General features: G+C 38.7%; 2 protein-coding genes across 6 annotated transcripts; both read right to left on the reverse strand.

The window, feature by feature from the left end:
• Window positions 1–79,332: 79,332 nt before the first annotated feature.
• ZC3H13 (zinc finger CCCH-type containing 13) lies at window positions 79,333–162,711 on the reverse strand. 5 transcript variants are annotated; one of them, XM_054701847.1, is made up of 20 exons: window positions 162,370–162,711; window positions 155,826–155,951; window positions 155,411–155,520; window positions 152,749–152,860; window positions 139,812–139,920; window positions 130,141–130,280; window positions 129,440–129,597; window positions 123,840–124,037; window positions 107,541–107,851; window positions 104,517–104,981; window positions 101,529–101,720; window positions 97,646–97,699; window positions 96,713–97,262; window positions 93,256–93,359; window positions 91,732–92,916; window positions 90,542–91,054; window positions 88,278–88,427; window positions 86,964–87,164; window positions 84,257–84,420; window positions 79,333–80,318 (listed from the first exon to the last, which is right to left on the reverse strand). In XM_054701847.1, exons 2-20 carry the CDS (start codon window positions 155,940–155,942, stop codon window positions 80,148–80,150), a joined length of 5,004 nt encoding a protein of 1,667 aa, XP_054557822.1. In that variant the 5' UTR covers window positions 155,943–155,951; window positions 162,370–162,711; the 3' UTR covers window positions 79,333–80,147. The 5 variants fall into 5 exon arrangements, with proteins under 5 accessions (XP_054557822.1, XP_054557821.1, XP_054557820.1 ...); XM_054701846.1 differs by having other exon boundaries at window positions 88,278–88,424; window positions 97,616–97,699; XM_054701845.1 differs by having other exon boundaries at window positions 97,616–97,699.
• A 584-nt stretch (window positions 162,712–163,295) lies between these two features.
• CPB2 (carboxypeptidase B2) lies at window positions 163,296–214,841 on the reverse strand. Its single transcript, XM_037526805.2, has 11 exons — window positions 214,768–214,841; window positions 194,220–194,295; window positions 193,062–193,186; window positions 191,377–191,485; window positions 187,458–187,559; window positions 185,601–185,705; window positions 178,912–179,022; window positions 175,530–175,623; window positions 170,836–171,038; window positions 166,472–166,559; window positions 163,296–163,695 (listed from the first exon to the last, which is right to left on the reverse strand). The coding sequence occupies exons 1-11, from the start codon at window positions 214,839–214,841 to the stop codon at window positions 163,511–163,513; spliced, it is 1,272 nt and encodes a 423-aa protein (XP_037382702.1). The 3' UTR covers window positions 163,296–163,510.
• Window positions 214,842–216,464: the final 1,623 nt, after the last annotated feature.

A 216,464-nucleotide genomic window follows, 5' to 3' on the forward strand; every position in this document is an offset into this window, starting at 1 on the left:
TTCAATCTTGCGCTCTGATTTTTCTCTTTCGGCAATTTGGATTTCAGCCCCTTGATAAATCTTACTCTCCCCTCTTCATCAAAAGAAAAGTATTCCAGAGAAATAAAATGCGTTTGGAATTGAGAGCAAAAATATATATCCAGACTACTGTAATTACTGATGCTTGAAAATATTAAAGCATAAAATGCGCAGAGTATGCTTCTAAAAATAATGAAATCCTTGATGCATGAATGCACACACAGAAAAACCTACAAAGAGAGGAAAGTGGCTTGTAAATCAGCAAAATAATTACAGATGCTGAGGGCCTTTGCTTGTCACTCATTTGCATATCGGTGGGCAGCAAATTGCTAATTAACCACTAAATTGTTGGAGACGATAAAATAGAGATTAAGAGCACCCATACCACACCATTTGCTTGTCTCTGTGATTGCCAGAAGCACATTTGTGTGCTGGAGCAGGCAGAGGGCATTTCAGTCCTCAGACTGCACTCCCCCTGTCTCCAGAATGGGACTGGGGTTCCTCTAAGCCCACCCACTGGTTAGGAAGAAAGGCTCCTGAGCTGTGTTTGGAAAGTCTTGGGAGGAGCTCTGATGACTGAGCCTTCTGACTATAACAGCAAAAGTGAATGAGTCTCTCCTCTTCTTTGTTTGTTTTAATTTTTTGTTTTTTAAATTGAGACCTCTGTCCAGGTCCAGTGTGCCTGGGGAAGGTGCCTCCGTGTCAGTTGCACCCAGTGTCAGCCCATTGCTCCTTCCTGAATGGCTCTTGCCCTGCTCTGCCTACAGGGCTTCCATTGTAATGTATGCTGGCATAATCACTGCTGGGACGCTTATGTCTGTGACCTGATCAGGCAAATAAACCAACAGATTTAAATATAGAGGGAGGGGAAAAAGTACATGGATTTTTTGAACTCAGAACGCAGTTTAACTTGAATTTAAAATCAAACCAGTGTTTTAAGAGACAAATAAGCCAAGCAGCAAATTAATGAAAATTTTGTATTTTCTAAAATCATTGCACTGGCACAAAACTAGAAAGTAACAATATTGAAACTGATTAGAACCTTATCAATGGAATACTTTTATAGGAGATGAGTCCCTGGACCCAATCATTATATGGTTCATAAATAAGGGTTGTTGGCTCACGACACCAGAATTCGCTTTCTAAAGTTTTCATATTCCAGAACAAACTTTCAGCAGTTCAACAGGAAACTATTTGGTGTTTTTTTATTGCCTTACATTAAAAAAAAAAAAAAAGTGAGCGTATACCCCCTCTACTCCCTCAGGTTCCTTAACAACACAATTCATAATTCAGAAAAGTCCACATTTCCCCTTTTCTTCATCCTTTGGAGCTGTCGTGTTGTTTCTTTCTCCCTTTGTGTAGCCTCAAATAGGTTTTCTAACCTCACTTAGGCACACTTGTCATAATGAGAGCACAGAAATTTATTTCTCTCAGGGAATTTGTGAAAACTAACATGTTGTATCTGGAGATATAGCCCAGTGCCTGTCTCAGCACAGCCTCCCACTGCTGAGTCCACTGAGTATCTTGGGCAGAGGATGATTTGGCAACATGTTTTGACCTTCCTGCTCCATAAAGCATTTTACCCTCCCTGATATTCACTCTACCATCGAGGGCGATGCAGCAGAGGGTGTAATACAAGTGAACTTGGCTCCTGCTTTATTCTTAAGGGTCCATGCTCCTGGTGTTGTTACCTAGAGACAGGGCCTGGGAGTGTGGGCTGAAGGCTCAGGAGTGCTGGTGAGCATTAGTGGTGAGAGCGGCGCCAGGCGGTCTATTAGGGTTGCTTTTCCTTGGCCCCAGACCTGACCCCTTGCTTTTTTCACTACTTCAGGGCTGGTTTATATCTTCTTTAGAATATTAAGAACACCCATTTGTTCTCAGAGTCAGTCTTCAAAATAATCATTCACTGGGCAATATTTGGAGCAGAACCTAATAACAAATGTTCCTGTTTAACGTTAAAGGGAAAATAGGATGGAGCAAACCAGCCTGCAGGTAGAGATTTACAGCTGTGTCCACCTCTTATCACTAAAGTGGTCATGCAATAGCCACACGAATCCCCCCCGTGTTATAACATGATGCCTAGGTCTTCACTCACTTCCACAGCAACCAAATTTATATTTATCTGGACTGGAAAGTTTCTGGTTTTGCTAATCAGACAAATTTGGATCAAACCTGACCTTGCTATGTACTGTTTCTTTGGGCAAATTACTTAATCACGCTGATAATTAGTTTTCTCGTTTGTAAAAGGACGCTAGTAACTCCCTTGGAGGGTATTTACAAGTTTAAATGAGATTATATAATATAGGTAAAATTACCAGCCCAATGTCTGGTTTTCATAGTAACTTTAGCAGGAAGATTTCTTCTTCCTCTTCTTCCTTTTCTTCTTCTTCATCTCCTTCTGCTTCTTTCTCTTTTCTCCTTCCTTAATTTTCTTTCTTCTTATCATCAAAAATATTTTTGTTTAAGTCAACATGAAATGCTGATGAGGACATGGAACAAGCAAAACTCTCATACACAGCTGGAAGCTATGTTGAAAACATGTGTAGGAGCATCTGGTAAAGCTAAACATGAAGTCACTTTGACTGTTCCATGTGCCCAGTGGAAATATGAGTATATGTTCATCAAAAACTTGTGCTGGGATTTTCATAGTAGTGTATTCACAGTAGTTACAAACTGGAAACAATCTAAGTATCAACAGTAAAGTTATTTTTCCTCCTTTTGTTAAAAGTACATAGAAATGAGAAGAATAAGCTACGCTAAATGCAACAGTGCAGTAATGTGGATGGATCTCACAGGTAGAATTTTTAGGCAGAGAAACCAGACATTGAAGGATCCATGTTGTGCATTCAGGGACAGGGAAAATGTCATCTATGGTGCGGGAAATCACAAGAAAGAATGGTAACCTTGTCAAGGGGTGAAGATGAAGGGGAAGGGAGATAGGTTTTTAGAAAGGTAGATATTTTTTTTTTTCTTGATCTGTGTTGTAGTTTCATGAGTGTTGTGGGTTGAATTGCTTTCTCCCAAACAGATATGCTGAAGTCCTAACCATTAGTACCTCAGAATTTGACCTTATTTGGAAATTGGGTTAGCTCAGTAGTGATCAAGCTAAAATGTGGTCATTAGTGTGAGCTCTGGTGTTCTTATAAAAAGGGGGAATGCAGATAGAGAGTCATGCACATGTGAATGTTACATGAACATGAAGGCAGAACTTGGGACAACACATTAACAGAAACACCAAAGATGGCCAGCACACCAGCAGCTAGGGGAATGACATGGAGCAAACTCTCCCCCATAGTCTTCAGAAGGAACCAACCTTCAGATATTGATCTAAGACTTCTTGAAGCCTCCAGAACTGTGAGACAAGATTGCTGTTGTTTAAACCACCCAGTTGTGGTGTTCTGTTATGGCAGTCCTGGTAAAGGAATACAATAAAAATAACCATTTTGTGGAAATTCATCAGATTGTAAACTTATGATCAGCATATTTTTCTGTATTAAGATATAGGTCCCAAATAATACTAGCATAGTATTAACAAGCACAGAGTTGCATTTTGAAACTTTTTTTTGAATTTTTATTTTATATTAAAGATTTATTTATTTACACAATAGCTGGGGTACAGGCCAGAGGTGCAGGAGGGCGAGAGGATTCACCAGCGACAGAGTGGGGAGCAGTACAGGCAGACTGACTGAAATACACTGCTGAGGGGAGCAGCGGGTTAGACAGGAGAGGTCTGCCGTGCCATGTGGGTATCTCCCTGGCCGGCCAGGAATTGAACCCGCCCTGCAGAGGCTGCGGACAGCTTCACAGCGCTGCGCTCAACCTGCTGCGCCACCTGGAAGGCCTTTTGAAACTTCTGAAAAGTGAATCACTTCATTAGATTTCAAAAGTATATTGAAATAATCAGAAAGGGAAATACCTGATTTCATAAAATATTAAGCTTGCATGTTAATATAATGTGTAATGAGTGAAACTGACAAAAAGCCAAAATATTGGGGATATGTTTGCAGCAATAATGACAACAAAAGATTTGTATTCCTAATAAAGAACTCTTGTATATGTGTTTTAAATAACTAAAATTATATATAAAAATAGACATAGTATATAAACAGAGTACATAGAAAAAGAAAAAATAATTTTCAGAACTAGAAATCAAAGAAATGAAAATTAAAACAACATAGCACCTTTTGCTTGTCAAACGAACACTTTTTATTTTTAAACAATAATATCCTGTGATGCTGACTATACTATGAAACTGACATCCACATTTGTTGGTGATATGAACAGTGATAACAAACATTTTAATGTTTGGTTATGTCATGCACTATATTAAATATTGGCCAGTGTACTCAATATGTACTTGAGCACAAGTCAAATATCTAATTTTTCTCTTCACAATAACCCCATAAGTATTATTCTCCCCATTTCTAGAGGAGAAAGCCGTGGTTCAGGAAAATTTACTGGTGTATTCATTCAAATAGCAAATGGGAAATATAGAACTTGAACCCAGATCTCACCAGTGCCAAACATTGAGACTTACTGCCTCTGGTAGTGTAAACTTGTTGTATCCTTCCCTTGAAAATAGTCTGATAATTTGTATCCACAGCCTATAAAGGTTCTTAAACTTTGACCTATTAACTATATTTGTAGGATTCTGTTCTGACTTTTAACTAGAGTTGTGTTCAGAGATTTAAGTACACGGACGTTCATTGTTGTATCGTTTGTACTACTGGAAAAAATAGGAAAATCCTATGTGTCCACAATAGAAATAGATTTCAATGATTTAAGTTACATCTGTCCTTATATGGACAAAAATTATAGCTAGAAAAATGTGTTTCTGGAAAAGAATTAGAAAGACATATGCATAAGGCTATTCATTGCAGCACTATCAGTAATAGTAAAAGACGAAACCTCCACATTATCCATTCACAAGGAACTGATGGGATAAAATCTATACATCTATGTAATGGTGTGAAGTAGCCATAAAAAGAATTAACAATTCTCTTCAAATACTGCCTTGGAATGAATTTCAAGCTATATTGGTATATAAAAATGATATGTGAAGAAAAGTATACTTAACATGCAAATATTTATCTTAGAATGAAAGATATGTATATATTTTCTATTTATGTTTAAAAAATGAAAGAATAAATAAAAAACTGAAAACAAAGTTACTTATAGGGGGTAGATGGGAAGAGGGTGAGAGGGGACAGAAATGAAGCTAGCCTTCCCCAAACATATCTTGTTCCATAGTTTGATTTTGAAACCTTGAAAGTATTTCATGAATAGATAAAACAAAGCAAAAAGAAATCTCCCAAAGTCAAAATTAAAATTTAGGGCCTCCTGGTGGCGCAGGCAGTTGAGCGCAGTTGTGTGAAGCTGTCCATAGCCTCTGCAGCATGGGTTCGATTCCCGGCTGGCCAGGGAGAAACCCACATGGCGCAGCAGACCTCTCCTGTCTCGCCTGCTGCTCCCCTCAGCAGTGTATTTCAGTCTGTCTGCCTGTTCTGCTCCCTGCTCTGTCTCTGGTGAATCCTCTTACCCTCCTGTGTCTCGGGTCTATACCCCAGTTCTTGTACAAAAATAAATAAATCTTTAAAAAAATAAAATTTAACAAATCAACGGTTTTGCAAGTTGGTTGCATATATACACAGAAAGGATGATTTCAAGTGACATTGGGACATTGTAATTTGACTATAAATCTTCATTTAGTGAGATATACTCTAAAGCAAAAAGAAGTTAAAAAAATAACTATTTGTAGTAGTTATTTTGTTGGTGGTAGTGTTTGTGGAAGTTTGAAAATATTTTACCACCTTCAAGAAAAAGGATCCTAATCCTCTTTCCCTTGAATGTGAGCCAGGCTTAGTGACTTGCTTCCAGTGAAAAATGCAGAAATGATGGTGTATGTTTAAAGTCAGATTTTCAAAAGAATTGCAGTTTCCCTATTGTTCTGTTGGCCCACCTATTCTGGGGCCAGCCTTCATGCCATGAGGACATTCCATCAACCCTCCTAAAGGCCCATGGAGGGAACAGAACTAATGTCTCCTGCCCACAGCCAACACCGACTTACCATTCAGATAAATGGACACCTTGGAAGCAGATCTTTCAGCCTTGATCAAGCCTTCGGATGAAACTGCAGCCCCAGCCAAAGTCCTTAGTGAGAAACTACCCAACTTCATGAGAAACTACCCAACTGAACTGCTCTCAAATTCCTAATCGATAAAAACTATAACAGAATAAATGTCTAGTGTTGCTTTTGCGACTAATTTTTAGGGTGATATTTCATGTAACAATAGATAACTAATACAGAATTTGTACTGGGAGTAGGGCACTGCTGTAACAACCCCTATAATTTAGAAGTGGCTTTGGAATTGGCAATGGTCAGAGGTTGAAGGCCTTTGAAAAGACTGTTAGTAGAAGCCAAAGGTCAAGGTCTTGTTTTGGCAGCTCTCCTGCCTGACTCTGACTATGCAGGTGTTTCTTTTCAGAAACATTTCCCCTTTGCAAAACAGCAGCAGCAGCAGCAGCAGGTCTTTCTGCCCATTTGTGTCTATGCTAACATCATCTTTCCTTTTCCTAATAAACCTGTCCTTTTAAAATGTAAAAAAAAAAGTCTATTTTAGAAGAGTTTGTGGGTGTGTTTTTGTGAGTGGATTATGACTAGAATCATAAGAGATCCATGAAGATTTTAAGAGAAGTAAATCAGCAAAAAATAACATAAGCTTAGCTTGAAAGGTGCAGAATCAGTATAAAATAAGAGGCCTTTGGACTATGAAGCTTGTATAGGCAGGAAGCAAGCTGAGAAAATTATTCATCAGAATACATGGACTACCTCTCATGAAAAAGAAAGGATGACCTAGAGGGTGGAAGCTCAAGAACTACAGAGCTATAGAGACTCATTTTCAGACCTTGAGTTCTAATTAAGAAACTTCCAACATTGGCCCAGACAGATACTTCAAAATTGCACTGAGTCAGAGACTCCGGTGAGTTTCCTATTTTCCCCAGCTTTGAATGGGGGTAGGAGTTGTGCCTGTCCCACAATTATGATTTGTGTGTGTTTTTTTTTGTGTGTGTGTGTGTGTGTGTGTGTGTAGATGGCAAATAACTTTTAACTTTTCAGATCACATGTCTTCAAATTGTGAGGAGCTGTTCTTAAGGGGTTGCACTCAAGGAAAGCTAAGGAGTCTCCTCCACACCCTAACCTGATTTAGGGAACAAGATCCTGGACTTCAAGCTGATATAAAAGAATGAGAAATTGGGGAAGTCTTTTGGAAGGTGTGAATGTGTTTTACATTTACAATATAAATAAGTTGCTTCCAGGAAGAAATGTGCCTGAAAATTCTTTGACATTCCCCTTTAATGAGTGGAGACTTACTCTCTTATTTTTGATTATGAGCCAGACAAACTGATTCACTTATAACAATAGAATATGATAGATATGACAATGTGTGATTTTTGAGGCTAGATCATCAAAGGCATTGCCGTTTACACCTTGCTGTCTTGAATAACTCACTTTCAAGGAAGCCAGAAATCATGTGGTGAGGACCCTCCAGTAGTCCTCGGGAGAGGCTCATAAAAAGATCAACTGGAAGTCCTCAGTCAACACCCAGCATCCATCCAGCTTCAGCTCCTAGCCATAGTGTAGGGACCCTGGACAGTAGATCTTCCAGCCCCAGTCAAGTCTTCAGATTACTGCAGCTCATGCTAACATTTGGTCTGCAGTCTTGTGAGGGACCAACCCTGAACTGTGCAGCAAAACTGCATCTAATTTGCTGGTCTGTAGAAATTGTGATATCACTAGTGTTTGTGTTTACTTTGAAGCATTGTGTTCTGCGATAATCAGGTGTATGTGTACCATGAAGCAAATGATTCATTAGATTGGTGTCATTGGCATGAGAGAATGGAGCCACTGGTGTAAGATTGATGAGATTAAAGGAAAATAATGCAGTCTTGAAATTGAATGGCAGTTATTGCAATAGTATATCATATGTTAGGAAGCAGATGAGCAGAACAAGGAGGAATGCACTGCAAAGTTTCTGAGTTCTGACCACAGAAAAGACCTTGGAAAATGAGTACCTTAAGACCCCAATTGTGGTTTCTTCCAATTATAAAAATTCTTCCAATTATAAATAAACAACCAGATCTCTTGGAAGAAATAGCTAGTTCTAGAAAATGTATGAAATGACATGTGTGAAATGACCCTGGAGTATCTCATCACACCATAAATTGAGGAGGTAATTAAAAAAAAAAAAAACTAGAAAAAAATGATGAAGTTTCTGTCAGGACCCAGAAAGCAATGTAGACACCCAATGGCTGAATTTGGGACAGTTGGAACACAATTAAGAAGAATAACTCAATGGATTAAAAAACATCAAATATGCTTACATTCATGCATTCAAAATGATACTGAAAAAACTAATTAGTGCCCTTTGGATCATGCTTGGCACTTAATACATTATCTTGATAACTGGCAAATAAAGGGAATACATTAAGGCATCCATCCTGCCTTTCTTTTATGAACTATCTCAGTAATTAAGTAGTCAATGAGAAGAAGTCTCACTTTGTAGAAGTACTTCAGTTAAACAGTGAAGAAATAATGGTAACATAAGTATATCACCTTTCTGAAATTCCAAATCAACTAATGATCTGGGCAGGGGTCATTGGTGGCATTGACCTCATAGAAGGACAACCAGGTGTTGTGCGTGTCTCCTGAAACATCTATACATGGCTCACAAAATGTTCTTGGAAAGTCTGCCTTGTCACTCAACAAAACATTCTTGCCAAAGTAACAAAGATGACTCAGGTCAAATGTGTAGATTCAGATACCAACTTTTAGGAAATTGAGGGGATAGGAGAACATAAATAACAACATGGGCATTCAACTAACAGAATCAGATTATAAGAAACTCCATAGGAAAAATGTGGGTTTTTAAAAAAATTTATACTACAAAGATACAGGGAGCTTGCATAGCCAGAGGGGACAGGAGGAAGAGAGAAATCATGTTTCAAATAATTTTTATAACATGTAAAAATGTCCAGTGTTTATTTAATTAGGAAAAACAAGATATAACATTGTTTTTATAAAACAAATCCATCTTCTTTCTGAAAGAAACATTAAGTACACAGAAGAAAATATAAAAAAAAATGTAACAATGTCTTTGGGTAGCAGGATTCTGAGTAATTTTTAAATATTGTTTTGTGTTTTCCAAATCTCTTTTTAAGATGTGCAAATATTATTTTCAGACTCACGTTATTATATCCCTTTTGGAATAAGGGCAAATAGGTAAGTTAGTAAAAAGTCTACCTCTAGTTAGAAAAAGAAAAAGCATATTTAAAAATGCTATTTTCTATACAAATGGTGACCCTGTTGAGATTCTGTTTTCTATAAGAAAACTGACTAATCCCATTGGATTGTAATGAATGGGCGAGTCCTGTCTCCCTAGTAACACACATATATTTTACAAAGGTCCTTAAGGAAGAGACTGGAATCCTAGAATGAATCGGAGCTGGCCTTCTAACTTTGAAATGGGTGTGAAAAGTTCTGCTAGCCTCAAATAACTATTCAGGAAGGTCAGCATCTGAGTTATGAAACGTCAGTTTTGTAGACGTCCAACAGGAAAAGGAAACAAACAACTGCTACATAGCCCAGGTTGGGTACAGATGGTCCAAAAGCAACAAGTTTATTCTGTAATGTTGCCAAGGCAACTGCAGCTGCTTCTGGCATGATGGAGAGTGAGGGGAGGGAAAACAGTAGGAATAAAGAGGCTGAATGATTCTGTAAATCTTTCCTTAGGGAATAGGAGAGAATATGTAAAATATTGAATATTTTTCTGGGTGAACATACTTCCAGAGTACTTGATGTGTCATCAATGAAAGGCAAATGGTGTTTTTCATATTTTAATCTGCCTAAAACCAAATAGGAGCCCAGTGCCTCTTGTCATATTGTCATTTTCCCTTCCATGGCTCCAAACATCGGCGGACAGGCCTTTCTTACAGCTTTTTCTCCTTAGTGGTAAAACACATTGATGTCTTCTTATGACAGTTACTGCAGCATCTATTCACATAGTTGAAAGATGCTTATTATGTTTTTACTGTATCTGGGCTTGAGAGGGAAGAAGAGAGGAAAGTAATAGCATGGGCTCCCCTCCCCTCTTCCCCTTGGCTCCTGCCCCCAGATCTTTTTATCTGCAAAAGAAGAGAATGAAAGAAGTAGAATATGGTGGCAAAAAGGGACTGAGACAGCCAGTTTGAGGAGAATGCTATAGATATTTCACCCCAGGGGCAAAGCAACCATCAGGCTATCTGGAAGGTAGCCCCAACAGGGATGAGCGGAACCCTGGAAGAGCTGAGTCAGGGCCTAGCTAGGTGAGCAGGGCTGGAGCCCAGCTCTGTATATATAGGGCCTAGAGAGGAACCGAGTTAGAGATAAAGTCAGAAATACAGAAACAAGCAGCAGGAGACATTGAGCATCCAGATCATTCTCAAACTGGAGAAACAGCTCTGACACACTGGCTCTCTTCCCCACTCAAGCTCACTCCAGGTGTTCGGAACCTGAAACTGGTGGGTGGTTTTCACCTGCTTAGTAGTGAAGAGAATTTAAAGTCCTTTTCATGCCCAGTTGAATGAAGGTCTTTTCTTCTTCTTTTTTTTTTTTTTAATATTTTTTATTTATTTATACAAGAACTGGGGCACAGGTCAGAAGTGCAGGAGGGTGAGAGGATTCACAGAGACAGAGCGGGGAGCAGAACAGGAAGACACTGCTGAGGGGAGCAGCAGGTGAGACAGGAGAGGTCTGCCGTGCCATGTGGGTTTCTCCCTGGCTGGCCCGGAATCGAACCCGCACTTGCGGACAGCTTCACACAGCTGTGCTCAACCCTCAGCGCCACAGGGGAGGCCCTGGATGAAGGTCTTTTCAAATGCAAAACTACTTTTACAACAAGGTGAGATGACACTGAGGTCAAAGGCCTGAATTTGGGGGTTAGGCAAGTCAGGGGAGTCTTTATCTGAACCCCTAGCCTGCCACTTAGAGCTGCTCATCCTGTGTAGTGAGAGTCACGTTTACAAAGCTAGAGGCTGCTGGTGCTAGAGGCTAGGAGCACCCCGTCCCCCCACCACCCACCAGCCTTAGCTGCTGCTTCTCTCAATGGGGTTCCCCAGGCCAACCTTCTAGCGCTGGGTTGTGAATATGACAGTCCCTGGAGCACTGTTTTTACCATTCTCATTTAAACATGTCTCTGAGAGGTGGGAAGGATTGGAATTCACCTAAGCTTGCTTCTTGAATTTGAAAGTGACCTTTGATAAAGTAGAAACTCCCAGAAGCTCTGTCACATGTTGGCTATGGGCTATAGTAGCCATGGTTCTGTAACAGAATATAGGTTGTGTCTGTCTGGAATATAGGTTGTGTCTGTCTGGAGAACCCTGACTAATATACATTTGCTCTTACATATACATGTACATTATGTGTACACATATATAATGAGAGATGACAGATATATAATGTGTATGACAGAATGAGAGAGATTGATTTATTCACTTCAAGATATTAGAGGCTAGCAATTGTAGACACTGGTAAGTTCTAAATGTCCCAGCATGAAGGCCTGGGAAGAGGGATGCTGCAGTTCCAGTCCATGGGCAGTCTGGAGGCAGAATTTCCTTTTCTTCAAGAGCAACCAGTCTTTTTCTTTTATGGCCTCCAAAGGATTGGATGAGGCCTGCCCATATTATGAAGGATTACTTGCTTTACCCAAAGTCAGTTGACTTAAATGTTAACATCATCGAAAAAAACATGTTCACAAAAATATTTAGAATAATGTTTGACTGGTCCTTCCCTGGTGGTGCTGCGATTAAGCGCTGGGCTGCGAAAGCTGCCCGTAGCCTCTGCAGCGCCAATTCGATCCCCGGCTGCCGGCAAGGGTCCCACATGGCGCCCCAGACCTCTTCTGCCGTGCCCGCTGCTCCCCTCAGCAGTGTATTTCGACAGTCTGCCTGCTCTGCTCCCCACTCTGGCTCTGGTGAATTCTCTCACCCTCCCGCGCTTCTGATTATACCCAGTGCTTGCATAAATAAATAAACAAATTTTTAAAAAATGTTGTTTAAAAAAAGAAAAAGAATAATGTTTGACCAAAAATATGAGTACCATGGCCTGAAGAAGTTGACAGATAAAATAAACTGTCACAGGGCTCTTTGGAACACTGTCCAACATGGGTACCCCCTCACAAGTCAGTAACCATGTCCCCAAAGTGTCACTCACACAATGCATCGGGTTCCATTAATGCAGTTAATGGCATGGCATCCAGGGAGTAGCTGAGACTGAGCTTCAGTGTTGCTATGTTTTATTTAGGAGAAAATCAAACAAAGAACAACAAAAGTTGATACCAGGAATTATGTCAAAAAGGCAATTTCTGCTACAGATCCAGGCATTAATATGTATTTATTCCAATCTTTTAAATATTAAGGGAGAGGAAAATATTCAAGCAAGCACTAGCCTGGGGACCAGAGGTTCAACACTCTGTCATTTAGACAAGTGTCCTAATCCATAGTAAAGCAGATAAACATACCTGCGTGGCCTAAGGTATTAAGGAGGATTTGTTACGATAATCTATGTAAAAGCACACAGGTATCAATTATACTTAAATCTGGAAAAGGGTTGAAAGTTAAAACCCTGCTGGGGTAATCAAAGTTTTTCACAAGAGTGATGCTGTGTAAACAGAAGGCATTACTGTTTTAAAAACAGAAAGGAAGGGAAAACAGAACCAAGCCGCTTATCTCTGAGGCTGACATCTTGCTCTTTTCTTTCTCTTGAGCAAAATTTTACCATGTGCTGACAGCCCAGCTCAGTTATTCCTCCAGTTTATGGCTGTCTGCCCGTCTTTCTTTGTTTGGTGCACACGAGAAGTACAGAGCTTGTTCTGTAACTTACTGTCAGGAGTGGAGTGTGTCCTGGTTGGAAATCCAAGAGCAAAGATGATATGGGCAATTTATTTATTTATTTTTAAGATTTTATTTTATTTGTACAAGAGCCGGGGGGCAATCCAGATGTGCGGGAGGGTGAGAGGATTCACCAGAGACAGAGTGGGGAATAGAACAGGCAGAGTGACAAAATACACTGCTGAGGGGAGCAGCGGGCGAGGCAGGAGAGGTCTGCTAGCCATGTGGGTTGCTCCGCAGTTGGCGGGGATCGAACCGGCACTGCAGAGGCTGGGGACAGCTTCACAGCCCTGCACTCAACAGCCTGCACCACCAGGGAGGCCCGATATGGGCAATTTAAAAAGGTGTCTCTCATGGGTTTAGGGACAGAGGCTCTCTTACGCACTGTTGCCAAAAGTGTAACTTTGTACAATATCCTGGAGTACAGTTTGGAAATATCTAGCACATGCCTCAAAAATGTGCATGTACCTAACAATTCCACTCTAAGTTATCCTAAGAAAATAGCAGACAAGTGTGATAAGTGTCAGTTATAACAGCACTCATCTGTGTAGATTTTTAATAGTAAATGCTACAGTCAACCTAAATGTTCAAAGACTGAAAAGATTGAATGAATGAATTGTAATCTTGAGAATAGAGTATTATTTAACCATTAAAAATAATAAAGTGATTACAAATATGTGTTTATAAAAAGGTAGAGATAACCTTGATATATTCAGGGGAAAAGCAGGCCACAAAATATTAGATACATCATTAATTTGATTAAAAAATGAGCACACACAAACACATGAAAAAGTTTTAATGGAGGACCTCCCTGGTGGTGCAGCTGGTTGAATGCAGCTCTGTGAAGCTGTCTGTAGCCTCTGCAGTGCCAGTTCGATCTCAGCCGGCCAGCGAGGATCCCACATGGTGCTGCAGACCTCTCCTGCCTCGCCCGCTGCTCCCCTCAGCAGTGTTTTCGGTCTGTCTGCCTGTTCTGTTCCCTGCTCTGTCTCTGGTGAATCCTCTCACCCCCCACACCTTTGGCCTGTACCCCAGTTATTGTATAAATAAACAATAAATCTTTAAAAAAAAAGGTTTTAATGGAGGTTGTTTGGGCTGCTATAGTAGACTACCAAAACAAGGGAGCTTAGAAACAACAGAAATTAATTTCTCATAGTTCTGAGTCTGGGAAGTCTCAGATCAAGGCCCTGGCACATTCAAAGTCTGTGAGGATCCAGGTCTGATTCACCGTGGGCAGCCTTTGCTGGGTCTCCACATACAGGGAGCAAAGGATGGTCCTCTTTTGGGGCTTCTTTTAAAAGGACACTAGTCCCATTCATGAGGACTCGGCCCTCATGACTGTACCATCTCTCAAGACCCCATTACCGAATACTATGACATTGGAGGTTAGGATTTCAACACACAAATGTTGGGGGGAGGATAGAAACATTCGGTCTATATCAGTGAATATAAACCAAAGCATTTACAGTAATTTTCTCTGCATCGTAGAATTTGGGTTGGTGGATTTACCTTTTCACTCATCTATATTTTCTATTTCTCTATGTTGCTAATACGTTTGCTTATAAATTTTAAAAAATAAGGGGGAAAGTGCCTTTCCTTGATATTATTTACTACCCTATGATCTGTCCAGCTTGATTAGCAGGGTGAGTGCTGTGTATTCGTGAGGCCAGGAAGACATCTGGAGAGGCAAACTGTTCTTAGCATTATCTGTTATTTTTCATCGTTCACTGGCATTTTAACATCATTGTTGATGGTAACCTCTTGGATTGATTTTCTCTCTTCTGTAGAAAAGAAAATCCTAGCAGACACCAAACTGGATAGCTCTTTCTAAAGAGTCTAGAGCATGAACTAAGGAAAACAGCCATTTAAATTCCATAAAACAGAAAACAGCCATTTAATTCTGTAGCGGGTAAAGCAGTCCTTTATTCCATTAGAGGCCTCTATTATCTGGCATCCCTATTATCATAAAGACTATTTTTTTGAGATTTGTTAACCTGAATTCATCAAGAAGGTTTTGGGGTTAAGAGCAAAAACCAGAAGTCAGGTGTACGAACAAAGGTAACTCTGAGAAACCTTGACAGGTTGTGAGTATGAGGGCTGATATTTTTCTCCCTCTTGGCAGACCATGAGATCTGATATTTTTAGTGTATGTAATGGTAGGACTTGAAATGATGCTATTTCCTGATAACACTAGGACATTTCACCCTGAGTGTTCATAGTGCAGATAACCCAGAAAACAGCCAGCCCTTTTCAGATTGGAAACTGCGGAAATGTCAGCAGGGAATCACGTTACCCTGTGCGTTCTCAGACTGTTGACCTGTAATCAGAGATTTAGTCTCCTGACCGCACAGATGTTAAGACCACTCCAAGTCATCTCAGACTTCCAGATTTTGAAACACAAAGCAGAAGGGCAAACGTCACTCTGACTCTTACAGAGGTAGCAAATAGTCAAGAAGGGGGAAGGGAGTGTCAGGTAGGAAGGCCCACATGTAGCCCATACATCTGCCATGTCGGGGTGGGGGGGACCTCAGGATGTAGGTGAATAGGGTTCTGATGCACCCCTCTCTCTCCCCATTCTCCTGCACTGGGGATGCTAGATTTTGCTCTTGCGGCATCTCTGCCACCTCAGAGCAGCTGTTGCCTTCATGTGCGGTGCTCACAGGACCTTAAGCTGCCTTGTGCTGTAGTAACATACAAATACTTAGACTCTTCCTGGATTGTAAGCTCCCTAAGATCCTAAACTTGACATTGACAATGTACAGTACTTAGCAGAACTTCAGTTAGAAAAAAAAAAATCTTTGAATAAAGGAACAGTAAGTACCCAAAATTTGCTCACTTCCACTGTCAGAACAAGAAATTGGAATGCTTAAAAAAAAAGCCACAAAAGCTAATTTTTCAAGCTTCTAATGGCTCAACAGACGTGTGATTCTTCCCTCTCAGGAAAGGAGTTGGTGCTGATGTGCCTGACGTCATTGCTACGAAGCTTCCTTGCTCTTCCCCTCACGACAGGAAAGGTGGGCTTAGCTCATTACTAAGGACCTGTTCACCATGTGGGATTCGGTTTAGTCAGCTTCTCCTTTCGTTCTGCTATTAACAAGGCATCTGATGGCGGAACGGGTTTAGTCTTGCCGCTTACTGTCTATTAAGTGGATTTGTAAAATCAATCTGTGTGCATTTATTACTTAACCATTAATGTGCACCACACGGAGAGGTAAAATAGTCATATTTGTAGAGTTTTTGGACTGAACTGTAAAGGGTCTTCGTAGATTACAAGGAACAGTACAGATTGTTTAATCTATCCTCTTACAGAGAAGATTGCATTAAACTATTACAAGGCAGCAGCATCTCCCCCTGCTGCTTCTCTTCCTCTTTTCTCTCCTTTCTAGTCATCAGTCACCACCTTCACCAAAGGCCCAATGCAGAGTACTGAGCTAAGTGTGGAAAACGAATACAGAGCAATGTTAGATCAATATATATGTATCCACAGAAGCATTTTTCATGGTTTGGTTTTACATTGTGAACTGAAATAGAGACTGTATCTTCCACCTCTAATGATACCCTGTGCGGAGTCACTCCTTGTTAATTACATTAATGGAAGTCACAACGATCATTGGCCCTCTCCGAGGGTCCAGAGGAGTCCAGCAAGAGGCCTGATCCTGGTGATCATGGCTCCCCTGGTGGAAGCCCCCTGGCTGGGCAGTGCTCCCTTTCCTGAGCTCCCCCCAAAGTGTGTACATCTCATCACAAGCAGCAGCCATTCCTTCCCTACTCACAGATCACCCACAGACCCTTTTTTTTTTTTTAAAGATTTATTTATTTATACAAGCACTGGGTATAGTCAGAAGCGCCAGAGGGTGAGAGAATTCACCAGAGCCAGAGTGGGGAGCAGAGCAAGCAGACTGATGAAGTACACTGCTGAGGGGAGCAGCGGGCGGCAGGGGAGGTCTGCGCGCCATGAAGGACCCTCCTCTGGTGGCCGGGGAGCAGCCGGGGATCGAACCGGTGCTGCTGAGGCTGCGGGCAGCTTTGCAATCCAGCGCTCAACCGCTGCGCCACCGGGGAGGCCCCCACCCACAGACCTTTCTTCAAGGAAGTTTCCACTCTCCTTTACCTCGTTTTTAAACAGGGCCTCAAACATGTCCCTCAGTCGCTAGGCCAGATCCATCAGAAATCATTAAAAAAAAGTGTTTCCAGAAGTGGGTTATATATGGCAGTGAATCCGTACACTCTGTAGCTTCTCATTTCCTTCCATTATGTTAATTCTTCCAACTCAATAACCTAATTCTATCCCCCTCCCCCGACATTTTCCCCCGGGTGAAAAAGCTGATTGATGCTGAAGTCAGAATCCATCCAATTTTGTGATGGACCAAGTTCTCAGGCGATCTCCCTGCAGCTGCCAGGGACTGTCTTAAATCTGCGCTGAAACAGCTGCATTCCAGCAGGTTCAGTTAGAGCTGCAAGGAGGTCCATGGTGTGCGCTAGGTGTGCAGTGAGGACTTTGTTTTTTTCAGACACTTGCCCTGGACAGATGCCAAGGTCATTATCTATAGAAGGTTGTCCTAATGTTTTCTCTTTGATCTGTCTTAAGCTGCCTGTGTGTGGCTCAGGGAGCTGCTGCTCCAGCTTATTGGCACCGCTCCCTCACACAGTCTGTCCTGACTCTGCTTATTTATTATTCAATTATTAGAGTTATTGGATGTGCTCATGGCTTATTACCCTTTGGGCGCATTTACAAGTAGGAGAGAAAAAATCCACAGCAGCTTCATTTCAGTTATTATTAAGAAGCATGTACTTATTGTGAAACATTGTCTTGATTTCCTAAAGCTTTTATGGCAGCTTTATCTTCTCCAACCTGATTTTCTTTTAGGGGCTACCTAAAACGCATATATGAGTCCTCTATATAAAGGCAGTTAGGAGCTGGCATTACTGATCAAGAGACTGGGTTAATGGCCAAGAGCCTTTTTTCTGGGGATGGGGTCCCCTGAGCAAAAACCTGCTCCCCTGTAAGGGGTTCCACGGCTCCTGAGCATGTCAATGTTTACTTAACAGACCATGTTTCCATTACTTTCTGGTCTCAGAAGCTTGTTCTCTCTCCTCAATTTGTGGACAAAAACATGTCTGCACATGTGCGTGCGTATACACACATGCACACACACACACAAGCAGCTGCAATATTGCCTCCTATTCACCACACATGGAAGCCGTCACGGGTTTCTGGGGGTAAAGACCCCTGGGATCTTTTGTGTCCTCTTGGCGGATCCTCCTTCATGGGCTTTCTGAGAAGTCAGAAGTTTCCTAATTGTCCTCATACACAGACAATTCCACCTGGTGATGGCTTTCTTCTCTGCACATGGGGTTGCAGCATGGTAAAGGGGTTGCAGAATGCCAGTGCAATCACAAAACATTTCTTTATTAGAAAGAGGAGTGTGGAATGAAAGGGACCTGGGAACCTACGTTTTATTAGTTTGGCTATAAATTTTCAGTTAATAAAAAAATAGAGGAACATAAGAACTGTATCATTTCTCCCTTCCCTTTCTCCCTCACTCTTGCCCTTGTCTTGCAGCGACCCACCCTGTGCCGGGACTTCGACTGCCCTGGCATCGCTGCAGAGACCATCTGGAGTCCAGATGATTCCCTTGCCTCCTGGCAGCTCCGACCTAAGGTTCTGATCTCATCTACCAGGCAGGTACTTATCAGACTCTCGCTCTACCTTCTTGTCGCTCGGCACATTTAACTGACCTCTCCTGGCTGTAACATCTGGATGTTCCATCCAGTCATCAAGGCGTGAACAGACTGTGTCCCCAAGTACTTACAAGCAGCCAGAGCCTGTCCGCCTCTTGTCACTCTGGAGAAGGAGCTGGGGCCAGCCCAAGACAAAGGGCAACTGAAATGTTTCAGAGGGGGTTGAGGCTCCTGGAGACAGTATCACCTAGGTGCCCACTCTGGCCTCTCCTGGGTCAGGAGCCAGTGAGGGAGTCATCATGTGCAGGAAAGCCAGAGGGTGACAGAGCTGTCAATCAGGGCTCCTGAAAGGTGTGAGGCCATCCATGCAGGGGCCTGGTATCCTTAGAGCAGACGGGTGACTTGCCTGGGGTCTGAGTCACGGGAGCTAGCTGGCTGGTTCTTCCCAAGTTCACGATCAGCCCTAATATTCCTGAATGCTGAAGCCCTGGAGAGGAACATTCTGAGTAATTTAGACACTAAAGAGTGTTCACTGGTTGTCTATTGATTGTTCCTACTGCTGCTCAGTTACCTAGCGAGCAAGAAGCTCTTTCATCTACTAGTTGCTCCTACCACATCATTTGCCAACCTCAACAGGCTGGCACCCGAGCACAATGTTCTTCCGTGGCTGCTCCATTTCCATCTTAGCCTTCCTGCTCCTTCAGATGAGCCTGCTGCCGTTCTCACTCCCTGCTGCATCTGTTAGTAGTTTCTACTCCTTCTTTTCTGATGATTCACTTTGGTTCCTCTCTTGGAGACACTGCTATTTCACTCTAAAAACACAGCCCCCAAACTGTTGCATCTGGTAGTCTTTTTGTGAGCCGTTTGAATCAGTTGGCGAGGGTGTCTGATGCTACAGTACAAAAACCAGCAATCACTTACTGGACAGCCTTCCCAGAGGAGAAGCTCTGCTGTTGAAATGCAAATACCTGATCAAAAGAGGTAAATCTCTTCTGAGAACAAGGGCTGTGCTGGCCTCATTGAGCTTTGCCAGGTATTTCAAACAGCCTTCCTGGTCAGGCAAGGTGGCGTATTGGTATTTATCATTAGTCTAAAGCAGTGAGGAAGGGGCCATCAGCAAGCCAACGAGGGAGGTCTCCAGAGAAACCAACCCTCCTGGCACCTTGATCTTGGACTTCTAGCCTCCAGAATTGTGAGAATAAATTGTTTATGAAATCACCCAAGCTGCAGTATTTTGTTACAGCACCCCATGAGGACTCATGCAGAGGCCACCCAAATTTCCAAGGGTGATCTTCCTTTATTTAAAATCAGTTGATTGCAGGAGTTAATTGTACCTTAAAAATGTCTTCACTGCAACTTCTAGACTAGTGTTTGCTCAGACAACTAGGCATGTAGCCTAGTGGCATCACCCCTCCCCCACATCATTGAAAACACAACCATTCAGCAGCATTAAGTGTATCTTATACTAAGATAAAGTCTCTCATTAGCATGCTTGACTTCAAGTCAGGTTTTGTGACCAAAGGAGCATTTGGATCTTGTTGGTAGAGATGGAAGGAGACCTAAGATTAGTTTCATTTTTTCACACTTTTGATTTTCATCAGACCTGCTTGCCAAGGTGTATGGAAGAGCAACACTTCTACACAATCCTAATGGTGATAATAATGGCTGTCATTTATAGACATCTAATACTGTGCAAGGTGTTAAATAACTTTCTTCTGTGTCTTCCATAATAACTGTGTAGTGTGTGCTAATATGCCCATTTTATAGAAAAGGAAACTAAGTTCAGAGTGGGAAAGCAGTTTGCCCCAAATCACACAGCTACAAAGAAACAGCGCTTGGTAGAATGTGTCATCAAGTCAATATGCTGCCTTCTTCTAGGAAAGTATGTGTACAGAAAACAGAGAAAGTCCGAACGCTGTCTCCTACATCACTACCAAGCCACCGATGCTCTCCTGAAGTCCTTCCATGTGAGTCTTCCCCCAGATCACAGCTGGAGAAAATTCCCTAGAGTTCTGGCACTAGCAGGCTCCTCCTCACAAATCCTCAGTGGTGCCCTAGTACTTACTCAACACAGGCAGTAAGCCTTATTCTAGCCCTCAAAGTTTCCCAGGACGTGGCCTACGTTGGGTTTTTGCTGGTTTTCTTAGCAGCACTGCATTTCACCACAATAGGGGACTTTTTTGTCCCCTATTGTTCCACCCAAATTGGAAAACTTGTCTTACCCTGCTGCTGTGATCCCTCTTCCAGTGGAGCTTGTGGGAGTCCAATGACTCATTTTACCATCTGGGTTAACTTCTGTGAGTTGTTTGCTTGCTCTGAGTCATTTTGCACAGGTATGAGCTGGGCAGAGTTGTATCTACCGCCAGGGTTGGTGTGAGGACTCAGAAAATTAAGGTGCATGAAGCACTGATCATATATAAATGTATAAGTCCCTTAGAAGCCCCATATCCTTCCCCTGCAAGGAAGCCAGTGAGTCAGGGACAGAAAGAGACTCATCTTTGCCCCGCAGGGTCAGTGTTTAGCGTCCTTCTCTGCACAGATGAGTGAACTCATACCTCTGGCCTCATTCAATCCAGAGTTCTATGATTAACAGGCTTTTTCCTGGTCATTGAGCTGGGAATAAAACTCCACAGGCTTGAAAAACATCGAGCCAAGTCCCATGAAAATTCTTTTATTTCTCCTTCATTTTTCATATGAAGAAAACACAAGCCCAAACCCTATAGTGAAAGATTCTTTAAATCATGTACCGCCTTTACCATTTACCCTGTAAGGGGTAATTTAATACAACCATCCTTTGAGCTACCTTCACAACAGAAATGTTCCTAGTGCCCTTCTAGACCCCATCCCATGGGGGAGGAGCAGCTTTGGGGGAGCCTGCGTTCCCTGGAATGGGTGCCCGGGTAGTATAAGAAGCTAGAGCCCTTAAAGATTTTCCAGCCCTAACAAAACCCAACTAAATCAGAGACATGGTTGGTTAATGGTTGTGCAACTCCATGCATACTAATTTACTTTCAGAGATATAATATGGAGGCATTTAGAGAGAAAACCAAATGCCAAGCTATAAAGGTAACTTATCTAAAGACTTTGCTGTGTTGTCCACCTAAAATCTTGGTTCAAATCCCATTGGGATTTAACAGCTCTTGATGCTTTCACTGGCTTTTCAAAATTTACAGTACCCTTTTCTTTGCAGAGGTCACCCATGTTGAGGATGCCACTGTTGTTATTAATGAAAAACTGAAATGAATTTATTCCTCAGCTTAATACGTCAATTGCATTATTTTTTTTCCTCTGAAATAAAATCCTAAGGAAATCACTGTTGACACTTTTAAAATGTGGCAAAATACACATAATATGAAATCTAACATCTTAACCATTTTTAGGTAGATAGATAAGTGGGATTAGATGAGTGGTATTATATGCTGTTGGTGATACTTTTGCACAATTGTCTTCCCCTGGCCCCCAGCAGTCTGGACACACTAAAGGTGGGCATAGTGAGATTACTTGACTGATTGATACTTGTGCTTGAACAGTAACTACCATCAAATTCTTTTACGTTAGCCAAACACCCATGGAACCAGAGGGCTGACATTTCTCTTTAATTTATAGTCACTCTTTTTTACACAAAGACTACAAAGGAAAAGAAAAAGTTATGAGGGGAAGGAGCCAACATTTATTGGATAGCTCTGTGCTTCTGTGCTAAGACATTTACAGAGGTCTTCCAGAGACAGCTGAGGTGAATGAAACTGTAAGCTGATAGGATAAGAGCTACTTAAGGTCTTTTTTCAACAGCTGGACAAAATCTTGAACTGGTGGGTCCACTTAGCATCTTGTTCAAGCATCTTGGCTCGCCAGGCTGACCAAAGGCAGGCTACTTAGACAAAAGGTGCTACATCCTGACTAGTGATTCACAATTTCTGAAGGGGGGAAGTTCCCGTATGCACAGTTAGTAAAACTCCTGACAGAGAGGGACTGGTTTCTCATCAAGATGCTAGCAGGCACACCCCTGGATGGAGACTGTAGATAGATGCTAACAAGACATGACGTGTGAAGCACGGAGCTCTTCTGAGCATGCCCCCATATGGCCCAGTCCAAAACATGCCATGACATGACTCCCCTCTGCCCTGCTCTGGTAGAGTAATCCCTTCAAAGCCTTTACAGAGCTCCCCTCAGAGAGCCAGGCTGAAAAGTCCCCTTCCTGTGCTGGCTCCCTTGTATGCAAGCCTTTAATAAACCTTGTCTGGTTACTTGATACTCTCTGGTCAATTCTTTCTCCCAGATGGTCTCTGAACCCATCCTTTGGGGTTGGGGTATGTAAGAATCCCATATGCCATTTTCAGGTATCTTCCATCAAGGGGATGCTATCTCCATTTAACAGATGGACAGGTGAGATTCTTGTCCCAGAATGAAGGGACCTGATGGAAGCAAAATATAAGGGTTTATTTGCTGTATTATTAGGACTGCAGTCCAGGAGATAGGATTCAAGAAAACCTCTGAATTGTGTTCCAAGTTGCCTGGATGGGGTGGAGGCACCTAGAAAAGACAGGATCATTCTCATTCTAAGCAGCTGTGCAGATCAGGGTTAGAAGCCCATTGAGTCTGATGCAAATTAAGCTGGAACTAGTTGAGTCATCAGATAAGGTATCTCCAGTGGTCTGCAGGAGGTGGTGCTTGTTTCCATTCCTTCCGGGGACATGGATGTGTCTGAGCATTCCTGGATGTGTCTGTTTTTGCCTCAGGCAGACCCTCAACAGCCTCCTAACTCTAATTTAGAGTTAGTCAAATGCCTCCAAAATGTTTGATCTTGACAAAATCACATCGCTGAGACTAAACTCTGTGTTCAAATGAACCCAAAATCCAATACGGTAAATCCCCTAACAAAAAAAGATCCTGGATAGACAAGAAGCTTCTAGGCAAGAAATGGGGAGGGTGAGTAAGTAAGAGAATCCAAGGGAGTGCATGCAGGCCTCTCCTTCCAGGAGGAATCAAAACTCTCTGAGGTCTGCTCTTTACAGCACGTGCAGGGTCTTTAGCTAGCTGAAGAGACCTCCTGAAAAGGACTCCCAGGCCTGTTCTTCTCCCGCTGGAGTCTGATTACAGACTTTATAGATTACTTTGATCACTTGCATTCTGCTGCTCAAAGGGGCATCGTGAGCTGCAGGCAGAGTTTCTGACTCAGCTTCAAATTAAAATGCTAACTATTTGTCAAGATAGATTTTTTTTTTGTAACCAACTATCTCTTGTATTGGAGCTGCTCTGTCTGGTTGAAATGCCCCTCCAGAGTTACCATGGCAACCATTGTCTGTATCAAGGCAGGATCGAATCCTTAAAAGAGACTTCCAAATTGGTGTGGCCACTTTCAGCCACAGGCCCAAACTGGGTTTTGCTTTCGGTTCCTATCTGATGACTCTGACCAGGGGATGAAAGCCCAGAAGGAAAACTCAAAGGCTCTGCAACATATGAAGCGCCTCCCCAGCCTCAGGAGCGGGTTAGCTGTGTCTTTATCAGGCTGTGCTGGTGTGTTTCTCTCCTTCCTCTATCTTCCCTGCTCAAGGTCAAACACTTAAGAGCAGATTTATTTCTTATAGAAAAGGTCTGCCATGCAAGTTAGGGGAGAGTTAGCTGGCTCAATAAAGGTGGATAAAAGAAGATGGAAATATCTGAAGATTTGAAAACTGGAATTGGGTTTTGATAAAGGATTAAGATAATTTTCAAGAGAGTTCCACAATTGCGTGTATTCTCTCTCTCTCCTTTTTTTTTTTTTTTAAAGAATGGAATGGAAATAGAATGGAATAGAAATGGAAATAGCCAAAAGATTTGGAATGCATAATTTGACATAAGTGAGCTTTTAAGTGATAAAACTCCAGTGCCAATATTTAATTAGTGCCACGATTCATCCAAAGACGGCCAGCATCATACTTTAGCATTTAAAAGATGTGCAAGTTCAGGTACTTGTGAGTATAAGGTTTTATGGACGTGCCCAGAAAAGATCTGTAAATGTTACAGAAGACAACCCTTTCTGTGTGTTGTAAAATCTGGTCACACGATATTTTTATTGACTGTAACCCCCCCACCCCCAGATGTTGCAGCAGGAAATAGCTACATGTAGGAACAGCAGCAACAGGACAGGCTGCTGGGTACAAGGTGGTCTGCCAACATTATCTGCTCTAGCGTCAGATAATGGATTGAGGTCTAGGATAGGAATTTTTAGTATAGGATAGGAATTCTTATTATAAATCACCTCAATTCTCTTTTGAACATTGCCAGGTAACCACTGTGTAATAATTTACAACCAAAAAACAAATTACAACCAAAAATAAGTTACAGTCACTGTAAAGTCACTTTCTTTAAATATTGCCTAATTATAGACCATCTCATCCCAAGTATTTTAAAATTGATAATTGCATTATGTGAGCTTAAAAAAACCTTTCCTCCTTGGGGAATATAAAAATAAAATTTATTATTAAAAAAAAAAACAAAAACAAAAAACCTTTCCTCTAGTCCATATCTTTCCATCGTCTAAGTTTGATTTGCAGTCCTAGGCCTCCCTCCCCCAGACCCCCAGCCTGTACCCTGCCTGGTAAATTCCTATTTGATCTTTAAGAGCCAGTTGCATCTCCCCATTGTCTGTGAGCTCCTCTCAGTCATCCTGTCCTAGTATTTGCTGAGTGAATGAATGTTAGTCATTGGTTATTTCCAGCTCTCCACACCCTACCACGGGAGAGTGGCACTCTAACAACTAAGCTGCAATTCATTATACTTCAAAATGTGTCATATATGGGGACATACTTCATTGTCACACAAACACCTTGAGAATAGTTACTGACAATTTGTTCAGGTGTCACTGAAAAGGCCAACACAAGACTGATTTTTCTTCCCAACATGATTGTTCTTTGATAGGCGACCATATCACTCTTTCCCAGCGCCTGTCACCATTCTGTTCACAGCTTCTTCTGTGACTCCAGCTCAGCTTGCTGCCTTCCCTCAAAGGGCCAGTCTGATGTCCATCGTCTGCTGCAGGCCTGTCTCTGTAATGCTGGTGCCCCAGCATACGACTGCTCTGATCTCTGGGCAGTAGCGCCACTGTTCCTTGGTGCAGGCCTGGGGCAAATGCTGAGTTCTCTTCCAATCTTAGACCTCTTCTTTTCTTTTTCTGCACTTCTGTAGGAGCTGAAAGACATCTAAAATACAGTCCTTACAGTATTCAATCTTGCCATCATAAATTCATCTAAGATTCCATGAAACCCAGTGATAACCCAGAACCATTTCTAGAATGAACATCATTATCAGCGCCTTCTTCATTATTAGTACTTTTATTGTCATCACTGTGAGCCCCATCCTATGTGTCAAGCTCTAAACACCGTGAGCTATTTCTTTGGAGTTGGAGGTGAGGTCACAAGACTCTTTAATCTAACATATGAAAAATATTCCATTACATTTTTTTTCATAAGCCTTTTTTTAACATCCACTTAACTATTTAGTAAATATTTATTATAGAGCTACTGCAAGGAGAATGCAATGGTTAATAAAAAGACACAGTTCCTAAGAAATGTTCGTAGTAGCATTATTCATCATAGCCAAAAGTTGGAAAGAACCCAGATGTCTTTTTTTTTTTTTTAATATTTTTTTTTAATCTTTTTTTTTTTAAAGATTTATTTATTTATTTTTTAAGATTTATTTATTTATTTATACAAGCACTGGGTACAGTCAGAAGCGCGGGAGGGTGAGAGAATTCTCCAGAGCCCGAGCAGGGAGCAGAGCAGGCAGAAGGACCGAAGTACACTGCTGAGGGGAGCAGCGGGCGGCAGGAGAGGTCTGCGCGCCATGTGGGACCCTCCTCCGGTGGCCGGGGAGCAGCCCGGGATCGAACCGGCGCTGCAGAGGCTGCGGGCAGCTTCGCAAACCAGCGCTCAACCGCTGTGCCACCGGGGAGGCCCAAGAACCCAGATGTCTTTCAACAGATGAATGGAGAAACAAAATGATGTATATGCAATAGAATATTACTAAGCTGTGAAAAGGAATGAAGTGTAGATACATACTACAACATGGTGACCTTGAAAACATTATATTAAACAGAAAAATACAGACACAAAAGACAACATATTATACCATTAAATTTATATAAAATATCCAGAATAGATAAATACAGACAGAACAGATTAGTGGCTGCCAGGACTGGGGAGAAGTCGTACAGAGTGACTGCTTAATGGGTACAGGATTTTTCTCTTGGATGATGAAAATATTTTGAAACTAAATACAGGTGGTGCTTACACAACAATGTGAATGTGCAAAATCCACTCCCTCCCCTAGATCTCGTACCTATTCCTCACAACCCATAATTTCCAAAGTTCCATGTTTGAAGTTGTACAGGCACCCAAAGAATCTATAATCTAATGGGAGAGACAGATAGCCATTTAGAGCGAAGACACTAGTTGATATCACTGAGAGCTTTAAAGTGGGAAAGGACAGGAAAACTACCAGCAGACCAAAGCTAGCGTGCCATCAGGGAGAATCTGAGCACTGTGCTCTTCATGTTTCCTGTCCAGTCCTTCATTAGCAAGTGCCTTTGTTTTTAGCCCTACTTAGCAGCCACGGGCAAGTTGATGGAGAAGAAGGGAGACACAAGATGAATGAGGCAAGACTCTGCCCACCCCACCTGCCTCCGGCTTACAGTCTACTGAGGAATGAGATCTGTCCACACGCAGCTGAGAAATGAAGTAGAAGAATAAATGCCAGGGAAAGTCTCATCTATTTGTCTCCTTCAAGGGAGAGAAAGGGAAATAATATCCCTTCTCCATCCAAGAGGAGTCACTTTGTACTTTCACAGAGTGTGGTGGCATGTGCTTAGGGGGACTCTATGTCCTGAACTTGGTCCCACGAGCTTATTTGATCCTCCAGCAGAGGAGGCCTGATTGGTAAGGGGCACATTTTTCCCAGTTAGATCAGCAACCTGCTGAGAATTAAGGCTGTGCCTCAAATGCTGGCTGATCTAGGCCTTCTTAATTTTCTCTCCCTAAGAGTTTCCTCCCTGGTTTTCCACATCATCCAGGGTAAGATGCTGGGAGCAGGAGGTAAGGGAGCCGTAGAGCTGTAGTTTCACTATCAGGGATGGTGCTCGCTGCTTTACCTGCAGTAGCTCTTGAAGTCGTCCTTTGAAATAGGGCTTATGACAATCCTTCTTTTGCAGATAAGGGCCAGAAAGGCTAAGTGTCTTGCCCAAATCACACGACAGCCAAAAAGCGATGGGCCCAAGATCTAAGTGCTGGCACAGACTCTGTGTGCTGAGAGCCAGTGCTCTAGAACATAAGCCCTAATTAGAACAAGACTCTGAAGGAAACATTAAAGGAAAAATTAGGGTAAAACTAAAAAATGTTAAGAACTTATAATTTCAAATATCATGCACAGCACAGACAGTGGCTTCTCAGGGAGTCCAAAGCTGGCTTCCTGGGGACCTAGCTCTCCTCTGACCAGAGGGCCCAAAGCACTGAAACCCTATGTGAGGGCAACACTGTGGTAAATCAGAAGCTAACTGGTGGGAGGCGGCAGGAGGAGAGCAAATTCAGCCCACAGGCGAGTCATGTTCGGCCTTCAGAACATTTTATTTTTTTAAATTTTTAAATTTGTGCTGATATTTAAAACACAGGAGATTTCACATAAAATTCATACTTATGCCTTCTCTTCACAAGCCGCACTGGCTGTATTCCTGAACATTCCTTGAAGTTGGGCAGCTATTCTTTGATGGGGCAGCCCCAACGCCCACAGAATCTCCCTCGGTGTCCTGGGCACCTGTGGCCCTGACCACTGCCCAGAGGCATGTCCTCAGCACAGATAGAGCCTGCAACGGTTGCTGATGAAGGAGCAAAGTGTGCAGAGACCTGAGTTACTCTCTGTCATGATGAAAAGACCAGAACTGGCATTTTAAAAATTCATCGTCTTCTAATAATAAAACTCCATATTTGCAGAGAGCCTAGCTTTAGAGAGCATCAGGCTTGTGCAAACATCGCCTCTGGAATGCTTTCAGAAGAGGCTTGGGGAGTGAGAAGATGACTCAGTGTGAGGTGTCCAGGGTTTAAAGAAGCAGATGTCATGGAAAAGTGGCCTGCCTCCGGCGGGGGCGCCAGTGCAGGGGTGTTTGATGTGAATTCAATGGGCAAATACTTGCTGAGCGCCCATGTGTGTCAGGCACTGAAGCAGACACACAAACAGGAGAGTCTTTGCCCTGTGGAGCTGCCACAGCGTCTTGGGCTCCAGTCCTGTTCCTTGACTGCCAAGGAGATGGAGGTAGAGATCCTGGTCCTCCGAGAGCCAGAGGACAGTATCACTCGGTCACTTCCTGTCTTATGCTCAGTGTCTGTGTCAGGCTGAGCCGTGACACATCCTGTTCCTATTGCAGCTTGTCCAGCAGCAAGAGCCCTGCTCACCCTCTGACCGTAGCCCAGAGACCACCTGCTCTGTAAAGCCATCACGGTATCCTTTTGTATTGCTGTGCCTGCTGGGCTGTCCATGCCATGGGAGGAGAGAGTGTGTGAGTTCCCTGGCACCTTGCTTCCATGTGGAGAGGCTTCAGTTCAGGCAGAGCAACATCCTGGCCCCTCCTAACCTATCCTCCGCCCCCCAACCCCCCACTTCCCCAGTTCATTCTTTCCTTGCAGAGAAATAGAGAAATAACCGGCATGAGGAACTGGTGAGCTTGGAGAGGAGCCTGGCACCCTGAGCTCTGCCCTTCCTTTCTCTCCCAGGTCTGGCCCCCGATGGGGGAGACACAGATGTAGTCCCTGGGCTCACACTCCCTCGGGGGGTCCAGCTCTGCAGTAATGGGTTGGGCAGTGTGGAAAGTAATAAGTTAGGTTTCCTTTTTTTAAATTTTATTTTTATATTCCCCATACAATTGCACCCCCTTTATTTTGACCCCAATGCCTCCTTTCCCCACGCCCCCCCCCATAGTGTGTCTCTGGTTCATAGTTGTTTGTTGATTTTGGTTTTTTCTTTCTTATAGTTATTCTTTTTCCTGGTCCCTTATTTAGGTTTTCTAGATTCCTGCTATGGGTGAGACCATCCGGGATTTTTCTTTTTCTTTCTGGCTTATTTCGCTGAGCATGATCCCTTCCAGCGCCATCCATGTGTTTATCTTTTTTGATTGCTGAGTAATATTCCGCTGTATATATGTACCACTTCTTCTTGATCCAGTCGTCTATTTTGGGGCATTTGGGTTGTTTCCAATAGGTTAGGTTTCTAAGCCACATTCTCCAATCCAGTTTTGACCAACAGTATAGCTGATGTCTTAATCTCTTTTTTAAATGCACCTCCCCTTTAGGACTGAACTCAGAGGATGGAAACATGAGTGTGGTTTCTTTCTTTCCTGGTCAACCTCAGTTGAATAATGCATTTATCTAAGACCCTGGGATGGGAGGCTTTTTCCTCCCTCACTAGAGGAAAAGTGCAAAATACACCCATTGGCGTGCACCACTAGTAATCCCAGTAATCCCTGCTTTCCAGGCAGGAGTAGGGCGTGGCAGGGACAGGTGAAGCCCCTAAATTTTGATCCTCTGACCTTCGAGATTATGTTTAAAGTTGAATTTGCCTCAACTTGAAGTGCCCGGGGCAAAAGTTCTCTTTTTATTGGAAGAATAAGAGCAGTATGAATTTGATAAAGCTCAATTCTTTTTCAAGGCTGGAAATAACTGTTCGTGCTTTTGTTTAAAAAGCTCTCAGCTGTCTAACTAAAAGGCTTGCACACTGAACTCATGCAGCCAAGTTGCTGCTCTGCTGTGACCAGACTTCAGAAATTCAGGGCCCCCACTTTTGTCTTCCTTCACCAGTGGAGCCTGGGAAAGAATGGCTGAGAAGGCCCCGGCAGCCCTGGCTGCAAGGAGACGAGAAAGCCCACGGCAAATGTCAGGTGAGGGCTGTTGCTCAGAACGCAGGTATAAATTTTAATGCTACTGTGCTGATTATGGAGGCTGTGGTCCTTAATATCAGCCCCAGGGAAGGACAGAGTATGAAACTTTTTATTTTTAAGATAAGACTGAAAACGGTAAGAGCCTTGCAAGCCTGCAGCTGGCAAGAAGGAGGGCTGGGAGACTGGGGAGGCAACCAAGCCTCCCAGTGCATCTTCACTTTTTCTCTGGACTCTCTCTGATGTTCTCTCGTGGTCTTGCCTTTTTTGAGCTGTCATGCATCTCTGAATTTTATATCCCTGGCCTCTAAGCTCAGGTGTGCACACTTGCACATGCGCACACACCCATACTCCAGGTGTCCACAATCAGGCCCTGCACCCATGCCCCCAAGCACCTTCTGCATCAACATGCTCAAGGCCACAGGTGATAGCCCCAGAGGCTAGTGGCAGGTGTAAAAAGCCTGATTAATTCATTTGCCCTACAGAGGCACACGAGAGGTCTCAGGCATCTGCTATGAGGTGGAGGAAGAGAACGTAGAATTTCCCTCAAGAAAGTAAATTTAAAGTTTAAAAAAAACTGAAATGAAAAATCAATTGATGAAATAAATACCCCCATCATCATCACACATTCTTTTGTTTTGGTGCTAAAACAAGTTTCATTCTTAAATCTAAATCTTCCAGGCCACACAAAGGATAGTTTTCTCTCCCTTGTCATTTTTTTTTTCTGTGTGTGACAGGGGGTGATGATGCAGGGGAAGAAGCAGAGCCCAGAGATACAGGGGAGACTCGGGGCCTCGTGGGCTGCCTGCACCCTGGTTGCAGGTGTACTGGATTCAGGGGCTGGAGAAAGAAGCAAAAACACAGAGGCACGTTGATTACCTGCAGTTCCCACTAGGAACAGAGCCTCTTGCTCTTTGTGGTGTAGCTCAGTGTGTTGAAAGGTGCCCCAACAGGATGCTGGCACTTCCATTTACCCAGTCTTGATGTTGGACACGTTGATTAGTCTGGCAGTGCCTAAGGTACCCCATTTGGGAAGTGAGGATAAAAAGCATGCTATCTCAGAAGTTGTACACATTAAATAAACTAGGTAATAAATAATGTGTCACAATCTAAGAACATTCTCTCTCCTTGTAGTTCTAGAAGTTCTGTTCTTAGAAAGCTTCCCTCTTGGGTCTCTCTTTGGAAATCAACTGTTTCGATTTCTCCCTGGCACTATAGACAGCTGTAGAGGGAAGTTTCTCCTGGCATGGGCACTGCCATCTGAGGTGGAGGTGGTCACATGCTAGAAATACTGATAACTGCTCCATGAATTGAGCTGTTCTGTTCTAGGTGTGTGCAAATCCTCCCAGCAAACTTAGGAGGTATGTTCTGTTCTTCATTTATGCATGAGGAAACTGAGGCACAGAAAGGCTAAGTGACTTAATCCAAGGGACAAATTTAGTAAATTTTGTCAAGTTCTGCCCTGCCAGGCATGTGTCCTGCCTTTATCTCTCTGAGCACTCCTTGTGCCTCACCCCCACCTAATTAGCAGTCCTGATTGAGAGGAGAACATAGGTGCTGAGGGGCTCCTGGAGGGATGGAGGGACTCTGGAAACTGTTGTGCCTGGATCATGTCCTCCTACCAGGGCGGTGACCTTTAATGACTGACTTAACTGCTCTCTGCTTCAGAAACTGCCTCTGAAAATAGAAAAGACTCTGTAAATTAGAGGTAGTGAGGGTGCCCACCCCATAGTGTTGTCACGAGGATTCAATGAGGCAATTATGGAACGTGCCTGCAAGGATGTCTGGTATATATTAAAGGATTCAATAGATGTTGGTTCTTATGATCATTATTGTATTCACCCCCTCAGCTAGAGCATTCCTGAAGGGAGAAAGCGAAAGAAGCGCCGGGAGGAGGGAGGGAAAGGGCGAGAGGCCAACCGTGATCATTAGCTCCCCGTAATCAGATCTTTGCAGACTCTTCTCACAGATACATGACAGCAATTGCTTGAATCTGCTAAAAGAAATAACTAGAGCTTGTGGTCACCAGATTGAACAGCTCATCATGGCTCTCCATCTGTGATTATGAAGTTGTGAGAGATGTGAGAGCTCATTAGGTAGGAATTGATGGAGCATTCGGCCACTTCTAGAGGCAAAACTTGCAAGAACATGAGATAGTGAAGTGTCTTAGGCATTAATCAGACAATGACTTATGAATTTTTCTTTTTAAATATTAAAAGCTAAACTTCAAATATCTTGAAAATGAGGATGCAGACTGGAATATGAACCTAAAAAATAGGACCAAATGAACTCTAGTAAGGTTAAAGTTTATTCCCCCAGTTCAGAAGATTGTCTTCAGGCTTCAACTGCTAATTAGGTGGGTTTTATTTTTTTATTTTTTAAAAAAGATTTTTATTTATACAATAGCTGGGGTACAGGCCAGAGGAGCGGGAGGCTGAGAGGATGCACCAGAAACAGAGTGGGGAGCAGAACAGGCAGACAGAAAGTATTGATCAGGGGAGCAGCGGGCGAGACAGGAGAGGTCTGCTGCACCATGTGGGAATCTCCCTGGTGGGCCGGGAATTGAACCTGCGCTGCAGAGGCTGTGGACAGCTTCACAGCGCTGCGCTCAACCCGCTGTGCCACCCGGGAGGCCCAGGTGGGTTTTAAACAATTCGTTATTTCTCCTTCTATCTCTCTTGAGTGTTTTGTATTTTTTATTTCCCAACACATCCGAAATCAGTTATTTCTTTGCTCCCCTCAACTCATTTTAGTGCAGCAGAGCCTGGGTGCTAGGATAAGTTACCTGCTGCATCTGACCACTGGGTGCCTCTTGTTGCTCTGAGGAGGAGCAGAGAACACGCCTTCTCGCCTCCTCTCCCCGCAAGGTCATGGTGGAGGGCGGGCGTTGATGTCACAGGTGTGTTGTGGCGCCTGCCTGACCAATGGCTTCCCCCACCATGCTCACACCCATGGGTGCGCTCATGTCCCCACACCCAGGCCTCTGATGAGTGGACACCAATCAAGGAACCTGACTCAAGGGCCTTACACATCAGACTTACAGACACATGTTGCACCAATCAAATTCTTTTGCTCAGAAATCAAAACTAAGAAAGCGAGAGAAAATGCATTTATCAACTGGTTGCAAAAGCTACCCAGTGAGGTTATATGGCAGGGGTGGGCGTGGGGAGACCTTGCCTAGATGGAGGGGCCCCAGCGAGTCAGCAGAAGGAACCAGATATGAGGTGTGTGGCCATGACTAGCTGAGGCACAGGGTCAGAAGGTCCCTCCTTCTAGCCTCTGGGTGCATCTGAAAGGGCTGGGCCGATGATAGCTCTCGTGGATCTTCAGGTGTGTAAGTTTTAACTGCGCTGACTGAAAAGGAGACTCTTTATTGCAGCCAGGTGAACCCAGTTGTGGTATTAAGTCCCCTCCCCATGAGGCCACCGGAGAGCAGATCTCTGATGTCAGCGCAAACCAGCCTGGCTGTGGCACGGTCTCAGGGCTGACTGACCAAGGAGCCGTGGGCCAGTTCCTGCAATTGCCACGCCTGCTCTTGGGAGATATGTGAGTAGCTGTGATTCTGGGAGCAGTTTCTGGAAGAAGACTGCTAACAGGTATGTAACAAGTGCTTTTTAATTTTGAAATTGCTTAACTGGAGTTGGCATGGACATATTGATGCAACAAGCATTTCCTGGGTTTTTCTGATGTTCAAACCATTGTATTGGGTGCTGAGCATAATTTGAAGATAAAGCATTGAGACAACTGCTGCTCTAGACATCTAGTGGAGGTGGGAGATGCATGTGCTGTAGAGCTCAAGATAAAAAGTGATAATTGTTCATAAAGAAATACAAATGCCATAGGCATTCAGAGCTGGAAATCAGCTCCTTGCTCCTGGAAAGATGATGTGATATGTTGAGACTGAGATGATTTTTTGTCTTGAATTTGACCATTGGGTAGGATATGAAGACTGGTGAGTAGGAGGCACTGGCAGGAAGTAGTTAATGTTAGTGGAGAGTGATGAGCAAGAAAGTGAAAGAACCTAAATCAAATTGTAGAGGCAGATTGAGGGCGGATCATGGATGAAAAACTTCAGTGTTCTTGTGCTTTTTTCTGAAGGCAAGGTGATGATGTTGGAGGTTTTTGAATAGAACTATGGTCCTAAGAGCTAGAAATATTACCACAGATCACAGGAGATAGGGAGGCCCTGGTGATGCCAGGGAACATTCCAAATCTAATGCAGTTGCGGGGGGTGCTCCCCACCCTGAGCCACCTTCTCTTCCCTCCACTGGGGTCTAAGCAGCCAGACCCCAGGAGATACCACCTTGTTGACAAATTCCTTTTTCTGATGGATATCCCCTCCTCCCTTCACTGTAAAACACTGCCAAATGGATTTAATTCAAATTCTATGTAATAAAAACATAAAGTAAGGCAAAATAAATGGGAATGCTTTAAGTAACATGCCCTGACATCTCATAAAAGCCTCTTATATTGATTACAGCAGAGTGTGTAGTGTAGACTCCAGGAAAAGGGTTTTATGGGAACTCTGGCAGAGGCCCAAAGTGCAGTCCTAACTCTTCTTCGTGTCACATTTTGTGCTTGAAATGCTGCGCCTTGCAGGGCGAATGTTCCTTCCTTAACTGGGCCAAACGTTTAAAAACTACACCACAGTTGTTAGAGATTCCAGTCAGGTCTGGCCAAGCTTATTGTACTGGGCGTCTTAGCTACTAAAGTCCTGAGGTCTGTGGCCCAGTGATAGCAAGGCCAGGAGTGTAAGTTAGCACAGAAGTTGGGGAAAACCTATTTTGCAGCTGTCTGGCAGTCCTGGGGGGCTGATTTTGCATGATGATTAATCCCAATCCAGGCCTGGGGGCACTGTCCCTGTGGCTGGAGAACTCCAGAGATGGAGAGATTTCCTCCCAACCCAAGGTCCTCTCTCACTGCCAGCTGCTTTCCTGCCAGATGCCATCGAGGGTAACACTGCGATGCCAGCACATGAACTAGGCTGTGGTTCCTCGGCTGAGTATCAGAAACGTGACCTGATTCTTGTGTTCTGAGAGTGGTAGAAGGACCACGGATTGCCAAAGCCTGGCCTGGAGAACAGGGACGCTTGGCGGGGCTTGGGAACGATTTGTGCTCACTAGAGGGAAAGATCTTTTTAAGCTGGATGTGACACCAACAGAGAAGTGATGTGCTGCAGGCTATGGTGGAGGCCGACCCATGTGTTTTCAATGGCTGATTCAGACTGGCACTTACAAGGTGCTTGTAGGAACTCCTGTGGTTTCTTCTGTGCCCACGTATTCACCAAATTCCGGTATGTGTTTTGCTTTTCAAAGTATATGCTTGGGAGATATATCACATCCTTACCGCCAAACAGGGAGGCTTCTTGTCATAAAACAACCTGTATTATTTGCAGTATTTCCTCCAGAGAGTAAGATTCCCCCCATAAGCCTAGAACTCCTCTGCTTCTGTCTCTGTCTCTCTGGTTTCCGTGTGTCTCTGCTTCATTCTATATTAACTGAGTCTACCACTTTGTCATGGGCAGAAGGGTCACAGATGAACAAGGCACAGTCCTGCCTGCACAGAGCTTAGTTCCATGTGAATTTTAATCAGGGATATACATCAGAATCGCCTAGAGCACAAAATTCCTAGGCCCTACCCCTGACCTACCGAGCAGCTGAATAACCGATATCATGGCTTTGTTATGCAATTAAGGAGAAGAATGCTGCCTTGGTGGAGAATGGTTGTGCTCTGTGGCAAGAGCTGGAGTAGGGATGTGCACACAGCTGGGGCAGCGAGCAGGGGCTGCTAGCTCAGTTGTTTGCAGAGGGGTGGATGTCAGGGAAATCTTCAGAGGTAAGGCTTGAACTGGGTCTGGAAGAATGCCTGGCAGCTTGCTAGGAGGCTACCGGTGCAGGTAAAAGCTGGACAGCTAGCCCCTTGAGATTGAGACACATGGAAGGGAAAATGCTCAGTGCAGAGGTTCCACGCACACCTCATGGCTGGAGCAGAGATCCAGCCATGGGACAAATGGGAAATGCTTTGAAACAGGCCAGAAGGATGTCCAGGGCCACATGGTGCCCACTTGACAGGTGTCAACTCATTTGTACATTTTCCCTGTAAGCCATAGGAAGATTTTTAGGGAGACATAAAAATCACCTTTTCTTCTGAGAAGGAGGCACTGGGGACAGTGGTGTGAGACTGAGAAGATCAGCTAGGAGTTCAGAAGACAGGCCCTGCACCTCTTAAAAGGACTAGATGACTTTGCTGGTCACACAGACCCTTTGCAGATGCGGCCTATGAAAACTCAGCTGGTGCTTTTCTGTCACCCATTTCTCCATAAACTACATATACCTGGTGTGAGAAAGGGGTTTATTAGCCTCAACCAATACACTCACTGCTTCTGACACCCGCCTCCTCCAAGGTGGCAGCGTACACGGAGGCGTAGGCCCTGAGCCAGCCTCCATTTTCCTTTTTTTTTTTTTTTTAAGATTTATTTATTTATTTATACAAGCACTGGGTACAGTCAGAAGCGCGGGAGGGTGAGAGGATTCACCAGAGCGGAGAGCAGAGCAGGCAGAAGGACCGAAGTACACTGCTGAGGGGAGCAGCGGGTGGCAGGAGGGGTCTGCGCGCCATGTGGGACCCTCCTCTGGTGGCCGGGGAGCAGCCGGGGATCGAACCGGCACTGCAGAGGCTGCAGGCAGCTTCGCAACCCAGCACTCAACCGCTGCGCCACCAGGGGAGGCCCTCCATTTTCCTTCTTGCTCAGTATTTATCAAGTATCTGCTGATCAACTCCGGCCTTCATTTCATGCAAATGATGTTTTCAAGGAAGTGCAAGCTTTCATTTCATGGTTAAATCAAAACCAGCTTGCTAAGTTTATTGTGACTACATCTGTAGGGTAAGGAAAAATGTCAGGCTTTTCTGCCCTCCTGCCATCAGGATAGATGATGGATCCTTGCGGTCCTGAATGCATGCCTGATGGCGGGCACCTGGAGTAGGGTGTGGGCAGAGGTAGATGGGATTCACTGGGTTGAGACTGGGCTTTTAAGGGCGGCATCACGGGGACACCAGCAGCAGCAGAAGCCGAAGAGAAGCCGAGAGAGAAGCAAAGAAGCAGAAGCAGCAGAAGCCGAGAGAGAGAGAAGGCCGGAGAGCCCAGACAGAGTGAAGACTTGCTGGGGGCTGGGAGGCCTGCTAGCCTCCCAGCGCCCCTGCCTGCTGTGTACCAGGTAAATCCCAATAAAAGCCTGAAAAAGCCACTAAGGACTCTGATTCCTCCTTTACCCGGTCTGCATGGGATCAGAAAACCTGCACTGTGTCCTTCTTGCCCCTATAACAGCCCCTACTTTATGTTTTATACCCAAAAGATACAGAACTCGAAAATAGAAGTAAATGAAAAAAAACCAGAATTTCCATAGAATCACATACAGTGCTCACAAGGACAGGTTTTACAGGTTTCTACCACTAACTGAAATGAGAACCTTTCTGTTTGGTCGATTTGGTAAGCTGTTTTGGGGGTCTAGGAACGCTATTACTATTAATTTATATGGGAAACTTTTTGAGCATTAACAGATTCAAAAAGTGATCTATCAAATCAGACCGAATAGGAATGTTCTACTTTCACATAGCAGGGACTCTGTAAACAGTTGAAAGATAACTTTTAAATCACATGTTTATTTGGATCCAAGAAATTTGCTTGTGTCTGCTTTAAAAATCTTTATGACCTAAAAGGTAAACAAATATAGAAAGAGCAAATTCAAAACTTCAAATGAATGAGGTAAACCAACCTCTAAGAAAAAGATGTGAAACAGAAAAGTAAATTTGAGTCAAATACTGAATAAATCACTGAACATTGGGATCGTGTGTCACAATTGTATGAGAGAGAATACAATGGTGTTTGTAATATGCACTGGGCTTACAAATGGATATCTCCATTTTTTTCAATTCAGGTTGCTTATAAAGTACCTTGGTATGGAAAGCAATTATAAGCCTCGACCTGTATACGCACTGCTTTCAACACCCCCCTCCCACCCCCACGCCTATGTTGAATATCAAAAAGCAACAAAATGGACTGGAAAAAATGCCTGGAGACTTACATTAGGCTCATGAGCCTAAATTGTGATTTTTATATGCGTAAACAATGATGAAATCACCAAGAGGTCAGAACAAACCACAAAGCCCTAGAGAAGCTATTAGCAATTTAGCATTTTCAGATCATTTGGAAATTTTGATTTCATTTACCAAAGATACATGCAGAAATGGCATTCATGATGATTAAGATCTATAACTGTAAAAATGTGAAATGTATAGCCTCATAAAATGGTTTGTATAAAATGCAAATACCCAGCTGGGTGGGTTGGTGTGGAGGTCTCAGTTGGGTTCCTGCCTGAGCTCATTACCATTCTGAGTTCAGGTTGGGCGTTGGTTTTTTTAAAAGGCAGCATGTTATCCTTAAGGAGCTTTGATTATCTTATGAACGTTGTGATGGCCTCTTCAAATGGTGAACAGCTGTGCGAAGCAAATACATAAGCAAAAAAGTATGTTAATTTGGGAGGGGTGTTAATTAGGGTATTTTCCTTTGTTCTTATGACCTATAAAAGAGTTCAAGTTTTAGTAAATTAATGCTGTATGGTATGTAGGCGGAACGAGAGCTACTAAGATCACATGTCTGTGGACATAAAAAGTTGGCGGAAGCGTACAAAACTGCAAGATGAGAGAAAGTGGAAATAGAGGAAATAAATAGATTCAAAAAGGAGAAGGAAGGAAAATGGATGACCTGTAGGTATTGATTCCAAAAGCATGCCAAGCTCCTGAGCACTGTAATTGGGGTCTCCTGAGCAAATGTAATTATAGTTGAATTCTTTCCATTGGCCCTAATCCTTCCGTCAGTCTCAGATTAATTAGTCACAGTCCTTCTCTGGGAATTATCCCTGCCCTTATCTCCCGTGGAAAGGGCAAGAGTTGGCAGCTTTGGATGTATCTTGTGATTGACCATGTTTCTGGTCTTGGCTGAGTGAACTTGGGACCAATTTAATGACTGTAGAAGGATCAATCCATTACTCTCCTGAGAATTTGAACTAAGAAACTGACACTCTGTTGGAAGTACCTGCATCTATATTACCACACAGTGGTGTTTGGAAATACATGGAGATATTTCAGGTTGTTAAAATGAGTAGGTGAGGAGATTAATTAGCATTCATTGGGCAGGGGCAGGGAATGTTAAAATATTCCAGGTTTGAACAGGACAATCAGCTCAGTAGAGAATTGTCCACCCAAGCTGCCAATGCTGTCCCCATTGGAAAAAAATTAAGAATTGGTTTGGTTGTCGGGGGCATGGGCATTGAGAGAAAGTTGATGCAGAGAAAGGAGACTGAGGTGCAGTGAGGAGGGAACCACAGGCTTCTGCTTCACACCTCTTTGCACTCAGGCCAGGCTGTCCCTCCTGCAGCTGGTTCCATGCCGTGTCCCTATAACCTTCTGCCAAGGCACTTTTTAATTTGGCCTCATTTGAATTTGATTGTTTCTTGCAACTAAATGATACCAGAATGAAACAAAAATTTATGACTTGATTCCTTTCTGATTCAGTACAGTGTAGATGAACAACATAAAATTTCACATAGAACCTTTATTCATGAAGATGGTGTGTTCTAGCTGGACAGGGGTCTTTGTATAACTGAAGGAAACATAATACAGGTATCTTTTCCACAACATTTTGTTAAATATTTATTAAAAAATCAAATGTACGCCTTTCAAAAAACAGGGTGTGTGTGTGTGTGCGTATATACACATATATACACATTTGGAACTCATGACATCAGGAAGGAACAGAAGGTTTGGGTGAGAGTTGTTTCATTTTTGCTTTGAGACAAAAGGGAAAACTGGCGTGTGCCTCCCCACACACACCTCCATACTCTTGCACTTGCTATTTCCTCTGCTTAGCATTGGGGCACAAATCCTTTTTGCACAAAAACCAATTCTGGAAAAATAAATGTTTTTGATTTTCCTCCTTTCAAATAAAAATGGCGTAATTGTATTACATAGAAACAAAAATACATTTTTGCAGTCTAGATGATCTGCTTTATTTGATAGGCATTATCAGTGAGAAAATTGCCACTATGTTGCCACAAAATATTAACATTGGAGTGTACATGAGAAGAACTAACTGGAGGCAATTTTCTAATTCACCCTCCTGGAACTGAGTTGTAGATTTTAACAGCATGGGCCCGGTAAGTAGGGTCACGGTTGCTTGAGACAGTCCCTGTGTAAACCCACTGTGCCTGTGGTCTCAAAAGCATGGATGACACAGTCGTGTTTGGATGACATGGTCGTGTTGCCTCCGAGGCATGCAGGCTCTACGTTGCTCTTCACCAATTTGGAACAGGGAGACAGGCTGGTGTCCCTTACTAGGGAAGGGCCTTTAGGCTCTGGAAGCAGCGGGCAATATCTTCACCCAATTATTAAATACTTGGTTTGCGCTCAGCCTCAGGCTGAGCCAAGGGCCAGAGGAGCATCAGAAGCTCCCTGCCCTTGAGGAGCTCAAATCCATAATGCTTGCCATGCACCAGTGAGCAAAACTAAGGTCCTCTCCTAGGGGCTTAGATTCTATACACAACAAATATGTGTGCTGTAATCAGAAGGTGATCGTGTCATGAAAACCAGAGCATCATGAGGAGATGAGGGGTAAGTTTGTGGGGGTCCAGTTCATTGTGGCCATCACCATAAGTCTTGCTTTCCACCAGTTTTGTGGAGATATAATTTTAATTTGACATGTAACATGTGTAAGTGTAAGGGTTACAACAAAATGATTTGACATTTGTAGAGGGTAGGCTTCACTGGAAAATTTATATATCATCTCATTTGATTTTCCAGTGGGGAAAACTATGATACAGTGTAGGGAAAAGGGTTTTCAGGCTTTTCTGGCCTCTGCCATTAGGATTGCCCTGACTGATGGGGCACCTGCATTTGTTACAGTGTTATAAGTTGTGTCATTTGCTCTGGCAGCAGTATAGAGATACTCACCAAGAGAAGCAGAGGCAGGAGAGAGAGAAGGGGAGAAAGAAGGCCAGAGAATCCTAGAGTGAAGACTTGCTGGAGGCTTGGAGGCTTGCTAGCCTCCTGGCCCCCCCAGCACCCCCGCCTGCCACTGTACCTGGTTGCTGCACTGTATGTAAAAGGTCAATAAAAGCCTGAGAGAGCCACCGAGGGCTCCAGGACTCTCCTTTACCCGTCTGGTCTGCTAGAATCATAGATTCCAGCTCTGTGGCCATTCCTGCCCCTACACTGCCCGTCCAACAAACTCCCAGGGACTGCTGCTGCTACTGGGTTGTGTCTTTATTAAATTAACTTTTGTTAAGTAAAGTCTTGGGTGTGGGATGATGAAGTTCAATAAAGGATCACAAGGGAAATTGAAATAGGTTCATTATTCGCTGGTCCTGGAATGCCTTGAGGCTGGCATGGAAAGTTGGGGCAAGATGCACTCAGAGGATTGCTGGGCTGATTATCTAGAAGTATGGGGTTAAATCTGGATTGCTTGATTCAAACCAAAAGACTAGGATTTTTAGTAAGCTTGTTGGAAGGTTTTATCTAAGCCAGGGGCAGGTGATAGGAAACCGGAGAATGTTCATATGGGGTCGTAGGAGAAATTACACTAGGAACTTACTGTTTCCTGGTGACTTGGGGTGCTGCGCCGGGCCTGCACCTGCATGAGGGCTGATGTCTGTTTAAAGTCACTGCAGATCACTTGGCCACACAAAATGGATGCAGAGACAGCGTTGTCATGGAGTAGTTTAGCTAAAAGTTTAGACACGCTGGTTCTCACACCACATGTGTGCAGCAAAACCATACAAAAGAGGGATCATGCCTTCCATTTCTGTCATCACTTCTCAAGCACTCAGTCCCCTCTGTTGTTTGAACAGTTGCTCCATAAATATGCGTTGAATAAATGAACAGAGAAGAGTGACGTAACGAAGATGTTGAGTGGTATTAAAGAATAGCTAGGCTGTGATGATTGACTATCTTAATGGATTCTTTTTCAGAAGCAGGGCCTCATCGCAATTATGTTCGTTTGCACTTCCCTATAATAACATTTAAACCATACAGAATTAATTTAGTTTTAAATGAGGGTGTCATTAGTGCTCCTGAAAGATTTCTTGCCCTGGAATTTTTAATGAATTCATCATGAATTTAAATTTGTTCTATCTACCGCCCCAGGGCTGGCCCTGTGCTTAGAAAATGACCCGTCTAGTATAATTTGATGGGTGTTGGAATGGGCCATCTGCTCAAAAGCACATCCTGCCCTGACTCCAGAAAATTCACCATCATAGTTTTGCTTAATAAATCAACAGATAATTTGATTGATATCCAAGTCAGTAAATATTTATCCACAACTTGCCAAGAACTGTAGGTTGTAGAAAGATGAGTAAGTTCCTGCTGTAAGGATCGCTCAGCCTGATATAAAGATCAGAAATGGGTATTTAAAGCTGCATGGATGACATAGTTATTTGTTGGAAGCTCTAAACTTCTGTGCAAAGGGATAACTTCCTACTTTGCTGAACTTGGTGATCGCTAGGGCGTTTAACTGGGGAGGGAAAGTGTGTCGTGACATAAGATTGTATCCTTGACTACAGGGACTTTGTAGACGGTGGTGGGTAACTACAAACTGACTCTCAGTAAACAGTTTCTCTCTCCAAACTGGTTTCCTCTTCTGCAAAATAGTTCTAACCTCAGCCTCCCTGGACTGATCTGCGACTTGCTGAAATGGAGTATTCAAAGCACTTAGGATACTATACTAGGGGTGATAACTAAGCAGAGCTCCAGTGTCAGCTCCTGTCCCCTGGTCATTTAGCTTCAGCAGAACAAGCTGTGTGCGCCACTCTTTTCTTAGGCAAGTCCATCATCAAACATCTACCAAGCCTCACAGAGTTCCAGATGCTAGGCTAGCTGTTGGGATAAGGTCACAACTAGCCCCACGTTCTGTCCTCCCAGCCTGCAGATGACACAGACAAGCCATCAGGCATAGTGCGGACTGCTTGGGGCCAGGGAGAGACTGTACCCAAGTGGGAGGGTCAGATCTGAGTCTGCAGGATGACTAGGGTTGCCCACAAGGAGGTCATAAGGGCATTTCCCCAGGAGGGACAGCATAGGCAAATGCTGACAATCAAGGTGGGCAAGGCCCTGTGGGAGCAGAGGGTACAGGAAATAGGCTGGGCAGAGAGACCAGCGGGCAGGTATTCTGCCGTCCCTCTGAGAGTGATAAGGACTTGAGGCCTACAGTGAAAGCGAGAATTTTCCTGAGATGGGCCCAGGAGACACCACAAGGAAGAGCTGAGCGTCTTTGTCAAAGACAGTTTAGGTTTCCAGCCCTGTGTCTGGAGATCCAGCGCCTTTAACAGAAGAGCAGCAATCTGTGAGGGGAGCTGGCGTGGAAGGGTCTATATGACCTTAGCTTTGGACTGGCTGAGCTTGCAGTGGCTCTGGGGAGGAAACACCATTTCTGTGTTCCCTCAGGGTCTCCAAGGTCATGTGCAGAGTGCAGTATGCACGCAGTCTACATACTACGTTCATGTGTTTTATTTGGTGCAAGATCCTGTGGAAGGGACAAAAGGGAGCACAGAGCTCTGGGTGCCTAGAATGTATTTTTTTTTTTTCCCTCCCTCATTGATAATTTTTTTAATTGCTTGGGGCCAGGAAGAAGCTGTACTAGCGGGAGGGTCAGAGCTGGGTATGCAACACTGTATATGATTCAGAGACATAGACTCACCCTATTCAAGTGTCTGTTACCACACCGCGCTCACCACCGGCACCCACACCGCAGTCCTCGACCATAGTCTGCTTGGTCCTTCCAGTCCTGCTCTGCCCTCTCCAACCTCAGTTCTACAGTCAGACTTCTCAGGTTTGTTACTGATATGGTTCTGTCTGCCCCTTTATTTTATTTCTCTACATATTCCATGTAAGTGGAACTATCCAGTATTTGTCTTTCTCCTTCCGGCTTCATTTGTTGAGCACACCCCCTCCAGCTCATCCATGTTGTTGCAAATGACATGAATTTATTTTTTTCTTTTTTTAATAGCTGAGTAGTACTCCTCTGTGTGCATACACCACATCTTACTCCACTCATCTGCCCTTGGGCACTTAGGTCCTTTCCATGACTTGTCTCTTGTCAATAGTGCTGCAGTGAACATAGGAGTGCAAATGTCCCTTTGAATTAAGTTTACCTCTTGCAGATACCAGTGTTATATATACATTTTAACAAGTTGTTATATTTTCATTCAGTCACAACACCCAGTGCCTACCGTGTGCGGATCTCAGTTCCAGATGCTGGGGGTATGCTGTGATGCAGACGGACAAGGCACCTGCCCTCTCGTTGATTTAGAAGAGGCAGAAAATAGACAAATTAGTAAGATATTTTAGACTGTCATGTGCAGAAAATAAGGCCAGAGAGTGACTAGGGAGAAGGGTAGCAGGGGCCTCTGAGGAAGTGCCGTTTAGGGGTGAAGAACCTGCAAAGCTGCAGAGAAGACTCACCTCTCTTGCCTCTAACCTATTCCCCCTGTAGACTGAGGGCATTGGGTGATGGGCCTTCTGAGGTTCCTACTAGTGTAGGTGTTCACAGACACAGGTCAGGCTGTGAGTTCATTACGCCTCTTCCAATAAAGAGGCAAAGGTATAAGCATGTCCCGGAGGCCTCACTCAACTCCCTTTTGCTGAATACCGGTAAGGTTTTCATGAGACCCCTGTTCCTGGTGAACTACTCTGAAGTCAAAGATTAAATTCAAAGTCTACTGTAGCAAACAGGACAGTGGCTCCTCAACACATTGAATGTAGAAGTACCGTATGTTCCAACAATCCCACTTCTAGATAGATGCCTCAAGTAATTGAAAGCAGCACCCTAGTGTTCACAGCAGCATTGTTCATAGTAGCCAAAAGGTAGGGACTGTTCGTCAACAGATGAGTGGATAAGCAAAACGTGGCCCCTACAGGCAATGGAATATTATTCAGTGTTAACAAATAATGAAGTTCTGACATTGCCGACAATATGGGTGGACATTTGCTAAGTGAAGCAATTCTGTCATAAAAAGGCTAACACTGCATGATTTTTCTTTTTTTTTTTTTTTTTTTTTATAGAGGCATGTTTTTTATTTATTTATTTATTTATTTAATTTGTTTGTTTTGTTTATACATGCACTGGGTACAGTCAGAAGCGCGGGAGGGTGAGAGAATTCACCAGAGCCAGAGTGGGGAGCAGAGCAGGCAGAAGGACTGAAGTACACTGCTGAGGGGAGCAGCGGGTGGCAGGAGAGGTCTGCGCACCATGTGGGATCCTCCTCCGGTGGCCGGGGAGCAGCCGGGGATCGAGCCGGCGCCGCAGAGGCCGCGGGCAGCTTCGCAACCCAGCGCTCAACCGCTGCGCCACCGGGGAGGCCCTGCATGATTTTTCTTATAGGCAGTGCCTAGAACAGGCAAATTATTAAAGACAGAAAAAGTAAATTAGAGGTTACCAGGGACTGGAGTGGGGTGGAATGAAGTGATGAGATACACAACTACTGCTGTTTGGGATGATGAAAAAGGTCTGGACAGAGCTAGTGGTGGTGGTCACACAACAGTGTGGATGTAATTAATGCCACTGAGTTGGACACTTTAAAATGACTGAGCAGAATGGTTGAAATCGTAAGGTTTGCTTAATGTATTGTTACCATATTGAAAAATTCTATGGGCAACAGGAAAGAGACAGATCAGGTGGTGATCTCTCAAGGGTTGATGAGGATCAACTGGGAAGGGTGTGGCTAGAGGAATCACGCCAGCTCAGGGTGCCTCTTTGTCAGCTCCTATTCCACACCTTGGGCATCACTTCTAGACGGACCTTGCAGCCTCATGGGAATAGAAAATGGCTAGAGTCCTTGACTTGGGGTTGGTGTGGGTGGCTACAGCTGGGATAGGAAGTGTGTGCTGAATCCCTTGCCCACCAGGTGTGCTCACCCTCTGCTGCCTCTGTGAGCACCTCCCACACGTCGGTGGCTGGTGTGGTTCTGGCATGTGAAAGTCCACACTGACACAGTGGTTCTCAAAGGATGGCCCTCTGGGAACCTGTTAGAAATACAAATCCTTGAGCCCTATCCCGGATCTACCGATCCAAGCATGAGAAGTGGGGACCCACCAGTGAGTATTTTAACAAGTCATCCTACTACAGGAGATTCTGATGTTGAAACTGAAGTTTGAGAACCACTTCTCTCAGCCAATGCAGAAAGAACTGGACAGAAAGCAGAAACTACCAGCTCCTCCTGAATGCAGAGCCCCAGACTGTCGAGCAGGGAGGCACATAGCACACCATCTCAGGGAGCATGATTTCATGTGCACCAGGCCCAGAGGGCCTTGGGGAGCCTGATTGTCTGTAAGCCCATCTTAGATAAGGGACTGAATCACACCCTTTCCTGGTGTGGGCTTGTCCAGTGTGGCCTGCCAGGGCCCCCGAGATGTGGGTGCTGTGGTGCTGCAATGTCAGGGTCATGATCTCAAGTCTGCCAGCCACCTATATACAGAAAGTAGCTGTGTTTTTCCTCCCCTTGCCACCCCAGCTGGACTATGTGGGTGCTCACTGTAACCCTACTGGCTACAGCACCCCTTCAAAGCATCTGAACCAGATAACCAGAACTTTCGGGCTATTTTGGATACTGAAGTACTTTCCAGTCCAGCCTTATAAGCATTTCAAAACTCATCTGCCTAAGTGCCCCGCAGAGTGCCAAGATCTGCAGCAGGCCCTGCAGTGTGGTCTACCCTTGAGATGATGCCCCATCTTTTTGCTCAGGAGTTGGGGTGAAGGGAAGATAGAGCAGGGAAGGGAGAGAGGCAGATTCTCTACACTGTGATTCCACTGTGGCTGCTTCTCATCAGGATCCAACACTACTTGCTATGGATGACCTCAGCGAGGAAGCCGCTGCACAAACTGCCCTCTCACAAGGCATGTGGAGGCTTCTAGGTTGCTGAGGAGCCTCGGCCTCCTGTGACTCAGTTTCTTTTTTTTTCTTTTATTTAAGAATGGGTTTTTTTTTTTTTTAAAGATTTATTCATTTATTTATACAAGTACTAGGTACAGTCCGAAGCGCTGGAGGGTGAGAGAATTCACCAGAGCTAGAGCGGAGAGCAGGACAGACAGAATGACGAAGCACACTGCTGAGGGGAGCAGCGGGCGAGACAGGAGAGGTTTGGGCACTATGTGGGACCCTCGCCAGCCTGCCGGGATCGAACCGGCGCTGCAGAGGCTGCGGGCAGCTTTGCAGCCCAGCGCTCAACCGCTGCACCACCGGGGAGGCCCTGTGACTCAGTTTGTCATGTGGGAGAGATTACAAAGCCCACTGTCATTCCTGTGACCCTTCGGCCTCCCTGTCAGAAGGAGGCCCCTTGCTGCCCGGGTCTCTTTGCGTGGGCCTGGATTTGTTAGACTCCCAGGGAGTCTAATTCCTCTCAGTTCTCTTTGGGCCAATTTGCTTATGCATGGGCACAATCACATAAGCCCCGTGTTGTCCTTTGTGGGCCAAGTGTGCTTTAGTCATACTTTCAGTAACGCTGAGAGCTGTGATAATAGGCATCACGCCAGGCTCAGTAGAGGGACACATCTGCTTATGGTTTCAAAGAGGAGCAAGACTCTGAACAACTGGTCACATTAATCAGCTTGACAATAATCAACATAATAATCAAAGGTGATCATTGCTGCTAAAGAGTTTGGAAGTAGGAGACTCCACGATAGGTGATTTAACCGTCTTGGATTTTTCTCCTTTTGCTTTTTTTCTCCTCATTCCACAATCCCTCCCATCTTCCCTGTGCTGTCCCCAGGCAGTTCCCACTGTTACCACCTCTATTTCAGGAACATAGAATTCTCATCCTGTCTGCAAACTCTCAGGAGGCGCAGGTATTCAGTGTGTTTCGTCCTTGAGCTGTGCTTCCAACATGAGTCTCCTGTGTCTATTTAGCATTTGAAGTATAGCTGGTTCAACTGAGGTTTGGAAGTTTTAATTTAATTTATTTTAATATGAATTTAAACACTGAAGCAATGGAAAGTATTTTTTCATTAAACACATCTTTATTGCTTCCTGAGGACCACATTTCACTTTATCCATTGAAAATTTAGCATCAGAACTGAGTTGTGCTATAGAGTGAAGACACCGAATTTCAAAGACTTACTATAAAAATGTAAAAGATCTCATTTACAGTTTTTCTATTGATTATATGTTGGTGTGATAACATTCTGAAGATATTGGGTTAAATATTTTATTTTCACCTGTTTCTGACCTTTGTATGTGGCTACTAGAAGGTGTAAAAGCACACCTGGGGCCGTGTGTGTTTCTGTTAGGCAATGCTGGCCCCCACCTGGGAGTGGGGAGGAGGTAACCAGGCTTGCACGGGGTCTTTCAGCAGCCAGGAAGCGGTAGATAGGTTCTGGATCTGGTTTTGATTTCTCACCATCCTTTGTGCTTCCTAAACATCACGCTCACAGTCCCTGGGGAGGGCAGGAAGCCCTTGCTAAGGGGAGGATTTGTAACCTGTGAAGTGCGCCCACTCTATTGCCACCTGCCTGCAAGGCCTCTCCCTGCACTGAAGAAAGCCCTCCCACCCCCACTCCTTTCCTGCAAGGGCATGTGGGACTTTGCCACACAGACTACAGCCAGGGCGCCTTGATGGCTGAGGCTGTCACGGTGCTGCATGCAGCTACTTTAGTCCCATCTCTGTGTGCAGCTAGATGGTGTCTGTGGCTATATCCTGACACATGAAGAGTCTGGTGAAGCCCTAGCCCGCGGGGTGGGGGTAACTGACGCTTCTAGGTATGGACTGTCACATGAGCTCAGTGAGAGAAAGAACAGGAGACATGTGACTGAAGGAAGACACCAGGATCTTACTGGGAACTAATATGCACACGTGTCTTGTATTTTTAAATTTTATGAAAGTATATTATCTTGTGAACACATTTATAGGATTCCTCCAGGACCGTGGGAGGAACCTGTGCAAGGGAGGGACTCATTACTTCACATATGGCAGAGAGGTCCCCAGACCTGCAGCATCTGGAACACCATTAGCAATTTTAGAAATGCTAATTCCTAGGCACCACCCCAGACCAACTAAATCAGACATTCTATGGCTCATAAATCTGTTTTTAAAGCCCTCCAGGTAATTTCAATGCCCTCTCCTGCTTGCAAACCCCTGACATTGTGGTTAAGAGCATGGGTTCTGGAGTAAAGCCACCTGAGCCTGGTTTTGCTGTTCATTATCTGGAGGATCTTGGCAAGGCACACAACCACTCTTAGGCTGGTTTCTGTAAAACAGGACAATAATAGAACAGATATCCTAGGGTTACTGGGTGGATTAAATGAGATGATGTAAGTAGTGCTAAGCACATGTGTTGAGTTTTATGTGCTTGATTGTATGTTCTATATATAATCTGTCATACATGTGGTTGTTGGAGGGTGAGGAAGAGGGGGCTGTAGAGATTACCTTTAGTAGGTTTATCAGAAAGTGGATCAGATGTGACCCTGGGCCCCTTCCTTAGGGTCTGCTGTTTGACCCTCCAGCCCTTTGCTCTTCCTGGCAGCAGTGGGGAGAGCCCCTTCCTCCCATGTCACCTGACCATCGTCTCTTTTATAGAGACTTGGGCCAAGCTTCTAAACACAGCAAGGAATTTGTCAAATTTAATGAGCCAAGGGAATACAGCAAATTTAATGAGTCTTCCCCTTTGGGGAATCATGGACCTCCTTAAAAATACAGTGGGAGTTAGGGACCTCTTGCTCGAGGCCCATGTGCATATAACCCCTGCTTTAAACTGACAGACCGTGTCATCAAGCCACTGCCTGGGATCCTCAATAAAGAATCTTGAGGCAGTGGCAGCCACTCAGTAATATTTAAGGGGGAAGGAGGGCGAGGGAGAAGGCTGTGCTAACGGTCAGCTGCTGCCTGTACAGGTGATAGAACTGACTTTGAGCAAATGCCTTCTGGACCCCATGCCATATCTCAAATAAGTGCCTTTAATTGTGGGACTGTTAGGGGGAAAGGATGTTCTAAAGCTAATTCCATACAGGCTTTGTGGACTCCACCCCCACCCCAGGCCAAAGCCAAAGACACTGGGAACTCCAGATCCCATCACCACCCAAGGGAAGGTGGCTGGGACCTGAGGGTGGGGTTCAGCAGCCAGGTTGGTATAAAGCCAGACACATGGGCTTTGGGGGACCCCCATTTTGGCTCTCCGCCAGCTCTCAGCGTCCGGCCAGCTCGGAGAGTGCCTTTGGGTTTCCAGGTCGGCGGATCAGGTAGGACGCATTAAAGACTTTATTTCCCTAGTTTCTCCCTGAGTTGTACATTTTTCTTATTTCCTTTTTCCCTTGTAAATAAACCTTTTATTAACCTTTTGTGTGTGCCTGTAGTGGAGGATTAATAAGTCCCTTGTAAGCGCGTGGGTGAGGACCCACAGCCAGGCAACCCGTTCCATATCGGGGCTGCCCTATAACAGGACTAACAGGCATTTGGCAAGGAATCTGGTTTGGGACATGGGGTGCCTTTTCGCACCTTTCAAACCATAGCACAAAGCATTCAAACTCTTGTGATACATAAAGAGAGCCCTGTGTGAAAACATTCATTCCAAAGACATTTACAATCCCAAAAGGACTGTTAGTGGCTGAAGATTATCTAGTTCTGATAAAAGCATAAATGTGGTTGAATTTTTAAAAAGTGACAAGTCAGATGTGTATGACATGTTAATTTTTCAGCTGGTATCTCTTCTCCTCGCTGAGCTCACGAGGCTGGTGACATGGCGGTGTTGTACTTAGCCGTCACCCAGAGGCAATTTACAGCCTTCCCTGGAATCACACTTTGGGTTGACTGGGCAGAGAGAGATTCACAATGACAGCCGTCGTGGCTTTGGGCATTTCAAGTTCCTCTGATGATGTTACTGGGCTTGAAATCAGATCGGAAAGAAACTGGAACAAGATAACACCACCTTTCCCCGAACAGAAAGGCCCTTCCTGAGGACACTTGGCAGGTCTTATCGCATCCCAGGATGGGAACTTTCAGCTTTCCCCCTCTAGCGGCTCCCTGAAAAGCTGGGGTAGGATACTGAGCCCGGAAGCAGAGGGGCCTGGCCTGTGTGACTTTCAGCTTACGGTGCATGGGGTTACGCTGGGGCCAGTTCATGGAGGGGACATCAAGTACAAATGTCATCTCAGGCGATGGCAAAATAGGAAGAGCGGGGACACATGGAGGTGAGAACAGAAGTCTGAGCAAAGTAGGAGGGACAAGAGGAGTCCCTCATGGGGGAGGTGGGCCTGGAGTGAGAAGGTTCTGGATCCTGGAGGAGCCTGTTGCTCCTCACTCAATCATACCCCTTCCTGAGTTGGGTTAGTTTTTCATGATCTGAAGGTGGCCAGAGGGTAGTGGGGCTCTACTCCTGCAACAGTCACCCTGGCCTCCTGATCCCACATTGACCACCACCCCTCTTCTTTCCTAAGGCCAAGTGCCAGCCCAGTGCAGCTGCTGGGGGTGTGTGAGTGTCACCCTGTCCCATGAGTGCTTTGTGAGCTGAGACCTACCACTCCAGGCCAAGCACAGGGACAAGGCCCTACCCTACACTTGTTCCCTCAGATTTTGGTGTAGGGGAATGCTGGCCTGAGAATTCCTAAAACTCTCTGGTGAGCGGGTCACCCTCAGCCATCCTGCCGGGGGCCCATTGCCAGGAAGAGCCCTTAAACATTGACCCTGAAGGAAGGGTATCTAGGTGAGGTGTTGGCCAGTTGTGCCTGGATGGAACTGTTGCTTTGGAGCCAGCAGGTGCCTTGGCTTCCTGACCTTGGATGGGAAGGTCTCTTGACCTTTGTGAGCCTCCCTTTTCCCTGTCTGATAATGCTTAACTCTCAGGGGTGTGCAGATGACTGAGTGAGACAGCAGATGTGGCAGCCTGGCAGATAACAAAGCCTGAGACCTACCACTTCCATTTTATTCCTGTCTCCTGGGAGCTGGGACGGCAGTGAGCAGGCTGAGGGGTGGCGGCCGGGGCAGCTGACAGCCTGCGATACAGAGAATAGGTCAAAGAGTCGCTGACCACCACCTGGCCTGTCTGCGCCCTCCCTCTCTAACTTGTCATCTTTTTCCCTCTTCAAATGAGGAGCAGGTAAGCCATAGCTTGCTTCCTGCATTCAATGGGTTATTAACTAATCCACATAAAAACACAGTTTTGCTATTGATAAAATAGTGCACAGAGTTTCAGTAACTTGCTCTAGGCCCCAGAGGTAGTAAGGGGCCAGAAGAAGTCTGGCTCCTAATTCTACACTATCAATTCCTAGCCGACCATCCTATGTTTCTCAAAGTGTGGTCCCTGGACCAGAAGCATGGGAACAACCTGGGAATTTATTAGAAATGCAAATTCTTTAGAGGTCCCAGTTGTAGAATTTTTGAACCACGTGTTACCAAGCTCTCCAGGGAATTCTCAGCACACAAGAGTTGCGGAACCATTACCCTGTATCTTCCAGCAAGCCCAGTGTTTAAATTCCTTAAAAATCATCATGGATTGGCTCTAGCTGATTATATCTAGTTTCTAAGGGTACTGAAGGAAACCAATGGGAAATATTGACATAGAGGTGAAGAGTGGAGCTGGCTGGGAAAACACAGGCCCATCTCCAGGTTCTGACTGAGACGAGGAACCACCGGCGCCAGGGAGAAATCTCCTGCTCCTCCCCTTTGACCTGTTCATGCAAAAAGGCTTCTTAAAACCTCTGTTGTCTCCCAGGCAAGGCCTTAGTCATTAATAATGCAGCTCAGCTCAAAAAGCTTAGAGGTGCTCATTTTATTTTTATTCTGCTTCTTTCATTCTTTCTTAGCTACAAGGTTATATATACACACACATATATGTTGGAAGCTTGACTCAATATAATATTTCTGAAACCTATTTCTGGAAGTTTTTGAGCCAAGGTGGTACTTCTCAGGGATGCCATGAATGACTACACAGGCCGTGCGCTGCATGACCCAGAAGGACTCACTGACAGGAAACCACTCTCTTGGCTTAGGCGCTGTGTGACACGGTGGTCCTGCTGCCCCTCCTACCTAGAGTTTTGACCTTGTTGACAGTTCTCCCTTCCTGGTTGGCCTCAACCTTTAGGCAGGCCTTGTCTTCCTTTTTTCCCTTTTGGAAGGAGCTTCTGCTTCAAATGTTTGCCTCAGGACTGAGGGCTGTCTCCTCCTCAAAGCTGCCTCAGTCGACCCAATGCTGGGCTTCCCTGCTCCGAGCTCCACAGACCCTTGGTTCCCAGGACTGAGGAGAGCACCCCCTGGGCGCTCCCCATACAGCCACATCCACTCCAGTCCTTTGCAGACTCCCCAGGCTGATGTGGGGAGGAGTGAGGACGTCCAAGATGAAGCCATATCTAAGCTGGTCGCTCTTAAATATCATTAGTAAATGAGAAGTTCTTATCAGAAACAAAAGGCTCCAAGTCTGTGCTCTAAACACCAGTCAATGTGTGAACAGCCTTCGAGAGAACAGCCTGCGAGAAGCAGCTCTGATTCTAGACAGTGTGGGGAAATCATGCCTGAACTCGGCTGCCTTTGGCACTCAAATCTGTGTAGGGGGGGAGGAAAGAATTACACACGAGAAAAGTCACCCCCTGGAAGGGTCCCTGGCTTCCCCCTCCACATGAACCTCTCTTTCATTCAGCTCTTGCATACCTAAATGTTGTAAGAATTTTGTTTTCTTTTTAAATTAGAAGATAAAAAGTAAATGAATATCAATACTGACTATTCCTTTTGACCAGGGTTTCAAACCCTCAGCCTCATGCCCAGGGCTGGGCTCTGCATCCATGGGCTGAGGAGTGCTCGCTGGCTGCCATGTTCTAAAGAGCAGAAACCTGCCTGTTTCCCGTTAAGACAAGGTCACTGGTCCTAAAACGCATCCTCACAGAATCACTCTCTGATGCCAGCCCTCCCATAAGTTCATATTTCTTGGATCTAAATTTTTATGTGGAAGAAAAGCTTTTGGCTTTTGGTTTGGCTCTGCCAACCAGTTCTGTGTCCTTAAGAAACCATTTAAGCTTTCAGTCTCTGGTTTCATTCAAACATTTTTTTTTCCACCTCTGTAACTTGAAAATAGTGATAGTAATTGTATTTGCCTTCTGGGCTTGGTAGAGCAGGCTGGCAAATTTTTTCAGTGAAGGACCAGAGAGTAAATAGTCTAAGTGTTGCAGACCGTGATGGTTTCTACAGCAACTTAAGGGTGCCATTTGGAGGAAAGCTGCCATATACAAAACATGAAGAATGGGCTTGGGTGTGTTCTGATAGCAAAAATAGGGAGCAGATAGGATTTGACCCACAGGAGGACAAGGACCAGTAATATCTACCTGTCCTATTTGGCTGAGTTGATGCTGATTATACTACTAGGGCAGTGTGATAAGTTGTTCTCTCTCCTTCACTGAGGATTTACAAGATTTAATAATAGGCTTATATTCCAGGGTGAACAATTCAAGACTTTTTGTTAGACCTAAAAATGAATGACTTTGGGATGAAGGAAGAATCACAAAAGGGGTATCAGTGAAGAGGTAACATTTTCTTACCTAGACATGAGACCTCTGATTAGGCCCATACAGTGGTCCCTTTAGTCAGTATTGGTTGTGTTCCACCTGAAATTCAGAGACTCCTGTTCTCAAGGAACTTACAGCTTAATGGAGACACATATATGTACAATGTGATGCTTAGTTTTATGTGTCAACTTGACTGGGCCTTGGGGTACTCAGATATTTGGTGAAACCTTCTACTGGATGTTGCTATAAGATGGTTTTGAATGAGGTTAACTTTCTCTTTTTTTGTCAACTGGTTTTTGTTATTTTTCTCAGCTTCCTCAGAAGTGCCATTTTATTGAGGTAGGGTTGGCATAAAACATCTGCACCAATTTAATGTGTATAATGTAAGTTTGGAGATAAACATCATCAATCAAACCATCACAACAATCTATACTACATATACCTATCACTTCCAAGGGGCGTTTCCTCCCATTCTTTGTTGTTATATTGTGGTTGTTGTTGTTAGATTGTGTGATAAAAACACGTAACTAAAATCTCATCCAAATTTTTGAGTGCTCAATACAGGGATGTTAACTATAGATATGTGTGCTACCCTAGATATTTAGGACTTACTCATCTCATAACTGAATAGTTGTGCCCTTTGACTAATACCTCCCTGCTTCCCTCTATCCCAACCCCTGGCAGCTGCCATCCTCTCTGCTCTTACGAATTTAAGATTCTTCATATTCAAGGTATCATGTAGTATTTGTCCTTCTGTGTCTGACTTACTTAGCATGTCCTCTAGGTTCATCCATGTTGCTGCATGGATGTTATTCCATGCAGCAAGATGTTATTTGTTTGTAAGTTTGAATAGTATTCCACTCTCCGTGTGTGCTACATTGGCTTTGTCCTTTCCCCCATACTCGGTTATCTAGGTAATTTCTGTTTCTTGGCTCTCTATTTTAGCAGTGTCCTCCCTTGGATCTGTCAGCCCTGTCTACCCAGCTGTGGCTCAACATCCCATTCACCCTTCCAGCTCTCCTTATTCACACCCCCATCTACATTAATTCATCTAATCACTAGCTATTGAGCATGTCCTCAGCCATGTGGTGGGCACAGGTATAGAGTGATCAGCCAATTTGTTCATAGCTCCTGCTCTCTTGGAGCCCACAGTCCAGGGAGGGGGGATGATAATGACAGCAAGTTACCACCCGTGAGATGGAGGGTGGGGTGAGGCAGGTACAGAGCGCAGGGAAGCACCGAGCTGATGACACCTTGGGGGTGCATCACTGCCGGGCCACTGTAGCTGCAACCTAAAGAAACAGCAGCAAACACTTCTGAGTCAAGAGAAGGCATGAATCTGTGCTAGTGATGGTGGGTAATTCTTTGAGATGCAATGTGCCTTTTTCTGGAAAAGGGGAAAAAAAAAAAAAACACCTGTCACTGAATGACAGGTTACATCCTGAGAAATGCATCTTTGGGCAGTTTTGTCATTGTGCCAGTGTGACTGAGTGTACTTACACAAACCTGGGTGTGCAGCCTGCTACCCACCCGGCTGTACAGGGCTCGCCATCGTATATGCAGTCCATCCTGCACTGAAATGTGGCTGTACAGTAGAAGACTGTATAATTTACCTAAACACATAATTTTTGAAAACTAATATATAGTCCTAATTGGAATACAGAGGAAACAGAAAGCAATTTAAAGAAAATGATATGTATTTCTCTATACAAATACTCAAGCACAACTACACTACAAATACACTACAGATGCAGTGAAGCGGGCAGAAAATTGCACCTCTCGGTGGAATTACAGTGAACGGTGATGATGATTGTGTGTTATGCTGGCAACGCAAACACTGTGAGCGGCATTGCCAACAGTGCTGTGAATTGCTAAAAGGATGGACAACATTGGGAATGGTCCAGATAAAACCAAGTACAATCTTCCTGTGATTTACATAGTAGCTGTGTCCTTGGAGGAAATTTTAGTTTGTGCAAAAAGAAAAAGCACTTCGTGTTGGTATGTAAAATGGAATTTGGGGTAGGCTTAGATCATGATAATCAATTTTTTGCCTCTCTGTGGTGTTGGGACATCCAAATGACGAGGGTCTTGGGGGAATTCTTTTGTTGTGCAAGACTGCTCTGCTGGGTATGGGACATCCTTCCTATTCCTCATACCACCTCCCTAGTCACTGACACCAGAGTCCCAAAATTTCTAGAAACTTCTCTTGGGGTGGTAATAGCCCTGCTCCAGGAAAGAACAAGCTATAGACACCCTGGAACGATGGTCTCTTGTAGAGATAAGTGAGCCACCTACGTAATTCTAAATTCTGTAGTAGCTATGTTTTAAAAAGCAAAAGGAAACAAATGAAATTAACTTGAATAATATTTCAGTTACCCCAGTATAGCTCAAATAGTATCAGTTCACCAGTGTAATCAATGTAAAAATTATTACTATTTTTTAAAACTAGGTCTTTGGAATCCAGAATGCGCTGTATTGTACATTGATAGCACATCTCATTCTAGACTGGCTGCATTTCAGATGCCCACCCACCACATAAGGCTGGTGGCTGTCACATCGGGTAGTGTAGCTCTAGAGATGACGTCCCCTTCTTTGGTACGAGGACTGCTTTTTGAATCCTCAGTTTCCCAGAACTCTTGCATTCGGACAAATACAGACCAGATCTTCCAGACGGGTGTGTGGAAACCTATACGCTGGGCCACCCTGAACTGCAGTGGACACGCACAAAGCATGAGAGTGCAGGGCCCAGTCATGCCGGCCAGTCCCGGCTCCTGGCCACAGAAATGGGCGGATTCATAATGAAGTGATAACCACACAGCTCCACGCTGCCTGCAAATTGAAGGCCCCCTTGAAAATGCTGGAAACAGATGTTCTGAAGACTCTGACCTCTCATGATTAATTTTAGAATTTAAATGCCTGTTAATTTTCCTCTTTTATTGCTGAGCTCCACACAGCCGCATGCTCAATGTCAATGGAAATATCCTTTGGAGACATTCAATATATCAAACCTGAAGGTCGCTGAATTTGGTGTTTAGAGGAGAGGGCCAGGGGGCGGCGGCTCCTTGGAGCACAGAGCAAGCCTGAGAATGGAGGTCTGAGAAGTCCTGAATGCTCATCTGTGTGCCCTTGGCCCGTTACACATACTAGTTGGGGCTCAGGGGGAACCCTATCTGGGTATTAGGAAAATAGAAAGCAGTGATTTGAAGGACCCTCCCTTACCTTGTGTCTGATGCCTGCCTTTCCCTGCTGATGACTCAGAGAGGCTGTGGGAACTAGCAACCAGCAGTGGACAGCATGTGGGTCCTAGGCTCAGGCTGACCCAGGTTCAAGTGGTTTCCTTGCTTTTTAACAAGGAGACATTGGACATTTACTAGAGTAAATAAAGGTAAGAGCCCCTGTTGCAGGTTTCTGAGAATTTCATAGTATAATAGACCAAGCACAGAGTCTGGCACATGTTAGGACTTTCAGTGCCCGTTCTGTCCACTGTTTAACTCCTGTTCTCAGAGCCTTGGTTGACAGAGCTGAGGGCACAGTGGCTGGTGATCTCTGAGAGCTTGAGTTTTAACTACCTTAGGTAATTTCCAGCACTGTCCTCTGAGAGATAGGAGATGTTTGAACCGAAAACCTCTAGAAGAAAATCTGTGATGGCTTCCTACTTGGACCAAAGGCCTTAGAAGAGTTGAGAACACGCCCCACCCCTGCAAGAACCCCAGTGATGATCTCATCCCTTCTCACCATGTAATCACTTTTCTAAGGTCTCCTGGGCTTTCTCTTCTTTAAACAGTTTGCTGAAGTGCCCTAGTTTGGGCTTGAGATTTCAGCCAATTTTTGTGAAGAAGAATGATTACACTTTGTGAGTACTTTGGAGATAATACAGTTTCTCTCACAAAAGAAACACCTCTAGGGCTTTTAACTTCCTTTTTTAAAAAAGAGGAAAAAACCCTCAGCAGCCTACAGGGTTTCAGGCAAAGCTCTAGAGAATGCCCCAACTGTCACACTGTCATTTTCACCCTTGTTTGGCACACACTCCTTGGAGGGGTATAATCCAGGAAAAGGATCCAGACACTCAATCTGAAGCCCTTTAGGCCCTGAGATTGCCTCTTACATCCAGCTTGGAAGGGAGTGGCTGCTGCATCTCCCTGGTGGCCCGAATATCCTTCAGGAGCAGGTGAGATGAGCTGACCAGGTGGGGCTTGGGTCACCTTCCCTGCTTCACCAGTGTTGACAAGGCCTTTTCCCGCTACTGAACCGGAGCCAGAGGAATAGTAATTACAGACCCTCAAAGTATGTGCTTACTTTGGTGTTTTCTCCCCCGCTTCACAGCCATCTTGGGGCCAGCCAGGGCCAGGTAGGCCACTACTCCCATGTATGTTACAATGAGCCTCACTTCTATCCCTAGGTTCCTCACACTCTCTGCTGGCCAGGAGAGCAGGGGGACAGGAGTGGGGCTCAGGCTCTGCCCTTTGTGCACCTGCACTCCCCTAGCAGAGGGCCAGGCGCTGGTGTGAGCTGCCTACACACTACCAAGGTCCTTCTTCCACCTGATCAAAGATGCGTTTCTTTACCCAGCTCCTGGGTCCTCCACACCGCGGTGCCCATCCTCATGCATAGGAGCTAAACATGTCAGAAATGTCACACGCACTCACAGTGCAGAAAATCAGCATCTAAAAACACTGGGCAGAGGTAGTGACCCCAGGAGACTTCTTGGGTGTGGTGCATTTTGAATAAGCATTATTTAGAGTAAGAGGGGATGTGACGTCAGGTAAAGGGGCAGCATGTGATAAACGCACAGAGGCCGAGTGAAGAATCTAAAGAAGGGCCAGGGGAGAGGAAAGGTGGATTTAAAAGAACATTGAGGAGGCAAGTGTTGGAACGGCGGCATCTAGGGTGTTAAGTCTAAGACTGAGCTTTCCCTGACCTATGGAGAACTGTTGCAGAGTTTTAGGCAGAAAGTGACATCAGAATTGTGTGTGAACAGAATTGTTCTGGCAGTGGGTAGGGGTTGCTAGGAGAACAAGAGACAAGGAAGCCGCTGTATCATTCTGGGTAAACGGAGGTGATAGTCTGTGGCTGAGACATAGGAAGAGTTTGTGGAAGTTCCGTCCCAATTTTCTCAATAAAATGGAAGACAGACTATATGGGCTGAATGTCAGTCACCCCACAACATTTCCATGTTGACACCAGACCCAATGTAATGATACTGGGATGTGAGGCCTCTGGGAAATGACTGGCCATCAGGGCAGAGCTCTCGTGAACAGGAGTTGAGCAAAAGATGGAGATGAGGGAAGATAGAAACTTGTCCATCGTGGCCTTTCAGGAGGTGAAGGAGCTCTGTCCCTGGGGAGGTGAGGAAGGGAGAGAGGGAAGTGTGAACCTGAGGGGGGTCATTCGCACAAGAATCATCCCATTTGCTACCAAGAGAATCTTTGCTGGAGTCACCTCATGTCAGATACACCATTTCACAGGCAAGGAAAGCACCCAGAGCAATCTCTTTAATCTTTCAGTGTGGTATAAAACACAGGCTGCCTGTTGGGAGGAGCAGTAAGCGAGTGAAGTTCCTTGGATAATTAAAGCGGACTCAAGGAATCATCCGGGCTCATCCCCCCAGATGCCGGGCTCACTATGGGCAGGCAGCTGTGAATTTATTCTCCCAGTTGACCACAGGAATAAACGTACAGAAGAGGCAACTGTCAGAGTATATATATCTGCCACCCGTGTGAAAGATCGGCTCCAATGAGAACTTTTAAGACAGTCATCTGGCAAGAGAAACAAAAATGAAGGGCGGTGGGGAGAGGCTGTCATATGGGTCTGGGATTAAGAATGTTCCTTTCCTCTATGCCAGCTTTTGACCTCAAAAAAAGACCAAAATTGCTCATCAGACTATTTTGCGCCAAAGCTTGGAAGCTAAAGCCATTGTCAATGATTCTTTCTCATGCATTGTAAACCCTGATTGCCAAAAAACACATTTTGAGATTATTCTTGTCCCGAATAATAGTAATGCATCCCTTGGGACCCCAGCAGAGTGATTTGTTAAGAAAACAAGGGAGAGAGATAGAATCTTGCAAGCAAATTTCTTGAGGCGGTTGGGCACCTCTCCAGAAAGCAGGGTATTCTCATTAGTTAATGGGTCTGTCTAAAGAACTGATAAGGCTGGCTTAGCATTGATCATTTGATCAGTAGTATTTAGGTAACTCAAGGGACTGGACTAATGGAGCTGTCTTTTCTGAATGTAGGAAAGGGCAATAGTTGAAAACAGCAATGCCCCCCCCCCAAAAAAAAAAATCCTAGGAAAAACAGTGAGATTTGTTATTTTTCTTCAGCATTCAACTAGGTGCTCTTTGAAGTTGCCTCCAGGCACAATAGCATTTTACAAAGTCACTGAAGTCTGAATCTCTATTGTTTATCATCTGTCTGTGGCTCCTAAAACTTCAGCCTCAAGTTTTTCTCTCTGCAGAGAAAAAGATACTAATAAAAATACCCAGTTATTGTAGCTAGTTCACTGGCAAGGTGGGGTCCTTTACACCATAACCTAACCATTCCTTGGAATAATCTGATGTGCCATTTTTATCCTCACTGTACAGCTGAGGCATAAAGAGGTTAAATGCCTTAGTTGTGGCCACACTGCTGTAATCCAGAGGAATGAAGATTTAAACTCAGTCTGTCAGGCTCACCAAGGCAAAGTGTTATTTTCTAAATTATATACTGACCAGAGACTAGCAATCAAGTTACTTTTTAAAGGAAAGGACATAACACTAATAGCAGGCTTTTGCACTGGCAATGTTTAATGCAGAGGGCAAGGGTTAGTAAATTTAAAACACCCAAGGAAAGAAAATGTGTGCCAGGTACTGCACATTAAGACAAACAGAACTTCATGTATAACATCCACAGCCAAACTGTTCTGAACATGCTAGAATTTAGGGGATATTATTCTCGTGAGCGCTTCCTGATGAGACTTCTTGAGGACAAACTTTATCCAATAAATATGGTTGGTGAGATGTAGCGTAAGGACTGACAGTGAGCAATACAACTCTATTACCTATACAACTAATAGAGGGGGGAGATCGGAGAGCTGGTGTAGTGAGCAATGCTTAAACACCTACGTTGTTTCCACATTCTTACTAAATTATTAGTTCTGGAGGAAACTTTAGGATATTCTACATATAATTTACTGTCATCTGCAAAGAGAGATGGTTTTACTTCTCTATATCTTTTATTTCTTCATGCCTCATTGCCCTGGGTAGACCTTTTAGTAATAATTGAATAAAAATAATGAAAGTAAGAGGAAGCAATTTTTTAATGTGAAGTATAGAAGACACTAATGTAAGATAGTAGAGATTAAGTGAAAACTTTGCATTTCTGAATTGACATGTAAGCATCAGTTGTATCAGTATGAACTTATAATGTAGTTTTCTGGCAAAGAAATATATACATTTCCTAGACCCTGTCCATTGGAAGGGCCCAGTGGTAATGTTAGGAGAAGAGGATGTCCTGAGTTAATCCCATACAGGCTTTGTGGGCTCCACCCCCACTCCAGACCAAAGCCATCAGGACATTGGGAAAGACAAATCCCATCACCACCAAGGGAGGGTGGCTGGGACCTGAGGGTGGAGTTGGGCAGCCAGGTTGGATATAAAAACCAAACACGTGGGCCTTGGGTCTCTCTGGCTCGCGATTGCTCGCCTCCTGGCTTCACCGCCCCTGGCTGGCGGCCAACTCTGAGAGCGCCATTTTGGGATTCCTGATCGGCGGATTGGGTAGGACTCATTTAAAACTTTGTCTCCCACTTTTCTCCCAGAGCTGTACATTTCCTCATTTCCCCTTCCCTTGTAAATAAACCTTTTATTAACTTTTCGCGTGTGCCTGAAGTAGAGCATTGATAAGTTCTTTTAAGTGCGCGGGTGAGGACCCACAGTCAGACACCCCGTTTTGTATCGGGGTTGCTCTACAACAGTTTGATCTTGCTCTGCACATATCATTTCCCACTAGAAGAAACAAGTGTCTTTGGAGAAATGGCTATTCCAGAGCAAAGCAATAAATGTATAAAATAATTCTGAAACATCTTGTTAAAAAGTAGAGAAACTTTAATAAAACAAACCCAACAACTCGGGTTTGTTTTATTAAGGCAAAAATGTGGGTGTCGGTTTGAAAAACTTCTCATTAACCAGAGAGCATATAACTAGGGCATCAGTAACAGGAATAACTACAGTGAATTTGAAGCAGATCAACTATGTGTTAAGTCCAAGAGCTTTTACATATATTTACCTCTGGGGGTGATTGGTATAAAGGGAAAGAGTAAGTGTTCATTTTACCTTTCCTGTATGAATTGCACTGCGTGGTTATCAAATATTAGATGAGGAAAGTTTCTCCTTATAGAAGATTTCCAGTTTACAAATAGAGAAAAATGATTGAGTCAGATTATTACCATTTGCAACATGGAATACAGTAATGGATGTAGACAGTAATAATCAATAGCCGCTCTGCCAACATCACAAAAAGAGAGTCCATGCTTTCTCTTGAAAGGACACACTACCATCCATGAAATATTTTTGTCAAATAATCTAACCTTATTGTAGTCAAGGCTTTATTTTGCAGGGAGGCACCATCTGATATAAAATGGCACCCCTGCTTTTTATCCTGTTTTAAATTTCTTCATAGTATTATATAAAAATGTACTTTATGATCAATTGATTTGTATATCGACCATTGACACTACTAGGCTGTAAGGTTGATATGCACAGGGAGTTTGTGTTCACTATTTTATTCGCAGCATCTAGAATACTGCTTCCCACTTAGTGAGCACTAATAACTGCAGGCTCAAGAAGAGGCAGTGACCAGCTTCACGACTGTGACCTTGGGCCAGTCCTTTGAAGGTCACTTTCCTCGTGCCCACAATGCCTCTGTCACTGGTCATCCTGTCCCATAAGTACATAAAAATGTGATAATGTAGGTGAAAAAGCTTGGTAAATGGTAAAGAGACTATTGCAACAAGAGAGACTATTGCAATCTGGAGATTGACCAACCTTAAGACCTGCTAGCAGAGGTCAGGCAGAGGAGGGCTTTACTTTTATAGGAAGGAGCAAATGGGATGAGAGAAGACAAGAGTGGGGATTGGGACTGAATTGGGATAAATGGGTGAGGTGATTGGATAGTTGAGCAGGGAATGTTTTTCATGCTATAGACCAATTTTGAGCAGGGTGGAGGGGAATATAAGGAGGGATTGTTCCTTATTCTTTAAGGATGGTCAAGGGTGGGTCAAAACCAGGGGTTTGTGAGAAGACAATTTTAGTCCAGATTGGTCAGTGGAGACAGAGTTTGACAAATCATTTATGAGATATAGAATGGGTTTTTGGAGAATCTGTGTCTAGCCTTGTGAGAGATAAACATGGTGGTCATCCATGACTCTTACTAAGTGGTGATTCTGTGCGGTATGTCATTTCTGGAACACAAAAGGGAGGGTTTCATGTAAAGTTCAATGTTGTCAACTGAATACCAAGAATTATGAGAAATGACTATAAAATTGGAATGTGAGAAAGAAGACCATGCTTACGTAATGACAAGAGTAGTTAACCTTTATTTCTTGATTCTATTTTAATATTTTACAATGCTAAGTTTAAGACAGGGTGCGCATCTAAGACAAACTGCGTCATGTATAGGAAAATAAAAATCTGAGTTATGAAATAACAATGAATTATATTCAGTGTTATCCAAAAAGCCCCTGGCACTTGGGATTTTCATTCAGATAAAAATATAATCTCAGCCTAATTCTGGGTAAGATTAGGTTAAATGCCTTTTGATTCGATGTAGATGTTTTTAGTCCATGATTTTCAAGGTCTAAAAACTGTTTCCACGGCCTCCCTGTTGGCGCAGGCGGTTGAGCGCAGCACTGTGAAGCTGTCTGCATGCAGCCTCTGCAGCACGGGTTCTATTCCCGGCCGGCCACGGAGAATCCCACATGGCACTGCAGACCTCCCCTGCCTCGCTTGCTGCTCTCCTCAGCAGTGTTTTTGGTCTGTCTGCCTGTTCTGCTCCCCGCTCTGTCTCTGGTGAATTTCTCTCACCCTCCCGGGCCTCAGCCTGTACCCAGTTCTTAAGGAAAAAAAAAAAACAAAAACTGTTTCCAACTGAATGAATCTTAAAAGAGCTTAAGCTCGTTTCAGCTTAAAGTGCACATGTATTTACTTGGACTTCAGGGTTCAGATTTAAACTTATATTTTATTTTTTTAATGAACTCATTGTTAAAGTTATTAAAGTCAGTTATTACTTATGCTCAGCACATTCATTTCAGTTTCCACTATTTAAGCTCTTCTCACAGTTAAAATACCAAAAAGGCTCATTCAACATTATGCACCAACAGCAGGAAAAAACATTCTCGTAATTGAAGAAGTAACTTGCAATTTAGGCACCCAAACACATCCAAGATCAAGGAAATGCCTCCTACCCATCCTGTGGATCATAAACAGAGGAATTTTCTCTTCCCACACAGAGATAAAAAAAAAAGGAGAGAAATTTCCACACAGATGGTTTTTGGAGCATGTGTGAGAAACAGGAAAATGGTCTCAATGGCCAGCAATTAGCAGTCACTCCACCAAAAGCTATCTTTGCCTTACCTATGTTTGTGATGTCTCCCTTCCTGCATACCCCCTAGCTAGAAGCAGAGTCCTTTAGTGTTTCTGTTAACTGTTTGGTCCATTTCACACTGGAAAGGAAGACAGTGTGGAAGTCCTAGGACACCCGCTAGGGCAAGTGGAGTGAGTGACAGTCAGTACCAGTTCTGAGCTATCAGGCTTGGTCCCCTTCACTCACACCTGAACCTCACATGACAGGCCAGCATGGAGCACAACCAGACTCCCAATTAAAAAAAATAAATTAAAAAAACCCAATTTATCCAACATAATCTTCCTCTGGTTTAATTATATGAAGTTTGGGATGGAATTTTTTTCAATATAATGGATTTTTGATTGAACAATGACACCACCCGCAAGTGCAATTTCCCATTCCCTCCTCAGTCTGCTTGTTAAAGATAAGTGTTACAGGTTTAATTTATGCCACATCCTGTGGCGTCTGATTGAAAATAAAAACCAGTGCCTATTTAAGAATTGTAATATGAGATTCTCTTCTAAAGGAAGGGGCACAGATCTTCAGAAGAGATGGTAATAATAGCTCAATGTAGCCACTAGAAATGTCATCAACTCACGAAATTATCTACTAGCCCTTTTAACTTCAAAATGACTAAGAGCTTCCTGGTTGGATGGCTCATTTAATAGGAAACCTGTCCACATTTGCCCTTAGGGAATTCATTCTCTATGAAAATCAAATTCCAGGATGAACCTATTTAACATCCTTATTAGCACAATACAAAGATTAATTAAGCAATAATCTAATGCTGCTCACTAGTGGTTGATAACAGGTTTGCTAGTTAACTTCTTGAAGCCAGTCCATGGTGGTGAATGTTCTAGGCAGTTGGTTAATCATAGCATCAATTTTGACAAATTTTATTACTGTCTTCAATTGTCCTTGATGATTTGGAGCAGTTGTGATGAATTCATAAATATTACACACGGGACAGCAGTACAGATGGAAAGAATTGGCACGGAGGGCCCGAGACAGAGCAAGAATGAAGATAACAATGAGACAGAATTGGTGCCACAATATGAAATTTGTTTTCATTTCAAAAGTTTTATTATTTTTAATCATTTTTTTCCATGTTCTACCATCACTACAGATGAAACTTAATTAACATAATAGAACTGAAGTCTGGGAATTAGAGAGCAAAAATGAATGAGTCTCAAGAAATATTTATGACCTATAGTTGCACTTTAATGTGAAAAAACAAAGCTACACTAGAAAGATGACAGTTTGAAGTGGACTCCACTAAAGCTGATCAATTATAATTCTTCATAAAACTCTTTTTTAAAAAATATTTATTTTGTATACAAGAACTGGGGTATAGGCCAGAGGTGTGGGGAGGGGGGTGGGTGTGAGGATTCACCAGAGACAGAGTGGGGAGCAGAACATGCAGACTGACTGAATTACACTGCTGAGGGGAGCAGCGGGCAAGACAGGATTGGTCTGCTGCGCCATGTGAACTGGCCAAGGAGTGAACTCATGCTGCAGTGGCTGCGGATAGCTTCATAGGTTGTGTCTTAACCTCTTGTGCCGCCAGGGAGGCCCCAAAACGTGTTCTATCTTTAAAGGAATAAATCCAAAGGAAAAAAAATACGCCATAAATTGTATGACAGAGTAGACAAATTTTACTTACTCTACAACTAAACTCAAACATTTGGGTGTTCACTGTTAAAAGTTAAGCTGAGGCATATTAAAAATTTTAAGATTATTTGAGCAAAAGCCAGTTTGAATGTGGTGATGCCAAACTGACGGTGGCTAGGTGCACTCCACTGACAAGAGCCAGGGACAGACTAATAAAGAAAAGCAGAGAATTGCAGAAGTATTTGGTTGTAGCCCAAGTGTTCAGGGTAAGCTAGTTGGCTGTTCTTAGGCTTCGGCTTTTTAACCCTGAGGCATTTCAGGCTTAAGTTTGACTTTATTCACATAAGCTATTGAGGCATTATAATCACCTCAGTCTAATGACCTCTTTAATTAATTTAACACTATGGTCAAGTGGAAAATCACTTGACCTCAGTGCTGGACTGAGGTGACAATGGGGGATTAAAAGTTCAGTTTAAAATTGGAATTTAAAGTGTTCATAGTTTAGAAAATAAGCTGGACATATATCCAACCAATTAGGATGAAAATACAGAGGTGACATAACAGACTATAATATGGTGTTCTGGAGACATGTGCTGTAATGGAAAAAATTACAGAAAAGACATTCAATTTGAAATGAGAAAACTTTCACAAAGGAGTGGCAGTTGAACAGTAGCTGAAGATGAATATAGATTTAATAAATCATAAAGGAGGTATTGGTGGGTGGTGAAGGATAACACCAGGCAGAAGAAGTAGTTTCCAACATTTACTAAGACTCTCCTCATATGCCAGGCACTTAGCTGTAGGGGAGGAAAACATTTTTCTCCATCCTCTTAGGATCCCTGGCTGGGTCTGAAAATTAAACTGACAAGGACAGATTCATAGGAGAAAAGCACACAAATTTCTAAATATAAATCTGCCATGACATGGGATTCTTCATAAGAAAATAGAGACCCAAAGAAACAGTTAAACTTGAGAGTTTTTTCATGCTAGGTTTGATGAAGAGTCGTGGAGAAATACGGTAGTACACAGGGGGTAGGCGCTAAAGGTAACGAATTAGGTGAAACTTTGCAAGACCTCTTTGGATCTACTTGGCATCCCTCTGTCAGAGATAAAGGAGGACACCTCTCACATGGGTCTGGCTTATTTCAGGTTAAGGTCAGAGTCCTTCCTGCTTTTTCTCAGCCTCCGTCAGCTTATTTTACTAAGCTTGGAATATTATACACCAAGGTACTATATTTTTTTATTTTTAATTTTTTTTACATCATTGTTCATTTTTAAACACTATTTGCTTCCCCCCACACCCCTTCAGGTGTAGCCCCATAGAGTTGCCTTCACCAATGCACCCGTGCACCATCACCTCAGTCCCCTGTGCTCCTCCCTCCCTCCCTCTCACCCCTCTCCCTCCTCCTCCCCTGCAGGATGGCTCTGATTTATCATTGTCTGTTTTTGCTTTGTTGTGTTTTGTTCTGTTATTATTTTTTTACACTCATGTCTTATTTGGTTCCCCTATATTCCTGCTATAAGTGAAACCAGCCCAAGATACTGTATTTTAGGGTAGCATGTTCTGAACCCCATCTGTGCCATACATCAAACACACAAAGGTGGATATGAAAGCATCCCAGAAGCTCAGCCTACAGAAAGTGAACAACCACAGAGAGCCTGGAGATGTGTTCTGTGTGAGAAGAAAGAGGAATGGCAGTGGGCAATGGGGCTTGAAGGAGGATTAGAGTAAGACTGTGAATGGCCTTCATAGACCAAGCTGTATGATTGCATTTTGTTCCATGGAAAACATGAAGTATTTAGGGTTTTGTTTTTTTTTTTTTTTTGTCTTTACCAGAGGAATAGCAGAGAAAGTCTGGAAATGTAAGTCATCTTACAACTAATTCCCTTACTTGATAGATTAAGTGATGCTGAGCTAATAACCCTGAGAGAGATGAAGTAATTTGCTTACGCTTATATAATGTGACAGAGGCAGGACTCTCGTTGGAACCAAGTCAGTCACATCTGTATTTTAGGATAATTTAGGAAGATGGTTGTAGTGGCAGTGTGGAGAATGGAGTAAAAAGATGGGGCTGCAGGATGAGGGTGTCCAAATAGCAAAGAAGGAGGCTGTTGAATGGTCCAAATCAAGAATAGATTAGATCTACGATTTAGTATTAATGGGTATTTATGGACAATTTTGATGTCCTTGTTAGCTTAATGTGCTTTAAAATCAGAATCATTCTTCTTATTCATTTTCATACAATTCTGATGCTTTTTATCATGTTGGAGATCAGAAATTGATGCAACTTCCCATTCCCTGCCTGCAAGTGCTAAGGAGGTAGCCTGTATAATTGTAGCTTATTTTGCCCTAAATTAGTGATTATGAAAGAATGAATAATTATAGACAGACTGTCATATTACACATTTAAAGATTATTAAATGCAATATTGAATATAATTCATCCCATAAGACTATAAAGAATTTTTGAGATGAAAATTATAGCTGCAGGTATGTTGTGTTTGTATAGTATTTTCCACAGCAATTTCACATGCTCATCTTACTTAATTTGACTGAGCTTTTGCTATTTGGCCTAAAGTTTTCTTGTATATAGCTGTATCTACAGAAGAATTTTGCTACCAATTAGAATTTATCTGGAATGGTTGAAGGATAAAGGTTGAAGGTTGTCCAAATTAGATTGTAGTAGTTTCAAGTCCCTAGCTATCTTTAGATTCAGCTCACTTTGAAGATAATATCAATATATAATATAAACAGACAAATACAAAAGTGTGATTTAGATGCCATTTCCTTTATATCTTTGGATAAAGGAACAAATTCAGTAAAAAAAAAAATAAAGAGAAGATTTGAAGTGTTGACTGGGGTGGAGGATCTGCTTCTAAGATGGTGTGCTCGCATTCTGTTGCCAGAAATCCTTGGTTTCTTCTCCCTTGGATTCTCTATGTGATGATTTGAAATGTTCTCTTGAGATGACATGGCAGCTGGCTTTCCTCAAGGATGTGGTCCTAGAGTACAATGAAGAAACCACAATGTCTGCTATGAACTAGGCTCAAAAGTCACTCATTTCGCCTCTACTCTTCCTGCGTACACTCTTCTCCATTCCTTGAAAGACAGTCACATTCAAGGAAAGTGCCCTTAATTATAAACTGAGAGACAGGGAACGGAGGGAGGGAGAGAGATGAGAGAAGAGGTGATGTATAGGTAGATAGGAAGGTAGATACAGTTAATTTGCAATAATTTCAGGAGAAAATCCTAAACTACAAATCACAACTTGGATTACAGTTTGTAATGCAGGAGGAACATTGTGAGTTCTCAGAAGATTTTTTTTTTTAAAAAAGAGTTATTTATTTATGCATACAAGAGCTGGGATGTAGGCCAGCGGTGTGGAAGTTGGGGGAGGTGAGAGAGGATTCACCAGAGAGAGTGGGGAGCAGAAAAGGCAGATCTACTGAAATACACTGCTGAGGGGAGCAGTGGGCAAGGCAGGAGAGGTCTGCTGTGCCATATGGGTTGCTCCTTGGCCAACCTGGGATTGAACACATGCTGCAGTGGCTGGCGATATCTTGACAGTGCTGTGTCTTTAATGCCTGCACCACCGGAGCAGCCCAGTTCTCAGAGGATATTATAGTTAAAATCTTGTCCTATTTCTCACTTTCATTGCTAAACAATGAGACCTTTTCCTAATCTATGATCAAAATGGTCCTGTCAGCCCTGGACAAGCAAACTGAGGCATCTTTGGCATGTCTCTGAGCCATGATATGTAGGTTCTCTGTCTAAATTGTATGATTTTCTACACTTGGCTTACTTGATGGATGAAAAAGCCAGGGCTTGCTCAATGTCACACTGCTATTTTGGGCAGAAGTAGGATTAGAACCCAGATCGTTGGACTAGGTTGGTATTAGTAGGCCTGAAGTATTGCCAGTGTTTATTCTTACTACAGAAATTCTGGATGACACTATTGGTTGACAGACCTAACATCTATCTCCAACCTTCATTTCTTCTGGGCATCCTAGTATGGGTCTAGAAAGGCTAAATACTCAATCTTCCAGCCTTGTTTGCTTCTAGAGGTGGCCATGTGATAACTACAACAAAGGAAATGTGAACCCAGAGAATATGGTTCCCACCTATCAGGATGACACCAAACAAATGAACTAACCTTCATTCCCTGGGTCTACAATGATATGGTAATTCATGTGTTAGGGGTGTTCTCTGAGGCAGAAAGCATCCTAATGGGACTATAGAAATGGAGTTAAAGTGACCAGATGATCAGCTTTTAGTTTCAAGAGGATGTTAGTGGGAACATGGCTACATCAATATTGATCTGTTTTTCCCTTATAAATTTTACACAAACTACGAAGAAATGTAAAAATACTCCATAAATTCTATTTCAAGTAGAATAAAGACAAATGTCATTTTAGAATGCCCAAATAGATGTAAGGGCTTCCAAAAGGCATGAGATTTAGCAGAAGTAGTGCAGGAAGAGAGTGTAAGGAGAAAGTGGAGTGAGTCAAGAGGGATCTGACAGCAGCAGATCTCAGCAAAAAAATAAATGTGTGTGTGTCTCTCTCTGTGTGTGTGTGTGTATACCTACACACATACTTTATAAATTTGGGGGGTTCCCCTCTGAAATGAAAAAATGATTTGTAAAATTTAGGCTCCAGAGAAGAATAAGATGGCTATGGAGTTCCTTCTATACCTGGTTTGGATCAAAAAAGATGTGGAAACTTTGATTATTTCAGTATCTTTTTTTGGTTTCAGAAAAAAAGTCTAACTTTAGATGTAGTCTACACTTTCTAAACTTCTTATTTGAATGCCAGTAATTTTTGTGCTATCTCCAGACTAATTTGTTTAGCCATCTTTTCTACAAAGAAATGTTATATTGCTAGGTACTAAAAAAAATCACCACCATTTACCATAAAGAGAACCGTAATGTTAATATGTTATAACCAAAAAAAGCTCATTTTTTGTACTGCTTTGGGAAACATTTCCAGAATACACTAGATTTTGTGAAGACTAAACCTGTGTAGTTCAAAATGGTAGTCACTAGTCATATCTAACTTTTAAAATTTAGCATTACCCTTTGGGTAGATCCCTAGGAGTGGAATTGCCAGGTCGTATGGTAGCTCCATTTATGGTAGACTGAGGAACCTCCAGACAGCTTTCCATATTGGTTGGACCAATTTGCACTCCCACCAGCAATGTAGAAGAGTTCCTTTTTCAGCACATCCTCGCCAACATTTGTTGTTGCTTGTTTTTTTGATATGTGCCATTCTTACTGGTGTAAGGTGGTATCTCAGTGTGGTTTTGATTTGCATTTCCCTGATGATAAGAGATGTTGAACATTTTTTCATATGCCTGTTGGCCATTTGCATTTCCTCTTTGGAGAAATGTCTTAAATTCTTCTGCCCATTTCTTGACTGGATTGTTAATTTTGTTTTTGCTGAGCCATGTGAGTTCTTTGTATATCTTTGTGATCAGTCCCTTATCAGTTGAATGGAGTGCAAAGATTTTTTTCCCAGTAAGTGGTTAATATCTCTTTTGCTATTCAGAAACTTTTCAGTTTGATGTAATCCCAGGTGTTTATTTTTTCCTTGATTATCTTTGCTTGTACGCCTATGTTTATTGTAGCATTATTTACAATAGGTAAAACCTGGAAACAACCCAAATGCCCCCAAATAGATGACTGGATCAAGATGTGGTATATATACACAATGGAATATTATTCAGCAATCAAAAAAGAAACTCATGCCTTTCGCAGCAACGTGGATGGAGCTAGAAGGAATTATGCTCAGTGAAATAATCCAGAGGAGAAAGAAAAATATCAGATGGTTTCACTTATAGCAGGAATATAAGGGAACCAAATAAGACATCGGTGTAAAAAAATAATAATACAAAATGCAACAAAGCAAAAACAGACAATTATAAATCAGAGACATCCACTGGGGAGGAGGAGGAAGAGGGATCAGAAGGAGGGAGGGAGGAGCACAGGGGACTGAGGTGATGGTGCACGGGTGCATTGGTGAAGGAAACTCCATGTAGACTACACCTGAGGGGGTGGGGAGAAGCAAATATTGTTTAAAAGTGAGCAATGATATAAAAATTTAAAAATTTAAAAAATAATATAAAATTTAGCATTACCAAAGGTTTTAAATCTCACACTAGTCACATTTCAAGTGTTTAATGGCTACATGATGCTATTGGCAATTCTACGGGGCAGTGCAGATGTGGGGCATCCCCATCACTACAAAAAACTGGGCTGAACACTATTGGACTCACTCTAGTCTCCCTCCTTCCCACCTCTCTCCACTCCTCTGAAAGCTGAGAGACACTAGTATTTCAGTTTGGGGAATGTACAAAATCTTTTTCTAGTTAGGACTTTGCATTTTGCAATCCCATGTGCCTGAAATGTTCTTCCCCACTCTACCCTGCAAGATGCTTTTCATTTTTCGGCCTCATCTTTTATATAGGACCTTCTCTGACCATCAGTCTAAAACATGTACTTCACCCCAACCGCCGCTAGTTATTTTTCGGCCCAGCTCTTTAGTTTTTCCTTCCTTTTATTAAAATTTTTGTAATTTACAATTAATTTATTCATGTGTTTACTTAACCATCTTTCCTAAGCTAATCTGTCACAACTGAAAGAGCTTTAGTTCAGAAAAGAATGTGTCTAAGTTACTCAAAATGACTAAGCTTGCAAAGATATCAAGACAGCATTATAGAAAATGTGAAAGAAGAAACAACTCAATAAAATAGGAAATTTTGTCCATAGATCCATGTAGATAATCCAAGTTCAAATTTAAATGCCATATTTAAAAAGGTGGCTAGGGCCTCCCGGTGGCGCAGCGGTTGAGCGCTGGGGAAGCTGCCCGCAGCCTCTGCAGGGCCGGTTCGATCTCTGACTGCTCCCCGGCCAAGGGTCCCACATGGCGCGCAGACCTCTCCTGCCGCCCGCTGCTCCCCTCAGCAGTGTACTTTGGTCCTTCTGCCTGCTCTGCTCCCCGCTCTGGCTCTGGTGAATTCTCTCACCCTCCGTGCTTCTGACTATACCCAGTGCTTGTATAAATAAATAAATAAATCTAAAAAAAAAAAAAAAAAAAAAAAAATTAAAAAAAAAAAAAAAAAAAGGTGGCTAAATTTACCTAGAGAAGTAAGAGAGAACATTCCTTGAAAGTGGGAAGTATCCATGTATCTTTTAAAATTTATTTTCTTGTATAAAATTTTGATACATAAATTACTGGTTTTGGTTGTGCCCCATGAATCAATATCTGTATATGTTGCAAAATGATCATCCGTTACCACATAATTTTTTCCTATGATGATTTTTAGTATATACGACTAGCAACTTACAAATACACAATTAATATTAACTATAGTCACCATGCTGTATATTACACCCCTAAGACTTGGTTTATTATAGTTGGAAGTTGGTATCTTTTGACCACATTCACCCATTTTTGTCTGCCCCATACTCCTGACAATCATGAGTCTGTTCACGGTATCTTTAAGTTGTGCTTCATTTACTTTTTGGATTCCACGTATAAGTGAGATCAGTCTCTTTCTCTGACTTATTTTACTTGCATAATGCCCACAAATTTAATCTGTTATTGCACATGGGAAGAGTTCATATTTTCCTTATGAGTGAATAATATTCTTTTGTGTGTATGTACACAATACATGCATATATAGAATATATATTCCTTATCCACCTATCAGTGGACGCTTAGACTGCCTCCCATAGTGCTCTCCATAGTGGCTGCACCAATTTACATTCCCACCAACAATGCACAAGAGTTCCCTTTTCTCTACCTACTCGCTGACACTATTTCTTAGCTTTTTGATAATAGCTATTCTGACAGGTGTGAGGGAAGTATTTTATTGTGGTCTGGTGTCCGGGCCAGCCGGGCAGATCAACGCGGTACCCTGGGGGAGGAAGCAGGGGCTTGATATGGGACAGGGGTACGCGAGGAGTGGAGACAAAGCCAGGATCATCGCCAGTCTCATTTATTCAGGAATGTGTACAATGTTATATAGGGTTCAGAGGAGGAGGTCTCTCGTTATCTCGAACAAGGAGAGACCACCAATACAAACAGGCCACAAGGAGCAAGCAGGGGGAAGGGTTCAGTCGTCACAATAGGAAACTTGAAACCTTCACTGGAGCTAACATTCAGTACCTGCTTCAGGCAAGAACCCGGATGTTCAGGTTTGGGTCCCGACAGTCTGGGTTTGCTTTTCCCTAATGATAGTAATGTTGTAATGTTGAGCAATTTTTCATGTCCCTGTTAGCCATCTTTGTCTTCTTTGGGAAAATGTCTATTCAAGTCCTCAGTCCATTTTTTTTTTTTTTATTTTTTTAAAGATTTATTTATTTATTTATTTATTTATTTATTTATTTATTTATTTATACAAGCACTGGGTACAGTCAGAAGTGCGGGAGGGTGAGAGAATTCACCAGAGCCAGAGCGGGAGCAGAGCAGGCAGAAGGACCGAAGTACACTGCTGAGGGGAGCAGCTGGCGGCAGGAGAGGTCTGCGCGCCATGTGGGACCCTCCTCAGGTGGCCGGGGAGCAGCCGGGGATTGAACCGGCGCTGCAGAGGCTGCGGGCAGCTTCGCAACCCAGCGCTCAACCACTGTGCCATCGGGGAGGCCCCTCAGTCCACTTTTAAATTGCATTATTTAGGCTTGTTTTATTTGCCATTGAACTGAATGAGTTATATATTTTGCAATATTAACTTCATCAGAAATGATTTGCAAATACCTTCTCTGATTCACTAGGTTGCCTTTTCCTTTTTGTTGATGGCTTCCTTTGTTGTGCAAGTTTTTTAGATTGATTATCGTCTCACTTATTTATTTTTAATTTTGCCGCCTTTGCTTTTGGTGTCAAGTCCAAAAAACAGTCGCTAACACTGGTATCAAGGTGCTTCCTACCATAAGGTTGTCTGCTCCCAGAGATCCCTTTTAGGATCCTAGATGATGTGCCAAATCAGAAGTCTGCCCCTTAGGTCAAAACTCCAAGACTAGCAAAGAGGCTCTTTCATAGAAATCAGTGTATATTTCAGACTGTCTGTGTACATGCCCTGGGCATGGTATCTGGACAAGAACTCTCTCCATTTGTTACAGCCCCATGGGACCCATGAACAGAAGCACCTCATGCTTCCAGAGCCAGGTGATTAAGGGGTGTCTCCTGGGGGGCAGTCATTTAAAAAAAAAAAAACAAAAAACTGCATCAGATAGATGAACATGCTCCCTTCTGCTGAGATACCATGCTCTGGCACATCACAGTGGGGAAGTCTGAAGACAGAGCTCAGCCTCTAGGTCCTTGAGAAGAGGACAGACTTGCTTGGATGTGTTTAATTAGAAGCCAGCCCCTCAGGCCTCAGATATGAAGATAAATAAGGTAATGGGCTTCTTTCACAGAAAGGATAGTAGAGGCTAAGAATTCTGTTAGTCCTGTGGGATCTGTGAGCAAAAGTCTTGCTGGTCACAAGCCAGGTGATCTACTGGTGTCCCCACAAAATCAAGGTGCCAGGAGCTTATAAGGAGATATGGCAAACTGGAGTGAGGCATAGGGAGAGCACAAAGATGGTGCCCCTTAGTCTCCATCTTGAGTGTATTTTCGTAGGCCTCTAGATGTGTGTTGAAGTAGATGCCTGCCTCTCAGGCTTTTTTTTCCCTTACATTGATGTTTACTTTTGTACAGTCGTTGACTTCGCCACTCATGTGTAGTTCCCATAAATTTCCCAGCACATCACCCGTGAACTGTCACCATAGTCCCTTGTGCTCTTTCCTCCCCTATTTTGACGCAGCTCCCTCCCCGTCCCCTGCTGTATGTCAGGTTAATGTTTTAAAAGATTCAAACAAGCCTCTCACAGAAAGCCTAAGTATTTTTCAGTCAGTAGCCTTTGTACTGACTCTGGGATGGATGGGCACCTGGCAAGCCCTTTAAGAACTATTTTTCAGTTCACACAATTCTAGATGTCTTGGGGGCTTTTAGGTGTAGGTCTTAAAACTTCAGGTGCCAAACCCTTCACCTCAGGGAGAAGCTTGATATTATGAGTTCCCACCCAATTGTGGATTGTTGTTCCCAGGGTAGTTTATAGCAAAATTGTCTCAGTCTCTTAACCTGCTTTGGTTATATTTTTTTGCTCAATGTGTAGGAATTGCTGAGCTAGTTGTTGCTTTTCTAGAGAAAATGTGTTGCTGTAGAATTTGCCATGTTCCTGCAAGGACCGAGTTTACAATACACAACCATCTTGAACTAGAATCCATCTCTTTTTTAAATAACAAATTCAGGCACTGATGGTGATCTTTTGAGGTGTAAAAGCACCACCGATAGTATAGATACTATATACCTTAATCTTTACCCAATTGGACAGTAAGAAATAATTTGGGATATTCTGGTGATGAGCCAAACTTAGATTAATAAATATAAATCATAAAATCTAATGTCATGTGGTTCAATGGGGGCGATGCTGCAGTTACTGATGAAAATGAAAATATATGACAGATTATATTTTTCAATATACTAGATTACAACTCGGGCATACTTACAAGCTTTGTGAAATTAAGTTAGCAGTTATCATAAGTTAATACAACTTTTCGCCCATTGGTAGGCACACCTGCCAAAATAAAACCTATCATTATTTGGTTTGCAGGCATACTCTTGCCTTTTCTCTTGTTAGACAACTTTCAATATAGCTGAGCCAACTGTGCTTATGGCAGATGGACAAACTTGATACAGTGATATATCAGTTATGAGATGGAACTGCACTAGCAAATAATTTATAGACTGGAAGATGTTTTAGGGAATACTTCACTGAGACTTGAATTATGGCCCAAGAGCACTTAAGGAAACTTTGGTAAAATATTTCTGTGGGTATGCAATTAACAGTACAGAGAACATTTGAATTTTTTTTGAAGTAAGGTGACTTAACAGTACCCTCCCACTGGGAACATAAAGCTCTGAATACTGTGACTAAATGAACAAACAAATAGTTCTAAAATTTTCTTTTACAGCATAGCAAAGATAGTCAAAACTAAAAGGCACAGATTTGACTTTATTGTAACTTTTAGTACATAGTTTTCCTTTATATAATTTGTGAAATATTCCTAAATCAGTGGACAAACAGGAAAACCATTATTTTGTTATCCACAATTCTAGGAACTAAGATCAGGAGTTTAGCACTTTAAATCTTTATGCGATAGATATTTATATCACCCACTATGATCACAAAGTAGCTTCCTAAAGGGTATTCATTTTCTAGGGTCATTAAGAAAATGTTCTTGTCATTTTTCTTAAACATTTTCCCAAATGGAACAAAGAACAGAACCAGGAAAATCTGATTATAATTTTTTTTGTGCCTGATTACAATTTTCTTATACATACATTCAAGTCATTTGGAAGTATTTCCTTTTCTGGGTATTTCGCTCAAATTCAACACACAATAAATGCTGCTTGAAATGCGCAGAAACTCTATCTGTTACGTTGAGAGAAGAGGCTATAAAAACTGCTGAGAGGGGTAATACTAGGTTTGTAGTTTTAAAATAAAAAGCAGTGAGAGGCAATGGTCAAATTATGTTTGATTTTCTTCATGTATTACTGTCTGCTGCAAATTCTGCAACTTGGAGTCCATTTCATGAGTTAAATATGTATATACACTGTAATTTTTACAAAGTAAATTGGTAATATTTTATAGGCAGTTTAATCAAAAGCAACACCTGAAAAAATATGTATTTTTTAAATGGCTGCAGTACTTTACTATGTGTATTTATAAAAAGTATTTTTATTTTTTACCTTCATATGTATATATATTTATATATACACATCATTGTTGATTTTCGTACAGTGTATGCTTGTATGCTTTGTCCTCTCAGGTGTATTCCCCGTGAAGTTCCCCCCACCAATTCACCTGTGAACCATCACCATTTGCTCTTCTCTCCCGTTTTGATCCCTCTTCTTCCCCCTCCCTTGCAGAATGTCTCTGATTAATAGTTATCTGCTAATTTTTTTTTTACTGTCCCCCCCCCACCCCCCGATTCCTTATTTGGTTCCCCTATATTCCTTCTTTAAGAGAAACCATCGATATTTTTCTTTCTTTCTGGCTTGTTTCGGTAGGATTTTGAAGCTCAGATTACATGGGTTTGTTAACTCTGTTCTCAAGAATTACTGAGCTATGTTTTAAGTACATCCTTGACTCTTTATTATTTACAGCTGTCAAATAAGGACTTGAACAGTAAAATATTTGAAGCACAAAACAGGTAATGTTGATGACAATGTTCTGCAGAACATCAAATAAGATAAATGAAGAACAAAGTAAATCCAGAACAAGAATAGGGAAGGTACATTTATTAAAAATAAAAATAGTAGTCTCTGAAAACAAAACCACAGACTCCAAATACATCTAATATACATTATAATAATGCACAAACAAAAAATTCCCATTAAGTAACTTTTTAGAACTTTAGAAAGGAAAAAAGTATTCCTGCTATAGATCTGCCTACAACATAGCAGGAAAGATCCTCTTTCAAGTGTTACATGCTGCAGAATAAAATCTATTTCTATGGGGATGAACCAGAACATTAAGTCAGTGGCTCCTTCATAAAAAATACTTGTAGAGCAGTGACAAACATTTTCCAAGGTCCTCTAGTTTTTAACAAAAGGTACAGAACTATTCAATCTGGATGCATTCACCTTTTTTTTTTGCATGAGTATCAAGCATGTGTAAAAATTTATGTAAAAGTTGAAGTTACCCAAAACTAGTGTCTGTCTTTAAATTTTATGTCACAGTTCTTCATTCTTAGGATGGCTGATAAATCTTTGCTGCCTTTTCCACTAACAACGTTTGTCAAAAAAAAGAATATGCATTGCCGAAGGAAGATAGTACCGCAAATGTCACTGAGGTTCATTCTAAGACACACACAGTTCCTGTTGGATACTGGACTGTGAGAGTTTGTTATCTTCAGCCTTTTCCTGTCCCGGGGCATGGCAAGTAGTCTTCCGCTTAAATAATCGAAGACTCAGTCGTAATAACTCATTATCTACCATTGGAGTATTCGTGTATGCTTGCTTTACAGTGCCCTATTTGGGGAAAACAAAAGCCACATCAGATAACAGTAGAAAAGACAGGCAGATTAACATCTAACGAAAATAACCAAACTGTTCAAGTTTTTCCTTTAGCTATGTCTTGTACATGTTGAAATAAAATGTCTCCTATGGAACTACAGGCTAATTTAATCTACTTTTACATGATAACCTTTCAATTCTCTGAAGGGTAGCAATGAACACCTCATATTCACTACTGGTCTGTAATATCCCATAATCAGGCTCGAGAACTGATCAATTCTCTAGAAGATAGCTGAACAATGAGTATACCACCTAGTTTATTTCTACTAAAATGTCCTGTTACTCAGCTACGTTAGCATTTTTGGAAGATATCTGTCATAAAATTCTGTAAAATATTCTTCCAGTATGTGCATAATAAGAACTGAATATTCCCAGAAATTTACCAATTATTCTCTCTAGGAATACTTAAAAGAACTATGGCTCTTTGATCACATATGTACTAAAAAAATTTTTTTACTATTTTTTTTGATTTATTTATACAAGAACTGGGGTACAGGCCAGAGCTACGGGAGGGTGAGAGGATCCACCAGAGATAGAGCGGGGAACAGATGAGGTCTGTCCTGCCATGTGGGTTTCTCCCTAGCCGGCCGGGAATCGAGCCCACGCAAAAGAGGCTGTGGCCAGCCTCACAGTGCGGCGCTCAATCCTCTGTGCCACTGGAAAGGCCCTGCACTAAAAAAAAATTTAAGTTGTAATATAGTAAAATAGATTTTCTATGTATACATCTGAGTTTGTATTCATGTTTTAACACTCAAAAACTCCATTTGCTAACCTCTTCCCAATTCTACTCTTGGCAAGCAATGCTAGAATCTGTAGTTATACCTTTTTTTAGAACATCATAGAGCATACAATCTTTTGAGACTAATTCTTTCATCCTATATAATTTTTTCACTCTAATGCTTCTAAGATTTATCCATGTTGACAGTATTGGTTGGTTGGTTGTTACTAGTGATCCATTGTATGTGTAATCTCACATTTTAGCTAATAACTAGCTGAAGAACACTGGGATTGTTTGCACTTTTGGGAAATTATGAACAGCTGTCAAACTTCTGGAAAGGTTTTATATGAACATAGGTTTCTATTTTTCGACTGTACTTAGTAAAGGAATTGCTGAGTCAGATAGTAAGTAAACATTTGAATTTATAAGGACTCACGTAAATGGATTCCAGAGTGGCTTTACTATTTTGTATATGCATCAGCAATATATAGAGGTTTCAATTGCTCTGAATCTTCATTCTGTTGCTTGCATCTCACAGTAGTTTTACTCTGTACTACCTAATAATGTTAAACATCTTAGTACTTAACTGTCATTCACATATCCACTTTGAAATATGCTGTCTTTTGCTCAAAATACTGGGTTGCTTGTCTTCGTACTGTTTATTTTTGAGATTTCTTTATATTCTGGACCAATATTTTTTTCCCAGTAGACATCTACAGAATGAAAGTTTTAAATTTTGACTGGTCATATTTGTGTGGGTCTATTTCTGGCTCTGTTCTACTCTACTGACTTAATGTCCATCCCCTCACTAATACCACACTATTTTAGATATGTGGTTTTATACTAAATCTTAAAATTGGGTAGTGTGAGACATCTTTTTATAAGTTATTTTGGCTATTCTAGTTACTTTGACTTTTCATGGAAATTACAGAATCATGTCTACTAAAAGCCCTGTAGGGGCTTTTTAAAAGAAATGTGATAAAGATGTAGATCAATTTGGGGACAATCAATGAGTCTTCTAATTCATGAAATAATGCCTCTCCATTTATGTAGGTCTTGATTTTTTTTGTTTTAAGCACAAAGATTTTGCACATGTTTTAGCAAAAACCATTGTAAAGTTTTTTCCCCCTCCATTTTGGTTCCCAGGTGTTTCTATTTATATTGCTAGTAAATAGAAATACTTTTTACTTGCTGAATTTATATCCTGTGGCCTTGTTAGAAGTTAAATGAGTTTAAGAATATTTTTGGTAAATTCATTGACACCTTTTATATAGGCAATCACACTGTGGGTGAATAAAAAGTTATTTCTTCCTTTCAAATCTGTATGGGTTTTGTTTCTTTTTTCTTATCCTACTGAACAGGCAAGGACTTCCAGCACAATATTGAATAGGGACAGTGAGAATAGGTATCCTTGCCTGATTCTGCAGGGGAAATCTTTCAAACTTGTACCTTAAACATGTTAGCTGTAGGATTTTTGCACATGCCCTCTACACAGACTCTAGTTCTAGTCTGTGGGGACTTATTGAAAAAGGATGCTGAATTTTGTCAAATGCCTTATTTTCATCAATTGATATAGTTTTAAAATTTAAACCTGGCTTTCATTCTGAAACTATATTTGAATTAATATTTTTGTGTTCTTGTTCATGAAAGATATTAACTGCAGTTTTCTTATCATGTATTTGGTTTCAATATCTTCATGAAATGAGTTGGGAAGTATTCCTGCCAGAAATTGTAAAGAACTGGTATTTCTTCCTTAAATGTTTGGTAGTTTATGCCAGTGAGATCATCTGGGACTAAAGATTTCTTTATAAGAAAATTTTTAACTACAAACTCCATTTTTAAAAATACAGGATATAAATTTTTGTCACTTTGTGGCTTTTAGAGGAATTGATCCATTTCTTATAAGTTATCAAATTTATGTGCACAGAGCTGTTTACAATTTTCCTATTATCTTATAATAAGTGAGACCTGCAGCATTATTCCTGCTAATTTGTTTTTCTATTATTTCTGGTATTTCCCTCCTTCTGCTTGATACATATTCTTTTAATACTGTAACACTAAACTCAAAGCAGGTAAGTGAACTGTTACTATACTTCACCTCTCTCTTCTAAATAAAAGCCAATATATGGGCTTAATGATTTTTTGCTTATATAGCCAAATATAAAGGTTTCCTTTCTTAGCATTTCTCATGAGGCTCTCTAACTGTATCTGATTTCTTTAGATAGATCATTTAAGACATTTAATGTGCCACTGTAAGTTATGGCCTTTTACCCTATATATTGATGTAAATTTTGATAAATTTGCAGGGTTTTTTTTGGTGACAATAGCAGATATGCCACAAAATACAGTCTTACTCAACTGGAGCCCCCTTACCAAACAGATAATAAGCTGAGTGATTATTTTCAATTCAACACCAAAAATGGTACTAATTAGTACTATTCCAGATACACAGGAAAGGGGATTCATTACATACATGCATAGGGCTTAAAACTAAGTACATACTGAAACAGATGTGCAAAGTAGAGAAAATGAGTGTAGTAATTCTAGATCAAGTGTTTAAAAAGCAAGGAAGACTTTGGTAGGTCTTTTATTCCTTATATCTTTTTCCTTAGGGATATTTAGGAAAATATATAAATTAAAAAAAAAAACTACTACTAGCTTGCTAACTTTTTCAGGCCCCAGTCTTTTTTTCACTTTCCCCTCCCCCTAAATAAAAAACCCTAAGACCTCACAAATTCTCACGATCACATCTATTTCAAATATAATTTTTATTTCTCATGATTGAATTTCTTTATTCACCTCTCTTCCAGCTCAGTATAACCCTAGTCCTAAAAATATCTTCACTACTCTATCTGTAAAAAATTTTACCCTTGATCTTCAATTTAAATAAATTTCTAGTCTGTCTCATTAGCTATAGAAACTTCTCCAAATGAGAAATATTCCACACAAAGCATTCTAAACTTTCAAATTGTGAATAACAATCTGTTATTCAAATGTTCACCAATACTTTTAGGGTAAAACAGGAGAAGTATTTTAGATTCTAATTCTTTTACATATGTAAACCAAACATAAAAATAGGTAAAAGACCTTAATCTCACCTTCAAGCAATCAAATAAAAATATGTCATTCACACTGTTCAACAAACACTTTGCATTTTTAAAGGAAACAATAGTACCTTCTCATTTTTAACAAGCTGCTTTCGGATTGCAGAATCCCGTCTGAAGCATAATGCTTTACAACATGGTCCAAGATTACTAAGAAGGCTTGCTCTTTCTTCTTTTCGTAGTAATGCAGCCATGTTGAGAGCCCCCAATTCATGTTCAAAAAGATTCTCAGCATCTTTGAATAGAAATAAATGGGTAAGTTCTGTTAAAATGTTAACGGCAATATATTCTCTATAAGAGTCCTTTACCATATAGTTCTGCTGTTAGCCATTTTAAGTTTATGAAATATAAGAAAAGCAGACTTAGGAGTGAGAAATTATATAATGATTACCATGACTGGAATTAGTTAAATAAAATCCAGTATACTGTTTATCATCTACTGAAGTTCAGAACTTCATTATAGTACATTCAAATGCTATAATCTATGACCTCTAAAAAAGGCAGTTAAGAACATGATTAGGTGTTAACATAATTTGTAAATTTTATCCTAGGTGGGGGCCACTATAAAAACCTGGGACAATGTATTAAGTTAAAACTAAGTTATAACATGTAAGGTAGGGAGAAAACAGTAAAAATAGGTTGGATGACAAATCAAAATGACAGAATAGTCAGTGAGAAATCCAAATAAGTAGCAGAAAGAACAGTAACTTCAAACTGAGCATATCACTAGTTGGTCAAGACTACCAAGCTATCAGATATTGCTTCTCTAATAAGATGACAAAGAGGTTATTGTTATTTACAACTTTCCTTTGTGAAAACAAGAGACAGGAAATTGCATTATGTATTTCATTTTCTGCAATGCAAAGAATAGGGAGAATAGATAATTAACAAGAAACTCGTGTAATATACCCAGTCAATTGGTATCTAACATACCAAAAGCATGAATGTAAAAACAAACCCTGTCATCTATCACAATCATCTGAAGACCTTTTTAAAATACAGTGCCAGGACTCTACCATCAGGTCTAGAGAATCTTCTCAACTGGGTGAAGATACTTGGAAAAAAGGCAGTTTCTCCGGTAATTCAAGCATACCAGTTTTGAATCAACAGCATGCACAGTTATATATGCATAATATTGGAAAAAACTCCAAAACATCACTATTCTACAAATAGGTGGAAATGGCATTAGATCCATGACCTTCCTGGAATATTGCTCATTAGAACAATTTATTATTTTTAGCTTTCACAAAAGTACAGTACAAAACAGCTAAACCTCCAACTTCTTCATGGTTTTCAATCGACCAATTGAGACATAAAAGGAACCAATATAAAAGTTTTGCTCCAAAGAACTTAATCATACTCTACTCAGAAACCATAGACAAAACAGTCTACACTGAATTTTCTATCCAACTCTTAAAATCTTTTTCTAATAACATGGAATTAAAGAATATATTTTTCCTGTATTGGAGTACTGAAATAGACCAAAGAAGATAGAAAAATATCACTTCATCACAAATATTTCTTAAATACCCATTCCCACTATTAGGTACTGTTCTATGTTTAGCTTCAGTAAGAATAAATGGTTCTTTACAAAAAGATTACCCTAGCAGTAAAAAAATGGGCAAGGACTGATTAGTAAGCAATAATCAAACTTCTCTTTATGGTGTATATTTTCATTGTTCAGATTAAGTCATTAAATCAGAGTCAACCTGTGTTTGCTAGTTATTTAGCAAAGTCACAGGAGCAAATAGCTTTGCAGGTAGATAAGACTTTATTCCCATCATTTCATGTTCAGGGGAATTATTTGCTTAAAATCACAGAACCAAACAAACACGTTAGAAGCCAAGAACTTGGTCATTTGTCAGATTAACATACATTCAAATGTTCATTGAGACATATTAAAGTCAAAACCCGTACCATTTATGCTAATAGTTAAAATGTATAAGGATTTATGAAACTCAAGTTATTTTCCAGCTTTTGAACTAAAATTTTTTACTCAAGCAATAAATTACCCAAACAAAACCAAAAAATATCCATAAAGCAGTGTTCAAGAATGAAAATTTGTTGCAATAAGGTCTAATAAATCAAAGCAATAAAATGTTTTCAAACTGAACAGTAAGTTAATCTTGACTATTACACATATGGCACTGTTCTAAATATTTCACATATTGTAACTCACCTGCTCATAATAATTACATCAAGTTGGTGGTATAATTATTCAAGCTTACAGAAGGTGACTATCACAAAAAGATTAATAACAGTAAGTGGTGTTCTTACTTTCTTAACCGCCTTGCTAAAGGCTCAAGATATGAACTATCCAGTCTGCCTTTCCAAGCTCTGCTTTGTTTAACCTTGCATAAATAATTTAAACTTAACAATTTTTCTTACTTTAAATAGCAATTTGGATCATGATAGAAGTGATGTCTCAAAAAACAAGAGTTCCTGGTGGTGCAGCGGTTGAGCGCTGGGTTGCGAAGCTGCCTGCAGACTCTGCAGCGCCGGTTTAATCCCCGGCCACCGGAGTGGGGGTCCCACATGGCAGGCAGACCTCTCCTGCCACCCGCTGCTTCCCTCAGCAGTGTGCTTCGGTCCTTCTGCCCGCTCTGGTGAATTCTCTCACCCTCCCGCGCTTCCGACTGTACCCAGTGCTTGTATAAATAAATAAATTAAAAAAAAAAAAAAAAGTCCCTGTAATTGTAAGTGCTTCATGAGAAAAGAATCTTTTTCAAAGGCACCCTAATTATAGCGACATTACATGATGAAATAAAATGGAATTACCTCTGGGTTTTTCTAAAAGTCTCTGACATGTTTCTTTGACTTTGGTAAAGAGTTCAGAACCTGCCAATTTTTTAGAAATTCCAACTCTCAGCATAATAGCTCCAGGTGTGAATTTCAAGAGCGCAGCCCCAGGCTCTCGTGGTTCTTTTGGATGCTTCGGCATAAGACCAGACCAATCTACATCTATCACATCTAATGGATCTGTAAAAAGTTAAATAATAATATTTATATACAAGAAATAGCATTTTTGTTTTCTAGAGACCTAAACTGCAAAATACCTAAAGCATTACATACAAGCATTTTAAACCAAAATGTCATTCTTAAAATGAAAGCTTTCCTAGCTTCCAAAGGCCTCCACAAATTAAAAGACCTTCCGACCAAAAGAAAACAGGCAAGTAAACAAAAACCCAAATGAATTCAGTCTGCAAATAAATAGTTTAAACTGCATGAAAGATGCCCTTACATAATATCACTAAAATTGCATCTGTTTGAAACTTGGAACCTGAATGCTTTCAAGGGTTAAATCAAGGAGTTTGTATATATAGATATACACATTTTATTTTTCAAGAACAAAAAAATTCTAGTTTAAGAACCAGACATCGCCTATTAAGAACAAATAATCCAACCATTGATAAGGAACAGCTGAGGAGATTAAAACAGAAATATTTAATAAAGATAACACTCACACATACCTTCTACATTAGCACGAAAAAACTACAAAAAGCAAATTAAATATTTTAAATAGCCAGAGCAAAGATCCATAGTATGATAATACAGACTGTTACGACTATCAAAGGCTGTTGCTTCATGGTGCGGTAATTAGAGAATAACTGCATTTAGTAGAGACCTGGGACTTTTTCCAGCAAGAAAGAGAGAAGGAAAAAGATTCACTCAGAGCTTACTCTAGTTACTGCACCAAGCACTATAAGCAAAAATAATTACTAAATTTTAAAAACTTACAGGTATATAGTATTCACATATAATTTCATATACCTACCATGCAGGAGACTGCTAGGCAATCAGTTATTTGCTTAGATTCCAATAACCAAATAAGAATCTTAAACTCCAGAAAGTAAATCTTAGAATTTTGCTGTTTTAAACAAGACCTTTTCTAACCCATAGGCAATGACTACTTGAAAATAAGCATGAGCATAGAGAACTATAGTTTTCATTTAATAAAGGTCTTTCAACCTTTATTAAAACATAAAGGGGGATTCACTGCCTTTTATCGATTCTTACTGCATGAAAGGGGAATGAAGAATACATATGACAATCAAATAATTTTTATGTCTAACAACCTCTACAAATGATTACCTGGCATTTTCTCCTCATCCTGTTGGTCCTCTCTCTTTTCAGCATCACCTGCCAGAATTTCATCTAGTTCATCGTCACTGATTGGCTCATATCCTTCTCCAGCACCAGATCCTAATGAATGTGCATCATCTAACTTGGATTCTTCATCTGCTGAATATTAAAAAATAAAGTACACACCAAAGAGTATTAAGGGGAAAGATAATAAGCTACACCAAAGAGAGACAGAAGATCTTCTATCTTGCCTCTTTTTTCATTAAATAAAACTACAATTTTTAATTATTTAAAACACTTGGTTTTCCCAACAGAAAACTTAAAAATTTAATTAGCTAAATCTACTTTTAATGGCAATGTACTTTTAATCTATCAAAACAGATTAAAATTGAAATGAGAAAAGTTACCACTACATTAATATTGTGTACTGTGTTAATTTTTTTATAATAAAACTTTAGGTAAATTCATATATACTAATTTCAAATAATTTTTTTTGCCAAAGTAAACTCATTAATTAAAAAAAAAACAACTTGCAAGCTTTTCAACATGATTTGAAACTGAAATCTTACGTAAGGTAATGGTCTTCCTGCTTCCCAATTTCAATGTTTTCCTTTAATAAAAGTCTTAAAAATATTTTTGTTAGTACCTCTAGGACACAGTCTATTCTTTATTAACTCTTCTCAGGCTAAGTTTTGCCTACTACTTAATTAGCTGCAAATTTTTTTTGAATCTACAACACTAATCTTCCCATGCCCCTAACCCATTCACTTCTAGGGCAACTAATTTTAATAGAATTTTTAGTATTCCATGATTATCCAATTCATTTTCTTACTTTAGGTGAATTTTTTCATCTCACAGCAGGCCACCTATACATCACCTATACATTTCCATACGGTAATCTGGGACCACAACCAGTCAACTATGTACTTTGAAAGGGGAACGGATTTTAACCACAAGAAAAGAATTATACTGATCAGTTCAATTATAAACCAAAATTGTACTCCCCTCCATTAGTACTATGGCTCAAGATCTAAGTGGATCTAAAAATTGAGATGAAAATGTAATGTGAAGAACAGTGAAGTAGAAATGTTTTGCCAAGCAGAAAAAAAATACACTAACAGATGGCACACTGGAATACATCTAATCTGATAACTATGAGATTTAAGGATGTTTACAGTTTTCTTAGAAGACAGTGAATTTTACTCTGGGCCAAATGCCACAATATGGCAAATAAAAAGAGTTAAGTATTACGGTATACATAGTAAGTATCCCAGAATGTCCTTGAGGGCTTGAAATGGAGAGATTATGTCAGAACAATGGTGTTAACACTTATGCCAAGAGCCAGACAATCCGATAGAGGCAAACTTTGCAGAATTCTAAGAGGAGCCAATATAATTATTAACTAGGTTATAATTCACTACAGAGTAGGATATGGGGCAATATGTATAGGCGGTATATATTTTCATTCATCACTCAATTGTGTCCTGGCTATAGTCCTGATGATAACTGAAAAATTATGGATTTTAAAGAGGATAGTACAGTGAGGAGAAAACCAAGGAAACTATTATAATACAGTATGGAGATGCTATAAAAGATGTATAAACAAGGTACTATGACAATTTGAGAGAATAACTGTATTTAGCAGAGAAGGTTTGAGAGAGAAAAATGTAGAGACTTGGGATTTTTTCCCAGCAAGAAAGAGAGAAGGAAAAAGATACAAGTCACTGGGAAGAGCCAGTGCAAAGATTAAGAAAGCAGAAACATGACTGAGTTTCTATAGTAGATGGGGATGAAGGATGGAGAGTGATGTTCCACACACTTGAAGTAGGTTCTGACTGGACACCAAGGGATTGCTGAGGACTTCTCAGCATTCTAGGAGTAGAGAGTGCCAGTACGGTTCTATAATCAACCTATCATTAAATGTAATTTCAGATAGTGTTACTGTTTTACATATTTGTTCTCAATTGTCCTAGAAAACAGAAACCACTAAAAGCTATTTCAATCCCTCTTCAAGATTTTTTATTCTTTTTAACACCTACAGAGAAGTGGTAACTTAAACATCTACAGACACTGCATCTAAGTAATCTTGTATTTCATTTAAACTTATTTAAACCAACTCTACCTTCTTGATAATACTGATGAGAAACATTTTTCAAGTATCAAGGCTTTTCCCTAAAAACCAATCAAGTCAAAATACAACTTTTCAAAATGTGTTTCCTATGAAACTGAAATGGAATGGAGTAATGTAACAGACAAAAAGGTATGACACTCACCTTCCATACTCTCTGTTCTTTCAGCTTTATTTATATCTTCAAATCCCTGCACAGATCCTAGATCTTTATCCAGTCTTTCTTTATCCAAAGTTAGAGAGTCCCTTGAGATGCCTTCTAGGTCTCTTTCATGTTCACTTTCCAGTTTGGCTTCACTGCGTTTCCCAGACTCTATTTGAGAACTCTCAAAAGTTCTGTCTCTGTCCCGGTCCCTTTCCATAGAATCAGTAATTAGTCTCTCTCTTTCCCTGTCTAAATCTCTCCTTTTATCTCGTTCTCTCTCTCGTTCCCGTAATCTATCTCGGTCCCTGTTCCTTGGCCAATCTTTATCAGTATCCCGGTCCCATTCTCTCTGCCTTGTATCTCTCCTCTCTCTCTCCCGCTCTCTATCATACTCATATCGATCTCGTTCTTGAAGCCTATCTCTGCTATCAAAAGACCCTGATCTTGAATGGACTTGTCGATCCGACTCAGGAGAACTTCTTCTTGAACTATGGCTTCTTGAATCCTGGCGATCTATAAAAAAAAACAATAACATACATATTATATACATACACACGTGTGCCGTATGTCAAGAGATAACACAATAAAATTGAAAATTCAATGCTTCATTTTAGGGTCCTTTATAGCTTACAATTTATCTTTTTCTATATGTATTCCCAATTATCCAAAGAATGAATTTTAAGGAAAAACTGACTTCTCAGTTTAAGTACTAACTGAAATGTTAAAAACATATTTCTTTCCCTTGTCTATTTCCACTATAACCACAAAATATCTTCAAAGAAATAAGTTCATGACATGGTTAAGCATGACTAGAACTGATCACTTTATTGCCTAACTCTTCCTATCCCCCTACCTTATTTTCTGTGGTCAAAAGAGAAAGTATTAGCTGCAGGAAGAAGAGCAAGAAGGTTAAAATTTTAGATAGTAAGGGACCTGAATACATAAGCCCTTCACCAAGATATACTACTAAAATTCTGACATTAAACTGAATGATATCATTAAGTGTACCTCTATGACAATGTTGGTATTGATGTGGTAACAGGTAACATTTTGGTGGGATAAACTTTCATGTTTCTTGAAATTTAAGGCAGTGTATAAAGTAATCAATTTAGCATTTATTTTAAAATTATAATTTGTACATAATATACTAACATAGGAAACATTGCTAGATTATAATTTAATTTTACTACCTGAAGAAGTACTTCGACTGGGTTCTCCACGCTTTAACTGGTCAATTCTAGATTTTCTCTCTCCTGTTATCTCCATGCTTTTTGTTTTTTCTCTATCTCTTGAGCCACTATGCAGTACTCTTTTTCGACCACTTTGGTCATCTCCACTTCGATGGGCAGAATCATTGGATGGGGAGCGTAGGCGACCAGATGTATGACTACGATTACTCCGATTGCTCCCTAGACTGCTACTCCTCTTTTGATCAACTGGCTTGCGATGTGGTGCATCTTCTATAGTAACATGAGGAGCCTCAACTTTTTCCACTCGTGTTCTATGGCATTTTCTGTGTGAGTCTTCACTGGTAAAAGCGGCATTGGCGGAGGAGGCAGAAGCAGAAATGGTGGTAGATGTGCTGAAGGTGGTGGTAGCACTGGTGGAAGAAGCAGTTGTATTAGTAGCAACAGGAGGAGGAGGAGGAGGAAGAGACGATGGAGAAGGAGTCCTTCCAGGAGTAACAGCTGTGGAAGCATGCTCTGGTTCTGTTACCTCTGCACGGTCGGGTACATCCTCATCAGACCAGTCACTGAATGCTGTATCTTCCTTTTTCTGAGAATCCTCCATAGTACCATCCTTATCATTGGAAAGCTCAACCAATTCCTCTTTGGTTGTTATAGGTGGAGTCCGTGGCCCTCTTTTCTTCTTACTCTGTTGGGCTACTTCTTCATCAGAAATATCGGAATCACCTTTGGACCTTTTACGTTTTTTCTCAACACTTTTCTTCTTTTGTCCTTTTTTTGGTGAAAATACTTGACTGTCTTCAGACATTGTCTCTGTGTTATTTCTTTCTATTCCAACATCATCCTCTTTCTTTTTCTTAATAGGTTTCTTTTGAATTTTTGCTTTTTTCTTGTTTTCATCATGAGCTCGATCAGATGTATCTCGATCTTCAGATGGGTGGTGTCCTATCATGTCTTGTTGACGAATTCTTGAGCTTTCTGTGATTTCTATCTGTTCTCTCTGCTTCTCTACAGAGGAAATTTTCTCTTTGAGCTCTTGCTCTTCATAACGTCTTGAACTCTCTTTTCTTTCTGGTTTACGATCATCTTCTTTCCATCTACCCTGCCTGTCTTCTATAAGGTGTGATGGACTGAGAGAACGAGACTCTTGAGGTCGAACAACCTGGCTCAAGAGTCTATGTTTTTCATCTATACAAAAAAGTTTAAAGTAATCACACTTACACCAGGTTAACAAACATTGCAAGTTACATACAATTAATAATAAACCATTCTCTCTTTTCATTTTAAGACCTTAAAAATGGCAATATCAGTAAATATAGGGTTCTACTACAAATAGTAGGAAATGACAGTGCCATTATGATGAAATGATTATTTCCAATATAAACTTTAGTCACATAAGATATTCAGAAGTAGCAAAGTAAGAAAATTTATATATTAATTCATCATTTCCTACTAATTTCAAAGAAAGGTCTCAAAGTTGCAAATGAGTATCAATACATACAGACACAAAAAGTAGATTCTGCTTACTTTTATCATCTCCACTGTTGTAGGTGTCACTGTCGGGAGAATGTTCTCTCCGGCGCTTAGGTGACTGACGAGGGCTAGGACTGCCCTCATTTCTATAACGTTTCCTAAAATGGACAAACAGATATAATTTATAAAATATCAGGGGCTGAAAACAAGATTTCCTCAGTATGTTTTTTACTATTCTTTCCTATAACTAGAATATATAATTGTGGGATATATATTCAGAGCGATATACAAAGGATATTCAGCATCTTTAATAACGTTTCATTTCTTAAGACTTACAATTGTGTACTTAAACTACATAGCAATAACTCTTCCTTTCTTCACTATACATGTAGAGTCACTCAAATGAAAATCACCAGATTTACATATTGCAAGATGGTAACATACAGCAGAGGAATCAACATATTAATGTACCCCTATACTAAAACTTTCATTTTTATGTATAGAAATACATTATTTTAGAAAGTCAAATGAGTAACTCTCGTACTGGCTTTGGAATAAAAAAGACAAGTGTTCAACTTATAGTCATGATACTTACGATGCAACTTTAGGTAAGTAAGTACCCTGAAGTCACTGAAACAGTTTTCTCAGTTGAAAATAGGAGGGAAAAAATGAGGCTCTATCTCATAAAATTGCAAAGAGGAACAGATTACTCATATTATAAGCCCAAGACCAGGCATACTGGGCAAAGTACCATTGTTTCTCTCTCAGAACTAAATCACTTGCTAGGTGACTAATAATGCATGGAGCTAGACAAATATCAGATGATTTTACTCAGTGGAATACAGAGAAACAAAACAAATGTCCGACGAAATCATATCAAAAACAAACTAGAAATCCGACTGTAGAGTTGAGGATACCAAAGGGGGATGGAAAGATGGGAGCAAAGTGTGGAGGGTGGCCAAATGGACTGTGGGTGCCATGGTGGCAGGTATGGTTTGGAAATATGCATCAGAAGCGGTGTGGACCTGTATTTCTGAAGTATATATGTGGTTGTATCCCCATATTACCTCAATTAAAAATAAATTACAAAGTAATTCATATGTTCATTATACTTCTGTTCATTAGTTGAATTTGAAATGAGTATTGATTTATATCTGTAGGCACTTAATTTTTCTAGTGTTTCCTGTATTTTCATTAAATTGTGACCAACTATTTGTTTTTTTTTTTACTAACATTGTATATAAAAACTATGGTCAAAAGAAACATACTGTAGCATATGTTATCTCCTTGGCTGATTATTTATATAAATGAGCAACCTCCTAAAGGAGGCTCCAGATATAGACAACTCACAGACCCAAGCTTGTACAATTCCTTATTTAAAAGTTCCTCAATCACTTAGCAGTCTATTTTCCTATCCATTGAATCTGGGCCAGGACAGTAGCTGACAAGAGAATGTGGTAAAAAAGACACTGTGAATTTGGAGAGTTAGGACTCAAGAGGTCCTAAAGCTTCTACTTTTGACCTCATGGTATGTTTCTACCATTAAATGCCAAAGAAGCATTTAAAACAACTGAAAAATGAGAAGTCATTGAGAGGACAAATGAGATGCACTAACCGAAAGTGTGCACCAACTGCCAGACATGTGAGTGAGGTCATTTTAGGTCATTAAGACCTGAATGAATAACCAGATTGACTGTAGACACATGAATGATCAAGCTCACTTGACTAGCAGAAGAATTGCTATGCTGACTCCAGCCCAAATGAACAAAAACAACAACAAAACCTTTTGGGGTGATTTGACAAATAGCAAGAGATAACTGGTATACTAGCATAAAGTGAAAATTAAAAAACAAAAAACTTTAATTTCAAGAAAATATACAGTGACAAAATAACAATAAAATGAATATTAGAGAAATTCAGCAACCCCATAATTAGATTAATCATCTGTTAGTAAAGTGCTAAATAAATTCAACTACTGAAATGACAACATAATTGATGAAAACATCTATCCATATAGAGGTGTTTGATGCCTACTTTTTTGGGGTCCCTATCGACACTTGGGGTGTTGAGCCACAAAAAATTAGAAGTAACCTTTACTATTAAAAACAGAGATCAGAAACATGGAAAAATACTAGTCAAGTTATAGGACAGGATAATATAAACAACAAGATTTCAAAATATCAATCTTAGATGAAAGAGAGCTAAAAAGGTCAGAGGAGGGAAGAAAAATAATTTATTATTGTGTGCCTAGATGTGTGAAAAGTAGTAACTGAGTTTTTTGTAAATGTAAGATACTTTTTAAATGTGGAGAGAGGGAAGCCAGAGGCTATTACAGAAAACCTTGGATACATACTGAAGGAAACCCAAGATCTAATAGAAGATGCCTCCATTTCTGTGCTTTGCTGTTTGTCCATAACCATAACCCAAAACAGCAATGATTTAAAAAAAAAAAGTTCAAAGCAGGAAGCCTGTATTCCCCATTAGGTAAATGAGGTGGAGGTAGAAGCAAAGAAACTGATACATAAATCCCACAGTTTGTTTTAGCAAATGTAATCATCCTTTGACTCCATTTTTTTTTTAAGCAGTGAATTCCAGTGTTTGCTTTTGTGACTATAAAACTGAAAACTGAGCAACCCGAGTCCAGAGTTCTCTTGGATGCAATCATTGGCTTAGCTCCCTTGCCTACTCCTCAACTAATGATTGCCCCAACACAGAGAGGGCTGCTAAGCTGAGAGGTCTAACCCTGAGCCCATCTTAGTCATGACAGTCATTATATAGGAGAAAACCCTTCTGAGACAGGGCCTATCACAGAAAAAAACAGTGGAGAAATATCATTCCTGTAGTTTCGAGAATTTGGGTACAGTTATATGACAACCAGTGAAAGTTAACCTTGGACTTACTAGATACCTGAGCAAATAAATTCTTTTTGGTTAAAAAGAGAGTGAAGAATAAGAAAATACCCTCAGATATATTATGAGATAACAAGAATACTCTTTTGGCCTCAATAGCCAACTACGTAATTCCAGTGCCTGAGAAGACACCACCGTATTTCTTATTAAGCCATGCAGAGGTAACAGGAACTCCCTCAGTTCAAAGACATTGTGACTGCGTCTCTAGCCTGGGGGTAGTACCCCAAATTTACAAGTACTCATGAAGGATTATCAAGAATAGCAAAGGCAACATCTCTTGCTGACTAGTCAGCAGTATAAACTAGTTATAAAATAGATGTGATGGAATACAAGTTCACTGTTTCTATCACTTTTACATTGGAGTCTTGTTAAAATCAGTAAACAAAAATGATTAATTATATTCCTTGATTGAAATTTTAGACCGGGAAAATTACATTTTTAAAAGACAATCCAAAAGAATTTGAACAACAAATACAAAAAGTTGAAATACAGGAAAATATACTGAGTGAAAAAGAATGAGCACTCTGAAAAGCACTCAATGGAATTTTTCAAAGTCTTCACTGAAATATAACTTTAGAAAAATCAACTGCAATCATGCTTACTTTGACTTTCTCTCCTCATGTCCATCTCTGGGATTCCTGTCCTCACGGATATCTTCTCGCTTTTCTCTGCGTTCATCCCGTCCTTTGTCTTTGTCTTCCCAATCCCTCTGACGCTCTCTTTCTTTATCCCTTTCTCTAGTTCTTTCACGTTCCCGCTCTCGTTCTCTCTCCCTCTCCCGTTCTCTCTCTCTTTCTCTCTCCCTTTCTTCTCGCTCTCGCTCCCGTTCCTTTTCTCTGTCTCTCTCCCTTTCTCTCTCCCTCTCTCTATCATGGTCACGATCTCTCTCTCTTTCACGGTCTCTCTCTTTCTCTCTTTCTCGCTCACGTTCCCTAGCCCGCTCTCTTTCTAGTTCTCTTTCTTTCTCTCTCTCCCTATCCCGCTCACGCTCCCTCTCTCGTTCTCGTTCTCGGTCTCGCTCCCGATCTCTTTCTCTGGCCCTTTCATCTCTTCTATCATCCACTCTCTCTACTCTTCGTTCCTCTCTTCTTTCATCACGCTCAAGCTCGTCATTCCTTCCCTGATGTCGAATTGGTGAGCTTGGTCTTTGATCTACAATGAAAATCAAGTTTTGTCAGTGATTAATTAGACAGACAACCAATTGGCAAGACAGTATGGCAAATCTTAGATTTTATCTGTGTATAGGGTCACACTGGCAACAAATATAAACCAGGTACTATATTTACTTTTAATTTAATCATCCAAATAATCACCCCTAGATGTTTAAAAACATTTTTTTTTCCTTTAAGATAGTTTTTATTTGCCCTCTAACTACCATTTTTCTCTGCTCCCCATCAACCCCCTCCCACCTCCCGCTGATCCACCTTTGATCTTTCTCTGCATGCTCCCTACCCTACCTCCAGCCCACTGCTCCAACCCCACTTTCTGCCATCTCTACCCTTCACCTCTGATCTTCTCTGTCCCCCCAGCAGGACCTGAGAACACTGGTGGCAAAGGATAGGGGCAGCAGGAGGTGTAGAACATAGGAGCTGAAGGAAAAAAAAAATTTCCCTCGTAAGTCACACCTCTAATTCAGGCCAAAATATATACACATCAAAGTGCAGCTATTATGTGAGGAAAATATAGTAGAATAAAACATGTCAATATTTGTTGCTGCAATATCAATTTATCATAGACTAGACTATTAAGGGTACTGTTGCTTAGCAATCTTGAAATAATCAAATGTAAAAATTGTTTTCTATTAGTGGTCTATGTATTAATAATAACTACTAAGAAACTAAGCCAATATAATTGAGTACTCAGATGAAGAGCTGTTTTCTTAAAAAGATAACTGATAACCTCATCATATTTTATTTCCCCCCATACACGGAATTATATAAACACAGAAAAAGTGAATACACCCTGCTCAGATGCTCATTTGAGCAGGAAATTACTCAGAGTTCAAAAAATGTGTAAGAAAATGGTATGAACTTATCCTCAGAGATAGCCATTTTTGAAAGTAGTTCACTGTGGTGGGATCTAGGCCGCTGTAGTGTTTATATTTTCTCACACTATTTATGTTTACCAGTTAGTCATAAAGGTGACACTGCAATATGGCCAAGGGATTTGTAAGTGGAATATCTAACACCAACTTAATAAGCAGAGTAACTTAAGGCTGTTTCTAGGGAAGGGTTCAATAAAGTAATTTGAATTCCTTTATTACAGGTGAGAAACAAAAATTATTCATATTAACAGATGAAGACACAAAAGTACACAGAATTCTAGACCTACAACAAACTAGAAGCCTTGTTTAGCCCCTTTTGCTCCTTCTTAAATACAAAGAAATTAATCCAGAAGTCGACATTCCAAAGCCACAGAGACTCATTTGAACATAAGATCAGAAGTTAGTTCTCTTAAGCCTTTCTACCTTTGCTGAAACCAACTTAAATTTAAAATGATTCCATTGCACCACACATTGGATTCCTGGAATGTATACAATCATGTCTTAAACTGTCTGAATTCCTGATTATGGGGTCATATTATGTCACAATGATTATAAAAGCAACCTGAAATAAATTCCACATTGCAACCTATAGCAATTCACACTTGAATCTTTTACCCATGTCTGATAATAGACTTTTAATTTACTAAGACCTTTTTTTTGATACATAGAAACTTAAATTTTCACAACCAAAATGACACTGTTCCTCATTTCAAAGAAAATGAAAAGGAGAAAATACCACTCTAAGATTCTAAACAATCTCCCCTCTAAATGTGCTAATCCAACATATACTTCTCTTCATGTATTTCTCTTTGAATTCCTTTCTTACTACATATGAAAAAATTTAAGGAATGATATACCCATTTCATGAAAGCTAGACATCTGAGTTGTCCAAGTCTCATATCTGAGTACCATCAGTGCACTCTCAAAATATTTTTTATTCCATTTCCTCTCCCCATCCTTGTAACTAATATTAACTCAGACTTTGATGAGCTCTTCTTAAATGTGTGTCATACAGCCTTATTGGTTGTTACCCTTGTCTCCAGTTCTTCCCAGACTCTCAAGACTTATTTTATGAAAACTCTATTTCTTCCACCCGTTTAAAGACAGCTACCTTGTAGGCAGAGAAACAGCAGTTAAACCCAAAATTATTAGCCAGACTTCTTAGGCTATTTACAATCTCATTGATAGTCTCACCAATCCTTTTTCCTAGTTTCTTCCCTTTCCTATCAATTATAGCATACCTCTATCCCAACCTCACAATTTTTTTTTAAAATATACTCCAAAGCATTTGTTTCTTTTACTGTACCCTCTCTCAGGAGTATTTCTTTCATGGCTGAGTCTTGCAAATTAATTCATCCATCAGGCCCTAATTCAGATGTCTACTCTTTAGGAATCTTTCCTGGCTCTTCCCAGAATTCTGTTTACTCTTTGTCTTCTCACATAACTTTTTATAATAGTAGCACTTCTCACACTTCAAATTTTCTATTTGTACCCTAATTAGCTTGTGAAGAACTGAAGGAAAGAGTTAAATTCCTGAGCACAGAGCAAAATGCCTGGCTACATATCTACCCTTGGCCTCTATCAATCTCCTTATTGCTCAACATACTCGAGCCACATTGGTGTTTTATCAAATTCTAGGAGAATACATATTATTTTTACTCTACATAAATACCAATTCCTCAAATTTTTCATGAACAGTATTTAAAGTAGGTCCCTCTCTTTATTTCTATCTGGGTCTTGTTTCCTTGATAGCCCTCAAATATCATCTCCCTTTGGGGTTAATGGGTAGAATTTTCCCCCTTTAAAATTCTATAAGGACAAGAACTATTTTACTTTAAGAACCTAGAAAAAAAGCACAGGTACTCATTAGATATTTGTAGAATATATCACTAACCTCAAAACTTTATTTCTATTTTTCAATCATGCAACTGGTATTTATGAAAATAATTACAGTAAAATAGAAAGAAAGAGAACAGAACTTGCAGCAGAAGACCTGAGTATGAATCTCAACTCTGAAACGCATTTCTCTGTTATACTGGGGGGAGGAGGGGTAGGGAATCACTCCTTTTTCTTAGCTCAAATCTGAACTGTGAAGCATGACTTCCCTTTCATAACTATACTCACAGGAATATTATAAGGACAATAGAATTTTAAAGGAATACACACACACACATATAGTCCAACTTAATATTATAAAGAATACTAAGTCAGAGTATTTATCAAGCAACTATGAAAGTTCTTGGTAACTCAATGTGTGTGGAGTTAAATACAAGACTGAAACCAAATGTTACTACTGAATTCAGGTATGAGATAAGAAAACACCTGAGCTAGGATATGAAACCAGAAAAAGAAAAAAAAGAGCTATTAGAAAAATGTATTACTGGACATGGCGTTAGATTAAAGGAAGAAAAGAGATAAATCAGTGTTAGGGAAGAAATAATTTCAGACATCAACACAGAACATATAAACTCCAGATCTACATATAACCAAGGAAATCCTACACATACTTAATCCAAATGATTAAGCCTTACCCTAATGAACTAAATCCAGCCAACTCTTATCTGATCTCGTGTACACTATCAAAAGTGTATGGCATCATAGACTTTGTTCTCTCATTACTACCCATATTCAAGATGATAAGGGTACCTCTTGGATTCAAACCCACAATGAAGCATCAATATTCAATTCCCTACTCCATCAAGGTTAGTATTAAATAACTCTCAGCAGTACAGCAAACCTCACTTTAGTAACAAGCCAAGGTTAACAACACCTCTGTATGATCTTAAATACTTAAAGGTCCTAATACCTACAGTCTTTTAGAAAACCTTGTTAAATAAAGGTTTACTTTTTACCCTTCTTAAATGTCATCTAGTAGAGTACCAGAAAGTATTTTGCTTAGGATATACAAGAATATAAAATTAATTAAAGTATTGCATATACTTAAAAAGAATAAGAATATTTCTCCAAACAATCCCCAGCCCTACCATCATTTTTTCTTGTTGCTGCTTCTTTCTGCACAGGTAGTGAGTGAATGACCAAGATGCTCAGATGAGAAATAATTATCTCCTGAATCTCAAATGCCTGAAACACACCCAAACATCTACATTCCCTAAATGGCATGATCTATTTGGCTAACGTGACAGACATACACCAGGGCATCTTAGTTTTTATCCTGTTTCCAAATAGGTACTGGTAACTAGCTATTTATAGACTGTCTTTCTAAGCCAAGTAAACAAAAAGATTTTATGAGTAAATATAACGTCTCTATTGTGGCATCTTAAAAAGACATTTTATATGAAAAAGTAAATTGGTTAAAATAACCAATTCTCCCAATCAATGTCGATCACTATTTAGTAGTATTCTATTCAACAAACCTCTTTCTCTGTTGTCACGACGATCTCTATCTCCATGTCTTCTCTCAAAGGAAGAATCCCTTGCTTGATCGCGGTTGTCTCTTTCAGGATATCTATCTCTTTCAGGATAGCTACTCCGAGTTTCCCAGCTGTCATGATAGTTGCTACCGCCACTGTGACTATCAATTTGAGAACCTCTTGTGCCTCGACTTCCTAAACAAAGAATATTCACACAAGCGTTTAATACATTTGTTTTATTAAACAAGTTCCATCAATCATAATCTTTTCTCCCACAAAACATATAAAGGTGCTTTATATAAATTCCAAAGTGTCATAATCATTGTTGAAAAAGTATTAAAATATTGGATCAAAAATTTACACTGTCTAATGACTGACTTGGGTACATTAAATTCCAGTTTTTCCTATCTATAAAAAGAAATTATATAATGGAATCACAAAACAAGAAGACTCAATTCAATTAACCCAAGCCCCAGACAAAAAAAGTACTGATTTCTATTTAACTCACAAAAATATCTTGAAAATAATGAAAATATTTTATTCATCTGATTACAGCTTATAGTGAAGATGTAATAATTTTCACATGGAATGTTATTCAGTCTTAAAAAAGATATCTAGCCATCTGTAATAAAGGGATGGAGTGGACAACAGTACGCTGAGATAAGTCAGACACAGAAGGACAAATATTCTACATAATACCACTTACATATGGAATCTAAAATTCAACTCATATGGGGGAGGGTAAAGTACACTGGAGATGGGCACGGTGGGTAACATACATTTTTAGAGGTGTGAATTTACACCTCTGAATTCATTACAGTGTTGGAAACCCGTATTACCTCAAAAAAAAAAAAAAAATTTAGAAACAAAGTACAATGGTGGCAGCCAGAGTCTGGGGGGAAAAGGAAAAAGGCAGATATCAGTCAGAGGGTAAAAAGTTACAGCTGTGTAAGATGAATGAATCCTGGATACATACTGTACAAAGTAGTGCCTATAACTAACAATACTATTATTGGAAACTCAAAAATCTGGAAGAGGGCAGACTTATATGAAGATCACACACATGTAAAAGTAGTAATAAATAAAGAAGGCAGGAGGGCCTCCCTGGTGGCACAGGTGGTTGAGCGCCGCACGGTGAAGCTGTCTGCAGCCTCTGCAGCGCCGGTTCGATCCTGGCCGGCCCACAAGAATCCCACATGGCATGGCAGACCTCTCCTGTCTTGCTCACTGCTCCCCTTAGCAGTGTATTTCAGTCTGCCTGTTCTGTTCCCCGCTCTGTCTGTGATGAATCCTCTCACCCTCCCACACATCTGGTCTGTACCCCAGCTCTTGTATAAATAAAATAAATCTTAAAAAAAAAAAAAAAGACAGGAGAAACTTTTACAGGAGATGGATATGTTTATGGCACAGATTACACAGATTATTGTGATGGTTTCATGGAGGTATACATATCTCCAAGCTCCTCAAGTTTGTAGACTTTTTTAATGTCAAATGTACCTTAATAAAGTGATTTAAAAATAAAAACTACATAAAGCTACACATACCCACACACCTTACATATAACAGGCTTTATGCCCTAAAGAATTATATCATAACTCTATTTAGTGTATTTTAATAACTAACATATTTGTAAAGACTACGTTATTAAGGACCAAAAAAAATTAAAAGCATTTTTTTAAAAAAAGTTAGTTAAAAAGGGCTACATATAAAATCTAGGAAGGAAGGGTTAAATGTCAAGTTATAAGTTGCTGAAAGAAAATCAGTAAAGGGCCTCTCCTGGTGGTGCAGGCGGTTGAACGCCGCACTGTGCACTGTGAAGCTGTCTGTAGCCTCTGCAGCGCCAGTTTGATTCCGGCTGGCAAGGGTCCCACACGGCGTGGCAGATCTCTCCTGTCTCGCCCGCTGCTCCCCTCAGCAGTGTTATTTCGTCAGTCTGCCTGTTCTGTTCCCTGCTCTGTCTCTGGTGAATCCTTTCACCCTCCCGCACATCTAGCTTGCACCCTGGTTCTCATATAAATAAATCTTTAAAAAAAGAAAATCAGTAAAAAAGAAAAAGCTACATGAGGATATGATCTAGAAGAGATAGAGATGAAAAATGAAAGGAAGCTAAAAAAATCAAGGAAGATACAATGAGAAGCTTCAACATATGTCTAATAACTCTAAGTTATTTAGAGTTACTTTAAAACAAAAAGATACAGAAAGATTGGTAGGATGGGAAATACATGGCGCAGCAGACCTCTCCTGTCCACCCGTTGCTCCCCTCAGCAGTGTATTTCAGTCAAGCCTTCTGTTTTGCTCTCCACTCTGTCTCTGGTGAATCCTCTCACACAGTCCCCCTCCCACCCCTACAACCTGGCCTACATCCCAGCTCTTGTATGCATAAGTAAATAAAATCTTTGAAAATTTTTTTTTAAAAAAAGTGAAAAAGCAAAGGGCCAAAAAGAGCCAAGACAACTATGCCAGAGTAGGTGAGAGACCCTCAACCTAATCTAAAGCTGTTATAACGACAAGCACTTTCCATCAGACTCATGGAAAGAATAAGTGATCAGAATTCTATAGCAATGTTTTTTGGGGAAGGGAGACAGGGCAGGAGGAAGAGAGCAATTTGGAGACAGTCAAATGCATTTACGTCAGTAGTGATTAAGTGATGATAAATGCTTTTAAAGGAAAGATGTACTCCTATTTACTAGAAATTATTTTTGACTCTCCTTTTTTGTTTGATAGCAATATGCTTAGTGAACCTGTCAATCAAGATGGTAGGCATGACTAGTTATCACTCAAGCAAGAGTACAGGTCAATCCTTTTATCTTCTATTTTAGCTAATAATTCCTATTCAGAATTTATAGAGAATATCAAAATTCAATTAACTGAAATTACTTTGACAAAATGATAAAGAATGTATGGAATATGGTTAGAAAAGAAACCTTAACAGAGCTAATTACGTTATATGAATGTACAAGACATAATTCACTGATAAATCAAAAACCTTACCCTTTTCAGGTAATTCCGGACCTCTTCCCCTACTTCTGCCCATCCGATCATTCCTAATTTCACTTCGAGACTCATTTCTGGAATCATTCCTTATTTCAGTACGAGAACTTTCTTCTCTCAAATGGTTTCTGCCATAACTTCGGGATTCTTCCTGATATGTATCCTCCTTTCGATGAACATCTCGACTTTCACGGTCCCTGTAATCATGGGCATCACGGGTAGACCGAGAATCTCTCGGATCACGGCTCTCTTTGTTATCTCTGCTGTAGTCTCTCATTTCCCTGGAGTCCCGAATGTCTCTGGAGTCTCTTAGTTCCCTTCGGTCTCTAGTATCTCTGGCATCTCTCCGATCCCGACCATCTCGAGGTTCTCTGTCATCTCTATGGTCTCTGGAAGAACTCTGATCCTGTTCATACTCTCGTTCTTCCCTTGTGTCCTTTTCTCTATCTCTTTTCCCTCTTGTCTCTGTAATGCAATTTTGGAAATCAACTATAATTTTTTTCACGAAATTTTGGGAAATCAGACAGTATAATTGTCTAAAAAATCTTTATTACATTAATTGCTCATGTCCTTTGATGAAAATATATAGGAAAAAGAAAATTAAAACCATCCTTACTTAAGTAAAATTCTAAACATTATTCTATTAACACTTGGATAAACTCTGAATGCTCTTCTCCTACCCCCATTTACCTGCACTTACAGATCTTAAACAATTAGAATAAATAAACTGATCTCATGTCACTGGTTGGTTACTTCTTAGAAACCACTTTTAGAATCAGAGATGCAGTTACTTCAATCAACTCTACCAATATTACACTAAGACTAGACTACACATGACTACTCAAATGTATTTAAGCACTTGAGAGTAGCCTACAACTGGTCAGTTGGCCAGTAAAGAGATACTGTTTTTCACCCTGTCTTTTCCTGAACTGTTTAATGGAATCACAATCCTGTCTATAAAGTTTTCTCTACTTAGAAAAGGATTTTCTAACATCTCATAGAAAAATAAAGACAAAATTTCAGTTTTTATAAAGCTAGAATAATCATCACTGATAATTTAATCCAAAATTTTCATTGTATAAATAAGATCCAGAGTTTAAACAGTCTAGTCAACCCCATATCTCATAGGGATTTGCAAAGATTGGAAACTATTGTATAAAAATGTCCACAATAAGCATAAATTGATTATCTCATACAAAGTCAAAGAATTAACATGAAAACTTCAAAGAACAAATCCTGTCCTTTTATCCTTTCAAACTTGCTGTTATTCTGGAAATGCCCCACTCTCTGAGGCTTTTTAAAGCAACTACAGCAACTTTATTCCTAGGACACTGTGTAATACTGTATATTCACTTTCTTTTCTCTTTGTCCTCAGTGACTAGTCCATAGACTTTCTCAAGCATCCAAACACCTAGTATCCACAAGATCCCCTAGATTCTCACGGCAATAACTTATTTCCACTCTCAAATACTTTGTATATATGTCTAAGCCCACAAATATCATGTAAAGACAGAAGCATTAGGTAAGAATCCACTGTGTCGCCATCCCTTTTTGTGTACATGCATCCCTTGTAGTCCACCAACAGGAACTGTGCCCAAAAATGTGTTCACTTAGTAGGTGCTTTTTTTATGATTCTCCCACCTGTCTTTATAATTACATAGTTACTATATTTTATTCTTCACTTAAATCACCATTCTTTCACTAAAATTATTCTTTTTTTGAAAATGATAACAAAGTAGAGAGGAACAAGTATTTGCCCCATTTTTTAAATGGGAGATTAAAGAAACATCTTCCTTATAAAGAACCTAACTTACATATAGTTTATTATTAAAAGGATTCTTCCTGTAACAAGCTGTTCTTACTATAAAAAGCATTCCTATAAGCTGCATATTATTTCCCCTTCATTAATCAGTTAAATTACGAAATTATGTTTTGAAATAATAGTTTTCATTCACTAAGTTATCACTAAATGTATACTGTATGTAATCCAGGTCAACTCTAGTTAAATTATCTTATTAAAATTAATAGGTATAAGAAAATTTTCCCATCTAACCAATGTTCCACAAATACTATTGTGATCATCTGCTTCCAAAATCATGTACACAAAGAAAAATTCTATAAAATAGGTGCTCTCTCCAGTCCCTATATATGTATCCATCATTTTCTTGAATAAAATAACTTGACTAATCACTGTTTACACTGTTGGTAGGAAAAAAATAACTAAGTTCAACATGTTTCATTGGAGACTGCTGTACTATACTCACAGAGAGGTTTTTCAAATGCATATTAAAGAGAAATATTGCAAGTAAGCAAGTATTGCTTAAGTATTCATTATATTTGAATGCTAACTCAGGAGAAGCAAGGTTAAAGACTTGTTAAGTTAAATTAATCAGAACAAGAAGCTTAAGCAGGAAGTATAGAAAGAGAGGAGAGCTGCATTGCCAGGTAATAATACCATCTCAGCTTGAACAGGGACTAGCAAATTCAAAGTTAACTTAAATTCTTTAAGGATCTAGAAAGGAAACTGCTTTGCTAATTAATTGACTTACACCTGGAAAATTGATCACTTGGTTTGCAATGATCTTCCAAATATTTCCCTCAGCCTTCACCTCTTTATCAGAACACTTCTGATGCTTTTAAACTCAGCTCTGTGATTTGCTGCTTTTCTTCCCTTCACTTCTCTGTTGTTTTTAAAGAACTAATTAGGCAATCAGTGATGCTCTAAAAAATCAAATGCCCAAAAATCTAGATGACTCAAGTAAAACACCTTAAGTATCAACTGAATATATATATAAATGCCCTCTTACATATATTTAATAGCTTATAGCCCGAGCTTATAGCCCCATGTCATTAAACACCTTCTATTGTTCTCAAGAACCTTTGACTATTACAAAGACTAAATAGGACACAGTTCTCTTGTAGCCCTAATTATAACAACAAATCTGTCCAATTTTAAAACAAAGAAAATACATATTTAAATAAATGAACTCTGAAAAAAAAATCAAAATAAATTATAGTGCATACCTTCCCTTCTTTCATGACGCCGGTCATGAGACTGTGAAGTTCGCTCATGATCATGCCTCCCCTTCTCTCGCATTGGAGAGCGATGTCTTGGGGGACTTTGCTTTCTTGGAGGAGAAGACAAAGAATGGGAAGGATAAGGAGAAGCAGAGCGTCGTAAAGGTGGAGTTATTGTCCTCTGATAAGATGGTGACGGAGTTCTTTTTCGACGAGGAGAAGGAGAATGTCTTTGAATAGATGATCCTGATTGTGAGGAAGATGAGTGATGTCTAGAAGATATAGGAGAATGATGCTGCCCTGCTGGGGAAGTAGACCTGTAAGAAAAAATAAAAAGCATGTTTAAGAGGTTCCATTCAGCTAAAGAAAGATCTTATTTAGAAACAAACAAGCAAAAATATAATGGCTCAAACATAATTCCAGGATAAATTTAATTCACATTGCTGTTAAATAGTAAGCTGATTTTCAAATACTTGGGAATAAATCTAACCAAAGAGGTAAAGGACCTATACAAAGAAAACTATAAAACACTGTTAAAAGAGATAGAAGACACAAAGAAATAGAAAGACATCCCCTGCTCATGGATTGGAAGAATAAACATTATTAAAATGGCCATCCTACCAAAAGCAATATACAGATTCAATGCTATTCCAATCAAAATTTCAATGTCATTCTTCAAAGAAATAGAACAATTATTGATGAAATTCATATGGAATCACCAAAAACCCCAAATAGCCAAGGATCTCCTGGAAAAAAAAAAAAAAAAAAAGGGAATGGAGGCATCACACTCCCAGACTTCAAATTATACTACAAAGCCATAATCATCAAAACTGCATGGTATTGGAACAAGAACAGACACACAGACCAATGGAATCGAATAGAAAATCCAGAAATAAACCCACAGATTTATGGTTAACTAATCTTTGACAAAGGAGCAAAGAATATGCATGGGAGCAAAGAAAGTTTGTTCAATAAATGGTGCTGGGAAAACTGGGTCGCTACATGCAAACGAATGAAGCTTGACTACTACCTCACACCATACACAAAAACCAACTCAAAATGGATTAAAGAACTAGACATAAGACCTGAAACCATAAAATACATAGAAGGAAATATAGGTGAAACACTACATGATATGCACATCAAAGACATCTTTACAGACACATCACCCAAAGCAGTGAGAGTGAAGGCAAAGATAAACAGCTGGGGGACTCCCCGGTGGTGCAGTGGTTGAGCGCTGGGTTGCGAAGCTGCCCACAGCCTCTGCAGCGCCGGTTCAATCCCCGGCTGCTCCCCGGCCACCAGAGGAGGGTCCGACATGGCGCGCAGACCTCTGCTGCCGCCCGCTGCTCCCCTCAGCAGTGTACTTCAGTCCTTCTGCCTGCTCTGCTCCCCACTCTGGTGAATTCTCTCACCCTCCCGCGCTTCTGACTGTACCCAGTGCTTGTATAAATAAATAAATAAATAAAAATAAATCTTTAAAAAAATTAAAAAAAAAAACTTTCAAAAGAAAAAAAGATAAACAGCTGGGACTACATCAAATTAAAGAGCTTCTGCACAGCAAAAGAGACAATAACAAAAACAAAGAGAAACCCCACCAACTGGGAGAACATTTTTGCACACAACACTAATGATAAAGGACTGATCACAAAAATCTACAAAGAGCTGACGAGACTCACCGAAAACAAAGAAAATAATCCGGTCAAAAAATGGGCAGAAGAGCTAAAAAGAAACTTCTCTGAAGAGGAAATGCAAAGGGCCAACAGGCATATGAAAAAATGTTCAACATCACTTGTAATCAGGGAAATGCAAATCAAAACTACCATGAGATACCATCTTACACCAGTGAGAATGGCACATATTAAAAAAACTAGCAACAACAAATGTTGGCGAGGATGTGGAGAAAAAGGAACTCTCCTGCACTGTTGGTGGGAGTGCAAACTGGTCCAACCACTATGGAGAGCTGTGTGGAGATTTCTGGACCTACTAAACATAGAGCTTCCATATGATCCAGCAATTCCACTCCTAGGTATTTACCCAAAGGACACAGAAACATCAATTCCAAAGAGTAACTTGACCCCTATGTTTACAGCAGCACTGTTTACAATTGCTAAGCTTTGGAAACAACCCAAATGCCCAAAAATAGATAACTGGATCAAGAAGATGTGGTACATATACACCATGGAATATTACTCAGCATTCAAAAAAGATAAACACATGCAATTTGCAGCAACATGGATGGAGCTTGAAGGGATCATGCTCAGCGAAATAAGCCAGAAAGAAAAAGAAAAATACTGGATGGTCTCACTCATAGCAGAAATCTAGAAAACTTAAATAAGGGACCAGGAAAAAGAATAACTAAAAGAAAGAAAATATCAAAATCAACAAACAACTATGAACCAGAGACACTCTATGGGGGGTAGGGGCAGGGAAAGGAGGGCTTGGGGTCATAATAAGGGGGTTGTAATTGTATGGGGAATATAAAGTTTAAATAAAAAAAGAAAAATAAATACATTTAGAAAAATAGTAAGCTGATTTTAAAGATCTGAGTAATTTTTAAGTCAGCCTGAGGCAACAATTCTAGATAAGTAATGCAGTGTCCTTCTTCCAAGCTTTGGATCAGAGGCATACTTTCTTTTCCAGGTCACATATTTTCTGAGCAGTTAGTCTACCCTCCCATAAACTATAGAATTCACTGTTAATTTTTTTTAAAGTGATTCTTATCTTTTTTTTTTTAGAGATTTTATTTTTATTTATTTATACAAGCACTGGGTACAGTCAGAAGCGCGGGAGGGTGAGAGAATTCACCAGAGCCAGAGCAGGGAGCAGAGCAGGCAGAAGGACCGAAGTACACTGCTGAGGGGAGCAGCAGGCGCCACAGGAGAGGTCTGCGCACCATGTGGGACTCTCCCTATGGTGGCGGGGAGCAGCCGGCGATGGAACCGGCGCTGCTGCGGGCAGCTTCGCAACCCAGCGCTCAACCACTGCGCCACCGGGGAGGTCTCTAGAATTCACTCTTACTAGAGATATTTTTTGACCCTGTGAATATATACTTGAACGGGTGACACCCAAAAGTAGCTAAATCACATCAGTAAGATCTAGATAAATAGTAGCTGTAAGACTGTCTATAATTCAAGGATACAGAAAAAGAGAAAGTTGTGACCACCTAAGTCAAACCTAAAGTCTGCACTGCCTGTGTTGACATGTAGGATGGGGAGAGGAACTATCAATAAGGAAAGGACATACTGCCTTTTTCTTAAATAATCTGGCTTCACTATTGGGCAGCACATACTGATTTAGTTCCTAAGTCTAGGGTTAACTGAAACTTCCTCTACTTCTTTTAAATCTCCCTGAAAGTCACTGCAGGCAGTGAAACAACTTATAACTTCATGAAGCACATCTGAGTCACTCCCATAATCATATCCCTCAAGGCAATCATTTCAGGAGCTAGTTGTTTCCTTCAAAAAAAATTCTGAAGTTCTAGTCTAAGTATTTCAGAATTACCTTCTGTGCCTCTGATAAATATTTTTAATAGGAACAAATGTAACAAACTCGTTATAAACCTAAACCAGGGTTTCTCAATCTTGGTACTACAGGCACTTTGCTTTCAGTAATTCTTTGTGGTGGGCGCTGTCCTATACAAGTTTAGCAGCATCCCTGGCTTCTATCTACCAGAGGCCAGTACTCATTTCTCTCCCACCCTAGTCATGCATATTCGCTATCTGTCTCTCTCTCTCTCTCTCTCTCTCTCTCACACACACACACACACACACACACACACTCTCTCTCTCTCTCTCTCTCTCTCTCTCTCCTCTAGACACTGCCAAAAGTTCCCAGAGAGGCAAAATCACCCCTGGTTGAGAACTGCTGCCCTAAACTATATTGTTTATAAATGATGCCTTAGTAAATCTTCTAAATCAATATAAGGTTTAAATCTAGAAAATGTTACTGAATCACAAAAGCCTTCCAATATATTTCAAGAATTTTTGCAGACCAAAGATTTACGCAAATAAACATAATACTTTTGGATAACAGTTAACCAAAGAAAATAAAAGTCATCTAACTACAATACCACATTCTCCTAACCATTTTAGTCATCTGTGATTCCACTGAATCTCCATGCTTCTAATAAAACCTGTTATTCCTTACATAAAAAAGCCATAACCCACTATAAATTAACTCTGAATAGAAATTTATTTACTTACAGATATAAGAATTGCTCAATGGGTTTTAACCAAAATTTCAAAAGTCTTGTATGACCAATGGCCATTCAAATGTACTCAACTGACCTGAAAAATCATTGCTACACTAAGAATAGAATGATTACTGTTTGGTGCTTTCCAATTTCAGTTTCATCAGGTTCTAGTCAACTTGGAAAAAAATCTAAATTGATAAAGAATGCTGTTCTCTAATGAACTGACATTTTTGTTAGTTTTAAGTATATTTCTGAGGTTTACATAAAATTGTTTCAAGAATGGCTGTAATACCCCTTGGGGATTATTCACAGAACTTAAAAAATAAAATAGTTCTTAACACTATCTTTAAAAACACAAATTTTAAAATCACAATTTCTATGAAAATTTGGTATCTACAGCATAGGAAAAAAGCTTCAGATTAAACCGAGGATAATCAAGCTATCATATTAAGGTGAGAGCACCAACGGTTGTCAAGTCATGGCTTCAGCATTTTAACCAATTTTTGTTCTTACCCTTACCCATCCTTCAGAGTTAAAAAAAAAAAAAAAGGAAAAAAAAAACCCAGTTGCCGATTTAAGCATCTGCTAGATACTGAATGTTTGTATCCTATACCATCCCCACCCCCCAGGTAAGCCCCATATGATGGGATTAGTGTCCTTGTAAGAAGAGAAAGAGACAACATCTCTATAACTATGAAAACTAAATTTGTATTATTTAAGCCCCCAATCTGTGGTATTTTGTTACAGTAGCACCAAGTGGCTAAGACAGTATCTTCACATTTCTCTGTTACCATTCTTTTGAAAGTATGAATACAGAATAGCGGAGAGGTCTATTCCCAAAACAATATGAGTGTCAAATTATGGAACCTAACTGGACCTGGATTTATGTTCATTTTGCATATATAAAAGGCATGACTCTAAATAATGTCTTGAAATCTGACCAAAATTATTGGTACTTTGCAGAAATATATTAAAATGTATTTCCACTTAAAGTAGAATTTCTAATTTCAGTCTTATGCTCTCAAATGAATGGTTTCTTATATGGAAAAAAGAGGTGACATTTGAAATTCAAATAAAGGAAAAAGGAAAATTTATAATACAGAGAGAAGCACTATACTTTAAACAGAAATTATATACTGTTAGTAGGATCACTATGATTTACAGTACATAGGGAAAGCTGGTCTGTAGTCTCCAGATTTCAACCTAAAGCTTCTTAGCATGGCTAAAATTAGGGCATGATGTGGAATGAGAATATTCGGGGAATGTTTCACTGGAGAAAAATACGAAATTTAAGAAATGTGAAAACAAATACTCATTCAAATACAAGTAATTTCGCCTATAAACCATTATGTTTACTCTAGTTTCATAAATTAACACCAAGTTTTCTTATAATGGTTTCTATTTTTGAAATATGAGGCTTACATAAGGTTTTAAGGTAACCAACACCCATAATTCAACCTTTAAAATGATGATGTAAAAATTATACATTTAAACAATGGAATTATGGACACTATCATAATTCTATTTTCAGTAGAAAAACATGATACATATACAGAAATACTTAGGTTTATATAAGAAATTTATTCTTATTAAAATAAATCATTTAAATTCATTAGAGAAAAATTAAGTGAGCAACTTCTATGCACCAAGCATTATTTTTAGCACTGAGGATACAGAAGTAGGGAAGACAGATAAAACCACTAACTTAATAATGATAAAATAGCAGCTAACATATATATTGCTACAATGGGCATGACCTTGTTTTAGTATTTTACATGTACTAATTCATTTCATCTTTATGATGACAATGCTATCAGTTAACTGAAACAGGACTGAAAACCAGTCTTAACTACAGACTAGTCTAGACTAGTCTAGGAATATAAGACCAGACTAACAACAAAGCAAGGCAATTTCAGCTTCTCCACTAATTAATCCAATAAAGTCTAAAAAACAGGGTAATGAAACAGAACTGTTAGTTCATGCTTTTTTTTTTTTTTTTTTTTTTTTTTTTAAATATGTCAAGGGAGTTACTGGGTAAGGAAAGTACCCTTCCTAAAACGGGATATGAGCCAAAAGTTGAACATCTGAAGGGAAGGGCTTTCTGAGCAAAGGGTTTACTAACTACAAAAAAGGCAGGAGGGATAGTGATACATAATACAAGAAAGAACTTAATGTACTTATAATTTACAAGATTGAAGACTCTTTTGAGAAAGGATCAGTGAATAGGAAAAGGCCAAATGATATGGATTCTTCTAGGTCATGATAAATGTATGGACTTTATTCTAAACAAGAAGGAAATCACTGAAGAGTTTCAGGCAAGTATCATTCAAAATCCAGCAAAATCTTACTTGTCTAAATAAATATATGAGATAGAAAAAGAAAATGCTTCTGTGTGATGATTTGTTTTAGGCCTGATTTATTTAGCTAGCTGTCCCCCCTTTGCTGTCTCCCTGGAAGAAAAATCATTTCTAAGTGAATGATCTTCAGAACCATAATGATACTTTTTGTCTGCAGGAATATCTTGAAAGATTTTTCCTCCATAAATATATAATGGTGTTGTAGAACAGATTTGATTCAAACAAACTAGTAGCTAGATAATACAAGTAAATCTAAGCTGAGTACTACTAATTTTGGTTAATTTCATTCTCACATTTACATGAAAATGAAATAATTTAAAAAACGTGAATTTAAGAATGAAGAATGTTAAGATAACCCTTAAATCAACACCTCCTTCAATTTTTTTAAATCCTGATTTACTATTTAAAGGAAAGCATTTTTCAGAATACGATTCATTCAAGTGTCCAACATAGATTTGTTCAATCATGTGAGGTGAACAAAAAAACCGTACCTAAACTATGACCAAGGGTCAGAAAAGGACAAGTAGCTGGTTCCCCTAGAACACAAATTATTTTTAAGCTCTAGGAGTAAAAGTCTATATTTCAAATTAATAAAACACAGAAACAATACATACATACTAGTATAAATACATATCAAGAAAACTGGCTTCTATCCTCAAACAATTGAAACCTGGTGAAACAATTTAAAATTATGACTTTCTGCTAGAAAGGAATGAGTAGTAAGGAGATTACAGAAATGACCAAACCATTACCAAGAAATAGCAAGTAATGCAGTCTTGGGAAAGAGGGAGGTGAAAATGGTTCTCAAGTCCCCACCTATTTCCAATACACACATGTACCCAGATCAGGCCAACCAAATTGGTGCCAAACAAGGGAGGTTACTGAAAACCCTGCTGCCATCCTGGAAGTGTTATCATTTAACTGTATGCAAAATAAATGCCACCTGATGACACAACAGTCAGATTCAGATAGATTTTAAAAGTACACCTGGGGTTATTTTATTAATTTCATTCCAAACAAGATGGCCCCACATTTTCACTGAACTGAATTTCTGGCTTCCTTTCTGACTGGATCAATTATCAGAACAGGACTAAATTTCCCAACCATTTCCTGCTACCGAAGAGCAATCTGAAACAGCTTGAGAACAACTTCCCTTGCAAGTCTTCAATTCCACCAAACACACTGAACAAGGCTAAAAGTACAATTTTTAGAGATATAAACGCCACTGTAGATTTTGGCTACAAACAGGAGCTGTTCTTCTGGGCTCTATAAATTTTTCCGATACCACACCTAGAGAAGAGTCCAAGTCTTGATCAAGTCAACTATATGGGAAAGTATATTTTTTTTCCCATTGTGATTTAATATTTATAAAACTATTTCATTTCAGCAAGCCTATTAAATTCAGTGTATTACATAATGTTCAGCTATATTATACATTTATTTAAGTGCCTTAATTTTATACCCCTAGCCTAAATTAGCATTCACATGAAAACCCTCTCTAAATATACAAACAGGGTTCAATTAAATACAGAAAAAAAAGACACTGCCTTAGATAAGTAATTTCCAAATACAAGGGGGTTCCATTTTAATACTAAAAGGTCTGTATTGGGAAATGAAAAATATATTATAAATTCATGCTTTTAAAATAAGTATTTTAAAATTACACTACTTTTTTTCTTCTAGGTACGTTACTCATATAGTGATTATATATTTTTAAATATCCTTCTCTTTTAGGGAGATATGCTAAACTATACACAGATGAAATAATAAGGTGTCTGATATTTGCTTCAAAACAATACTGGAGAGGTGAGTTGGACAGAGGTATAGATCAAAATGGATTTGACAATCATAATATTGTATGTGAAATATTGCATAATAATAATGTAATATTGCCCATGTTCTCAGCAATATTAGTACACATTTATTTATTCAAGAAACTATCAATTTCATTCTATACAAAAGCTTAGTGTACACATGGATTCTTCCCTGTCCTGTGGTTCAATCCATAAACCATGGTATTTGAACATGAATCACAGATAGTGAAAAAAATCAGAATGATTTTTATCAAAGGTCCAAAACATTCTGATTTAATTATTTTGATGAATGGGTAAAACTGCTGAAAGGAAATTATTCAGGTAATTATTATGAAGTCATTTTTTTTAAATCTAGCTATGCTCTTAATGCTATTTCTCATTTAATCACTGAATTTGGCAACCAAACATTTTGATTAATCATATCACCCATCAGCAAAGCCACCCTTAACCTGAGTCCAGCAAAGTAAGTTATATGCAACTGTTTGCTAAGTTTTCTGTTTAAGTACACACAAAGATTTGTATTTAAGCCATCTTAGTATATCATAATACATCATATATTATGTATTAGTATATCATAAACTATACAGATATATTGTTCGCTTTCCTCATTCAGCAAAGTAGCAATAGTTTTTGGCTGATAAAGAAGATATTACAGGTACACTACAACATCATTAAAAATATCTAGTTAAGATTACTTAGATGCAATTGGTTAGGAATATTGATACAAAAAATTCTTCACATGTGATTTTCTAATTTGAACTTAATTTTCCTGTGAGTGACATCTTTTCTAAAATACAGAAAAATGAGATTGAGTTCCAAGTAATCAAGATTTTACCTTGCTCTTGTACAAAGCATGTCACAAAATGTTTATTTTTAAAAAACTATGATGGGTGGCCATTGCACTTTCTAAAAGCACAGTAATAAATCCAGAAAATTTTCAAAAAGAAAACAAATTATATTCAGATTTTGATTGATGTTGCATAAACAAGTCATAGCTGAGTAAGACTTTGGATCAAAATGGAAGATTCTGACAACCGATAATGTAATCAATATGATAACTTACAAATTATTCACTTCGAAAGCAACTACATGACAGAATTTATTGCTATTTAAATCAACAAGTATTCTGGGAACAGCATATTATATTCTTAACAAAGTTGATGTGATCAATGGCAAAGACTTACAGAATAATTCTTAGTATCTTTTGGAGAGGAAACAAGAATTTTGCTGAGATATATGGACACACTCTACCAGCAACAAAACATACACTAGGAAATTTTCTCCGCAAATCAAGAAATTTTCAGACCCCTAAAATCCACGAATGTATCTCAGGTTAGACGCGCTTAACTAGGAGACTGAAAAACTGAGAAACAAGGAAAAGAACTAAAAATCGCATGATGACATGGCATTGGTGAATGTCACAGGTATGAATATTCTTTTACTCACTTAACCAATAATCATCCTTCAAGAAATGCAAGCAGTGCCCTATATATTAAAAAACAAGACAAACAAAAAAACTAGCAAAAGCTTGCTTACGTGGAAGCAAAAAAAAAAAAATCATATTGTAAAGATTTTTATTTTACACACACAGGTATGAATATTCTTTTACTCACTTAACCAATAATCATCCTTCAAGAAATGCAAGCAGTGCCCTATATATTAAAAAAACAAAACAAACAAAAAAACTAGCGAAAGCTTGCTTACGTGGAAGCAAAAAAAAAAAAATCATATTGTAAAGATTTTTATTTCACATATATGATTACTATTTCTACCCACAGTAGCAAAGCTTCGGCAACTTTTTTTCCACTGCTACATCGCCAACTTCTATAATAGTGCCTACTACACAGTAGGCATTCAATATCTGTTGGATGAATAAATCCATGAAGATAATTAAGCTCAATCTATTCTGGTATTCAAAATACTCTTAATAAGCCTGTTATATATCTAAATTGATTTTACAAGGCAACTGTCTCCAAAAGGAATTTAGAGACTAATCTTTAATTATACACTTCAATCTAAAAGCAATGACAAATATTCTTAATCCAGTGTTTGGTTTTAGAATAAATTCTTTGTTCACAATAATGGAAATAAATTTAACAGCTTTGCCTTAAAAATTCCTGAAAATTAAGTTAGTTTCTCCTAAATCAAAATGGTCCTTTGCAACCCTGTCAACATGTTCATAAAACTCCATATCAGTTCAGGTACCCAGGCAGTCCTTCAGTATTCCTTACCTGTTACTTCATTTCCTTAGACAAAAGAAAGAAACCAATTTCAGATTTTTTCTATATACTGATTAGAAGTGAGTTCAATGCATACCTTGTTTCTCTGGGTAGAGAAAGCAAAGGAAAAAATTGAAAATGAAGAATCAACCTGTGTAATACTCAATTTCTCATGATACAAAATGTGTCACCACAAATATGAAATATCCAGGGAAATATGTTAAGAATTACTTCTCAGAGATTTCTGGGTCAAAATAACAAAAAAAGAGCACCAAGAACCAGTAGAGAAGATGATTTCTTATAACATAAATAAGCAAAATCATTTAACATAATTTAGATTTGATTTACAAGTCATTTTCAAAAACATATCTACTGTTTGGCTAAAGAACAGAATATATTTTAGGAAAATATGTTAAAAAAATTGTGGATGTTCCAGATAGCCATTCTCTTTTTGTTCCACTAAGGTGCAATGTTGCTAGATCCTAGCAAGTGCTGCCAGAATTGTTATGGTCATGTCATCACAGGGCGAATGGAAAAAAAAGATTCATTTAAATAAGTTAGACAGGATGGCTGCTTATCAAGACAAAGAAAAACTAAACTTATCACCAAAATGTATTTTTTTAAAAACTGGGTTTTATTGAATTTATGGTAATAGACATATTAAATTCTTACTGGGTAGATAATTTATCCTGAATGTTATTACAAATACCACTTCGCAGGACTTCCCAGACAAAGTGCCAGATAACACTGCGTTTACTCTAATAATCCCATCTCCTAATAACATGAACAGAAATGGCATCTCGCAAGCATAATAGAGACTACAATGGCTACTCCAAAACATTCTCTCCTTGCTCTTAAATAACTCCAACTGTATTTGACCAGCTAGAGAAATAATTTCCAAGTGTCACTCATAATTAGAAGTAGCCATGTGACAACATTTGGCCCATATAAGGAGACATAATGTACGAAACTTCTACTAAGATTCAAGTCAGGTCCTTCCCTTTGTCTTTTCTGCTGCCTGGAACGTGGATGTAAAGACTGTCAGCAGTCATATTCAATCATGATATAATCCTGACAAATTAATACTATAGCAGTAAAAGTATACTATAATTATGTATATACTATATACTTTGAGTGAAAACCTACAAAGGGAAGGAATTTTTAAATACTACTAATGTAACTGATTATTAGAGGAGGACGGTAAAGAGTACATTAATGGAACATTTTTTAAGTATTACCTCATATAATTCTCACCTCAACTCTGAGACAGTATTATACATATTTTGCATTTGAAGAAATGAATATTCAAAGAATACAAATAATTTGGGGTTTCACATTAAATACCTGGCAGATCTAAGACACAAGTTCCTATTTGTGTAGCTTCTAGGCTTGTGAATTTTCCACTTCACTGAAACTCCAACAAAGACACTGAAAGTGTTCTAAAGAGTAAGACTGAGGAACTTTAATTTCACGACAAAATCTGAAAACTAATAAAAAAATCCTATTATTCTGCAACTATTTCACAAATATCATGGGCCAGAAAAATAGTACCTCCAAGTTGGTTTTTATAAAAAGGATATTCGATGTTTTTCTTAAGTGCCATTACATAATCAATGTATTACCTAAACCCTAAATCTAGAAGCAGTTATTAAAATTCAAAATGAACAGATTTTCAGAAGGGTCTCAGCTCTTTCACAGACCAGGTCTTTTTAAAATAATGCCATTTACATTAAAAAAGTTAATCTTTTTTTTTTTTTAAACAAACAGATCAATAAGGAAATAGAGGATGTGAAAAACTCTATATACATGAACTGGATCTAACAGACATATAAAGGATATTCTACCCAGCCATAATTTTTTTTATATGCACACAAGAACTGGGGTGTAGTAGGCCAGAGGTGCAGGGGGTGAGAGGATTCACCAAAAACAGAGTGGGGAGTAGAACAGGCAGATCTACTGAAATACACTGCAGAGGGGAGCAGCAGGTGAGACAGGTGAGGTCTTCTATGCCATGTGTTTTGCGGCCAAACTTTGGCCGCAGTGGCTGGCAATAGCTTGATAGCATTGAGACTTTAACACCTGTGCCACCAGAAGGTCCTAATCATAATATTGAAAATGAATTTTTCTCAAGTACACATGAAACATTCTTCAAGATAGACCAGCGAACAAAGACTGAAATCAAAATATCATTTCTGGTCACAATGGAATGGAATCAATTATCAACAGCACAATGAAACCTGAAATATCCACAAATATGTGGAAATTGAACTACTTTTTTTTTTTTTTTTTTGAAAATTGAAGAGGGACTTACTGCATTTGAGTGGTCATAAAAAATTTTATACATGCAATTGGAAACTATCCAGCTCTTTCTGGTTGAAGAGAAATTTATTCTCCTAACTGGAAACAGAAATTTTAAATTCAACCAGTGAAAAGCAAATAGCATTACCTCACCAAAAGCATTTCATTGTTCACTTTAAACAACTTTAAACACAACATACCAAAATTTATGAAAGCAGCAATCAGAAGGAAATTTACAGCTGTTAATGCATACATAAAAAGTAAGATCTCATAGCAACAACTTAACTTTATACTTCAAGAAACTACAAAAAGAACAAACTAAATCCAAAGCTAATAAAAGGAATACAAATTAGAGCAAATATGAATAAATCTGAATAGAAATAATGAACAAAGTTGGACTTTTGAAAAAAAAATTAACAAGTTGACAAATCCTTAGCGATATTAACTGAGAGAGAGAGAGAGTTGGGACACAACTAAAAATCAAGAAAGAGGAGTCACACAACTGATGCCACAGAAATAAAAAAGATAAGAGAATGCTATGAATAACTGCATGCCCATAAATTAGATAACCTAGAAGTAATGGATAAATTCCTGGAAACAAACAATCTACCTAGACTTAATCAGGAAGAAAAAGAAAATATAACCAGACCTAATGAGCAAGGATACTGAATCAGTAATTAAAAACCTCTCAATAAAGAAAAGCCTAATGCCATATGGCTTCACTGGAGAATGCTACCAAACATTTAGAGAGTTAACACTAATCCCCCAGAACTTTCAGAAAATACTGAAAAGGAAAGAACACTTCCAAGTTCATTCTATGAATCCAGTATTACGCAGATTCCAAAGTCAGACTAAAATATAAGCAAAACTACAGAACACTATTCTTGATGAATACTCATACAAAAATCTTTAACATAGTACTAGCAAGCAAAGTTCAACAATAAATTAAAGAGGGACTTATACCCCATGATCAAGTGGGATTCATTCCTAGAATACAAATGTATGACATTCAGTGATGACAGAATGATTACAGAATAATCAGTGAATACACTACACTGAATAAAGGACAAAAACACATGATCATCTCAAGACACACATTTGACAAAATACAACACTCTTTCAGGATAATAAACATCCAACAAAATAGCAACAGAAACTATCTCAACATAACGAAAGACCCACTATGAAAAAACCACAGCAAACATACACAATAGTGAAAGATTATTTACTATTTAAGATCAGAAACAAGGGTAACTGCTCTCTCATCATTTCTATTCAATGTAGTATCTGAAGTTCTAGCCAGAGCAATTAAGAAAAAGAAACACATTCAAATTAGAAAGGAGTAGAATTCTATCCAATCATCAGATGGCATGATCTTATATGTAGAAAACACTAGAGATTACAGACACACATGCACACACACATGCATGCCCCCTTTGCAGTTAGTACTAATAAAGAAATTCAACAAAATCAACACACAAAAATTTCTATACACTGATAATGAAGAACCTAAAAAGGAAATTAATAATTTTATTACATTCAATTCCATTCACATAGCATATAAAAGAATACTTGGAACTAAACCTAATCAAGGAGGTCAAACACTTTTAAAAAGAAAACAATAAAATATGGCTGAAAGAAATTAAAGACACAAATAAATGGAAAGACATTACGGGGGAGGGAGTTCATCCACTGTAAAGCAGTATCATTAAGATGTCCATTCTATCCAAGGCAGATTATCTACAGATTTGACACAATTCCCATCATAATGCCAATAGCATTTTTTTTTGCAGAAATGTAATAAAAATCATTCTAAAATAGAGATCACTAAAGGCAAAATAATTTTTAAAAGAACAAAGTTAGAGAACTCACATCATGATTTCAAAATGTATTACAAAGCTGCACTAGTCAAAACACTGTGGTGCTAGCATAAAGGCAAACTGACCAGCTGGGCAGAGTGGAGTCCAGATACAATTAGAGAGCATATATGGCCAAATGATCTTCAACAAGGGTGCCAAGACCACTCAACAGAGAAAGGGCAGACTTTTCAACAAATGGTGTTAGAAAAACTGGCTATCTACATGCCAAAAAATGAAGTTGACCCTTATCTTACATCATATACAAGAATTAACTCAAAAGGGATTACAGACCTAAACATGAGTATTAAAACTCTAAAACTCCTATAAGAAAACTAGGAAAAAAGCCTCAAGACAAGGATTTCCTATGTTTCATACAAAAACATAGGCAACAACAGACTGCATCAAACTTAAAATTTTTTATGCTTTAAAGGGCACTATCAACAGGATGAAAAGGCAATCTATGAAAAGGGAGAAAATATTTGGAAATCATATCTGATAAAGGGTTAGTATTCAGAATACATAATGGTTTCCTAATTCAACAATAATTCAATTAAAAAATAAAGAACATAGATATATGTTATTCCAAAGATGATATACAGATGGCTAACAAGCATGTTAAAAAATGTTTAACAGAATTAATCATGGGCAAAATGCAAATCAAAACCACAATCAGATTATCAACTCATACCCATTAAGAAGTTACTATCTGAAAGTCAGAAAATAACAAGTGTTAGTTAGAATGAAGAGAACCTGGGACACTCGTATACTGTTGGTGGTAAAATGGTACAACTGGTTATGGACAACAGTATGAAAGTCTCTCAAAACATTAAAAATATATCTATCATATGATGTAACAATCCCACATCTGAGTATATAGCCAAAAAAACTGACAGAAAAGTTTCAAAGATACATTTATATGAGATTTTCATGATTTCATACTGTGAAAACAATAGCCAAGAGATGGAAGCAACCTATGCTTACTGACAAATGGATAAGCAGAATGTGGTATACAGATAATGGAACATTATTCAGCTTTGAAAAGGCAATTCTCTCACATGCTACAACACGGATGAACCTTGAAGACATTATGCTAAGTGAAATAACTAGCCACAAAAACCCAAAATGATTCCATTTGTATGAGGTATCTAAAGTAGTCAAATTAATAGAAACAAAAAATACAGAATGGTGGTTACAAATGACTGGGGGAACTGGGAAGGAATAAGGAGGCGAAGGAATGCCTAATGGGTGGAATTTCAAATTTGCAGGATGAAAAAGTTCTGGGGCTAGGGATCAGTTTCATGACAAGTACATATGCTTAACATTGCTAAGTTAAACACTTAAAAAAGGTTGAAATTAGAAATTTTATGATTTTTGTCAAAATAAAATTTAGTAAGTTTTTAAAAGTTCATCTTTATTATTCATAAATCGATATGGGACTTACTAAAAACATACACAGAATTTAAAAATACTAGAAAACTCCTTTACAGTAAAGGTTTAAAGCTTCTGAAAAGTAAATATTTTAGATTCTACAAAAGTAGACTGTTAACACATAACCCTACTTACCTGGGCTTGTCTCTTTTTTCTCTTTGTCTTTCAAAATCTCGTCCTCTGTCCTTTCCATCTCTTGGTTTTTCTTCTATTCTGTCTTTTACTTTATATTTTTCTTTATATTTTTTACCCAAAGCAATATCTTCTTGTATAGGAGGAGGTGGACTAGGAGTACGAGGTCCTTTCTTTTTACTTTGGTTGCTTTTTGAATTCCTGAAGATAACAGAAAGCTATCATTAGAGAGCCAAATAATTTTGGAAAACAATTTTTTGTGTTTTGTTTTTTTAATTTTAATAATGGGGACCTCCCTGGTGGCACAAGGGGTTAAGATGCAGCACTATGAAGCTATCCACAGCCACTGCAGCACAAGTTCAATCCTCAGCCAGGGAGGTGACCTACATGGCGCAGCAGACCTCTCCTGACGCCCGCTGCTCCCCTCAGCAGTGTATTTCAGTAGATCTGCCTGTTCTGTTCCCCACGCTGTATCTAGCGAATCCTCTCACCCCCACTCCTCTGGTCCGTACCCCAGCTCTTGTATCCATAAATAAATCAATCTTTAAAAAAATTTTAATGCATTATCAAAAGAGGAGGCAGGATTTCTTTCAACAACTTGTATTTACTATTTTGTATATTAGTAATCTATATCTAGAAAAATACACAAATGAATAAAGAATTTGTCACTTATTTTAATATTGCTTAGTTTATGATTTTAAAGGATAGGTTTCTGAGAAAAGCTAAAAGTGGAGTAGGAAGACTTTTAGGAAAGGAAAGAATATCACAAAATAAAACAACTCCTTGAACTGAATGATTTTTTAGCTCATAAAGAAAAGTAAAGAAAGTAAAAATCATCTATAATTCCACTACCTATGATAATCATTGCTGACACCACGGATATATGCCACATGCCCACTTTTTTCCTGTGTCCATTTTTCCATTCACTGCCTCTCCTCCCACATGCACACACACACTCATTCCTAATATTTTATAAAATACATTTATTATAATTTAGCGTTTCATAAAATTTTTGTAAATATAGCATGACTATCTATCTATAATAAAAAGTAGACTTAGACTGTATAGGATTTCCTTTAGTAGATGTGCTCCATAACTTCTTTAAACAATTTCATATTGATCAGGTTTTTTAGGTGACTTTCATCATCATAAAGGACATACAAGTACATCATCTATAAATGAAATCCTACTAATTGTTAATAGCATTCATTTGAAATATTTGAGTCTATGAGAAACTTAGATTATAAAGATGGTTGCCCAGAGGGTTAGAATTTTTCGCCTTTCACATTTAATCTACTTAGAACTGATTATTGGATATAGATTACATTCAGTTGGCACTTGAAAGTACATTTTCTTTTTACACAGGTTACCTGATTTTTTGGTAGGATGTTTATAAAACATTATTCCTTGGAAATTAAGAAGTTCACCAAAATAAGCATTTAAGTTTTCTTTTTAAAGCTTTTTCTAGAACTCAGTGAGTCATCTCAACCAGAAATGTCAAAACTTTTAACTCAATTTTTTCTATTTTTTATTTTAGTTCTCCATTTTCACGTGTCTTCGATTTACTTAATAATCACTGTATTTCTTGAACCTCTCCTCCATGTTTTACTTTTCTGTCATTTCCACTTCACCTTTTGCTTTCCAGTAAATATACTTTCAGATTCAGTAACTCTTTTAAGTATCTCTCAGTCTACTAATTCTATATTTGGCAATCTGTATGCTATCTTCATTTTAAAAATCATATTCTTCTAAAACATCTTTGTTTACGATGAATTTAGTTCTCACTGTGTCAATACAATATACCCTCAACTAGTACTAAAATTATGAATTAATATATTAGTTTCATTTCTATTTTCTGCAACACTGAACCCTCAAGTACTGAATTTTACAGTAGTCCTTTCTTTTCATATCTTGCTAAGTATTCACTAGCTACTCATTTTACTACATATTGGTATTTATAAATGACGACATAAACCTAAACCCTAGAATTTACTTCCTGTACCCTGCGTGCTCTAATTCTAAAGTTCTTTAACTGTAAAAAGGTAATGGGTAATAACTACCTCCAATTTTCTGATAAGATTAAAAAGGTAAAATTACAAAAGCAACTGGTGGCATTCAAAAAAATTCAGTTCTTAGTCCTTAGCCCTATTTCTTATTATTAAAGATGGAGCTAACCATTTGGCAAGCTAGAAAATACTATGATATGACCAAATCTATTTTTCATCTTTGTCTTCTGCCAAGAACCCAAACCAGCAACAAATCTTACTGCATATTTGTAAGACTCAAACTTTCTGTGCGTCTAATAGTTAAGTAACAAATACCTTCATTTCAGAATGATTTTCCACTTAAAAACAAAACTAATCTAGTATCTGTATCAAAATTATCTGTAACGGTATTATCTGTATCAAAAATTATTTGAAATCATATTTTTTGACATGAGTGTAAAGTTCATGACCACAAACTATATTTTCACAATACTGCCTATGACAGACTAGTTGGGTATTTGCTGAATTTCTGTCTTGTAAAAACTGCTGAAGCATACTATTTTTTTTTTTTGAAATTAGGTATGGCCAAGTGAATAAGTTCTAACCCAAAGGATGTGAATGGAAGTAAAACACATCGTTTCTAGGCTTGATTAATTAAGAGACTCTCATTCTCAAATTATAAGCCATACAGCTAATAAATAAGTGCTATTTGAGCACAACACTCAAATTGTTTTATTTGTACATTTCATTTTGGTGTCCTCAAACACCCAGTGAAGTAGAGTGGTGGTTTAGAAGGAACCTCGGTTTAGAAGGAACCTGGGTAATTAATGTTTAGCAAAGCCATTAGAAGCTCATTTTCACTTTCGTTGAGCGGGAAATCAACTCTTAATTGCGCTAAACTCATATTTTGGGATTAAGTCATTATAACAAAAGTATTATCCCAAAATACTTAGTAAAGTACAGAATTTCTTTACATTTATTTTTAAAAATAAATGTGATTGCGGGCCTCCCCGGTGGCGCAGCGGTTGAGCGCTGGGTTGCGAAGCTGCCCGCAGCCTATGTGGCGCCGGTTCAATCCCCAGCTGCTCCCCAGCCACCGGAGGAGGAGGGTCCCGCATGGCGTGCAGACCTCTCCTGCCACCCTCTGCTCCCCTCAGCAGTGTACTTCGGTCCTTCTGCCTGCTCTGTTCCCTGCTCTGGCTCTGGTGAATTCTCTCACCCTCCTGCGCTTCTCACTGTACCCAGTGCTTGTATGCATAAACAAACAAACAAACAAATAAATAAATCTTTAAAAAAAAATAAAAATAAATGTGATTGCAAAACACAATTATGCCACAGACATAGTTTTCAAACACCTTTCAAGGACAAAGTAGTTTCTTGTATTCTGAAGTAAACAATGTATTTCAACATTTTAAAAGTCAATTATTTTTTAGTGGCACAGATCCTATTTCCTATTTAGACAGACAGCTCAGTTATGTACTTCCCTCGTTTTTATGTCTTTTCTCTATCCTCCCACCACCCTTTCTTTAGAGTTGTTTCTGACGTATTACGTCTATTTTTGTACAACAGCTATTTAAAAATTTTACTTAAAAACTAAAACATTACAGAAAGAACAGATAATATATTTACTGATTCTAAGTCACACTGTATCTCATTTATCAGCACAAAGTTTACTACTGGCTGTATCTAACAATAAATATAAAATCAAACTTAAAATAATCCAGGGAGATTAATTTTTTGCTTAATGACTTCAGTTTATAGAATGATCTAGCAATGAAACTAAAAAGTTATGATAGCTATAACAGACTCTAGTTAATATAAACTGGACTAAAGAAATGCTAAAATCAATATTTTATTTGTACCTTTAATGTACTGTTTCCCAGATCCTTCTGCTTCTATAATTAAATTAATAGTGCATCTTAAAGTCAACAACATCTTAGAATACAGTAAATATTACACATTAGTGGAATCAACATGACTAACCATTCTTGTTAAAGTCATCAAACATGAGTTATTAATAAAACTGTAAAAGAACTATATGATAAAGAACAGGGTGAAACTAACCCTTTACCCAAATAGTTATTAAAATTCTAGGCCAATATTAAATTTCAAGTATTTTAAATGATAAAAAATATATACTTAAGATATACTACTTTTGGGGGAAGGGAAACTATTGGAATTGAGGGACTGTTACATAACTAGGTAGCCAAGAGAAAAAGGAACAATTGAGGTGGATCACATCCCACTATACTTCAACTTCTTATCACCTTGCAGCATTTATTCAATTGCAGAAGCAAAGGAGACTATCAAGTCAACTCCATGGAGTGTTTTATTACAATGCAAGAACAATGAATCCAGATCCTAATCTTCAAAGATCTTAAATTTAATAGACTTTAAAACATGCTACAGAGAATTATAATGCAAACAGCAATTATTATTAAGAGGAAGGTATAAATAAAATCAGACATACTGACAAAGGGAAAAGAAACTTCAATAAAGAAAACTGGGAAAACTTAACAGAAAAGATAGTATTTGAGCTAAAAACTGAAGGTGAAAGAGGATAGGAAGACTGGTAGAAACTACGGAGATGACTAAAAAGATCTAAGTATGAATGCTATTCTAAAGAATCTGAATTACATTCAACAGAATAGAAAATCATTGAGTGCTTTCAATGGAATAATAAACTACTTAAAATTGTTCTTTGAAGATTTCTCTCACATCTATAAAATGAATGGGTTGGGGCAAGTGAATGAATGTTTATATTACAGTGAAGTGGACACTACATAAAGTGAATAAAGTTAGCAGGATGATATCCTAATCTATGCCCCCAAAAAGGACTCAAGCCTCTAGAAATTAGGAGACATAAATTTGAGTTTCATTACGGATTCAAAGAGAGAAGATATGCCCATTGGTCAAATGTTGGGAAGAAGATTTTAGTTTAGCTTTTTTCTTAAAACACATGCACTTTAGTAAAAATAAAATTTAAGTCATACAGAGTGATATTAAATGAAAAAATGTCTCTTGTTTTATTTTCAGTTTATAAAATCATCTGTTTTAATTTTTCAACTACAGTACTTCTGTATATTCATATGCTACATATATACTACCAAAAAAATCTAGTCTTATCACTTTTACCAGAAAAGTAGAGTATATATACTAAAATGAAAGAACTAAGGCTATATTAATATATATATAATTACATAGATGAATAATGTAAAAAAAGTGAAAAAAAAAAAAGTTTACAGATGGAAAGGTACATCCAGATTAAGTAGATGAAAATACAATATATTGTAAAATAATACATATCATTAAAGGAAAACAAATGCACAAGTATCATAAACGACAAACTCATGAGAACACAGGAAATGTATGTTTATGTTTTCTATTTTAAAAACTAAAAAGCTCTGAAGTATATGTAGATATGACACAGGCATTTGTTTTATGAGTCTCTATTTTTTTTGACTGAAACATTTACCCTCCCCATTTTTTTAGAAGAAAAAAGCTTCCATTAAATATGGAATGTATCAAAATACCATGTTAGAATCCACTAAGTAATTCTTTTGAATATCACTTTAGAAAAAAATACTTTTTTCTAGCACTATTTATTACCCTACTGACCTCTGCTGGTCCAACAAGGGAGAAGATACTGTAGTAGTCTTTCTGTCCTTCTTAGCTGAAGATGATGACTTAGGGCTTGATTTTCGCTTTGGAGATTTGCTAGACTTTCTTAAAGAAGGTGATGGAGATAATTTTGATCTAACAATTTCAGGTGAAACCTTTCAAAAGAATTCAGTAGGATAATTTAGAAACATTTCCAATCACTGTTATTGTAATTAGATAACAAAGCATGTTTTTCAATCATACCAAAGTTTAAATAGTAAGTACTATCACAGCACTGTGCATTGATATTAGTCTGACTCCTAAACCCATGCTTTTAACCAATAGGTTAATTAACTGTCTTAACACAACACTAATATCAATAAAGAAAAAAAAAATTTTCAAAATATCCTCAAATACTGCAAATTACAGTCAAATGAATTATCTCCCTAATCTTTACAAAAGAAACAAGTATTCTAGAGGTAGCATAGGTCTAAAATATAGACACCCACATAGTCAAATCCCATTTTACATTAGCTGATGATTATAGACAACAGAACTTCAGTTTTGTTCATTTGTTTAACAGCAAAAATATCTCCTAACTATATTTGCTAATCTTCTAATTTACTAGTAATGTGAAGATTATTGACATATATGAAGTGGTTTACACACAGTAAGTTGATCAATAAATTACTTACAGTTCAATAAATCAAATTGCATACCTCCTTTTTAATAATAATTTCTTCTCGCTTTTCCATGTTTTCTTGTTCCAATTTCATTAATTCCCTCTGTATTTTCTGACGCTTCATTTCCAGTGACAATTCATGAACATAATCATAATTAATATCTCCATTGTCAGAATCTTTAAAATAAAAATCCCATTACTGTCAGAAACTATGATTATATGAAAAATTAGAGAATTTTTTAACAAATTTAAATGGCAGATTCTTTCACTAAAATAAGATACTTTAAAAAATGAAAGACACATACACTGTTTCTATAAAAAATTAAAGTCAGTGGTTGATTTAAGGAAAGTCAAACATTCTGAAGGTTCCTGGGTTTTCTGGGAGTGATTTGAGTACTCTAGGGGTTGGGTGAGACATGATTTTTAAATGATCCAAATGTAAATTTTAAGCATTAAAGATAAAACCTTCAATATTTTATGCTGCACATTATTATCCCCCTTGATCTTTTCAAAGATTCATTAGTATTAAAGATTATTGTAACATTGCTTCCATCATCTTGTTGTTTTAATTAGTGATATAAGTGATTAAAAACGAAAACTAAAGTTAACAAATTTAAACATTAATGTGTACATAAGCTAGTTTCTGAAGGATTCAGAACATTTTCATTACAAGTGGTTTATATGAATTCCTTAGATTAAAAACTGTCCGTCTTATCAATGGATCTGATACTATGTCTATTTCCATTCATATTTTCCAATGAAAAGTAGATGAAGGTTAAGTGAAAATAAAAAAGAATGTTGTACAGAACTATTTCATTACACCTGCAGTTTTTAGTGGTTATTGGAACCGCTACCCAATCTTTCACACTCATTTGTTATAAATGCCAAGAAGTCCAGAGAAGGGAATCGCACTCATTTCAAAGCGGGGCTTGACTGCTGATAAACTCATGTGCTTCTCAAACTATACATTTAGCACTTAAAAACACATTTCTTTAATTGGGGTAAAGAAATAAAGTGAACCAAAAAGAGTAACAATGAGTAGTCCCACTGATTGTTTAAAGCACAAAAATGGACACCACTGTTAACATACATTAGAATGCCAACTATCCATTCATGCTTAGGAACTGATAAAGTAGCGGTATTTTTACTATCTGGCTCAACTTGATTACTGATATTATATTGGAGTATATTTCCCAGCAAATACATAAAATATACATTCACACTTTAGTCAAAAGGCAATTACTAAATATTTAAGCTTTTACTAGATAAAATAATTGAAGATACTGAATATAATTAAATAGTGGCTACCTCTCACTACTATTTCTGTGTTCCACTGAGATATTTGCATCAGTGAAGAATAGGGCTCAAAAATCTGGTTTGATTAGGTTCTTAAATTAGTAACAGATAAACAAAATTCCTTAACCAAATACCACAGGTAAAGAATAATTAATAGAGAAGAATGATAAACTGTTTTTGAAGGCTTGATCAATAATGCTCTGCCCACCTGAAAACTGCTATCCAGAAATATCACTAATTCAGCACACATATAAGAAATGAGTAATTGGCCTACAGTCTTTAATCCCCAACCACTCAACTCAGGGGGGATAGTTCTGGGAAGTTAAAATATATGTCAAAGTCAATATACTATAGCTAATATATTTTGTTTAGAGAAAAATCTCCCAAGTCCTTATTCAGAAACTATTCTTACTTTATGTGTATCTGCTAAGAGTCAAAATTAGATGATTTACTAGCCTAGATGGGCTGCAAATTAGGCACAATGCGATGCAACTGGATTTCCTTACCAAAAACAAACAAAATCAGGGGCCTCCCGGGTGGCGCAAGGGGTTAAGACGCAATGAAGCTGCCCCCAGCCTCTGCAGCAAGAGTTTGATTCCCGGCCAGTCAGGGAGTTGCCCATATGGCACAGCAGACCTCCCCTGACTCGCCCGCTGCTCCCCTCAGCAACGTATTTCAGTCTGCCTATTCTGTTCCCCACTCTGTCTCTGGTGAATCCTCTCACCCTTCACACCTCTGGCCTGTACCCCAGCTCTTGTATGCATAAATAAATAAATCTTTAAAAAAAATAAACAAAATCAGAAGCCACAAAATATAGGATGGAACTCAAAAATAAGTCTAAAATCATTTTATATATTTAGAAACTGTCTCATATCTTACAATTTAAAGTTATTGCCTAGTAACTAAAAACTGACTCATATAGATGATCCTGTTATCAGGAAAATATTGAAATTAGAATGGCATATTTAATAATGCAAAAATTTTTAAGTATAACAAAAATACATGACTGACATTCTTTATGAAGTCTTACTAATTAAATGAAAAACAGGCAAAAGAATCACAAAAAGAAATGCAAATGATATGTAAATATGTTTTTCATGTATAAAAGAGCTATCCTTCCCTATCCCCAATTATAATACTGGTGTTTGTAAAGGAACAACTAAAAGACATGTTTATTCTCTGGTGGTAGCAGCAGAAGCTAGTACATTTGTTCTAGGAAATAATTTGGCAATATGGATAAAGGTCTTAAGAACATTCACATCCTTCAATATAAAGATTTTACTTTTAGTAATCTATCTTATGAAAATAATCATGGTTACGTATACTTATCTACAGAAGTATACGTGTAAGAATTAAAAACTATTTGAGCACTTCCATTTATTTTTAATGTGTATATGCTCATTATTAAATTTTAGTATTAAACAATTCATATGTAAACAAAGTAAAAGATGAAAGTCCTATTATGCTCTTCCTATTTCCTAATCTTACTCCGGGAATAACACTAGTAATAATTTCCTTTTGTATGCTTAAAAACATGCATTTATGTTTTCTCCCTTAAAATAATGAGACAAAACCTGCCCACACTGCCTTATAGAAAGAGTTTGCGTGTCATATATAAATGTCAATAAACATCTTCATCTTAAACTCTGCAAAGCACTTCATCATAGAAACAAATTATAATTTCACCACTTTCTTCTGATAGACACTTAGTTGTTTAAACAAAATTTCGATGAATAAGTTGATATCTACCTTAGTTCACAAGTGCAAATTTTTTTTTAATTTTATATATATTTTACATCATTTTCCATTTTACACAATGTATAATTTTCATCTTGGTTATAGTTTCCATACAATTCCCACCCCTCCCCCCTTGTTTTGATCCTACTCTCTCCCTACCCCGCCACCCTGTAGTGTGTCTCTGGTTTATAGCTGCTTGTTGATTTTGATTTTTACTTTATTATAATTAGTCTCTTTCCTGGTCCCTTAATAGGTTTGCTAAATTCCTGCTATGAGTGGAGACCATCCAGTATTTTTCTTTTTCTTTCTGGCTTACTTTACTGAGCACGATCCCTTCCAGCTCCATTCATGTTGCTGCAAATTGCATAATTTTATCTTATTTGATTGCTGAGTAATATTCCATTGTGTATATGTACCACATCTTCTTGATCCACTCATGTATTTTTGGGCATTTGGGTTGTTTCTATAGCTTAGCTATTGTAAATAGTGCTGCTATAAACACAGCTATTGTAAATAGTGCTGCTATAAACCCTTCTGAATTAGTGTTTCTGTGTTCTTTGTGTAAATACCTGGGAGTAGAATTGCTGGATCATATGGAAACTCCATCTTTAGCAGGCTGAGGAATTACACAGCTCTCCATAGTGGTTGGACCAATTTGCACTCCTACCAGCAATGCAGGAGAGTTCCTTTTTCTCCACATCCTCACCAACATTTATTGTAGCTACTTTTTTTAAGATGTGCCATTCTCACTGGTGTTAAGATGGTATCTCATTGTAGTTTTAATTTGCATTTCCCTGATTACAAGAGATGGTGAACATTTTTTCATGTGCCTGTTGGACATTTACAAGTGCAAATATTTCTTTAGGACAGATTTCTCAAACTAAATTTACTGGATGAGTGATAAGTGTAATTTTTAATATGGTTAAACTGCATTCCAAAATAGCTTTACCAACGTAAACTCTTACTTGACAGCACTAATATTTTTCATTTCTGCCAATCTGACACCTGAAAAACTATCTCTTTTTTATTTTCTTGGTATTTCCCTATAATAAGCCCGAACATTTATTGGTCATTTCAATTTCTTCTGTGAATTACCACCTATCTCTTCTTGCTGTTTTTTCAATTAGACTATCTTTTTCTTACACATTTGTGAAAGCTCCTTTTACATGTTTGTGTATAATAGTATATGTGAATATATTATGTAAGTATATATGTATACAAACACACAGTAGTACATAAGTACACATGCATAAACTCTGTATGTTTATATGGTGTTTTTACTTTACGCTTACACATTCTACACATGTCAAATATGTCTATCAACCTATTTTTAATTTGTTTAGTTATACAGAAATTTCAAATCTTTATACAATCAAATCTTTTACAGTTTCAGGGTTTTATGCCTGATTTTAAGAGGCTGTACCCACCTCCAAGATAACGAAAATGTGTTCATACATTTTCTCTTCTACTGCAGACATGGGGAGGGGGACTAGAAATACCAGTAGCAACCACAGAATGACAACTTCTGTAGGATCAGTAAGAATTTGTACTTTATCTTGAAGGCAATGGGAAATCAGAAAATTTTACACAGAAATAAAATGAACCAACTTAACCTTTTAAAAGGTTATTCTTTAACAAAGTGGTAGAAAACAAATGATAAGTATAATAAATACATATAACAAAGATCTTATATATCCAGAATATATAAAGAAATGTCAACACCATAAAAGACTAGGCAAAAGTTTGGAATAGTTTGTACATGGGTTGTACAATGCATGGTCACCAAACATGAGTAAGTTCTCAACTTCATAGGGTATTAGGAAATGCATACTAATACCACAGTAGGATACCATTACACATCTTCAAAATATCTAAGATTTAAAAAGCATATGGGTAATGGCAACCATTTCTGATGGGAGATTATCTACCAAAGATGAATATATGCAAATTTCATGACCCAGTAATTTTACTCTCAGGCAAAAACTCAAGAGAAATGGGTACATGTTTACCAAAAGATATGACTAAGAATAGTAACAGCACCTTATTCATATTAGCCCCAAAGTAGTAATTACTCAAGTATTTATCAACAATAGAATATTGTACAGTATATAATAATTATATAGCAAAAAGAATTAATGAACTACAACTATGTGCAATAACAAATAAGAAATATAGTGAGTCATAGAAACAAAGTGTACCTGCCATAAATTCCATTTACACAGACCTCAAAACTGACAAAAACTGAAGCCTTCCTGGTGGCACCAGGGGTTAAAGACAGCACCATCAAGCTATCTCCGGCCACTGTAGCATGCCAGGCCCGCCAGGGAACAACCCACATGACACAGCAGACCCCCCCTGCCTTGACTGCTGCTACCCTCAGCAGTGTATTTCAGTCAGTCTGCTTGTTCTGTTCCCCATTCTGTCTCTGGTGAATCCTCTCACCACCACCACCCCCCCCACACCTCTGGCTTATACCCTAGTTCTTGTGTGCCTAAATTAAAAAAAAAAAAAAAAAAAAAAAAACAAAAACTGACAAAACTAATGAACGAGGCTAAAAATCAGGTCAGGAGGGCCTCCCTGGTGGCGCAGCAGTTGAGCGCTGGGTTGTGAAGCTGCCTGCAGACTATGTGGCGCCGGTTCAATCCCCGGCTGCTCCCCGGCCACCGGAGGAGGGTCCCGCATGGCGTGCAGACCTCTCCTGCCACCCGCTGCTCCCCTCAGCAGTGTACTTCGGTCCTTCTGCCTGCTCTGCTCCCCGCTCTGGCTCTGGTGAATTCTCTCACCCTCCCGGGCTTCTGACTGTACCCAGTGCTTGTATAAATAAATAAATAAATCTAAAAAATAAATAAATAAATAAATAAAGATAAAAACCATAGAAGTTTTAAAAAAAAATCAGGTTAGGAGGTCACCTTTAGGAAGTGGAGGTTGGATGACAGTGACTGGAAAGGGAACACAAGAGGGTTTACATAATAGTAATTTTCTATTTACTGAGTTGTTTGCTGGTTATATAGATCTATTTCAGTTTGTGAAAATTCTATGTCACACACATGAATTATGTTCTCTTCTGTAGTACATTATACTTTAGAGAACGTACAAAATAATATATTTAAAAAAGATTATTACAGCTTTCAAGTGGAAAATGAGGTGATAAGACTAAGCAAGGCACAAGACTAGGTGCTTTATTAATACAATGTATTTAAAAATTATAAATATATCTTAAGAACTGTAATATTAATTAGAGAAATAGATGGTTCTGAAAGCAATGTAGTAGCTAGAAATACCAAAACTCAGTAAATGTGTATGAGGAAGGAAAGAAGGGGTATCAGTGATGACTCTCCAGCTTTTAGGAATCTAGTTAGGAGAGTGGTGCTCTTCAGATACAAAACTCAGATGGAGATATGCATTGAAAATGCGTCAGTCTCGGAAGCTCAACTGAGAGCTCTGGATATCAGAATCACTGATACAGAGATATTAATGATGCCCTGTGGGTATGATTTCATCTGGTAGGACAAATCAGAAGTAGAAAGGAGACTAAGCAAAAGGAAGGGAAGCAGAAGTCTCAGAAGGCACTCCTAGAGGTAAGTGATTCTCAGAGTAGTATGAGCACTCCTGGGAGTCCCTGAAACAATTTTGGGAGCTCTAGAAGATTAAAAGTATTTCTATGTTATTTGCTTAGTTTACTCATTTGCTCATGAGTATACAATGGTGCTTTTCAGAAGTCATATAATACATATTAACAAAATGAATACAGAAGCAAATATGAAAATCTAGATGTCTGCTATTCAAGTTGGACATTAAAAAGATAAACAAAAACATGAGAAAACCCACAATATTTATTTTTGACTTGCAAAACAGTTATTTTTCATAAACACATGTTGGGCTTATTGCAATTGTTAAATGAAAAACAAATATTGAAAACAGTTCTCAATTTCTAATGTAACTATTGAAACAGATAATCCTCAAAGACAAAGGCTCTTTGGGGGGGGGGTCTTCAAAAAAGAGCAAAAAATGTTCTGAGATAAAAAGCTTGAGAAATATTAAAGAGATTATTTTTTTCTGGGCTTTAGATGGAAATTATTATCCACTTTAGATGGAAAATGTAGAAGTTATATCTAGTAAACCAGTTTAGTCTATCTTTGAATCAAAGTGAGTAATAACATGCTTCAATATTTCATCAGATACTTTTTAAGCCATAGATTTATAATGACCAAAACCTGTGAGTTGAAATCAAGGGAAAATCTAAGAAATAGCCATGTGAATTTTTTTGTATGACAAACTATTAAAAATATTTAATCACCCTTTAAAAGAATTTCTTAAAAGGCTCTTGTAATAGGATCATTTTGACAAGTTTACAGTAAAGCCTTGGGGATAAACCTATGTGGAATAGATTGAATATAAAGAGTCTTTAGAAAACTGAAGTGTTTGAACAGGAAGACAGAAAGAAAATTTGAAGAGTGACAGATGGAAGTTAAAGGAAGAATATTTCAAGATTAGGGGCTCTTGGACGTGCATGCTGCAGAAAGGTCACAGAATAGAAAGACGAGTACATTTCCATTTAATTAGCGAAGAAGAAGGTTGCTAGTGACCTTGAAGAACAGTTTTAGTAAAGACATGGGTCAGAATGTAACAGGATGGTTCCCAGGAAAAGGAGAGGTTCCAGGTTCCCTGCCCCGTCCAAATGGAGGGTGGAGCTGAGCAGGGAGAGAAGAAGCTGCAGAGGAGACTGAGGAAGGAAGGAGGATGCAGCCAGAAGGAGACCTGGAGGAGGCACATGGAGCCTAGAGACATGTGAAGAAAGTGTGCTTGCCTTTTGGTTGTGGACTGGGTGACACAGATGTGGGTGAGACCTGTGGAGAGGTGTTGTTATAGGATAGGGAGAGGGGTAGCCCAAACCCCGCAAACCTGCCTATTCTAAATGGGTTCTGCCATCCGCCGCATCAACACAAAACATATGACACTTTAATGGGAAGGAACTTTAATAAAAACTAGGAAACAATACAGGTAAGGCAAAGAGTCTATTTTCTAAATGAAGCACCCAAAGTTACCCATCCCCTCGTGGGTAAAAGTCCATCCAAATGGGATTGGCCCAGAGTAAGGCCCCAAAGCCTGCTACAAGTCTAAAGCATCTTCCAGTGGGGACCCACAGAAAAGGGTCACAAACAACCGGACAAGCCCGCAAGGAAAAGAGCAAAATCAACATCAAGATAAAAGCTGCCATTGTCACCTCCCCACAGGTCTCACCCACATCTGTGTCACCCAGTCCACGACCAAAAGACAAGCGCAGTTTCTTTACGTGTCTCTAGGCTCCATGCGCCTCCTCCTGGTCTCCTGGCTCCATCCTGCTTCCTTCCTTCCTCAGTCTCTTCTGCAGCTTCTCCTCTTCCTGCTCAGCTCCACCCTCCCTTGGGTGGGGCAGGGAACCTCCCCCTTTCCTGGGGACCACCCTGTTGCAGTGTCAACGGCAGTTTTTGGTTTTCTTTTGATTTTGCTCTTTTCCTTCCGGGCTTGTCTGGTTGTTTCTGACCCTTTTCTGTGGGTCACCACTGGAAGATGCTTTAGCCTTGTGGCAGGCTTTGGGGCCTTGCTCTGGGCCAATCCTGCTTGGATGGACTTTTACACACGAGGGGACAGGTAACTTTGGGTGCTTGATCTAGAAACTAGATTCTTTATTGTTTCCTAGTTGTATTAAAGTTTCTTCCCATTAAAGTCTCGTATGTTTTGTGTTGATGCGGCGGATGGCAGGACCCATTAAAATAGGCAGGTTTGCGGGGTCTGGGCTGCCCCTCTCCCTGCCCTGTAACAAGAAGATTAAGTATTAGCTGAAAAAGTAGAGTAATAGTAAGGTATAGAATTAAGTTGCAAAAAGGGGATAAGTAGGTTGATGGTTAAAATACGGGGAGAAGAAAAAATTTGTCAAGAATTTAAAGATTTGTCAAGAATGTTAAAGATATAAAAGAAAATGTACAGTGAATGAACAAAATTGTAAGGTGGGAGGAAATCAGATCCAGAATATAGAGGAAGATAATCTGCTCTAGCAGGAGGGAAGCTTCTTACACAGAACAAATGGGAAGTAAAATCGGTTAGGTATAAGTAAAAAGCTAATTTGAGGTATGGTGGCAGGAAGTTGAGGCAGTTCATGAATGAAGAATTTTAGCATTTCTGTGTAGTAGAAAGGAAAGAGGAGACAAGAAAGGGCTGAATATTTAAGGAGAGGATTTGAAATACCTACTATGAAAGACAAGGAGAAAACTGACTTAGACTTTTTAAAATGTAAATTTTCAGCAATTAACATGCATTATTATAAAGAGAATAAGGGATTTTTTAAAGAACCACCCAATACATTTCAGAATGTTTTTTACCCAAAAAACTGAAATAAAGATAATTCAGTCTATGTTAAGAGTTAATCCCTTAGTTTTGAAGAAAGGTTAGTGACTACCCATCCTTGAACAATCAAGATTTGTAATGTTTTATTTTTAAGAGTTGAAGCAACTTTAAACAGTTCTCTCAGTCATTGTACTGCTACTATGCCTCCTTTACCACTCAAAAAGGTGAAAACCAGTAAATATGACAATTCTTAAACAGTAAAATCATAGTTGAAAAGTGTTTTAAGTTCACATATGCCTATAAACTGAATAATCAGTAAACTGAATATAAACAAAAATCTGTATAACTCACCATCTCTATTGGTTTCCCATTCTACATTTTCTTCTTCACTTTCTGGAGTTCTCTCCTTAGTGATTTTTATGTCTTCTTTTTCCCTATGTCTCCCTCTTGAAGATTCTTTCTAAAAAGTGTATACATACATATATATATATTACCATTTATTTGAAAAAAAAAAAAAAGTACAAGGTTTTTACTGTAATAGAATACCTCTAACCTGATTAATCTCTGTTTCTTAAAAAATCAGTTTTGCAAGTTATCACTTACCACTAAAAGTAGAAGTGACAAGTTCTAGAGAAGCACCACAATGAAAAGACTAATCTATTTTACTAAAAAACTTGGTAAATGTAAAGAGTAAGACTTAAGAATACACAATGTATTCTAAACCTAATGCTTTAGTAGGCACTTGACAGTCTACATGCTAAATTTCTATGTGAAAAATCACAGAAAAATAGTTTAAAATGGATAAAATACAACAATGGGGTTTGGAAGTGACTATTAAAATGACTAATAAAGGGCTACATCTTCACAATGGTCTCAAAACTGCTTGTCTAAGATTTATCAGACATTACCATTACAGCATTTTCTTACACACCTAAAGATAATTCCAAACTCAATAATTGTATAATTGCTTAAAAGAAATTTCCCCTATTTGATGAAACCAAAATGGCGGCTGAAATAGAAAATTAGTCTTTAGATGACCACGAAAAAACAGGTTTTATATGTTATTCTAGGTGGAATAGTAGTCTACAGACAAAATGAACAATACTAATTCAGCTTATAACTTAGTCTACTACCTAAAGACTACAACCACATTTTATTAAGTGGTAAGAAAAAACCCAGTGTCATAGAGTTGGTATTTCCCCACCAGAGTATTTCACTTTTATTAACAGTCCAAATACTGACTATGAAAGATACAAATACACAAGAACATTAAATGCTGAAAATTCTTTCTGGACATTACCAGACATAAAATATGACTGCTTAAAATACAAATTAATTTAGCTTCAAAGCCTTCCTTTTTTCCCTAAAGAACTCTAGTACATATTATAATTTTCCCTAAATTTAGGTATGAATATATGTTTGAAGAATTACTTGTTAACTCACAGCACAGACTAGACTGACTTAAAGATTATTCAAGAGTAGAATGAGCCATGGGAAAATTGTGTAAGGACAAAAAAGAAAAAGAAAACAAATGAGTTCTTATTTATATATAAGACCAAAGGTAAAAAAGGAACACAGCTTATTTTTATTCTTCAAGTGAATTCTGTGTATCATTACTGAAGAACTATTTTCTATTCTCTCTCTATATATATCTATGTATAGAAATAGATATATACATAGAGAGAATGTTCTATAGATTAAACTCAGTATAAATGCACACTGGTACACACTAGACCAAAAATTTATAGAAAAATTACCTTCAAATTACCAATATATTGTATTATTTCTATATAAAGCATGATGAAGCATGCAGCTACAAACTTAGTTGAAAACAATAGTGCTAGTACTGAAAAATCAAAATTTGCAAGATAGATTATTTTTATTTATTTTTTAAATGTCTAATAGGGACATGTATTCATTTTTTAAAATATTTTCATTTATTTATTTATACAATAGCTGGGGTACAGGCCAGAGGCATGAAAGGGTGAGAGGATTCACCAGAGACAGAACAGGGAGCAGAACAGGCACACAGACTGAAAGCACTGCTGAGGGGAGCAGCGGGCACGACAGGAGAGGTCTGCCAAGCCATGTGGGACTCTCCCTGGCTGGCCAGGAACGAACCCACACTACAGTGGCTGTGGACAGCTTCACAGCACTTTGCTCAACCTGCTGTGCCACAGGGGAGGCCTGAGATAGATTATTTTTAATAGCTACAGAAGCAGAAATCTCAGTAAGTCTCATTCCTAATTTGTGTCCCTATTTCTTTACATTTATCCTATATATTAAAATTATATAAAAATAATTTGAGTTGCCTATAATTTTTCAATATGACACTATCCTTGGGAGCTTAAAAATAACTTTTATATTAAGTACTAAATAAAGAATGAACAAAGGTTTCAATATGTGGTGGAATTTCAAGTTAGATTTTTTCCTAATACTTTGTCATGATCTACTTCAAATCATAATATAGAAAATTATTTTGAAAACACTTATTGGGCATCCCTGGTGGCACAAGGGGTTAAGCACCACACTATGAAGCAATCCACAGTCTCTGCAGCATGAGTTCGATCCCCGGCCGGCCAAAGAGCAACCCACATGGCGAAGCAGATCTCTCCTGTCTCGCCCACTGCTCCCCTCAGCAACGAGTTTCAGTCAGTCTGCCTGTTTTGTTCCCCACAATATCTCTGGTGAATCCTCTCACCCCTCCCCATCTCTGGTCTGTACCCCAGCTCTTGTATGCATAAATAAATCTTAAAAACCAAAAAAAAAAGGGAGATTCAGCAGGCAGAAAATCAGTAAGAATATAGTTCCATCAAATCAATTGTATATGTCATCTGTAGACTACTTTATTCAATGACAGCAAAATATTCTTTTCACACTCACATGGAACATTCTCCAAGATAGACCACATTCAAGGTCATAACATACACTTTTAAAACTGACCACAACAGAATTAAACTAGCGATCAGCACTAACAAAGTAAACATGCAATTAAACTAACAAAAACAGCACTGAAAAATCCCAAAATATAAACAATACAGTTCTAATTAATTTATGGGTCAAAGAAGAAATCACAAGATAAAAATTTAAAATACTGCAAACTAAATGAAAACATCAAAATTTGCACAATGCAGCAAAATTAGTACTTAGTGAAACTTGAAGCATTAAATGTGTATAATGTAGGGGGGAATTAAAGATCAATTTCAAAAATCTAAGCCACTGGGTCTCCCTGGTGGCACAGGGGTTAAATCTCAGTGCTATCAAGCTATTGCCAGCCACTGCAGCAAGAGTTCAATCCCCGGCCTGGGGAGCTAACCCACTGGGCACAGCAGACCTCTCCTGACTTGCCCACTGCTCCCCTTAGCAGTGTATTTCAGTCAATCCACCTGTTCTGCTCCCCACTCTGTCTCTGGTGAATCCTCTCACCACCACCCCCATCCTCTGGCCTACACCTCAGTTCTTGTATGCATAAATAAATAAATCTTTAAAAAAAAAAAAAAATCTAGGGCCTCCCCAGTGGTGTGGCGGTTGAACACTAAGCTGCAAAGCTGCCTGCAGCCTCTGCAGCGTCAGTTCGATCCTCAGCCTCCGTAGAGGGTCCCACATGGCGTGCAGACCTCTCCTGCAGGGCAGCGCCCGCTGCTCCCCTCAGCAATGTACTTCATCAGTCTGTCTGTTCTGTTCCCTGCTCTGGCTCTGGTGAATTCTCTCACCCTCCCGTGATTCTGACTGTACCCAGTGCTTGTATAAATAAATATATAAATCTTTAAAAAAAAAAATTCAACAATGTACAAAAAGAATTATACACGACAACCAAATGGAATTTACCCCAATATGCAAGGCTGGTTCAACATTTGAAAATTAATACCATCCATGTCAACAAATAAAACTCATATGATTGTATCAACAGGCACACAGAAAAAGCATTTGACAAAATCCAACACACATTCACGATAAAATCTCTTGGTGAACTACAAACAGGTGAATTTCTTCAACTTGATAAAGATTAGCTACAGAAACCTACAGCTACCAAATACTTAATGATGAGAAACTGGAACATCAGGAACAAGGTAAAGATGTCCCTCTCACCACTGCTTTTCAACATTGTACTGGGAATCCCTGAGAATGCAATGAAAAAAAGGAAATAAAAAGTATACAGATTGAGAAGGAAGAAAGTCTATTTGCAGATGACCTGCTTACTCTTGAAAGTAATAAACAATTATATGAAGGTGGCAAGATACAAGGTTAATACACAAAGTCAACCACTTTCCTCTATAATATCAACAGGTGGAATCTGAAATTAGAAACAATACCATTTTAGCTTAGCACCCCTCAATTTAAATACATAGTGATAAGTGTAACAACATATTTATAAAATTTCACTTGGAAAATTACAAGACTCAGATATAAGAAACCAAAGTATAATTAAAGAGATTCCATGTTTATGGACAGGAAGACTCAATTTGTCATGGCATCATTTTTCCCAACTTGATCTATACATTCATTGTAATCCCAATCAAAACCCAATGAATTAAATTTTGGATATTAGCAAACTGATTCTAAAATTTCTATAAAGGGAGGCAAAAAAACCCAGAATAGCTAAGATAATATCAAACATTAAGTACAAATTTGGAGGCCTGGCACTACACAAATTCAAAATTTACTAACAAAACTACAGTAATAAATACAGTGAAAGAACTAACAGATAAATAATAAAGTACCCAAGAAAAGATCCACACAAATGGAGTCAACTAACCTTTGACAGAGGACTTTTCAACAAATGGTCCTAACATGAACGAACATCCAAATGTAAAAAAACAAACAAACCAAAAACAGAATCTAGACACAAACCTTAGACTCTTCATAAAAATCAATTCAAAACAGATCACAGGCCTAAGTATAAAATTCAAAACTAAAAAATTTGCAAGAGATTAAGATAAAATATCCAAATGACCATGGGTATAGCTTTTTAGGAAAAATATCAAAGGCACAGCCATGATAAAGCGGACTTCATTAAAATTATGAACTACTACTCTATGAATGATATTGTCCAGAGAATGAGAAGACAAGCCAAGTCTGGGGAAAAATATCTGCAAAAGACACATCTGATAAAAGACTGTTACCTAAAATACACAAAGAACTCTTAAATTCGATGATAGAAAAACCAGCAGCCTGATTATAAAATGGGCAAAATTTCTAAACAAAATCTTACCAAAGATGTACAGATGGCAAATAAGCATATGAAACATGATTAACACATTACTTTAATGCATATTAAAGTAACAATGAGATACTCCTATACACCAATTACAATAGTCAAAATCTGGAACACTAACTTCAGAAGCTGGTGAAGATTCAGAACAGGAACTCTCCTTCAATGCTGGTCAGAATGCAAAATGGTAGTTACTCTGTAGGACAGTTTCGTCTTCATACAAAAAATAAACACTCATCCCATACAATCCTACAATCACATCCCTTGATAGTTAACCAAAAGAGGTGAAAACATGTCGACACATAAAACTGCATATGGATATTTATAGCAGTTTTATGCATAACTGCCCAAACTTGGAAGCAACCTAGATGTGCTTCAACAAATAGTGGTAGATCCAGATAATGGAATATCATTAAGCATTAAAAAAAAAAATGAGCCATCGGGCCTCCCTGGTGGCGCAAAGGGTTAAGCACCATACTATGAAGTAATCCGCAGCCTCTGCAGTTGGATCCCAGGCCAGGGAGGGAGCAACCCACATGGTGCAACAGACCTTTCCTGACTCACCAGGTGCTCCCCTCAGCAGTGTACTTCAGTCAATCAGCCTGTTCTGCTCCCTACTCTATCTCTGGTGAATCCTCTCATTGCCCTCCCCCCACTCCCCCCTGCATCTCTGGCCTGTACCCCAGCTCTTATATGCATTAATAAATCTTTAAAAAAAAATGAGCTATCAGGCTGTAAACAAGCATGGCAGAATCTTAAATGCATATTACTAAGTGAAATAAGTGAACCTAAAAAGGCTACATAGTATAATTCTAACTCAATGACATTCTGGAAAAAGCAAAAGTGGCCACATTAAAAGAAGCCAGTGGTTACCAGCAAATAGGGGAAAGGAAAAGATGAATAGGTAGAAAGGATTTTTAAGGCAGTGAAATTATTCCATATAATACTATAATGGTGGACACATGTCATTGTACATTTGCCCAATTGCACAGTGTACAACACCAAGAGATGTGTCAATGTAGGTTCGCTGATTTTAAGAAAAAGTTACATTTGAATGATGCAGAGAACTAGGAACTGTCATATGTTGCCAGCAACAATGCAAATGGGATGACTCTTAAAAGATTATCATTTATCATTTAGTAGTTACACAGACATTTACCTTTGACAAAAATTACATTATACAAATTTGTTTAGCCCTAAGATACACTAAAAATTTTTTTTTAATGCACAAAGCTATTAATTGTAGTTCTATATGCAGTAATAAGATGGAAATAACCTAAATGCTTGACAAAAGACTGGCCAAATGATGTATGTACATTCATACAATGAAGTACTATGTAAATATAAGAAGGCATAAAAAATATCTCTGCATATTGTTCTTACTGGTCTTGTGGATGCAGTGTTCAGCAAAAGTGCAAAATAAAGAAAAATGTTTACAATGTGCTACCTTTTACCTAAGAAAAATACCACTACATAAATATTAATTTGTATGTATATACACACACACACAAACCACATATGTATGTGTGTATATACAATTGACTCTTGAACAACACACCTTTGAACTGCGTAGATCCACGTATATGCAGATTTTTCAACCCCTCCTCTTCCTCCTCTTTCTACTCAACGTGAAGATGATGAGGACGAAGACCTTTATAAAAATACATTTATGATTTTCATAACATTTTCTTTTCTGTTTACCTGACTGTAAGAATACAGTATATACGATTAAAAAAAAAAGTGTTTATCAACTGTTTATGGTACTGGTAAGGCGTCCAGTCAACAGCAAGAAAAAAACTGTCAGTCTGAGAAAAGTGATACAACTATGAAATAAAAAAACGTCCTGCAATTCTAAATCTGAAATATTTGAACTCATGTTTGTATGCTTTTAAAGATCAAATACAAATGAATTTCCTAAGCATGCCCAATAAAAAATCCTAAAAGCAATTGACTAATCTAGAGGTAATAAACTCCAAGTGAAGAAACTGGGGGTAGGGGAAAACGCCTGATTCCAAGTGGAGACCATCAAATACACACAATGAGCTGGGAACACTATTAATAGAAACAAAAAGACTATCAAAAACTACTGAGATTATGTCAAAGCAACACATAACATCATCAAAATTAAAATATTTTGAAAGAAACCACAATGAAAAGGGAAATCTCACACTGAGAAAATAGTATTTGCAATACATATATCTCACAAAGGACTGGTATTCAGAACACAAAAAAAATCACAAATCTGGAATAAGACAAAAAGCCCAGTTTTGTAAACATTCACAGTAAATATGTGATAAGATGTTCAACATCACTAATCATCAAGAAATGTAAATTAAAATCAGCATATATCCACTAGAATGACTAAAATGAAAAAGACTAAGAGCTAGCAAGAATGCAGAGAAACTGAAACTTACACTATAGATGGAAATGTAAAATGGAACAACCACTCTAGAAAATGGTTTAGCAGTTTCTTATAGTTAAAAGTAAACATATCACCCAGCAATTCTACTGCAAAGTACTTATCCACAAAAAGCATGTCCATGCAAAGATTTGTACACAAGTGTTCACTGCAGTGTTATTCGTAAGAGCCAAACTATAAGCAATCCTAATGTCTGTCAACTGGGGAATGGGTAAACAAATTTTTTACAGCCATATAACAAAACAGCAGTCATCAATAAAAGGAACTGACAGGAGTCACAACATGGCTGAATCCTAAAACCATTATGCTAAAAAAACTGAAACTAATACTAGTGTATATATTTTCTGATTCTGTTGCAGAGACAGATTAGAGGGTGCTAGGAGCTGGGTTTGGGTGGGGACTAACTACAAGTCCCCACAATGTATGTTCTAGGCTAATGGAAACACTGTATCTTGATGTGACAGGGACTATATAGGTTATGTGCATTTATTAAGACTCAAGTGGTACAATTAAAATGGGTCATTTAATTTTTGTAAATTATATCATAATAAAGTTAATTTTTAAGATGCTCTCAAGATCTATTCTTAAGCATTCCCAAAAGATAAGGAAGTGGCATTTGAGGGAAAAAAAAGTGGTACTGAATGAATGTTGGAAGCAACATAAGAACTCCTATTTAACTTAAATATAAGTACAAATAATTATTAGAAATATTTAAATTTATATTATATAGCAGTTAACATACATACATACATACATACATACATATATATATATATATATATATATATATATATATATATCTTTGTCCTGTCAGCAGAGAGGCCTAAAAGAAATGACACCCTAGCAAGAACACGCACATCTAACACCCTTACTGTCTTCTCTCTCTAAATTTCCCCCACCAAAAAATAAAATAAAATAAAATCAGGCTGTACGGCTGTGAGAACGAAATCCTGCACTACCCATGCATACCACTTGGGGAAGAAAACTGAGGCCTCCAGCCAATTTCCAGTATCAGTAGCCAGACATGTGAGTGAACAAATCTAATGATTCCATCTTTAAAATTTCAGTATTTCAGCTAAGGTTCCAGAAATCAAAGAAGAAATAAGTCATGCCTACTGTACCTTTTCTTTCTGAAGTCCTAACAGAATTCATGAAAAGAATATATGATTACTTTATAACAAGATTTAACAACTAGAGCAATTCCTTTCATCAAAAAATACATTTGCAGATTATACTAGGTTAAAAGCATGGTAATTTTAAAATATAAAATGAAAATTTATGTTTAAAAATCACTGCAATTATTCCTATACTATACATTCATTATCAAAGTCCTACTAGGCAATATATATTTTATCTCCATTTATAGTCTTATCCTTCTACACTTTTTCCTTTGAAATAAGCAATATTCATTTTGTTCTACAACTCTATAGAGATTTGGCTCCTAATTTTTTTATTTGGTGAGTATCTAACTGCTCTTATTTTAAATGTAAAGTCTTTAAAAAGAAATTGCACATATATTTCCTCACTTGGTTCTCACAATTTGTGATATTAGTGCATATATTTATTTTATAGTTTAAAAGCAAGGTCAAAAAACAGTAAAAGTCTTAAAGCATTCTGACTTAAAATCCTTTGCTGCACATGACCACTTTTTTGTAATAGACATAGTACTATCTCTTCTTTTAGTTTACCCTTCCCTTATTTACCCAGAAATACATAGATTTAGAAAAGGAACAAAGTAGGGGATATTTGTGGGCAGAGGGCATCTAAGAGTGACAAGAATAGACTATGAAACAAAACCAATAATTACGTTTACACCCTAGGAGATACACTTCCCAAAGACAGGAAGTTTAATAAGAAATTAGTTTTCAGTTTAACATATCGGAGAACCAAGCACTGACAACAGGAAAGACTACTGTCACGTCCAAAGTCAAATAGATGGTAGCCCAGAAGATATCTGAAATAAGATGGAAATTGGTGAGCCAACTTGTGATTCAATTATAGGCTGAGATCTGAAAAAGTAATTTAAATTGCAGTCTCTTAAATAGATTCAGAGTAGAAATTAAGGATAAATGAAAGTTTATATATAAATTTTTTGTTTGAAGTTAAGGAGGAGGGTAGGAAACAGTACAAAATAAAGAAAATGATCCTTTGGAAAAATACTGGACAATGGACTAAAAATATTTCAATGTCTCAAAAAAACCTTTGAAAATGACTTAGAGGAACCAGAAAAGGTCATTAAAATGGTAAGAAAAATGTAAAAAATTATATACGCATTAGTTGAAACATATTCCAATTGTTTTAATTGCCAATATGAGAGAGTAATGAAAAAGTCAAGACCTTTAAAAACAAAGATGATAAAAAATACTGTAGACAAGCAGTTTTAAAGTACTTAAAGTCACTGAACTGTACAACTGTGTTTAAAGTGGTTAATTTTATATTTTTTAGCCCAATTTAAAAAATGGGGGGAATCAGAACATTCAAAGACCTCCACACATTTGCTCTGATATATTTTAGATGAGCAAAGGGGTTTCTCAGTATATCACTAAATCCTAGATATCCTCCCACACTAATGAGTTATTTAATTCTTTCTTGAATGCAGCCACAAAATCGTTCCTAAGAAACAAGGACTGCCCTACCATGCATGCATGCCCCAATTATGAACAAATACTTGAATAATCCCCCTATCTGACCTTATGTATTCAGAGGTTTAATTTTGATTTCAAAGCACAGTTATCTTTATGCTCAAATCACATAAAATAACAAGCATCTGTTATAAAAGAAACAAAAAATTCTCTCAATAGGTTGAAAATTTCTAGTACTATAAAAATGTAGTATTATTTCATGAGTATTTAAAGTAGTCATTAGTGTCAGTACACGTACTGAAAACAAGGCCAAAAATTAGCTGTCCATAATGATATGAGCCTAGTATACCATAGGGGCCAAAAACCACTTCTCTCCCCTCTCCATCTTTGTTAATGGCATGGAAAGTGCACAGTTAGGTTTAACACCTCCTCCTCCATTCATTCTTTTGGTCAGCAAATTCTATTGACTCTTCTTAAAATAAGCCTCTCACTGTGTTAAATTCAGTTCCATTGTGCTAATCAGCTTGGTTGGAATCACCTAGATAGCCCTTTTAATAGAAACATGAAGCCACATACATTTTAGATGATCTGTTGACACATTAAAAAGAAAAAAAGTAAGTAAAATTAAAACTCTGCTATTTTATTTATTCCAATATATACAAAACATTATTGCTAGATATTCTCACCATATAAATATCCAGCATTCTCACTGGACAGAGCAGACCCAAGACTACCAGGGAGTCTTAAAAACAGGCTGCACATGAGATTTGCTTTTTGTTTATTGAGTAAGTGAACTTACTCTACGAATACAAGGCTCTTTACTCTCAAGCCAAACCCTGACTCAGGCACATTCTTACTTGCCATCCTGTCCTAATCTACCTCTTCATTTTATCCACCTGCTGTAATTCCTATACTTCAGGCACAAGGTTCAGTTTCTCAAACACAACTCCTTTAAAACTCCTTATTGTTATCGTGGTTCCCCCTCCCACCTCTTTCTAGACTTTTACCCCACTCCTCCTCCATCCCCTAGACTTTCATCCCTCTCCTTCTTTATCCCATTTTTTTTCAACAGTATAAAGTAATTTTGTCTCTGTGAAGTGCTCTCTGATTTGCTAGGCAGTTAATTCACTCCGTTATGCATTACACACATGTCTCTGTGACATACTATCATACTCTATAGACTTATAATCTATCCATTAGAGAACATCAGGGCTACAACCTCATAACTTACTCATAAGAGTTCAGGCAAAATGGCACAGAAGAGTTTCATCAATAACACAAAGAGACAAGCCACAGAGTGGAGAAAAATTTTTGCAAATCATATATATGATAAGGAACCTGCATCCAAATAACAGAGAATTTTTATACATCATCAACAAAAAACAGCAATCAAGAAAGTGGGCAAAGGATCGGAATAGACAGTTTTCCAAAAACATATACAAATCATCAATAAACATATGAAAAGTAGTGTGACATCATTAGTTAGCAGGGAAATGCAAGTTAACACTACAAGATTACCACTTCATACCCACTATGACTATAATCAAAAAGTTAGGTAGGGCTTCCCTGGTGGTGCAAGGTGTTAAGTGTCAGCACTATGTGGCCATCCACAGCCACTGCAGCACAAGTTTGATCCCTGGCCAGGGAGGTGCCCCACATGGCGCAGCAGACCTCTCTTGTCTCACCCGCTGCTCCCCTCAGCAGTGTATTTCAGTCAATCTGCCTGTTCTGTTCCCACTGTCTCTGATGAATCCTCTCACCTCCCCCCTACCCCCCACACCTCTGGCCTGCACCCCAGCTCTTTTATGTATAAACCAGTAAATCTTAAAAAAAAAAAAAAAGTTAGGTATTAACAAATATTGAGGGCCTCCCTGGAGGCGCAAGGGGTTAAGATGCAACCTATGAAGCTCACCGCAGCCACTGCAGCACAAGTTTGATCCCTGGCTGGCCAGGGAGCAACCCACATGGTGCAGCAGACCTCTCCTGACTCGCTCACTGCTTCCCTCAGCAGTGTATTTCAGTCAATCTGCCTTTTCTGTTCTCCACTCTGTCTCTGGTGGATCCTCTTACCACCCACACCTCTGGCCTGTACCCCAATTCTTGTATGCATAAATAAATCTTTAAAAAAAATATTGACAAAAATGTGAAGAATTTAAAACCTCACACACTGCTAGAAAGTAAAATGGCGCAGTTGTGTTGGAAAACATACTAACAGTGGCACAGAAAGGTTAAAGAAACACTATGCTAAGCAAAAGAAGCTCATAACAAAAAAACTACATTTATGAGTGGCTGAAACAGTCAAATCTGGAGTAATAGAAGGATGACTAATAAAGGGTATGGGGTTTCTTTATGGATTAATATTCTAAAATTGATTGTGGTAATGGGTATAGGACTCTGAATATTTGAAAAAAACATAGGGTACACTTTAAGTATGTCAATTTTATAGTATGTGAGTTATTTACAAATAAATCTGTTACAAACACAAGAGTATAACAAATTTTTTGGAAAAATAAATTATTTCCAGGGAAGATTTCTATTCCTGACAAACAGCTATGCTTTTTTTTAATTCAACAAACTACATCACAAATTGTGTTTATCTTTTGTCTTCATAAGTTAGGAAAATTACCACTAAATTTTGTGGTCATGTGTTTTTCTCTTTATCTGAGCTTTTAGTTCAGTTTCTGTCACCACCATGCCTTGCTTTCATTGATTTAATTTATAAATGTTCTCTACTGTAAGCTATTTCAAACTTTCTTGGAAGCAGGCATGACATCATAGCTATGTGATTTCTGAAAACTTAAGAATTCATTTAAGATACTCATAGTGCTCAAAGTACAGAAACACTATGAAATTCAGCTTAAGATCTGTCAACCAATTCCCTTCATCTTAACTACAAGAACTGAAACACTTAGAGAATTATGAGTTTTTTGAAAGATAAGTTCCATTATCCACACTGAACACTGAAATACATTATCACACACTTAACCTATATTTAACACACAAGATTTTTAAAACGGAATGTAAATAACAAATCACTACTGAAATTTAACTTTGTTTTGGGAAATTCATGCCTACCCTAACAGGTGAGGATGAGTCCTCTGTATTTCGTTTCTGGGACTCAGTGTCCACATCTTGGCGCTTGTTCTTCATTCTTTCTCTGAGATCCCCTGTAGGTCGTTCTGGTGACCTTTAACCAAAACAAAAACAAACAAACAAAAAATCTGTATTTATATAACATTTTATAGGGATACAAAGACATAAATTTATAAATCATAATATAATTTTTTAACTGTCTATGGCCCCTAAGTTCAAAGAATTAATTCGTTTCAGTTTAAATATTAATGTATAAAATATGAGCACTCAGAAGTTTTCCATCAATACCAATCAAAATATACACATCAAAATTCCATAGGCTGGCAAGTACCAGTGATATGAATATGAAATTATTGATATATGTGAGTTGAAAAAAACATATTTGGAATTAACTGCTTAATCTGTTTTCCTATTGATCAGATAAATATATTAGTTATATTTGAAATGTGAAAGCAGGAAGACAGTTTTAAACCACAATATCCCAAAATTAATCTAAAAGTAACAATGTTTTCATCTATATATATGCATGTAGTTGGATGCAACTTCAACAACTGAGAAAATGTTTTATGCTTCTGAAGAATTTCTGAAATTCCTAAAATTTTCTTAAAATTGAAATTATTTCAGAATAGAAAATAGTTCAAGGATTCTCAGCAATAGTCTGGACAGTTATTTTATATTCAGTTGTGGAATTTTTTTTTAAAGAAAACACATAATTAAATTAAATACTGCAAGGCTTCATTCATAATTTATACTAGAAATTTAAAAAATGACTATTCAATAATTTTCACACCATTACTAAATGAGTAAAAACAAAGCAGAGATGGACTACACTGTGCCTTTAAAGAATACTCTAGACCCAGGGCAATAAAAGTTCAGGAGCAGTTTATTTTTTTTTGGCCACCAAAAAAGTGCTATATATTCTCTTTAAAAGATAAAAATAAATCAGACAAATATTTAATTGTATTTCAATAGCTGAGCAACAAATCAATTCTGTCAATTTAGCAGTCATCAATACAATCCATAGTTAGTGAAGAAATAATTTCAGTTAATTCACTTTAAAGGATCTCATTAAAGTTTGTAATTTTATAGATTTATATTAAATGTTTTAACAGTCAAAGTTGGACTTGAAAATGGAACTTATTAAGAACCTGTACATTCTTTAATTTTAATTAAGTACATGTAAATCTTATGTGCCCTAGTTTCTTTTATGTAATAAAATAGTTTATGAATTTGTTTCTACTCTACCTTAACAGTACCTTGCAGCGTGCTTTATGTACAATAAATGCTCTATAAATGATTTAAAAGTCTTGTAACTAAATAAGCATTTTTGAAATACATTGTTTTTCTTTCCATCTTTGAATCACATTACAAATTATATTTTTCTCCCCTACTGATAAAAGGAAAAATATACAAATACAAAAGAAACTATCAAATGGAAAAACATACACAAAATAGCAAAATTACAGCAAACATCTTCATTCTAAGTCTAGCGATGATACTTTTTTCCAGTTTAGACAAATTTTCTGCCTACTTTCCTCAAAACTATCTCCCATATAAAATTCTTAGTCAGTTAATAATAAATTTCAGAGATCCATTAAAGCATGTATTAAAAGTAGCAATCTAAACAAAACAGTGAAATAGTTTCCCCTGAACAAATAAAGATTAATGTTCCCACATTAGCAAAAGGGACAAATGACAATCTAAATACAAACAAAAGAGTATTCAGCATCACAAGAAAATTAAAATGTACAATATTTAAATAGTCAGTTAATGTTAGCTCAAATTTTAAATTCTACTAAAATCTATATATTAAAAATCTATATATTCTATATATTATCTATATAAAATCTATATATTAAATTCTAGTAAAATCTATATATACACAAAAAAATTCAATTTAAAAAATATCTTCAAACACTAATGTTCAGTTTTTACACTGCCTTAGTCAAAGCAATCAGCACACTAAATTTTAGGACTAGGTAAATGACTTATTTATCAAACAAGTTTAAACTGTGTTAATGACAATCTTTATGTCTGTATATTTAAATACCATAACAAAAATACCATGAAGAAAAATGAAAGGTCTTTATTGGGAAAGTTTATCTTTGTCTTCATTAAAGGCAAAACATTATTCTAGACAATAGCACACTTGTCCTATATAAACACTTATTTTCATTTACATGAATACATTTTGATAAGGGATTTGGCAAATGCTTTTCACCTATACAGCATTAGATTGTTTTTTGTCATTACGATTTGAATTAACAATATCTGAAAAGAGCTGAAATTATATCCTATCTAAATCTGAATATTTTGAGAGTTGAGAATCATATTCACTAAATATAAATTCATAAAATTCTGCTGTCTCATATAGCAATTTAATACATAACTAGGAAAAAGACACATATACTACAAAAAAGACCTATTATCAGATCAAGCAAATATTGAGCAAATAAGTTAATTTTAAGGCAATTGTTTAATTAACTTTGAAATCAGTAACTGAGAAGATCTTGTTGATCTGTGACTAGTGATACTACTACCAAAATAGAAATCTGACCAAATATATGGTTATTTCACACACATATACTAAATTACAGAAGTCATCTTCTAAAAGTGTACAAACAATTCAAAGTTCTCAATTTACCTTCTATAACTGCTGCTATAACCTTTACCACGGGGTGAAGGGCCATGCACGAATCTACAAGTGTTTCCATACAGACAGTTGCCAGTCTTCAGCCAGTTACGGCACTGAGTCTAAGAGACAGATATTACTAAGTAAATTTCATATTTATTTCTGGAAAAAAGATACTAGTGGGACAAAATTTAAACAAACACTATCAAAATTCCAGCTAACCTGAAATATATTGCTACCCAAGGAATAAAAGCATCATAACAGAAAATGAAAAGCCCATAAACCCTATCACTCTTTTCATTTTAATGAAGGATTTTTTTAAAACTTACTGAACCAATACTCATCCAATACAAAACCTTTATACAAATCAGTATTTCAAGAATAGGATTGTTAGAGAGCCCCTGTGACTGTACTAATGACAACTCACCTCTGTTGTACTGCCAGTGCTGGGTCCAAGCCTTTCAAATACACTGGGTCTTCGGGATGTGCTATCAGATATGGTCTTGGTATTTTCCACTGTGACTTTCCTTCTAATTTTTGACATTTTGTACTACTTCAACCAAAAAAAAGAGAGGCAAGACTGTAAAATCCTTCAGTTTTAAATAAATAAGCCCATAACTTATGAGTCAAAACTGTAAATAACATTATAAAATTATAAAGGATTTTCCTTTACAGTGAAAAAAAAGCATAGGAGAGTTCACAGGAAAACAGAAGACGCACACTATTAGTGAATTATAACAATTCTGAAATCTGTTGGCTAGAATTTTAGTCTTCTACAAAGTGAATACGATTCTACTCAGTTTTCAGAATACATTAGACCTCAGATAACATATAATCAATGTTCAGTTTCTAAGTTCCTTATAAAATTTGTTTCAAAATTTTAGTATCTTTTTTTTATAGGAATTATTTAATTTCTAAGTTCTCTCTTTTTTTTTTCTTTTTCTTATTTCTGTGGGACCCTCGCCGGCAGCCGGGGAATGAACCGGCACTGCAGAGGCTGCGGGCCCAGCGCTCAACCTCTGCGCCACCAGGGGAGGCCCTTAGTAACTATCTTTTAAGGAAAGTTGCCCTATCACTCTCCATCAACTGGTTAACTGGAAAAGAAAGTTACATCAGGGCCTCCCCTGTGGTGCAGAGGGTTGAGGGCAGCGCTGTGAAGCTGTCCACAGCCTCAGCAGCCTGGGTTCGATTCCCGGCCAGCCAGTAAGATTCCCACATGGCGTGGCAGACCTCTCCTGTCGCACCCACTGCTCCCCTCAGCGGTGCATTTCAGTCATCTGCCTGTTCTGCTCCCCGTTCTGTCTCTGATGAATCCTCTCACCCTCCCGCACCTCTGGCCTGTACCCCAGCTCTTGTATAAAAATAAATAAATCTTAAAAAAAATAGTTATATCAAATAAAATGGGAAAATAAAATCAGATGAGATTTATATTGATAAAAATTATGTTTTATACAGTTTAAATGAAAATATTAGTTATGTTTCAAAAACTAACTCAGGAGAAAGATGAATACTATTTAAATATTTTGTCTTACAGAGGTCAAAAAAGAACAGTCCGAGAATATTTAATTTCCAACAATATAAGAAAAATCTAAAAGTTGTTAAAATGACTTTCTCTCAAAATAAAAAGAACTAGAAAAATTCAAGGTGCTTCTACAACCTATATTCAGAAGTTTCAACAATTCATTACAAAAGTAATGAACAGGTTATAAGATATTTTTACCATTAGTAACAAAAAGTTGAAATATGTATTTTACAACATTAAATTCTAGACCTAGGGTACACTACTCTAAAAAGAAAAAATAACTAAGAATATCATAATTTATCAACTTAAACATTACTTGAAATTTCACTAGTTTTCAAAAGTTCTAGAACGAACTGTGGCAGCTGAAGTAAAAGTCCAATTGGTATAGAACTGGTCTCTATAAAGCTCGTAATTGCTCTTTAATGTGTTTTCAAAGGAAAGACAAATCACTTGAAAGGAAATAAAATCATGGTAACACCAAAGCAAAACTAAAAAAAAAAAATTATAAACAATGTTTAGTTCAGTTAGATACTACTTTTCAGGTCCCATTTTTGTTTATTATTAAATTTTTTTCCCTTATATCATTGTTCCTATTTAAAAAGACCCAAGGGATAAGAATATTTGACAAACATATTGAGACAATAAAATATGGGGGAAATGTGAAAAGATACAATATGGTAGTTTTACACAACAAAACAAATCAGAGACATCCTGCAGGGGAGGAGGAGGGAGAGGGATCAGAGGGAGGGAGGGAGGGAGGAGCACAGGGGACTGTGGTGATGGTGTATGGCTGCACTGGTGAAGGAAATTCTATGGAGACTACACCTGGGGGGTGGGAAGCAAATATTGTTTAAAAATGAACAAGGATGTAAAAAATAAAAATAGTAATAATAAAACAATATGGTAGTTTTAAATTAGAAAACTGTGTATTCTTTTTTTCCACATAAAATGCAATCTCCATTTTGCCAGCAATTAAATTTTAGTGATTCCAAAAGAAGTTAGAAAATAGCTTTAAAATAGTTACAAATTTTTAAAAATCAGGGTTGAGTGTCACATTTATGAAAAAGAATTTCCTGTGATATAGAATCACTTATGTATCAACTGCTTTCCAAGCAAACAACTATACAGCCAAGTCTGTACTGAGGTTAGTATTTTAAGATAAATCTTTTATTAACTTTTCTTGGCTCAATCTCAGCCGAAATGTGAATTTACAGAGGAAAAGTTGGTAAATTTTCATAGATCCATTTGATTCACTGAGTATAAAGAAGTGAAAGCCAAGGTGAGTGGAGCTGGGTCCAAGATGATGTAGAGCTTTAACTGGTGAAGTCATTTTTTAACCATTTTTATCCAAGCAGGATCCAGTAAGATATACTGGATGTCATAAAACAGAACAAAAACAGTGTTTTTTAAAGTTTCACTCTATGTATTGAAATATTAAAGAACAGATGAACATTATAATCCTTATTCACTAATTTTTAAAGCATTTATTAAAAATCTTTAAAAAAATCAAACGTGTCCTAAAAACTCCTCATTTGTGATTATTAGTTATCCAGTAACCTGGAAATTGGTGCACAATCCCGCTATGCTTTTTCAAGATTAACCCAAAACTTACATTTTCCCCTCACTGTCAATGGAAATGGTTAGTTCTTTCCTCCCCAGGCCCCACTCCTATTCCCAACATGCCTGCTCCAACACAACCTCTTCCCAAAAAAAAAAAAAAAAAAAAAAAAAAATCAATCGTAGAGGCTTTCACATTAGCACAATACGCTATTTTGTATTATACATGAAATCCTGGTCATCTATCATCTTTTTCTTGCCTTTCTAAGGGCTTCAGGTATGTTTCTCTTCTTGTTCTATAATCTATTGCTTGGATCAGCACTCCACTCTTCAAAACTTACTTTTGGAAAGCACGGCCTCACAGTTTCTCTCCAATCCTAGATTCCTAAGCTTTGAAGATTTCAAAGGGTTTGGATTGTTAAATCAAAGACAATCTAGTGAGGCCTAATGCTTCAATCTTACATCCCTCTTTCCATTCTAGCACTAAAAGTTCCTTCCCATAGAAACAAGGCTGCTTTTACATGTGACATCAAGAAGTACACTCAGAGTTCAAGTATAAAATGATTATCCTGGGAAGTTTGTTTCTAGCTACTGCTGACTCATCCAACTCAGGGAAAAACAGCAATGAAGTAAAGATGTATTTTCCTCTTTCCTCAGAGTTCAACACTGCCATACCTTGTCCTAAAATGTACTGAATTTGAATGTCAGGTATAGGTGACACTGATAAAATTAAAATACAATGAAGCAAAAAAACAGAAAAACAATAATTGGTGTTTTATAACTGAAAGCAAGAGGAATTGTGGTCATCCATCTAGGAACTTCTATCAGTACTCAATAACAAGTTGGGCCTCCCTGGTGGCACAGGTGGTTGAGCACCCCACTGTGAAGCTGTCCGAAGCCTCTGCAGTGCAGGTTTGATCCAGCCAGCAGGGGAGAAACCCATACCTGGCAGCAGACCTTTCCTGCTTCGCCCAATGTACTTCAGTGTACTTCAGTGTACAATCTGCCTGTTCTGTACCCCGCTCTGTCTCTGGTGAACCCTCCTGCACATCTGGCCTGTACCCCGGTTCTTGTATGAATAAATCTTTAAATTAAAAAAAAAAGCTATCTAAATATTACCAACACTTAGAATTTTGCGGATAAAATTTTATGCTTGCAAAGAATACTAGTATTTCAAATCCTCTTAGTCTAAATATATACACATAATCCACAATACACCAGAAACATTTGTCATACATAGCAATTAATTTAAAATTGTTACCAATTAATGTGACTTAATTAGAATTTTCAATTTACAAATCTGAGTCCACAAAAGAGGCTAAATACCCTATGAAATGGGGATTTGGTTGAGAGAGGGGAAAAAAATTTTCAATTAACATCTTAACAGTTTTCAATAAGAAATGTTTCAAGGTATATGAGAAAAGTTAGAAACAATACACATTAAGATAAACACATAAATATCAAAAGCCTTCCCTATCTTGGAGACTTTGAAGGGTTTCTTCAAGTTTTGTTTTCAAATATTCCTTGGATTTAGGAATATTCATCCACATTGCCATGTTTTTCCCATACACCATCACTGTCAAGGCAGAAATGGTAAAAATCTATTGAGTTATTTTCCCATTTCTCCTCTCCATGTGCAGAATAAATAGAGGTTTTTGTTACAATTTTTCAATTGACAAAGAAAAACACAGGTCACAAAGAATTTATTAAGACATAACAAGAAAAATTAGTATGTGTGAACTGCTCCCCCCAAAACTTACAAATGTCACAAAATATTCAGTTTCACACTATAAACATGGCTGAGAAAGGAGAAACATACAGAGACCTCTTTTTGAATAATTTTTTCTTAAGCTTAATTACTAAAACCTTGTCAATTCTATTATCCTCACTTCAAGCCATAATGATACTGAGATCTCAATTTTCAGCAGAATGAGTGAAGGCATATAAACCACCTTAAAGAGGATGAGCAGCAGCATATCAGGAAACTGTCAAATAAGCAATTAGAACGAACAAGAAAGTACTAACTGATAGCAGAATAAATCCTTATCCATTAAAGTTCTAAAATTTAAAAAGGTCATTAAAAATAAGTTCTCTTCATATTTATATTTTGCATTTTTAAAAGAAAAAATAATTCGTCAAGTTTATTTGATGCATATTCTGTGAGAATTTTTTAAAAAGAACTTTATAAATAACCTTGTAGAATGCTTTTATGTAAATAAAACAATTCCAAACTGAATTCCAAATAGAACTGAGAGAAGTTGACTACACAACTTAACACTGCAGCACTGCCCAGAAAAGCAATGCTACAAAAACAACGTCACAAAAACGAAGCACTGAGACTATCCCACGCCCCCTGGCAACTACTTCAAAGTGAAATGAACAGGAGCAGAACATATGAAACTGCCCCCCCCCCAAAAAAGGCACGACAGGGATCAACACCAATTAGTTTCAGCTGCTACTAATTTTCAACTACTATAAATTATCTGTGGAAATAGCTCCAACTTTATATACGAAATGGAGAGTGGGGTTTAGGAGAGGTGAAGACTAACATCCACGGAAAACCAATTCTTCAAATAAATATAAATTTATTTTACATTTTTGCTCTATATGTAAATGTCAGTGCATATTGCAATACAAATTAATACTGATAACTTACTAAAATTTTGCGTACTTACACAGAAGTTAAAATAGCATCCACCTGCTGGATTTTAGTATTAATTTACAGATATGAAAATTAGAAATTTAGATATGCATATGCACATCTTACAATACGCAAGTAATGTTCACCAATAATTACAGAACCAGTAAATCATGTATTTGATAAAACTGGATTCTACCAGATCCACATAGGAAGTTTATTTTAAAGTGTAACTATTACAGACAAAAATTGATACAAATTACAGTTTCTTGTTGAATCTGTCATGTTATAATCCAAATATTCATTAAGAATTTATGAGTTATTTGAAAACCTAGATTATGTTCACAAAACTACCCAAAATATTCTTTTAGGTACGCAAGCTACTAATTTCAAACATTACAGAACTAGACACTGCTGGCCAGCACCAGACAAATCGCACTGCCTAAGCATTTGGATTTACAACAATAGTACCACAGACTTTGAAAACCTGAGGTGAGAAGGTCTTTTTCAAACTTTTAAAATTATTTATTTAAAAAAACCCTGCAGATTCCATACGCCCGTAATTTTCAGCATAGTTCAATTTATCTAAAAATCTCGCAATGAACTTGAAGACACCAAGCTCCGCCAATAAGATGCTATCAGTATCGTTCAAGTAATATCGACTCTTGAAAAAATTTTTCTAGCCACGTGAATTACCTTAATCTATTTAGAAACAGTACCTGACACCAGACCCTTTCTTTCATTACACCTTTCTAGTTACTGACACAGTTTCCAAAAGTAACCATCTAGGGAATGTGAAGATAAAGTGGCACTTCTCAACTCCAAGGACCTGAACAGTTAAATCACCACTACCGGGGAAAAAGGTAGGATCAAATACAATCCAAAGTCTGACACCCTCTTCCCTCCTCGGTCTGAAAAGCGAAAAGAGGAGTCTCCAAATCTAAGAGCACATTCCTGCATCCTTCCACCGCATACAAACGCGAAGACCACGAAAGGGGTCCTAAGTCCACATCAAATGGTAGTGGCCACACTCAGACTTTTGTCTTATCCTCTTTTAACTTATCCTCTTAGAAAAAAATCGCCACAATCAGTGTGAAGGCAAGAAATAAGGCCTAAGCACACGGAGCGACTGCACAGTAAAGGGTCAAATGCTACAGGACTTAAACGGGGCTAGAGGACAACCCGAGGCCTCCAAACTCCGCGTCCGCCAAACGCCTTTCCCGCGACACCCACGCCAAATTACAGAACACTTACCTCCTCCACGAACTCCCTTCGCAAGCGCAGTTCCGAGGCACCACTGCCGCCGCCGCTCCGAGGAGCGGGGAGGCGAATCTCCTCCCCGCGCCTGACCCCGGGAAGACGGCGACAAAGAGAAGGAGCGCGCGCGGGTCCCGGGCACCCGCCCGAGGCTTGCGAGGAGGCCCCGGGAAGACTGAGAAGCGGAACCCGCCCGTAGCTTCGCCAGGGTCAAGCGAGACCTGGACGCAGGAAGAAAAAGAACTGAAACTGGAGAGTGAAAACAACCAAAACGCTACTAGGCCGCTAGCAGGACCGTCCCAAAATGCCGCCGGAAGTGAAGCGCTTACCCTGTTCCTCTGTTGAGCAAGGCAGCTTCCGGCCGCCAGATTAGTCGTCAGCGCGCAGGCACCGCCCCCTCGTGGACACGCCCCCACCTCCCACCCTCCACCCTGGCGTAACCTAGACGAGGAGGGCAGAAAAATGATCACATCTGTGCCTTGTGGGCTATTCCGGGAGACGAAACTAGGAGCCTGCAAGAGCTAACATTCCCAATTAAAAGTGAATTTAAAAGAGACAGAGTTTGGTCCTTTTATTACGTTATTTCTTAAAATTAACGGCAGTTGTAAATGCGCAAAATGCCATATTTGTTGTGGAAAGTAACTTAATACAATCATTTATCGCTCAGCAATGTTTATTGACAGCAAATTTACAGAAACAGGTTTCCTGTTTTTGACACCCCTCAGCTTTCTGGGCCATTGCGTATTATTTTAAAGCAAACGGAATGCACACTGTTGTGTTTTTAAAAGTGCAAGCAGAAATGTCTTGAAAATGAGAAGCAGAAATCCTTAATGTACTTCTGACTAGCTTCCTTTTGTTGGTTGGGGCCCAATGATCTGCGTAAAGCCAGTTGTTAAAATTGTTTGAGATGGCTAGTCAAATGTGAATGAAAAAATCAATGCCTAACTGCTTATAAATAACAATAAAAAGTGAAAACTTGTCTGCCTTGATTTCAAGATAGCATTTATTTTGTTCTTTGACAAAACCAAGGATAGGAAAATCTATCAAATCTATTGATAAAACAAAAAGCAGTACGATGATTTGGGCTTACTGGAATCAACAAATTAAAATGTGGGAACAGAGTGAGAAAAAAAGGACATTAAACATTCATGAGGACATGTGAAGCTATTTTAGACACAGCAGTGAGAGCTTCTTTACAAGTGGGTTTAATGTAACGCTCTGGCAGCAAGAATCCATATTTGCCTGTGTCTCGAAGTTCAATTGTAAATGAGTATTTGATGCCCAAGTCATGGATCCAATCATCTGCACCTCCTGGAGCAAGGTCTACAAGAAGAAAAAAGAAACTAGTTTTTGAAATAACATGTTTTAAGTTAAGTAACAAAATAAGATTTTTTTCCTAAAAATGAAAGTGACTTTGCTTTTCCTTAATTATTAAGTAATCTAAGTCTCTGGTAGAAAATGGAGATTGAAGGTTAAGGAAGAAAATAAAAACCAATCTATAACCCTACCAAGGAATGATGACCACCGTTTATGTTTTAGTGCTTTCTTTTTTCAGGGCATGCATTCACATAATTTTTTCCTACATAAGTAAGATCATTCTGTACATGCTATGTACACACAAGCCTATATATAGTAACAAATTTTATGTATTGAGTTCAAATTTACATTATAATTTTTACTGATCCCTTAGAATTGCAATGGTAAGCTGGATAGAGTTGATTTCGGTATTTGTTTATGTGTGTATTTATTTATTTAAAGATCTTTAGTTTTCTCCAGTTAATACAAATAACTTTACAATGAATATCCTTGTTTATGCATAATTGCTTCTTTTGTTTCACTAGAATATTCTTTCCTAAGAGTAGATTTGCTAGTCTAAGGGGTGTACTTTTTACAATTATGATACATTTTGCCAAATAGACTTCAAAAGGATTGATCCAATTTATACTTCTCTAACCAGTTATGAATATGCCCTCTTCCCCCTCATATACTAACTATGGAAATTATGAATATTTGGCACCCACAAAAAAATATTTAATTGTCTTTGTGTTTCTTTGATTACCAGCGAGCGAACATTTTGTTCAATATATTATTGTTTATATATTGGATCACTTATCTGGTCATTTTGCTACCAGATTTACTTTATAAAATATTTATAAAAACATTAATGTTATTAACCCTGTGTAAATTGTAGCTACTGACAAATAACTTGCCAAGTTTTCCAACCCCATTAATTAGATACTCTAACATTCTTAACTGATTTGAAATACCCCTCTATAGAGCCTAGATCAGACACATATATGTATGTGTGTGTGTGTATATATATATGTATTTATGTACATACATTATTTTTCTCACTCAAACACAGGGTAAGTTTCTTCTTTTGTCTTCTTTTATGCATATCAGTAAAATTTTGTGTTTATATACAGATCATATGAATTTGTTGTGTATACACATATATACATTTAGAGCCTGACTATATGTTTAGATTTGTGCATGTGTACACATGTATATGTAGGGGGGGGTGATGAATTTTTGTTTTCTATTTTATTTTCTATCTGATTATTTTTGGTATATAACTGTGATTATGTTTTAGGAAACAATAGTCAAAGAGAGATGGGAACCAAGAAAGCTCTGAATTGTGAAAGTAATTTGTGGGGTTCCTCTATAACAGATTGAGGACCTAGGTTAGCAAAGACAACAGTGGGCTGGCGACACGAAAAGACAGATATACCACATTGACTAATCTGATTCCAGTTTGACCTCAGACAATTTGGGGTGATTGGAGAGGAAGAGTAACATTCCAGACTTTCTACAAATAGGGCATCTGGTATTCAAGCAATTTATTGAAAATATGAATGTGACTATTTATCCTCCTGCAGACGATACCTGTTAAAGGAAACCCTAAGGACTTTTCACCTGCCATTCCTGTTTCTGACCCCCCCCCCAATTTTGCTGACAGTCACTTACCAGGTAACTCTCCCAGAAATGCCACCTACAGGGACCTTCCTAAGCAATTTGGACTCAGAAGGCTGCCTCTCCTGTAGTCATTCTCAAACCTATGAAGCCATTTTGTTTTCTTCACTTATCAATGGCATTTCACTATATTTTTTTATTAAATAGTTTATCAGGGACTGGCAACCTTTTTCTGTAAATAACCAGTTTAATGAATATTTTAGGATTTGTGGGGCACATGGTCTTTATTACAACTCAACTCTGCTATCATGAAAACTATCAAAGACAACACACAAATGAATGGGTATGCCTGCACTTAAATAAACTTGTATTTATGGACACTGAAATTCAAATGTCATATAATTTTCACATGTCACAAAAGTTTATTCTTTTGTTGATTTTTTTCTAATCATTAAATAAAAATAGAAAAGCCAGTCTTAACTCACAGGCTATAACAAAAACAAGCAGAAGACTGAATTTGACCTGAAAGTCTCAGTTTGCTAACCTTGTTATACGTTATATTTATGTTCCCCTTCTCATATCTCCTCCAGCTTCAAAAGTGCCAAATCATTGTCTCTCATCCCACTGTTTGGGCCAAAGTAGTCCCTCAACAAATATCTTCCAGTAGAAATTAATTTAAAATATTGTAAGGTTTGCCACATGCCAACTCTCAACAGTGTGATACACACAAAATACACTTTACTAGCATGTTATGGGCTGTACTCTTGGACACAGCCTGGCACTAAAGAGCATCTAATGTAAATAGTGTTCCCCTAGATTTGTAAGCTTCTAAGCTGCACTAATTGATGATGATAGCTGTGGTTATCTTACACATCTCTTGACACTTAGTGACCTTTCTGCTTCACTAAACTAATGTGATGCTAATTCTGTAATCTCTATGGCAATGAGTACCATTTCTTAAATGTCATTTTGACCTTTTGGGAGAACATACATTTATTAATATAGCCTTGTTTAGCACTATCATAACTATTATATTTCCACTTCCATTTCTGGTTATTATAATCCAATTATTTCACATGGGACTCTGCTACAATATTGCATTTAGAAAAGTTAAATTCACACAGAAAAACCAAACATAGATTTCTTTAGTAACTCACAGTTCTGCAGTATTTTAAGAAATACTTACATAAAGATTCTGAACCACTACCATGTTTGTACAGGACATTTTTACTAGTAAGTGCGATAGCTTGAGCCACTTCTCTGGCCAACAGCGACTGAAATAAAGAGAACATAGAATTTCAGTTAATGTGCAGCTTCAAAACAGCACAGGTAGAAGTTTCTAAAACAGTCATGCATTAATTAAGTCAAACTCTATGAAGAAATACATAGTAGAAAGGTGGTTGCAGGGTGGACGGGGAAAGGTGGGGGAATAAGGAGTTGTCAGTCAAAGGTTTCAAACTTGTACCTACAAGATGAATAACTTCTGGGAATCTACATACAGCATGGCAACCTAGTAAACAATACATGGTGTCATATACTTAAAAATTGCTAAGAAAGGGGCCTTCCCGGTGGCGCAGCATGTTGAGCGCAGCTCTGAGAGGCTGTCCTCAGCCTCCATGGTGCCAGTTCAATTCCCGGCCGGCCAGGGAGATTCCCACATGGTTCAGCAGACCTCTCCTGCCTCTCCCACTGCTCCCCTCAGCAGTGTATTTCGGTCCCTCTGCCTGTTCTGCTCCCTGCTCTGTCTCTGGTGGATTCTCTCACCTTCCCATGCCTCTGGCCTGTTGTAGGGTAAAGAAAATATCAGGCTTTTCTGCCCTTCCGCCATCAGGATAGATGATGGATCCTTGTCCTGAATGCATGCCTGATGGCGGGCACCTGGAATAGGGTGTGGGCATAGGTAGATGGGATTCAGCTGAGCTAAGACTGTGCTTTTTAAGGGCGGCGTCACGGGGACGCCAGCAGCAGCAGCAGCAGAACCCGAAAGAGAAGCCGAGAAGCAGCAGAACGAACGCTAGAGAGCCCAGATAGAGTGAAGACTTGCTGGGCCTGGGAGGCCTACCAGGCTGGGAGGCCTCCCAGCCAGCCAGCACCCTGCCTGCCATATGCCTGGTGAACCCCAATAAAAGACCTGCAAAACCACTGAGGACTCTGACTCCTCCTTTACCCGGTCTGCATGGGATCAGAAAACCTGCACTGTGGCCAGTCCTGGCCTTTACACCTGTACACCAGTGCTTGTATAAATAAACAAATCTTTAAAAAGAAAATTGCTAGGAATAAGTCAAATATTATCACAAAAGAAAAAGATTATAATTTTGTGAGGTGATGGATATGTTAACTAACCTTACTGTGGTAATCATCTCAATCCATACATGTATCAAATCACGTTGTATGCCTCATATTTACACAGTAATATATGTATTATCTCAATAAAGTTGTAAAGATTTGTAGATATGAAAAATCTAGATTTGCCCAAAATCTAGATTAAGAAGAATAAATCAACTTAAAAACATGTTTACTTACAGAAATCACAATTGCATGGGCTTTAAATATAAAGTCTTCTAATACACTAAAAATTGTATTTAATTTGAAGAAAAAATAATTCTCATGCTTTTTTAGGAATTCATTCATTTTGTAAAATGCACTATAACTAATTCTCAGAGGCATGCAACTTGGGGTTATACCATTCCTGACAAAATTATCAACAAAATTTAAATCCAACTTCTCTAAACATACAATATGTATACCTAACAAATATATGATGTCCTTCTCGTTTTCTCACCAACTTTTTTTCTTATATCAAATATCTAGTAACTCCAAAAGTTTCATCAAATAAATATTATGACTTAGTATAAAACAGAACAGGATAATACTAAGTTCCCTGCTCTACTGCATTTGGCTGTGGCTTACTCATATTTTTCTGAAGTCAGAATTAACATCATGATATTCACTGCCATCCTCAAATTACCCAGAGGAGTATCAGTGTAGGGTAAGTGAAAAAGTATCAGGCTTTTCCACTCTCCTACCATTAGCATTAATGATGAACCCCTGAAGTCCTACTTGCATGCCTGATGGTGGACACCTGGAGTAGGGTGTGTGCATGCATAGGTCGGCATACCTGGGCTGAGACTGGGCTTTTAAGAGTGGTGTCACAGGAACAGAACCAGGAGAATGAGAGCAGAACCAGCAGAGCAGCAAAGGAGAAGCAGAGACCGCGAGAGAACACCAGAAAGCCCAGAAAGAGTGAAGATTCACGGGGGGCTGGGATGCCTGCCAGCCTCGCCCACCAACCACCCCCCATCCTTGTAAAAAGCTCAAAAAAAACCTGAAAAGACACCAAGGGCTCCAGGACTCTCCTTTACCCATCTGCTCGGATCATAGAGATCTTGTACTGTGCCTTCCTGGCACTAGAATCAGTAAATATTGTGTTGTGCCATTCCTTCACTCAAAGACAAATTTTAGTAGGCCCCATTGTTTACAGAATAAAATGCAAATTTATTCTGAAACTCAAACAAGCTGACCTCATTTACTTTCTGATGGTGTCATCCTTCACTTTTACACCCTCACAGACTCCTGAAGATACATCCTGCGGGAAACACCACCTCCTTAGTTTGAAATGTCCTCCTTTCTCCATCTGCCTAGAAAAATCCTATCTTTCAAGGTCTGGCTAAAATTCTATGTTTCTTGACATCAACAGTACTTTGTAATTCCTTTTCTTTTACTGTATGCCTCTCCTTAATCCAATACAGACTTCTCAAGCACAAGAACTTTATCACCTCACTTAATCAGTGTTTCTTTCTGAATAAATTAATGAGGCCATTTAAATTCACGAGTCAGTTCTACCATCTGTGTCACTTACCAGTTTCCACACCTCTGCATACAGCTATTGGTAACACCTGCTAGTGTCTGAATTCCCTAGCCATACAGTCATGTTCTCTTAAAGGGCAGGGACCTAACTGTTTCTTTCAATGTCTATAGAACATAGTGTTTTACAAATATAACTTTCAAGAAACACTTGTGAAAACAGCAATCCACAAATAAGACAAAATCTCACTAATGCTATTTCCAAATGATGATAAATATCCTATCATTTCTTTAAAGATAATACCAATAACACAGAAACATCAATTCCAAAAAGGACCTGCACCCCTATGTTTATAGCAGCACTATTTACAATAGCTAAGCTTTGGAAACAACCCAAATGCCCAAAAATAGATGACTGGATCAAGAAGATGTGGTACATATACACAATGGAATATTACTCAGCATTCAAAATAGATAAACACATGCAATTTGCAGCAACATGGATGGAGCTGGAAGGGATCATGCTCAGCGAAATAAGCCAGAAAGAAAAAGAAAAATACCGGATGGTCTCACTCATAGCAGGAATCTAGAAAACTTAAATAAGGGACCAGGAAAAAGAATAACTATAAGAAAGAAAAAATCAAAATCAACAAACAACTATGAACCAGAGACACTCTATGAGGGGTGGAGGCGGGGAAAGGAGGGATTGGGATCAAAATAAGGGGGTTGTAATTGTATGGGGAATATAAAAATAAAATTTAAATAAATAAAAATATTATGCTGATTTGGAAAATAAATAAATAAAGATAATACCAATAAAAGAGATTTCCTTAAAATTTTTCCTTTGAGTAAATAATAAATCACAAGTATCAGCATATTTATGTTCTAAATGAGCTCTTTTCAGAAAATGCAAATAACCATGTATTTTTTATCAGAAATCACTAGCCCCTGATGTGGCTATAGTTTATTCTATGAAGTGAGTCAGAACAAAAATGTATGAAGCTAAGCGCTACATAATGATCAGATTTTGGACCATCATTGGACTATTGCCATAATACTTTCATTGTCTGAAAAGCATCTGGGATCAGGATTTGGCTGATCCTAACCACAATCCATCAAGCACTCTGTATCCTTTGCCATCAGACCAAACATAGAACATCTGGGACCAAAATGCGGTAGGGGGTGGGGGGAGTAGCAGACTGTGTGTCATTACAATAAAAAATATAAATAAAGAGAGCTCCTCCCCCAGTGCTAAAACTGGAGGAGCTTTTAAAAGGACCAAACACCTTGGGATTGAGGAAGTCAGTGTATAATAATCCCCAATGCAAATATCAAAGAGATAAGTGTTATCTGGGACTGGATCTGTGGTGAGGTGTTATAGAATGCTAGTGACCACAAAGCAGATGCACAATTTCAGAGATTCTTGACCTTGTCTTTATATATGGCTTCATATATAAATCAGGTCCAGTTGGAAAACTTCCCTTCTCACCTTCAAGAAGTTTGTCTGACATTTTCTCAGGAAGCCTATCTGCTGGACTGAAGTTAATGTTTTCAGGGGAAGGCCCCATTCTTTACATTTCCTCAGTGAACCCTGTCCCAGGAAGACTCTATATAGCATTTGCTAAAGGTATAATGCCTCTATCCATTTGTCCTCTAGAGCACAATATTTCCCCCCACAGTTTTTCATTCTTGAATTCAGATTTTATTTCTGAAATCAGTTGAGGAAAATAAGTAAGCAGCACTTACCAGTTCCTCGTGGTCTTTGCTTCTGACTCTACTATAAGAATATGGAAATAATATATGCTGGGAGTATGAATGCATACTGATGTAAGCTTTAACACGGTTGACATTCCTTCTTAAGAAATCAGCCACTGCCTTCACTTCTGGTTCCGACTCAGGGTAAAGTCCACAGTAAACTTCTGAGCACGGAAAACTTGATGCACCTTTCTCTGTAGTGAAATTTGATAGAACAGAATTATGTGAGGATGCACAATAGTAATTTGTGGGAATGCACCTTGGCAATATACTTTCTTACCATCTATTGTGTAACAATTTTATGTAAATAGATTGGAAAGAACGCTGTAAATAAGCTTTTTTGGTTTCTTTTGAAGCCAAATATTTACATACTCACACAGCACACTAACAGTTGCTGCCTAGGGGCAGCCATCTTACAAAGTGAAAAGGTGGGTGAGAGAGTCCCTGAGATGCCAGCCCTGCCACCAAGCCTGTGCCCATGTCAGAAAAATTAAGCCCATTTTCCTTAATCCATTATAAATTTGTTTTTTATGATATTTCTGTTTTAAAAATTACTAGTTATTATAGCCCATAAAAGAGAAATCTCATTTGGGAACTCAGAATATGCAAATCAGCCATCAGCGCTCCTTCTAACTTGCCAAAGTGATTTAGTATATAAAACGGGATGGTGATACTTGATGCCAGTATAATGTTTATTCATGCCTTTGGGTGATTATAGTTTACATCACTTTGGATGGTGGCCCCACTCCCAACATTCTTCTTTCTGCCCTAAATTCACAGGGGTGGAGCCCCAGGGAGACTTCTCTGACCAAAAGATTATTTCCTCCTGGACCTCATTGATTAACCCTGAATTGGGATCTTGTGTTATCAGTTATTCAGCTAACATGAATCTCTCCACTAATAAGTTAAAATAGAGACTAATATTGTAGTCTCAATCCAAACCACTCTCAGACAAAGAGATTAGCAATGGTAACGCCACCAGATGACAGCCATAGGGCCTAGGCTGTATGTTGGGAACTCCGCTAACATTTACAATCAATATCTCATTTTATCCTCCCAACAACCCTATGAAGCAAATATTGTTATTTTAAGAGATGCAAATTGGACACTGGTGGTGACACCCATTCTTTATCATAAGAGGCTAATGGCATATTGTTAAGCACCCAACCACTTGATTTCAATCTTGGCTTTGCTATTTAACAGCTATATGGCCTTGGATAAATTTTGCAGACTTATCTGTATCTCAATTTCCTTATCTGTTAAATGGAAAAATTATATGTAAAATGAGGATTTAATGAGGATTCAATGAGCTAGTGCATATAAAGTATTTTACACAGTACAAGGCATATACTAAGTGTTCAGTAACTGTTTCTCATTGTCTTTGCAGTCATCATCATCATCATGTGCATTGAGACTCCAACAAAGCCATGTGCATCACAGAGATGAGATAGGATGAGACCAACTGAGCCCCCAACACTGCTCCCTGCCCAGTTCAATCTATTTTTGAGATTCAACTGCATCCCTGCCGTTGAGATTCATGGGCTACTCCATTATCCTTACAGAGCTTCTCTGTGTTACTTAAGCTTGCTTTCTTCATTTTATTTGCAACAGAAACAGTCTTACTGTTTGAAAGGTTGTGCTAAACAGCTAAGGTCTTTCTATGTATTTTATTTGTGCTCATATTAAAATAATGCGATAGGACAACCCAGTTTATTTTGTCCCCTTTGAAAACTGCTCTTTTCCCCTGAATATAATTCTAGAGAATAGAGATTTCAACTGGGGGTAAAGATAAGGAAGAGTATGAAAGAGTTGAAAGGAAAGGTGGTACCCTAATATATATCCTCACACCAGAGATATGCAATAGAATTATAATGTGTGTCACATATTTAGGTTTTTGAACAATTGCTTTAAAATAGAAACGAGTAAAACTTATTAATATAACTTCACCCAACTTGTACAAAGTATTATCATTTCAAATATCATCAATATAAAAATTACTGAGATATTATTGAGTGGCTAATGAGTTTTTCATACTAAAGTCTTCAAAATTTTTTTAAATAAAATTTTATTAATTTGCCATTTATTTATTATATAAATTTCAGAGGGCATCTTCAAAACTTGATAAGTGTATATATATCTCACCACAAACTCTACCAAAGTTCTAGGGCCATTTACAATATCAAAATGACCACCTCTTTGGGCCTCCCTGGAGGCGCAGGCGGTTGAGTGCAGCGCTGTGAAGCTGACCGCAGCCTCTGCAGTGCCTGTTCAATCCCCGCAGGCCTCAGAGCAACTCACAAGGCAAGCAGACCTCTCCTGTCTTGCCTGCTGCTCCCCTCAGCAGTGTATTTCGTTAATCTGCCTGTTCTGTTCCCTGCTCTGTCTCTGGTGAATCCTCTCATCCTCCTGCGCATCTGGCCTATACCCCAGCTCTTCTATTAAAAAAAAAAAAAAATGACCACCTCTCCCCTCACCACCTTCTCTTTCCCCTCTTGTAACCACTGTATTTTCATAGTCAATGAGATTAAATCCTCAAAATCTTGTGTGTTATTTTACACTCAGGCAAGCCTCTTCCTTCCAAAAAGAAAGAGACACAAACCAGGGATATGTGCACATAGACAAGAAGCCACAAGAGAAGCCTTAGGAGAAATCTACCCTGTCGACACCTTAATCTTAGACTTCCAGCCTCCAGAACTACAAGGAATAAATCTTTCTTGTTTAAGCTTCCCAGTCTTTGGGATTTTGTTTTTGGCAACCCTAGCAGCCTAAGAAGCCCCATTCCCATCTCTAATACTAACACACACACAATATTGATACAGAGAAAAGGGAAAAGGAACAAGTAGGCTGGTTATAACATCTTCTGTTAGCAAGTAATATATAAAAATATATTCTAGTTGTAGGCACAAGAAGGAGATAAGATTTAATTCTTCATTCTCATTGACTTGTTTACAAAGTACCTACCCCAAAATAAGAGTTTCTAACAATTACCTTTTGTTGTATTTAGAACTTTCTTTTGCCTGTATGCTCGTTGCTTTTCTTTCTGTTTTTAACTCTTCCCATATGCAACAATACAGTATCAGGCCTAACAGGACTGCGGTATCTCTTAATGTCAATATTGGAATATATTTTGACACCTTGGCTATTCATTTTGGGTAGCACTGACTTCACCATGAAAAATGTTAAGTAAAATCAAGCACCAAAGAGCTTGAAGATTAAACAAGAAGTTATGAAAGGGAACTTGTTACTGAAGAGTGATTGTCAGACACAGAAGTACTTCGGTATATTTGGAATTGGTCAGCCTGGCTTTATCTCCCAGTTCTGACAATGACTAGCTCTGTACTCTTCACCGAGGGACTTAGCCTTTTAAAGTCTGGGTTTCTCCAACACATAGTACATGGATAATGAGACCCAGGAGATGAAATACATAAACTCCTTGGTGCCCTGTAACTGTCAGCTCCATTTACTCTGATCTGTTTTATATTAACTGCTACCTCTTTGCCTTCCCACCCAGTTATCACAGCTAAGGAAGTTTTTGGGTCTTTGTGGGCACTTTCATTGGACAATCATAGGATGCCCCTTACAGAGAAACAGCCAAGTGGTTCCCTTGAGTCTGAGGCAGGATTCTCCTTCCTTTGTGTCTCTACTACATCTGAAGCTCTCTTAGAACCATTAAATTCACTCATGTCTCTATTTAATTAATAGCTCTGAGATCTCTCCAAGTGGCAGCCATTACACAGGTAATAAATAATGGTTCCCATGAAGTTTCTAACACAGAAGGGGAAGGAGGTAAATACACTGTTGAGGTTTTCATATGTACTGTGAGATCATGATGAAATGTTTAAAGTCACACACGTTCACTTCTTTTTTTAAAAAAGAAAAAAATAAGATCATTTAATCAGGGCAAAGGGGTAGGAAGAAAGTGTTTTTGTGGTTACAACAGATTTGCTTTCTTTTAGTTGTTACTGATCCATGTATACACACCTCCAAAAATGATGACTTAGCTCACAGTTTTGTTTTATAGATGTTTCTTAAATGTAGAACTGTGAAATATAATGGGGGGGAGGGGTGAACTAGTACCTACCTCTCTAAGCACCTAAATTCACATTTATTGAATATCTTAACTCACTGAAATCAGGAATGAAAAATTCCCACTGTGCTAAACATAAGTTTACCTTTATGATATTTATGAAAGAATTTGTTAAAGCGAGAAGTGAATATAAAAGAAAATGTTTTCAAACACTATAAAGATTTACCTATTAAACCTGAAAATGAGATGCACCCACCCAGTCTTGATCTTTGAAATTCCAACGATGAATGGTATTGCTTACTAAAGTAGGAAATGTAGTTACTTTCGTTTTATTTTAGAAAAATAGAGTTTTAGACTATGAAAAATAGAAATTTAGAATTTGAAATTTAGAGTTTAGTATTTGAATTGAAGGGACCTTAAAGAACTGGTCTAACTTCCATATTTTAAAGTTGAGAAAAGGGCAGGGAGAAGGGGCTAAGGTGATTTGCTGACCCTAACCAGTATTTATAGCATTACATTTAGCTTAAAAGGTTTAATATTTAAACTCTTTCCTGATTAGACAGACCTCCCCTTTACTTAGTTTGAATTAATGGGTTTTTCTTTTACAAATATCACCTTCTTAATGATGAGACATTGCTAAATTGAAGTAAAAACCTACCACACCAGTGTTTGGAAGCAAAATTCCTGTTCAGGTCTGTTCCAATGCAGTTACTGTTTTCATGAGAAGAACGGTTTTTTCTCCACATTCGATTCTAAATAAACAAAATACAGATAAACCAAGTGTCCATTTGCTGTTCAAGGAAAGACAACCTTCAAAGTGCAAGTGGCCCCAATGTGTTTCTCTCTAACCCTGTTCCCTGTCTATCCAGGTGTCAGTCGTGGTCATTCTTGAACCAATCAAAACCATAATATATGATCTATACACCAAAAATTTCATTTGGTTTTGCTATGGTATTTATTCACCCTCCTTATTTGGTCTTGTTTCCTTTAAATTAATGTTATGCATTGTCACTTTGACTTCCTTCTAAGAAAAGCAAAATTACTTTGTGTTTCAACTCAAATTAAAATTTTGAATCATGAGCTTTTTTTAAGTTGAAATATGTTTAACATGGGGTATTGCATTAATTTTAAGTGTCCCAACATGTTGAGTTGATACATATATATGTTGTGGCATTATTGCCACTGTAGGGATAGTTACCACTTCCCTTGTCCCATAATTATCATTCTTTTTTTCTGTGGGAATAATTATGATCCACTCTCTTAGCACATTTGATGATTATAATGTAATATAATCATTGAAGAAATGATTTCAGTATTCAGTTTCAGTATTCTCTTCAAATTGAATTTAACAATCTCTAAAAACTGAAGGAGGTAGAGGAGTGCAGATGCCTTTAGCCTGATGGCTCCTTTGATTATGCTAATTCAACTCTGGTTTTTAAACATGAAGTAAATGCCCCATTGGATTGTGGGAGTAAACTGAGAGGTTTGATCATGTAAACAGTTGCACAGATTTCATTGAACTTCTGGGGTGGTTGGGGTGATGTAGCACCCTTTTAGCCTACACTCACCAACCTTCTGCCAAGCTTTGCAAACTTCCAACTCCTGGTCTGTGGTTTGGTATCAACAATTGCCTTGGAGTAAGCCACATAGAAAGTTAAAGTACAAAAGGACAGGTGGCGAATAGCAACAGCTAAAGGGGGGGCTAAATTCTACTGTGATTCAAATGAAGGAATAACTATTATAATATCCATGAATGTGACCATTTACTAAACACTAAATTTGTATTAGGTACTATGTTAGGTACTTCTCATCTCTGTACTCAAGATTTGCCCATGCCCACTTGCAAGATTTGATTCACAGTGTTCCTCTCACCTGAGATAACTTTTTCATCTATCTCCTTTGCCATTACCATCTCTAAATTACCTCCTGCATGAAATAATTTCTGATAACCCTATGTTTCCAAAAGCTACAATTATTTTCATCCTCATTAGTGTCTACATTTGCAATTCAAGTAGATTTTTCTGAATTTATATATGCTCAGCTATATTTTTATGTGTCCTTCATTAAATTAGAAAGAACTGTACCTCATATTGCTTGAGTAATTTTACATGAACCATGATGTTGATGGATTGGAAATGCCATTGATAATGGTTGCCAGTATAGATGAAATTGATCAGGATACTCATATTTATGCTCCTGTTGAGAATAGGTACTAAGTTAAGTACCTAGTAAAGGGGGTACTAAGGTTTGAATCCACATATGAGTTAGAAGGCAATTCTGTAAGAATGCAAGTTCTGTAAAACACCATTCTAAATCTTGCAATTCATGATTTTACACATCAAATGCTATTCAAACAATTCCTAGTAGGAATGACTGGATCTAGGAATTCTGTGCCAATGGTAACTAACATCATAAGAAGAGATACAATCAGACATTATGCACCTTTTGAAGGAAGGACACACTATCAAAATGAAATAGTCTTGCCAAAAAAACAAAACCTGAATCTGGATTAGCATCAGCAATCCAAATACCACGTTTTAGAAAATACACAGAAAAATGTCAAACTGCAACATGGCAACACAATGAGCAAATCCTGACAAAGGGAAACTCTTTTCTTCAATGAATAAAGTAGGGAGAAAAAAAGAATGGGAAGAGTCTCTATGAATTAAAACAGAATTGAGTCATAAAAACCAATCACAACATACAAGCTTTGTTTGTATTCTGAATCAAAGAAATAAAGTTAGGATACAATTGGAAATTTGATACCAATTGGACATTTTACAATGTAAGTAATTGTTCAATTTTAGGTATAATTATACTGTGTTTATTTTTCCTGAAAAAGAGCTCTTTTAGAAAATACTCCAGTCAAAAAATGGGCAGAAGAGCTAAAAAGAAACTTCTCTGAAGAGGAAATGCAAATGGCCAACAGACATATGAAAAAATGTTCAACATCACTTGTCATCAGGGAAATGCAAATCAAAACTACCATGAGATACCATCTTACACCAGTGAGAATGGCACATATTAAAAAAACTAGCAACAACAAATGTTGGCGAGGTTGTGGAGAAAAAGGAACTCTCCTGCACTGTTGGTGGGAATGCAAACTGGTCCAACCACTATGGAGAGCTGTGTGGAGATTTCTGGACCTACTAAACATGGAGCTTCCATATGATCCAGCAATTCCACTCCTAGGTATTTACCCAAAGGACACAGAAACATCAATTCCAAAGAACACCTGCACCCCTATGTTTATAGCAGCACTATTTACAATAGCTAAGCTTTGGAAACAGCCCAAATGCCCAAAAATAGATGACTGGATCAAGAAGATGTGGTACATATATACCATGGAATATTACTCAGCATTCAAAAAAGATAAACACATGCAATTTGCAGCAACATGGATGGCGCTGGAAGGGATCATGCTCAGCGAAATAAGCCAAAAAGAAAAAGAAAAATACCGGATGGTCTCACTCATGGCAGGAATCTAGAAAACTTAAATAAGGGATCAGGAAAAAGAATATAAGAAAGTGAAAATCAAAATCAACAAAAAACTATGAACCAGAGACACTTTTTGGGGGGTGGGGGCCGGGAGGGGAGGGATTGGGGTCAGAATGGGGCATGTGCAGTTGTATGGGGGAATATAAAAATAAAATTTATTATTTAATAAAAAAAAAATAAGTTGAAAAATTCAAAAAAAAAAAAAAGAGCTCTTTTATAAATGTATATTTAGATGTGTATTGGTGGAATGATATGGCACCAGAATTTTGCTTCAAAACAATCTGGGCAAGATAGAAATGATTGGGTACATAGATGAAAAAAATGGGCCATGAATTGCTTATTGTTGCAGCTACATGGTGGGTATATTAGAGTTCAAGATTTTTTCCACTTTTGAATATGTTTGAACTTTTCTATAATATAAATTTTTAAAGTTATTTTTCATTATAAAATCATTGTGCCAAGATCTAGAAGTCTATGAATAATTCAGTCTGTGCATGTTATATTCTCAAAAGGGGCCTCTTGTTTTCTTTTCCTTCACCTACCTTTTTCCATGTGTAGTCATAGCCATCCACATTAACTACTGGTATAACATAGAAATCCATGTGCCTCAGCAGATTGGTATATGTTTTATCTTTCCCATAGAATTGAGTTACCTACAAAATTAAACCAAATATGCTTAGTAATATCTCTTTGAAGTCCATTTAGTCTATTTATATTTTTTATTTTCTTTCTAAGATTTATTTTATTTATTTATGCATATAAGAATTGAGGTGCAGGAGGTGAGAGGATTCACCACAGAGTGGGGAGCAAAACAGGCAGATCAACTGAAATACACTGCTGAGAGGAACGGCAGGTTAGACAGGAGAGGTCTGCTGCACCATGTAGCTTAGCTCCCTGACTGGAGTTCAAACTCAGGCTGCAGTGGCTGGTAATAGCTTGATAGTTTTGAGGCTTAACCCCCACACCACCAGGGAGACCCTATTTTTTATTTTCTTTTTTTGAAAAAGTACTTTGACATGTTTAGATTTGCACATTTAACTTTCAGGAGAGTATTAATTCCTCAAAAAAGACTGAACTAGAGTATTATGTAGCCAAGAGTTAGCAAATGCCTTAGACATGGGATGAAAGGACTTCCCATTTAAAGGAGACAAAACTAGAACCAGAAATTTTCTAAAATTTCCTGTAAGGAACAAAAAGAATTATTTATTAAAGTCATAAAGCCCACTACAAAGATTTAAGAAAACAAAAATCCTAGATAAGATCCAAATGCTTTTTCAATAATCTATATCAGTTTTGAGAGTGTGAGTAGTGAAAAAATGTTTTCAACATTTACCTATAAAAATTGAAAATAAGGGCCTCCCCGGTGGGGCAGCGGTTGAGCGTTGGGTTGCGAAGCTGCCAGCAGCCTCTGCGGCGCCGGTTCGATCCCCGGCTGCTCCCCGGCCACCAGAGGAGGGTCCCATATGGCACGCAGACCTCTCCTGCCGCCTGCTGCTCCCCTCAGCAGTGTACTTCGGTCCTTCTGCCTGCTCTGCTCCCCGCTCTGGCTCTGGTGAATTCTCTCACCCTCCCGCGCTTCTGACTGTACCCAGTGCATGTATAAACAAAACAAACAAACAAAAAATAAAAAAATAAAACATGCCTCTATAAAAAAAAAAATTGAAAATAAGACGTGCTGACTCAACTCTGGTCTTTGATATCTTAATGATGAGTGGTATTTGCTTAGTAAAGTAGGAAATGTAACAGTTACTTTTTGTTACAATTAAGTAAGTTTCCTGCTCATTTTGCTTTAAAATAAGTGGTAGCTTTCCCTAGGTATTCACTATGTGCTTCCCAATAGGCATCATGAGATGCTGCTCTCTGGACTCATCCAGCATGAAGGTCACTCATTTCCACACAATCCAAAGACATTTACATTCTGATAACCAAGGAATTCACCCCAAAATGAAGCAAACTTAGGGACAGAAGAACCACAAGACAAATATCAATTGATTAAGTCATTATCTCCAACTAAGCTTTGACATAAAATTTCCACTTGTGCCAACATTGCTGTATTTTAGTTTGTAGATTAGCTTGTTGTTATTTGTTTCTTTAGTGAAAAGATTTAATGACTGACAAAGTTTTAATTCCACTTTAGCAATAGCTAAAACTACCATTTACTCTTTACATATTTAAAATATACTCATATGACCCTAGAACAATTATAAGTCATAACAAAATTATTTGCAATGACCACCACTTTGAAATATGAGAGAAAGGAAAGCACACATACAAGTTATTTATAAATCTACTACAGGACATAAACGAAATCTTAATGAAAAGGGAGCAAATTTTATAGACTGAGAGAACAATCTTTTAAATAATTGAGAAAATTAAATACATTTTATGCTACAAATTTGTAAATTTATGTTGGATTAATTTTTCAGTATTAATACAGCATTCATAATCAGAAAAATACTAGATCCTATTTTCATTCAAAATAATGAAGCACTTATTTTCATTTCTACAATCTTTGCTGAATTATTTTTTAAAGATTTATTTATTTATGCACACAAGAGCTGGGGTACAGGCCAGAGGTGCGGGGTATGAGAGAATTCACCAGAGACAGAGTGGGGAACAGAACAGGCGAATTGAATGAAATACATTGCTGAGGGGAGCAGTGGGCAAGTCAGGAGAGGTCTGCTGCGCCTTGTGGATTGCTCCTTGGCCACTAGGACCGGGGATCAAACTCGTGCTGCAGAGGCTGTGTATTGCTTCATAGTGCTGTGCATAACCCTTGCGCCACCAGGGAGGCCTGCTTTGCTGAATTTTAATCGATGAGGAAGGGTAGTTTCTTTTAATTTTGATGCTTTTTAGTAAAAACCTATTCATCCTCTTTTTTCTTTTGTGATTGTACTTTTGGTGTCATATTATAAATCATTGCTTAATCTGAAGTCACAAAGATGTACTACATCTATGTTTTCTTCTCAGAATTTTATAATTTTAGATTTTGTATTGATATAAAATTCTGACTTACTCCCATCAATCTGTTGAAAGAAATGAAAATTTTAAGTTAACATTTTCAGCCAAGTTGAACATGTGCATGAATCTAGTAATTCTTTATTATTAAGTTTTGATCTGTATGCCCTGGGGCTCTCCAAGCATGCATTATTTAGTGAATTTTCACAACAATATTCTGTAAATGTGTTTACTGTTAGGGTTTTGTATCTAGTGAATGAATCACTCTTAATGAGGTAGTTGACTGCAGAAATTATGCCTGACACACAAAAGACAGTAAATATTTTTCAGAGATTGATTTGCCAACAAGATAGGTAACATAGTGGAAATCACTTTCCTACTATAAGAGAACAGGAAGAAAGATGAGGATAGACGGTGCCAGGGCAGAGCGCCACAGCAAGTGAATGATTAGAGGGTGGGAGAAAAAGACTTGACTGATTCCTATCAGCTTGGTCTGTGACAGATGATTCCTCAGCTCTGTATCTCACTTGCCTGGGGATACAGTATAGCCTTGCCTTTATTATGGTCTTAAACAACAATCCCTACCAACAAATGAACTCAAAACCATTTGACAGAGAATAAGTTAGTGTGTAAAGACATATAAGACACTATGAATGGAAGATCTGGAAATAAAACGTTATTCTCACTACCCTTAGAAATATAGCAAAGAGCTATAATTCCCAGTTTTACTACAATTTCTGTGTGATGTATAATTCAGAACTTCTTCATTGGTAATAAAGTATTTAGCCCATCAATAGGTAGTGTTGAGGCACTTTCTGGACCCTAAAGTTGCTTTTCAGCCTAAACCTGCCACATTCATTTATATTTCATATTAAACAAGGGGATATTGATCACTGATTATGTGGACCAACCAATATACTGGGTTATCGAACAAAAAAAAAAATACTTTAGGAAAGATCGTCAATATCAAAAAGCTAATAAAGATGTTAAGTTGGAAAGGAAAATAAAACAACTCAATGTGATAAGTATGATAATAAAATCAGGATATGTGAGCTGACTCAAAAGAAGGTGATGAATTCTATGGAGTGTTTGGGGTTGGAACTTTTGAAGGGAGGCCAAAGGGTGGCAAATTCAGGATATGAACAAATAGGTGGTTTATGATATGACTCAGGCTGGTTAGTGAAGGAAGAGATTCCAGGAAAGGAGATGATAAATTGGAAGGAGGCATATATATCTAGGAACTGGAAATCTACTGAAATTAAGCCACAGCAGTTGTGAGGAGTAAGGGAAGTAGAAGGAAAGGAAATTCAGAAGTCAGATTGTTAAGTGGCTCCTCTGTCTTCCTAGTCTCATACATGGCCATACTCTGGATCTAAGTAAGGATCAGGGAGAGAATTACTTCTGAGATCCAGAGGAAGGCCATGGAAGAAATTCACTAAAATAAAATTAAGGTTAGGCTTAGCAATATAGAATTTAAGAGCTGAGAAGGTGATTTGTTAGATGGGTCTCACATATGGGATTTAATGATCTATTATCAACACATGATGAAGCTCTAGGAATCACAAAAGTATAGGGTTCAGGGAGATTCCAGTTGCTGAACACATGAAGGTCCTGGGAGACTGCTACACCCAGAGAGAGCATGGAGATAGCCCAATCCCCAGACCTTGTCCTGTGTATCTCTTCCCTCTGGTTGTTCATCTATACCCTTTACCTTAGCCTTTTATAATAAACTGGTATATAGTAAGTATGCTGTTGCTGAGTTCAGTGAACCACTCTAGCAAATTAAAACTGAAGAAGGGGTCCTGGGAAGCTATGATTTATAACTAATTAGTTAGAAGTGCAGGTCACAATTGCTACTGGTAACTGAAGGGGAAGTGATGCAGTTATATGGGTCTGAGCTCCTTAGCATGTGGGATCTGAGACTATGTCACGGTAGAAACTGTCAGAATTGAGTTAGATTGTAGGACATGCAGCTGCAATTACAGAACTTTTTTGGGGGTGGATAAAGCCTCCATGTGTCTGATGTTAGAAGTATTTCAAGTGTGGTGGTAGTGTGAGTAAAGGAGACATAGTTTTTGGGTTTTACAGAGACTTAAAAACCTAAAACCTCAATTCATCTTTGCATGCTTTACCTTTTAAAAATAAAATTTACCACATACACATTTTGAAAGCTAAATTAAAACCTTTTTTCCTCCTCCAATTTCCATTGAACCATTACTAAAGTCAGATGATCTCAATTAGTTTTAGACAACCAAGGGTAGAGCTTCTTAAGAGTTAATTAATGGGGGCCTCCCCAGTGGCACAGCGGTTGAGCGCTGGGTTGCGAAGCTGCCCGCAGCCTCTGCAGCGCCGGCTCCATCCCCGGCTGCTCCCCGGCCACCAGAGCCCCACATGGCGCGCAGACCTCCCCTGCCGCCCACCGCTCCCCACAGCAGTATATTTCGTCAGTCTGCCTGTTCTGCTCCCCGCTCTGGCTCTGGTGAATTCTCTCACCCTCCCGCACTTCTCACTGTACCCAGTGCTTGTATAAATAAATAAATAAATCTTAAAAAAAAAAAAGTTAATTAATGGACTATGTTGACTTGGGCTACAAAAATCAGGCTCATGCTGTTGGGACAAAATACTCAATAATCAGGTTCTTGCGCTGTCCCTTTCTCCCCATTGTACCTCTGGGGTCTGAAACCTCATCAGCAATTTATAAATATTTGTGGAAAAAAAGTGAATCTTTCAGAGGTTCAGCAAGTGGCCGGGGTCAAAGGCAGCACGTACAGCAGGAGAGAAGAGGCATGTGTTGAGAAGGACAAAAATAAGGGACAACTTCTCCAATATGAAATGGAGTTGTCTATCTGGCCCTTTTCAGGTTCAGTGATGAAATGAAAAATCAATGTTCTCTCTCTCTTGCTTTGCACTTTTCTCTCTCCACTAATTGCTGCTCCCTTCATGTGCTAAAATGAATAAAGCTAATCAACTTGGGAAGATTCCAGATTCTCAGATGACTGGGTTGTGTTAGGGGTCTGTTGGAACCATCTTCACCTGGTCAGGGCAGTACCTGTGTTTGTTGGGAGCTACTGAATAGGCTCAAGGATGCAGCAGCTCCCATGGTGGGGTAGAAGACTGTAAGGCAAATGAATAACTTGTCTGTTCAGAACCAGCAGAGGAAGAAATATTCTGTACATTTGATGTACCTCATGCATTCAGTCAGATCAATCTACCTCACAATCTGTTAATTTCCTAACTCCTTTATTTTGTGTAGTGTGTATCTGTGAATACAGAGACAATAACCATTATCAGCAGGACACATATTTTAAGCTATTTTTTCAGTGGCAATGGCTGGTTGTATAAATCAGGAAAGGATATGTATGCCCATTTTATAAAATCTGAAGCATAAATTTTACTTTTCATTTATTATAGAAGATCATAGTCATTATCATATTTACTTTTATGAAATACTGTTTGTCTTTTTATGACTTCCTCTTTGTCTTATACATGGATTTTTTTTTTTGACAGCAAGGCTCTCTTCAGGGACAAAATTCTTTATTATGACACATGCAAAAATATGATATGTTCGGAAATGTTGTAACTTATGTTCATTTTCCAAGAGAATATGGCAAAAAATGATCAGATAATTCGAAAGAAAAAAATTAATTGGAGCCTAATTTAGAAAATTACTTCAGTTCTTTCTTCTACTTTGTAGACATATTGCAACTACACACTGTTTTTTAATTCTTTTCCAGTACTTAGCCCTAGCCAGAAATATAGGAAGGAAAAGGCAAACATCTTAAAGATGCTTCAAATGCTCACAGTCACGGTTCTCAAACTTAATATGCATAAATGTCACCTGGAAAGTCTGTGAAAACTAGATTCCCAAGCCTTACTTCCAAAGATTTTTTTTTTTAAGATTTTATTTATTTATTTATACAAGCACTGAGTACAGTCAGAAGCGCGGGAGGGTAAGAGAATTCACCAGAGCCAGAGCGGGAAGCAGAACAGGCAGAAGGACCGAAGTACACTGCTGAGGGGAGCAGTGGGCGTGGCAGGAGAGGTCTGTGCACCAAGTGGGACCCGGCCGCAGGTGAGGGGCTGCAGGCAGCTTCACAGCCCAGCACTCAAACGCTGCGACCCCGGGGAGGCCCGACTTCCAAAGATTTTTTTAAGGCACAAATTATATGATGTGATCTGGGAAAATGCATTTTAATAAACAACCCTTTTGATTCTGACATGGGTAGTCTTAGAACACATATTAACAAGATGGTTTAAGAGAATGAAGACTTACATAACCGATGAACCACAAGCAGAAAGCAGGAGAGATCCATTCTCTGCTATGGATTCCACAGTCAATCCACATGGCATTTTGAGCTCTTCGTTCTTTTCCAGAAATCTGCCCAAAGAAAATAAAAACCAATAACAAGGGGCCTCAGAATGATAACTTACATTTTTTCTTTCAACAAATGTATGCAATATGGATTATTCTCTGCATTTTTTTTGAGAATTCTCAAGGCAAATTATAGCTTGGCAAGATTACAGGTCACATAGTTGGTGAGGTTTGAAGTGGAGAAATAGAGGCCAGAGAACTAATGCTTCAGGGGTATATTCACACTTCACTTGGGGTGAATGGGCGTGTGTTGGTGGGCAGCTTTTCATTGTAGGTGTCAAACAGAGAAAGACTTGGGAAAGAAGCCAGTGGTGGCAATGACAAACTTGGCTCCCTTGCCAGCTTCCCTAGGGTACATACTATTGATGGTCTGATTGACCATCAGAGCTGCAAAGAGGGCCCAACATTTCCTCTGTCCCCTGAATTCTTGCTGGAGCAGATTAAAACCCAGAAATCCTGACTTGACATCTTATCATCGGATGACCAAGGAGTCTCAGTTAGTGGATTAAGAAGATGTGGTACACACCCCCAATGGAATACTATTAAGTTATTTAAAAAAAAAAATGAACTCTTGCCATTTGTGACAACATGGCTGGAACTGGAGGGGATTATGCTATGTGAAATAAGTCAGAAAGGGAAAGACAAATACTGGATGATTTCACTCATATGTGGAAAATAGAGAAAACAAACAAACCAAAAGAACTAACAAAACTAAACCAAAATAAACCCAGAAATAGGACCATAGACTTGAGGTTGCTAGAGGGGAAGAGAAATGGGGGTGAGAGCAAAAGTGGGCAGAGACACAAGGATCCCATGATAAGGGATTCTGGGTGCTGGGATGGTGGAGGTGGGGTGGTAACACACAGCTGAGAAGGTGTGAAACCATGCTCCTAAATCACATACAGTGTTTCAAATCAGTTACCCTACTAAAGGGGAAAACAGCAACAACAAAGAGGCTCACTTATCACAATTTAGATTAAGTTGGGAGGGAAATGTATAATTTAAATGTTAAATGTTATTAAATCAAGTGTATTTTCCCAATTATTGACTCTTTCTCAGCATTTCCTTTAATTTTAATTTTCCTTGGGGGTGGGTGGGAGGAAAGAGAGTGGTAAAAATCAAAACTACAGAATGAGAATTAACAGGCAGGAATTAGTGTCACTTCAGCTCCCAAAATTTCTTCCTGTGGTGATAGTTACTGATCTTTACTAAGGCCAATTTAGTCTACTGAAAATAACCAGATGGATGGTGACTGGAGCAGAAGTCATCAATGAGCCCTATTATCTACCCTACCCCTGGCGTGTATCCTTCTATGGATTTGGTTGTTCAGCTCTTTCTCTGGTTGCAAAGATGGCATCAGTGGCAGTGTTTGTTCCATACTACATTTTGTTCCTGTTGTTGTTTTTTGTCTCAGTATGCTAATCAGAGGTGGTGGTGGTGATGGTGTAAATCAAGCAGGGACTTGAAAAAGTAACCCGATCACTCCCCTCCTTTTAGGAAGGTAGGCACTTATGCTCAGGAAGGATAAATGGCTCATATAATGTTGATTCTAAAACTGGCTTCCACTCTTGGACCAACACTGCACCCCTAGTGGTTAATAACCAATCCCTGAATAGCAGGGTGTTGAAGATGAGGAATACTTGCAATAGAACTATTTCCAGGGCTCAAAAGATAAAAAATGTAAGCAATAATAAGAACCACTGGAGAACTAACATACCCCTCAATGTTGAAAGACCAATGTCTTGTCCCACAACATACCTTTAAGACATAAAGTGGGCGTTTCTCAAATGAGGATCCAATGTAGATTTTTTCAACCATATCAGGATAATTCTCAGTTATAACTTCCATCCAAGAATAGATCTGTCAAAGTAGAAAACAGTGGTTAGAGAGTAGGTGTAGGGTAAGGAAATATGTCAGGCTTTTCTGCCCTCCCGCCATCAGGATAGATGATGGATCCTTGTCCTGAATGCATGCCTGATGGCGGGCACCTGGAATTGGGTGTGGGCATAGGTAGATGAGATTCACCTGGGCTAAGACTGTGCTTTCAAGGGCAGCGTCACGGGGATGCCAGCAGCAGCAGAAGCCGAAGCAGAAGCCGAAAGAGAAGCCGAGAAGCAGCAGAACAAATGCCAGAGAGCCCAGATAGAGTGATTTGCTGGGGGGCTGGGAGGACTGCCAGCCTCCCAGCCCCCCCAGCACCCCTGCCTGCCACGTACCCGCTGAACCCCAATAAAAGACCTGCAAAAAACCACTGAGGACTCTGACTGCTCCTTTACCCGGTCTGCATGGGATCAGAAAACCTGCTCAGTGGCCATTCCTGACCTTTACAGTAGGTTAAAAGTATATTCTTGACCAAAGGAAGCAGACAACTTCTTCAGTAGGAGATCCCTCTAAAACCTTTCTACATAGTAAAAATGCAGAACTAAACACTTGGGGCAGAGTGTTTCTTCTGCTAATTAAATCAATAAAATTGAAGTTTTTAGAAGTACCAAGGTGTAGAGAAACAGTGGAAAAGTACTAAGTAACTTATGGCAAAGTAGGAAAGTGAATCCTTAAAGTATAGCTCCTGAGAATTATTTTTAAAGGCCCATGCCATTGAATCTCTGCTTCTGCAGACGAAATCTTCATCATTCAAGAGTTCACTTTTATTTGTGACAATTTTTAAAATATTCACTTTTCAGTAGGTCATCAAAGGAAGCCCTGAACTCTGTCTTTCCATGGAATTAGTGAATATGGCATTATTTCCCAGTGTACTCACAATAAAACCCATGTAATAATGAGAGGCAAAGGGGAGAACAAATGGGAATTTTTTTTCCCCCTCAATCATGAGCAAGGAGTTTAACTCTGGACCTCTTTTTTGGGTGGAATTCATAGTATTTGTGATTCTATAGTGGCAGGAAAACAAAAATAAAAACAATAATTCTAGGAATGACTTTAGGATAGCATCCATTTCAAAGCAGGTGTTGACTCATCATTGGTTTGGAGATTTGGTGGTGCCCAGTCATGTTTTAATGTAAACCAAGTGTTCTGGGGTTATGCTTATACTTTTATGTTTTCTAAAATGAGAATGACCAATCCTTGACCTTATTTCTGAAATCTTTTTGAAAGGTGATTTCAAATAGCAATCCTAGTTGATGGAAACCGGAGCACCTTTTAACTTAGATTCTCTCAGAGCAATGTAACTATTGTCAGCTGGGAATTAAGAAGCTCTGAAGGTCTGACTGTTCGTCAATACTCATGTTATCTGTGTCTTGCTTGCTAGAAATTTAACTCCCAAAGAGTTCCTCACTGTGACTATCTTTACCGTGCCACACTTTTAATAGAAGTACATCTATGAAAACGACTGTGTTAAACTATGTATGTTACTGTGTTAATGATTCGAATTTCTTAGAGTAGGGAAGGCTGTGCAGTTTGAATACAGCTTCACAGACTTTATTCATTTTGTTACCTAATCAGGAGTGATGGTGACATCCTTCCACGAACTCTCTTCCTTTACCATTTGTTTTAAGAAGTGCTTTGTTTTTTTGGTGATTTGTTTTTTCTCCCTATGTTTAATTGCTTAAGATTTCCTAGTTAAAGTGAATGATACAAGAATGCCTCCTAACCACTAGGTGATCATGTGGTGAAGCTGATAGAGAATCTGCCACATCCCTCATGAGGAAGGATTTCCTAAGAGCAGAACTGTCACAGTTCCTATGACCCTCTTAGAAAGAATTGTTGATGGTGGGTGGGGAGGAGAGGTCCACAGTATTTTCTCGAATTTCTTCATTGTGAACTTAGCTGTGTCTCCTAACCTCAATTCCTACAGTGAAGTCCTCATCCTAGTACCTCGGAAGGTGATTCTATTTGAGGTAGAGTTTTTAAATGGGTAATTAAGTTAAAGTGAGGACATTGGGGTGCAACCTAACCCAGCTGGACTGGTGTCCTTATATGAAGTGGCGATTAGGACATTGCAGAGAGACAGCCGGAATGTGCACACAGGGAGAAAAGGCCACGTGGGTACACAAGGTCACCTGCAAACCAAGGAGCAATGCCTCATGAGAAACGAACCCTGCAGACAATGTTACTGTGGATTTCCAGCACCCAAAACTGTGTGACAGTATACATTTCCATTGTCTGAGCTTCCCACCCTGCCCTACTTTGTTAATACAGTGTAACCTAGGGCCCCCCTCTGGTGGTGCAGCGGTTGAGCGCTGGGCTGCGAAGCTGCCCCAGCACGAGAGTCCCACATGGCCCGCAGACCTCTCCTGCCGGGCCCGCTTCTCCCCTCAGCAGTGCCTTTCGTCAGTCTGCCTGTTCTGTTCCTCACTCTGGCTCTGGTGAATTCTCTCACTCTCCTGCGCTTCTGACTGTACCCAGTGCTTGTATAAATAAATAAAATAAATCTTTAAAAAAAATACAGTGTAATCTAAACTAACACAGTAATGTACTTATTTTCCTCCCATATCTTTCCAACTCTTTCCTGGGGATACCTTTTTTGAACAAAATAATTGCATTTTTTTTTTAATATTTAAAAATACTTCTGCTTAAGGCATGCCCCTTCTCACTGAGCTTCAACATAGTAGTGATGTATTTACCATTTCCAGTTTGCAAATCATGCCTACCTAGCCTGTTGATTCTGAGCTTTAAGTTGTTTATGTAGATCGGATGATGGACATGGGAGGGACAGAAGCTAGGGAAGAGAAGGCTAGGAGGGGGATACAGTTTTAAAATCCTCATAAATCAGCCAGACACATCAAGCAGACTGAGTTCTGGTTTAACTAACTGGAAAGGAACAGATGCTTTTGAAGATTAAATAGAAAATTGATTTTTATTACTTGAGTCTTAGATGTATTAAAATATGGAAATGGTCCTTAATAGTTTCTGAGCACCTAGTCAAAGATGATAAAAATGTTTATATTAAGCAGTACCACAGCAGGCTCCTATGAAAGAATAAAAGGTATCTAGGGGTTTTTATTACTTGGCATTTACAATATAAAAAAGAAAGCCCTTTAAGGGGTTTACCTTTTCAACAAATAAATATGTGGAAATGGATTTAGTGTATTATATGAAAGTTTACTGAAGTCAACTGAACATCAACATCTTGCTCAGATTCCCTCTAGAAAATTGGAAACTATAAGTACTGATAGGAAAAATCATCCAATTTCTTAATGATTAAAATAAAGAAGACACTGCCACTACTACTAGTATTATTACTACTATTACTATTAGTACTGCTATTTCTACCACCACCAGTTTAAATAGGGTCTTCTTCAGAAGAATATGCACTTTATAGTATACTAAATGTAACTGAATACAGTCTTTTAATTCAATGAGATAATCTGGCAATTGTTTAGTGGGGTATAATCTGAATAACATTCTAAAGAAAAATGATTAATTGGACAGTTTCAACAAAAAGGTCCTATTTTTAATTCCCTTTGTTCCTTAGCATGCACTGTTATTCTTAACTGTTAGAGATCTTCTAAGCTATGAACAATCAGCCCATTTAGAGGCCATGATGCAATCTTCCCATGCAAGGTACCTACAAAAGAATGAATTACCACCACAAAATCAACCCGTGTGAATTTTTTTTTTAACCCTCTTTCACCAATTATGATTCTTTAATAATTTCCCTTGGTTAAAATGGAAATGCTTATCAAGTGAAAACAGTAATTCAGAGAGAAGTGTGATGGCTTACTTCACTTAATGAGTGATACTGTTCATAGTATGATGAGGATCCCCGAGGGCTGACAGTGTCATTCAAAGTTTGCTGTTGAATAAGTTCTTCCACATCTTCTATGGAGACACTAGGTGATGAAACAGAGGGCAAGCTGGTTTCCAAACAGGGATCTGATTTTCCCATGTGGCCCATTGCAGGTACAACATGGGGAAAGATTCACTAAGAAATTTAACAAGTAAAAAGTCCACCAAAGTGAAAACACCACCACCTAATATTGTGATAAGCTGAAATTCACAAACCCATTCAATTCAACAATTATTTTGTTGACTCTCCCAATATCACCATTTTCCACTTATCAATTGTATTTTTTCAGTGTTTTTATGTATGCATATAGGTTAACAGACAATTTTCTTCAGAGTAACACTGTTGTATTCTGTTTTCAGTTAGGGCCAAGCAAAAAAAGAAAGCATTTTCTTTTTTCATTGTGACAACTGATGACTTATACCAGATGTTTTGCATAGTCAAAGATTATCAAATCTCTAGAGAAATAGAAGCAATGGTAAAGAGAAAGTGTGAGAAAGGCATCTTGTTCAATATCTCTTGAGAAGTTCTACATTCAAACTAGGCAAACATTTGAACCAAGTCAAGTCATTCTATCACTGGGACTGAACAATTTGAGAATTAGTTATCATTTTAATAAAGGTTTCTCTTCTTTTATTTAGGCCAATGAACTTGACTTTTGTTGGCTGATGTTGAGAAATTCCTTCATAAGTGTGATTGCACATAATTAGGATAGAAGCTACTTTGCAAGGCTAAATAAGGATGAAATGAAACAATTCAGCTTTCCCTCACTATCTGAAAGTAAAACATTCCTATTCCTATTTTTTCCATGAGAAGATAGGTTATTTGGGGCACCTGGGAACATTCAAAATATTTTTCATATAAATCAGTGATAATAGCATGCCCATCTCCAAAAATAACTTCCAGATCATACCAAATCAGAATGTTCTACCTTTAGACAGTAGAGGCAATCTGTAGATAGAAATAGACTCAACACAGTTTCTGGAGGGCAGTAAACACCTATAACATATTAATGATTATCACAGTGGATTATCCAGACATTGCCCACTGAATCACAGAAGAGAGCAGGAGCTCCAGAGAGTGTTAGGGCAGCAACCAGACACCAGCACTCTGGCAAAGGAAGAGAGAAGTTAGAAGGGAAAACTCAAAAGGAAGAGGGTATAGACTCTGAATACAAATCCTACCAGAAACAATTTTAATTTAGGGTTAGATATTCAGGGATGTTCAATGATCTTGTGAAGGAAACAAAATCCCATTCAAGTAGCTGTTTGAGACATACTACAAAGTTTACTAAAGTGAATGACAATTTTGCTTGTAGAATCTGGGTAGAGAGTAGAGGAACTATAAGAAGGAAAGAATTAGAGGAAACTCTAAGAAGCTCCACAGATCACTGTGTCTAGCAGTCATTTTCAAATAAAAGTCTGAGGCCATAAGACATGGGGTCACTTTCCAAGGTCACGGAGTTAGCTACTTAGGATTCACCACTGGTGCATTTCAGGTATTTCTTTGTTGCCATGTTTAATGTTTTATTTATTTTTTCCAGAGAGCAATTATACCATCCCCAGTGAAATGTATGATAGATGCTTAAAATAGCTACTCAATAAATAATGAATGATGCCTACCTGAATGGAATCCTGGTCTCATTTAAAAGGGCTTTCACATTGCTTACATCAGATGCATTCACAAAAAAATGGACTTCATTTTTCTTTGCAATTAACTCAGCTGCTACTGGCTGCCAAAGAACAATCTGCAGTTTCAAGGGAAGAAATTGATAAAACAAGAAAATGGTTGTTCACATCATTCTCATATATAGTGAAAGCCACCAAAATGTATCTATAAGGGAAATGAAAAAGACAATTTCCTGGATACTGGTCCCCATTCACATGCTAGGTGGTATACACATTTATTTTGCAGGGAGCTTGCTTTATTCTTCTCTGTAACCCTAGGTGCTAAAGAGGACCTAGAACACACTAGGCACTCAACAAGTGCTTGGTGAAACAAGAATGAACGGGTGAATGTATATTTTTAAGATCCATCTGTAAAATTGGATGTGCTTGTTAGATGTTTAAAAGGGAAATGAAATTTTATCTAGAGGACCTCCCTGGTGGCGCAGGGGTTAAAGACAGCGCTATCAAGCTATCGCCAGCCACTGCAGCACCAGTTCGATCCCAGGCCGGCCAGGGAGCAACCCACATGGCACAGCAGACCTCTCCTAACTCGCCCACTGCTCCCCTCAGCAGTGTATTTCAGTAGATCTGCCTGTTCTGCTCTCCACTCTGTCTCTGGCAAATCCTTTCACCCTCCACACCTCTGGCTTACACCCCAGTTCTTATATGCATAAATAAATAAACCTTTTTTTTAAAAAAAAAGAAATTTCATCTAGAAAGTTTATGACATGTTGATTTTTCTTTAATAAAAATTCTATATCCTTAATATTCTTGTCTGTTTCTTTTCTCTAATTATTTCCTTTGGAATATGCCCTCCAATAATATTTGCAATATTTTCTGTACAGTGTACTTTTTTTTTAACGACACATTCATGCTCATTTCTTTTGACCATTATGACAACAATGAACTGACATGAATAAGTCAATACACACATGAAAAAAGGTTTGACTTTGGGAACAAGCAACATCATGTGATTTGTGGAAGGGAGAGAAGACTGTAAGAAGAGGGGTTTATACCAGTTATATCTAAGTCAGACAACATGTAAAAGGGAACATGGCATGCAATACTTACACAACATAAAACAAGTATAGAGATAAATGAGGGAGAAATTACCTCATATGTTGTTGTAAGATTCTGCAGAATTTGAACTTGCCTAGAGGTTCTAGGAAGAGCAGATAAAACCTGGCCACTGGAAAACAATAAACAGGATTCTGATATTAAATTTTAAAAAGTGAAAATGAGATCAATTATAGTGGGATGGGTTGATAATTGTAAAAAGAAAAAAAATTATAAAAGGTAAAAAGAGGGTCCCACTATAGATTGTTAAAGAAAACAAAGAACATATATTCTAATTTTGTCTGCTCCTAAGCAATCACACAATCACTAGCTCTCTTGAATGGGGGCCAGTTCTCAGAGTACACACTTCCTTCTCCTCCTGTGTTTTCATTTTAAAAATTAAATATTTGATGCACAAGGGAATATTTATGCTAACACTAGCTTATTACATAATAAAATGAGTATTTGTGAACCTATCACCCACTTAAGAAATCTAACTATCTTAAGCTTTGTGTGCTTCTCCCTCACCCCTCCCTAAATGATCCACTACCATAAATTTCCACTTTTCTTATTCTCTGTTTTTTTTTTTTAATGCTATGAACTCTTTTTTATTTATTTATTTATTTATTTTTAAAGATTTATTTATTTATTTATTCATTTATACAAGCACTGGGTACAGTCAGAAGCACGGGAGGGTGAGAGAATTCACCAGAGCCAGAGCAGGGAGCAGAGCAGGCAGAAGGACCAAAGTACACTGCTGAGGGGAGCAGCGGGCGGCAGGAGAGGTCTGCGCGCCATTTGGGACCAGCCTCTGGTGGCCGGGGAGCAGCTGGGGATCAAACCGGCGCCGCAGAGGTGGCGGGCAGCTTCGCAGCCCAGCGCTCAACCATTGCGCCAAGGGGGAGGCCCTATGAACTCTTTTTTAAAAAAGATTTATTTATGCATACAAGAACTGGGATGTAAGCCATAGGTGCGGGGGGTGGGAGGATTCACCAGGGAGAGTGGGGAGCAGAACAGGCAGATCTACTGAAATACACTGCTGAGGGGAGCAGCAGGCGAGTTAGGAGAGGTCTACTGCTCCATGTGGGTAGCTCCCTGGCCCGGGATCGAACTCATGCAGTGGCTGGCAATAGCTTGATAGCGTTGTCTTTAACCCCTGCACCATTAAGGAGGCCCTAATACTATGAATCCTTAAACTCATATATGAATTCTTATATACGTAGATTCTGAAACATTATGTTTGGGGATTAAGCTTATAGAGTTGACTTAACTCTATAAAAATGGTACTCTCTCTGTATTCTTTTGTCTAGCTTTTTGATCCAACAAGATTTTTGGATTTTTAACATTATCATCTGCAATGAAGTATTGCATCATATACTACATGTGCAAAAATTTGCCTGCAAGAACTGCTATTTCATGGAGGAACACAGTTTCAATTTCATAGGAGTTTCAAGTCATTTCTCAAACTTTTTGGAATAATTCATGGTTTTACCAGTGATAGAAAAGATGCTCCACCTCCTTATTAATACATCTGAATGCAGTCTAACTTTTTACCTTTTCCAATCTAATGGTTGTGAGATGGAGTCTTCTTGTGACTTTAATTCTGATTTTCTGACTTACTAGTGAGGTAGAGTTATTTTCATTCTATTATTTTGTGACAATTGACTAGTAGAATTTTTTAATAGGCTAGATACTGGTCCTTTTTCAGTTGTCTATATTGCAGATGTATTTTGTCTCTTTATGTCTTTTGATCCATTATTTCCTTTTAGTTTGGAGTTTTTTGGTATGGTGTTTAAAACTCCCAAGCCCGAAGTCATAAAAAGTATTTTGCTAAATTTCTTTTGTCTTTGTCATTTAAATTTTTAATGAATTTGAACATTATTTGTTTATGTGCACTGTAAAGAAGGAATTGGGTTTTGTTTTTTTCCTTTAAGCATCCTTTATCAATTGTTGATATTTTCCCCAGGAGTTAACTATGCCAATTATGTCATATACAAGTTTTCATATTGTCTGGCAATCAATACTGGTTTGCCAAACCATTTCCTCTTCCTGGGCATACAGGAAAACTGCATTTCCCAAACTTCCATGAGTTTTTGTTTATTCCACTGCCAATGGGAGCATGATCAAGAGTGATATTTGGAAGTTAAGGGCAGGTGGTCTTCATGTGCTCCTTCTCATCCTTGTGTGGACTGGAAGCAAAGAATCCCAAGATGTGGAATAGCAAATTATCAGCAACCCAGATCTCTAAGTTGGAAAAAGAATACCAGGGAGAGGGCCTGGTATTTCTATGCAGTTCCCTTAGTAATTTTGATGACCTTACTGTAGATAATTTTGATTTTTTTTCTTTGCAAGCAATCATTGGAATTATGCATACTAAGTTTTGCTTTGCTCATTTCAATGCTTAGAGAGGGTTTTTCCCTCATCTTACCTCATTTGTTAGAATCTCCAGTATAGTGGTAAATGGAAGTAGAAACAAAATGCAGGATTTATAATTTTTAAGAAACACTTCTGAATGTTTCACTAAAACCCTACAATGCCTGTTGTCAGGTTAAAGAAGTTTCCTCTACTCTGTTATGAATTTTTTTTATCATAAATGCATGTGAATTTTATCTCATGTTTTTAGGAGATAAACATAAGGATTTCCTGGTTTAACTTGTTAATGTAGTGAATCATATTAATAGTTTTTTTTTTTTTTTTTTTTTTTTTAAATAGAGGCATGTTTTATTTATTTATTTGTTTGTTTGTTTGTTTGTTTTGTTTATACATGCACTGGGTACAGTCAGAAGCACGGGAGGGCGAGAGAATTCACCAGAGCCAGAGCGGGGGGCAGAGCAGGCAGAAGGACCGAAGTACACTGCTGAGGGGAGCAGCGGGCGGCAGGAGAGGTCTGCGCGCCATGTGGGACCCTCCTCCTGTGGCCGGGGAGCAGCCGGGGATCGAACCGGCGCCGCAGAGGCCGCGGCAGCTTCGCAACCCAGCGCTCAACCGCTGCGCCACTGGGGAGGCCCAATAGTTTTTTTTTTTAATTTGAAACATGGTTTAATGTGTTTTCTCACCTTTGCTTTGTCATAGTTCTTTGTTTTGTATGATTGCTAGGACAATGAGAAATGCTTAGTGGTTCTTGCAAAGCCAAGGCAACAAATTAATGGTGATCCAACTTGGGCTGACTTTATTTTCGCATACCATTTAATCCAAAAGGAAAGAATTTCTTAATAAATTTTCTCATACTTTCTGCTCCCCATCCATTTTTGCAAGTGAGGGATATTCGGATAAGGAATTAGAGCAGTGAGGTGGGGGATTGCAGGTAGAATAAGTGGAATCCAGTAATAGCAATGACATTTTTGGTTTTCAGTTTACCTCTAAGTAACTGCACAAGACTATATTATTGAAATTAAAGATAAGTTATTTTGGTGGCATTTGCCAGAAGAGAGCCTACTTTTAACTTAAAGGGCTTTTCTTTTATTTTTGGACAAATTTCCCAAATGTGCCCAAATGTGAGGTCAGATATTTAAATCAGAAAGAAAATGTTTTACGCTTGCCTTATTTCAAAATTAATATTAGACTTTGCTTTCAGTTAAACTGGGGAAACAGGCATCAAGTCTACCCTCCTGCCTTACAAATAAAAAATTGTACAACATATATAAAACAATATCACTCAAGGAACCAAACACAGCAACATGGTGACTACATGCAATTTTGTTTCCTGGATTGAGCTTGGAACAGGAAATGGATATTAGTGCAAAAACTGGTAAGGGACCTCCCTGGTGGTTCAGGGGTTAGGCTCAGTGCTATTACCACCACAGCCTGAGTTCAATGCTCAGCCAGAGAGCTACCCACATGGCGCAGCAGACCTCTCCTGTCTTCCTCACTGTTCCCCTCAGCAGTGTATATCAGTATATCTGCCTGTTCTGCTCCCCACTCAGTTTTGGTGAATCCTCTCAACCCCTGCACCTCTGGCCTAACCCTAGTTCTTTTTTTTTTTTTTTAAGACTTATTTATTTATTTATTTATACAATCACTGGGTACAGTCAGAAGCGCGGGAGGGTGAGAGAATTCACCAGAGCCAGAGCAGGGAACAGAACAGACAGACTGACGAAACACACTGCTGAGGGGAGCAGCAGGCGGCACGAGAGGTCTGCGCACGATGTGGGACCCTTGCTGGTGGCCGGGGATCAAACCAGTGCTGCAGAGGCTGCTGGCAGCTTCACAGCCCAGCGCTCACCTGCTGCACCACCAGGGGAGGCCCTACACCCTAGTTCTTGTATGCATAAAAAAACAAAAATAAAAACCAAAAACAGGTGAAACCCAAATAAAGTCTGGAGTTTAGCCAAAAGTAGTGCATACTGGTTTCCTAGTTTTGGCAAATGTATCATGGCAATAAGATGCTAACATTTTGGGGGAACTGGGTGAACTCTGTAATAATTTCCTAGCTTTTCTGTATATCTAAAAACATCCCCAATAAACACTTTATTTAAAAAAATACATGTACCAGGAACTGTGGAAGGACCAAAGAGATGATGACAACTTCTGCTTGTCATTATTAGCAAAGGTTTCAAGGAAGAGATAACTAGGTAAATAGAGTATATAAAGTTACAATGCGAGGGGCCTCCCTGGTGGCACAATGGGTTCAGACACAACCTATGAAGCTATCTGCAGCCACAGCAGCATGAGTTCGATCCCCAGCCAGGGAGCTACCCACATGGCACAGCAGGCCTCTCCTGACTCTCCCGCTGCTCCCCTCATCAGTGTATTTCAGTCTGCCTGTTCTGTTTCCCACTTTGTCTCTGGTGAATCCTCTCACCCCCCACACCTCTGGCCTGTACCCCCGTTCTTATATGCATAAATAAATCTTGAAAAAAAAAGTTACAATGGAAGGAGAAAAAAGAACACCTTTGAGGAAATTGTAAGCTGTTTATTGTTGCCCAGTGTAGGATATAGGTGTTTTGGGCAAGAGAAGAATAGTAGCTAAACAGAAATGAGTTTGGAAACTTAAGATCATCCTCTCCTAATGAGGGAATTGAATGCAAGCTGAGAAACTTGAACTTTATGTTACAGACATCCAGGAATGAGGAAAGTGATATCACTTGACTTGTGATTTATGAAAATATCTTTGATAGAAGGATGGAAGATGGTTTTATTTTAGAAAGTCTGACTAAAAGATTTTGAATTCTGAAAGAAGTCTATGGAAACCTGATTACCAGAACAGGAAGGAGGGGCCCACAGAAACAATAGACTGGGAAATTGTAACTCAAGCTCTGGAACAATTTTAGCATACACTATTCAACTTCTGCTTCAAGTGCTCAAGGATATATATGGTAGGATTATTCATTGTAACAATAACTGGAAACCGTGAATCCTTATTTATAACAGAATTGTTGAATGTTGGTGGTGTCTTCACATTCTAGAATGTTTTGTAGCCAATATGAAGAATGAGTTTCATTTATAATAGTTGATTAGGGGAGATTTACTTGATGTATTAAGAAAGAAAAGCAGAATGTGGAGGACCCTATGGCATATGATGCTATTTTTGTAAAAAAAAAAAAAAAGTAAATTAGAAAGAAACAGAAAAATCATATCTTAACTTTGATTTGGAGGGTGAGGAATGGCAGTTGAAGGAATGGGTAGGTGAGAGCAGATAAGACTTTTAAAAATAAAGGTCTCTATAGTATTGATAGATGTGATATGTAACAATTGTAAAGTTATACATGCACATACATAAATGTATTGAGAAATGCATGAAATAATGATCATTAAAATGTTAATGCTGAGGAGATGGACAAATTCCTACAACTCTACAATTACCCAAAGCTAGATAAAGAAGAAATAGAACACCTAAACAGACCAATTACAAGCAGCGAAATTGAAATGGTAATCAAAAACCTCCCCAAAAACAAAAGCCCAGGACCTGATGGATTTACAAATGAATTCTACCAAACATTCAGAGACGAATTAGTGCCTATCCTTCACAAACTCTTCCAAAAAATTGAGAAGGAAGGGACAATACCAAACACGGTCTATGAAGACAACATTACACTAATACCAAAACTGAACAAGGACAACACAAAAAAGGAAAACTACAGACCAATCTCCCTAATGAACACTGATGCAAAAATCCTCGATAAAATTTTAGCTATCAGAATCCAACAATGTATCCATAAGATAATTCACCACGACCAAGTAGGATTCATGCCAGGGACACAAGGATGGTTCAACATCCGAAAATCAATCAATGTTATCCAACACATCAACAACAAGAAATATAAAAACCATGTGATAATATCAATAGATGCTGAGAAAGCTTTCGACAAAGTGCAACACCCATTCATGATAAAAGCCCTTGAAATTCTTGGGATACAAGGAACATACCTCAACATCATAAAGGACATATACGACAAGCCAACAGCCAGTATCATTCTCAATGGTGAAAAGATGAAAGCATTTCCATTAAGATCTGGAACAAATCAAGGATGTCCACTCTCACCACTGCTTTTCAATATAATACTGGAAGTCCTAGCCAGAGCAATAAGACAAGAGAAAGACATACAAGGAATCCAAATAGGAAAAGAAGAAGTCAAACTATCACTATTTGCAGATGATATGATAATATACATAGAGAACCCCAAAAAGTCCACAGAAAAACTAATTGAACTCATCAATCAGTTCAGTAAAGTGCAAGGATACAAAATCAACATGCAAAAGTCAGTAGCCTTCTTATACACAAACAATAAATCTGAAGAAGAAGAAACCAAAAAAACCATCACTTTTATTATCGAAACAAAAAAAAATCAAATACTTGGGAATAAATCTAACAAAAGAGGTAAAGGACCTATACAAAGAAAACTATAAAACACTGTTAAAAGAAATAGAAGAAGACACAAAGTAATGGAAAGACATCCCCTGCTCATGGATTGGAAGAATAAACATTATTAAAATGGCCATCCTGCCAAAAGCAATATACAGATTCAATGCTATTCCAATAAAAATTTCAATGTCATTCTTCAAAGAAATAGAACAATTATTGATGAAATTCATATGGAATCACCAAAAACCCCGAATAGCCAAAGCTTTCCTGAAAAAAAAAGAAGGGAATGGAGGCATCACACTCCCAGATTTCAGGTTATACTACAAAGCCATAATCATCAAAACTGCATGGTATTGGAACAAGCACAGACACACAGACCAATGGAATTGAATAGAAAAATCCAGAAATAAACCCACAGATTTATGGTCAACTAATCTTTGACAAAGGAGCAAAGAATATGCATGGGAGCAAAGAGTTTGTTCAATAAATGGTGCTGGGAAAACTGGGTTGCTACATGCAAAAGAATGAAGATTGATCACTACCTCACACCATACACAAAAATCAACTCAAAATGGATTAAAGAACTAGACATAAGACCTGAAACCATAAAATACATAGAAGGAAATATAGGCGAAATACTACGTGATATGCACATCAAAGACATCTTTACAGACACATCACCCAAAGCAGTGTTAGTGAAGGCAAAGATCAACATCTGGGACTACATCAAATTAAAGAGCTTCTGCACAGCAAAAGAGACAATAGCAAAAACAAAGAGAAACCCCACCAACTGGGAGAACATTTTTGCACACAACACTAATGATAAAGGACTGATCACAAAAATCTGCAAAGAGCTGATGAGACTCAACAACAACAAAGAAAATGATCCTGTCATAAAATGGGCAGAAGAGCTAAAAAGAAACTTCTCTGAAGAGGAAATGCAAATGGCCAACAGGCATATGAAAAAATGTTCAACATCACTTGCAATCAGGGAAATGCAAATCAAAACTACCATGAGATACCATCTTACACTAGTGAGAATGGCACATATTAAAAAAACTAGCAACAACAAATGTTGGCGAGGTTGTGGAGAAAAAGGAACTCTCCTGCACTGTTGGTGGGGGTGAAAACTGGTCCAACCACTATGCAGAGCTGTGTGGAGATTTCTGGACCTACTAAACATAGAGCTTCAATATGATCCAGCAATTCCACTCCTAGGTATTTACCCAAAGGACACAGAAACATCAATTCCAAAGAGCACCTGCACCCCTATGTTTATAGGAGCACTGTTCACAATAGCTAAGCTTTGGAAACAACCCAAATGCCCAAAAATAGATGACTGGATCAAGAAGATGTGGTACCTATACACCATGGAATATTACTCAGCATTCAAAAAAGATAAACACATGCAATTTGCAGCAACATGGATGGCGCTGGAAGGGATCATGCTCAGCGAAATTAGCCAGAAAGAAAAAGAAAAATACCGCATGGTCTCACTCATAGCAGGAATCTAGAAAACTTAAATAAGGGACCAGGAAAATGAATAACTATAAGAAAGTGAAAATGAAAATCAACAGAAAACTATGAACCAGAGACACTCTATGGGGGGTGGGGGGCGGGGAGGGGAGGGATTGGGGTCAAAATAAGGGGGTTGCAATTGTATAGGGAATATAAAAATAAAATTTATTTAAAAATAAATAAATAAACTTTAAAAAAATGTTAATGCTTTCTCAGTGATGAAATCTTAGTGTTTCTAATTTTTATGCTTTCCACATCATTTATCCTTTTAATAGAACTCATTCAACCAGAAAAAAAATATACATAAAAAGCTATTCTAAGTGTGAAAAAGTCACCATCAAGCTTCTGGTGATGCTGGTGATCCTTTCAGCAGCACTTTCCTTATTTTTTCAATTATCCTCTGTGCCCATCAATGAGCATGGCACATGGTGAGTTTTCTAGCCTTACACAATATTTTCATTCTAGCATATCCTGTTCTGGGAATGTTTTGATTCCTTTTTTCACCATCTGCCACAGTAGTTCTGGTTCACTAAGGGTAGGCCATTGTTTTCTCCAAGCTTCCATAAACCATTTTAGCAGCAATTAGCACTGCCTCCCAAGCATCTAACTAGAATGTCAAATACTGTACCAAGGGTAAGTACACTTCCTTGGCAATATAGTCCCCTTCCTTTAGTAACAAACTGAGCAACACATTGCTACAGCCAGATGACATTATGACTTACCCCTAGTCTTTGGTTTGGAGGCTGGAGGGGAGGTGGGACTAGATCTGAGGACTGAAAGTAGGAGATGACATTAAATATCTAGCTCCCCAACAGCAATGGGAGTGATGAAGTCACTATATAATAGAAGCCAGATGGCCAGCGGTAATACATTGAGCACAATCACTCTAACGAACAGCAAGGTCAGAGCAGCAGCCAGAGACCACGACCCTTCAAAAGCTATAGAGTTGGGCCTCCCTGGTGGCACAGCGGTTGAGTGCTGAGTTGCGAAGCTACCCGCAGCCTCTGCAGAGCCGGTTCAATCCCTGGCAGCTGGGCAAGGGTCCCACATGGCACACAGACCTCTCCTGCTGCCCGCTGCTCCCCTCAGCAGTTTACTTTGTCAGTCTGCCTGTTCTGCTCCCCACTCTGGCTCTGGTGAATTCTCTCATCCTCCCGCACTTCTGACTGTACCCAGTGCTTGTATAAATAAAATAAAATAAATCTTTAAAAAAAAACAAAAAAAAAACAAAAGCTATAGAGTTAAGAGAACACAGAGTTCTCAGGAGCAAGATAGATGGGCAGACAACAGAGGTATTACTCGATCTTTACAGTCAAAATAAATCAAGGGTAGCTAAAGACAGAAACTAAGGACAGCTATTCCAATAAAGTCATGATCCATTGCCTGGTGTCCAAACATGAGCTAATTCTCAGACCTGGAATCTCTTGCCTAACAGAGAAGTCAGGTCCCCACAAGGGAAGACCCTGCAAAAGTATATAAAGGGCATATGGTCATTATTTCCTCAGTCCTTTCCAAAAGGGACCTATAACAATTGACCCAGGTAACTGATAGAAGGGAGAGGATATTTTGAAGTCTTTTGGATGCAGGGTACAAGTGACATTGAAACCTGGATGTATGGAATCCTAGCATAAGTTCAATCTGCAATGGGTACCCTGAATCCATGAATTCCCCCATGATCATTTTCCTGGTCCCAAAATGTATCATTGAAATGGAGATACTTGGTAGTTGGCAGAACCCCCACATAGGTTCTGTAGGGTAAGGAAAAATATCAGGCTTTTCTGCCCTCCCGCCATCAGGATAGAAGAGGGAATCTGTGATCCTGAATGCATGCCTGATGGCAGGCACCTGAAGTGGGTACACCTGCGCTAAGACTGTGCTTTTTAAGGGTGGCGTCACGGGGACGCCAGCAGAAGCAGAAGCCGAAGAGAAGCCAAGAAGCTGAGAACGAACAGAAGCTGGGAGACAAGCAGAGAAGGCCAGAGAGCCCAGATAGAGTGAAGACTTGCTGGGGGCTGGGAGGCCTGCCAGCCTCCCGGCCCCCCAGCACCCCTGCCTGCCATATGCCTGCTGAACCCCAATAAAAAGACCTGCAAAGAGCTACTAAGGACTCTGATTCCTCCTTTACCCAGTCTGCATGGGATCAGAAAACCTGCACCATGCCCATTCCTGTCCTTACAGTTTTCTTGCCTGTAAAGTAATAGTTAACATGGCAGGAAAAGTCAAAATGTGAAATTGTCTACCCCCCAGCCAAGACAACAAGATTAACGAAAAAAAAAAGTGCATCCTAGAAGGGAAATGACAGGTATTAGGATTACACTTTAAACACCTGAAGATGCAGGGTTGGTTGTTCCCATCAAATTCACTTTTAATTCACCAGTTTGGCTCCCACAAGAACCTTTCATGTAAGGGCAGGACTCCACATAAAATACAATGGGGCAATGGGAAATGAGAAATAAAAACACATATTTATTGTCTCTGAAATGATAGATATTTTAGGTTATTTGAAATGATAGGTTATTTTAGCAATAACCATTTGCAGACAAAAAAAAAAAAACAGGCTTGCACAAAAAATAGAAAGAAAAGGACAAGTACAGTGAAATAACAAGTCACTTTAAACAAAATGTAAACTGAGAGGGGGTCGACAGTTCAAGACCATATTGTAACAGGGGGGTCCCCAGGAAAGGGGGAGGTTCCCTGCCCCACCCAAGGGAGGGTGGAGCTGAGCAGGAAGAGGAGAAGCTGAAGAAGAGACTGAGGAAGGAAGCAGGATGGAGCCAGGAGACCTGGAGGAGGCGCATGGAGCCTAGAGACACATGAAGAAACTGTGCTTGTCTTTTGGTCGTAGACTGGGTGACACAGATGTGGGTGAGACCCATGGGGAGGTGACAATGGCAGCTTTTATCTTGATGTTGATTTTGCTCTTTTCCTTGCGGGCTTGTCCGGTTGTTTGTGACCCTTTTCTGTGGGTCCCCACTGGAAGATGCTTTAGACTTGTGGCAGGCCTTGGGGCCTTGCTCTGGGCCAATCCCATTTGGATGGACTTTTACCCACGAGGGGATGGGTAACTTTGGGTGCTTGATTTAGAAACTAGATTCTTTGCCTTACCTGTATTGTTTCCTAGTTTTATTAAAGTTCCTTTTCATTAAAGTCTCCTATGTTTTGTGTTGATGCGGCGGATGGCAGAACCCATTTAGAATAGGCAGGTTTGCGGGGTTTTGGGCTGCCCCTCTCCCCATCCTATAACAATATGACTAATAAGCTGATCTGGGGTTTCAACTCAATTCTCCAAGTCCTGTGCTATTTAAACCTAAGCAACATTTCCTCTGATGCTTCTCTAAGAATGTAATTATGCTCATCAAGATCTGTCATAATTCTGAAAGATTATTTTTTGAATTTGAAAGACAGGTGGAATGTCTCTGAATAATGGAACATGGCCCAAGGCTGGAATTTTGTTTTCTGCATTACAGCATTTTAAGGCCACTGGTGTGCTGTTCTTTAAGATGAAAATAATGTATCAGTGGAAGCTAAGTGAAAGAGAATAAGCTGGTCTCCAGGTGGCAGATGGTAAATGAAGTCAACAGGAACAACATTTCCTGTGGTCTTGATAATTCAGAAGCCCTCTATCTGCAACTTTCCTCTACCTGCAATTCCTTTTCCTTCTTTTCTTTCTCTTTCTCATTCTAAATAAACAGCTAGGCAGCCAGGCTGTGCTTAGGTAATCACAGAATAATACAATTAATGACTGTTGACAAGATTTCTGCTAGTACTTTATTTTCACACTTTTTAGTGTTTGCCCTTTAAAAGGAAATGAATACAGAGACTATTTTTTTGGCTGCCTTTTTCTTTGGCATACGGTATTTATGCCTTTAAAAACTTTTTTGTTCTTGTTCCAGGGCATCTCATTGATGAGAGTTATCAAAATGTAAATACAAATCAGTCACTAAGAGATTGCCTGAATACAGTGTGTTATTAGGAAAATGATCATGACAAGAAAACAATAACAAAGAGCAGCTTTAGGAAAAAGCCAGAGCAATTAGCTCTTTGAAGACAGGACTGTATTATGGACCCCAGAAATAATTCATCAAAGTCTGTTGCCCTGAATAAAATTAGATTTCCCTTTTAGCTTTGGTAAGAGGCCATTCCTGGAAAGGCAGCACTCAGAACATTTGGTAAAAAAAAAAAAAAAATATATATATATTATATATATATATATATATATATATATATATATATAATGTTTCTACTCACAGGAAGAGGAGATTGTAATGTTATTTCTAGCAGAGGATATTAGCATCAAGAAATCAGACATGCATCTTTTTTTTTATAATAAATTTTATTTTTATATTCCCCATACAATTTCAACCCCCCCATTTTGACCCCAATCCCTCCCCTCCCTCCACCCACCCCCCCAAAAGTGTCTCTGGTTCATAGATTTTTGTTGATTTTGATTTTCACTTTCTTATAGTTATTCATTTTCCTGGTCCCTTATTTAAGTTTTCTAGATTCCTGCTATGAGTGAGACCATCCGGTATTTTTCTTTTTCTTTTTGGCTAATTTCTCTGAGCATGATCCCTTCCAGCGCCATCCATGTTGCTGCAAATTGCATGTGTTTATCTTTTTTGAATGCTGAGTAATATTCCATGGTGTATATGTACCACATCTTCTTGATCCAGTCATCTATTTTTGGGCATTTGGGCTGTTTCCAAAGCTTAGCTATTGTAAATAGTGCTGCTATAAACATAGGGGTGCAGGTGTTCTTTGGAATTGATGTTTCTGTGTCCTTTGGGTAAATACCTAGGAGTGGAATTGCTGGATCATATGGAAGCTCTATGTTTAGTAGGTCCAGAAATCTCCACACAGCTCTCCATAGTGGTTGGACCAGTTTGCACTCCCACCAACAGTGCAGGAGAGTTCCTTTTTCTCCACATCCTCGCCAACATTTGTTGTTGCTAGTTTTTTTAATATGTGCCATTCTCACTGGTGTAAGATGGTATCTCATGGTAGTTTTGATTTGCATTTCCCTGATTACAAGTGATGTTGAACATTTTTTCATATGCCTGTTGGCCATTTGCATTTCCTCTTCAGAGAAGTTTCTTTTTAGCTCTTCTGCCCATTTTTTGACTGGATTATTTTCTTTGCTGTTGTTGAGTCTCATCAGTTCTTTGCAGATTTTTGTGATCAATCCTTTATCATTAGTGTTGTGTGCAAAAATGTTCTCCCAGTTGGTGGGGTTTCTCTTTGTTTTTGTTATTGTCTCTTTTGCTGTGCAGAAGCTCTTTAATTTGATGTAGTCCCAGCTGTTTATCTTTGCCTTCACTATCACTGCTTTGGGTGATGTGTCTGTAAAGATGTCTTTGATGTGCAAATCACGTAGTGTTTCGCCTATATTTCCTTCTATGTATTTTATGGTTTCAGGTTTTATGTCTAGTTCTTTAATCCATTTTGAGTTGGTTTTTGTGTATGGGTGTGAGGTAGTAGTCAAGCTTCATTCTTTTGCATGTAGCGACCCAGTTTTCCAGCACCATTTATTGAACAGACTTTCTTTGCTCCCATGCATATTCTTTGCTCCTTTGTCAAAGATTAGTTGACCATAAATCTGTGGGTTTATTTCTGGATTTTCTATTCAATTCCATTGGTCTGTGTGTCTGTTCTTGTTCCAATACCATGCAGTTTTGATGATTATGGCTTTGTAGTATAACCTGAAATCTGGGAGTGTGATGCCTCCATTCCCTTCTTTTTTTTTCAGGAAAGCTTTGGCTATTCGGGGTTTTTGGTGATTCCATATGAATTTCATCAATAATTGTTCTATTTCTTTGAAGAATGACATTGAAATTTTTATTGGAATAGCATTGAATCGGTATATTGCTTTTGGTAGGATGGCCATTTTAATAATGTTTATTCTTCCAATCCATGAGCAGGGGATGTCTTTCCATTTCTTTGTATCTTCTTCTATTTCTTTTAACAGTGTTTTATAGTTTTCTTTGTAAAGGTCCTTTACCTCTTTTGTTAGATTTATTCCCAAGTATTTGATTTTTTTTGTTTCGAAATAAAGGGGATGGTTTTTTTCATTTCTTCTTCTTCAGATTTATTGTTAGTGTATAGGAAGGCTTCTGACTTTTGCATGTTGATTTTGTATCCTGCCACTTTGCTGAACTGATTGATGAGTTCAATTAGTTTTTCTGTGGACTTTTTGGGGTTCTCTATGTATATTATCATATCATCTGCAAATAGTGATAGTTTGACTTCTTCTTTTCCTATTTGGATTCCTTGTATGTCTTTCTCTTGTCTTATTGCTCTGGCTAGGACTTCCAGTATTATATTGAAAAGCAGTGGTGAGAGTGGACATCCTTGTCTTGTTCCAGATCTTAATGGAAATGCTTTCATCTTTTCACCATTGAGAATGATACTGGCTGTTGGCTTGTCGTATATGTCCTTTATGATGTTGAGGTATGTTCCTTGTATCCCAAGAATTTCAAGGGCTTTTATCATGAATGGGTGTTGCACTTTGTCGAAAGCTTTCTCGGCATCTATTGATATTATCATATGGTTTTTATATTTCTTGTTGTTGATGTGTTGGATAACGTTGATTGATTTTCGGATGTTGAACCATCCTGTGTCCCTGGAATGAATCCTACTTGGTCATGGTGAATTACCTTATGGATACACTGTTGGATTCTGATAGCTAAAATTTTATTGAGGATTTTTGCATCAGTGTTCATTAGGGAGATTGGCCTATAGTTTTCTTTTTTTGTTTGTCCTTGTTCGGTTTTGGTATTAGTGTAATGTTGGCTTCTTAGAACGTGTTAGGTATTATACCTTCCTTCTCAATTTTTTGGAAGAATTTGTGAAGGATAGGCATTAATTCCTCTCTGAATGTTTGGTAGAATTCATTTGTAAATCCATCAGGTCCTGGGCTTTTGTTTTTGGGGAGGTTTTTGATTACCATTTCAATTTCGCTAATTGTAATTGGTCTGTTTAGGTGTTCTCTTTCTTCTTTATCTAGCTTTGGGTGATTGTAGAGTTGTAGGAATTTGTCCATCTCCTCTAGATTGTTGAACTTGTTTCCATATAACTGTTCATAGTAGTTATTAATTATTCTTTTGATTTCTGCTGTGTCCGTTGTGATTTCTCCTCTTTCATTTATTATCCTATTTATTTGTGCTTTCTCCCTTTTGCCCTTGTGAGCCTGGCTAGGGGTTTATCTATTTTATTTATTTTTTCGAAGAACCAGCTCTTGGTTTCATTGATCTTTTGGATTGTTTTTTTAGTTTCGATTTCATTTATCTGCTTTGGTTTTTATTATTTCTTTTCTTCTACTGGTTTTGGGATTTTTTGTTGTTCTTTTTCTAGATCTTTGAGCTTCAAGATTAGGTTGTTTCTTTGAGTTCTTTCTTGTTTCTTGATGTGAGCATCTATTGCTATATATTTTCCTCTTATTACTGCTTTTGCTGCATCCCATACATTTAGGAAATTGGTGTCCTCCTTGTCATTCAATTCGAAGAATTTTTTAATTTCTTCTTTTATCTCCTCGTTAGTCCAGTGGACTTCCAGTAGTGTGGGTTTCAATCTCCACGAGGTAGGAGAGTAACTTGCCTTCTTTTTATGGTTTATTTCTAGTTTGATGCCTTCATGGTCAGAAAAGATGGTTGGTATGATTTCAATCTTGGTGTATCTGTTGATGTTTGTCTTGTGCCCCAGTATATGATCGATCCTGGAGAATGATCCATGTGCGCTTGAGAAAAATGTATACTCAGATTTTTTTGGGTTTAGTGTTCTATATGTGTCTGTTAAGCGCAAGCACTCTAGATCCTTATTTAGAGCTTTAGTGTCTTTACTTATTTTTTGTCTTGTTGATCTATCCATTGTTGATAGTGGTGTGTTGAAGTCTCCCACTACGTATGTGTTTTCTCTGATGTCTGTTTTCAGAGATGCCAATAGTTGTCTAATATATTTTGGTGCTCCCTCATTTGGTGAATATATGTTAATGAGTGTTATTTCTTCTTGAAGTATTGTCCCCTTGATCATAATGTAATGACCACTGGGGTCTCTTTTTATCTTTTTAAGTTTGAAATCTGTTTTATCTGATATGAGTATAGCTGTTCCTGCCTTCTTTTTTGGTACATTTGCTTGTAGAATTGTTTTCCATCCTTTAACTTTGAGTCTATTTTTATCTTTTGTAGCTAAATGTGTTTCCTGGAGACAGCAAAAGGTTGGGTTTTGTTTCTTAATCCAGCCTGCAACTCTGTGTCTTTTTATTGAAGAGTTTAGTCCATTTACATTTAGAGTTAGTATTGATATGTTAGCATCTGTATTTGCCATTGTGTTTGTCTTTCCTTTGATTTTATTTATTTATTCTTTTAATAACTTTCTTTGGCCTTCTTTTGTTGTTGTTCATCCCTCTGAGGTTCTGGCTTTAGGACTCCTTGTAGTATTTTTTGGAGTGGGGGTTTAGTCGTAATAAAATTCCAGAGTTTCTGTTTGTCTGCGAAGGTCCTTATTCTTTCTTCAAAGAGGAAGGAGAGCTTTGCGGGATAGAGTATTCTTGGTTGGCATCTGTTTTCTTGGAGTCTGTTGACTATGTCCCTCCACTCTCTCCTTGCCCGTAGTGTTTCTTCAGAGAAGTCTGATGTCAGTCTGATTGGTTTCCCTTTGAATGTTATCTGTTTCTTCCCTCTTGTCAGTTTCATTATTTTTTCCTTGTCTTGGATTCTTGGGAGCTTTACTATTATGTGTCTTGCTGTATTTTTCCTTTCGTCATGGAAGTTTGGTGTTCTTCTTGCTTCTTGTATATCAATTTTCAGCTCCTTCTTTGCGTTTGGGAAATTCTCTTCAATTATATTCATGAATATTTTCTCTGTTCCTACATCTCTCTCCTCTCCTTCTGGGATTCCTATAACTCTTATATTTCCTTTCCTCATGGAGTCAGATAGTTCCCGAAGTCTTTCTTCGGTCTTTTTCCTTCGTACTTCTCCTTCCTTTTCTGTTTTAGTTCTTTTTATTTCTGTGTCTTCAAGAGTACTTATTCGTTCTTCCATTTCATCTATTCTGCTTTCCTTGCTTTTCCCAGAGTTCTTTAGCGTCTCCATTAATTCTTTGATCTCCTGCATTTCTTTTACTTCCCTCTTTAGGGACTCAATTTCATTCTTCTGGTCATTAATTATTTTCCCCTTATCATTGTTTTCCTTTATGACTTCTGTCAGTTTTTTAATCACAGCAATTTTAAATTCTCTATCTGGAAGGCTCAGAAGTTCTTCCAAGTTACTGTCGTTGCAATCTGGTAGATGGTTTTCTTTTTGTGGTGTGCTTTTTTGCTGAGGAGTTGCTGGGTTGCATGTGGTTTTTCTACTCCCTACTGCCTGTTTTCTAATTTGCCGTATTCCTTGTGACACTGTGTTGCTGGTACTGGCCGCCATCTTGGGCGACCTTCCCAGCTCACCACTGGCTCCTCTGGGGAACTTCTGCTGGGTTCACAAGTCTCCAGCAAAGAAAGGTCCCTGCTGCAAAATGGTGATGCGGGAACGCGCTCCCCTGCACGCCCGTTCTGCCCCAGTGGTGGGTGCTGCTCCCCTCTGGGCTGGAACTGCAGGCTAGAAGGCGCCCGGCATGGGCAAGCCTCCCAGCTTACTTCTGTCTCCTCGGTGAGCCTTCTGCTGGGTTCACACAGTCTCCAGCAAAGAAAGGTCCCTGGTGCAAAATGGTGATGTGGGAACGCGCTCCCCTGCACGCCCGGTCTGCCCCAGCGGTGGGTGCTTCTCCCCTCTGGGCTGGAACTGCAGGCTAGAAGGCACCTGGCATGGGCAAGCCTCCCAGCTTACCTTTGTCTCCTCGGTGAGTCTTCTGCTAGGTTTACAGAGTCTCCAGCAAAGAAAGGTCCCTGCTGCAAAATGGCGATGCGGGAACGCGCTCCCCTGCACGCCCGGTCTGCCCAGACATGCATCTTACAACAAAGCTGCAGGCATCCCATCTTCCCCCTCTCCCAATACACATAGTCTTCAATATTTCAAATATGGTGTTATTTGGTTTAACTATAGTTCTTTTCTCATTCCTTTCGTCCAGCATAGGGATCAATCAGACTCCAAAGTATAAGCTGAAGCAAAAAATAGTAAGGATAGCCATGTTTGGGGAATGTTCTTATGCATTTCTTCACTATTTTCTTCTTGTCTATTTCCTTTATTTGCATACTCAGTGCCATTAAACTGTTATATGTTTACTCATTTTGAAGTGACATGGGAAAGCTTTTGGTATATCTTGCTAATGATTATCTTACCAAGGAGTTTAGTTCACAATATGATCCAGAGGGCTGACCCAGTCTGCAAGGGACCTTCCAAAGCTCAGGGAACAGCTGTGAGGATTCATGTTCTGAGCCGGAGCCAAGGCCACATGTAGACACGCCACGGGTGAGGATATAAGGATGACCTCTGGTCTTTCTTCCATGCCATATTCTGGATCAACTGTCTTCATCTCAAACTCACTGTCATGAAATCTGACCTCCTTTCTTTCTATTTTTTTTTAACCATTTATTTATTTATGCATACAAGAACTGGAGTGCAGGCCAGAAGTGCAGGAGGGGTGGGCGGGGGGGGGGGCAGCGGGTTGAGTGAGAGGATTCACCAGAGACAGAGTGGGGAGCAGAACAGGCAGATCTACTAAAATACACTGCTGAGGGGAGCAGTGGGCAAGACAGGAGAGGTCTGCTGTGCCATGTGGGTCACCTCCCTGGCCCTCTGGGGAATCGATCTCATGCTGCAGTGGCTGGCAATAGCTTGATAGTGCTATGCTTAACCCCTGTGCCACCAGGGAGGCCCCCACCTCCTTTCAAATTGGTTCTCTTCCCAATTTCTAGATTTTTTTAGAGGCAGTTTTGTACAGTGGAAAAAAAAGTTGAAACGAGGGGGAAAGTGGGGTTGAATTACAACCCTAAAACTATGATTTTTAAGCAAATGGTTTATTCTTCCAGAGGGTCAATTTCCTCCCTGTAAAATGCTGATGAACATTTCTAGGGTATGGGATTGTAGGTAGTTAACAAGATAGCATTTCTAAGTGTTTATTCCAGCACATGGAATGAAACAAGTATTAAATAACCTGTGTTTCCTCCCTTCTCCCCTCTGCCAATGGCACAGCTACTATAGCTGTATCACTGCTGTCTGTACTGGATCAGTGCTACTTGTCCAAGCTGGACATGTCAATGTCAGTTTTCCCTTTTTCTCCCCCTTACCTTAAAGCCTATCACCAATTATGGCATATTAGAACTAACAACAACCTTAGGAATCATAATAATCTCATTTATTGACCAAATACAGAGACATGTCACTGATTATTCTAGCAATTTTTCTCCTGTGTCAATTCAATAACAGTTGTTATTTAGCAATGGAACTTGGTACTTAAAACTTGGCAATCATATTGAACAAAAAAAAAAGAATTAATCAACTATGTAGTTAATTCAGGATGATGTGTAAACACAATTTCAGCCTTATAAGTCAGTTTCTATTTTCTATGACTTTTTATAACTCAGAGTTTTATTTGGCAGAATTTCCCCCATCCAGGTATGTCCCTTCCCTGTTTGCCATTCATGGGGAGAGAAATCTTTCTGAGAGTTAATTGGAGAAGAAAAGGATCGTAGAAGCAAAACAGAAAGAAAAAAAAAAGGAGATAATTCCAAAGGAATTTTAAAAAACCTAATAATTGACTAGTTAATAAGTGACCACATTACACAAGGATACAAAACCATGCTCTAGCAATATAGTACATGGTGTACAAGTGCGTCATAGTAGAAAATCCCAGAATCACTCTACTAAACAAAATAAGAATTGTATAAATTCATGAGGTGTTCTTTAATGCACAGCTATTCTTCCTGTTATATTCTGTGTTGAGTGCTCAAGCATAACCCAAACATCCTGTCTGATACCTTTAATATCTTCTCCCACTTACGTTCCATGTACAAGAGGAAAATAAATTATCCAGGGCTAATATATTTCATATGTGTTAAATATACCTTCATAAAGACTCTTTACTCTCCATAGCTACTAAATACACATATGTGTATATTTGTATATTCAATATACACATATATTTAAGATTCTCCTAGCAATAAAACTAGATCCAGATAAGCAAGAATCTGATTATAGTGAAATTTACTATTTCTTAGGACAACATGGGAAGTTTCTGAAAGAGCTGACCTTCAAACTTGAACATTTTGCTCCCCAGTCCAGTACACTGGCTTGACTTCACATGGTGCAAACAAGTTGGGGGAACGGCCCACCACCCTCTAGACCTCTGTTGGGTTACCTCTGAAATGCAGAGACATGCTTCTCGCAAAAGAGGACAGTAGCGATGAGGACTCCAAAGCTGTAAAGCTTCATCCCAATGTGATTTGCTCTAAAACCAAGTTCTCTGAAGAAGGTTCTATGCAATCAGCTATCAGGGCTGATTGCATAGAACCTTCTTTACACACTGGTTAAAATATAATGACCTGTTCCTTCTCATTTCTGTGGATCAATCAGCTTAGCTTCCTTTTCCGCTCTCAAAAAAGAAAGTTTGACAAAGGTTGTTTTTAATTGAGACTAGAAAATATTTAACTTGTCAGGGAAGATGAGGCGAACAATAAAAAGGCAGTAATATAATGGGAGAGTGTCTGGTCTTTGAAGGAGATGGAGGGAAGCAAAAATCTGCCACCCCCCAAATTGATCTTTTTGAGAAAAATTTGATCTCATGGGAGAAACTCTGAGGGTTGGTGGAGTTTGCTTTTGATGTTTCTGTGTAAACCTCCCTGCAAGAGGGATTTCTTTGTAAGAGCGGATCATTCTAAACTCGAATGATTCACAAAAGTTCGAAAGAGAAGATATGTAAAAAGAGACATCAACAAAACTATTCTATATGAGAGTAATGATGTCATTATCCATTTGTCATTATCCATTTGTTAAAATCCACAAAATGTATAACACAGAGTGAACACTGATTTTAGTTTGATGAATACTGATTCATATCAATATTGAATCAATATTGATTCATCGACTGTAACAAATCATGCAGCACTAATACAAGATGTAAATAGTTGGGGAAACTGGGAAACTTGTATTTTCCCAACAATTGTTCTGTCAACCTAAAGCTGTCCTGAAAAATAGTTTATTAATTTATTGGAAAGGTGACAGTGTTAAAATGAAACAAAATAAGTTCAATCAATGTAAAAGCTCTAAACTGGTTAAAGATCAACTGGGATTGATAACAGTTGTTACTAATATGAAAGTCATTTATGAATTATGGGTGCCTTGGTGGAGGGGTGTGATATGGTGGCATATACCTGAAGGGGTGGGATCCTATATTTCTGAATCATATACAATGTTGTAGACCAAAGTCACCTTAAAAATAATTTAAAAAAAGACAATAAAAGAAAAGGAATAATATCATGAAAGCATAAAGCAAAATGTGATGGTAATACAATGACAAATAAATAAAAATAGGAGGATTTTAGCAGACTACCATTTTCCTATGATAGCTGTGTTGGGTAAGTAAAGTATCAGGCTTTTCTGCCCTCCTGCCATTAGGATTGATGATGGATCCTTGCAGTCCTGAATGCATGCCTGATGGTAGGCACCTGGATTGGGGTGTGGGCATACGTAGGTGGATACACCTTGGCTGAGAGACTGGGCTTATAGGGTGGCATCACGGGGATGCCAGAGTGAAAGATGCAGAGTGAAAGAGAAGTAGGGGCCACGAGAGAATGCCAGAGGGCCCAGATGGAGTGAAGATTTGCCAGGGGCTGGGGGGCCTGCCAGCATCCCAGCCCCTCAGCCCACTGTGTACCTGGTAAACCCAATAAAAGCCACTGAGGGCTCCAGGCTCTCCTTCACCGGTCTGCTCGCGTCATAGGGATCCTGCTCTGTGCCTTCCTGGCACTACAAGCTGAAATAGATAAGACAAGACATAGAGACATAGGGTCTGTATCCCAATGAGGAACAGTCCTTTTTCCATAAAAATTTGACCTT

Source organism: Talpa occidentalis, unplaced genomic scaffold (genome assembly GCF_014898055.3).
Source record: "Talpa occidentalis isolate TD23 unplaced genomic scaffold, MPIMG_talOcc4v2.1 talOcc4.5, whole genome shotgun sequence".
Taxonomy (NCBI): domain Eukaryota; kingdom Metazoa; phylum Chordata; class Mammalia; order Eulipotyphla; family Talpidae; genus Talpa; species Talpa occidentalis.

Bases quoted from the DNA above. Each gene is read 5' to 3' on its own strand.
- ZC3H13 (XM_054701845.1), bottom strand. From the start codon at position 155,942: ATGTCAAAAATTAGAAGGAAAGTCACAGTGGAAAATACCAAGACCATA. The intron at 104,982-107,540 runs GTATGCACTATA...ATTGCATTACAG, and splicing joins GCGTCATGAAAGAAGGGAAG to AGACAAGAGGGAAAAGAGAT. The intron at 87,165-88,277 runs GTAATCATTTGT...AACTTTTTACAG, and splicing joins GGATGAGGAGAAAATGCCAG to ATCCATTAGATGTGATAGAT.
- CPB2 (XM_037526805.2), bottom strand. From the start codon at position 214,841: ATGAAGCTTTACAGCTTTGGAGTCCTCATCGCTACTGTCCTCTTTTGC. The intron at 191,486-193,061 runs GTAGGCATCATT...TTCATCACCTAG, and splicing joins GAGACCAGGATTCCATTCAG to TGTCTCCATAGAAGATGTGG. The intron at 175,624-178,911 runs GTAGGTGAAGGA...TTGTTTATTTAG, and splicing joins ATGACTACACATGGAAAAAG to AATCGAATGTGGAGAAAAAA.